Consider the following 288358-nt stretch of genomic DNA (forward strand, 5'->3'; position numbering starts at 1 on the left):
TAGTTGGTAGCCTGTCTAAGAATACAAACCAATTTTTTTAAATTAAGTAAATTCTGCTTTCTTAATTGTTATAAAGTTTTTAAGAAGGAAAGGACTATGATCTGTTACAATAGATTGGATTGAAAGGTTTCTGGTCAAATTCCACTTTCCATATTATAAAATTATGTCAGTTAAACAAGCCTGATTAAGCACACTGCAATTTAACTGCTGGACTTATTAGGTTTAAAAGTCACAAGCTTGTCTGACAAAGGTAAAATGTGGTATTATTTTCCTATTGTCTAATGATTATTAATGATCAGGCCAATGAAGCCATTCTTTGGTATAACCCTATAATGCCTTCACTAAAGCATAATTTTATAATTAATGAGGCCAAAAGAACATTCTATGGAAACCACGGCAAATTAATGCTGATCTATAGAAACTATAGAGAATAAAACCCAGGGCTGTTTATTAAAACTCCACCCTTATATAAGACTGAAAAATGACTCTTTTCCCTCAGAACTTTGAATTTGTTATTGTTTAGAAAAATAACAAAAAAGACTGAACAATAATCTCTGAATTTTTAGCAGACCTATATATCCTAAATTGAATTAGAGTATAGTAATAACTTAACAATTATAATATTACATACTCTTCCAAATAAAATATAAGCATATAGAGATCTTATAAAGGACAAGGCTACACATTCTGACAGTTGTAGTAATAGACCTCTAGGATTTTCATGATCATCTTACACTTCTTACACAGTGGGCCTATTCTGTGGACATGAAACCTGTGTAGTAGCATAAAGCTTTGTGTTTCACTGTATTATCAGATTAACTTGATAGCCTTTCAAGTAGAGGTCATGTGACTCTGAGATCATATATGGAACTAGTAAATTTCCATGGAGAGTATGCCCAGGTAGAGGGGAGAGCAATATGGCAGCAAACAATCCAGGGAGGTCAGAGATCACTATGAACTAACTGCTCAATCTCTCCACACGCACAGTTGTGAACCAAACATGAGGTTCACATGAACCTCTAGCTCTGCTCAAGGCTCATGGAATGGCACTGTCCCCAGTCAGAAAAACTGAAGAAGCACAATATCCATATCTCAGGTTATTGTCAATCAATAATCCGTTTTTTAACATTGAATAATAATTCTTCCCAAAGTAGGATCCTGGGCCCCTGATAACTTGTACAGTGCCCTATTTCTCTATAACTTCCTCAATTTCCTCTGAAATTGGAGTGTTACTATGAGATCAAGTAATCATCAAGGATGAAGATCTAAGTGAGTAGGGAGTAGGCATCAAAAATTAACTTGTGGGCTGGAGAAATGGCTTAGCAGTCAAGGTGTTTTCCTGCAAAGCCAAAGGATCCCGTTTCAACTCTCCAGGACCCATGTTAGCCAGATGCACAAGGGGGCACATGCATCTGGAGTTCGTTTGCAGTGGCTAGGGGCCCTGGCGTGCCCATTCTCTCTCTTCCCCTCTCTCTGCTCTCTCAAATAAATAAATAAACATAAAGTTAAAAAAATTAACTTATGGCCAGGCATGGTGGCACACGCCTTTATTCGCAGCACTCGGAAGGCAGAGGTTGGAGGATTGCCCAGATTTTGGGGCCACTCTGAGACTACATAGTGAATTCCAGGTCAGCCTGGGCCAGAGTGAAACCCTACCTCAAAAAAAAAAAAAAAAAAAAAAATTAACTTGTGGCTGGGCAGGAGAGATAGTTCAGCATTTAAAAGAACTTATGTATTTAAGTAGAAGCAGGGAATACATTACCTTAGTTTTTATACAAGATTAAATTAATCAAATAATAGAGTTATCATGGCTGATTTCACAGTATAATCATTATTTTTAATGCTTACATTTTTATATTTAACATTTATGTAGGGGCAAACTAAGTGAAATCCCTTCCATTTGCTTTTCTTTTGAATCTTTAGATTGGATAGATATAAAAGCAAGATATTTTTGGTGTCAACATTGAGAAAAAAACATTTAGACTTGAACATTATTTCTGCCTACTTTGTCTACAGTTTTTTAGGTAAATATAATTCCAACCACCACAGAGAAAGGGGGGGGTGGTAGAAGGATAACTTCTGCTGTCTAGCTCAGGAAGGTCGACTAAATATATTTCCCAATTTAAAATATTGCACAAACATATACTATAATTTTGTATGGTTTTCCTATAGATGTAAAGTATAGGTAAGACTAGCAAGTAGAGTAAAGTAATTAATTTGTGAAAAAATTATCGTGTTGATAAAACCTGTTTTTTTGGAAGTTAAAATAGAAGCAAAACAGCCCAAACTACCAAATACTAATACAGAAAAGAAATTTCACAAAATGTAGACTGGGTTTGAAAGAGGGTTCCACAGAGGAAAACAAAACAATCTTTTTAAGTTTTTTCAGCAAGTCAAATATGTTAATTTCATGTTTGTAAAGAAAATATACAAAATGCTTAAGTTTATTAACTTATGACCTTTTCAGTAAAAGATACTGTACCTACAGTTACAAAAGTTCTCTATTATGCAGCACTGATTTAAAACATAACATAGAAAGGAATTTGAAAATAGAAAGGAAATATAGGTACTATATATATAAATACAGGCATTATATGTAAATGCATGGTTGTGATTATGTGGTTTACCTTTTTAAAATCATCCCTTATGGGGTTGGATTTTTACTTAATAAATATGACATGTATATTAATATTGGTTGCCTTTAAACAAATTTATAATAAATCTGATTGATGGAACAAAGCCAAAATAAGAAAAAAAAAATCTGATTTTACTGAATAGTCACAAAAGTCTATTTTCTAATGGCATACCAATAAACCATCATCCTTTTTAGCCTTATATTCAATTTATAGCATAAAGCAATACACCATTTCCATAATCTTAAATCACTTTGGATTTTCAACTTTAAGAATATTCCACTATTGCCTGGCATAGTGGTTCATTCCTGTCATCCTATCACTTGGAAGGCTGAAACAAAATGGCATGAGTTTGAGGAGTCAGGGCTACATAGTGATTCCATACCAGCCTGTACAAGAGTGAATACAGTTGATACCTTGTCTCAAAAGACAAAAATACTTTTTTTAAATAAGAAAGAATATAGTATACTTGTTGTGTGATTTACACATACCAATATAAAAATATATTCCTAAGTTATATTAAGTGCCTTTAAATCATAGTCTCATATAAAAAATCAAGTTTTTATGTATATGCATGTATATTATCTTCGTTTTAATATTTTATTTTTATTTATTTATTTGAGAGAGAGATACAGAAATAGGCAGGTAGAGAGAAGGAGAGAGAGAGAGAATGGGTGTGCCAGGGTCTCCAGCCACTGCAAACAAACTCCAGGCATGCACCCCTTGTGCATCTGGTTTACAGGGGTCCTGGGGAATCAAACCTGAGTCCTTTGGCTTTGCAGGCAAGTGTCTTAACCACTAAGCCATCTCTCTAGCCCCTGTATATTATCTTCTAAGTAAATAAAAGGTAATAGGCCCATGAGACATATTTCCTTAGATAAGCACTTGGACAATTCCTTACGTGTTCAGGTGTATGTTTACCCACCTGTATGTATGTATGCCTACCCTGATAGCTATGTGCTAATGAAATCTATCCTTCTAGTAATTACAACCTTTTTTTTGTATGATTTTTTTTTTCGAGGTAGAGTCTCACTCTAGCTCAGGCTGACCTGGAATTCACTATGTAGTCTAAGGGTGGACTTGAACTCATGTCAATCCTCCTACGTCTGCCTCCTGAGTGCTGGGATTAAAGGCATGCGCCATCATACCCAGCTTGTATGATCTACTTTTGCACTATAGCACAATCACAGAATAATATTTATTATACTGACTTATTATCTGTATTTTCATGCTGGAGTGAATCTCAATTTAGGTTTTGTTCAGCATTATAGTAAACAGTTTGGAATAAAGCCTGGAATATAGTATTCACCCAAAAATATTTGTTGAACTAAAATGAAATCAATGAGACCAGAAACAATAATCAGTCTTCATGAAGATACAAATGTACATAACAATACTTCTTTTTTTAAAGGCAAGTTAACTATGTTTCTTGGATGAGGTGTTAAGAATATACAAAGAATATTCTCTAAGGAATCTTGAATTACTAGCCTGACAAATAAATTTCATATGTGCACTTGATACAACCTCAGTTCCCACAGGTCTTCTGCTCAAACATTACCTCCTCAGAGATGTCACTGACCACTTTATATAAAGAAGCACCTTTGTTGACAGTTGCACCTTGCTTTCATTTTCCTTCAGTGCTTTTCACTGTATAGTAGTGTGTATGTGTGTATGTATTTGTGTGTATAACATATATGTATATATAACACAATAAATATATAAACTACATATATATATGTATATATATATATATATATAGAGAGAGAGAGAGAGAGAGACAGAGACAGAGAGTTTTTATTATTTATATTTTCCCACAAATCAGAAAACTTACCTGTCTTCCTTATTGCTCTGTTTTCTTGATTAGATAAGTGCCTAGCTCATGGCAAATATTTTGTCAGCATGAATGCATGGAAAATTTGTATGCTCTCATGCTGTTCTGTAAAGGAAAGAATGACCTAATTGTTTGGATCCAGACCTGAAGATGGAAATCAATCACTTGTATTATTCTCCCACAAAACAATTCTTCATGCTTCATAGCATATCATGTAAGGTTTAAAGGATTGACTACATATGTGGTACATTTTATTGTACAAAATATCAATAAAAATAAAAAAAATCAATATTCACTTGGAAAATTAAATTAAATCATACTTAAATACAAAGTCCAAGTTTTGGGCTGGAGAGATGGCTCAGTGGTTAAGCGTTTGCCTGTGAAGCCTAAGGACACAGGTTCGAATCTCAATTCCCCAGGGCCCACATTAGCCAGATGTACAAGGGGGCACACGTGTCTGGAGTTCGTTTGCAGTGGCTGGAGGCCCTGGCACGCCCATTCTCTCTCTTTCTGCCTCTTTCTCTGTTACTCTCAAATAAATAAATAAAAATAAACAAAAAAAAAGAAAAGTAAAAAAAAAGTACACGTTTTATATTAATTCTGCTCTGTCTGAGAAAAACTGTATCACTCTTTTAAGAAGTAACTGATTTAAGGGGCTGAAGAGATTGCTCAGTGGTTAAGGTGCTTGCCTGCAAAGCCTAACAAATTGGGTTTGATTTCCCAGTACCCACACAAAACTGTATGCATGGAGTTCATTTGCAGAGGCATGATCCCCCCTCCTCTGTGCAAATAAGTATTTTTCTTTTTCTTTCTTTTTTTTTTTTTGAGGCAGGTTTCTAACTCAGGGTGACCTGCAATTCACTTTGTAGTCTCAGGGTGGCCTTGAACTCACAGGGTCTTCCTACCTCCACCTTCTAAGTGCTGGCATGCACCACCACACTGGGCTCAAATAAAAATATTTTTAAACAAAGAAGTAAATTGATTTAAAACACCTTGTACCAGGCATGGTGGCACATATCTATAATCCCAGTGGTGGTGGGGGGAGGTAGACTCTCTGGGACTTGCTGGACAGCTAGTCTAGTATATTTGGTGAGTTTCAGACCAATGAAAGACCCCACCTGAATGATATACACAGGAATCCTAAGGGAGATATTCATGGTTGCCCTCTGGTACATACATACATGAACATATACATATGCTTGCTTAAAGAAATAAAGAAAAGAGCCCTTGAAATTCTGTTTAGCTTAAGTAAGGACAATACTTAAAAATGGTAGTGCAGGGCTGGAGAGATGGCTTAGCAGTTAAGTGCTTGCCTGTGAAGCCTAAGGACCCTGGTTCAAGGCTCAATTCCCCAGGAACCATGTTAGCCAGATGCACAAGGGGTCGCATGCATCTGGAGTTCATTCACAGTGGCTGGAGACCCTGGTGTGCCCATTCTCTCCCCCCACCCACTATCTCTCTCCCTCTCTCTCTGCCTCTTTCTCTCTCTGTCGCTCTCAACTAAACACATAAAAATGAACAAATTTTTTAAAAAAATTGTACTACAGATTCTGTTCTCTTTATTCTCACTCCTTTGTTTAATATCCTAACCAGGTGACAATATCCAGATTGATTAACATTGCTGCCTATGAATGTTAATACCAGGATTGAATGACAGCTGCCTATCCTTATAATGAGTGGTAAATGAAAAGGAGAATAAGATTTTAATGGCATTGTATAAAGCATATTGCTTGCCTAGTTTTTCATGTTTGGGCCCCAGAATTGCTACCCAAACTGTCAGCTCTAGAAATACCTTTAAATACTTGCAAGGATGTTTTCGAGCTGCAGAGCTATATAAAATTCCCAAATTGATGAGTAATTGAAAATATATTCTAATATAAACTATTTAATATTGTTTTTAAGTACTTTTCTGGTTTGCTAAAAATGAGTACAATGAGTAAAAACAGGAAACGTTTTCATGTTTTCAGTATCCACAATACCAGGTAAAATCTCCCTTTCTCTGAGCGGCGATGGTATCTTGTATAGATACCAGGATTTTAGCCAATACAGTCCTTTAGCCAATATAGAATTGCAAACAAATGCAATCTAAGATTAAAGAATCAGCCTTGTTAACTTTAAAGCTTCAATCTGCACCTCAGTTGAAAGCTCTTCTCTCTCAGTTCCTTCCACCCATCCTCAGTGCAGGTAGAGCTCTTGTTATTTGGAAGCTGTGTGGGATTAGTCTGGCATTCAGACACCCAATTCTCTAAGTTTAGTGTCCTTGGTTTGTGGTAGGAGAGAGAAATGGGCAAATATTTACCCTTAGTTAGGTGAGCATGAAATCTTTATTATGAGACAATGATATTCTCTAAGTGTCCAAAAGCTCTGTGTCTGATGGGGTCCCTGATGGTGGCACCTGCATCAGGTTTACTGTGCATCATCTACCTTCTCTGACATTACCCCCTTCCCCACCTGCCTCCATTGGCCATTTTCATTGTTCTTGACACACTAAATGATGTGACTGGAGGCCACTTTCCTCCCGCCCTGGTCTGTTTTTGCAATTATATTTTCTCTACTGGACATAAGGAACAAGACAAATCCTTTTTCTTTTTCTTTCTTTCTTGTTTTGTTTTTTGTTTTTTGGTTTTACAAGGTAGGGTCTCACTCTAGCCCAGACTGACCTGGGATTCACTATTGGAGTCTCAGGGTGGCCTTGATCTCATGGCGATCCTCCTACCTCTGCCTCCTGAGTGCTGGGATTAAAGGCGTGTGCCATCATGCCCAGCTCCAAGATGTCTTTTTTCTACCAAACACCTAACTGACAAATGTGTTTCTCCTTCTTTTGGTAATCCCAGTCTTTACAAGTTATTTTCTTTTTTCTTAAATTTTTTTTAAAAATTTTTTTGCGAGAGAGAGAAAGAGAGAGAGAGAGAGAGAGAGGTAGAGAGAATCAGCACACCAGGGCTTCTCGTCACTGCAAACCAACTCCAGAAGCATGTGTCACCTTGTGCATCTGGCTTATGTGGGTACAGGGGAATTGAACCTGGGTCCTTAGGCTTTGCAGGCAAGTGCCTTAAACGCTAAGCCATCTCTCCAGCTCTATCCATGATTTCCAAGCATTTCCCCCACCCACCCCCGACACACACTGGAATCACATATTGGAAAGAAGCATTGCCCACAAGCACTGCTTCCCTTTTCTCTCTTAGGAGAACTTTTTGGCTCAGGGTGGGCAGACCTGAGTGATGGTTATGATGGAGGTGCTACGGCTGGTTGTTTGTTTAGTACTAAGGGTTACTTAATGTTATCTTAACTAAGAATATAAAGCATTTAAAACATCTTATTCTCAGCTTTGGGGCATGATCATTATTAATAGGGCATTGGAAAAATGTATGTACAAAAGAATAAGCAGTAACTAATTGCGGTTGTTTTGAATGTATATTCCCCATTGACTCTGTTATTAAAGCTTGTAACTTAGGTCTCCAGCCACCTGGCCAGAAGAGATGTCACTGTAGACAGATCCTGGGGTCCAGATCTTGGGGAGGATGTGAATTCGAATCCAAAGGTATGCAGAGGGTTGAGCTCTGCAGGGGGTCCTGCTTGCTGCTTTTTAGTGTTGCTGGTTGGTGGTAGTTTCTCTGCTTGGGTTTATGAATGGGAGGCAGCTTCTTCTGCTAAAGATGGAACTTCCCTGGATCTGTAAGCTTGAGATAAATCCCTTCCTCCCCTAAACTGTACCTGGTTTGGGTGTTCATCCCAGTAATGTGGAACTGTGTACAACAGAGATTTGGTACCTAAGAAGTATAGTATTGCTGAGATGAATCTGATTATGTGAATTTTGGTCTTTTGGAACTTGTGTATTAGAGGAATATGCATGGACCTGGTACTTTGGACTGCAGAAGCCATAGAGTTGGGAAGCAAAGTTTTTTGGGCTATTTGGGTGAGAATTTGAAAATGTTAAGTGCAGAGAGAATTTTGTTGACTTTTGGACTTTTAAAGAGGAAGGAAAGATGACAGATAACTTTGTTAGAACTGGGCCACTGGGATAAAGGCTGGCTGAATTCTTCTGCCCAAACCCAGAAGTTTGAGGTTGAATTTGAAAGTCAGCTGGGCATGGTGGTGCATACCTTTAATCCCAGTACTTGGGAGGCAGAGATAGGAGGATCACTGTGAGTTTGAGGCCACTCTGTGACTTCATAGTGAATTTCCAGGTCAGCCTGAGCTACAGTGAGACTCTACCTTGAAAAACCAAGAACAGAAAAGAAAGGAAAGTAATGGGCTAGCTTGCTTGGTGGGAGATAAAAAATAGAAGATTTAAAATTGGGAAACTTCAAACAGATTTAAAGTTACTGGCACAGACAGGTTTTAGGTTACTGAAGTTGCTATTGTCAAGCAGATTACCATCATTAAGAATGGACAACTACTTACACTGAAACAATGGAAAGATGTCTGAAGCTATTCCACCCAGGAAAGACTAAATGGTAGAAAAGCAAACACTTTTGAAAGGAAGAAACTTGCCCTTCAAGGTCACAATTTATTTCCTCCCTGGATTAATAATATGGCTGTCTCTGCACATCTGGTATGGATTTTGGAAGCATGAAAAATGTATGGAAGTGGGTCATGAAGTGCACATGGTTCCAGGAGCTGCTGCTAAAATACAGAATGGGAAACAGAATTGAAATAAGCCCTTATTGGAGGTCAGTGAGGCCATTGTAAGATGGACCATGGTTTGCAATGAAGACCTGAAGATGTTTTGGATATTAAAGGAGGACTGTGCAAAAGATGTTAGAGTGCTGTTGGTTCAGGATGAAAGTTTTCCCTGCCTACTCAGCCCAACTGGAGAGATGAAAATTGGAAATTCAAAGACTGTCATTACTGGTTATGGATATCAGACTTAAACTGCAGATGTTTGATGTTTACCTGACGGTTATTCATTTTACACTGGGTCTTTTCTTGTTATTTCTTAAAGCAATGGCAATGTTTACTCTGTGCCATTATATGTTAGAAGTATGTAATTTGTTTTGACTTTACATGACTCACAATTAACATACAGTCTTATAAGTTGATAAAAATTATGGGTCCTTTAAAGTTGGACTGAATACAATTTATAATGTGAGATGGTCATGAGTTTATTGTGGGCCAGAGGCAGAATGTGAAAGATTGAATGTATGTCCCCCATAGACTCAGGGGTTTTATTAAAGCTTGTAACTTGGGTCTCTAGATACCTGGCTATAGTAAGTATCACTGGGGATAGGTCCTGGGGTCCAGCCCAAAGGTATGCTGAGAGGTTTGAGCTCTGATGGTATCTTGCTTGCTGTGGTTCATGCTTGCTGCATTTTGATATTGCTGGCTGGTGGTGGTTTCTCTATCTCTGCTTGGATTTATGAATGAGAGCCAGCTTCTTCTGTCATTGATGGAACTTACCTGAATCTGTAAGCTTGAAATAAATCCCTTTCTACTCTAAACTGTGCCTGGTTTAGATGTTCATCCCAGCAATGTGGAACTGTGTACAACACTATTTTGGTGTTACTGATGGTTTACTGTCTTTCTTGGGGCATTATAAACCCTTAGTCCTAAAAGGATTAGAGAAATATCTTTTAACTGGTCCCTTTCAAAGACTGACACAATTAACATCCCATGTTGATTCCTTATACTCAAGTTAATGGTAGAGAGCCCTCAATCTTTATGTATAGGATCTCAAAATTAACCCTTTCAAGTACAGTGTGTCCATCAAATATAGGTAGAACATAGCATTTGGGAGACAGAGGTAAGAGGATTGACATGAGTTCTAGGCCAACCTGAGATTAATTCTAGGTCAGCTTAGTCTAGAGAAAAACCCTATCTTGAAAAACATAAACAAAACAAAACATCACTAGCTTTGCACTGTAGAACTTCTTTTACTTAGCTTAACATATAGCATTTCCTATATGTGGTGGTGGTTTGGAGGTAAATATGTCTCCCATAGGCTCAGGATTTTTTTTTTAAGCTCATAACTTGGGTCTCTAGGTGCCTGGCAGATGTGTCACTGGGGGCAGATCCTAGGATCCAGCCCAAAGGTATGTTGGGGGGTGAATCAGATTCCAGCCAAAAAGTATGGAGAGCAGGTCTGTGCTCTGACAGTGTGCTTGCTGCTTTCTAGTGTTTGCTGGCTGTTTAGTTGTTTCTCTGTGTCTGGATCTCAGACAGGGGCCCAGCTTCTTCCACCATTAATGGATCTGTAAGCTTGAATTAAATCCCATCCTCCCCCTAAACTTTGTCTGGTTGGATGCTCGTCCTAGTAGCATGGAGCTGTCTAGGACACTATGCTTTACTGATGTCTCCCTTGCCAATAGTGAGTAGTAGCCTAGGAAACAATGTATTGCAGAACTATGGAATCAAGTTTGAGTCCTTCCTTCCCTTCCTCTCTCCTCCCTCTTGCTTTTTGTTTCTACAGGGAACCACATATACTTACGTAAGTTCTCCAGTTTAAATAGAGTACAAATATCTGTATCCACTTGAAGTAGAGAAAGCCTTTTTATACTATAGTAAATGAGCATTTTTGCTTTTAAAAAAGGTTTCTGCATTGGCAGAAAGAAAGCAGATTTTAGGATAGGGCTACCAAATGGGTCTCCCTTCCCATTTAGTAGTCATACACTTTATGATTTCTTTTTGTATTTCATTCTCATATCAGGTAGAGCTGCCAATGTTGGAAGAGATCAATTAACTATCTCTCAGGGTTTTATCATTCAACTCTTTATGCTCACTTTTGTGGATTTGGATGTGGTTTCATTGTGTCTCTTGAGGGTTCATGTATCACAAGGTTGGCTCTCTTGTGGTGATGCGGTGGAACTTTTAAGAGGAGCCTCTTGGGAGGATGTCAGGACACTGGAATTGCTGCCACCAGAAAAGATTGCTTAAGTTCTTGAGAATCCCTACTTAGCTCCTGTAAGAGTAGGCTGCTACAAGAACAAAACTGGCTCCTCTCTATTCTGGCTTCTTGTCTTGCCATTGAGTTCTCCACATAAACTCCTGACATTGTGATGTTATCTGCCATGGAGCCCACAGGGACAAAGGTATTTGCCATGTTTTTGAACATCTAGAATTGAGCTGAAAAGGGGTTGGGGATTTAGCTCAGTGGATGAGCAATTGCCTAGCAAGCACAAGGCCCTGGGTTTGGTCCTCAGCACTGAAAAATAAAAATCACAAAAAGACCCCCACTCAAAAATGGGGGGGACTAGAACTGAGCTAAATACACATCTTTACAAATCACCCAGCTTCAGGTAATTTGTCATACTAATGGAAAATGGACTAGTACAATATGGATTATGCTCATGAAGAATTCTAATTATCAGATGATTTGTTAAAGGAAAAAGAGAAGGTTTGGAATATTTCTCCAAGACCACCTTTTCTATTGAAAGATATGGCAGCTGTAACAAAATTCTCAACATAGAAATTACAGAAACTAATGTTAATTGTGCTAGTAAGGTACAAGAAGTGCTCTATGAAATATAGTGATTATCTCTACTATAGGTACTGCTTTTAACGCATTATAATTATGACTATAGGTTTTACTTCATAGTGTGGGACATCATGTTAAAAATACAAAGTTGTGGAAAACTGCAAAGACTTGGTAGTCATCTTCTGTGACTTTAAGATGGTAGTAAAATAACATGATTGTTAGCTGATATTATAAAATGTAATCACTTAAGAATATGCTTTTTTCCTACCTTACCTGTTTGTTTGTTTTTTTCTGAGGTAGGGTCTCACTCTTGCTCAGGCTGACCTGGAATTCACTATGTAGTCTCAGGGTGGCCTTGAACTCTCAGCAATTCTCCTCTCTCTGCCTCCTGAGTGCTGGGATTAAAGGCGTACACCACCACGCCCAGCCCTACCTGTTTTTTTTTTTTATGCCATAGAAAATATCACTCATTCTGCTAGCATATTTATGCATGCATTATTTATTTAATATATACTTACATGGACTATTACTTCCTTGCCTTTTTACCTTTGAGATGCTTCTTAGTAACTATTATTTCTTTATTTAAAATTTGTGGGCTGAGGATGGTGGTGCATGCTTTAATCCCAGCACTCAAGAGGAGGAGGTAGGATTGCTGAGTTTGAGACCAGTCAGGGACTACAAAGTGACTTCTAGGTCAGCCTGGGCTACCTGGAAAAAAACAACAAAAAAATTCTTAAGGTTACATATGAGCCTTATATATAAAAACATAATATCATCACAACAACTACCACTTATTAAATTTTTGGATCCATTCCACACACTTCTATATGCCATGTGCCAACTCAAACAGTATAGTAATATTTTTATGCCCTATTTTCAGGTAGAAAACTTACGCTTGAGAGGTTAAGCAACTTGCCCAAGGATAATCAGCTTGCATGTTTTAGCTGGATGACATTCCAGATTATAGCATTCAAAAAACCTCAAGCTTTTAACCCTTGCTTCCCAAATCCTTGTTGGCCTATAACAAATTCTTCAATATTCATAATTTCTCATAAAAGTTGAGCTTTTATATTTACTTCAAAAATTATTTAAAATCAGAGCTGAGGTGATAACTAGGGTTAAAGACACCTGCTTGCATAGCCTGTGGTCTAGGTTCAACTCCCCAGTAGTCATGTAAAGCCAAACTCAAAAAGCATCTGGAGTTCATCTGCAATGGCAAGAGGCCCTGGTGTGCAATACTCTCTCTCTCTCTCAAAACTACATTAAGAGTACTTGGAAAAAATTTATTTAAAATCAGGGACTGGAGAGATGACTCAGCAGTTGTGTGCATCTTGTGTAGTGCAAGGATGAGGGGTTGAGACTGGCCAAGTTCTATCCCTATAGCACACACATAAACAGCTGGTTATGGTCACACACATCTATAAACCCCCAGTCCTGTGGGAAGCAGAGACCGGAGAAGTGCTGAGGTTCTTGAAAAATAGCAAGTCTCATAATTAGCAAGAGACTCTGCCTTAAGTTTAAACAGGTGGGTGAGTGATAGAGAATGTTTTCCTTTGGCCTCTGCATGTGTAGGCATAGGATGCCACATCATCAACACGCATGCATACATATCACACACACCATACATACTGTGCATGTGCCAAAAATATTTAAAATCAATATAATTTTATTTTGGGTAACAAGGAGGACAATTATGTTAATAATTTCACTTGACTTGACTGTCCATAGTTTTGTGTTTAACACATTATTGAAACACAGCTATACAACATAAGTTGATGAATACATGCTGGACAGACTAAATGATAAATCTTGTCACTGTTTATATCTGCAGCAAAGGTTTTAAAGAAAACTGGTGGGAAAGCTGATTGGAGATATCTATATATATTCCAATTCACAGTACAAAGCTCCTAAGTCCCTTGTTACTTCTGAGAGAGAGCAATCTTTTCTAATGAGCTGACTCTCAGCATGCTTTTGAATAACTTCATGATTGGGGCTGGTTGTCTCTGGTGATTTGAGAGGATGAAGGTTGAGGAATCATGTTCATGCTTTGAAGTCTGCATGCAAACTTACAAGACCTGGCTTCAGAGAGCATTCACATATCTGAAGACAGCACAGAATCTGTGTCTTTTCCCATGCTGTCTGCTTCCATCTGGCTGTTCATCAGTAGTATATTTTAATATCCTTTATAATAAACAGGTGAACATAAGTGTTTCCCCGTGTTATGTGGTCAGCTCTAGAAAATTAACTGAACCTGAGGTAGTAATGAAATCCTGTTAGTTAGAAGAGTAGGTGATAATCTGCCTTGTAACTAGTATCTAAAGTGAGGAGCAGTCTGTGGACTGAGTCCTTCCTCATGAAGATCTGATGCTATCTCTGCATAGTGTCAGAATCAAATCAGAAGACATCAAACTGGAATATACTCTCCTGCTTTTAGTGTTGGCTGCCAAACTGATTGCTTGGTATATAGAGAAATAAACCTGCACATCCACTGCAGGCAGCGGTGTGTGACACAATGGAAAAGGTTTGGTTTTCCTATTTCTCAAACACAATGCCTGCTACATAACATATTAAGGTGAACTGTTTATTCTATTATTCCTTGAACTGGTCTGTTTAAAATTATTTTTAATTTAGACAATGATTTAAAAAGATATGAGTAATTCACAGTAGTTCATTACTACTGTTCATTACATTACCCATACCATAAATGCTGAGTAGCTGTCCAAATTCTTTGTGTGTGTGTCACTGTAGTTAACAGATTTCTCAAAAAGCTGAAGATCCTCCAGCAGTGTGAAATGCTTTTACAGGTAAACAGTAATCTCAATCTGTGTGGAAGACACAGATCCACAAAAGTGATCTTATACATGTATACAGTATTTGTTTCCCCTATCCTAACTGAAAGCATTATTAGAATTGGTGGGCATTTACTGCCATAGACATTCTAAGAATGTGAAAAAATGTATTATGTCCAGGTTTAAACAAAGTGGTGTCTTAGTGCTTTGCTTTCCTGATTCTCTTCAAATTTTTATTATTATTTTTACTCAATTTGTCACATAATTGGGCAGGCAAGCTAAAGGCTTTTTGCCCTTTATATTCTGAGTGATTTCAGAGTTGAATCCAGTATTCATAACCTGTTGCTGACTTCTCTTTAACTTAGTGACTTAAAAGAATCCTAGTAGTTTATAGACACACCTGTCCCTCTTATTGCAGAATTGTGATCATAACTGTTTTGACTGTTTAAATGAAATTGGTATGAACTATGTCTTCATAGAAAATTTCCAATGCAAGTTTTGAGAACTAGTTTAACTAGCTCCCCTTTGAAACAAACTGCTCTTCAACGAAGTTACTTTCATTTCAAAAGCTCCCATCTCTGATTTATACAAATGCTAATTCTTCATACCAGACCTCCAACTTTATTTTTCCCCACAGTTACTGTAAAATGGATTCTTATAAGTATGCCAAAGTTTTTATTTAACCCTTTTAAAGCTGAACTCTACCTCTTATTGATTTCCCTACAATCTCCTGATGAATGTTTACAAATGAATGTCTACAAGCATTCAAAATTATGTTGATCCAGATATAGATGTATTTGCTCATTTAAACTTGTATCTTACAGAATGCTCTATACATCTCTTTTTTTTAAATTAATTAATTAATTTATTTGAGAGCGACAGACACACAGAGAAAGACAGAGGGAGAGAGAGAGAATGGGCGCGCCAGGGCTTCCAGCCTCTGCAAACGAACTCCAGACGCATGCACCCCTTGTGCATCTGGCTAATGTGGGACCTGGGGAACTGAGCCTCGAACCGGGGTCCTTAGGCTTCACAGGCAAGCGCTTAACCACTAAGCCATCTCTCCAGCCCTATACATCTATTTCTTAAGGAGTTTATTTCACACACTGTGAACTATAATTCATTAGCAGTATAAAGTTCAGTAAGGTACTATAATTTTGTATAAAATTACTCAGCTATTTCAGCCATGAAAAATCTGCAATGTGAGCACTTTCAAATAATAAAATGTAAAGCCAAGAAAGCAATGTGATAATTTTACACAGATACAGTTTCTGAGACTAGAAATTACAGAATGAACTCAACCTGAAGTAGATTTTTAGGTTGTATCTTCTAAGTCCTACATTTCTTGGGAGCACCTGTATTTCATAATCACCTGATTTCATTTTCATCTACACTGAATACATTTTTGCTTTATGTTTAAAAAGCACAAGTAATTCTTTCAATGATCTGCTACATATAATGCTGTTTTTTTTTTAAATATTTTTGTCATTTTTATTTCTTTATTTGAGAGTGACAGAGAGAGAGGCAAAGAGACAGATAGAGAGGGAATGGGCACACCAGGGCTTCCAGCCACTGCAAACAAACTCCAGACACATGCGCCACCTTGTGCATCTGGCTAATGTGGGCCCTGAGGAATTGAGCCTTGAACTGGGGTCCTTAGGCTTCACAGGCAAGCACTTAACCGCTAAGCCATCTCTCTAGCCCTAATGCTGTTTTAAATAAAAGATGCAACTTTTACATACGGTGGAATAATTTGGGTTTTGATTGAGAAAACATCTTACCTTCATTTAAGCATTTGACCACAATGAAGTATTCTAGAGAGCAGAATAAAACCTGTTTTTGCTGATGCTTTGGCATAGTATATAAAATAGATTTGGATAGGTAAAACCTCTAATTGAGATGATTTATAGATATATAATTTCAATTATTTTGGGAGGTAAGAGCAATGTCAGGTGATAAATGAGGGTATGATACAACATGTAAATGCCAATTATTGTAAAGTGACCTTTCCCTTGTAGTGCTAGCTAAACCTTGAAGATGGATTGAATAGCAGCAATTTATTTTTAAACATCCTTATCCCCTCCTTTGTATGGCATTTACAACATTCCCAAATCCCACCAGCTCTCCCAGATTTTAATCATTCACTCATGGACATGTCTGCCATCTTGAAATATGTCCCTCAAAGCACATTTCATATGTTGAAGTCCTGTATTTGAAAATACACCTTATAAATATTGATAAATTTGGTCATATGGTTGAATTCTAACCTCAAATTACTGGTGTCTTTATATGAAAAGTTTGAACACTGATAAGCTGAGGGAAGAACATGTGAAGATACCTGAAGACAATCATATATCAACCAAGACCAGTCTTCAGAAGAAAACAACTGTTGATGCCTTGGATATTCAGTCTCAAGTGTGAGGAATAAATTTCTGTTGTTTACAGCACAGTCTATGGATTCTGTAAGAGCAAAGTATGTTTTGTGTGCATGCTACTACCTTCACTGAAAATGTCCCTTCTTGTACATTTCTCCAATCTTCATGTCACTCAACATGAAACACAATTGTCCATTTATATTGTGTAGTGAATTCCCTGAATTGAAATGCTCCACTTTTGAAAAGGTCAGGGAGTCTGAGAGACCTAAATTAAAAGGTCACACAACTACCCACAAGGTGATGTTAATCAGAAACTGAAACATTTCTGTGGTGGGAGGGGGGAACAAAGTTCCAGAGACTCAGAAAGTCAATAAGTATGGTGAAAGGATTAAGACCCCACCCTTAGGCTATAAATATAAAGTGGAAACAATTGCTTGGAGAGGAGATTCTCAGATTGAGCTGCCTGCAAGTGGTGCAGTGAGCTCTGGGTAGCTTCCATGAGTCCTCACCTATGCTGGGGGTAGGCTCTTTGGTGATACAGCTGCCTTTGAGTCTAAGCTCATCCAGGATGGGATAAGTCTTCTCATGCTGTGACTGCCTTTGAGTCATGCATGGCTCCTATAAGCAACCCCTCACTCATCCTGCCTTGTAAATAACACCAATAACCTGACTGGTTCCCCCAAACTGGTTTTCATGCAGTTGTACTTTGGTCTGTTGTCTGTGCCCTATCTGGAGTGAAGACATGTTCATACCCCAGGGAAAAGGTTTCCTGTGACAACATAGTAACTCCATCTCTGACACATCAGCTTTCTCTCAACTTTTCTCTTCAGCAAAATTTTAGCATGTGCCACCACATAAGTAGATGTAAAGATATTAGGTAAAAGTGTTTAAAACAGTGCTTAGCTTGTACTGAACCCTAAATATGAATTCAGTTGTTGCTTGTGTTGTTTCTTAATTATAATTCTTTCTAATCCAAGTTTTTCTCATAGAAAGGAGTCTGCACTGTTAAAGACTATGCAGTAGAAAAATCTCTGAGGAAATGCAAGTAGAAAGCTTTACCTGGTGGTAGTTTGGAAGTTAGGGAAAACTAATGCAGAAAGATCATTTTATTTTTTGTAAGGAATAAATTCTTTCAAAAGTTAAAGTAGAGGATTATGAGAAAGTGGATTGAGGAATGAAGAGGTTTAGAATAGACATATTTAGAAAACAAATATATAAGAATGGATATTTTGTTGAGGATTCAGGAAGATACAAGGTTTGACAACTTGGTTTGTGTTTTTTTTTTTTTTTCTAGAAACAGTCATTATTTCTTTAAAAGATAAATGTAGCCTTTTATTTTATTAGAGAACAAGAGAGAGAGAGAGAGAGAGAGAGAGAGAGAGAGAGAGGGGGAGAGAGAGAGAATTGGCAACGCCAAGACCTCTAACCCCTGCAATCAAACTCCAGTGTGTGCCACCTTGCATGTAGCACCTTGTGCCTCTGGCTTACATGGGACCTGGAGAGTCAAACATGGGTCTTCATAGGCAAGCACCTTAACTGCTAAGCCATCTGTCTAGCCTAAATGTAGCCTTTTAATTGTTCTTACTTTAAAAAATCCCTATTAAGTAAAACTTTAAAATCAAGGAATAAAACAACTGTAATAGTAACTGCTGCAAGGTTAACTAACATCTTATAGTTTTCTTTTTGAGTCTTAACAAATTTTTACAAAATTAGAAGCAAATTTTAAAACTTTTCCTGTGTGTTACCATCCACCCTGAGTAGAATTTCTTCAACATTACTTTGAATGGCTTAGAACTATTCCTTGTATGGATGTTGCTTACTCTAGTCAACAAGTGAAGTAAACACTTGTAATCATACTGTGATACACATTATTTTTTTTAAACTTTTCTGGAAGAGGAATTGCTGTGCCAAATGCATGACCTCAAGGTTTTGTGTTTTTTTTTTTTTCTTTTTCTTGCTGCTGTTGTTTTATTTTTAGGTAGAGTCTCATTTAGCCCAGGCTGACCTGGAATTCACCATGTAGTCTCAGGGTGGCCTCAAACTCACCTGGGATTAAAAGCGAGGGCCACTAATACATATTGCCAAACTCCATTCTAGAAATGTGCAGCTGGTTCACATTCTCAGCAGAGTATGAACAGAGAATTTCGACTCCAAATATTCTTTGGTACTCGATTTTAGTGTTTAACCAGTTATCTTTTCTTTCCTGTAATCACCTTACAGGTAAATCTAGGATATTTCATCAGTTTAGCACTATTTTTCCTGGCTTGGATATCTACAAAAAAGAGAGACAAACAGGCGGGGTGGGGGGGGAAGGGGCAAGAAAGGGTGTCCCATTCTTGGTACGTGGCAGAAGAGGAGGCAAATGAGAAGGGTAAGAATAGGATGATGTTAAGAGAACAGGCCAGAGCCAGATTATGCCAGTTTGAAGGCCAGGTAAGGGTTTTGGATTATATTCTATGTGCATAGGGAAACTACTGGAAGGTTTTGAACAAGAGAGGAATAAACTCTAATTTAGATGTGAAAAGTTGAGAAATCCCAGATTCCTAATTTTATGCCTGAGCAAATAGGTGAATCGTGGTACTGTGTGCAGAAGCAAAAGTTAGATGAGTGAGGATTCAAATGTTATTTTTCAGACATATTAAATATGACATGCCTGTCCTTTTTAGCCCTTGCCACAGCAAACATGTTAGTTATATCCATGCTTTCCTTTTTCTGAAAGGCCTCTTTTATTTATTTTAATATTTACTATTATTAACAAGATGTTTCATATAAATACATCATGCGTTGGTACCCTTTTCCCTCATCCCTGACCCCATTCCGTTGGGGATTCTCCTCAATGGGGTTACAGGTATTCCCCATGGGGTTGTAGTTTATGTGTTGCGGGAGCAGTAGTCAGTTATTTTAGGGGGGAGGGGATGTCTCTGGGCATGATGCCTCAACCTGTGGCTCTTAAAATCTTTCTGCCCCCTCTTCCACAAAAATCCCTGATCCTATTTTTAACAAATTATGTATGAACCCATTCTTTCCTTAATATGGTATTTTCTCAGAATCTAAGTGAGAAATTTTTCTGAGAAGTGCTTTATAAAAATGAAACATATAAAATGGACAAACACGTAACCACAGCCATCGACTTTTTCAATTAAAAGTAAATTTATCAATCCACCTCCTCCCCCCAGCAAATAAGCAAATTTGATCATTATCATCAGTAATGAAGTTTTTGTTGCTGTTGTTTTTTGAGACAAAATCCAAGTAAATCAGGCTGGCAATAAACTCACGGTGATCCTCCTGCTTCAGCTTCCAGAATGGTGGGATTATAGTCATGTGCCACCATGCCTGATGGAAGGATGAAATTTTTGATACCATAGTACAATTTAGAAGATTTATCTAGTGCTTACTAAAAACCAATCAACATAAATAAACCCTTAACAAATGCTAATACATTCAATATCTAGGGCGGCCTGAGGTAGGTCTTAAACAAATTTTACAAATTAATGATAGACTTGGCATGAAGTATAGAAGTTGTGAATACATCCTAACAATAGTGTTCTTAGCCAGGCAAAGTATCAGTCTTTTTATTTTTTTCTTTTCTGAGACAGCAAGACACACACACAGAGAGAGAGAGAGAGAGAGAGAGAGAGAGAGAGAGAGAGAGAGGGGGGGGGAGGGGGGGAGGGAGGGAGGGAAGGAAGAGGAGGGGAGAGGGAGGAGGGGAGGGGAGAGAATTGGTGTACCAGGTCCTCAGCCATGGCAATGTCACTCCAGATGCTTGTGCCACCTAGTGGGCATGTGTGACCTTGTGCTCGCCTCACCTTTGTGTGTGTGGCTTAATGGGATCTGGAGAGTTGAACATGGGTCCTTAGGCTTTGCAGACAAGTGCCTGAATTGCTAAGCCATCTCTCCAGCCTCATATTTTTTTCTAACACTTCTACCCTACACATTTATTAACAAAATGTCTGTTATCACTCCAAGTCAAGACTAAAGGTAAACTCTCAAATCAAACCTTTCCCCATTAGAAGTGATTTTTTTCTCCCCATCAATTTTAAGAGAAAATTTGTGCTTTTTAAGTAAAGATTGGGATGGTAAGAAAGCAGTCTATCTTTTGGCATTAACAAATAGCTATATGTTAAGTCAAACTAACAGACTAGAATGACAACAACTTAACATTATTATATATATAGAACTGTATTTCACCTTTACCATTTCATCTTATGGCTGCAAACCACTAAGTTATACTTTCAAATTACTAATAGCTAGATTAAGGTGCTCAGTAATGCATTCACACGGAAAGGTATTCATATACAGATTATTACATATGCCTACAGGCATATTCAGTCTTTAACACACTACCATACGGCAGTAGAATATGACAGGAAGAGGAACTATTGAGGGGAGGAGCCATACAGAAACACGTAGTTCCTACTGAATTTCCTGAAGCAAAACAAAAAACACACACAACAGAGTAAAGTATAATGTTTAATGAAAGGAATAACCAGGCAAATACTTTCTGCTGACTACATCAGCACTATTAGATGTTTAAAAAAATTTATACATCTGCTGACACAACAAAATACCTTATATTCAAAAACATGTCATTATTAATACAGTATACTTATTTTTCTTACTGTTGGCTGTCTATGATACATTTAAGTTGCATTATCCTGTTTTGGTTAGAAAGGTTATTTCATAATAGAAACAACCAAGGAACACAAAAGTTTTATTTACTTCCAATTACTTGGCCTTGACAATGACATAATCTATCACTGGGAACAGAAAGGGGCAACAATCTTACATTAGGAAAACTTCACAATTTCAAAACACATGCAGAGGCTTTCTTTTACAACTAAAAGTGTCCTAAGTATAAAAAGTGAAGGTCATGGATGTATAAAGAAATAACGGAAGATGACTGTACTGCCAAAAAAAAAAAAAATCCAAAATTTCATTTCATTTCCATTGTCAACTACTGTTTTGGAAAGCGTTGGTTTTCGTCCCTGTCCCCTCAGGTTTAGGGGTTTGGGGATCCAGCAAGACTTAAGTATTCTCAACAGTACTGTCTGAGTATGCTCCCGTTACTTCTTCCCACCAGGTCTGGAAGAAATGAAGAGGAGGAGGAGGAAGGGGTCGACATCACCGTTTCTGCCGAGGGGAACTCACTTCTGGGGCGCGGGCGACGCGCGGTGGGTGTGTGCGGTGCAGGGCGGCGCGGCGCGGCGGAGCTGCGGGAGGAAAGGCCGGCGGCGGGCGGTCAGAGCGGCCGAGCCGCCCCGACGCGAGGACGACGTGCAGGGGCGGGCTGCGGCACACACACGCACACACCCCACACAACACAAACACAAACACGCTCCGCGCCCCCAGGTGGGCGGACCCACGCTCCCTCGCCATTCCCCGCCCCCGGGGACCCCAGGCCCGAGCCCCGGCGGCGCCGCACAGGTCCCGCTCTCCGTAACGGCCGCCCGGGAGCACCGCGCCTCCCCGTCAGCGCGCCAGAGGAGACGCGGCGGAGCCCCCGGAGAGGACGCCGGGGGACGCGGGGAGAGAAACGCTTCCCCTCGTCCTCACACGACCGCGCGGGAGCCGCTCTACCCACCTCAGCCCCGTCCTCTCCGCTTCCACCTTCCAACGCCGCCGCCGCCGTCGTCGCCGCCGTCTTCGGCGAAGCCGGAGCGACGGGGGTCACGGCGGGGGTCAGAGGGTAAAGGTCTTGCTCCCAGCAGCCTCCGCGGTGGATACGTCGCCATCTTGGATCCGCGGGACAAGAAAATTCATGCGGTGAGTTTTTGGCAAATTTTCGGAAGTCTGGCAGCGGAGCGCGCGGCGGGGGAGGCGGATTCAGGGCCCCCGCAAGGCGGGGGAATGCCTCGGGGCCAGTCCGGTCGCTCCCGGGGTCCGAGGGTAGCGTCCCGGCCCGCCGCTTCCCGTTGCTTTTGTCTCGGCTCCAATCGAGAGAGGGAGAGCGGAGCGGGCGGGGAGGGGGTGGCGGCGCTGGAGGAGGGAGGGAGGGAGGGAGCGAGCGAGCGAGCGAGGGAGGGAGGGAGGGGGTGTGTATGGGGGTGGTGGTGGACGGGACGTACGGCGTCGCCGTGCTCGGGCCGCCGCCGCCGCTGCAGCTCGGTAGCCTAGGCCCGGTCCCGTCCGTCTGCGGCGGGGGGCATTTCCCCGGGACTCGGTTCCCTCGGGCTCCCGCCAGCGCGGAGCAGCCGCTGCCGCCGCGCTGCTTCTTGGGGTGGAGGAGAAGGCGGCATCCGGCGAGCCCGGTCCCCGTTTGGGTCGGCTCTGCCACGTTCCCAGCTCCTGCTGCTCCCTGGCTGTTCACGTTCTCTCAGTACACTCACAGCATCCGCCGCTTGTGTGTTTCTCGTTCGTGTGTGCATGTGTTTGTCACCGTGTGTGTGTATGTGTGTATGTGTGTATGTGTACGATGGGGACACCCGACCGGCTAACGGGCCGCTGGAGACTCCAGGCCTTGAGGTACCGAAGGCCATTGCAAGGTGGAGGGAGGAGAGCAACTAGGATGCTGCTGCTGCTGCTGCTATTGCTGCTGCCACGGTACCCGGAGGGCGAAGCTTCGCTGGTGCTGTACAGTATGTCCGGATGGTCCTGTGCCGGTGTGGGGGGGGCGGTGTGCCCGAACAGTTTCTGGTCTGTGAAGTTGCAAGCCCCTAGGTTTTCACTTCCTCCGGGGCTTCTCCACCTTTTACTGTCTTTAAGTGTATCTTTAAAAAGTTTCACCGAAGAAATGAGTTAGGTTTAAAAGACATCCGTAGTTCTTCATTGAAGTCCTGTTGCCTGTGCAGGAGAACTCTTCCAACTCTTGGCTCTTGGAGAAAGCGAGTTGTCGTTTTCTTGTGTAAAAAGCATTCATAAGGTTTTAAAGTTTGCGTTTATTCTAGGCCTTAGGAATTCAGTATTAGCGCTACAAAAATCGTACATATGGGTACCACTCTCTTGGAAGGAACCTGAACATCAACTTACTTTGAATTGTAGGAGAAATATTCCCTTTTCTACATCCTGCAAACCAAGTGTAACATACTTCGTTTCGTTTTCATAAAATTATTGCCCAAAGAATCGTGCTCTTAATTATCCGGACAGTTTCTAATAAAGTGAAGTAATGTGACCCTTAGCTTTATATTTTGCAAAATAGTAGAAGGTACTCTACTGAATTAACCAAATGTGTTCATTGAATATTTTTAAAAATATTTTTATTTATTTATTTATGAGAGAGACAGCAGAGTGTAAGTATGGGCGTGCCAGGGCTTCTATCCCCTGCATACAAACTCCAGATGCATGTGCTACTTTGTTCATCTGGTTTTACGTGGGTACTGGAGTCTTGAACCTGGACCATTAGGCTTTAAAACAAATGCCTTTAACTGCTGAGCCACTTCTCTATCCAGCCTTGGATGATTTTTAATAACAGTACAAAGCTAAACACATTCCTGTCATTTTGATATTGGGAATTTTTAGAGCTCTGGAATCATTTGTGAGACAGTTGATTTGCCTTTTGAAACAGCAGAAGTGAGGTAATTATGGGGTATGGATAGGATAAAAGTTCAAAATATATTTACATACTAGGTTTATGTTGAGTTTTGGAATGCTGGGTATATTTGACAATAGTTCTTTCCAAAACATCAGTCAATTCATCTTTTGCAATTTTGGAAGTTAATTTTATTCCAGGTCTGAAGGGTTAAAATACACTAAATGTGTACATTCATGTGGTATCAAGATCCTGTTTCTTTGAAATGTTAGTCAAAAGGTCTAGATGATAAGTAAGGAGTATATGTTGTACTCCCCTGTAGTTTGTAATCTTAAATCTAAAGGAAAAGTACAAAAAGACAATTTTTTTCCCTCTTCACTTTTCTTAATTTTGCAAGATCCTTTGTTTACATTTAAGAAGGTATTTCTTTATAATTTTCTCTAAAGATTTTTGTGAATAGTTAATTCTAGACTGGAAGTAAAGTGATTTTTTTTACATTGCAGTTAATGCTTTATTAATACAAACAAGTTAATATAGGCTTCATTTACTGGTAGAATACTTTTGCTCTAATTATATACTGTAAAGATATTTGGGACCTATATGAGACTGAAATGTGCCTGTTGGCTTAGGCAATAAATACAGTCTTAAAAATTTTTTTGGTTTCTGTTATACTTTAAAGTAAATTTTTTAAAAATCTGTTTATTGGGGCTGGAGAGATGGCTTAGCAGTTAGGTGCTTGCCTGTAAAGCCTAAGGACCCTGGTTCAAGGCTCTATTCCCCAGGATCCACGTGAGATGCACAAGGAGGAGCATGCATCTGGAGTTTGTTTGCAGTGGCTGGAGGCCCTGGCATGCCCATGCTTTCTTCCTCCCTCCCTCCCTCCCTTCCTCCCTCTCTCTCTCTCTCTCTCTCAAATAAATAAGTAAAAATAAGAATAAATAAATTTTAAAAATCTGTTTATTGGAGAGAGGGGGGGAGAGAGAGAATGGATGTGCCAGGGAGGGAGGGAGGGGGAGAGGGAGAGGGAGAGGGAGAATATGCATGCACTAGGGCCTTCAGCTGCTGCAAATGAACTCCAGAATCATGTGCCACCTTGTGTATCTGGCTTACATGGGTCCTTTGGCTTTGCAGGCAAGTTCCTTAACCATTAAGCCATCTCTCCAGCCCTAAAGTTAATTTAGGTAATGGAAAAATGAGGGCAAGATGCACACGTGTGAGAAGTACCTGATCTGGAAGATGAAGTCACACTCAGAATAATGTCTTCCTAAAAGAAATAATTGCATTTGTTTTCACTTTATAACTTTGGATTGTTTAATTTACATTTTAATTGTTCAGAACTGCTTAATATTTAGTTTAAAACTTCAAAATCATCTTTGTTCAAAAGTAAGTCCTTCAGTTTTACTAGAAGATTTCATTAAACCTACTTGTAACTTGTTGACTGTTTTTTTACTTTTCATTAGATGCTGATATTAACAGTAACAAAAAAAGTATTACAGGTGGCTGGAGAGATGGCTTAGCGGTTAAGCACTTGCCTTTGAAGCCAATGGACCCCAGTTTGAGGCTCTTATTTTCCACTACCCACATAAGCCAGATAAGGTGGTGCAGGTTATCTGGAGTTCGTTTGCAGTGGCTGGAGGCCTTGGTGTGCCCATTCTGTCTGTCTGTGTCTTTTTTTCCTCTGTCTGTTGCTCTCAAATAAACAAAAATTTTAAAAAAAGTATTACAGAATTTTTCACACTCCATGGGAGAATATAATATTTTTAATGTCAAATTTGCTTCATGAGATTTTTTGATGTAGAAAAAAAACAAAGAAAATGTGTCTATATCTATCTATATATATCAAATAATGAATAGACATTAATAAACTAGTAAAAATAACTGTTTACTTTTTTTGTGCTTTCAAAGTGATGTAAAGTGATGTAATAGTGTGTTTTGATTAAAAATTTTCTACTGTGACCACATATTTACGGACTCTAGATGCCAAAGACATTAGAGAAAAACTTGTGTGAATATTTATACTTTTTTTACTTGGACCTCTAGTGGATTTTGTAACAAGAGCAACAGAAGAAACCAAGATACCAGGTAGTGAAGTGTGAGAGGCAGAATTAACCTGGATTGTACTGTAGTTTTTGAATGGAGTTATATACAGGAATGGTTCAAAGGCTCGAGCATGATGATAAAAGTCACTCTGCTTGCTGTTGCAAAATAATCGTTCTTCCTGATCAAGGATTATTTCTAGCTTTGATACAGGAATTAAATTTTATTGTGACACGTACTTGATATGAAAACAGGTATATACTGAAATTGATATCTGTTGTAGAAAGGTTGCTTTTGAGAAGAAAAAATATTTTAAGGTTTTAAAATGAGAATTTTTACCTTGGCTCAGTTTATTGAGCTCTTCAAACTTAAGCAATATTATATTGTTCATGTTTTTTAAATTTGTCTGGTATCCTTTAATTTCTACTTTAAAATTTCATTCTTAAAACAGGTTACATTGATATGGTTTTTATTAGGGACACCTTAGAATCCTTATTATCTTTCCAAAAACTTGTCCTCTTAAATAAAGCTGTGCATCTCTTGACATATCACTTAGGGGATGCTGGATTATGAAGATATAAAATTAGCCTAGAATGGCTGGCCAGTGAGCTCCAGAGATCCTCCTGTATCTACCTCCCCAGTGCTAGGATTACAAACAGGCAACATCATGCCTGGCTTTTTAGGTGAGTTCTGGGGATTGAACTTGTTTCCTCAAGTTTGAGACAGGCACTTTGTCCACAGAGCTATCTCCCCACTCTTCCTTAAAATGTGTGTGTGTGTGTGTGTGTGTGTATGTATCTGGGGGGTGCAGAACATGTCACTCTTATCAAGATGAGCTTTTATTCAAAACTCTTCTCTGATGTCATTTTCTTGACTCTCCATATATTTCTATATCATTATTAGCTGTTACAATGTGTTGTAATTTACTCTTCATCTCTCCTTCCCTTCATAACCCCTGCTGGACTAAGCACCAGAGAGAGAGAACTCTATCCTCTATCTTGTTTACATTTACATTTCTAGGGTCTTCTATAGTGTGCAGCACTTGGTAGGTTCTCAGTAAGTATTCTTTGAACAGAACTCTTGCTAGATTGACAATGCTGTTCATTGTTTACCAACCCACAAATCACAAGCAACACTTTTGAAAAAAGGGATAAAAGTGTGTTGTGTTCATTCCTCCCACCACTTCCTTGACTCTGGAAAAGATTTTTTTTTTCCTAGTTCTTATTTCACTTCTTTTAAGTATGGGAAAATAGGCAAATAGCTTCTTAAAGAACTGTGTAGAATTAGTGGTGAGCTAGAGGAAAAATACTACTAAGAGAGTAAGACCTTGTTTTGCTTTTTAAAACAATATTTCAATTTTTTTTTGTTTATTCTTATTTATTTGAGGGTGGCAGAGAGAGATAGTGAGAGAATGGGCACACCAGGGCTTCCAGCCACTGCAAACAAACTCCATACTTGTGCCCCCCCCCCCTTGTACATCTGGCTAACGTGGGTCCTGGGGAACTGAGCCTCGAACTTGGGTCCTTAGGCTTCACAGGCAAGCACTTAACCACTAAGCCATCTCTTTAGCCCTTGTTTTGCTTTTTGCTTTTTTTTTTTTTTTTGTTTTGTTTTGTTTTGTTTTGTTTTTCGAGGTAGGGTTTCACTCTGGTCCAGGCTGACCTGGAATTAACTCTGTACTCTAGGGGTGGCCTTGAACCCATGGTGATCCTCCTACCTCTGCCTTCCGAGTGCTGGGATTAAAGGCGTGCGCCACCACGCCCGGCTGCTTTTTTTTTTTTTTTAATTTTATTTTGTTTTTTGAGGTAGGGTCTCTTTAGCCCATGCTGAACTAAGACTCATCATATAGTTTCAGAGGGCCCTGGAACTGCCTCCCAAGTGTTGAGTGCTGGGATTAAAGGCATGTGCCACCAAGTCCAGCAGTCTAGGTGCATTTTGTATGACCATAACCATTAGTTGGAGATGTTTTGTTTTTACAGACACTTATAATACCTAAGCAATGAACTCTTACTAGATTTGGACTGTTTGAAGTAAGATTTTAGTTTGTTTTTCTCTTACCTTTTCCTTTTTAAAATCTAGGCCCAAAATTTCCTACAAAATTGGAGTTCTCCAATATTGGTTTTGTTTTTGATGTACTGGGAATCAAACCCAAGGCCTTGGCACATGCTGGGCAAGTGCTGCATACCTAGCCCAGGGAATTCTCTGGTTTCAAAACCCATAGTTCTTAGGAAGAGTCAGTGAAATTAAACAATTTTATATACCTTTGTTCATTATTTATTTATTTATTTATTTGAGAGCAACAGACATAGAGAGAAAGACAGATAGAGGGAGAGAGAGAGAATGGGCGCGCCAGGGCTTCCAGCCTCTGCAAACGAACTCCAGACGCGTGCGCCCCCTTGTGCATCTGGCTAACGTGGGACCTGGGGAACCGAGCCTCGAACCGGGGTCCTTAGGCTTCACAGGCGAGCGCTTAACCGCTAAGCCATCTCTCCAGCCCTAATTTTATATACCTTTATCAGAAGTCCCAAATTCCTTAAAAATTTGGAAAATGATTTATTTGTAAAGGTGTGACAAATTTCAGCTGATATTATTACTGTTTAATTTCCTAACACCATTTTTAAGGATTTGTAGAAATGTAGATACATAACAGTACTTTACTCGTCTAAACTCTGAAAAGTTCTTTTTTTGTTTTGCTTTAAGACACTAACCTGGTTAGTCAGGAACTTGCTGTCATGTTAACCAGGCTGGCCTCATACTTGCAATGATCCTCTTGCCTCTGTCACTAGAGGACTGGGATTACAGACTTGTGCCTTCATAACCTGCTGAAAAGTTGTAGGAATATTTGGCACTTACGAGCCTGAGTAAGAGTCCCTTAAGCCTTGAGCCAGCTTTTTGTCCATCTTAAAGCAGTAGAAAATGAGTTCCCGAATTGTGTTTAGTAGAGATGCTAATGTTTGACTTAATTTTAAAAATTATTCTTACCTTGTACTTCAGGTGTTTTCCAGAGGCTTGGGTGATTATGAATTGCTGAAAATAGAGTGCATGTATTGCTTTTAAAAAGAGGATTCGATCCAGTAGTAAGGATGGTAGTCTCTGCACTGCTTTTTTAATGTATCTGTGTGAAAATAGGTCTCCACTTAATAAAATTTTACTATGCCAAAGAATGCTAAGTAAACAAGGGAAATTGTGTATCTTAGCAGTTTGGTTAGCATTGAATAGACTTACCTTTTTTCCCCCTTCAAACATTGGTTACTGGTTTTCCATTTATATATTGAAATATAGAAGCAGCTCCATTGTGTATAAGCATCTGGACAACATGTAATGGCTGATTATGTAATACAGTGCATTTGGGAGCGAACATTTGGTTTTGTGGCATATCTGGCAGGAAAATGCTGTGTGTTTCTTTTCATATTGTAAATTATGATGCTCATCTTGCATATAATTTTACAGGATTTTCCTTGTAAATCTTTCATAGATCAGTGAGTTTACTGTGCCAGTCAAAAGATATAATTCCTTTGACTTTATGCTGCTTAAAATACAGCTTAAAAGTACTTTTATGTACATTATTTCAGTCTAATATGGTTGTCATTTTGATGTTAACTTTTAAAATAAGTTTAAATTCTACCATTAACATTTCTAAAACAACTAGGCTGTCTGGAGTAATATTTAAGTGAGAATTATTTTTCATCATTTTATCTTTTCATCATTACACTGGACTCGAAAGTTTTTATTTTTCCATATTTTAATACTACCCTAGAAAATTATGATTTATTAAGTTAAATAGGTATAAGTGGAAGTTTGGCTTTTATGTCATCACCTAGCAGATTCAGAATATTTATATTGATGGAGAAATATGAAAGAGTAGCAATAGGAAATATGTTTGAAGCTGGACCCTGATGATATTCAGCAGCTACTTATATTTTAATAAATCATCAAAATTAATTGAGAAATACCAAAGACTTTCAAGTAAAAATATTAAAGTGAGATAAGTAATACACACTGTTGATAGCTCATTGCACAGTTTTGAGAAGAGAGGGTCGCCTTTAAGCTTTGCCTGAGGTGGTAGTACATGAAGTGTACTTGGGGTATTGTTTTTGTGATTTTGTGTGAGTGAGTGTGCCTAGTGGAAGAAATTAAGCTGTAACCATTCTGATTTGTGCACAATTGGGAGAAATTCCAGGCAGATTTTTAAACATGTTAGGCCACACCTTAAGGTTTATAGCAGACCACTTAATCTGGCAGTAAGTTAGCAGCTTCCAAAGTGTTTTTAATGTTACATATAATGTATTCTTGTTCATGAGTGAAGTTACATGTCTTAAAATAGATGCATATGTATAAGCAGTAGTAATCAGTGTTTCAGGGATTCTGTGAAACACCTTGGGTGTTTTTTTAGAGAGAGAGACAGAATTGGTGCACCAGGGCACAACCACTGCAGGTGAAGTCCAGACATTCTTCCTAGTGCACATGTCTGACTGTGGCTTACATAGGATCTGGAGAGAGATGGAACATGGTGGGTCCTTAGGCTTCACAGGCAAGGGCCTTAACCACTAAACCATCTCTCCAGCCCCTCGGGTGTTTTTGAGCATAGTATGAAAGTCATTATACTTCATGATCTATAAAGTCACTTTTCACCTTAAAATTGTATGTTTTTTTTTTCTTTGTTTGTTTGTTTTTCAAGGTAGGGTCTCACTCTAGCCCAGGCTGACCTGGAATTCATTATGCAGTCTCAGGGTGGCCTTGAACTCATGGCGATCCTCCCAAGTGCTGGGATTAAACGCGTGCACCACCATGCCCAGCTTAAAATTGCATGTTTTGAAGGAGTTAAGAGTTTAGATTTTTCTTTTCTGCCAATGCAAATTAATAGAATTTGTTTACAGTAGTATTTGGATAGAAATTGTTGAAACAAATTTTATGTTGTTCGTTAGTATGTGTAGATGTTTGCAACTAAGTCCTTACTAACAAGTGTTTATTCTTTGTTTTATATTGTAGGTTCTGGGTATGTAATAGTCGTCAGTATGTTTTCACCTTCATCAAGCTAGTATTGTGATTAGTATTAAAATTGGAAGGATGAGACTGACGATAAACAAATGAACATGATTTCAGAAATGTTGAGTTCATAAAGTAAAGGGTGCAGTGTTTGTGTAGTGTTGGGAGAAAAAGGTTTTTAAGAATAGTGTTGAAAGGACCTATGTGGAGGTGTCTTTGAGGGTAAACTAGAAAAGGAGAAAGCCATGCAAAAATCTGGGTAGATGGTTTTCCAGGAGAAGGAATAGAGTACCCTGAAGTAGGGTCAAGTTCTACACGTTTGAAAAGTGCAATGCATTTTGTAAACATTGACAGTGGTTTTTCATAAATTGAGTGAATGCTAACCAAGAAAATCATGATTGAAATATGATCTGTTTCTTAACTGCTGCAAACATTGTGTAGTAGACTAGCACTGAATAATTTGTATCAGGAGCTATGGGCCAGGAAGGGGATTGTTTTTCACTAAGATGCCTTGAAAATGTTTTCTAGATATAACAGAATGGGGGTGCTGTCTGCATTAGTGGAAAATTATATAGGAGAACAAATAGAAAATTACTAAATTTGCATTTCCTTAGAATAATGAAAACCTTTGCAGATTTTTAGTTTTGTGGTTTTAGGTTAAAGGTGTTCCTTAGAAATTAGTTGGCAGTGTTTTTCATTTCTAATAGGCTGTCTTTGTGTAGTTCAGTAACTATGCATGATTCACTTGTGGTAGGATAGAGACAGTAACATCCTTGAAAGAGCCTGGTAAGGTGGTTTCAGGCAAATGATGCAAGGTCTAGGTTCTGAAAGGTGATTTTGGATTTCACTACCTTGAGAAGAATAAGGAATCAATGTTGTATTTCCTGGGAGAATATTCCAGGTTTGAGAAATTACAGCTCTTGGTGGAGTTCTGAGATCTCATAGGGTTTAGGTGTTGTAGTCACTGTGTGAAAGGCCATAATATCATCTTTAAACTTTTAACATTGGTTTTCTGAAACTATTGATGTTTTAAAAATATTTATTAATTTATTTGAGAGAGATAAAGAGGCAGAGAGAGAGAGCACGCGAGAGTGAGAAAATGAATGGACGCTCCAGGGCCTTTAACCGCTGCAAATGAACTCCAGAAGTATGCGCCACCTGTGCATCTGGCTTTCTGTGGCATCTGGGGAATTGAACCTGGGTCCTTAGACTTCACAGGCAAGCACCTTAACCGCTAAGCCATCTCTCCAGCCCTGATACTATTGACTCTTAATGGCTTTTTAAAAAAGCAGTAGAGTAATAGTCAGATCTGTGCATCAGGGACATTTCTAGATTCACAGCTGATAATTAAAATTGTAAGTTTTATGATATATTTTTAGTGTACGTGTGCATTTTGAACAGTTGTCTCCTTTCTACCAGTTTAATTAGCTGTATGATGTAACCTCCCTAAATTTCAGTTTTCTAATTTGAAAAATAAGTATAAATAACAATAATCACTTCATAGAGTTGTCACAAGGGCTAAAGGTTCTTGTGTGGTTTTAAATTTTTTTTTGAAAGTGCTTGTTACATTAAAGATAAGGTACTGAGGCAAGTTAAACTTAGCTAGCTGCATGTTTTAAAGTGCCCCTACTCTTCTATCAAGTTTGTAAGTGTAAATGAGGAATACAGTCTTAAGTTGAGGGTCAGGATATGTTTTTCCTTCTAATTTTCTTTAAGTGACATTAGGTGAAGTATGATGCGTAGTATTTGTGGAACCATACTTTAATTTTAGCATTCTTCTCAGCATTTTGCACAGGGCACACATACATGTATTTGAAACTCATAAGGCCCTGATAAGTATTTGATTTTACAGAAGTCTTAATATTTTCTTAACTTTTTCCTTACACCAGTGCTATGCCAATTTGCATTCATATAAAAGTTATTCTAAATTTTAAAGGTTTAAAAAAGCGCTTTTTAAGTTTTTCTGGGTAATGGGTATTTTTTATCATCTGATCTTTTGAACAAATTCTAGACATTTTTCTGTTTATGGTCTTCATTCTCGTTGATAAGCGTAATGTTAAGAGTAAGATCTGGGGATACTGGTGCACACACACTTTTAATCCCAGTAATCAGGAGGCAGAGGTAGGTGGATTGCTGTGAGTTTGAGGCCAGCCTGAGACTACATAGTGAATTCCAGGTCAGCTTGGGCTAGAGTGAGACCCTACCTCGAGCCCTTACCCCCACCCCCCAAAAAAAATAAGAGTGCTAGGTTGTAAGCATTACCCTGATCCCTTCCAAGCATCACTCTTTAAGTTTCAGGGAGAGGTTAAACAATAATGTCACACAAGTTGAGATGACATGCATATACAGAACTACTGTTCAAAGATTATCAAATAATTAGAATTACTTGACAATGTACAAGTTTAAGAGATTTTGTGATCAGTTTACTCTATCAACTGTCAATGTAAAATGCCATGAAGATACCAGGTGCTAAATTAGTTTCTTTTATACTGTTAAGTTTATGCAGAGGGCTTCAAGCTCATTTTGATATTTATTTATTTATTTATTTATTTATTTATTTATTTATTTATTTGAGAGAGAGACTGACATGCTAGGGCCTGCAGCCACTGCAAACAAATGCCAGATGCACCATCTTGTGCATCTGCCTTACATGGACACTGGGGAATCAAACTTGGGTCCTTAGGCTTCACAGGTAAGTGCCTTAACTGCTAAGCCATCTCTCCAGCACTCATTTTGATATTTAGTTGTATTTGCAAATAAGTAGAGCTTACTTTGTAGGTGTAGGCCAAAACAAATAATTAATTGTGTTAGATACTTTATGTTACTGATTTATCCTTTCATTTGACAAATATTATCCTATTATGTGTCAGGCACTGGTTCTAAGAGAGGCAAAGTGTACAACATATACTATGGTAGACCAATGTAAGAATACAAAAGAGAGACAGACAGATGGAGAGATAGAGACTGACGCCAACAGAGCAGAGAGTATGGAGTATATGTAGAGAACAAATTAAAATAGTTAGTAAGAATAAATTCCTTTCTGGAAAGGTGAATGAGTAAGCCTGTGGTGAAGTAACAGTCCTATGAATACCCAGGAAGGAATAAAAACGAAAAGCAAAGATATACCCTGACAGGAGTATTCTGGATGTATTACTGAAAATTTGCAAGAACTTTGATTGACTGACGTATACTGGAAAGGAGAAGAATGGCAGGATACAGAAAAATAAGGGACCAGGGCAAATGAGGCAAGATTTTTGTAAGCTACCATAACAAGTGTGGCTTTTATTCTGAGTAAAATGATGATCTTACATGTAATCATATCCACTTTATAGTTACTGTACAAAGTTAGTTGAATTCTTATCATTTTATAGTTGAGTAATATTTTTTTCTGGAACCATTGTAAATGCTCTTGAACATTAAGTGGGTTTATGCACCAAGAAACCTAAGTTGATAGTATGGTAAGTACAAAATAAGTACAAAATGAATTTAATACTATTGTGATGGTATGGCTGGCTGGGAGGTAGACTCCTTGCAGCTTCTGCCCAGCTTTGCCAGAGACTATTGTACCACAAATTACTAGTCTGAATAGATCAGGATTCAAAATTAATGCATATTTTTGTACTTAGTATATATCATTTTCACACCATTACAAAGCCAAAAATCCTATTAGTAGATATAGGTCAAGTAGGAAGCAGGATACAGTGCAGTTATGGGATTATAATGATGTGTATGTGTAAAATGTGAGGGTCTGTATATGATTTGAGTTCCTTGCAGAAATTGCAACTTAGTAAAGAAACCTAAGTGGCTAAATTAAATCTTATATTAAGGGTACAGGGCGCCAGGTGTGGTAGTGCACACCTTTAAACTTAGCACTCAGGAGGCAGAGGTAGGAGGATCGCCGAGAGTTCGAAGCCACCCTGAGACTACATAGTTAATTCCAGGTCAGCCTGGACCAGAGTGAGACCCTACCTCGAAAACCTCCTCCCCCTAAAAAATGTACAGGTGGGGCTGGAGAATTGGCACTTGCCTGCAAAGCCTAAGGACCAGAGTTCGATTCCCCAGTACTCATATAATGCCAGATACACTAAATGGCGCATGCATCTGGAGTTCATTTCCAGTGGCTGGAAGCCTTGGTGTGCCCATATTCACTCTCTGTGTCTGTGTCTTTCTTTCTTTCTCTTTCAGATAAATTTTTCAGTAAAATTAAAACAAAAAGTGCAGGTGATTAAGACCAGGCTAGCTAGTACTGCAAGTTTGAAAGCAAGAAACAAGAATTCTCCAACTTTGTTCTTTTTTTTTTAATTAAACTTTAAAAAAATTATTTCTGATTGTGTGTATATGCAGATGTGTGAGCATGAATGTGTTGTGTGCACGTGGAAGCCAGATGACAGCCACAGGTGTCATTATCCATTTGTTTTGAGACAGGGCCTATCATTGGCCCAGAGCTCACCATGTAGGCTAGATAGACTAGCTAGCTGTGAACACTGGAATGTTTCAGTCTCTACATTCCCAGCAGTAGGGTTCCAAGTACACACCACCCTGCCTGGCTGTGGGTATTGGGAATCAAACAGGTTCTCGTGCTTTCATGGAAAGCACTTTGCCAACCAAGTTACCTATGCAACACTTGATTTTGTTGACTTCCAAGATTGTTTTGGTTTGTGTGTCCCTTTAGTTTTCATTGTTATTTAGTACTAGCTTGTCCACTTTAGCCAAGAAGCTAGGTGAGATTTTGGTAGAGATTTTGTTGAATCTTCAGATAATTTTAGGGTGTGTTGACAGTTTAAGTCTTCTGGTCTTTGAACATGGGATAACTTTTGATTTATGTTCTTAGTTCTTTGATTTCTTTCTTTCAATAATATTTTGTAGTTTTCAGAGTGTAAATTTTATATGTTACAACTTACTAAGTACTTTAATCTCTTTGATTTAGAAGTGGAATTGCTTCCCTTCCTTAGCTTCATTTTTGGATTGTTCATTGTTATTTCATGGAAATGTAATTAATTATTGCACAGTGATTTATGTACTCTATAGCCTTCCTTAACTTCCTTACTTAATCATTGTAAAGTATGTTACTGTCATTACAATCTAAACTATTAAAATGCTAAAAATTTGGTTTTTTAGTGTCTTCTTCTTCCTTGGGGTTTTCTATGTATGTAAGACCACCATCTTCAACTAGAAACAGCTTCACTTCCTCTCCATTCTGAATGTTCTTTCCTCTTGTCACCTCATTATTCTCAAACAGGATGTTCAGTATATGGTTGAATAAAAGTGGCAAGAAGTGGACATCTTGTCTTGAGTCTTTATCCTAGGAAAGTACTCAGTATTTCACCCCTCATAATATTGAATATGCTAGTTTTCAAAGGTGCATTTTTTCATTTTGAGGCAGTTCTCTATTTCTAGTTGTATTTTTCTTATGTGTTTTGAGTTTTCTTGGTCAGTTTAGTCCACAGTCTGCTAACTGATTTTTTTTTTCCTGTGGCCAGCATTAAAGGATTGTTTTTCTATTCCCTGTTTCACCTATTTCTACTCTTTATTCCTCTTTTCTCTGCTTTTGGTTTACTTTGTCCATCTTTTCCTAGTTAAGGTGGATGTTTAGGTAATTGCTCCCTCCCTTCTCCTTTCCTCTATTCCACTTCTCTTGTGGTTCTAGAGAATGAACTCAGGGTCTTACCCATGGTAGACAGAATCTTTTTCTTTTTTAAATTTATTTATTTAACAGAAAGAGAGAGAGAATGGGTTCACCAGGGCCTCCAGCCACTGCAAACAAATTCCATACACATGCACCCCCTTCTGCATCTGGCTAACGTGGGTCCTGGGGCATCGAACCTGGGTCCTTTGGCTATGCAGGTGAACATCTTAACCACCAAAACCATCCTTCTAGCCCAACACATTTTTTATCACTAACATATGTCCCAAGCCCTTGAGGTTTTCTAACATGTGTTTTGTCTGTGTGTGCATGTGGATTCACTTGTATGTATATAGAGGCAAGAAGCCAATGCTTACACTCTTACACTGCTTTACACTGTCCATTTTCCTTTGAGACAAAGTCTTTCACTGAACCTGTAGCTCACCAATTAGGCTGGATAAGCTAGCCCTGAAGTTCTAGGGATCCTCCTGTCTTCCCTGTACTGAGAATACAGGCATGCACCACAATGTCTGGTATTTTATGTGGGTGTTGGGGACATATATGTTATGTGTAATTTCCTTTTTCTTTTCTTTTCTTTTTTTTTTTTTTTTTGGTTTTTCGAGGTAGGGATTCACTCTAGCCCAGGCTGACCTGGAATTCATTATGGAGTCTCAGGTTGGCCTCGAACTCACGGCAATCCTCCTGATTTCTGCCTACCGAATGCTGGGATTAAAGGCATGCGCCACCACAACCGGCTTTGTAATTTTGTTTTTAATGTCAGTTAAGATGAGAAGAGGTGTGCTGGATGTCATACGTTGAGCTTGGTACATAGCAGATACAAACATGCCACTGGGGCACATTCCCAACTTTTTGACATTTATACTGTCTTATATAATTATAAGGTTTAATGCTTGTTTATTTTTAAATTTTACTTTAAAATATATTTATTTGAGAGACTGAAAATGAGAATGAGGGCTGGAGAGATGGCTTAGTAGTCAAGGAACTTGTCAACAAAGCCAAAGGGCCCTGGTGAGGTGCGATGAGCTGTTTCTCTCCTCAGGTCTGGCTCCCATCTGAAAAACAGAAGCAGAATCTCCAATGGAGTGTGAAGTCAGCACTGGGTAAATGGGATAACCATTATTAGTTTAGAGAAAATTTAATAGGTGTAGGTTCTCTTGTAGTCCAAGATTGGTGGAAGCTTGATATTGGAGAGCAAACTCGTTATTTGGATATGATTCTAACTTGTTTCCCTGTTCCATATATGGGCTCCGTTCCACTGAGTAGATCTGCTATCACCCCACAACTTTCTGGTCACCATTCTTAGTGAGAAGAAATCTTACTGTCTCTTGTATGTGATATACCACTTTACTTTTGTTGTTTCAGAGTTTCTCTGTCACTTGTTTATATTTTCCTTAGTTATTTTTAGGCAGCCTTCTTATTTCTTATCCTATTGATAGTTAACTGAGCTTCTTGGACTATAATGTTTTCTTTAAATTTGTGAAGTTTTTGGCCATTATTTCCTCAAACATATTTCTGTTCTTTTCTCTGTGTTCCTCATAGTCCCCTTACACATGTCTTGGCTCTGTCAGTAGTGTGCTGCATTTCTGAGACTCTGTTCTAGTTCTTTGCTTACTCTGTCACTTTTCTCTGGACTGCATAATCTCTAGTCTTGTAGCTGTGTTAGATTTTCTGTTCTGTGAACTGTATAATTTGTCTTTATATTGGACCAGTTTTTGTTTTCCCAGTTCAAGTTTACTGTTTGTGTACCTTTTGTGAATATGCCATTCATTTTACTTCTCATCTCTGTGTGATTACTTTCAACATTTTAATTTATTTTTCTGGGCAAGTGCTCCACCAATGAGCATATATATATCTCTAGCCCCTTGATTGTAATCTTCTGGGATAGTTTCTCTCTCAATTGTCCAGGTTGTCCTTGAACTTACTCTGTTGCCCAGGTAGGCTTTAAACTTCAGATCTTCCTGCTTCAGCCTTCTGAAAAACTAGAACTAGAGGTTTTTGGGCCACCAGCCTTTTCTTAAGGTCTTTTTAAAAAAATTAATTTGATGAGACATTGTTATACCTTTCTTTATGTCTGTAAGCATGGTTTCTCTAAACTATTGAACTATAATTATTACTCTGAAGTCCTTGTTAAGTCTAACATCTTGGTTTGCTTTTCCCCCTCCTGTGTAGAACTCATTTTTTTTATATTACACAATTAGTTGGGGGACACATTTTATTTATTATGCTGCAGTGTATCTGGACACTGATTCTTCTTATGAGCCTGTTGCTTATTTAATGGCTCTGCTGTGCTGTTGTGACATTTTATATGCCTTGCATTGTGGAGTGCCTGATGACACTCACCAGAAGATACAGCCTCAGACACAGAGGCATATTATCCTGGCAGGACAAGATTCTCTCTTTCACTTATAGCTCTGTTAAATTCTTTGCTATGTGTTCATTGCCATTAATTGCTGGTGATTGTTCTGTTGTTTTTGATAGTTCTGGGGCATACATTTTCTGACTGTCTCCGTAGTCTTACCAAACTTTTATTTTTTGCTTTTGGAAGGACTTTGTTTTGCCAGTCCTTAATGTTTATTCTGAACTTGAGAGTTTGTCCTAGTTATCTTTTCATCAGGTATTTATTGGTAAAATTGCTGACCTGTAGTTAAGTTCTTGCTCTCTGGGAGTAACTGCTTCCTTTTCATTGCCTACTGCCATGTTCTGCAGGTATTTGTGAAAACTGTGGGCTAGATAGTACTCTTACTAAGTTTGATTGTTAGCTGTTAGTGACTTTTGGGGGACGGTTTACAATGTCACTTCTCACCAGTGATTCAGTAGTTCTAGTCCTTTGTTTTATAAACCGTTGCTTAAGGGAATGATCCATCTTCTTTTTGTGCCTTCTTAGGCTGCTCAAATCGCAGTGTAACATTAGGGCTTACTTTGATAAATGACTCATTTTCCCTATTAAAGAGCTTGTATTCTTGGTCTAGGGGAATAGTTAAATGGTAGAGCATTTATATGCCCAATGTTCTGGTTTAACACACACACACACACACACACACACACACACACACACACAGTTGTAATTATGGTATTCTGCAAATGTTAATCCAACTTGTTTATGGTGGTGGTCTGTCTGTCTTCTTGCCAACTTTTGCTTATTGAGTCTGTTGTTACTGAGAGAAGATTATTGCGATACCCACAATGTAATGGTGGGTTTGTCAGTTTCTCATTTCATGTATTTCAGTTTTTGATATATTTACTTCGAAGTTCTTTTGTTAAGTGCGTGCAATTTAAGAATGTGTATTTTCTTGATGAACTGCCCTTTTATCATTATTTAGTATTTTCTCTGATAATTTTTAATTCTGAAACATATTTACTTTATTTTTAATGCAGCCTCTCTAGCTTTCCTTTGTTTAGGTTTTAAAGTATATCTTTCCAGTCTATTTGAAGTATTTAGACACCATGTAGTCTTTTTTTTTTTTTAAGTCATTTTGACAGTATCTCCCTTTTAAGTGAACCTTTACATTTAAGATAATTACTGATACATTTGAGTTTCAGTAAACTGTTCAAGCTTTGTTATTTCATTTATAGTCCCTTTTTCTTTTTTTAAAATTAGTTTTCTATTCAGCAAATACAGGCAGTTTGGTGCCATTATTAGGCTCATCCATGACCTACCCCCTCCCCATTGGATCCTCCTTGTTGAGGTATATGGGTCATGCCTTGTGGAGTTAGCCCACAGTTATTGGTACGATAAATGTCTTTACATATCCTGACCCAACATGTGGCTCTGACATTCTTTCCACCCCCTCTTGTGCAAAATTTCCCTGAGCCATGTTGGGTTCATTTTTGGTCTGCTTCAGTGATGAGGTATTGGGGGCATCTGAGACTCTGGCTCTCTGATTTGGTAGGAGTTGATTTTTCTCTGTATTGGTCTCCTTCCCCCTTGTGCTGGCATCTGGTTCATCAGGAAATCAGCACCCTTGCTTGTTTCGCCAAATTTCCTTAGTTTCAGCCGGGGCCCTTTTGAGGTATGATGGGGTGGCTCTCTCCTTAGGATCTGCATCTATCTGAAAAAGAGAAGTAGATTCTCCAACAGAGAGTAAGTTAGCTCCAGGACAAATGAAATAATCCTTACTTTTTTTTAAATAGAGAGTTTAATAGGTGTAGGCCCTCTTGTAGCCCAGATTGATGGTAGCTTGATATTGGAGAGAGGGTTTATGTTTGGATATGATTCTGACTTGTTTCCCAGCTCCAGTTATGGGTCCCATACCACTGAGGGGATCAGTTAGCCAAATCAAGAGCAGTTGGTTCCCCACCATGGTTGTGTGCCACTATTGCACTTGTGTGGGCATCACAACAGGTTATTTGCTGCTAAGTAGGTTAGACCATGAGTTGCTTGGAGAAATATTGGTTATTTCCCCCAGCCGCCCATGTAGCACCTTCTGGTACTAGATATGCTGACTGTCTGGGGACTGTATAGTCCCTTTTTCTTGCCATCTCTTGAATTAACAAACTTTTTGTATTTCTAATTTATCTATTGGGCTCTGTGTACTTACTTATTGTATTAGTTTCCTAAGGCTGCTAGAATAAGTAGTTACAGATTGAGTAGTGTAAAATAACAATTTAATTTTCTCATGTGTCTGGAGTACAGAAACCTAAAATTATGGTGTCACTAGGCCATATTTCTTGGTAATTTACAGAGAAGAAATTTCCCTTGCCTCATGTGCAATTTCTCATGATTGCCAGCATTGCTTGAAATAAACATCATTCTTGTGTTGGCCTCCATCTTAACATGGTCTCCGTGTCTTACCTGCCTGGCTCTGTCTCTTCCTCCCATGCATATGAATATATTACAAATATCCCTATCTGTCTTTTCTCTCTCTCCTTTTTTTTTTTTTTTCAAGGTAGGGTCTCACTCTAGCTCAGGCTGACCTAGGATTTAGTATGTAGTCTCAGAGTGGCCTCAAACTCATGGCGATCCTCCTACCTCTGCCTCCCAAGTGCTGGGATTAAAGGCATGTGCCATCATGCCTGGCTCCTATCTATTTTTTATAAAAAGTGGTAGTATAGGGCTGGAGAGATGGCTTAATGGCTAAGGTGTTTGCCTGCAAACCCTAAGGATCCAAGTTTGATTCCTCAGTACTTAACATAAAAGCCAGATGCATAAGGTGGTGCAAGTGTCTACAGTAGGTAGAGGTCTGGCATGCTCTTTCTGTCCTCTCTATTTCTCTCTACTTGCAAATGAATAAATAAAAATTTAAAAAATACTTTATTGAAATGCTGATTATATTAGAATATTAATTTTAAGTATTAAATAACTCATGGTACTATACATACATAGTCTACTTATATATTGTAATTTGTATAGACTAGTGATGAATATAAATGATATAATATGTTTTTGCATTTTTTTAATTGTCAGTGTTATGTCACTGTTGTAAATATGTTAGACATTTCTGAAGACCTTAGAGACAGAAAACAAGCAAATGAGAAGATTATTCAGACAGTTGGGTGGTCAGTGAAGGCCTCTTTGATTACAGTTAAAGAGAAATGTCAATGTTAAGAATTTACTTGGTATTGAAAATTTGGGGTAAGATTATGGGAAAAGTGCTGCTAAGTTGAAGATTGACTTGTGTTTGAGAAACACAGGGAGTAGGCAACTGGTAATGAATTTTTTACCCAATACTCTTAAGTCTTCTTTCCTCTCACATTTCATTGTACCTGCTGGCTTTGAATCACTCCACCTCCACCGACACTGTTCCTGCATCTAGGCAGCTACCTGTGTCTGGAGAACGTTATTATCAAGTTGTTTCTTAATGCTACCTGAAAATTCTACTTACTTGATTTCTTCTACTCTCACTATCTTAATAAAGTATAGTTTTATACCCTTTTCTCCTCTGACATTTCCTTTCATGGTCATACTTTCAGCTGATGCCGTTGTTTCTTTCAAACAGAAGCAACTGTTCATCTACTATATCCTTCCAATGCAGTATCTGTCTACTTACCAGCATCTACTCCTACTTTCTTCTTCAATATATCCTTTCTTGCTCATCTAAGACCACTGTCTCTTAAACACTCCTTTCACATCTACTCAGAATCATCACTCCAGTAATCTACTCCCAAACATTGTTTTGCATCATCAGCTGTTCCTACTCTGCCAAATTTCTTGTGGCTTTTCTCTAATGAGCAGCATTGAAATAATTGCTTTTCTTTGAATATTTACCCCTGTTGACTTACAGGAATATCTACCTTATTTGTTTTAGTTTTTTCTTCCTTACTGTTGTTCTCTAGGTCATGAACAACTAAAACAGATAATGGAGGAAATTGAATGACATAACTGTTGTTAAACTTGATAAACGTGTCTGGTAGCAGGAAGGCCATCGAGAGGACCCCTTTCTTACTGTTTTAATTTTAAGTATAAAACAATCTTTTAATTTTCAAGACTTAGGTTCATAAACTTAAATTTTGTAAGTTAAGTTAAATAGCACTCCCTTAATTTGTATTTCATTTTATTTGGGACTTTCTAGCTTTAGTAGGGTTAACTGTGTCCTGAGATTCTGAGCTTTTCAGTCAGAACCAAGAATTATGGAATATTGAGATAGAACTATATAGTTATTCTAAAAAAGAAATATAATTTTTCTAGACTTGATCAAGTAGAGTGTGCAACTGAAATTCTTGAGTTTTATTTTGCTTGTGCTTCTATGTACCACTGGTCAGCAACTCAGGATTGTGGAAACATTTATCCATGTGTTCAAACTGAAAATTAGTTCTTAGCTGCAAGGAAACCTATATTTTGAGATGGGTTGTACCCAAGCTGGCTCTAGAACTAGCACTGACCTAGAGCTAGAATTTTGTAGTCCACATGGTCTTAGACTCCCTATCCTGTTGTCTCAGCACTCTTTAGTGCTGGCATTACAGGTGTGTATTGCCATTCCTGAAGAGGAGAATATTTTGTGATTGTAATAGCATCATTGCTGGATCTATGAACAGAAAATGTTACTTAACTTTTTAGAATTTGAGAAAGACTATGCTTTTAAAAGATTGAGGCCCAGTGTATTCATTTCACTTTATTTAGCTTCAGTGAAACTGGTCATATCTTGTACTTGGTTCTCATAACCTAGAATATAATGATGTCCTATACTAAAAGAACATTAAGAAAAATAACTGGCCAACTGGTTTGTCTTAACCTGACTAAATTGCTGATTTAACTTTAGAGTGTTTAATGACTACTAAATTATAGATATTTTAGATATACTTCCTAACCTTCAAAGTATTAGGCTACTGCTATAAAGAGCATTGAGCAGGAAAGTGGAAGAAAATAAAAAACAGGAGAACCAGCTGGTTATGTACATTTTTTAGTCAATTACAGTCACTTAATTTACAACTTTGAGAACCAAGCCTGGAAAAGAAAAAATTATGTTAGTTAACCTTGTTATTTGCCTTTGACAGAATGTTATATTAATAGGATCATAAGGAGTGTTTTTGGTCTGGATACTTTTGCATAGCAAAATGCATTAAGAAATTCATCTATGTTTGCTAAATTAGTATTTCCTTTTATTAGTGAGCAGTATTCAGTCATAAACATAATGTTTTTATTCATTTACCTATTGAAAGATATCTTTTTTAGTATGAGCATTAATCTACTGGATTTACTAGCTGTGAATGTAAGTTTTCAGTTCACTTTGATAAATGCTGAGAATAGATAGAGTTACTGAATTATATACTACACAAAGATTTAACTTTATGCTACCAAATTGTCTTTGGAAGCAGCTATACATATCTTCATTTTTGAAAGATGTCTTAGAATTCTTTGATAGAGATTCTTTTCTTTTGTACTACAGAAATGCTGCCAGATGTGATAGTAGCCTAGTACTTGGTAGAAGGGAAGACAAGAACATCTCTAGTTTGAAGCAAGTGTGGGCTAGATTCTGTCGTTAAAAAGAAAAGTTAATCTATATTTCAAATTTGCATTGTTTCTGATGACAAATCTTAATTTGCCCCTTTCACATTCCTCTCCTAACACGTTTTCATTAATTTTACTCTGAAATGTTAATTATTTTTTGTAATTGTTCTCCTTGGAAGTTGTTGAAGTTGGATCTGTAAGTTTATTAATGCTTTCTGGGACATTTAGTTTTTAATGTATAATTTTATTATTGACAACTTTTATACTTACAGACAATAAACCATGATAATTCCCTCCCTCTCCCACTTTTCCCTTCATAACTCCACTCTCCATCAAATCACCTCCCTCTTCTCTCTGTTAGTCTCTCTTATTTTGATATTATAGCCTTATTCTCCTATTATAGGGTCTTGTGAAGGTATGCTAGATACTGTGAGGTCTTGGATATCAAGGCTAATTTCTGTCTGGACAGTTGTGTTGTAAGGAGTGGTGCCCTTCCTTTGGCTCTTACATTCATTCTTCTACCTCTGCAGTGGACCTTGAGCCTCGGAGGGTGTGATAGAGATGTTCCAGAGCTGGGCACTCCTTTGTCCCTTCTTCTCAGTACTGTGTTGCCTTTTGTGTCATCCCAGTGGTCACCACCATCTTAAAAGAGAAGCTTCTCTAACCAAAAGTGGGAGTAACATTAATATATGAATATGAATATTAAGTGTAGTGCTTACAGGGCAGTTTGGTGAGTATACTATATGCATTTAACCAGACAAGAGCAGGCTTTATACCCTTAAGGCTCATGACCTCCCCTGACATAGGCTTTTAATTAGGTTTTCAGTACCAGGCATGTGTTCTGTCCCATAGAGCAGGCCACCAGTCCAATAAGAAAGCAGTTTTGCCTAGAGCAGGCATGCCACTATTTCACCCATTCCAAAAAAGTTGGCTTTCATATGTCTTATTCAGAATATCTTGAATTTTGATTGACCCCCCCCCCACCCTTCTAAAATCTCTTCACCTGGCCTTGCTTAGGCCATTCCACTCCCCATAGTCTGTTCATCCATCCATCCATCCATTCACCTATTTATTCATCTCCATCCTCTTAATTTTTTCCCTCTCCTTCCCTCCCTTATTGCCTTTTTCCAGCTTACTGTCCTCTGCTATCTATTTTTGGTTCCAGCTCACACACAAGACTACATATTTGTAGCTAGGATCCACATATTAGAGAAAACATGTGACATTTGGCTTTCTGGGCCTGACTTACCTCATCCTTTGCAGATCCATCCATTTCCCTGCAAATTTTATTTTTCTTTACTGCTGAATAGAACTCCATTGTATAAATGTACCACATCTTTATTATCTATTCATCTATGGAGCGGCGGGCATCTAGGCTAGTTCCATTTCCTAGCTATTTTGAATAGAGCAACAGTAAACATGGTTGTGCAAGTATCTCTAAGCTAGTGAGTGAGACGAGTCCTTGGGATATTTGCCTGGGGTGCTATAGTTGGATCATATGGCAAATCTATATTTAGCTGTCTCAAGAACCTTCACACTGGTTTCCACAATGGCTGTGTAGAAGGGTTCCCCTTTTCCCTTATCCTCACCAACATTTATTTTCATTTGTTTTCTTGATGATAGCCATTCTGACAGGAGTGAGATAGAATCTAAAAGTAGTTTTAATTTGCATTTCCCTAATGGCTCAGGATGTAGAACACTTTTTTAGATATCTTCTTTTGAGAACTCTATTTAGTTCCACAGCCCATTTTTAATTGGGTTGTTTGATTTCTTACTGTTTTATTTTTTGAGTTCTTTGTATACTCTGGATATTAATTTTCTGTCAGATGTATAGCTGGCAAAGATTTTCTCCTATTCTATAGGCTGTCTCTTTGCTTTATTCACAGTGTCCTTTGCTGTACAATGCTTTGTAATTTCATAGAAGACAACCCTGCCTTACAGAAACTTCCCCTGTAGTTTTGCTAATGTACAGTTGTCCTTTCTGACTTGAATATTTGTGCAACTTTTTGAAAAAAATAATGTAAAAACTTGTTTTGGGGAAAGAAGTACATAAACATATTTTTTTTTAGAAAAATTATTTATTTATTTATTTATTTTAGAGAGGGGGGGAGAGAGGGAGAGAATGATGCACCAGGGCCTCCAGCCACTACAAACTCCAGATGCGTGCACCCCCTTGTGCATCTGGCTAACATTCCTGGGGAACCAAACCTGGGTCCTTTGGCTTTGTAGGCAACCTTAACTGAAAAGCCATCCCTCCAGCCCGGTAAGTTTTTTTTTATAAGACTTGGATTATAACCTCAGTGATAATCACCCAGCAAAACCAGCATGAACAAGACAAGAAGCATCTTAAAATTACAGTGTTTTAGCCAGGCATGGTGATGCATGCTGATTGATAGCCAAACATCATGGATTTTTTATAAACCAAATTAAAATATTCTAATATTTTGATATCTGGAAAAGTCTGATATTAACAAAAAGTAGAGTTTACATATTTAAGGCGCATAAGACTACAGAGAGTAAACTATGAACAAAAGATCTGCTGACAGAAGTTAAAATCAACAATTAGTCTATATTACGTAATAACATTTTTGGCTGAAATATGAAGACATGAAAAATTTTATAATTTTTAAAATTCATCAGAATTGGGATACCTTTATATAATATTTGTATATTTTTTTTTAAATATTTTTTATTTATTTGAGAGCAACAGACACAGAGAGAAAGACAGATAGAGGGAGAGAGAGAATGGGCGCGCCAGGGCTTCCAGCCTCTGCAAACGAACTCCAGACGCGTGCGCCCCCTTGTGCATCTGGCTAACGTGGGACCTGGGGAACCGAGCCTCGAACCGGGGTCCTTAGGCTTCACAGGCAAGCGCTTAACCGCTAAGCCATCTCTCCAGCCCAATATTTGTATATTTTTTAATGAGGAGATTTAGTACTTATAAAAGCTAAATAAGATGTCCATCCAATATATAAGTCAATATCTGAAATTATTTTAGCTATATTATACCCAAAGAATAGAGGAACTGGACTAAACTGTCATGATCTAGTGTAAAAAGGAGACAAGTCTCATGGAAAAGAGAGGGAATGGGCATGCCAGGGCCACTTGCCACTGCAAACCATTTCCAAATGTATGCTCCACTATGTGCATCTGGCTTTGCAAATAAGCACCTTTAACTGCTGAACCGAAAAGAAATATTTTTAATCTCTTCCAAATCGATTTTATAGAACTACATTGGATTCTAACTATACACAAAATTTTACGACACAATCTTTAAATATTCGAACCTTAACCAAACTCTATAGTTTTGCCTGTGGTACTTTGGTAAACTTGTTCAGTAATGACATAAGTTAAAACTAAAGTATTAAGACTGATTGTTGGAGGAATTGAGGAATTACATCTTAAAATCACAATATAACTTTGTTCAGAATTTCCTTTTACTCTCACCATGAAGTAAATAGTTTTTAAATGTGTAACAGATAAATACTGTTTAATGTTTCAAATATGGTCTGCATAAACATATTTTCTGCTGCTTGTTCTCTTCACATGCTGTCTACCTCATACACATACTGACGAACTGTTTCACTGATGCCCATTCATTCCCAATATAAGTGTCATCAGCATACTGTATGACTGAGCATTTTACTTAATATAACATAGAGAAGAAAGTGGTGACAAATGTTAATGTTCCATGTTTGTTTGAAAGAAATTAAGAGCTTTTAATTCTTTTCTCTTATTTATATCAAAGGAGATAATGGTCTTTCTTGTAATATGGAATATTAGTTTCAATAATATTGGTGAGGGTTTGAAGCCTTAGTTCATGAAATATTTGAAATTATCCCAAGAGATGGAAACAAAAAGTAAGTTTTCCCTTCATACTAAATTCTGTATTTTTCCAAAGTGAAGATGGTTCTATTTCTTTTAAATTTACTGATGAAATGAAACATCATCATCATCATCATCATTATTATTATTATTATTAGGCATTGTTTGTCCTCCTCCATAATTAGATTGTGCTTTTAAAGACATATTAAAGCATTGAGGTACTGAAAATTGCCTTGAATGGTTTTATATTTTAAATGTATCTTTTGATAAAATTAGGATAATCTCAAGGTACTATATGGACTGTTGCAGTCAGGTTCACATTGCTGGTAGAAATCACCTGACCAAGAGCAGCTTGTGGGGAAAAAGAGTTTGATTTTGGCTGCCCCCACAATATACTCCCTCCTGAAGGCATTATTAATTCCTAAATCTCTATCAGCTGGGAATGTAGCATTCAGAACACCTAAGTTTATGGGGGATATCTGAATTAAACCACCACATTCTGCCCCTGGCTCCCATAAACTGATAACCATCCATGATACAATGCATTCAGTCCAACTTTAAAAGTCCCCATAGTTTTTATCAATTTCAGTGATCATATATCCCCATAGTCCAAGGTCTTTTAACTGAGCCATAGTACCAAAAAAAATCCCCCCAAAACCTCATGGTACAGAATAAACATTTACACTGCAAAAGATGGCATTGGGCATAGCAAAGAAATAGTCAACCAATACAAGATTTAAAACAACTAGGGCAAACATTAAACTCTGTAGCTTCGAGTCCAACAACTCTAGCCAGTGACAAATCTCCAAGTCCGAAATTCTAACCAGCAACAACTCTCTAGCATTCCATTTCCACCCCTCCAGCTAGTCTACTCACAGTCCTGGAAGACTTCACCGGGGTTTGCAGCTTTCCTTAGCAGCTGTCTCATGGTCCCGGCATCTCCACTGGATCTCCACTGCAACCCACGGTACATCCTCATGGCCCTGTGGGCTTTCCATGCAGGCATCCAGCAAACCTGCTTCACACTGCCCATGGCCATTTCCAAAACAGAAGACCATGTTGCAAACTCAGTGACCCTCTCCTTCCTGTATTTCTTATACTCCACAATACCAGGTAGGGTACAGTTTGTTAATTCAGAAGGGAATCAAGCAGACTTTGAAGAACAGGATACTCCTTGAGCTCTCAGGCCACTTCAAGGGTCTACATTCTTCCTGTTGCCCCAGTGCAGGTCAGCTGGCTCAGTCTCAAAGGTTATAATCTCAATTGCAGCTAAATGGGTAGAAGTTCACCCAAATATATATATTTATATAAATATATATACAGCAAGCCTCACAAGCCCAGCCCAAGCAAAGCTCTTTCTCACTCTCATTAGCCAAACCTCACAGTCCCTAGTTCTTAATGCATTCAGGTCTTTCAGCTCTTAACCAGAATAGTCCATCAAGCTGTACTTACAGCACTGCAAAGTGGCTCTTAGGCAAAGCTTTCAAATCCTTCCACATTCCTCTTGAAAACCAGCTCCAAAAGGCCAAAGCCACACAGGTATCTACCAGCAACCCTACTCCTGGTACCACTTTACTGTTGCAGTCAGGTTTGCATTGCTGGTAGAAATCACCTGACCAAGAGCAGCTTGTGGGAAAAGAGGTTTATTTTGGCTTACAGGCGCAAGGGGAAGCTCCATGATGGCAAGGGAAAACGATGACATGAGCAGAGGGGTGGACATCACCCCCTGGCCAACATAATGTGGACCGTAGCAACAGGAGAGTGCCCAACATGGCAAGGGAAAACTGGCTATATCACCCATAAGCCTACCCCCAACAATACACTGCCTCCAGGAGGCGTTAATTCCCATGTCTTGATCAGCTGGGGAATCTAGCATTCAGAATGCCTACGTTTATGGGGGACACCTGAATCAAACCACCACATGGACTTAATATATTTAAGGAGGAAAAATTTCTAAATTCTACAAATAATGGCTCAAATTTTAGATTATCCATTGAGTTGAATCGTCATTAATACATTAAGGTAAGATAGTTACCATTTTAAAACTTTACTAACATAATACACTAATACGAAAGTAGGATTAATTTCAAGGGGATACGTAATGAAATAATTTTATTCTCTTTTTGTGACAGTTAATGAAAATTTAAGTTGAAGTCAAATATGTATCAGTTAACTCTTGATGGACATCCAATTCACTTGGTAATTTTTCCTTTTAAATAACATAATTCCTGGCTAGCAATATAGCTCCCTGGTAGAGTGCTTACATAGGATGTGGAAGGCCATGGATTCAGTCAATCTCCAGCAAATGAAATAATAAATAAGCAAATGATTGATTGATTGATAAGAAAGAATACCTAATTCCTTGCTGAAGAATAATGATTACATTTATACATGTGAATTTACTAATGTTTAGACAGATCTTCTTTATTATTTTTGAGGATACATACTTTGATTAGGTACATATAATTTTGCTAATGAGCAGTGATAGTTTTGCCTTACAGTAGTAAAGCATTTTGAGTATTTTCAGTTAAACATACAGTGTAAAATGGTCAAATTGAATAAACATGTGGCTTCTACAACTTTGTGATTTTGTTTTTATTTTTTGTTTTTATTTTCTTAAAATTTTTTTGTTCATTTTTATTTATTTGAGAGTGACAGAGAGAGAGAGAGAAAGTGGCAGATAGAGAGAAAGAATGAGTGCCCCAGGGCCTCCAGCCGCTGCAAACAAACTCCAGACGCGTGCGCCCCCTTGTGCATCTGGCTAACGTGGGTCCTGGGGAATCGAGGTCCTTACGCTTCACAGGCAAGTGCTTAACCACTAAGCCATCTCTCCAGCCCTGATTTTTTTTTTTTTTAATGTATAAGAATAGGAGCCAGAAGATAGATTTCTGTCACATGTATTCTTTTAGCAACTTAAATGTTAATTTTTCATGATTTATTTCTTCTTTAACCCTCCCCTTTCTTAGCTGGTTGCTTTTTAATGTATGTGTATGTGTATGTGTGTGTTGTGTTGTATTGGTTTTGATACGGATTTACTCTATAAATTAAAAGTTAAAAGGTTTTTATTATTAACCTAAAGTACATATTATGATCAAAAATGATAAGTTTGAATATAAATATTACTTGATGGAAACATTCTTAGTTCAGTAGCTGTATATACTACTGCAGTAAATGTTTTACAAGATGGGAATTGTTTGTTGTGAAAATAGCTATCTTTACAAATTCATTTTAGATACTACCTTTGAATCTTTGAGCTTTTATTGCCAACATATATTTTTGGGGTACCATTTCTGCTGACTATTATTTCTGTTTTCGGGATTTTTTTCCTCAAAGATTAATAGTTCCTACTCAGTTTGTGCTTAATTATCTCTATCCAGAAATGAGCACCAGTAAATATTATATGGAGAGAGCCAATTGTCAAAAAGTAAAACTTTTGGAGTGTGCATGGAGTTGGAGGACTGAAAGCAAAGTCATCAGTTGGAGTGGAAATTAGTTCTTCATTAGAATAAACTAATAGAATATTCATCTAGGGTTGTATTTATTAGTTGTCTTAAATGTGACACATTCTTATTTTACAGTTTATAACTAAACCCCATGAATGACATAAATGAGCACCTGTATAAACAACAATTTCTGTCTAATATCCAACAACATAAGCATTTTAAGAGGCCATATAGCTAAGTGATTAAGCTGAATTATTTGGATATTTTGAAATTAACCATAGACTATTTGAGAAAGAAAAAATATGCTAGTTGGGGCTAAGCTTTTATTTTTTAATCTATTTTGTTGTTGTTCACTTTTTTTTTCTTGTGTGTGTTGTCTGGTGGGCAGTCATAACTAAAGAAAGTAGGTGTGAGGGGGAAGTTTTTCATAATTAATAAAGAGGGAAAAATGATTAGAATATAATACAGTTTCTTTTTGTTGTCTTGTTTTTTGTGTATCATGATGGATATTTTTGTTATTCATACATTTTAGATGTTAGTAATTTTGATGGCTTTTTTCCATCCTAGAGGGAGAATTGGTGAGCAGTCCTTCCTGAGACACGGCCCTTGAGTGACAGTTCTGTTTGATTGCCTCCAGTACTGTGAGGAAAGGACACGACTCTATGGTGAGGACTGATGGACATACATTATCTGAGAAAAGAAACTACCAGGTACAAACTTTGTTTTTCTTTCCTTTTTCTCTGTTGGTCATATGGCTACATGGGACTGTAAAAGTACTAATAGTTAATTGAGAAAAAAATAGTTAATTGAAACTAGCTGATTACAATGAATATACCTCAATTTGGAAAATTTGGATTATAATTTTAAAGATGTATAGTAGATTGTTCAGTTGGAATAGCTTAGGAACATTTTCCAAAGTTAAACATGTTCATAATATATACTTTTAGTATTATAACAAATTTTCTAGTATGTTTTTTGTAACTTAGATTAGCTGATATATAATTTTTTACTTGACTAGATTTGGAAGTAGTAGTTCATAAAGTAAACTGTTGCTCTTACACGTATTCCTAAAAGATTAGTTTGGGACTATATTTTATGCAATAGATTGTAACAGAAATTTAAACAGATTTAAATAGGACATAGAAGAAATAGAAATGAAATCTAGGGTGGTTGTCATTAGTTTAGTGTTCTTCCAGTATCATATTCTTGTTTTCTTATTTTTAAATTGATTAATAATATCAATATGTAATATAATATGTAAGAATATAAAAAGATGGTAGAAATTTACATTCCTATTTCTGTTTTTAAAAGAAACAGACTTAAAACAAGGAGACTTAAAGATAATGCTAGTAAACAGTAATTTTTTAAAAAAACTATTAACAAATAGCATTTGAATTTAACTTTATATGGTTAACTATTCACTTATGTATCAGTCATTGATTTTAGTGCAGCTAACCCTTTTGTTCCTCAAATAAGGACAGTGAATAGTGTAAAAAATAAGCATATTGTATATTACAATAAAGAGACTTCAGTTATAAGATCTGGGTTCTAGTATGGGCACTAACTTATATTTATTAAAAGATGCTTTTATATTTTAACCTTTCTGGGATTTTTAACTAACTTGGTATATACAGTTTCTTGCTAGATCTGTTTTATCTGAAGAAACTAGAGTAGCTGCAGATACCTTGAGTCAGTTGTCCTGTGACCTTTTTTTTAATTTGTCTTCATATACTTGACTAGGGTTTGCTAGTTATTTGCACTGGCTATGTAGCTCTTCCTGCCTCTCAGCCACCTCCAGCAACTGTGACTCATAAGCTTTTGATTGTTCAGAACTTTTGATTTTGTTCACCTTTGGGTAGGGTCTGCTAAATTACTTTTTAAGAATCTTGTGATTCTGTATTATGTGGCATTTCAGTGCTATTTGTAAAATGTGAGTTAGAATATTTGTTTGATAACATATTGCTAATTTGCTTCATGGAACCATTCATCTAAAACTTCAAAATCTATACTAAAAAAGGAATCGAATTCTGATTTACTTATGGAGAGATTTGCTTATTTCTGCTCATGCTACTCCCAAGAGTGCTCTCTTACTGCAGTAATAAAATATATTGCAGTAACTTGCAAGTAATGCAAGTTTTTTGCACTTAGCTAGAAAATGAATTCTTGTTAGGCTTTTGCCAGCCAAAACTGTTTTCCATTTTGTCTTGTGTTGTTACACAATAATGCTGAATGTATTTGGAAATAATTGTTTAAAAATGGTTTGTAAAATTATTCTATTTTTGAAGCCTCCGTTGAAAAGAGCATACATAGAGATATAGTTCCATGTCTACTATTATGACTATACTAAGAGCTTGTGGTATGATCAAATAAATATTAAATCACCAAAGTAAAATTTGTATTTGTGTTAGTAGCTCTTAGAATATGTATGTTTCAAGATGAAATTGATAACTATTTTTAAATTTTTTTTTCATGGCTAAGGTAAGGTAAAATTTCTTTGTAGCCAAGTTTATAACCATTTTCATTTATCTTTGAGAGCTTTTGCTTTTGGAGGTTATTAAGGTCCTAAATTATTTAAGTATTCTGATAATAGGCTAATAATGAGTTTAGCAAAAAAAAAAAATAAGGATAATATTTCTCACAGATCTTGTTTCCTTAAAGACTCAATTAAAAGTTTACAATTTGGGAGGGTAGGTTTTCAGTTTTATGCTAAAAATGGCCTTCAAATGAGCCTGAATTCCTGAATTCAAGTAGTGATATCTGTATGTTTTGATTCTGACAATATTCCCAGTGAGGTATTTTGATTTTGAATACAGTGGATTCCTATAGATAGATTGGTTCATTCTTTTTTGAAGAATTATCAAGCTTTATCCAAGAAACTAACATCAGGTTTATTTTGTGTTTGCTACAATTTTATCTTCCTCTAACAACACTAATTTCTACTAGTGATGATCATAACAAGTATGAATCATCTTAATTAACAATTTGACTCATCAGTGCCTTTCCTTTCTTAATCAAGCTCTGAAACATCACACCTGGTCTACATTCTGGTGTCCCACATTTGTTCTCGGTGCCTTTTGTCTAACTCCCTGAAGTGGATCTATTTATTAATTTGTCCATAAAAAGCTGATTTTGGTCTGCTTGTCATGCACCTTGTATACCTTTGAATCCTTTACTTAGGTTGGGTCCATTCATAGAATGCTCAAACTTCCTTCACAAGACTCAGTAATTCATTTCAGTTTTTCCAAAATCCATTCTGTGATGGGCTCAGTACTCCTTTATTTTGCCTACTTTTTAGTTTAGTATTTATCTTAACACAGTATAGTCATCTGTCTTTTTTTCCCCTGTAGATAAGTGCTATTTGATACAAGCTCAGTTGCCACACATGACTAAAACCATTTAAATTAAATAATAGTAAGGTTTAGTTTTGCAATCACATAAACCACATTTCACATACTCACTGTCTACAATGCTGTTAGTGACTGCTGTATTGAACAGAGCACATTTTCCTCTTGGCTGTTTGCTTCTTGAAAACTTTAACCAAGGCTTTTTATTTTGGTACTGACAGTGTCTAACTTGATGTCTAGTATTAATAATTATAAGACCTAAATAAGGAAATGGAAATATGAAGTAGTATTAATAATTAGTAATGTAATATGCTGTTACAATCTTGATCAGCAGTAGAAGTCACTTTGATTTTAAACCCAAACTTTTCTTTCTTTTTTTTAGTTTTTCGAGGTAGTGTCTCACTCTAGCCCAGGTTGACCTGGAGTTCATTATGTATTCTCAGGGTGGCCTCAAACTCACAGCGATCCTCCTGTCTGTGCCTCCTTAGTGCTGGGATTAAAGGCATTTGCCATCACACCTGGCTTAAATCTAAACTTTTAAAATAAACTTTGATATTTTATTTGGCTTTCTTGACTGCTCTTGGCCATTTTCCCCAGGCCAACTAAGAACATCAGGTGAAATGAATTCCCAGGTCCCTTATTGGATTACTCACTGCTGCATATTCAAACACACGTTTATCCTTACCTTCTGAAATCATCAAATGTAGTGACATTTGTTTTCTAAAAGACAGTAAGACTAAAGGTGTGGTTTATGATGTCTTATACCTTTAATGAGTTGGTATTTATAATAGTTCTCTTAAGGTAAAATAAAGTTTTGCTAAGTGAGTATTTAAGTAAATCATTTGCAGTATTGGTTTAAATGATATCAGACAGATTTTATTATGTTTCCCAAGAAGATATAACTATCTGGTGGCAAACCTGCACACTCATTTTGAGACTGTGATGTTATTTTTGCAAATTTAGAACCTTCAGGAAAATAAATACATCAGTTAATTGCCTTAATTATCCATTGGAAGGTATTTTTTTTTTTAGGTTGAAAATTAACGTGTTAGTACAAACATTTCAGTGAACTATGGAAAATACAGCAGCAAAAGTTATCTTTGAAGATAATAGGGCAGATAATGGTAGCTTAGGTTTTATTCTTAGGTCTTTCTGAATTTCCACATGAAAATAAAACAGCTAGATAGCAAAACCAAAACCATTAAAATGTGTGTAGCAAAATTTGTGACTTGTGATCCCCAGGAACCCCAAAATAAGAGTAGGTGAAAACTAATAATTGATCTAAATTTATCAATATTTGTGGTTAAAAAGTAGAAGTATTATTATGTCTGTTGGATCTGAGAATATAAGCACTCAAAGTATTCAGCAGGTATTTACTGGTGAATACCATTAGTCAGTTTGAAATTAGAAGAGATTTTGTCAGCTCATCAGATGAGTGTGAGAGCCTGATGGAAGGTCAGAGTGACATGTGGCATCCTGGTTCTGTGAACTGTTTTTTTTTTTTTTTTGAAACTAGGATTTCACTCCAGTCCAGGCTGACCTAGAACTCACAACTCACTCTGTAGTCCCATACTGGCCTCTCAGCAGTCCTTCTACCTCTGCCTCCTGAGGGCGGGCATTAAAGGTGTGCATCCGCATGTGAACTTTTGAAAGTAATCAGGGTGCTCCCTTCTAGGACCTGAATGGGGAGAGGGATCAAAACAGAGCAGGACATGGATAACAGAGATGTGAAAAAGAGAAAGTCCAGATAAAAGTGGGAGAACAGAGCCAGAAAATTCTCAGAAAGCCAGCCATCATAAAAAAGGCAGTTTCTGAAAGAAAGTAATATTCTAAATTTCAGGAATATTCAATTCACAAGCAATTTTCTACAAATATGATTGGACAATTTATACTAATTTTGTTTCATCTACAGTGTTAATATTTTTTCACAACTGATAACGTCAAAATTCATTTCTTTTTCCAATCTGTTGTGCTGGTGGTTTTGATATTCTCAATTGTCTTGTAAAGAGTTTTCAGTTTTATCTTTCGTACTTCAATTTAATCTTAATGTGAAATTGGTTGTTGTATATAGTACAAGTTCAGAATCTAGTATTATTTTCTCTACCTACATAATCATATGAACATTATGTGTTGATTTGTTCTATCTTAACCAGTCAATAGTTCTGGCTTTCTAGCTCTGTTGTAAATGAGGTTTTAGTCCCTCTTCTGTGTTTTTTTTAAAATTTTATTTATTCATTTAAGAGAAAGAGGAGAGAGAGAGAGAGAGAGAGAGAGAGAGACAGACAGACAGACAGACAGACAGACACACACACACACACACACACACACACACACACACACAGAGGAGAGAGAATGGGCACAGCAGTGCATCCAGCCACGGCAGCTGAACTCCAGATACATGCACCCCCTTGTGCACCTGGCTTACATGGGTCCTGGAGAATCAAACCTGGATCCTTTGGCTTTGCAAGCAAACGCCTTAACCACTAAGCCATCTCTCCAGCCATTGCTACGTGTTTTTACCTGCATTGGTACCATACTGTGCAAAGTACTATAGCTTTGTGTTTAATACTTATGTTTCTGCTAATCTTAGTCGTCATAAGTGTCTTGACTTTTCTTGGTCATTTGTGCTATTACATATTTAGAAACTTCTTTAAAGTCAGATTTCCATTCAGTCAAACATTACTGAGTTTCTAAGTGGAATTGCACTCACTTTATTTGAGGGGTAATTGGTAGGTTTATAATTATTATGCATGAATTCATATATTGAGGTATTCTGTATTTTTCTTAAATTTTATTAATTTTAAATGGTCTTATAAATCTTTACTTGGGTTTATTCCTAACATTTTTTTGTTGATAAGTGTTGATGTGGTATTTTTAAGGATTACATTTTATAGAGGTTAGTGTTAAAAGGTGAAAGATTTATATGATTAGAAGAGAAAGCACAGTATGGGGAATTAGTGTTAAATTTAAATAGTTAAATTGATTTTTGTATCCATCAGTGTTGCAAAGCTTTATTTCTAAAATTATCTGTAGCTTTTTGTTTTCATGCAAACAATCTTGTCATTTTGTAATGATAGTTTTATGGCATATTTCTTTTCAGAACTCTATAATACCTCTGATAAATTCCTGATGCTGATGTTTTTTAATTTTAATTTTCTTTTTTTTTGTGGTGGGGGAGTTGTGAGTAAAGCAAAGGAGATTTATTGAGAAAATAGTGGAAAAGCCCTAAACTGTCAGGGCAGGCATGCTTAGGATAGCCACTGGAATCTAAAGAGATAAAATGGAGAAGAGAAAGATTGTGCTTTTTGAGTTAAACGTAGAAAAGAAGGTAGGCTCACAGTGTAGATCTGTAAGCACTAGCTGAAAAAAAGTGATACTAGTAATCTTTCTCTTTTTACTTGTCATTCAGGGAAAGCTTTAAGTTGTCATCACTAATATGTTGTAAATTTTATGAATATATGTTATTAGTGTTAAGAAATTGTTCCTATTGTCCTAATACTAACACCCCCCCCAACTAAGAGAAAACAGCAATACAAAAGAAAGAGTGTATGTCTGTGTTTTGTGTTTAGTAAATATTTGTTGGTTGGATGGGTTGAGTATTTTTAGCTGTTTTTGAGTGGAACATTTTGGCTTTTCAGTAGTCTGATGTATCAGCAAGTACTACCAAACCCCTATGTATTTTCTGAGTCTCACCTGAAATTTTTTTTTTGGTTTTTCGAGGTAGGGTCTCACTCTGGCTCAGGCTGACCTGGAATTTACTATGTAGTCTCAGGGTGGCCTTGAACTCTCAGTGATCCTCCTACCTCTGCCTCCCGAGCGCTGGGATTAAAGGCGTGCGCCACCACGCCCGGCTCTCACCTGAAATTTAACATCCTAAGAAAAACATTTTCTACCAAGGTCTTTGTTTTTTGTTTTTTTTTCATTTTTCATTGTTTGAGGGGGTAATAATAGCATTATTTGTACTTTTATTATTATTACTCATAATTGAATAAGTTGGGGGCTTATATTTTATTCCTTTTTTCTACTTTCAATTTTTCCTTTTCCTTTTTTCTTCTTTCCTCTTCTTTCCATTTTTCTTCCTTCTTGACTTTATGATTTCAATTTCCTTTAGGTTCAGAAAAACATTTTTTTCCTAATGTATTTCTGAGAGCAATGAATTCTTTTGGGTTTTCTGTGGCTGAAAAACCTATATTACCTTTATTTTTAAAGATACTTTTGCTGGGTAAGAGATTGGAAACTAACAGTTTTTCTTTTAGAACTTTCAAAATAATGTTCTAGCTGGGCATGGTATGGCTGGCACATGCCTGTAATCTCAATATATGGGTGACTTAGGCAAATAGAATGTAGAATTTGAGGCCCACCTGTGTTAAATTGTGAGATCCAGTCAATCACTTCACCAGATCATTTGAAGAAATGGTGCCCTACTGTCCTCTTACTTATTTCTAGTAAAAAATTTGTATTTTAGTTTTAGTTTTCTCTGCATTGTTCTTTCTCTCCCTGGCTGCTATTGTGATATATATGTGTGTGTGTGTGTACATATATATATATATATATATATATGTGTGTGTGTGTGTGTGTGTGTGTGTGTGTGTGTGTGTGTGTATGTATGTTTGTTTGTTTTCTGTACTCTTGTCTTATGCAAACTCTGATTATACATATGTTAAGATGTCCTGATGTCTCCCAGCTTCCTCATACTCTGCTCATTTATTTTTCTTTTGCATGTTTCCTTTAAGATCTTTTTTTTAGTATGCCAGGTTATTTTTCTTTTAAAAAATTTTATTATAATTTTATAAATTTTTTAAATTTAATATTTATTTATGTGAGGGGGAGAGAGAATGGGCACACCAGGGCCTCAAGCCACTGCAAATGAATTCCAGAGGCATGCACCACCTTGTACATCTGACTTGCATGGGTCCTGGGGAATTGAACCTGGGTTCTTTGGCTTTGCAGGCAAGTGCCTTAACTGCTAAGCCATCTCTCCAGCCTACCAGGTTATTTTTCTACCTCCTCCTTTTGTATGCACAGGTATCTATCTTGTCAGTGTTCACTGTTTCTTTGTCCACATATTCCTCTTATAATTCTTGAGGTTTCCTAGGATTTGAGTTAACTTACATAGGAAGCATTTGATCCTTTTGAGACTTTCCCCCCATCTCTCTTTTCTTTTCCTTCTCGTTTCCTCACCACCTTTTTCTCTCTGTCTCTTTACTTTTGCTCTCCTTTTTAAAAAGTTCCATTAAACAGAAATATAATATTATACTGAAATTAGTAGCCTTGTTAGAGCTAGTTTTCCATAGTTATTAAGCCAGTGTTTTTCTTAGCACTTTACTAGGTACCCTGAATTACAGTGTTTATATATTTTTTTTTCTTCCTCTTACTCTGGTTCCTGGGAACCAAAATGATTTGTATGCCGATATGTTAGCTTGCAGGATTATTTCCTTACTAGTGATTCTTCTCCCAGCCTTTTCTAGTTTGTTCCCATGCATGTAGTTGCTGATCAGTTTACTGAAGACTTAAGAGAACAACTTTTTTACATCTCCAGAATATTTTTCTCAGCATTTCCCTTCTAACTTTGTAGCCCAATTAACTCTACCCTGAGTTCATTTCTGAGAATTCTGGGCTCCTCCACCCTGAGCTCCATCTTCCTCTATTGCAGCCTGGACACAACTTCAGTCTGTTAGTAAGAATATGGTTGTTGGGTTCCCATTGATTTCTGTACCTGAAAACCATTATTTAATATATTTTCCCACTTTTTCTTTTGTTTTTTTGAGATAGGGTTTTGCTCTATAGCCCAGCCTGGCCTTGAACTTGTGAACTTCTTGTCTTAGTATTTTGTTCACTTTTAGAGGGAGTGTCTCTGTTACTATTGCATCTTGGTTGGAAATGTTAGGAATTCATTCTTTAAAATTAAGTCAAATGAAAAGATGGATGCAAACCATTCCTAATAGAAGAAAATTTTGCATTAATAGTCACTCATGGCATAGATGCACTTGGCGTAGCATACAAAAACACCAGGCTTCATCTAAACACTTAGAAGAACATCTGGAAAGAAACATAAAAATGTTTACAGATCAGTAATTAAATTCCAAGTTGTCATAGCTTTTGATTCTGTTTAACTTAAAGAAACAATTACACTATTTTCTTTAAATTCCCTCCCTTAAGATTTCCTAATGTCTAATAGGCCCATAAACTCAGAAGTCATCCATTCTCAGCTAAGTTTAATAACTTTATAATATATTAACTATTTAATGTGGCTCAGGTACTACTAAAAATAGAAAAATATGTTCTCAGGAAGAAAAAGATTTGAGGACCAGAAATGCTAAGATGTGTTGCTTGTGTTGCAGAGGAAATTTTTAAATTTTCTACCAGAATAATGCAGTATGAGAAAGCTTTTTTTAAAAGTGAGATAAGTAGAGTCAAGATCCTTGAGTACCTACGTCACTTTGTGCTGGTTACTGTTCATATTTCAGAGTGAGATCTTTTTTTAAAAAGGTGTGTGTGTGTGTGTGTGTAGTGCCAGAGTCTCTTGACACTGCAAATGAATACCCATCTGGTTTTATGTGGGTGGTTGAGTAATTGAACATGGAGCTTGAACCAGCAGGCTTTGCAAGCTGTTATAACCACTAATCCATTTCCCTAGGCCCTAGAATGAGATCTTTTTAAATATTTATTTCTTTATTTGAGAGAGTGGAAAAAAAATTGGTGCACCAGGGTCTCCAACCACTGCAAATGAACTCCAAACGCATGCACCATCTTGTGCGTCTGCTTTACGTGAGTCCTAGGGAATTGGACTGAGGTCCTTTGGCTTTGCAGGCAAACGCCTTATCTGCTAAGCCATCTCTCCAGTCCCCTAGAGTAAGATCTTTTAAAGATGATGAATGAATTTTTCAAAAAGTATTTCAGGGCTGGCTGGGCAGATTGCACAGGGGTCAATGGTGCTTGCAGCTTAAGCATGAGGGCTTATCAGGGCTTGAGTCTGCCTGAGTTTAACTCCCTAGAACCTGTGTAAAAAGCTGGACATGGACATGCACATTTGTAATCCCAGTCCACGGTGGTCAGAGACCAGAGAATCTTGGATTTGCTGACTGAATATTACTCCCAGTCAAGGTTAAGGGAGAAACTTGCCTCAAAGAAGCTAGTTAATGAACAGTAAGTAAGGAAGTATACCGCCACCGTCCCCAGGCCTCTGTATGTATGCGTGCGCATGATGCTGGTGCATCTGCGTCTGCACACACATGCATACATAATACCACACACCATACGCCGCCCCAAACACATCTCATTTAACAAATGTATGCAGCTGTCCCCTGGCCTCTGTATGTATGCGTGCACATGATGTAAGTGCGTCTACACACACATGCACACATAACACCCCACATCATATACCACACCAAACACATTTCATTTAACAAATGTAGAAGGAATTAGAAAAACAGAAAATCCCCATTAGAATACTGTAGCAATAGGCATTGCTGCAGTATGCTTGGATGAATGTGATAATTAGAAGGTGAAAGGTTAAGAATAAACAAACACTTATATGCTTTCATTGTACTTCTTCAAACCATCCTAATTTTTATCATCATTTATATCTAAGCACTTGGAAATTGTAATTTAATGGTAAAAGTTGAAAAATTACATTTAGGCTGGGTGTGGTAGTGCACACCTTTAATCCCAGCACTCGTGAAACAGAGGTAGGAGATCACCGTGAGTTCGAGTTCACCCTGAGATTATGAAACCCTACCTAGAAAAAACAAACAAAAAAAATTATTAGCTAGTGATTAAGTATACTTTTTTCTGTTTCTCCCAAATCATATTTAACTCATTTGTTTATTTTATTCATTTATTTCATTATTCCTCAAAATCTAAGTTTTCTTTCAGTATGATGCAACAACTACATTTATTTAAAACATTTGTTAATTTACAATGTCCTGGCTCATCCAATATACAAACATTATTTTGATAAGCAATCATAATAATAATTTACAGTAGAGAAAAGTTGTAGATGTACCAGCTTAAGATCAAGGCTAATATCACCTAGAGGAAATACTGTCATATGCGCTCACATTGGAAATACATGCAGTATACTTGAGAAGGGCATGCCATATTTATATTGATATAGCATTAAAATGCATGACTTCATGCTGATTATGAAAACATTCTATAGTGTATTTGATATGACATTAGTATAATGAAACCCTTGGTAAAGTCTCAGATTACAGAAAATAAATGTAAATAAAGTTGAATGTAAGTGATAGTTGTCCTGGAGGAATGGAGTGTGTCGTGTGTGGGGAACAGCAAGGGGCCAGTGTGGCAGGAGCATGGGAAGAGAAGGTAGAGAACAGTAGCTGAGGAGAGGGAACAGGATAAGGTTACTGGGCCTAAGCCTTAGTACTGGTGCAGGAAGCATGAAGTGCTTCTGCTTCCTTTATGTGTGCTGTTTCCTTGTCTGCACAGCAGATGTTTAAGCTGTAGACAAGCCAGAAGGACTACATCCAGCAAATAGGTTTGGCATAGTAGATGTTCAATAACAACTCTGCAAATGTTTTCAAAGTCCCATTTCCTGTTCTTGAAGGAATACTTTTCATTTGGTTTATACATATGGTTTATGCATAATTTAGGGTTCTAATAGCCCTGTATAATATCATGTCACCTTCACTAATATCCATGCTGTTGAATATTATTTTGAAATAAGTTGAACTGATCTTTTTATTAATTTTAGTTTTTGTAATATGTTTTCCTCTAAGTCTGTCCACTTTATATTATTTAACAGGGATTCACACTTTTATGAATGTGAATTGCATAGGGGCTGGGAGTATATAACTCAGTGGTAAAGCTTTTGCCTAACATGTGCAAGGCCCTGAGTTCAATTTAGCTTCACCCCATCTCCTCAAAGCAAGCAAATCACATATTTTGTTTGAAAGCCTGTAAACTTACTTTAAAAGTCCCTCTCTCTCTCCCCTTTTGATTTGTTTTTAAAGCTGTGTACCACCATGCCCAGCTGTTTTTTTTTTTTAAGATTTTATTTTCATTTATTTATTTATTAGTAACAGAGGGAGAGTGTGTGTGAGAGAATGGGCACGTCAAGGCTCCAGCCACCACAAACGAACCCCATATGCATGTGCCACCATGTGGCTTATGTGGGACTGGAGAATCGAACCTGGGTCCTTAGACTTCACAGGCATGCGCCTTAATCACTAAGCCATCTCTCCAGCCCCTCCGATTTGATTTTTTAAACTATTTTATTTTAATTTATTTGACAGAGAAGGGTGGGGGGAATAGGTGTGTCGGGGCCTCTAGCCTCTGTGAACGAAGTCCAGACACATACGCCCCCTTGTGCATCTGGCTAACATGGGTCCTGGGTAATTGAACCTGGGTCCTTTGGCTTTGCAGGCAAACACCTTAACCACTAAGCCATCCCTCCAGACCCTCCCCCTTTGATTTAAAAAAAAATTTGTTTATCACTTTTATTTATTTATTTATTTGAGGGTGACAGAGAGAGAGAGGGAGAGAGAGAGGAAGGGAGGGAGAGAGAGAGAGGGAGAGAGAGAGAGGGAGAGAATGAGCATGCTAGGGCCTCCAACCATTGCAAACGAACTCCAGATGCATGCACCCCCTTGTGCATCTGGCCAACGTGGGTCCTGGGGAATGGAGCCTTGAATCGATTTACTTAGGCTTCACGGGCAAGCGCTTAACCGCTAAGTTATCTCTCCAGCCCTGATTTTTTGAGGCCTGGCATTTCTCTAACACTGGCAAATCTGAAACATACTCAGTAGCCAAAGCTGGCCTCTTAACTCATAGTGATCTTCCTACTTAGCCTACCAAGTATTGTGTTTACAAACCTGTATCCTCATACCTGCCTCTAAATCTTTTCAGTTTCATATTTGATTTCCTTAATGAATTCTTCTAATGGAAGGGTCCTTATTTGTTTTTATCACCAGTGAACCCTTAAGTAATTTCCTCCCAAGGAATACTCTGATACCAAAGGTGACATTGTTTGTGAAAGTTCACTAGTTCAGTTATAGGAAATGGAGTAGTCTAACTTTTTCTGTTAGTTGATGATGTTAATATGGAGCCTTAGAGCTAATGTTACTCGAGAGTAGGAGATTGCAAGAAGTGGATAGACAGAATATTTGAACATACTGTCTTAACATGTTTTCATGAAGGCCAGGTAAGCCCTGTCTTTGCATATTCTGGAAAAGTGTGCAAATTTTCTAAGAACCTTGCTCTTCTTTGTTGTTTTAATTAGTACTTTGAATCTATCTGAAAAATGATTCTGGGGTTGGGTAATAAGGAAGAAGTGAACAGGGAGTCATAATGTTGAAACTGGACATTCAGATCTTTATAGCATGATTTCCTTATTTTTCAAAGAGCAGAAGAATCCCATCGTTTATCATGTTCTGGTTGGACTCCTTTCTTATCGTTTGCTGGAGTTTGAACTTCAGAGCTATGGTCTCAACCCTGCTGTAATATCTCAGGGGAGCTCCTAGTGTGGGGCTGGTGCCATGGCTCACCCTCCAACCTTTCCTTCTTCACTTCAGCCTCCAGCTCTGAGCTTTCCAATCCCCAGAGTAGCAAATGTTGAAAGAAGTTGCACAGGTAAGTATATGGTGGGAAAAGCTGGGTAAACTGTGGTACTGTCATCAGTATTTTGAGGGTGGCTGGGGCCATTCTATCAGTGAGTTATTTTGTTACTTAGAAATGTTTCTTGTATTAAAGCTGTCACGTAAATTATTAAATAAAAGTTAGTGTTCTAAGAAGTCGTTTTATTTTTGTTAGGGATTTCATGAAATAGGAAAATCTTTTTGTTGAATAGCCATTAATAATATAAAGGATGGTTGCTAGATTAAAAAAAAACAACATAGCAGTATCAGAAAACCCATGTTAAGAAAATAACTTCAGAAAAAGCATAAGGGGAGACATAAATCCATGTATTTAACAGTCTCAAAAGCTCACAAATTTTAGTTTCAGCTAACATGAAATGCACATTCTTCCTTCCTAAAGTTTTAGGCAGATAGTTAAAATTTTATTCTTCAGGAAAGAAATTCCAACCATCTTCCTTTGAAGTCTTGACAAGAAGGTGGAATGTTCTACCAATACTAACTTTAAACTTAACAAGTATCATGCAGTGAAGACACATGTGGTACATGGTTCAGAAGTTTTAGCCAGCTAGTCAACGTCAAATGATTACTTAGAGCCTTGTAGAAATATATACATAAACCTCAGAAAATTATATTAGAGACCCATTTTGTCAACTTATGTTCAAAATTTTCTTCTCATATTCTTGATAGTTTTGATACATGTATGTAATGTATTTTGATTATAATCCCCACCTATTACCTTCTCTTTTCCCTCTCCTTTATCCTCCTGCAATCCCTTCTTTCCAACTAGTCCCTCTTCTACTTTGAGATCTTGATGCTTGTTTGTTGCCCTTCTCTTTCATCCATGATGGAATGTTGATGTACAGCAGGTCTTGTGCAGGTAGACAGTTCCTGTAAGGTCATGAATACAATGGCCACATTCTGTCTGGGAGACAGCTTTCCAAAGCATTTCTCCTCATCTTCTGGCTCTTGTTTTCCACTTCACTGCAGTGTTCCTTGAGCCTTGGGGGAGATGAAACAGATGTCTAACTTAGCACAGAGTGTTCAACCATCATTTATTCTCATTGAATGGGAGAGAATTCATGCCTGGTACTAAACTTCTAGTGAAAAATCTATGTCTGGGGAGGTCTAATGTCAAAGGAAGCAAGCTACTACTATTGTTTGCATAAGTGGACATGTTGTGCCCATCAAATTGCACCCTAAATATTTACAATTGTGCCTGTAGATTAGTGCTGCTCTCACTTTTGATCAGAGGTCATTTTTCTGCAGTTGGCAGTGGCTTCTGGGAGACTCAAAACCCATCAAAAGTGCTGAGAATAAAATTGTTGTACCACTTAGGCACTTGTCTGTCTGGTTGATTGCATAGCTTGCATGGGTCCATTGCTGGGTAAAACCGTTGAACTTGTATCTCCTCTACAACGTGGATAGTACTTTCCATCACTGTGATAGCTAAGCCGTTAAGAGGTTTCGTTGTGCTACAACTGAAGCTTGTGGTCTCTTCAGCAATAGGGTCTTAACCATCTAGTTCTGGTGTACAACCAAGAGCATTGAAAATAGCTTGTATTGTTTTGGGAGCTATGGGACCTCCCTCAACCCAACAACTCACCTGAAAGTATCCCATCCTCCAGTGCTGGGATTTTCCCATTGCATAATATGGCTTTTGGGAGCAGTACCACCCACCCAGGGAACTTGTCAAGTTTTTTGTGTAAATTATATTAGCTAGCAAACAGATAGACTTCCATATGGCTTTTTTGTACATGTTTAGTTTAGTTTTGGTTAACCCACTCCCTAGTCCTTTCTTCTCTCAGTACCTCTAACCCCAATCCTCACTTTTATACCCCTAGTATACTATTCTTTTGTCTTTAGCCCTTCCCCTAATTAATCTTCATGACCCCTTTCTAGGGGTAGAGAGATATTTTCTGTATTGCTGGAACAGTTGATACCAAACAACAACAAAAAAAGTCTGGACTGAGTTTGAAAGAAAGATAAGACAGAGAGGGAGACAGTCTTCTGAATCCAGAAATTAAAATCTGCAGTCTGAAATGGCTTAACTCATTAAAACTATGTTGGGGGCTGGAGAGATGGCTTAGTGGTTAAGTGTTTGTGGAGCCTAAGGACCCTGATTCAAGGCTCGATTCCCCAGGACCCACATTAACCAGATGCACAAGGGGACACATGTGTCTAGAGTTCGTTTGTAGTGGCTGGAGGCCCTGGCACACTCATATTCTTCCTCCCTCCCCCCTCCTCTCTCTCTTTCTGTGTGTGTCCGTCACTCTACAAATTCTCTGAAAAGTGTTAACAAAATATGTATACTTGTCCCCTGTAGCTTGGTTCTCATTCAGAGAAGGTATGTTAAACTAAGAAAATTGAATTTCTAGTTTTCAAAATTTAAAACTGTCTAGTACCAATGAGCCATATACATATTTAATTTTAAACCACCAAACATATAAGCTTTAAAAGAAAAATACACCATTATAAAATTAAAACTAATAATTTTATTAAAAAGCTAGGTGGTAGGGGAAAATTACATGTATCTACCATAACTAGTACCATAAGAAGTTGAAGTCACATAACAGAGCTTCAATCAGAGTAGTACCTTTTCCATAAATACAGGTTGTAAATTATAAAACACAAGTGGGATGGCATGTTAACAGTAGTAAACTCTCTTAAGTTTAGGTTATAAAACAGACCTTCTAAGCATAAAGGAAATGTTCTGATGAAAGTATTTAAAACCAGTTCTTAAAAGGACAGGAATGGGAGCCAGGCGTGGTGGCGCACGCCTTTAATCCCAGCACTCGGGAGGCAGAGGTAGGAGGATTACGGTGAGTTCGAGGCCATCCTGAGATTCCATAGTGAATTCCAGGTCAGCCTGGGCTAGAGTGAGACCTTACCTCGAAAAACCAAAAAAAAAAGGGACAGGAATAGGGACTGGAGAGATAGCTTAGCAGTTAAGGTATTTGCCTGCAAAGCCAAAGGACCCAGGTTCAGTTCCTAGGACCTAGGTAAGCCATATGCTTAAGCTGGCACAAGCATCTGGAGGTTGTTTACAGTTGCTGGAGGCCCTGGCATGCTCACATTCTCTCTGTCTGCTTGTTTTTTTCTCTCTCTCTGTCAAATAAATCAATAAATAAATTTAATTTTTTTAAAAAAAGACAGTAATGATGAGTCTGATAAAAAGAGAGGGAAAACACATATGTAGATCATACCTGTAATTTTTTTAAAAAATATTTTATATATTCATTTGAGAGAGGGAGAAGGAGGAAGAATGGGTGTGCCAGGGCCTCTAGCCACTGCAAATAAACTCCAGATGTGTGCACCATCTTGTGCATCTGTTTTACATGGGTCCTGGGAAGGGAATCGAACCTGTGTCCTTTGGCTTTGCAAGTGTCTTAACTGCTAAGCCTTATCTCTAGCCATGTAAATTTCTAGGTAGGGACCTGGGAAGATGGCTCAGCAGTTACATGTGCTTGTTTGCAAAGCCTGCCTGTCTGGGTTCAGCTTCTCAGCCATCCATAAAAAGCCAGATGCAAAAAGTGCCACAAGGGTCTGGTATTTGTTTGCAGTGGCAAAGGGCCCTGGCACATAAACATACATATGCAAATAAATTAAAAAGTTAAAAAATGTATTTTAGGAATTAAATAAAATCAGAACTAGTTATAATAATTAAGAATCAGGATAGGTGGTTCAAAATCCTACTAACATTCCTAAAACAAAAATTTCTTGGGTATAAGTTTTGACCTGTCTTGATTTCACTCTGAAGGACAATTATAAAAATAATAGAGCCAGGCGTGGTGGTGCATACCTTTAATCCCAGCACCTGGGAGGCAAAGGTAGGAGGGGTGCATGGTTAGAGGCCAGCCTGAGACTTCATAGTGAATTCCAGGTAATCCTGGGCTAGAGCAGGACCCTGCCTTGAAAAACCAAAATAATAATAATAAATTATCTTCAGATGTTATGAGTTTCAGATGTTAATTAACTTCAGACACACTTCAAAGATAATTGACTGATTTTTATTCCTTTCTACCTTTGTAGACAAGAGAAAACTTGTTCATCTATGTTTAGGAGGCAGTGAAACATGTTGATAACTCTTCTGTCCCTTTCTCCCGTTTCCCTCCCTTCCTCTTTCCCTCCCCTCCCCTCCCCTCCTCTATCCTCTCCCTTACTCCCCCTCTTCCCTCCCACCCCCTTTGAGACTAGGCCTTTTTGTTGTCCAAGTTTGTTTTGAGCTCTTAGATGTAAGCTATCCTCCTGCCTCAGCCTTTCTACTTTTGTAATGATAGGTATAAGCCACTGCATTGGTGCCTATGTTTTTAATGTTAAGAGATAATTGATTTTCTGATGGGATACCTATATCAGCATGTTAGCAGGGAAACCCCTTTCAACATGAAAGAGAAACACAAGAAAAAGTTGGCACAGCGCAATTTCTTCCTTTTTTATTCCAGTTTCTAGATGTATCTTACATACTTTAACAACTCAGTGTCTGTCTCCATTAATATCTTCATGCATAATTTAGAGTTTCATTTTAAATTAGCTTCATCCCTTGAAACACTAAATTGTGCTCACCCTAGAAAATACTATAAAATGTTCATTTGGCCATGAAAACAATATATATATATATTAATTTTCAATGTGTATATCAATTTGAAGTCATCCTTAACATAATTACTCTCCTTCCCCCATATGACTTCTTCTCCCTTTATTTTTTGCCCTTCCTGTCATCCTTTCTTGTGTCCTACATTGGGAATCAAAGCCCAGGACCTTGATAAGCATTTACCCTAACACTGAGCCTCAGGTCCCCTACCACATTAGCTTAACAATTTTCTTATTTCATTTTGCTTTGTTTTGTTAAACTTGCAAACCTGCCTCCATCTTCTGAGTTCTAGGATTACAGGTATTCATCACTGAGATCCATAATTGCTTTTAAATTAATGCACTAGTTGTAAGTATAATTTTACTCTAAAATTAATGTAACTTCTAATAGATATGACTGTCTTTTGTCTCATGTATAGTTAGTCCATTTTCTCTTGTTATAAAGTCATCTTTAGGCTCAGTATTATTTGATTGTGGCATGTCATACTTAACTGTTGTTCACCACACAAAATCAGGACTTCTTTTATTTGTTATCAGTGACCTTCAATGTGTTTTCCATTACACTTTACAAAGAAAACAGCTCAAAGTAAAAGTTGTGTATTTCTCAGTAGCTAAAATGTGACATGTCAACAACTTAGGGTTAAAACTATTTGTGTATTGTCAGGTAATATAACCTTGGGCAAGTTACCTACCTTTTCTGGTCTTCAGTTTCCCGAGCTACAAAACTGGGCTAATAATTGTTGTTTAAGCATAGAACATTATCATGAGGATTACTTGAATAATTTTAAAGCTTTTATAATATTATCTGGTAGGTGGACAATAAAATAATTATGGTTATGCTAAAATGTTACTATAAACTTAGTATAACAGAAGTTGTAACAGTAATAAAATTTCAAAGAAGATGGCTTCGCCAGCATTTAAGGCACCTACTTGCAAAGCCTAATGGCCTGGTTTTGATTCCCCAGTACCCACATAAAGCCTGATGCACAAAGCGGTGCATGCATTTGGAGTTCATTTGTAGAGGTAAGAGGCCCTGGCACACCTATTCACACACTCTCTCTCTCTCTCCCTCCCTCCCCCTTTCTTCCTCTTCTTGCAAATAAATTAAAAAATATTTTTTAAAAGTTTTCAAAGAAGAGGGTCCTAGAAAGATGGTTCAGTGGTTAAAGGTTCTTGCTTCCTAGGCAAGATACAAAAAGTGTTGCAAGTGGCAAAATGCTCTGCCCCTCCCCCACACATATAAATAAATAAGAAAGTTTTCAAAAAAGAATGGACGGTAGGACTTTTTAAGTAGCAGGAACGGCAAGTGCAAAGGCCCTGGGGTAGAAATAAACTTACATTTGGGTGAATGGAAATACAGCATTAGTTTAGTTGAATAAGGGATCTTGTGAATTGAGAGGTTAGAGAGATTGTATAGGTGTGGTTTGAATATGAAATGTTCTTATAGCAATTAAAAATGCTCATAATTTTTAAAAAACAAAGCAAAACAACAACAACAAAAATGTCCTTCATAAGCTCATGTGTTCGAGTGCTTGGTCCTCAGCTTGTTCAACCTTTAAGCAGTAGAGCCTTGCTGGAGGAAGTGGGTCACTGAAGGTGGGCCTTGAGGTTTTTCTAGCCGACCACCACTTCCTGGTTACCTTCTTCCTGACTCTGGTGAGGTATGACTAGCTCTGCTTCTGCTGTTCTGCCTTCCCCACCATGAAACTTCCCCTCAAAACTATTAGCTAAATTAAATCCCTTTCCTTCCTTAAGTTGCTTCTGCCTGGGTGTTTGCTCACAGCAAAAAGGAAGTAACAGATACAGTGGGGCCTTGTAAGGCTTTTTTTCTTTGGGGAGACTATTTTGTGTTTTGGGCTTTTTGAGCAGAGTCTCATTCTACCCTGGACTGACCTGAGACTCAGTGACCCTGGTATTAGAAGTGTTAGTCACCATGCTTGTTCGTTGATGGCAGATCCATGAACACAAGATTGTACGTAAATGATTTTGGATGCTAATTGGAAAGTAGATTTAAAAGCAAAGAATGGATTAATAAATACCTAGCTAGAAGTTGTTGGAATGGCTTCTAGTAGTAAATGCTAATAGAGATGGAAAAAATATTGATGATACGGATAATTACAATAAATCCTTAGAGTTTGAGAAAACAGAGGTTACAATACAGTGATAGAAGAGGAAAATTTAACTTACATTATCACAAAGAAAAGCTTTGAACTGTGTTTCCCTGCCTATATGCTGCCCTGTTAACCTAGCACTGGAGGGCCTATCTTCTTTTCTCTCCTAGTATTTTCCTTCTAGAACTTGTGTTGACAGAGTTGAAGAGTGTTTTGCTTGTTGGATATTTAAATCTTTATTTTAGTTGAGATGGAGTCTCATGTAGTCCAAGCTGCTCTCAAAATGTAGTAAAAGATGATCTTCAGGGCTGGAGAGATGGATCGGCATTTAAGGCACTTGCCTGCAAAGCATAAGGAACTAGGTTAGATTCACCAGTACCCATGTAAACAAGATGCACAGGTGGCACATGCATTTGGAGTTATTTGCAGTGGCTAGAGGTCCTGGTGTGCGCATTTCCTATCTGCCTCGCTCCCCCCTCCCCCGCCCCCCGTCACACATACTCACACACATAAATATTTATTTTTTATTTTTTTTTATTTTGTTAATTTATTTATTTGAGAGCGACAGACACAGAGAGAAAGACAGGTAGAGGGGGGGAGAGAGAATGGGCGCTCCAGGGCTTCCAGCCTCTGCAAACGAACTCCAGACGCGTGCGCCCCCTTGTGCATCTGGCTAACGTGGGACCTGGGGAACCGAGCCTCGAACCGGGGTCCTTAGGCTTCACAGGCAAGCGCTTAACCTCTAGGCCATCTCTCCAGCCCATAAATATTTTTTTTTAAATCTCTTTTAAAAAGATGATCTTGGGGCTGGAGAGATGGCTTAGTGGTTAAGCCTGCCTGTGAAGTCTGAGGACCCTGGTTCAAGGCCCAATTCCCCAGGATCCATGTTAGCCAGATGCACAAGGGGGTGCAGGCGTCTGGAGTTCATTTGCATTGGCTGGAGGCCCTGGCATGCTCATTCTTTCTCTCTCTCTCTGCCTCTTTATCTCTGTCTCTGTTGCTCTCAAATAAATAAAAATAAACAAAAAAAATTTTAAGAAAGATGATCTGGAACTCCTGATTCTTCTGCCTCCATCTACTAACTGCTAAGATTATAGATATGTACCACACTATGCCTGGCCATATTGAAAATTTTGTTGTTTCCTGGACTTTCTCTCACTTTTTTGTTTTTTGAGGTAGGCTCTCACTCTAGCCCAGGCTGGCCACAAACTCAAAGCAATCCTCCTACTTCAGCCTTCTGAGTGCTAGGATTAAAGGCATGTTCACTACTCTGGCTCTTTCTCTTACGTTTGAGCCCTTAAATATGTTTTGTCTTGGGCCAGTTTGCTACCTATACCACTTAACACACTACTGCTATTTCCTCTTCTTCTTCCTCATCCTTCTCTTCTTTCTTCTTCTCTTCCTCCTCCTCTTTGTCATCTTTTATTTATTTTAATATTTATTTTTAGAGAGGAAGATGTATACATATACATACATATATATATGCACACACATATATATGTGTGTATGTGTATGTATGTATGTATATGTATACATATATATGTGTGTGTGTATGTGTATTCACACACACACACACACACATAAATATACACACACACACACATATGGAGAGAGAGAGAAAGACTGCTCAAGGGCATCTAGCCACTGCAAACGAACTCCAGATGAATACGCCACCTTACGTGGGTCCTGGGGAATCAAACCTGGGTCCTTAGGCTTTGAAGGCAAGCACCTTAACCACTAAGCCATCTCTCCAGCCTATCTTTTATTATTTTTTAAATATTTTATTGTTATTTATTTATTTGACAGAGAAAGAGGGAGGGAGAGACAGAATGAATGAGAATGGGTGCACCAGGGCTTCCAGCCACTGCTAACAAACTCCAGATGCATGCGCCCCCTTGTGCATCTGGCTAACGTGGGTCGTGGGGAATCGAACCTGGACCCTTTGGCTTTGTAGGCAAACACCTTAACCGCTAAGCCATCCCTCCAGCCCTCATCTTTTATTTTTTGATTGAAGGTTTGTTAGAAGTTCTCTTATTTGGATTTGCAAAGGACATGAATTGATTTTCATATTGTCACTTAATTATAGGTTTGCTCTTTATTCAAAATTGGGGCTGTTAGTCAAGTTCTGTCTTCATTAGCACATTTTTTTTCATAGTTCATATAGTTCAACACTCAGCAGTGTTCATTGAAGTATGGAAGACCAGCTAGGGCCCCTTAAAAAAACTGTTACAGAACAAAAACTGACATAAAGATAAGAAAGAGTAGGTCAGACACACATTTTGAAAAAGTCATTGTGCAAATAGGACTCAGCAAATCTAAGTACGGCTTCATTTATGAAATGTAATTTCCTTGTAGAAGTGTACAGGTACTTTGTAATCTACAGCTAGACCTTGACTACTTGGGAAAAGACTTTAAATCATCTTGTTTGTTTTCAGAAAAGGACCAAGCATTTTGCCATGCAATGTTGTTCCAGGAATCTGCTTCTTTGGATAGGCTCGCATTTTACCAGCACTCTAGGTTTCAGAGAAGGCTCCTCTCCAAGAGGACTTGCTGAAAGATATTTGTGTTAGATTAAGTAATTTTCTTCTTTGGTTATATAGTCTGTTAGGTTTAATTTTTTTCTGTTTTCTTCCTCTTTAACACTCAGATGCTTCCCATAAACTGAAATGTTTTGATCACCCGATCCCAGTTTGTGGCAGTTTAGGAGGTAGAGCTTTGCTTTAGATGTGTTGCTGGGGGAGAGTGTTGGGATGTTACCGCTAGCTCCCCCTTGCCAGAGTTTAGCTCTCTAGATGCTATTTTCCACCTGCTGTGGCAGAAATGACGTCCAGCCTCTCTGCTCTACCGACTTTCCCTGCCATCGTGAAGCTTCTTCTCAGGTTTATAGCCAAAATAATCTGCTCCAATCAGCTGCTTTTTTGCTCAGGTGTTGTGTCCTAGCAACGAAAAATAACTACAACAATTACATATGTGTTTTCTAGTTATATTTATAAAGTGCTCTAGTTCCACTTTTATGACCACTTAAAAAGCTCTTCATCTCATCTGTTTATTCATCACTGGCAACTGAGCCACTTTTTTCTAATTTTGGGCGGTGTGGTTCATTCCTGCTCAGGATGACCTGGAATTCACTATGGAGTCTCAGGGTGGCCTTGAACTCTCAGTGATCCTCCTACCTCTGCCTCCTGAGTGATGGGATTAAAGGTATACGCCACCACACCCTGCTCTTCTAATTTTAGAGGTTTTGCATATTCTTTTCTGTAATTATTTTCTTACTGAACTTTACTTTGAATTAATATATTTAATACCTTAGAATTCACAATGAAAATTAAACCTCAAAAAATAGAGTAGTGGGAAATTTTAACCATTAAGTGCTTCTGTTTTGTCCCCAGCATAATCCTTTCTGTTACCTTAGCTCATTTTTTGGGGGGGGTGGAGAATAAAGAAAATTTAGTATAAACTAACTTTTCTATTTCCTTTTTAGAATATGCTACTGCTTGTGGAATCAAAAAAAATAGAGAAATGAAATAAATAAAATGATTAAAATGTTTTTGATTTGTGTTCAAGAAAGGTGCAGGCACTTTCTCAGAGTTGGAGAGAGGACTTAGTGGTTAGGGCATTTGCCTACAAAGTATATAATTTGATTCCCCAGTACCTACATAAAGCTAGATATACAAAGTAGTACATCTTCAGTTCATTTGTAGCAGACACACACACACACACACACACACACACACACACACACACACACCATTAGTCTCTTATCTGAATTCAAATAAGAAAATAAAAATCTTTTTAAAAATGAAACACTTGGGGGCTGGAGAGATGGCTTAGCGGTTAAGCGCTTGCCTGTGAAGCCTAAGGACCCCGGTCCGAGGCTCAGTTCCCCAGGTCCCACGTTAGCCAGATGCACAAGGGGGCACATACATCTGGAATTTGTTTACAGTGGCTGGAGGCTCTGGCTGCCCATTCTCTCTCTCTCTCTCTCTCCCCCTCTCTCCCTCCCTCCCTCTCTCTCTCTCTGCCTCTGTCTGTTGCTCTCAAATAAATAAATAAAAATTAACAATAAAAAAAAGTTAAATAAAAAGAAACACTGATTCTGGTATATAACATCTTTCTTGGTGAAATCTTAGTTTCTGCTTTGTGTATTTATAATCTCGTGTGAAAATCAAAAGGAGAAAGAGAGTTCACATGGTACTAGTCAAACTGTATGGTTAGTTATACAGGTTCAATAAAGTTACCAGGTACCAGGCATGGTGGTGCATGCCTTTAATTCCAGCCCTTGGGAGGCAGAGGTATGAGGATCACTGTGAGTTCAAGACTACCCTGAGACTACATTGTGAATCCCAGGTCAGCCTGAGCTAGAGTGAAACCCTACCTCAAAAAAAACAAAAAAACCAAAAACCAAAAAATAAAGTTACCAGATTTTACCAAAGATTTTAGCAGATTTTATGTTTTATGCGAAGAGGCAGTATGATTTAATTTGAACTAGTTTTTAATTTTTTTATTTTACAAAATTGACTTTAATATACATGATATAGCCAATATTTTCAATATAATATTGACCTATCCCTTTTCACACTGTGAAAGAACATAATTTCTAGGTTGCCTAACTTAATTCCCTTCCAGGAGGAAAATGTGAACACCCTCCTTTTTAATGGCATACCATCCACCCATCCATAGCTGCTGTTCTTCAATGTATCCTTGATTCAGCCACTTCTCACCAAGTCTACTGCTGTTTCTGTAGTTCAAGCTAGCATTTTCCCATCCAAGTAATAACCAGGCCCAAGGCTACTTAACTTATGTGATCTGGCACATGTGAGGTGGGGTGGCTATAGACCAAGCTAGCATTTTCTATTGCTGTATTCCTAACTTGTTTTTTTGCTTACTTTCTTTCCCTCCATAGTCTACTAGAATCATTGACATATTTTTATATGCCAAATTATGTTACTCTTTAGCTTCCCCTCTTGTGATTTCCCATCTCATGGAATAAAACCCAGACCTGAGAATTGTGATGTAGCCCTTACCACTAAGCTCTGACTTATCTTCCCACATTCACCATCTAATTCATGACTTAAAAAAAAAAATTATCAATTTATTTAATGACAGAGAGAAAGAGGGAGGGAAAGAGAGAATGGGCACACCAGGGCCTGTAGCCACTGCAAACAAATTCCAGATGAATGTGCCACCATGTGCATCTGGCTAACGTGGGTCCTGAGGAATCAAACCCGGGTTCGTAGGCTTTGCAGGCAAACACCTTACCGCTAAATCATCCCTGCAGCCCTAATTCATAATTTTTGAATCACACTACTGAGGCTAGGCTATGGCTGTTTCTCTGTTTGCTTTCCAGTTTTATTAATCCTACCTATTCTGAAATATTCTCTTACCACATCCTATCATTATATGTAGAATAAAAGATTTCCTTTTAAAATTAAATAATGGCTACTATGAAAAATTAATGATGTCCTCTTCCTCACTTTTCTTTCTAATTTTGCCATGCTTCAGAATTCTGTGTTATCCTAGCACCCATCTATATTCTGGGGCACACTTGTTGGGAGCTCTGTTCTATTGTTTTCTGTCTTTTGGTAAAGCCACATCTGAAGTGACTTTAGCAGAACTATAGTGACATGCAATTTCTGTGTGAAAGCACACAAAGTAAAAGTAACTTCTGTATATTCTCTTCTGGCCCCTTTCTCCTTACTTCTTCCCTTCCTCTGTGCTCTCCCCAACTACCAGTCATGCACACAGCTGAGAAATCTGGTATTGATAGGAGATGAACATTTTTGTATTTTTTTTTGCCTGAAGCATAGCATTTGCATAATATTAAGCATGGTGTTTTATCCTGTGTAATCTGTTTTGGAATTTTGGGAGTCGAAAGTTGATTTTGATGATAAATCTTACTCAAATAATATCAAAAGATGAGATTACTTTTTATTTGAGTTAATTTATACATAAAAAACTTGAGGTACCCTGGTATTCACTTAAAATTTTTTCAATTATGTATGTTTCTCCATGCTCATTCTTTCTTAGAATTAGAGCTCAGAAGTAAAAGTCCTGTAAAAATAAGTTAATGTGTTGTTTACACATAAGCCAAATGAATTTTTGTTCACTGTTTCTGAAATGAAGCCCACTAATGAATGCCTTTTTCCCCCATGTTAGGGAGTACTTATAACTTTGGTAGACTGGTATATGGATTCCTTCTCTGAAATTACATTCAGAATTACTGAATAGTTTTCATAAGAATCACCAGGGAATCTATTGTCCAAAGAAAATTAAATACTTATTGTCTAAGAAGTTAATAGACCCTTTGAAAATGCATTACACACCTAAAAAGATTAATGTCCCAAAACATTTAACATGATTAATGGTTATAGTATCACCATTCACTTTTTCTGAGACCTCACTAGGAAGGATAAATAATGGAATTTTCTACAAATTTAACAGGGAACTTAAGATCTAAAGTAGTCATTGAAATAATGAAAGCATATGTACTTTCAGCAAAGTTTTACATGAAATTTGGCCTATATAGTTTGTAATATTCAAGTTCAGTAGTGACTATAATACTTCACTTTGAAATGTGATTTAAAGGAAATTATTTAATTTAAACTAAAGAGAATACCCTTGATCATGAGTAGATAAGTGATCAAATTTGATATAAATATACTTATGAAAAATATAGTCATCTTGCATAAATCTGTTCTGTCATTGACATTTTGACATACTTTGAGTCTGAGTACTATAAAGGAAAAGACACAGTGCCCCTAAATTACATAGTCTTAGGGCTTCATGGCATACTCTTGATCCCAGTGCTCAGAAGGATTGAGTTAGGAAAACTGGAAATTTGAGGCCAGCCTGGGTTAGCTACATAAAAGAACTAGTCCATAAAGCAAAAGAAAATTTCACCTCAGTCAGCTGTTTTGGAAACATTATATAGATAAAAAATAAAAGCAAGTAAAATTGAGCACAAATTTCACTTATTTTGGTAAGGCTTGCTTATTTGTTTATATACTTATTTATTTTGTATAAGGGTCTAACTTTAGCCCAAGCTAACTTTGGTAGCTCAGGCTGACCTGGAACTCAGGGCAATCCCCTTACTTCAGCCTCTGAAATGCTGGGATTAACAGTATGAGCCACAGAATAATAGGGCTGGAGAGATGTCTTAGTGGTTAAGGCAATTACCTACAAAGCCAAAGGACCTTGGTTCGATTCCCCAGGACCCACATAAGCCAGATGCACAAGGTGGTGCATATGTCTGGGGTTCTTTTGCAGTGGCTGGAGGCCCTAGTATACCATTCATGTGCACGCGCATGTGTTCACTGTCTCTCTTTCTCTGTCTCTCCCCCTCCCCCTCTCTCCTCCCCCCCCCCATGTTTTTCTCTCTCGTATAAATAAAATACAAAACAACTAATAAGCAGTAAACAAAACAAGTCATACGTTTATCTCAGTGCAGTAAAAGAACAGTTATCTGGTTTTATGATGCTTGTGAGTTGATGAAATTCCAGTATGCCTTTGCATGCTGATTTAAAAGGAAAACTGTATTTTTGGGCTCAGCAGTTAAAAACACTTGTCTGCAAGCCTTCTGGCTCAGGTCTGAGTGTCAGGCAGTTGGGTAAAGCCAGATGCAAAGTGGCCAACATGTCTGTGGCAATGGAAGGCGGAGCCAGGTGAACGCAGAGGCTTACAGGCCAAGAAATAAGTAATTTAAAAGTGCTGTGTCAGTAAGTATGTTATTAGTAAAGGTAATAATGCTCTTGAAAGCAGATAATTTTAAAACTAAGCATAGTAAAAATGCTGTATAAGTAAACTTACGTTGTAAGTAAAGATAACATGCTCTTCAACAATGGTAATTTTAAAGGTAGTCATAGTGGTGTATGTGAAGATTTTGATTAATTTTAATCTAAACTTCAATAAAAATTTATGTATGGAAATTTATATTTTTTGCTATCATTTTTAAAGAGTAAATTATTTTAGCTCCTTAAAATTAGGCAGAATTGTTTACTTCTCACTTTTAGGTGTAAAAATCAATATGTGATACCTTTGTTATAGTTAGATTTATAGCTTTATCATGAATTCCATCTGCCCTTAGTTTATCTGGTTCAGGATCTTAGAACTCTTTTTATTTACCACATAAGACTAAAGTAAATCTGGACATTTTCCAAACTACTATTCTTGATAAAAGTAATATTTTTGTTTAGGTGACAAACAGCATGTTTGGTGCTTCAAGAAAGAAGTTTGTAGAGGGGGTCGACAGTGACTACCATGATGAAAACATGTACTACAGCCAGTCTTCTATGTTCCCACATCGGTCAGAAAAAGATGTAAGTTAACCAGTTACATTGTGCTTACTTAGCAGTGACTGCTTCTAGATTCCTGAAGAGCAGCTTAGGAACTCCAAGGTACTGTCTATGTTGAATGACATATATGGTAGGCATGGTTGTATGCCCTGGGGATTAAAAGATAAAGACTTTATATTCTAAAGGGAAACATTAAAATACTAATGTACTGTGATTCTGAGGTTGGGATATGATAATATAGTTGTAGGAAATACTTAAAAGACATGGAATAAATACTAACTCATAGATCATCTGCTGTTTTATATAACATGGGAAGAATTTTTGATATTAAAGCAAATATACATACATAGTACAGGTTTATACAAATATAATGGCAAGTTTCATTAAAATTTTATCCTTACTGTGTAATCTTGTGGCTATAATATCTTTCCTCTCTAGTTAGGGGTACTATGGCCAAGTCTTTTTTTTTTTTTTTTTTTTGAGATAGGGTCTTACTCTAGCCCAGGCTGACCTGGAACTCACAGAGATCATCTTACCTCTGCCTCCCCAGGGCTTGGATTATGCCCAGTTTATGGCCATAAATCTTTGAAGACTATAACAGACAGTATATTATGGGTTATGAATTATGTGATTTGGAAGGTTAGTAATTAAGTACTCCTATCTGACATGAAGTTTTAGAATATATACAAGTTACACTTAAGAAATTTATTAAAATATTTTTAAGTTCATTTGTTCAAAGCCTGTTAAAGTTGCTGTAAAGTATATTTTCTATCATTTAATGAAGCCAAGTACATTCTTAGATCTTGTATCTGCTCGGCTTGTTTTTTTTTTCTTTCAAATTTGCTATTCCTTAATTTCCTCTAGCTATTAACTTAAGGTTCTTACTGGTTTAAAGCAATTATGTTGCTTTTAGTGTTTTTTGTTTTATTTATTTATTTTGAGAGAGTATCTCTATACATTTGTTTATATCTTAAAGGCTGACTTTGTAGGTTTAAAAAGTTGGGATATAGTGCAGTAGTAAAATACTTGGCTAACATGAGCAAGAGATCGATTCCTGGATTTGCTATTTAGTGCTGCAAAATATACAGAATACATTTTACCCTATTGTAGAAACTGTTTCTGTGTTACTGTGCTTGAATAATGTTACTGTGCTTGTATAATGGAAGTTGCTTGATAGAAAAATGGTAATGAAATAAGGGCTGATAAAAAGCATTGAGGAATATATGAAGCTTTCAAATTGAAACCCGAAATAGAACTTGTATTAAAAAATAACAAAGAAATGTCTGCCTTCAGCAATACTATCCATCCACATGTATTACTCTTTACCTCCTATCTTTACTTTCCAGCCTAGTTGATGTCACAGACGCAAAAAAAATGTTTTGCTTTAGGAAACTTTTTGTTCTAAATTCAGATAATATAATACATAGATGGAAAACATTGACTGTAAAGCAATACTGATGTCTTTGAGTCTTGACTTTGTCTCTTAGCAAGAACTTTTCCAAATCTCAGTGTCCACATCTGTAAGGTAGTGTTAACAACAGTTACTACCGCAAAGATTACTGTTTTTTTTTAATTCCCAATAGGATAGGAAGTCTGTATTAATATTTATAAAATTGGAAGAACAAATAACCTGCTTAATTGTATCAAGAATAATTCACCACTAGACATTTAATTTCATACTTCAAGTGTTTTCATTTATATACTGATTTTTTTTTTAAATCTCTGAAGCATATTGACATTTTCTACAGAATGTCTTTACTTTTATTCTCATCAGCATTCTCCATGCCTGTTAGAATACCAACTAAGAGGGCTGGGGAGATGGCTCAGTTGTTAAAAGTGCATTCTTTCAAAACCTGCTGGTCTGGGTTGGCCTAGGTTTAATACAGTACCCACATAAAACCAGATGCACAAAATGATACATGTGTCTGGAGTTTGCAATAGCAAGAGGCCCTATGTTATTTCTTTCTCTCTCTTGCTCCTTTCCAATAAAAAGATTGTGGCTTCTTTTTTTTAAAAAAAAAAAAAGACCAGCTAATAAACCTTTACTAGTAGATAAAAATTTGTTTATATATATAAAAGCACCCCTAATTTTGAACATACAGACATACACAGAGGATAATGTATCTTTCTCATATAGGTATTGACCATTTGTATTTCTTCTGTGTTTTGCCTATGTTTGTGCCATTTCCTATAAGTTTTTTCTCAAAATTTTCAGTTCAATTTATTTTGTGGTCTTTATTATTCAGATATCTGTCATTTTTATTGGTTATGATACCTCAATTTTTTAAATCTTTTATCTTTAGTTTGTGTTTTTGTGAACAAACACTTAAAAAAAAAGTTTTTCTTAATTATTTGAGGCGGAGAGAGAGGGAGAGGGAGGGAGGAAGAGAATGGGCACGCCAGGCCCTCTAGCCACTGCAAATGAATTCCAGATGCATGTGCCACTATGTGCATCTAGTTTATGTGAGTCCTGGAGAATCAATCACACCTGCATCCTTAGGCTTCACATGCATGTGCCTTAACTGCTAAGTCATCTCTCCAGCCCCAAGCAAGCACCTTTAATGACCATCTTTGCAGCTTTCAATGTGTTTTTTAGCTAATACACAAAACAGAAAAATTGATATTGTATTACTGTTAATGCTTCAGTACATCTGCCTCTGCGTTGTATGTTTAAATCAGCTTAAATTTATCTCTGCAAAGGTGTCATTACTTTATAGAATTTAAAAAATATATTTATTTCCATGTGTACTTTCATGTATGCACATGGACTTCTTGAAGCCACTGCAGACACACTTCAGGTGTATGTGGCACTTTGTACCTGGCTTTAGGTGGGTACTGGGGAACTGAACTTGAGCTGGTGGGCTTTGTAAGCATCTCTTTAACTGCTGAACACCCCTCTACCACCACTGGCTGGCTGTGGTGGGAGTTTTTGGCTTTTCAAGGTAGGGTCTTGCTCTAGGCCATGCTGACCTGAAATTCACTGTGCTGTCTCAGGCTGACTTCAGACTCATAGTGATCCTTTGACCTTGGCCGCCTCAGTGCTGGCATTAAAGACATGCCACCACCACAAGTGGTAGTTTGTTTTGTTGTTTGTTTTTGTGGTGTTGAGGGTTGAACCCAGCACTTTGCATATGCTAGACAAGCACTCATAAGCAACATCCCCTGCCCAAGGGATTTTTTTTTAGTGGTTTTCAGTTCTGAGTTCATACTTTTATCTTTTCTACTACTTTTTCTAGCACTATTTGAATTTAATTCTCATTTATGATTTATGTCCATTAGAAATGTTTTTATTTTAGGTGAGAATTGAAATAGCAGGTACTTTTTTTTCTCTTTTTATATTACTCAGTTGTCTTAACATTTTTATTTTAAATTTTATTTACTTATTTGTAAGTGGAAGTGGGGAGGGAATGGGCACACCAGGGCCTTCTGCCATTGCAAATAAGCTTGAAATGCACACATTACTTTGTGCATCTGGCTTTTTGTGGCTCCTGGGGATTTGAACCCAAGATACCATGCTATGCAAGGAAGTATCTAACCGCTGAGCCATTTCTCCAGCCCCCCCCTCCCAATTTACATTTTAGATCATGGATCAGAAAACTTTTCCTTAAAAAATCTGATAGTAACTTGGATTTGTGGACTAAGAGGCAAAATAAGGAATATCATATTACCACCTGTAATGTAAAGAACAGTCCTTGCTTACATAAAAACAACGAGTATGCTAGATTTGGCCCATAGGTAGTAATTTGCCCACTCCTGAATTAGACCACTTACTTTTGGCTGGTTGAAGTATGCCCCCTTAGCACATAAGTATCTGATATTTCTTTAGTCTGTTCTCAAAATCTTGTGTGTATTATACTGAGATGATGTCAGGATTGCATTAGTTTTGTAGACCATTGGAGGATCTTACTGAAGTGTTCTATGTTGCTTTTTTGTTTATTTTATTTATGAGAGAGAGAGAATGGGTGTGCCAGGTCCTCCAGCCACTGCAAACAAACTCCAGACACATGGGCCACCATGTGCATCTGAGTTCTGAGGAGTCAAACCTGGGTGCTTGGGCTTTGCAGGCAAACACCTTAACCACTAAGCCATTTCTACCACCCCACAATGTTGATTTTGATAAACGTGCTTTTCACAATTGCATAGCTATGCTCATACTGATTTTCTTTCATAAGGATTTTTCTCTTTGCTAGGAATGTAGCCCAGTGGCAGAAGAATGCTGCTCTTTTTAATCTTGTCTCTAGCTTTTAATAAGGAGGGTTTCATTTTCTTGATTGATCTTTCCTACTATACACTTTGTGCATGTATACATTTTATAACAACTGCCTGACAAAATTCCTTTCAATGCCTTTTGGTGATTGGAATTATGAGTTCTGAGAACCCTATATATGTTTATAATTCTGCTATATGATTTATTAGTTGTGTGTCCTAGTACAAGTTGTAGTGTCTGTGTTTAAGAGTTCTAATCTGTAACATAGGAACAATAATAGTATGTAACTCAGAGGTATATTTAAGGATTGAACAAATAATTAATTGTAACTGGACATATAATAAATGTTTGAGAAATGTTGCTGTTAATGTTTTTTAGTATTCTATTTGACTCAATGTTCTAGGTAATTTTTGCATATCATCCAAATAGGATTATTTTTTGTCTATTATAAAATTTAAAGTAAAGTTATGCATAAGTATAAAAGTAATTAAGCTACTGTCTAAAAATCAATATTCTTGGGCTGGAGAGATGGCTTATTAAGCCTGAGGAAAAAGGGCTTCTGTCGTGAGTGGCACATGTAGGGCAGTTCAGTTGCTCTGCGTGTGGAATCGACATCAGGAGATTTCGGAAGCATAATATTTTGGTACGCGGGCAGCTGAAAATAAAAGAGAAACTGATTGAGATGGGAAGGGGATATGATGGAGAATGGAATTTCAAAGGGGAAAGTGGGGGGAGAATGCCATGGGATATTTTTTATAATCATGAAAAATGTTAATAAAAATTGAGAGAGAAAAAAGCCTGAGGACCCAAGATCAATTACCCAGTACCCGCATAAATGAGATGCACACGGTGGAATATGTATCTGGAGTTCCTTTGTAGTGGCTGGAGGCTCTAGAGTGCCCATTCCTTCTTTCTACCTGCCTCTTTCTCTCTCATACATTAAATACTTTAAAAAAAAATCAGTACTCTCATGCCACTTAGTATGGTTAAAATTATTTTAAAAATCCAAATTTTATGATTTATCATTCATATAACATAAAATATGACTTCCTTATCTACATAATTAAAATAATTTAGAAAAAATTTTTGCTATTTATTTTGAAAGATCTTTTATTTTAAGAGAGACAGGTAATTTCCTTTAGAATGTTCTATTTGATATTTTGGAATGCAAAAGTTTTTATACATATTATAAATACATGTATTACTTAATTACTTTTTCAAGATTAAGTCAGCTTGTTAGTCTAATTATTTTTAAGTAATTCCCAACTCTTTAAGAATAATAATGTTTAGAGTTTTTAAAGTTATATATTTGTGTTTTAACTGCTAATAATTTTTCTAGTTTCATGAGTTTGACTATGTATTTATTTTCACTGTTTTTAAGCATAATCATTTGAGAAGTACAAACTTGTGGGGACTCCCCCCCCCCCCAGGTAGGGTTTCACTGTAGCCCAGGCTGACCTGGAATTCACTATGAGGTCTCAGGATGACATTGAACTCACAGGGTTCCTCCTTCCCCTGCTTCCTGAGTGTTGGGACTAAAGGTATGAGCCACCACATCTGGCAAGAAAATGTATAACCCAGGCTGGCCTCAAACTCTTGATCCTCCTCCCTCCACCTCTTCAGCAATATCCTACCGGTGTGTGCTACCACAACTGGCAGGACTTACTTCTTATGTGCTGAGAAGATGAAATGTGACACCTAGTCTTTACTTTTAAGGAGCTCTGAAAACTAGAAGAGCATGTTCTGAATTTTCTGAGAAATTATTTTGAACTCAGACCTAGTTTTCTTACAGGACTAGACTACATACCTATACCAACTAATAAAGATACCTTGATTTTTAACTACATAGAGTAGCAGTTAGGGTGATTCAGTCTCTAGCTGTTTGAATTATTTTGTCTTGATGCTTGCTTGCTTTTTTATTTTTTAAAGGTCCTTGTGGTTTTCTCTTTTGTTATATCACGTTCTCTGTTTAAATAGATCACCCAAGAGGATGTCCTTTGCTCATTCTTTTATTTTGTTAATGACCTTAGCCTCATACATCTGTTCTTTTCCAGAATTTCAGAAGTCCATCCCAGCACTGAAGAACCTGGTTATGGTTTACTACACTAGAATTTAAACCTGACAGATGCTGGGAATTTTGTCTGTCTAGCTAGTACTGTATTTTTAGTCTCTAATAATTAGGAAATAGACTCTCAGTGTTCATTAAAGAGTGACAAGAAGTGGATCCAATTGAAAAACAATTATCTGTAGATACTTGCGGGTAGAATTCTCTTAAATTCTCACAGCTCAAGCGTTTAGAAGAAAATATGAGTAATACACTAGGGGTTTTGGTGTTTTTTGTTTTTTATTTATTTATTTTTATTTATTTATTTATTTATTTATTTATTTATTTATTTATTTATTTATTTATTTATTTATTTATTTGAGAGTGACAGACACAGGGAGAAAGACAGATAGAGGGAAAGAGAGAGAATGGGCACGCCAGGGCTTCCAGCCTCTGCAAACGAACTCCAGACGCGTGCGCCCACTTGTGCATCTGGCTAACGTGGGACCTGGGGAACCGAGCCTCGAACCGGGATCCTTAGGCTTCACAGGCAAGCGCTTAACCACTAAGCCATCTCTCCAGCCCTGTTTTTTGTTTTTTTAAGTAAGATTTCACTATGTGTCCTAGGCTGTCATGAAAGTCACTATATAACCTGTACAGGCCTTAAATTTATGATTTTACCTCCGTCAGCCTCTTGTGTGCTGGGATTCTGGCCATGTTTCACTGTGCCCAACCTGATGTCGCTGTTTGGTGCAGCTGTGATAGCTAAGTTGGTGCCTACTCAAAAAGTCAATGAAATCAAATGAAAGTTATTTGAAAGAGACTTTTAAAGGTTCTTAAGCAGGTTAGCAATCACATAATCTTCAAAAACAGCTACTTTAAAAATTAAAAATGCTGTTGTAAAATGAGGGGATACAATGACATATCTGTGAAATACATCTAATTTAAGTATCTATAAAATAATTACAAAGTGTTTAATCAACAAATTATATAAAGGTGGGGTTTTTTCCTTTGTTTAAATTTTTTATTTGAGAGAGAGAATTGGCCAGGGCTTCAGCCACTGCAGTTGAACTCCAGATGCTTCCACCACCTAGTGGGCATGTGCAACCTTGCGCTTGCCTCACCTTTGTGTATCTGGCTTATGTGGGATCAGGAGAGTCGAACATGGGTCTTTAGGCTTCACAGGAAAGCAGTTTAACCACTAAACTGTCCCTCCAGCCCAAAGGTGGCGTTTTTTTTTTTTTTTAATGTAAGAACAGCCAGCATTTTATTTATTTATGGCTTTTTGAGGTAGGTTTTTGTTCTAGCCCAGGCTGAGTTCACTATATTGTCTCTGGGGGACCTAGAATTCACATGGATCTTTGCCTTCTGAATGCTGGGATTAAAGCTGTGTGCCACCAGGCCAGGCTTATATAGCTAGTATTTTAAATGGTTCTTAGGTACAGACTTGGTACTAACACTAAGAGTTCTTGTGATGAGAGAAAGCATTGGTTATTAGCAGCTTCTGTAGTTTTATTGAGCACTTGTAGCTGACATGTCTTACTTACTTTGCTTCAAATTTATGAGGTGGTAGTGTCATCTTACTGGAAAGAAAGTGAGCCTGGATTGTTCCATAGGTAAGCGACAGAACCAGAATTTGTACCCAGATTATGTACTGACTACAAAGCTGGGTCCTTTACATATATACTGTATTATATTCTCTTCTGTGATGTGTTTTTCAGAGAAAGTCATTTTTTTTCTCACATGATTTCCAAAATTTTTATTGTATTTAATATGCTTTGTGTTTGAGGGATGGCTTAGCAGTTAAGATGCTCGCCTGCAAAGCCTAAGGACCCAATTTGACTCGCCAGAACCCACGTAAACCAGATGCACATGGTGGTGCATGCATTTGGAGTTTAGTTTGTAGTGCTAGAGGCTCTGGTGTGTGGTCTCGTGCTTGCTCTCTCTCCCTCTTTCTCTCTCTCACATAGACACACACACAAATAAAAATATTTAAAGTTTCATATATATATATATATATGTGTGTGTGTGTATGTATGTATGTACACACGCACACATTTGTTTTTTGTTTGTTTGGTTTTTCGAGGTAGGGTCTCACTGTAGCCCAAGCTGACCTAGAATTCAGTATGTAGTTGTCTCAGGGTGGCCTTGAACTCATAGCAATCCTCTTACCTCTGCCTCCCAAGTGCTGGGATTAAAGGTGTGTGCCACCACGCCCTGCTTTAAACTGATATATTTTGAAACAAAATGTGCTATTATAATTGAAATAATTCTGTTACTTTTTAAAATTATACTTAATTACTATATTAATTTTAACAGAAACAAGTGTTACAAGTAATCATTATATGGCAGTAGCTTGATTGGTTATCTTCTGATAAAAATGACACTTTTAAATATTCCTTCAAATGGATTATAAGATTTAAATGACCTCCAGAAAAGTAAATTCATTTTTATGATTAACTTTTAGCATTTAAAACCCACTCAGATTTCTCTTGCCTGTTAATAACAGTTGATGCTTTGCCAGGCTATTATAATGCACTATTTACTAACCTTCATGTAGCAACAGATAAGGTGAGATTTAATAGTGCATAGTGTTTGAACACATTACCCTAGCTCCTGCTCTCAACTAACTTCCTTTGGGAGCCATAGCTTTTGTGTTGGACCTCTCTTCTTACTTCCTCTACCCATACTCAGAGGGCTACTACTTAGGACATATATACTTCACTTGTATATTTATATCTATCTTTTGTGAGAAAGGCCTCTAAAATGTCTGCTCTTCGGAGGTTACAGAAAACACAAATGTTTGAGAAGCTATTTTTTTAAGATGTATCATTCTAACTTGTGCAGTTATATCATGCAACATATTTGAAACCTGGAAGCAACTATGTTCTTGCATTTATAGCTAAGAATGATAGCAGTCACGGTTCTTACACATTTTATGTAGAACTTTCATTATCAGTTAAAGCTTTAATATAATACATCTCCTTTTATTTATTTTCTTGCTATTTGGGATTGAATATTTAATATGCATAAAGTATTTCCAGATAGTATAACAGTAATAACTATAGTACTAAATAGAAGAATATTGTCAGCCATCTTTTAACCTGTTGGATTATGCTTAATTAGGAATATATAGTTCAAATATTTATGTAATTGGTCTGATTAAACCTTCTTCATAGAAGGATATTTATCTTATTTGATGCTCTGTCAGAGAATACTGTTAATGCTATTTTTAAAATTATGTAATTCAGCCCCTACCTTAGGCTAGTTTGGTATATACTCCATTGGTTTACAATAATTGGTGTGTGTAGTTTATGAACTTTAAACTTGTCAAAGTATAAATGTTTTTTCTCTTCATTGTGTTACCCATGGTCAATATCAGCATAATTCTTCTTTGGAGACCAGAGAACATCCTCATCCTCTGAAACATTCTCTTTTGTGATTCTCCACTCACCACTCTTTTTTTTGTTTGTTTTGTTTTTTAAGGTAGGGTCTTGCTCTAGCCCTAGCTGACCTGGAATTCACTCAGTAGTCTGGGGTGGCCTCGAACTCATGGCAGTCCTCCTACCGAGTGCTGGGATTAAAGTCGTGTGCCACCACGCCCGGCCCCATTCTTTTTTTCTTATGCTCCAACTACTTTAGCATAACATAAAATATTGTCACTAACAGAACCAGAATGTCTTCTTTGTAGTCCTGCTTCTGTCTTAGTTTGCTATCTTACCATTTCCATCCATTTCTGCTTTAATTATTACTTTCCCAGTGCACATTTTGGTGATGTAATTTCCTTGCTTAATATTGTTTTTTCTCTCTGCTGCCATAGGTAGCAGCTTTCTTTGTATGACATTTTAAGGAAGATCCTTTGCCATCTAGTCCCAACCTTCTTTTATTTCCCATTGTATTAGTAGGGCTATGTTTTGTCTTTTGTTCTGTCAGTACTGTTTCTTACTTTGTTTTCTGACCATGAATTAACCTTATACTAAGCTCAGATTGTTGGCCTAGAAGGGTCCCTCTTCAAGTGTTACTACCAAGTTTCAATGATCCCTCTCCTTTGGCACAGTGGTCTTTTTCCAGTGATGCTTTGGACTATCAATATAGCATCTGCCAGACCATGCCTTAGAATATAATTGTTTGCTTCTCTTTCTCCACTAGATTGATAAGCCTCTTAATAACATGGCCCATGTCTTATTTAGTTAAAACTATCTTTTTTCAATATACTTTTGGTTTATTTTATTTATTTGAGAGTGACAGACAAAAGAGGCAGATAGAGAGAGAATGGGCGTGCCAGGGTCTCTAGCCACTGCAAATGAACTCCAGACACGTGCACCCCCTTGTGCATCTGGCTAACGTGGGTCCTGGGGAATCAAGCCTCGAACTGGGGTCCTTAGGCTTCATAGGCAAGCACTTCACCGCTAAGCCATCTCTCCATCCCTAGTTAAAAATATCTTGAAGGATGTATAATGTAAGTCAGAATACACAAATGAGAACTTATGCATCTTCATTTACTCAGCTGGAGTATCTCTTTTATACATGACACTGTTATGTTTCTGTGTCCTTAAAAAAAGAAATAAAAAATGAACATGGCATATTTCATTAATACACATTTAAGGAATTATGTTCTATTAGGAAAAATAACACTGATACAGGAAACTCAAAGGCATTTCACAACAAATGCCATGAAATCTGTATCACTTTCTGAGGAGCTATAGAAATTATATCCCATGTCTGTATTTTTTTGTATTTTTCACTTGTCTTTTGCTGTGGGATCTTTTACACATATGGCTGTGTGTATATAAAAGAATCAATAAATATTACAAAACACAAAACTTCTGTTTAGGTCATAAACTGTATTTAGAATTTATAAGAATCAATGTCACTTAAAATTTATAGAATTGATTCTTTGTTTTTGATTGGATACAAGGTCACATGTAGCTAGCGCTGGACTTGTGTAAAGCTGAACCTTGATCTTCTGATCCTCTTACCTCCACCTTCCAGGTGGTAGGATTATAGGCACCTGGTTTTAAACAGTGCTAGAGTTTGAGCCTGGAGCTTCATCCATGTTAGGCAGACACTCTGCCATAATTGAGCTACATCCTGCCCATGAAGTTTTTATTTGGTGGTCCTGGAGATTGAATTCAAAGCCTCACTCACGCTAGGCAAGTGCTGTACCACTGAGCTACATCACCTGCCCAAAAGTAACTTTGAGATTTTAGCTTTGTGTTTTTGTTAGTTGACCCAAAATTTTTAAAAAAATTTTTGTTGTTGCTTATTTTTATTTATTTGAGAGCAACAGAGAGAGAAAGAGGCAGAGAGAGAGAGAGAATGGGCGCACCAGGGCCTCCAGCCACTGCAAACGAACTCCAGATGTGTGTGCCCCCTTGTGTATCTGGCTAACGTGGGTCCTGGGGAATTGAGCCTCAAACCAGGATCCTTATGTTTCACAAGCAAGTGCTTAACCGCTGAACTATCTCTCCAGCCCCCCCTTTTTTTTGATAAATGAAATAATGCTACAATCATTTAATTCAGTATGACTTTAAAAATATCTCATGACTAGCTGGGTGTGGTGGCACATCTTTAATCCCAGCACTGGGGAGGCAGGGGTAGGAAGATTGCTGTGAGTTCAAGGCTGGTGTAAAACTACATAATGAATTCTAGGTCAGCCTGGGCTAGAGTGAAACCCTACCTCAAAAAAACAAAACAAAACAAAAAAAAACCCAAATAATAATAATAAATAAATCTCATAATATTAAAACTCATGAACGTTTGCAGTTTTGTTCACCCAGTTGTGATATTTTAAGAAATGTGGAAATTAATACATAATATTTGTTTAGGTTATATGAAGAATGAGAATTGTGGGTTAGAGTGTTAGAGTGTCAGAGTGTCATTTTTATAGTGTGGTGCTTACATTTGTAAAATATGTAATGTCCTGTTTTAATATGATCACTTTGTTTCTAGATGCTGGCATCACCATCTACGTCAGGTCAGCTGTCTCAGTTTGGGGCAAGTTTATACGGGCAACAAAGTAAGAATTTTGTATTTATTCTGGAACACTTCATATTTAGAGGGAGAAAACTATCAAGTAAAGAATAAATGATGCTGCCTTATTGGGTTTGTTATAATAGAAAAGATACTTTAAAAGTTGTGTATGGTTTATGTTTTAAACCTTGGCCTTACTAATTCTAAATCTGTTATTTCTTGGATACAGCATTTACTGAAATTTATTTTGACCTCCTTGTCTATATGTTCTTAAGCAATATTTCTGAAAAATTTGCTAAACAATAAGTTGTTATTCTTAGTATATTCAATTAGAGAAGTTAAAAAGCTTTTTTGGGGGGGTTTAATAGATGTTGACTTGTTTGGGTTTGAGTCTGTTTGTTACTATAAACCCAGTTTTTAGCAGCAGTTTGAGAAATCACTTTTTATTGTTTTTTGCTTAGCAAATATTTCTTCTTTTACTTTAACTGGTTATAGCATCTAAATTTTTGACTCAAAGTTGACTTGTTTTCATCATAAAATATTTTGTTTTTTATGAAGTACTATGCGCGCTTAGCACAGTGCCAGGTACATAGTAAGCGCTCAATAAATGTTAGCTATGTCACACCACACAAAATTTTATAAAACTAAATTATAAAATATATTTGCATTTTTTCAAATTAATTTTCCAGAAGTTTAGATATTAATAAGATTTTATCATCTCTATTAGTGCAAAAGATCAGCTCAGTTCTCACCTTTGTCACTAGTATCTCTGCTAATGGAAAGGGAAATTTAAAGTCTCACAAATTACCATCCAGGATTATAGGATAATTAACTGGAGAAGACAGCTAATGGTTATAACCAGAATCAAATAAAAATCTTTTTGACTTAGAACTCTCCCCATATAAGGAGAGGCAAAGTCTTTCTAGGTATCAGAACAGCTTATCATAGCACTTTACCCTGCACATTGATATTGAAGTTTAGTGGGGTGAAACTTGCTTCTTTCCTCTTTTGCTGTGAAACACAATTTGCTAGTACAGAATGAAATATTGGTTTGTTATATATATTTCATCAGCTTTCTAATCAAATAAGAACATACTTTAAATTCTTTTATAGCCTAAAAATAATGTTCCTTATTTTTTCATGTTTTTTGTCTACCTGTTGAGACAGTATTTCCAACTAATAATGCATTCTTTGTTTTAGTATGACTTTTACCTTCGTAGTAAGCCTTCTTATGGAAATGTGTAGCTATTTTAAAAGTATCTTTTATTTCAAAAACGCAAATTCATAGGTCTTCTTTTTAAAGCCCATAACTTATCATTATACAAAGTAAATATAGAATGGATAAAATTACATTTGCAAAAGATTATTTTACAAGAATATCAGTGGTTACAGTCTACTATCTGGACTTTTAAAAGTCTGACCTAAGGTTTTTGACCTTCAAATATGAAATTGCTTTGGGGTAAGATAAAAAGTGAATTTAGTTTGAAATACTGTAATGGTCTTAACATGTTAGTCATTTACTGATTTCTGACTTTTCTTCAAATCATTGTTTATTGTTAAAGACATATAAAGATTTACAAATGAGCAAATGTTTTGTCTTTAGAAAAATTAAAGGTACTTAGTTTTACAAGAAGATGTATATGACATTGTCTATTGGATCTTTATATATTAAATGGCTATATTCTTGTAACATTGAAGTGCCTTTTTGAACGAAGAAGCTTTTTCTTTAAAATCCCATTTTAAATATTCGTCTGCTGAAAAATAAGCCCTGGGATCAACTGGAACTGAGCTCTTTTGAGTCAAGGTACAGTTAATTTTGAGCATATAGGTTTGGAACCTAAAGCTGGTGAAAAAATACAGCCTAGTTACTAATTCTTTTAGGAGAGTATCTAGGACCAAATATATCATTTAACTGGTAGGAAGGTAGGCAGGCAGGCAGTTAGGCAGGTGAGCCCAGTCTACTATGTGAGACATGGTCAAGGTTTTAAATGTGTAACTTAAAATGTTAAGATCTCAGGGACTGACTTAATGCAGGATTCTATGGAGACTAGGTGAGGATAGATTAGGGATATTATTCTTAAAGCAGTTTACTTTTCCAGGTGTGGTGATGCACACCTTTAATCCCAGCACTTGGGAGGCAGTGGTAGGAGGATCACTGTGAGTTCATGCTAAGACTACATAGTGAATTCCAGGTGAGCCTGGGCCACAGTGAAACCCTACCTGGAAAAACAAAAACAAAAAACAAAAAGTTTACTTCAACTACAAATTGAGGGTTCTTTTTTTTTTTTTTTTTTTCCTCTCGTCTATGTTAAGTACCACTATTAGCTTTATTTATTGTGGTAAAATTCATTAAGGTCTGTGCCTTTCCAGTGTGAGCTCTACATTGTTATTTATTCCTTTTTTTTTTTTTTTTTTTTTTTTTTTTTTTTTTTTTTTTTTGTGGTAGGTTCTCAATCTTGCTCGGGCTGACCTGAAATTCACTATGTAGTCTCAGGGTGGCCTTGAACTCATGATGATCCTCCTGCCTCTGTCTTCTGAGTGCTGGGATTTAAAGTGTGCACCACCATGCCCGGCTTATTTATTCTTTTGGTGTATTCTTTATTTTGACCCTAGTGGTGGTGGGATTTAGACAGGATGTTACTGTAAAGCCAATCTGGCCTCAAATTCATGATCATCTGCTTTTGTCTTCTAAGTGTTAGTATTACTGTGTGCCACTGCATCTGGCTTTTCTTGATTTTCTTTATTGACCCCAGGGCTTGTGCATGCTGGTTAGCACCCCCCCCCCAGTACTTTATTTATTCATGATCATTATTTTTCAAAGTTAGAGGTAGAGGGGGTAGAAAAGGAAGTATGTTCTCTCCACAATCTAAGGCTTGCTTAAATTAAGCAAGCATTGGGGGCTGAGGAGTCCTCTTGAAATGGATAAAGAACTACTTTAACTATCTGTTGCCAGATTTGGGTGGAAGTGATTATATACTTACTTAGCACATAAGGTGCCCAGAAAATACTGGCCTAGAGAATCTTAGGTTCAAGGATAGTATAATTCTGTCTAACTCTTTAAGTAACTTCACTTAAGGGTTCTTGAGAAGGCTGCTAACCCAATATTGTTTATAAAAACTAGTAAACATACTCTTGTCTTTAAATGACATGATGTTTTGTACTTGTTTTTAAATATATACATAAGCTTTTTGTATTGGTGTGCATTTTGGACTTAATGTTACTGAGCTCCCTAAAACTATACTAGATTGAAATGGACAGGGAATGAGGAATTATTTTCTTTCTAGATATTTAGCACATTGAGTTTAACTGGTTGTATATAGTTGAAGCCACCTACATTTACCAATATATATTTTACTCACAACCCTATAAGATTGGAGGCAAAAAAGGAAACTAGCCTTTATTAAATTCTTCCTATGGGCATATTATCTCTTGGCAAATGAGTTAGCTAGATGTATGAATAGACAGATCCACTATAGACATTTTTGTCTGAATTCTGAAAGGACCAACACCTCTAGTTGAGATAAGAAAGAAATCTTTCTTTCTGGGATATGGACTCCTGGTTTGTGGATAGTGGCACAGTCTAATGCTTGCAACAGACAATCCTGAAGGCTGCTTGCTTTGTAGAAAATCAGAGTGTAGTGGTTCAAAAGTGATGCTATTGGAATTCTTAAATACATGAATGAATGACAACTTTTGGTTGCTTTAGAAATTGAGTTTGACAGATACTTGTTGAGTGCTTACCCTTTATATTGTGACATTCCAGGTACCTTAGATGTGTGTGACCATTCTCCTATATGCCATCTCTGTTCAGTAGACATACTGTTGTGGTGCTAATTAATTTATTGCATGTCTTAGTTGCCACTGTGTCATTAGCACTCTCTTTAAAAGCCCAGCACATATTTGTTGAATGCATAATGTGCAAGATATTTTTCCTGCATAAAATCCAATACCATAAGTACACAGATGATATTATGAAGCAGAGTAGGAAATTGAAAGCTTTGTGGTTGTTAAAATAAGTACAGTTGGCTGGAGAGATGGCTTAGCACTTAAGGTGCTTGCCTGTGAAGCCCATGCTCGACTATGCAGATCCCATGTTAGCCAGACACACACACAGAGGTGAGGAAGCACATGGCTGCACATGTCCACTAGGTGGCACAAGTGTTTGATTTCAGTGGCTGAGGCCCTGATGTGCCAATTCTCTCTCTCTCCCTTTCTCTTGCTCTATATGTCTCTTGTTTTGCTCTCTCTGAAACAAAGACTGAAACAAAAGTGTTTTGAGTGTATCTTGAGATTTTTGCTTGCTTTTAAATTCAACACCAAAGCTATATTATAAAATTTCCATAAAACACTGTTTTTCGTTTCATTAGATTATCTCCTATTTCATCATTATTAGGACCAACTATTGGCTTTTTTGCCATGGGCGGGCTTTCTAAAAACAATCAAACTAAAATAAACCAGTCAATAGTTTGAATATTTGCTTTGTGTTGTGTACTATTTTAAGTCCTTTATATAAATTAATATCCACAATCCCATGTGATAAAGATGGTTAGTAATAGAGGCAGAATTAAATTGCATTGCAAGGGTAACTCTAAATGTAGGCTTAGAACAGATTCTTTGAGTCATTAGCACATAAGCAGAAATTTCTAAAGTTGTGCCCACAGGTGCTGTTATACTGAACTGTCTACTAAAGACATTGAGATAAGATTTATTTTGAGTGTAGAGTTGTTCTGCAATCTAAGAAAGAGTACCAAATAACAAAATTCTGCTTTCATGGTATTTACATTTAATGGAAGGAGACAGAATAAACATTTAAGCAAGTAAGTGAATAATTAACTGTGGACATGGGTTCTACAAAATTATTTAATGGGTGAATGAATGGGATTGGTATTCTAACATGGAACAGGCAAAGGGACTGTTAACCCTTAGGAAGTAAAATTTCAATGGAAACCTGACTATTGAAGAGGAGAGTCCTTGGGATAATCTTAAGGAGTGCCTTTGAGGTACAGTCTGGCTATGTATTTTAGCCTGGCCTTGGACTCATGGGTTCATGCAATCCTGTTTCCTTACTCTGCTGGATAGCAGGGATTATATAAAGGCAGCACCCATGTACATTGCACCTGCTTATTTGTTCTCATTTTCATACATCTTGTCACTCTCTAAGACTGAGCTATTATATACCATCTCTATCCTTCTGGCTTCCCACTATCACTATCAAGTACCTAGTTAATTTTTTTATATTTAATTAATTTATTTCAGAGAGAGAGGGGGGAGGCAATTAGAGAGAATGAGTGTGCCAGGGCATCCAGTCACAGCAAATGAACTCCAGATGCATTTGCCACCTTGTGCATCTGGCTTACATGGGTACTAGGAAATTGAACCTGAGTCATTAGGCTTTTCAGGCAAGTGTCTTAACCACTAAGCCATCTCTCCCCCACTAATTAATTTTTGTTTTATCATTTCACTTACATACTATCTCTTCCAAGAAAGTTTTTCTGACCCCAGCCATCTTCCTCTCCTGAGTCTGAGTTAGTGGTCTCTATTGTACACACTCAAACATACTATGAAAAAAACACCTCAATTATAATGCTTTTCACATTTATTTGATTTTTTAAAATATTTTACTCATATATGAGAGATAGAGAGAGAGAGAGCAAGTGCGTGCTCACGTGTGCTTGAGCCATAGCAAAGTTCAGACATATGCACCACTTTGTGTGTCTGAGGAATTGAATCCAGGCTAGCAGGCTTTTCAACTTTTTTTTTTCTTTTCCTTTCTTTGTTTCTTTTCTTTCCTTTTTTTTTTTTTTGAGAGAGAGAGAGAGAGAGAGAATTGGTGCACCAGGGCCTCAGCCACTGAAATCGAACGCCAGACACTTGTGCCACCTAGTGGGCATGTGCTACCTTGTGCTTGCCTCACGTTTCTGCATCTGGTTTACTTGGGTCTGAAGAATCGAACATGGGTCCTTATGCTTCTAAGGCAAGCACCTTAACCACTAAGCCATCTCTGCAGCCCCACATTTGTTTTTGAACAGTCTTTTGGATTTCACTAGTATAAGACAAGAGAAATTGTTCTTAATGGGAATGGTAAAGGTTCAAAGACACATTTGAACAAAGAAGTAGGGAAAATATTCATGCATGTTATCTAAGCAGTAAAATGATTATAAGGTTAGAAAATTACTGTTTTAAATCCTCATTTAATAATGTAGAAAAGGGGCTCTCAACCCTTGCTAAACCCTCAAGAAACACTGAGGAAGCTAAAATCCCATGGACCATGAATTCCATAGATTCAAAAGTCAATTTTCACACTTTAAAAAAAAATTTTTTTTAATTTATTTATTTGAGAGCGACAGACACAGAGAGAAAGACAGATAGAGGGAGAGAGAGAGAATGGGCGCGCCAGGGCTTCCAGCCTCTGCAAACGAACTCCAGATGCATGCGCCCCCTTGTGCATCTGGCTAACTTGGGACCTGGGGAACCGAGCCTCGAACCGGGGTCCTTAGGCTTCACAGGCAAGCGCTTAACCGCTAAGCCATCTCTCCACCCCTAAAAAAATTTTTTTATTATTCTTATTTATTTATTTGAGAGTGACAGACAAAGAGAGAAAGAGGCACATAGAGAGAGAATGGGTACACCAGGGCCTCTAGCCACTGCAAAGGAACTCCAGATGCATGTGCCTGCCCCCTTGTGCATCTGGCTAATGTGGGTCCTGGGGAATCGAGCCTCGAACCGGGGTTCTTAGGCTTCACAGGCAAGCACTTAACTGCTAAGCCATCTCTCCAGCCCCAATTTTCACACTTCTTAAAGATGAGATTTGACCATTAAAGTTCACTGGGGAATACAAATATTAGCAATTATTATAAAAATGGAATGCGTTGTTGATGGTAGAGAGCTGAACTAAGACTTGATCTGGGTTATCACTGTAATATTCATTGCTTGTGATCTTGAGCAGGTGATTTAGTGCCTAGTTTGAGCACTTATTCTATGATGTGGTTGGTTGCTGAGGTCTGTTGTGTTCCTAAATTCTTTGAATTTAATGAATGAAATGGCATATTGAAATAATGTCACAGAGGAGCTTAAGTGAGGACAGGTTAGAGGACCCCAATTGGCTGTTTTCATTGTGGGAGTGATGCCAGTTTATTCAAGAAACTGGGTGCTTTGAGCTTAGGGTTTTTTTTTTTTTTCCTCAGAAAACGTTTTCCTGGCAGTCATATAATATCCAATATTTAAAGTATTTTTGAAATTAGGAATTTTTATTATCTAACATAGAAAATTGTGTATGGAGAGTTAAGCTTGATGTGAGTGAGTCTTGTAGATCTTCCTGATTTTCTCAAAAGAGCCAAAGGAGATTTTGGGGAAAGTACAGGCTTATAGTAATGGAATATGAGAAAGGTGAAAAGGGGAAAAAAAAAACACTAAAGGGAAAAATGGCAAAGAGGAGGCATTTATTTTTAAAGCTTTTTTTTTTTTTTTGAATTAGGGCTATTTTCCCCCCACTCCTTACTCAAAACATTCTGGGGTGTTAATTTACGAGTGAGTAGTCAAGGATTTGATTGCTATGTCTTTAACATAGCTGTCTTACTCTCTTTAGGTAGCAACAATGAATAGAATGGTACAATTTAACATACTAATTCAGAGATGTGTTGTTAATCAGATTGTGTAGTAGAAGTAATTCCTGGAATACTTGTTTAGATCAAACTCTTTTTGGGATTTCTGGTAAAGGATCCATAAAGAATTTAATTCAGGCCCAGTATAGTGGTACATGCCTTCAATCCCAGCACTTGGGAGGTAGAGGTAGGAGGATCACCATGAGTTCAAGGCCACCCTGAGACTACAGAGTAAATTCCAGGTCAGCCTAAGCTAGAGTGAGACCCTACCTCAAAACAAAAAAATTAAAAATTAAAAAATTAGAACTTAGTTTATTCTTGACTGGTTAAATATATAAGAGGTAGCAATCTATTCATTCTTTCTAAAAGAAATACTTGAACCAAAATTATTACCTTTTAAATTATTTCTGTTTATTTTTTGTTTGTTAAAACATGAATAGAGGGGAATAAAGGCTTTCTATATAAGATTGGAGAGAGAGAAGGAAGGGTAGAAGGAGAAAGAGATCAAATTTTCTCCTCCCTTAAACATGTTTACTTTTAATAGTTTGACTCAAATAACTTTTAAGTACGTTTGACTTCTTAAATCTTTCTATGCTATTAGTCAGTGCTACTAATTCTGTTTTCAAGAACTTCAATTTTTTCTTATTATTTTTTGTTCATTTTTATTTACTTATTTGAGAGCAACAGATGAGAGAAAGAGGCAGATAGAGAGAGAGAGAGGATGAGAGAGAGAGAGAGAGAATGGGTGCACCAGGGCCTCCAGCCACTGTGAACGAGCTTCAGACGTGTGCGCCCCTTGTGCATCTGGCTAACGTGGGTCCTGGGGAATGGAGCCTTGAACCAGGGTCCTTAGGCTTCACAGGTAAGCGCTTAACCGCTAAGCCATCTCTCCAGCCCTCAATTTTTAAGTTAAATTTAAAATAACCCCATGTTGCAGTCAGGTTCACATTGCTGGCAGAAATCACCTGACCAAGAACAGCTTGTGAGAAAAAAGGGTTTATTTTGGCTTACAGACTTGAAGGGGATCTCTGTTATGGCACACGAAAACGATGGCATGAGCAAAGGGTGGACATCAACCTCCTGGCCAATAGCAAATGGACCACAGCCACAGGAGAGTGTGCTAAACACTGGCAAGAGGAACCTTGCTATAACACCCATAAGCCCGCCTTCATCAATACACTGCCTCCAGGAGGTGTTAACTCCCAAATTTCTATCATCCTGGAACCTGCCATTGAAAACATCTGAGTTTATGGCAGACACCTGAATAAAACCACCATACACCACCATCAAGTATTGAAGAGTTGATGATAGTTGCTAATGTGTACTTTTCTCTTTTGAATTTTGCTAGCTGTTTTTGTATGAAGATGAATTTGAAGACTAAAATTTCAGTCTTGCTTAGAACAGTTTTTTTCTACTCTTAAACTATAAATTAATTTAAATATGTTAGTCCTAATTGAATAAATAGCCTTAGGGTTGTTTTTTTCCTCAGAAAATGTTTTCCTGGCAGTCATATAATATCCAATATTTAAAGTATTTTTGAAATTAGGAATTTTTATTATCTAACATAGAAAATTGTGTATGGAGAGTTAAGCTTGATGTGAGTGAGTCTTGTAGATCTTCCTGATTTTCTCAAAAGAGCCAAAGGAGATTTTGGGGAAAGTACAGGCTTATAGTGATGGAATATAAGAAAGGTGAAAAGGGGACAAAAAAAACACTAAAGGGAAAAATGGCAAGCATTAATAGGAGTAAAAAATGGAAAGGAGCCGGGCATGGTGGCACATGCCTTTAATCCCAGCCAGCACTCAGGCGGCAGAGGTAGGAGGATCACTGTGAGTTCGAGGCCACCCTGAGACTCCATAGTGAATTCCAGGTCAGCCTGGGCTAGAGTGAGACCCTACCTCGAAAAAAAAAAAAAAGAAAAAAAATGGGAAGGAAAAGCTGTAGAGAAGATAAAATTGAGTTAATGAATGAACAAGAAAGAAAGATGCCTATTTAAAAGGGAAAAAGAAAGCTCGAGAAGAAATGAGTGACAAGAGTAGGCACTTACGCATTGCTAAAGGAAAACTGCTGGCTTGCATAGTGCTTCCAGTTAGAGAACACTGGCAGGGCCAGGCATGATGGCACATGCCTTTAGTCCCAGCACTCAGGAGGCAGAGGTAGGAGAATGGCTGTGAGGTCGCCACGAGTTTAAGATTTTTTGTTTTGTTTTGTTTTGGTTTTTCAAGGTAGGGTTTCACTCTAGCCCAGGCTGACCTGGAATTCACTATATAGTCTCTGGGTGATTCCTACCTCTGCTTCCAGAGTGCTGGCTTTATAGGCATGCACCACCACACCCAGCTAGTTGATATTCTCATATCTGTAAGTGTATAATTGTTGGTGATGAGTGACCAGGAAATACTCTGTTGTTGGAAATCTGTAGCTAGAACTGACAAGCTCCATGAAGTTAGGAGCCTTTTCTGTTTTCTTCTCTGCTCTCACCTCAGCAGTTTGCATAGTTCTTGTCACATCATAGGCACTCAGTAAATGTGTGTGGAAGAAGAGATATGAAAAGTATAATGTTGATGACTCATGGGAGAACTAAGGGAACCTACAGGAAAATGTATTTGGAGGAGGGAAAAGTGCGATTTCTTCTAAAGAAATATGAAATAGGCTGATTTTTAATTTCTTCCTTATTTTGTCCAGATTTAGAGAATGTTATTGCAATCAGTAGCATTCTTACTGGCATAAAACCTAGATACCTAGATACAAATGTAGTTATTAAATTAAAAAATGTAGTTATTAGTGTAAAGTGTAAGCCAGTTTCCTTCAAGTATCATTAAAATTTTTTGAGGATTCTTAATTTCAGATAGCTACCAGTGAGTGAAGTCTTTGTAATCACTTAGGTTGAGATACATGGTTAAAACAAAAGATGAATTTGCCAAAGATAATTTGAAAGAAATTACTCAAAATATATGTAATGTTTTATTTTTCAGTCATAATTTCAGAAGCTTTAAGTCTTTGAAATTGTTAGCCCCAACATTGACATAAAAAGAAAAAAAATCATTAAAAATCTCTAGCTATAAATCAGTAACTTGCTAATTGGCTCTTTATCTTGTATATACTTTCCAGTTCAAAATGTTTGTGTCAACCAATCCACCATTCTTCATTACACTAAAGACAAAAAGCCCTTAAAAAATATGGCTCAGAATGATGGATGAAATGATGCTTTCATAGACAGACAGAATGACAATATAAATGAATCTATGCATCTGTGAGAGATAAAGGAGGAATCAATAAATATGTGCATAGCAATCCATGATGATGGTCCTGAATCTTAAAAAAATAATTTATATTTCATACTGTATGACTAAAGACCCATTTTATGCCATACATTCAAGAAGTAAGTTTGAATCTGGGTGTAGTGGTGCACGCCTTTAATCCCAGCACTTGGGAGGCAGAAGTAGGTGGATTGCCATGAGTTCGAGGCCACTCTGAGACTACAAAGTGAATTTCAGGTCAGCCTGGACTATTGTGAGACCCTACCTTGGGAAATCAAACAAACAAACAAACAAACAAACAAAAAAGTAAGTTTGTCCAAGTTGCCTAATATTTTTGTAATTTAAATTTGAATGACAAAGCCTTAGTAGTATTAAAAATACCAATGAAATATGTCATTCCTGTATCTAGCCCAGGTGTGCTAGGTAAATGCAGGGTCATTATACTTTGAAATATTTAAAAAAATATTTTATATATTTATTTATTTGAGAGAAAGAGGGAGATAGAATTGGCATGCCAGGGCCTCCTGCCACTGCAAATGAACTCCTGACATATGTACCACCTTGTGCAGGGCACCACCTTGTGCAGGCAGGCGCCTTAACCTCTGAGCCATCTCTTCAACCCCTGAAATATGTTTAAGGTCTTAAAGTTTTGAATTTAATTGAAGTTAGTTTTAAACAATTTCTATCGTGTGTTGGGTATATAAAAACTGTGATACTAACAAGTATATATTAATAATAGAGACTCTAAAATGCATTTACAAAGGGTCATATAAAAACTAAAGCTACTGTAACACAATGGGGTTGACTACCTTTTCTGTGTACATAATTGTGAATTAAAACAGACACACAAGATTATAAAATTTCTTAAAGGCCCATTTGCATGTACCAATTTTACAAATATGCCCTTAATAAGTTTGCCAACAATATAAATTCATAGTGTTATAACATCTTACTTTTAATACTCATTAGCATAGTTTATTATAAACTAGAAATATAAAAAGTACAATGGGATATTCATAATCTAAATTCAAACTGAACTTTTTTGTTAAAATGAGAGTCCATTTGGGGTGAATTGATGATATCCATTTAAAATATGCATATTAGGTCATTTTTAAAATGTCTTAAATTGCCAACTCAGAAGATGGATACCAATTTCATTCCTGATGGCAATGAATTTCCTTCTTCTGAATCTTTTTATTAGGTGCACTAGGCCTTCCAATGAGGGGAATGAGCAACAATACCCCTCAGTTAAATCGCAGCTTATCACAAGGCACTCAGTTACCGAGCCACGTCACGCCAACAACAGGGGTACCAACAATGTCACTTCACACGCCTCCATCTCCAAGCAGGTATTTATTGATGGACCAGAATAATTTCAGAATGTATCTTCGTAGCATAAGCAAACTCTTAATTTTTAATAAGGTAATTATTTGATTTTCTGGTTCAGTGCCTTTCAGTAAGAAAAACTACTCATTTTATTTCATTGCAAATTGATAAGTACAGTGCACGATGTTTTTATACTGAAACTAGCATACTAGTTGTCATCTGCATGGATCAAGGTTTAATCATCTTTTGGGAGCTTTTTAAGTTACATTGTTATTCTTGAAACAAAACTAACTTAAAAAAATGACTCCCTCAGATAATTCTGATTCTTGCTCCCTTGCCACACGTCTTGCTTAAAGTAAAATAAAACAGATGATATAGAGTATACATACTAATATCAGAAGGAGAGAATGGCATGAACTTTGATTTATTCTAAATGTATATGTAAAATACACTTATGATATATTTATATCATAGTCACCCCAATAGTTCTCTCACCTTAAATACTACCTTGTTTAGTTCTGCTTTTATTTGCCATTTTTTATTTGTTTACCTAGACTTTAATTTTCAAAGAGCTAGAATGACTGGACAAGAATCGAAGAAAATTAGGAGTACAACTTAAAAGTATATTTAAGGTGCAGTGGTTAGAACACTTTATTATTTATAGAGAATTATGATGAGTGATTATAGAGAGCTTATTTAGTATGATGGACTTCTTTTTCAGGGGTATTTTGCCTATGAATCCTAGGAATATGATGAACCACTCCCAGGTTGGTCAGGGCATTGGAATTCCTAGCAGGACAAATAGCATGAGCAGTTCAGGGTTAGGTAGCCCCAACAGAAGCTCGCCAAGCATAATATGTATGCCAAAGCAGCAGCCTTCTCGACAGCCTTTTACTGTGAACAGGTAAGAAGTTTATTGATACTGTGTCTAATTGTCTTTTAAATATCCTCCCATTTGCCTTTTCATATTCAACTCTTTGTCCTTGAGTCTTGGCTTCTGTCTCATCAGTATGTTTTGTCATATATTTGAACAAAGATTCTTTTATATAGCACAACTTCAGCCCTCTAGAAACAAAACTCCTGTTCTTTTGAAATAGGTTTTATTTTAGAAAGGACATTGAATCTTTTAGTTGATGTGTATTAAAAAGGAATTGTTCTTGGATTTCTACCAGACAATTTCTGTGTTGATACATCCTTCCTTTATTAAGTGACATTGGTCCACCTGTGTGATAAAGAGTTCCAGGTTCATGAATAGGACTGGAGGGAGTTGTGTTTGACTGTATTACTGTCTTGCTTTAGTTATACTTTGGTTAAATGCCTTCTAATCTAATACACAGTTCTATGCTTTGGATACTTACTGGACAAAGACTTTATGATTATGTTGAGAGAATTTAAAGGCAGTATTCTTTTAAATTTTGTGTCTGGAGACTCAAAACAAAATAAAGTTTTTGGGTTTTTTTATTTTTTTACTTCTTTTTGTATGTAGTATAAAAATAGGAAGGATCCATTTTGTTAGTATTTTCAAGCTGTGGGAACATGAGAATTATGTCTACAATGTAAAGTCTTTCAAAAGCAACATTTAAGTTTTATTTACATCATTCATTCATTCATTAGTAGACTGCAGAGGATAAAGGACTTTAAATGTTTCTGTCATACTCATCTCATTTAGTTTCTTCTATCCAGTACTTATAAAATCTGCTAAAGTGGGGTGATTAGCACTTTCCCTATTTTATCTTCATCCCATAAACTTGAATTCTTTTATGTAGGTGCATGAGTATTTTTCAATATTTTATTCCTCTTTTAAATTTTTAAATAAGATCTTTATTTGCAATGAGGTATCAGAGTTCTCATCTGCCTGATAGTTCCTTGATTGTATATTGCTTGTATATTCTTAATTTGAATTTAAAGTTTTACCTTTTCATAGTTTTCACATTTTAATTACTTTTTTAAAAAAATACTTTGTATATAAATTATCAATGTAACATGAACCTCTGAAGTCCTGTTTACTTCTACTACTTTTAAGTTTTAATTTAATATGTTTACTTCTTGAGTACTTCCCATTTGAGGGTATCTATAATTATCAAGTCTAACATAATAGTAAACAATATTTCTGTTGACTTACCTACTTTTCTGTAGAGTGTTTCACCAGCTGCATATTTATCAAAAAATGGCTATAATCCTACACATTGAGGCAGAAAAGTTAAAACTGCAATCTTCAAACAGGTTAATCCTGCTCTGCATTGATTATTAACCACATTTTACCAGAAGATTAAAGATGTATCGTTTTATCGTAGACTCTACATTAACAAACCTATTGATATTCTTATTTTTGCCTTGTCATGTTCAGATTTGTACAGAAAGAAAAAAAGAAACATTTGTAATTTACAAAATAGAAATTATGCCTTAATTTAGAATGGATGTTAAGAAGTATTTTTATCCTGCTAAATAGATGAAAACTAAACTAAGTTTAGATAAAAATAATGTGTTTGAAGTCAACTTAGTATTTATTGAGTACCTGGAACACCATAAGACAGAGGATGCAAGGTTGATAGAACATGTATAGAGTATATATTGTAGTTGGGAAAGATAGACCCTGCATGAGAGAAGACCTGTATTGGAAAGTAATCTTCACCATCGAGAGCAGAAAAACAAGTAGTCAGGAGAAAGACTCCTGAACTTTTCTGCATAATTTTCAAGTGGTGCATCTGATACCTAGCCAGGTAACTCTCTAAGGACACAAAGGGTACCCACAATCTATTCTCAGGGTTCACATAGAAGTTCTTTGGATTTTGTCTTTTAATTAACCTTTTAACATGGTTTGTTTGTTACTTGTTCTTAGGACTTTAGAGAATTTTTAAATAAAAATTCAAGTCAGAAAAATAAAATGGTTTTGCAACATGTTGTTTTGTATGAGGAAACCAAAAGTATACACTTTTGTTTTTCTTCATCTCAAAGTTAGTGTTCTTACTGTATATCTAAAATTATTTTCTATGTACCCAGTATGTCTGGATTTGGAATGAACAGGAATCAGGCATTTGGAATGAATAACTCCTTATCAAGTAACATTTTTAATGGAACAGGTAAGCTTATTCTGGAGCTAGTCCCGTATTAAATAGATAGATTTCTGAAACACAAGAACTTCAACATATAATATAATTTTATATTATAATTTATATAATATAATTTTATAAATTTTAATACCTAAAGAGAGTCTGTTGCAACCAGCTTCACATTACTGGCAGAAAACATTTGACCATAAGCAGCTTGTGGAAAGAAAGGGTTTGTTTTGGCGTACAGACTCAGGGAAAATTCCATTATGACAGAGAAACAATGGCATGAACAGACGGTGGACATCTCCTGGCTAACATCAGTTTGACAAATAACAGGGGAAGCTGTCTCTAACACCCAAAAGTCCACCCCCAACAATACACTGCCTTCAGGAGACTTCAATTCCCATATTGCCATCAGTTTAGGGGCATTATGTTGCTAGCATTCAGATCACATAAGTTTATGAGGGACACCTGAATCAAAACACATACTGTCCCTGGCCCCCATAAACTGATAGCCATCCATGATGTAAAGATGTATTCAATCTAAAGTCCCTGTTGGCCTGGTGTAGTGGTACACACCTTAAATTTTAGCATCTGGGAGGCCGAGGTAGGAGGATCACTGTGAGTTTGAGGCCAGCCTGAGACTGCAAAAGTGAATTCCAGGTCAGCCTGGGCTAGAGCTAGATCCTACTTCACAAACAACAACAAAGTCCCCATAGTTTTTATCAACCCCAATGATGTTCGAACATCCCCATAATCCAAGCTGTTTTAATTGAGCCATACTCCCCCCCCCCAAAAAAAAGGCCATAATAGCACAGAACAAACTTCCATACTGCAAAAGATAGCATTGGGTATAGCAAAGATTCATCCAATACACGATTTAAAACAAGCAGGGTAACATCAAATACTGTAGCTTCAAATCCGACAGCTCTAGCCAGTGGCAAATCTCCAGGTTGGATAATTCTAATGGTGATGAGTCTGTAGTTACAATTCCACCTCTGTAGCTGGGTTGCTCACAGTTCTGGAAAATTTCATCTGGTGCCAGCAACCCTCCTTGGCAACCATCCCATAGTCCTGCCTTCTGCATTGGGTCTGTACTGCAACTTACAGTTCAGCCTCATGGCTTCATCGGGCCTCCACACAGGTAATCTAACAAGCCTGTTTTACATTGCCTATGGCCATTTCCAAAAATCAAGACTACATTGCAAATTCAATGACCCTCTCTTTCCTTCAGTTGTTATATTCCATAGTACCAAGGGTACTACCAACTTGTTAGTCCAGAGAGGCATTAAGCAGATTTTGAAGAATTGGATACTCCTTCATCATTCAGACCCTTCAAAAGACTGCATTCTTCCTGTTGTCCCAGTTCAGATCAGCTGGCCCAATCTCAGTGGTTGTAATCTCTTAAAACAATTGCAGGTGAACTGGTTGCAATTTCAGCCCAAAGATTTCTTTCTTTTTTTTTTTGTCCCTGTGCCATGTCCCTCTGCTCACATCCTCTGCTTAATTCTACACAATGCAGCCCTACACAAGTTCTCAGGGTACGGGCATAGCAGAAAGACTGTCACAAAACTGTTCCTAGCCCAGTCCACCAGCTAAAACTCTTTCTCACTCTCATAAGCCAAACCTCACAGTCTGTTATTCTTACTGCAGTCAGGTCCTTCAACTCTGACCAGAGTGATCCATCAAGCTGTACTTACAGCACTACAAGGAGTGTCTTAGACCAATAATTCAAATCCTTCTAAGGGCACAGTTATAGCAATTACAGTTTTTTCCTTAAATGATTTTAATAATACTAATTTTGATATTTAACTCTTAGAAGTTTTTGATCCTGTTTCATTTACAAGAATTACATTTTAGCTACCTGGAAACCAGTTCTGATTTTGACAAAAAGTTGCTGCAGTCAGTTGGTTTCTTTAATCAAGCACTTCAACAGAAGAGAATAGGGAACAGTGTTGCTGTTTCTTCACCTGCAACCCTTTCTTGAAATAAAGAATGTTGTTGGTATCATAGGAACAAAATTGAGCAGGATTATAAGAAAGAAATATATAAAGGAACTGGTAGGTAATATAACAATTTATGACATAGAGAGTATATTGAACACATATGAGACAAGATTTAAATGAAAATGTCATTTTTGACTCTGGGCTCTTAATTTCTGCATGTTAAGTAAGGTATTCTCAACAGTATAGGTTGTTCAAGATTAAAACCTTAGATATAAGTCAAAATTTGAGCAATTGAATGTTCATTGCCTATTGAAAATGTTTTTTAAAAACTTACAAAGTATGTTACTTTATTGTTTAAACACTGCATTTGTTCATACTTTAATATATTTAGCACACTTTAAATTTTTATCTAAACCTGAAATAAGTAACAGTGTTATATGCTGGTGTCCTCTTAGTTTTTGAATTAGATGCTTGTATAACACTGTTATAACATTTTTAAGAAAATCTCTACATTTTATACTAAGGAAATTATTTTTGAATTTTTCCCTAAAAGAATGTGTCTGGAACGTTAAAAACTGTTAGTTAAAATATATCCTCAGTTAATCTGTGAGAAATTTAAGCTGCATAATGGAAAACTTAATATGTATGTTAAAAGCCAACATTTAGTCAAAGGTTATAATTTATATGTAAATAGCTCAAAATAGCATGAGAGATTATTTTATAAATTGAAACAGTATATAAATTTCCAGTTTCTATTACTTCACTTACATTGCATTTTAATGGAAAATTCATGTTTTTTTCAAACAATAGGTACTGAGTTTTTATACCTTTATTTGTAAATTAATAGCATAATCTTAAAATAATTAAGAATTATGAAATTGGGGAAAAAGTAACATTAGTTGAAAAAATGGCAAAGAACTGAAAATGAATATACAATGAGATGAAACAGATTAAGAAATAGCATAAACTAAATTGTAGGTAGAACAAGGTCTTTAAAGTTAGAGTAAAAGTTAAGAACACTAAAAGTTGAGGAAAAAGATAAAAATAGTAAAAGTAGAAAAGTTGATGTAAATTTATTTTTTAAAGGAAGCAGACTGATTTTAAATTAACAAAATAAATTTTATTTATTCAGTATATATTTATTGAGCGCCTACTGTGTAATAGGTAATATAAACTTCTGGGTTTTAATCATTCCTGTATCTCTCACCTACTCCTGTGACATGGAAGCCCAACTTTGGTTGTGCCTAACATACATCTACATAGACAACATAGTGTTTGCATATCAAACGAACAGTGTACTAAGCAGAAGGTCCTCATGACTTCTCTGTCCCCTGCCTCAGCATCTTCCTGTCCATTTACCGGAGGTAAATTGTGTAGGTTATGCTCCAAGCAGTCTGGATATAACATATAATATAACCTCTCTCTGGTTATAAAGAAAAGAGCAGCTATTTCCTAATAGTCTCCTTCTTGTTATCTGACACACAATTATTTTAAATTTTCACCTTTCATTGGGAAAGTAATGTACAATCCTACTGTGTCCTCTATCTTAAATCCTTAAAATTGTGGTCTTTAATTCATTGGCTGTTGCATATTGTTTTCGACAGTTATTATGAAGTCCTTTGACATAAAATCAATCTATCAAGTATCTTTTGAGCACCTGCCAACACATACTAAGTGCTCTGCATTCTTTAAGAAGAAAGTTACTGTTTCAAATTATATTTTAATTTTTGTAATATCATTTTAAATGTTTATGGAATCAGTAACTAATATTCTTTTTTATTATTTAGATGGCAGTGAAAATGTGACAGGATTGGACCTTTCTGATTTTCCAGCATTAGCAGACCGAAACAGAAGGGAAGGAAGTGGTAACCCAACACCATTAATAAATCCCTTGGCTGGAAGAGCTCCTTATGGTAATTAAGCTTTTTAGTGATGACCAATTGAAACAGCTGTTTAATTTTACATACATATGCATTAATGTGTGAGTACTAATATATCTGTTCAAGTCAGGTTAATGTAATTTTTTTCAGAATTAATATTTAGAAAATGATTTTTCCTGAGGCACCCTGAGACTACATAGTGAATTCCAGGTCATCCTGGGCTAGAGTGAGACCCTACCCATTACCTCAAAAAAATATATAAATAAAATAAAAAAATAAAGGAAAGAAAAAAAGAAAATCCTGATTTTCTTTCCATATTCCCATGATAACAAGAGTGATACATTTTGTAATTTTGCCCTTTATTTAGTTGATCTCATATTTTATAAAAGAATATGTCACTGGTGATTAATAATGACTGCATTGGAGATGCTTCCCTAAACCAAGGTTTCTCTACATTGACATTATTGATATTGGAACTGGATACTTCTTTGTAGGGAAAGAGTTATTAAAGGTGCTGTCCTGTTTACCTGCAATGCTTTAACCAGTTGCCTCACCTCAACCCACCATTGTGACCCATTGTTTGCAGGCATTGGCAAATGTCCCCAGACAGAATAAATTGCTTTGTTTTGACAACTACTGTTTATAGATTATGTTTTCTTTCTATAAATTCTTGACCATCATTAATATCCTTCATAACTATTTCTAACTGTATCAAATAAATGGCTTTAATACATAGATGCTAAGTAAAACTAATGGGTGAGAACCATATATAATTACAATATAACAATTTAGGCATGACATTTGTTTGAACAAGTAGCCATACTTGAAAAAAAAAAACCACATACATATTGTTTCTTGTGGAGAGGATCTTAATCAATAGCAAGACATCACCAGCTCTTTAAAAGGGTCAGTTCATCAGTTATGTTAAAATAAAACTAGTATTTCCCAATTGTCATACGTGAGTTTGTATTTCTTTACCTTTCTGAATATAAGTACAAATTATAAGTGAAGGGACCATTTTGCTGCTCATATTCCAAAGTTTCCAAAATGATTAAAAAATTTAAAAATGTGCTGTGCCATGAAAGTTGAGTACTTTGCTACTTGACTCTCAGTTCATTGGTTTTAACCTTTCTTCATAAGTCCTTTTGTTCATTCCTTTAATCTGTCCTCTTGACTTTCCTTGGACCATCTCTAAATTCTCCATTTCCTTTTGTGGAGTTCCGAACTGGATATTGTTCTCTAAATAAGGGCCTGGCTAATGCCAGGTATAGTGGAGGATTATTTCCCATTCTTACGTGTTTTACATCTATAGCATGGAGTCCTTGAAAATGAGTAAAAATAGGGAACTGGGTGTTTTTAAACTTTTATTTATTTATTTGAGAGAGCCAGAGAGAGAGAGAAAGAGAATATGGGCACACCAGGGCCTCCAGCCACTACAAAGTCCAGACATATGCTCCCTGGCTTATGTGGGTCCTGGGGGAATCGAACCAAGTCTTTTGGCTTTGCAGGCAAACACCTTAACTGCAAAGCTATCTCTCCAGCCCTGGGGAGCTATTTTATAGTTGATTGTAATTTGTTCACTCTATAAGTCACTTTCAAATAGAATCCTGACATGTTCTTTTAAACTTAATTTTGTTCCTTCTCATTAGTGTTTATTATATCTAGTCAGTTATTTAAAGTAAGACTTTAACCCCAAATTTGTTATAATCATTACCAATATCAAATCATATTTTAAGCATGCATGTTTGACTTTAGATTAAAATTACAGATTGTCATTTAATCCTCTTTCATAAAAACTTTTATATATTGAAATATTCATCAATAAATCAAGATTGGGTTCTTTTAAAAAAAGATCTATTTATTTGAGAGAAAGAGAGAGAATGGGTGTGCCAGGGCCTCCAGCCACTGCAAGTGAACTCCAGGTGCATATGCTGTCTTGTACATCTGGCTGATGTGGGTATTGAGGAATTGAACCTGAGTCCTTAAACTTCACAGGCAAGTGACTTAACTGCTTAGCCATCTCACTAGCCCTAAGATTTAATTCTTTATTATCCAATTCTTCTTTTTTAAAATTATTATTTTGCATCTTTAAAAACTTTTGGTATACTACAATGATGAGAAAGTTAGATTTTTATATGACTGTAAGAAAATATAGATTTGAAATTACAGTTTTCTGGATTATTTTTATTATGTAGTTGGAATGGTAACAAAACCAGCAAATGAGCAATCCCAGGACTTTTCAATACACAATGAAGATTTTCCAGCATTACCTGGTTCCAGTTATAAAGATCCAACGTCAACTAATGACGACAGTAAATCTGTAAGTAATTGAGAATCCTATATGTGAGTCATGTAGTTCTCTTCCTTTCAGATTTTTCTGACATTAATACTTTCTAAATACTATTATAAATATGTTCATTTTGAATAATGTGTAATAAAGTAACTTCTGAAGATTGTAGAAAAGCTTCATAACTTAGAAGATAGCCTATTTTTTTCCTATTTCATATAGGTTTGCAAATTTCTGTTGAACTTCTCAGAGTTAATTTAGACTTATTGTAGTCCCTGTCAGCTGGATCCCACGAAGTTTGATAATATAGTCTTCTAAGGAGCTGTGTTTTTCTTGAGTAAGTTTTCTCCTTGAAGAATATTTCTGAACATTTTTAATAACTGTGCTGATCCAACCAACCAACTCAGCCTCTTTATGACTTAACAGATGTGTTCATTTCTTCTACAATTCACTGAAAATAGTTTTGGTTTTTTTTTTTTTTTTTGGTTATGTATGTAGGGACCATGTATATTATTGAAAAAAATTGGTAAAGAAGATTGGTGGGTACATAAATTTTAAAAGTTCATACATTCCTAGCTTATCTTGGAAGTTGTTTTGATGAACTTACAGGTAATATGCTAAGTATAGTTTTTCTTTTAAGTGGAAGTATTGCAGATGTAACTTAAAAGTGTAACCCAAAGCATAAAACTGAACAAGGAAGAAAGATGATATTTTTCATGGTTTTTCTGTGCTTTAATATCTGAGATAAATAAGAATAATATTTTTTCTAGATGTCTTATCTTTCAATTCTGAAATGTAGACACCATAGAATTAGTATGTATTCCATAAGACAATTATTGAAACAGAATTTTCATGTACAACTTGAAAAACAGGTAATTACTACCAATTTAAACATAATTATACCAATTTGAATATAATGAAGAATGAATTGCAAGGTATTGATAAATTTGAATTTATATATTTTAACATGTTTTAATTTCACATTCAATTTTTTTATACTAGAATTTGAATACATCTGGCAAGACAACTTCAAGTTCAGATGGACCCAAATTCCCTGGAGACAAAAGTTCAACAACACAAAATAATAATCAGCAAAAAAAGGGGATCCAGGTGTTACCTGATGGTGGGACTCTATAAATATGTCCAAGATTTTATAAGTACATTTTCTCTACTTTTCCTCAAAAATAATGACTATGTTTTTCTTAACCAGGTCGAGTTACTAACATTCCTCAAGGTATGGTGACGGACCAATTTGGAATGATTGGCCTGTTAACATTCATCAGAGCAGCGGAGACAGATCCAGGAATGGTACATCTTGCTTTAGGAAGTGACTTAACAACATTAGGCCTCAATCTGAACTCTCCAGAGTAAGTTTTTTATTTCTTTTTATGGAGACAGGCTCTCACTATATAGCCCAGGCTGGTATTATAGACATATGCTATCACATCCTGCCTGACACATCTAGCTTTTAAATCTCATGTCATCAATTTATGTCATGTGCTGCCCATCTCTATTACCTACATATTTCTCTGTGGCTCATATATGAGTCACTGAGTAGTGTTGTCCTAGAATCTTGTCTTTCTGTTTCACACGTTTATTTGTCCCTTTGACCATATTATTATTAGAACTAAAGTCCTCCATAATTTTAAGGTAATGCTACCCTACTTTCTGACCACCAGTATTTTCTGTTTCTCTTCCCTTTAGTATTCTGACTTCTGTACTCATCTTATTCTATCTGGGGAACCTTTTACCCATTAACAACTTACCTTTTCACTATTTTTCAGCATAGTTTTCATACTTCCCCTGGGATGAACTCACTTTACTCTCACCTATTAAATTTTATAGCCTGCCGTAATTGTTCTTTTATATATACTCTTGACTTCTTCAACCCTCTCCCTTTTCCATACTTGCATCTTAAAATCTGTAACTTTTGTTTCACGTGGCTGATTATTCCTGATCTGTACTCCTGAACTCATCTACAGAAAAGCACAATACAACTTCATTGAGATAAGTGAAAGTGCTTAGAAGTGAACATACATAGTCCTTCCTACAAACCTGTGATTGCCTTTTTTGTTATTGCCATAGTTACCTTATGCTTTCTACTTAAAATGTCTCTTGAAAATGCAAGAGCTTCTTAACTCTTAACACCTCTACCCCTTCCTCATGCTAGGATGAATCTGGTGCTTTGTGCATGCTAGGCAAGAACACTGCCATTAAGCTGTATCCCGCTTGGTTTTTGAGGCAAGGTCCATTGTTCATTTTTCTTCCTTCTGTCTAAATGCTGAGGTTATAGGCATGTGCCACTATTGTTTAAGAATTTATTCACTGTGTTGGGCTGGAGAAATGGCTTAGCGGTTAAGTGCTTGCCTGTGAAGCCTAAGGACCCCGGTTCGAGGCTCGGTTCCCCAGATCCCACGTTAGTCAGATGCACAAGGGGGCGCACGCATCTGGAGTTCGTTTGCAGAGGCTGGAAGCCCTGGCGTGCCCATTCTCTCTCTCTCCCTCTATCTGTCTTTCTCTCTGTGTCTGTCGCTGTCAAATAAATAAGTAAATAATTAAAAAAAAAAGAATGTATTCACTGTGTTAAGTCCTTTCCAGTAGCGTTCAGATAATACTGGTTTTTTTTTTCCCCCTCATCTTATAAAAATATATTCTTGATACAGCCTCCCCTGTGTCCTATTTTTTCCCTTTGTCCTCTGTCATTTTGTTAAATCCATTTCTGTTAGGATTTTGCCTCTATCGCTCCACTAAAACAGTGCTTAGAAAGATCATCAAAGTGACAAAAGTGGTCACTGTTAAGAACCTCTTTCTCTTTGGTACCCATTCTTCACTTGAGTTTGAAGACACCCTTCTTCACCTGATTTCACTGGCTGGCTGTTTTTTCCCACGTTTGCTTTGTTGATGCCTCTTTCTCCTCGAGACGTTTGTGTTTAGTCTTATTTGTATTTCATTCCCTTGATGATCTTGTCCAGTCTCAGACTTTAAACACCAAATAGACTGAGAATGCCAAATAATGTATTTCTATCCCAGAGTTTTCTCTTGAGTTTAAGATTTTTAAGATCTCGTTGCAGTTCATTATCACTTGAATGTTCTTGCCCAAGCCTGTACTTACCTGCAGCCCCCTCAGTCTCACTCAATACTTCTAGAAGCTCAACATCTTTCTTAACTCATTATACTTCATGTCCAGTATATATACAAATAATACAGAATTAAGTCAAAATCTCACTAATGTAAATAGCTACCACTCTTTTTTGTTGTCTGAATAGTGTGATTCATGACCAGCCAGGTAGGTTTTCTCTTTGCCCCCTGCCATGTAGCTTCTTCATTTAGTACTCGAGATAATCTTCTTTAAATATGTTTGTCCTATGCTCAATATCTGATAAAGATTTGTTGGTTCATTGTGATTAAAGGCCTCAAATTTTGCAGCCCTCATAGGTTTTAAATAGCCATTATATCCTACTTAGCCTACCTCAACTGCTTGTTTTCTTTGTCCACTGTGTTAGTTTCACTGATGGCCTTGCTGTACCTCAGATGTGGCTAGTCTAGTCTTCTATCAGATACCTCTTATATATCCTTGAAATCTTTGTTCCAGTTTGACCTTGTCAGTGAATCTCAATAGAGAATGTTACTTAATTATTCAACCAATTTCCCTTCCCAAGACACATATTGTTATCAGCATTATTTCTCTACTTTGCTAATTGCCTGTCCCTCACCAGTCCACCTTCCTTAGACAAAAAGTTTTATGTTGTCAGTGATTATTTATTTTACTTAATATATTTAAAATGCTCAGAAAAGTTCAAACTTATAAAAGGCACAGTAAATATTTGGTGAATATGAAATTTTGCTCCTAATAATTACTGGCTAGGAGAGCATATGGGAGCTTTACATTCCTCAGTACATTGCAGGGCAATGTTTTGAATTTAAACATTCTGAGATGAAGTCAGTTAAAAGAAAACTAATAAATTGGATAATCTGTATGTTCTAATACAGTCACTTATACTGTATTCATGGAATACTGAGGGGGACAGCCCTGTACTATTTTTTTGTTGCTGTACTATTTTTTTTGTTGTTGTTGTTGCTATAAAGTCTTAGTAAACCCAAGAAAAGAACTAGAAGTACAGATACTTTACATTTGAATTCTGTTTTTCCTTGTTTTCCTAAAGTTGAGTTACAAATATGCTTTTCTACTTTATTTTCAATGTGGTTTATTTTTACTCTCTTATTCAGAAATCTCTACCCCAAATTTGCATCACCCTGGGCATCTTCACCTTGTCGACCTCAAGACATAGGTAGGAGAATCTATTTGTGTTCAGAACTTAAAAATAAGATATTTCTAAGAATCAGTTAATAAGGCTTTTTTCATTTTATTATCTAGACTTCCATGTTCCATCTGAATACTTAACGAACATTCACATTAGGGATAAGGTGAGTGTAGCTTATTGTTCTGCTCAGCATGAATTCTGTCATTGTTCCAGGATCACTTTTAGTTCAGACAGCATAATATGTTAGCATGGCCTCAGGGACCATGTATATCAATTCAGTTATGCATAATCATTTTATTTCTACATTTGTTTATATTAGTGTTTTGATGCCTTGAGTTATATCTTTAAAATCAAAAATAGTTGATGGGAATAAGCTAATTTGGTACATTTGATCAATTTCTTTCTGACATTCTCATTTTATGCCCTTAACCAAAAGAAAGATTTTTGCTTTTTTAAAAATATTACATAAATAAATTTTTGTTGTTGTTTGTTTTGGTTTTTTGAGCTGCAATCTCACTCTTGCTCAGGCTGATGTGGATTTCACTATATATAGTCTTAGGGTGGCTCGGCTTAAATAAGTTTTTGTTTTCAAGGTAGGGTCTCACTCTAGCCCAAAGTGACCCGGAGTTCATTATGTAGTCTCAGACTGGACTGGAAATCATAGCTATCCTCTTACCTCTGCCTCATGAGTGCTGGGATTAAAGCCATGCATCACCAAATCTAGCTTAAATTTTTTTTTTTTTTTTGTTTTGTTTTGTTTTTTTGAGGTAGGGTCTCATTCTAGCCCAGGCTGACCTGGAATTCACTAAGGAGTCTCAGGGTGGCCTCGAACTCACAGTGATCCTCCTACTTCTGCCTCCCAAGTGCTGGGATTAAAGGCGTGAGCCACCACGCCCGGCTCAGCTTAAATGTTTTTAATGGAGCAAGACATATATCTATTTAGAAATATTTTATTTTTACTTAGTTGCAAGTAGAAAAAGAGTGAATGAGTGCACTGGGGCTTCCAGCTGCTGCAAACAAACTAGATGCATGCACCATTTTATGCATTTGACTTTATGTGGGTACTGAAAAATTTAACCTGGGTTATTAGACTTTGTAGTCAAGTACCTTAACTGCTGAATCATCTCTTCCTATCCTCACATATACATCTTTTAAAGCTGGCTTATTTTGTGTTATTTTTCTTTTTTACTGTTTTAATCACTATAATTCTGGTTATAGAGTTATCATGAGCAGATCATTGCTTTAATCTCTCACTTCTTGAATCTTACAAAGGAAATAGTAAATAATTTTTGCTTTAGGGAGGAAAAACTTTAGATTTGTTAGGGAAATTTGAATACTGGAATGTAAATTTTAGGTTTGGGGGAACGGTAGTAGTATAAAAAACTTAACCTATAAATGTTAATATATACATATATAACTATTTGTAGATCACTGTTCTGCACTATAGAACTTTTATTACCTAACTATCCCATTGAACCTTTTCTTAGACCAGTTTGACAAACCCTGGAGAATTTGTTGCATTGACAAGAAATTGCCGCTTATATGGGAATAACATAAATGGGAAGAAAAATTGCATTCAGATTAGCAAGTAAACACATTTAGTTTCATTTTTTTACACACACACACACACACACACACACACAGAGAGAGAGAGAGAGAGAGAGAGAGAATATTTGGTATTTTTGTTTTCAAGTGCTTTCAGGGTATATTAAAATATGAGAATTTGACTTGGACTCACCTGCGATTTCTGTTTTTGTTGGCTATTATTTTCTGTCTTGTGGAGAGAAATACAAAGAAGTTCTTTCTCAAAGGTCCTTTGAAACCAAATAAATAGCTATTGACTACCACCTGAGATGTGCTAGAAACATAACTGGGTTGTCATTCACTGTGAATATGGATTTAGTTAACACTTCTTACAAACTTGTATGCCTGGCACCTCACAGGTACTTTCATGTACCCTTATTCAATTAAGGTCTCACTGTAGCCCAGGCTGTCCTGGAATTCACTTGATAACCCCAGGCTGACCTCGATAATCACAGGGATACTCCTACTTCTCAGCCTTCCAAGTGCTGGGATTTAAGCTGTGTGTCACCATGCCTGGCCACTTTAGTTTTTTTGGTAAACCTTCTAAGTCTTTTTTGCCTACATCATAGAAAATAGCTCATAGATTGTAAGTAACTTGGATCTGTTAGCAACTAATAAAGATAGTATTTGAACACAAGTTCTAGATCTCTGAGCATAGTTTTCTGGTTTTATTGCCATGTAGGATATACTTTTAAGTACTCAGAATGAGATGATCTGAATATAGTCATACTGCTTAGAAGTTTTTTACTTAATATTTCCTCCCCAAAGTACCAGTAATTGTTAAATAACCTTAATCATTTAAATGAAGAATTTCTCTTTTTAGAGTTCTGTCTACCTGTTTGTATAATCATGTAGAAACAATTATCTGCTATAAAATGAAGTTTCTGTTTTTTCTGTTTTTCATTTTAATGGTAGCACTTGTGTATTACGAAATTTAAATTTGTTTCTTATTTCAGAAATATTAACTTTTCTTTTCTAGCTGGCTGCAATAAAACTTGGGCGATATGGAGAAGACCTTCTCTTCTATCTCTATTACATGAATGGAGGAGATGTATTACAACTTTTAGCTGCAGTAGAGCTGTATGTTGAAAATACTAACATTTTTATCATAGCTGATTTTGTCTGTTCTTAAAACTTTTTTAATGAAGATGGCTATAGTTTTTGTAGGTGTAAATGCTTCTTCATTGAGAAATTTTAAGTAGTTGAGTGAAGGTGTGGCTCAGTGGTAGTTTGTTTACCTGACATGTATCAGAACCTAGATTAATTTTTTAGCATTTAAGAATAAAAATAAGGAAGGACAGTTTTGGGGAAATGGTGGAATGGATAAAGGGTTTCTTCTTGACCTGGAGTATGTGATTTTGAGCCCCATGTCCCACATATAAAAAGGAAGATGTGGTGGGCTCCTGTAACCCCAGTATGCTCATGCCTATAGTGAAATGGGAGGCAAAGACAGGGAAATTTCCCAGAAGCTTGCTGCATGCTTAACAAATACAGCTGGGCAAAAATCTAGAGCAAGAACCCTGCCTTACTTACACGGGGTGGAAAGGCAGAGGATGGACCTGAAAGTTGTCCTTGTGAAGCCAGCTTTGCATGTACACACACACACACCCAAACAAATACTATTTTAAAAATACAAAACATAAAAGAAATGCAAAGATAGAAATTTAGGTTATTTTTATATTTTGTAAAATTAATTTAGATTGAAAGCACATTATACCTTGGTTTGCAATGTTTATGTAAAAAGAATTAGGATTTCAGAACTTATTTATGATGGAAAACGGGAGTGTTGACTTGTATTTAGTAAATGGAAATTTTTAAATGTAAGAAGTATAAAATAGTACTCGTGTTTCCTTTTATTCCTTGTGGAATCATAAGCATTTAATTAGACACTGAATTTAATTGCTTAGTAAAATACTGATTAGCCAAGAAATTGCATATTTGTTGTGTATTTGTGTTATAATGAATTGTGCCATTTTTTATTTCTCAGTTGAAATAATTTACTTTTTGCTTTTTTCCCCTTGTTTCCTTCTCATTTTTTTAATAAAATGAGGAATAATAACCTGTTCCTTTCAACTTACTTGTATTCCATCACACATTGCCATTTATAATTGGCTTTTGTCTCATCTCGTGTTCACATCTAAAAACTACCTTGTGTTTATGGGAAAGCATTTATTTACAAAAAACATATTATTATGGGACATTTTATCTCTTTTGAATGTCACTTCACCAGTTTATAAGTGTTATACAGCCTCAGCATTAGTTCTAATGATGTCCTTTGGTTATTTAGGAATAGTAGGTTTTTTGAAAATCATTAAACTTTTCAAAATAGATATTCTATTTTTAACATAGTTACATAAAACTAGGTGAATTATAACAGCAAATTCAAACTGAGTTTTTTCTTAATCTCTCACCAAGTAACACAAATAATTGGATTATTGTTTTAGTAAACATTTTAATTTTGAATGGCTGTGCAAAAGAAAGCAAGCTTCTAAACCATATTACATCTTTTTTTAGTGTACCCAAGTTTTATCATATCACTCATACAACATTTTAAGTATTTTGTCCACTTAAAAATTGTCTTCAGCCGGGTGTGGTGGTGCATGCCTTTAATCCCAGCACTCGGGAGGCAGAGGTAGGAGGATTGCCATGAGTTTGAGGCCACCCTGAGACTCCATAGTGAATTCCAGGTGAGCCTGGGCTAGAGTGAGACCCTACCTCGAAAACCAAAAAAAAAAAAAAAAAAAAAAAAAAAATGCCTTCAGTTTAATAAAGGTAAAATAAAAGGTATACTTTTTAGGAAAATTAAGAAATTATTTTTCTAGTTTTGGATAAGGTGATATTTAATAGCAATAAAAGCAATTAATAATCCTCCATGTATGTTATATATAGTTTTTGCTGCAAAATGTTTTGCAACACATTAAAAAATGTTTGTTACTAGGCCATAAGGAAAAATTAACTGTCTTTTTCTTTTAAAAATTGAAGTTTTAACCGTGATTGGAGATATCATAAAGAAGAACGAGTATGGATTACCAGGGCACCAGGCATGGAACCAACAATGAAAACCAATACATATGAGAGGGGAACATATTACTTCTTTGACTGTCTTAACTGGAGGAAAGTAGCTAAGGTATATATTCTTCCATGTACAAATGTACTTTTAAAAAATGTCCTCTTTAGTTATATATACCAGTGTATCTGTTCCAGTAGTATGTTAGATCTCTGCCAAGTCTCTTGTCTCCACCACATTGGCTTTACTTTCAGGAGCATGTCCAAAAACAGTTTACTGGACTAATAGGGAAATAGTTAAACTTGGTAAAAGATAGCATTTGAAAAATTTTATGACTACCAAATTATAAATTAAAAATAATCTCATTCATGTACTTTTATATTGATATTTTGAATTAAATAGCAAATTTTTTTCCTAAAACAGTACATTCAAAGCTTTTTTACAGGAGTGGGTGTTTATTTGCAGGTCATTTAATGGGAAAAATTGCAAGCATTAGTCATTGACTATTCCTATGACAACTAAATGCTGAGGGGAGAAGCTGTAGGGGAAAATCTAATTGTTTTGTTTTATTTTGGTTTTACAACTTTGCCTTACAAATTCACCTTGCCTACTGTCCATGTGTAAAATTTCAATGTCAATGGATATTTTACATACGGGCTTATGTTTACTTAATCTTGCTAGTAATGACTGTAGCTCGGGTTATGTAACTTTAGAACTCAGGTCTTTCTGAGTGCATTTTGCATCAGTGATTCTCAGAATTGTAAAATCTGGGGTTAAATTTCAACAGAATAAAAATATTTTTGACAAATTATCAGTTTTTTTATTCAGCCTTACTAAACTGATAAAAGTTTTACATTCTGAAGAAGACATTGTGAAATGCAATTAGCTACAAATCATAGAAAAACTGACATTCCAAGCAGACTTCGTATATAAGCCTAAACAGAAAAGATGATCCCAACAACTAAAACCCAAAATAAAAACACACAAGAAGTTAAATTAGTTTTCTTTTTGTTTTTAAGTTTCTTAGTGGTAAATGTGATATCTGACCAAATTATTATACTATATTTGAGTTACTTAAACAATACTAATTAATATGAATTTCTTAATTCCAAAGAATGTCCCTGACTTAGCATTTGTGGTAAATAGAAACAGCTTCATTAGTTAAATTTATGAGACATTCTATATTTTGTCTACTCCTTATACAGTGTAGCACAGTAGAAAATTGTAGCTTTTGGATTTAGATTGGAATTTAACTCCTGTTTTGTCCTTGTACAAGTTTTCTTTCCAGCCCTTGTTGGCAAAAAAAATGTAGATAATATTTCCTTTATTAAGAAGATTGAATGATATTACACACACACATTGAGTAAATTTAACATATGTTGGCTATATGATAATATATTAGTAGTTTCTAAGTTTTTTAAATCATCATTAGAGTTTACTGTTCTTCTTCTAAACTTGGAAAAAGCTGGAATTGATAGTTTGAGGCTCTCCAACTTTCACTTGTATCAGAGTCACCTGGGGTACTGAGCCATACTCTTCAGTTTCTGATACAGTTAAGTTTGTGAACAGGACCTGAGAATTTGTACTTCTAACAAGTCTCCCAAGTCATTCTAGAGATGATGCTGGGCCTGGTGCAGGGTGGTGCCATAGGAGAGAGCAAAGTCTTTGTAGAAAGAATATTGTTTTAGTAAGAAGCCAAAATTTCTTATTCAACATGAAGCTTTTTGCTTATTATGCCAAAAAAGAATGGACTTTAGCAATAGATTGCTATACAATTATAGTTAAATTTTAGTAAGATTATGTGTTAATCAATTTACTTGATAGTCAGTTTTTGAGATTTAAGTGCTATCTATAATGTATTTAGAACCATTAATATTGGACCTATTTACTTTTCCACATAAATAAGTCATAGTTCAAGTAAATGTTAAAGAAAGTGTTATTTATGTAAAATGTGATGATGGATATGGTACACATGTTAAATGAGTTTTCTCCTAATTTTTCTATCTCCTATATAGTTTTGTTTGTACTATTAGATGGCAAAAGCTGTCACTATATTGGGGATCAGCCATGTCCCTCTGCCACTTCTCTCATCCCAGGTACAGAAAATAGCTGACATTTCTCCCACAATGCTGCACCATCTTTCTCACCTCTGTGTCCAGGCCCAAGGCAGTCTGATTTCTGGCCCTATGTCCCATCTAGTACCTTTGAGCATGTAGTAGCCACAGGGCACATACACTTTGTAGTAAGGTGATAAGGCCTTGTCTCTAGTCAGAGACCCCTCACCCTAAGTGTACAAAAGTAAAAGTTTTTCTTTGTTGGATCTCCTGTCTCAGCTTCTCCAGCTATGAGTGGCCAGTGTTATTTAATGATATTTTACCTGAAACCCATCTCAGTGCCTCTATCAACTCTGGAAAGAATCTTCATTTTTAAAACATTTAGTTTTTTTAAAAAGCTGTGAGCTGGGCATGGTGGCACATGCCTTTAATCCCAGCACTCGGGAGGCAGAGGTAGGAGGACCACCATAAGTTTGAGGCCATCCTGAGACTCCATAGTGAATTCCAGGTCAGTCTGGGCTAGAGAGAGACCCTACCTCAAAAACCAAAAAAAAAAAAAAAAAAAAAGCTGTGAAATTAAAAAAAAAATTAAATGGCATCTTTACACTGTTTGTTAAAAATCTCTAAATAATTTGCTGGATACTTGGCAATCATTTGTTAAATAAATATATACTATATCTCAAGTTAACTTCAGAGCTCCGACCTTTAAAGTAGAGTATACCATACTAATAGCTTTTAATTCATCCTAAGAAAACTATAATGTGACTTAATATTAGCTAACTGTGCAATTATGTTGTCATTGTAACGTGCTGAACATATCTAGACTAATCAGTCTGTGCTCAGTATATTAAATGAGCCTTTTGCTTTCAAATCAGAAGCATTTATCCTCTGCGGTATTTGAGTTTGAGTGCTAGGGTTCAACCCATCATTTATTTTGAGAATTTCCTATAAATTAATAATTAACATATGCCAATATTTGACATTTTATATACTTAATCTTCCTGTTAAGATGACCTTAAATTATTAACAGCCATCTGGTTGATTCTGTGTAATTTTACTAGAATCATTCATAACCCACTAATTTTAAAGTTATGACAATTTTGAGACGGTCTCATATAATGTAGTCTTAGGAGTATATATATCCTTACATAAGAATTTTGAAAGCAGTCCCCCCGGCGCCTTATTTTGGCTTACTGTGGTAGAGTCTCTCTAGCCCAGGCTGACCTAGAATTCATTATATAGTCTCAGGCTGGCCTTGAATTTATGGCAATCCTACTTTTGCTTCCCAAGTACTGGGATTAAAGGCAGTGTACCACCACTCCCAGCCTCCTGTTAATTTTTAAGTAATGAAACTTTCCCTATTATCAATAGCTTTCTCAAACTAAGACTTCAGAATTCTTTTAGTCAAAGTGCATCTTCTAGATATAACTATTTCTACTAGTCATAGGATTTTTTTAATGCCACAGCTTAGTATAAATATGATTGTTTTCACTAATTGTACTGATACATGTTAGTACATCTTTATACTTTAATTAGTTATTCATGCTTCTCTTCAAAAATCATTTCTAATAACTATTTAGGACAATTTAAGTTAGGGATTTTAGCTGTTAAGAAAAAAACAGATAGTTTCTATAACTTGATCAGTAACAGTATTGCTTTTATAAATTGTAATTTTACTTGACTATCCGAGTTCAATATATAACTTCAGTTCTGCTTAAGTAACGTTTTGAGAGTACATGTCCTAATTTTCTTAATAGATAAACACTTGTGAAAAAAATGTTTTATAAGTATTTAGAACTCATAATATAATCTAAAATTTTCCCATTAAAAACAAATGTGAGAGGCTGGGAGATAGCTTAGTTGGTAAAAGGCTTGCCCATGCACACACGAGGACCTGTACTTGATGCCCAGGTGAGATGGTATCTGCTTGTTATGGCAGTGCTGTAAAGACTGACAGGCAGCTCCCCAGGGCTCAGTGGTCAGCCAGCCTTGCCTACTTTGTGAGCTCCAGGTCAGTCAGACACCTTGTCTTAAAAGTGGGTGCCACCTGAGGAATGACACCCAGAGTTGTCTGTCTTCTGACCTCCCCAGTCACATACAAAAATATGTGCATAGACTCTAATAATTTTAAGATATTTTTAAATGTTTTGTTTCTAGCACAAGTAAAGCTTATTTCTGTTCACCAGATATGGATTAGGAGCCTAGAACTACTCAAGCATTAAGTATGGACAGCACACTACTTGCTTCTAGAAGATGTTCAAGGATATGCTTGTGTTCAGTGTGTGCATACCACATCAGCACATACAAGAAATGCTATCAGTAACCCACCTAAGTCTTAAGAAACAGAGAGGCAAGAGGTGATAAAAGCTTTATGTATTTTAAGAAAAATACAGATATATGTGAAAGATGGAAGATAAGAAATAGATTAAATGTCTATGTAGAAAAGATTTGACCTTTATAAGTTTCAGTATTTGAAGCTTTTTAAATTATTTGAGTATTTGTGCTCCTAAATATAAACATCTTTTTTATAATATGTAAGAGAAAATATGTACATTGATAAAGTTAGTCTAGTTTAAGCTCTAATAATGCAATATAATGTAGTAAAATACTAGTTTAGTAAGTTTGAGTTGTTGTCTCAAAGTTACAGATGGGCTTTTTAAGAATATGTTTTTACTAATTTGAGTTTGCAACTTCAGCCAAATAATACTTACCAATCCCTAGTCAGTAGAGGGGAAGGGGCAGTGGCAGCTCTACCATTCTGTAGTGGAGATACAGTGCTTGTGATTCACCTGAGATAATTCTTACAAGGAGGCAAGTAACCTCTGTGCTTTAATCAGTTGTGTGCAAAGGACCTTTTAAAAAGGTAATATAAACTGTTTTCTAGGCCTTTAATTCTTTCAAAGTTTGTTTTGAATTGGAGTATATTGAAGTAAATCTGTTTTGGCTCTTGGGCTAAACATACCTAATAAACACAGTGTGTTACACTAGAATGGCTTGGTTCCTAATCCTTGGTGTACAACTATAGTATTACTTGGGTGAGTTATTTATGAGCCTCCTTTTCTCTGGTGCAGAATAAATATATATATATATATATATATATATATATATATATATATATATATATATCCTTTACAAGCTGAGTATAAAGATTTGAATAAAATTAGCTTTATCTGTTGATTCATATTTGGCTATCAAATTATGCATGATGTGTAATTGTTAATGTGATGTATTTATAATTTTAAATACTTGGCTCAGTGTCTGAAAGCTTGATCATTATGGTCTAGGTTTTCGTTTTAATAATGGAAATTTTCATTTAATTTAATAATGGAAACATCCATTATGGAATCTGTTTGATACCAGACACATAAGGTAAGATATGTTAATCCATGGTTGCTAATATTACTTGTTGGTTCAACCTTTAATAGATAATACATAATGAGGCTTATAATTTTGTGAATGCAATTGCACAATAATTTGTGATAATTATATTAAGGTTATAGAAGTAGGAATTTTAGATAATTTGCTTTTGGGGTTGCACAAAGAATTTTGTTGGATTTTTTTTTTAGTGTACATTTATATTTTTCATCTCTGTTTTGGGGGAGTATCATGAAAACTTTTCATTGTTAAGTTTTAAAACTCATGGAGCCATGAAATGGTATAAACCAGTAATCCCAGTACTCAGGAGGATGAGGCTGGGTATCTGAATTTTAGGCCAGAGTGGGCCACATAAAGACTTCAAGGCTAGCCTAAACTACATACCAAAGACACTGTCAAATATAAAACAAGGAGCCGGGCATGGTGGCGCACACTTTTAATCCCAGCACTCAGGAGGCAGAGGTAGGTGGATCACTGTGAGTTCAAGGCCACCCTGAGGCCTCAGAGTGAATTCCAGGTCAGCTTGAGGTAGAGTGAGACCCTACCTTGAAAAATAAATTTAATAATAATAATAATAATAATAGTTCTTTTTAAAAAACTAACATTTGAAAGTTTGGTTAAAGTAATCTAGTCAGTCTTCAGATAAGCCTATAGCAGAATTACTGAGGCTTGCAGTGGTATTTAACTTTTCAAGATATGTTTTAAATTTGTGACATAGGAACCCTGGAAGATGTATAAGTTTTCATTTTGTTGTAATTCAGGGTCCTAAGTAGTTTCTTTACATAACTTGCTGAAAATGCATACTTTTATACTTATCATATAGAATTTAAAACACATTGTTGGTCAAGCTATATTTAACATAGAGGAAAAGAATTGGAATATCTGTGTCTGATTTTCATTCTCACTGGGAATATTGTAACTTTTTATAGAGAGTAAATGTATTTGTCAAAGAAATGGTAATTAAGAAGGGATAGCCGGGTGTGGTGGCGCACGCCTTTAATCCCAGCATTTGGGAGGCAGAGGTAGGAGGATTGCCATGAGTTCGAGGCCACCCTGAGACTACATAGTGAATTCAGGTCAGCCTGAGCTAGAGCGAGACCCTACCTTGAAAAACAAAAAAGCAAAAAAAAAGGATGAAATTATTTAAATTTAAATCCCTAATTTTCTTTTTTTTTTGTTACTGTTTTTTGTAGGAGTTCCATCTGGAATATGACAAATTAGAAGAACGGCCTCACCTGCCATCCACCTTCAACTACAACCCTGCTCAGCAAGCCTTCTAAAAAGACTTCCCTTTTCTTGGGGTATGGCTGTCTCAGCACAATACTCAACATAACTGCAGAACTGATGTGGCTCAGGCACCCTGGTTTTAATCCTTGAGGATCTGGCAATTGGCTTACGCAAAGGGTCACCATTTGAGGTCCTGCCTTACTAATTATGTGCTGCCCAACAACTAAATTTATAATTTGTTTTCTCTAGTTTGAGCAGGGTCTGATTTTTTTTTTCCCATTTATTTCTTTTTTTGCCAGCAGACAGACTTGGGTCTGTAAAAACAAGCAATTATACTGACAGAAGTTTACCATTTAGTTTCTTAAATGTAAAAACAAAAACCCACAAAAGACTCAACAAAATTAGACCACAAAATTTGCATTGTTCATTGTAGCACTATTGGTAATAAAATAACAAATGTTTGTGCATTTTTATGTGAAGATCCTTCTCGTATTTCATTTGGAAAGATGAGCAAGGTCTGCTTCCTTCATTTTACTTCCCCTTCTGTTTTTGAAAGGCAGTTTCGCCAAGCTTAATGCAAGAATATCTGACTGTTTAGAAGAAAGATATTGCCACAATCTCTGGATGGTTTCCAGGGTTGTGTTATTACTGAGCTTCATCTTTCCAGAATGAGCAAAACACTGTCCAGTCTTTGTTACGATTTTGTAATAAATGTGTACATTTTTTTTAAATTTTTGGACATCACATGAATAAAGGTATGTATGTACGAATGTGTATATATTATATATATGACATCTATTTTGGAAAATGTTTGCCCTGCTGTACCTCATTTTTAGGAGGTGTGCATGGATGCAATATATGAAAATGGGACATTCTGGAACTGCTGGTCAGGGGACTTTGTCGCCCTGTGCACTAAAGGGCCAGATTTTCAGCAGCCAAGGACATCCATACCCAAGTGAATGTGATGGGACTTAAAGAAGTGAACTGAGACAATTCACTCTGGCTGTTTGAACAGCAGCGTTTCATAGGAAGAGAAAAAAGATCAATCTTGTATTTTCTGACCACATAAAGGCTTCTTCTCTTTGTAATAAAGTAGAAAAGCTCTCCTCACTGCATTGTGGACTTTGATTTGAAATTGTGGAATTTCTTCTTCAACATGAAAAGTACATGGGAAATGGTTTAACAAATATACTGGTATAATTAAATTTAAAATGTCTTTTCAGCTGTCAACAACTTAATGGATTTATAGTGAGCCTTTTCACTTGTAGGTTAAAAATGCAGACATTTGCAATATTAGAGAAAAAATTAGTAATTAAAGCAGCATTAGAAACAAATATCCTGCTCACTGGGCAGTCTGTCCAAAGAACTTTTCTTTGAGTCCTCAAAGATGTTTAAGGTTTATTTTGTCTATGAAGTAGTGTACAAATTAAGACAAGCATCAAGTAAATGGGGGTAGATACCACCCTCAGATCCTGGCTTATATTTCACACTCTGAAGTACTGGATCCTTTGCCCATCTGAATACAAAATCTATCTTATGATGTTTGAACACTGAAATTACCAAAGTAGAACTAGAAATTGAGAAAGAAAGCAGTCAGGTTTACTTTTTAATTGTTTTGTTTTTAACTAATTCTGTAAGAATGAATGCTGGTGTTTGCAAAATCATATTTGAAAAGTACTAAATTTATGAAATTACTTTGTATAACAGGAATATACAGTAACTTAGTCTTTTCTTTTTCTAAGTATTTTAAGATACTTAAGACTGATTTTAGGGCTGGAAAGATGACTTAGTGGTTAAGGCACTTGTCTCTGAAGCCTAAGAAACCATAATAGACTCCCAAGATTCCATTGAAGCCAGATACACAAGGTGATGCATGCACAAGGTTGTGCATGTAAACAAGGTTTCACACAGTCTGGCATTTGATTGCAGTGGCTGGAGGCTCTGTTATACCAATCCTCTTTCTCATTAAAAAAAAAAAAAAAAGTGTCAGAATTTTTAAATATTACAGAAGTAACCCGAAGCATCACCTCAGTAGGAAAGATAACACTTTTGACTCGTTATTGCACAATAACCTTTACCTTTAACAGGCATCAGAATCAGATCTTCAAAATTAGTTTCAAAAGAATGAAGATTGCAAGCTAGAGAGTTGGCTTTGCTGTTAAGGTGCTTACCTGTGAAGCCTTAAGAACTCTCCAGGTCCCACGTAAGCCAGACACACAAGGTGACACAAATGCACAAGGTTGCACATGCATACAAGGTGGCACATGCTTCTGGAGTTATATTGCAGTGGCTGAAAGCCCTGGGGTGCCAAGGCCTCACTATGGCTCTCTCACATTAAAAAAAAAAAAGTCCAATCTTACCTCAAAAGATGGAATGCATTTTTTCATAGTAATGTACATTATAAAAGGTAACTTTTTTCCTACATTATCATAACGAACAAGTGGGAAGAGAACCACAATGGAAGAGGATCTTTTTGTTGTTGTTGTTCATTTTTATTTATTTATTTGAGAGCAACAGACAGAAAGAGGCAGATAGAGAGATTGAGATTGGATGCACCAGGGCCTCCAGCCACTGCAAACGAACTCCAGATGCATGCACCCCCTTGTGCATCTGGCTAACGTGGGTCCTGGGGAATCAAGCCTGAAACCGAGGTCCTTTGGCTTCGCTGGCAAGTGCTTAACCACTAAGCCATCTCTCCAGCCCAGGATCTTTATTTTTAAGAAAATGGAATGTTATCTGAGGCATTGATAGGATTGGTACCATGTAAATTGTTTTAAAAACAAGATAGAGCCAAGTGTGGTGGCACATGCCTTTAATCCCACCACTCTGAAGGCAGAGGTAGGAGGATCACTGTCAATTCAAGGCCACCCAGAGACTGCAGAATGAATTCTAGGTCATCCTGGGCTACAGGGAGACCCTTCCTCAAAAAAACAGTTTCTTATGTTGATGCTAATTTTAAATTAACTGCTCGTAGACAAATTTTAAGTACACCTTCCACTTTTTTGAGTTTTTAACCTTACTCATAAAGAATTAGGAAATTTTACCACTTTAGCCAATTTTTTTTTAACCTTTCTATTGACAACCTCCATTTATATATACACACAATGTATCTTGGTCGTAATTCTTCCTACCACTTTTTTATGTCCCTGTCACAACTGACTGAACACCCCCCCCCCCTTTTCCAACTAGTCCCTTTATTTTGATGTCATCTTTGTTGTCTTTTTCCCCTCATTATGCAGGTCTTGTATAGATAACATCAGACACTGTGAGGCCACTTAATGCCTGGAAAATAATATTCCAAAGTGCGTCTTCCTTCTTATATTCTTTCTGCTACCACTTCCAACATTGTTCCTGAACCTTGAAGAATGTAATAGATTTGTCACTTTGTGCTGAACACTCAGCTATCTCTTTTCAGCACCTTGATGAGTTTTGAGTCTCTCCAGTAGTCATTGCCCTCTGAAAAGAGAAGCCTCTAACCAAAAGTGAGAGTAGCATTAATACATGGGCCTAAACAGAAATATTTAGAGGGCAGTTTGGTAGCCCAGCAACAATAGTAGTTCCCTCCTAAGATTCCTGTCCCCTCCCTCCCAGCAATAGATTTGATTTTCATTACTAAGAGTATGAGTTCCCTCCCACGGAGAGGGCCTCAAATCCAGAGAGCACTTGGTTTCCCCCACAGCAGGCCACTGTTGCTCTACATGGCACATTTTACCCGGCTGTTCAACCATACAACTTTCAGGATGCACTGGTGGTGAAGCCTTCTGGTCAAACAGGCTGCATAACAGTTTCCAGCCCTATGACATGTTAGCTGATTTTCAATAACTTGGTGTCAAATGCCTCTTGGTTTCAAATACAAGTTTAAAATTTCTATTTGAAACCTTCCCCCCCCCCCCAAGGTAGGGTCTCACTCTATCCCAGGTTGACCTGAATTCACTTTGTAGTGTCGGTCCTCCTACCTCTGCCTTCCAAGTGCTGGGAATAAAGGCAGGCATGTGCCATCATGCCAATAAAACATACATATTCTTCATTATAACCTGTTAAGTAGAAGTTGTTCTAAACTATACATACCACGTTTTCTTTCTTGGATTTAATTCTTTTAATTTCTTCCTATATATAGCTAAATAGTTAACTTCCATGTGCATAGTATGTTGTACAAATTTTGAAATTCAACTATAATTGGCTTTGTAGAACAAAAGCTATTTGCTTTCAGCAGAGATTTCCTTCATCTATTTGAGTGCAAAGATCTATGCTTCTTTAGCTGTGTGTGTGTGTGTACACGATAAAAATCCATTTTCAGGGGTTTTCAATGACAGTTTTCCTTAGGTAAAACAAAATTTAAGAACTGGAAGTTTCAAGTTTTTACAGCATATACAAAGCCAAGCATTTACCTACTTGTTGCTTTTTCCCCACTGCAACAAGGATGAAACAAGTGCTTAATCACGATGTGATGATAAATTGGCATATCTGATATTTCAGTTGGAAAATAAAATATACAAATTAAATTGTTGAACTTTGAAATAATTTATTATTTTGCTCTAATTTCATTTTCACAAGTCTTTGTAAATATTTTCAATTCCCCTTTTGAAATTGTTAGAGTTTTCTTCTCTGCCCTAGACTCTTAAGTCACTTCACAAACCAGAGATCATCATCCATTCCTTCTTGTCCTTTGCCTAGCAAATGTAGGGCCTCCACTTTTGGCTGGAAAGTACTTACTCATTTTATTTTGCCTAGATGTTCATCAAGTTGGCAAGAAGCTTCTCAAAACATAAGTGAATAGAAAACAAATACCTTTCAGTGTTCTTTGAAATACGGTGTTTCTAGTCAGGTGTACAAACTAAATTCTGTTAAGATAATCTCTGGATACACAGTGCTTGTGTAGCACATGTGAGTCTCAGTTGAATTGATGATGCCACAATAAATTAGATAAGCCAGACATTACGATATGTTTACTTGGTATGCACTAGATGCAAATGGCATACCATAATGCCCCCTTGCCACTGGCACTTACCAGCAAGTTAGTTCATTTCATTAATCAATACACTTGGGGGGATGATACATGAATATAGTGAAAGTCAAAAATGAATCTAAATACAATCAAGATTTTTATCAAACAGACATTGAATCAGGATAACTAGTTTTGCAGTTTGGGCATGTAAGAGTAGTTTGTATGTAGGTCAATATGACTTGTAATTCTATTGCCAAAATACTAATGGTTGGTTACTTTTGAAAACTATATACTGTTCAGAATACAGTTGAGAATCCCTGTCTTTAAACTAGTCATCACACGTCTGAAATACATTCAGTTCTGTTTGAAAGATCTTTTCTGGATGCCAGCATGGCTAAGGAAGGCACAAGTTCCCCTTCTTGTCTGGGAGCTGCCAATCCATGTATTTCTTTTTATATACCTTATTGTATTCCTGTCTGGAAAACATGAGGTAGGCTCAGTGTCTCATATTACAGTATAAACTGTCACCTACTACAAAAGGAAATAGAAATAATTAGTAGTAGAAAATAAGCTTTGGGCGACTGGAGAGATGGCTCAGCAGTCTATATGCCTGCAAAGCCTAACGACCTGGGTTCAGTTCACCAGTATCCACATAAAACCAGATGCAAAAAACAGAGTGACACTTCATGCATTTTGAGTTTGTTTGCAGTGGTTAGAGGCCCTGGTGCGTGAGTGCACTTGTTCTCTTCCCCTCTGCTTGAAAATAAGATATTTAGAAAAAAGCTTTGGAAGTATTTCCCTTCAAGTATCAATTCTCACAGGTGTCACTGAAAGGTAAGTTTGTGGGGGCAGAAGCACCCAACAAGGACAATAGCACAAAGAACTGAAGTGCTCAACAGGAACAGGTAACTGGTTTTGTTTTGTAGACGTGCTTGGTATTGAACATGGTGTCTCATGAATGCGCGATAAGCACTCACCGTACCACTGAGCTATGTCCCTAGCCCGATTATTTAGATTTTGAAATTAGTTGCATTAGATTCAGCACATAAGACAGTGGAAAGACTACTTGGACAGGGTTCATTTCATAAAGCAAAGCTTGAACTATACATTTGTTTGAGATTAACTGAAAAGGTATTAACAAGAAGTTGGGATAACTGATGTACTTCTGAAAAATCTGCTAATTCTGTTACACCATTTTATGTGCACCTGAGGAGGAAACGGTAACTTGGTTACATCATGGCAAGCAATTACAGAAAGAAAAAACCACTCCAATTAAAAAAAAAGTGTTATGGACAGAAATTGTATTTTAAAACTGATACAGTGTGGAACATAGATAATACCAGAAGACAAGAGGAGACATGGCAGCATCTTCATGTACAGGAAGAAACTACTGAAGAAGATGAGTCTGAGAAGTTCACTGAGATGGGTTATTCTGAATTTGGGCACCATTCCTTAGTACTAAGTGCTTCATCAAGCATTAAGGATTTTGTCAAGAAGAAATGTTCAAACAGAAACTGCATAGCTATCAGAATTGCCATTGACCAAGCCACCTTTAAATTAATTTTTTTTTTTTTTAGTAAAATGTCAGCTTCATTTCAGCACTTTTATATGTTGATATCCCTTTAATCTGAAGTTGGAGACTGATGTCCTCTTGGCAGAAAATAAACAAGTAGATATGGTTTACTTGAAAATACTGCTGACTTTGGAAAGAAATTTAAATCAAGATTGCAAACTGCAAGTTTACCTGCTTTTTCTCCCTCTTTGACAGGAACATTAATAAACCACAAGAAATACTAAATATGGTTGATTGTCAGATTGTATGCATTTAGAAGACAAGTGCCAGTTTTTGTTAAGCTTTAAGTAAATGTTTAGCCCAGCATTAATATGTTGCATTAGTGTCCAGTCTCCTGTTTTCATTTAGAGTAGTGATCACATAAGGTTGAGCAAGATTTTTATTAAATATTTTTAAAAGGACTTTGATCAGTTTGACGTATAAATCACTCAGCTTGAAAAGTCAAATTTTTGTTCTAGATAGGTAGTTCTCATACCTGAGGAGCACCTTGGAAGTGTGTTGAAATGTACATTTTATATCCCAATTTCAGAAGTTCTGATTTTTGAATGAATGTCTAGGGAGAAGTCAGGGACATGAATTTTAAGAAATACCATGTGTCTGAAGTTATTCCTATTGATCACACTTAAACTTTGCCCACTGCACAAGGACTAGCTAGAATAAAAGTTAAGTTTCTGGTGAATCCCAGTGTTGGCCTTCGGATGATTCCTACATGTCAGGGCCATCCATTTGCTTTTTCCTGCAATGCCCAGCATTGTCATTCAGAGAACATCCTTTTCAAATAGCAGTGATGAAGAGAACAAGAGGAAAGCTCAATTCCCAAGTGTAGAACAGCAAAGATGCTTTTCTTCAGGTGTTCTCTGAATTTTTTTTTGTTTTTGCTAGTTCTTAGCTTTCTACTTGTATACATTAAAAACTGTTGATAGCAATCCCATGCATTACCAGTATGTTCATCAATTGAAAGTTTTTAAAAATCCAGCTACCACTGGGCATGGGTGCACAAGCCTTTTATTCCAGCACTTGGAAGGCAGAGGTTGGAGAATCACTCTGAATTTGAGACCAACCTGGGACACAATAAGTTCCAGGTCTGCATAGGCTAAAGTGAGTCCCTACCTCACAATAAATAAATTAAAACCCAGCAATCCAGGGTTTGTCAAGGTTTTAATGCTATATCTCATGAGAACTCAATATTCATAGAGCTTCATAAAAAACTAAACATTTCTGTGTGCATATCACAGTTTCCTGTCAGGCATTTAAATGATACAATGGAAATCTCAAACTTCATAGTGTTCATAACTGTCATAATTATTGTTGGGAACCCAAATTATTGTTTAAATACATGTAAGTACCAGTTGATCTATCCTAAATCACTAATAAAACAATTCTACACTATACACAAGTTTTAAATTCTTTATTAAGTTTTACCTTGGTTTCATTTTGAAGGCTTAGTAGGCACCTGCTATACCACAAACGTGTTCAGACATCTTATTAGAAAGGATGTAAACTACCTTTATGCCCAAGGTGTGAGCTCCTGTGTTAATAGTTGAGTGTATGAACTGAAGAAAACAATTCTTTAGTATGAATTCAAGCTGTTCAAATTTTCATAAACATTCCATGAAATGTTTTGATAGTTTGGCTTAAATGACATCTTGACCACATAATTTTTTAAGTTTATAATAAATGGCTTTACAGACAAATTATGCTTGAAGGTAATTTTGATAACGCATGAGTCCAAATATTTTGGAAGAAAAGCCTCAGATTTCAAGGGTGATATGAGGTCCACAAGTGGCTGAATTGACTTAATTCTGTTAGACTCAGACTCTCTGTTCTCACAATAGAACAGCTTTATTTTTTATTTGAGAGAGGGAAAGAGGCAGAAACAATGGAAACTCCGGGGTTTCCAGCCCCTGCAAACAAACTCCAGACGCATGTGCTACCTTATGCATTTGGCTTATGTGGGTACTGGAGAATCGAACCAAGGTTCTTTGGCTTTGCAGGCAAGTACCTTAACCACTAAGCCATCACCCCAGCCCCCAAATTTTTCTTTTTTTTTTTTTTTAAGGCAAGGTCCTACTCAAGCCCAGGCTGACCTGGAACTCACTTTGTAGCTACAGGCTGGCCTCAAACTCATGATCATCGTACTGACTCAACCTCCCGAGTACAGGGATTAAAGGCATGTGCCACCATTCCTGGCCAGAATTATACATCTCAATAAGAAAATATTTCATGAAGGGATGACATAAATAGTTTCATCCTCTTGTGTATAAAAATAAAGATTTGGGGCAGCCAGAGTGTTTCAAAGCTACCTTTAAATCTGTTACATGGTGAACATTTATTTTTGGATGCAGTTTTAATTACCATATGTAGCAGTGCATGCATTTGGTCTGCCTTAGAGTTGTTAAATATTTCCCCCTTAAGAGAAAGACATTCTTTCTTGAATGTTTTCTGTCTTTAAATGATAATCCTCATATACTTTCCATTACAATAAACATCTCTATTAAATGCCAACTATGTTATTGTGCTTAAAAGTCATTTCCAGATTTCTTTGTCTAAAGTTTTGTGATTTTTCTCAGTTCATTCTAAATTATTTGTGTCAAATTTCAATTTAGTCGACTTGCAAAACCATTTAGGATGGGAATTCTCTCTAATGAAGAACTGATCATTGTTCTGGCTTCTCGATGTTTACAGTAACATGGAAATGCTTGTCAGTTTGGTAGCATGGAGGTGGAAGGAAGGTGTGGACTAATGTTCTATAGAATGTTAAAGTGGGTTATCTTTTCCAATTTTATTTTTATTTTATCTTTTCCAATTTTAAATTATTCATTTTTCTTAACATTTTAGGGTTGGGGCATAGGCCTTAATCCCCTAAACCCTGTCAAAGATACTGAAGGAACAGGAAGACAGCACTCGAGAAGGCAAGACAAAATGGTTGTCTCCCCACGTCGGGGGTCTTCTGTAAGTCATTATTCTTAAACACCTGTCTTTATCCTAAGGAAGAGAGGACAAAAGAAGGATCACAAGATGGTTGTTACAGCAGGTGCAGATATCGCGGTATAGCATGAAAGTATCACTTCTTTAAAACTTAAATTTTTTAACAAAGCTAGGTACAATCTACTAGTTGCTATGCATCTGTACAGCTATTCAGAGTTTAAAAAACAAACAGGGAAACAGGATTATTCCATTAACTCTAACATCCTCTACTGTTCTCTTCATAGGATTCATAGTGGGGATTCTATACAGCCCTAACTATCCTTGGTTATAATTAGCACACTTAATATCCATTTGTAATATTCATAAAGCATTGAAAATATGACCTTATCTCTGAGTTGTGTTCCTTATTAGATTAGGACATGTGTGAGTAACCTAGTTTATTTAGTTGTTCAGTAGATGTTTGCTTGTGCTTCCAGAAATATACTGTTACTCACTGTGGGGAAGTCACTCTGTATTTGAGAATTATTGTAGAAGAACTTTTAATTTGGCAGGACTATTACACAGCAGTACTGAAGTTTTTAAAGAACATAAGTACAAAATCAAGTTTGAATTTGACCCTAGAATGTTAAAACTGCTTTAGCCCCACCCACCCTTTGAAAGAGGAGACAAGCTTAATGTCAATTATTTACAAATCAAATTAGTTACTGCCAAAGTTAGGACCAAAATCTGTTGGTTTGTAACTTTCCAATTCCAAAGTTGATACTCCTTTGACTACATATATGTATATGTATCTCCTAGAGAAGTTCAGTGAGCCTGAAAAACTCGAGTTGGTGAGAATTTGGGCACTTTGGCACTCCAGCTAGCACTGCTAACTGACTACATTATTTACTCATGTCAACTGATCACAGTTTCCAGTTTCAACATTCTGCATGTAAATGTGTGTTTTGCTTCATGCAAGCATAAGGCTAAACATGAATTTGAACTTTTTAATGCAGTTTATTACCTTGTAGCTTTCATTAAACTTAGAACAAGTTACATTAAAATTAAGTCTTATGAAAGTGCTTCAGCATGGTATTGTAGCCATTTTCGGGGACCTTAACAACCTCAGCTGTCCTTTAGGTTTGTCACATGGCATCACTATTGCCAGTTTCACCTACATTTCTGTGACAGAAACACATTCAGAAAACCAGACTAATTGACTGGCTTATATTTCAACTATTTTTTTCTTTTAATGTTTGAAAATTACTGAAAAAGTACTGTTTGTTTCAAACAAAATGTGAAGTCTTTGGCTGGAGTGACGGCTCAGTATGTTCAAGCCTCTATACCTGAGTTCAATCCCTAGACCCCACATAACAAGCAGGCTTCCATAATCCCAGCACCCTGAAAGTGAGATGGAAGGCAGAGATAGGAGAATTTCCTGGAACCTCCTGGCAAACCCAGCAAAGAACAAGTGTAAGATCCAGAGAGAGAAATTCTCCCTCAAATGAGGGAAAGGTGAGCACCAATGCACAGTTGTCTTCTGTCCTCCACACATGTGCCATGATACCCACATGCCTTACCTGCACTCACAACACACACACACAAATACTGTTTTTCAAAGTAAAGTCAGCTTCATTAATTTTGAACTAGGTAATATTTAAGCTCTCTTTCTGTTCAAGTATGGTCTGAGTATCTAGAAACAGTGTTCCTGGTAATAATTATAGGCTCAGTAAAAGAGGTAGTTTATGGCCAGGAAAAATCCACCACACAAGAAATTTATTTTGAATTTAAATCTGTAAACATTATATATTCACAGGGTAGCACAACAAAGTCATAGCAATCTGGAAGTCATTTAGAAGAACTGTAAACATCGTAAAGTTAGGGTTTTGACTAAGGAGACAGCCCAGTTGGTAAAGTACTTGCCTCATAACATGAAGACTCAAGTTTGATCCCCCACATCCATGTAACAATGCCGGGCATAGTGCTGCATGCCTGAAATTGCAGCACCAGGGAAGTAGACACAGGTGAGTCCATGGGGCTCACTGGCCAGCCAGTCCAACCTACTGGGTAAACTCCAGGCCAATGTCTCAAAAACAAGTGGATGACATCTTAGCCTGTCCTCTGACCTACACATACACATGCACCTGCACACACGAACAAATAAGTTTCAAAGCTGCATTCTCTTTATCTGCCTTCTCTCTCTCTTTCTCATAAATTAAATTAAAAAACTAATTTGCTGGGCATGGTGGTGCATGCCTTTAATCCTAGCACTCGGGAGGCAGAGGTAGGAGGATCACAAGTTTGAGGGCACCCTGAGGCTACATAGTGAATTCCAGGACAGCCTGAGCTAGAGTGAGACCCTACCTCGAAAAATCAAAATAATAATAATAATAATTTAAAGGTGGGGCTGGAGAGATGGCTTAGTTGTTAAGGTGCTTCCCTGCAAAGCCTAAGGACCCAGGTTCAATTCTCCAGTATCCATGTAAATGAGATGAACAAGGTAAAGCACATGTCTGGAGTTTGTTTGCGGTGGCTGGAGGCCTTGGTGTCTCTCTCTCTCTCTCTCTCTCTCTCTCTCTGCCTCCTCTCTCTCTCTAGTAAATAAATTTTCAAAGCAGAAGATTAAATAGAAACTTACTTCTACAACTATCTGTTGAATAAAATTTCTATATGATTTTGTTGGATCACTAGTTTCTTCCTAGCCTACATTATTAGTTGCAAACATCAACCTAACTAGAAAAAAAAATCATGAAAGATAAAAAGATAGAATATTATTTTTGTCATGTGTGTGTATTTTAGCTATGGGAGTGTTTACTAACAGTTTATTATTAAAAACCTCATAATGTACCAATTTTGGATATAGCATATAAACATTTTCCCAACACTATTCCTAGGATTCAAAAGCCCTCCATATGCTAAACTCATTTGAGAATCCTTAAATGTATGTACATATGAGATTGGATATTGCAGCTTTAAACGTAAATCATAGGATTTCTTATGAGTATTGATCACATGAACAGTAGTTATAATTAATGTCCTTGCATAGTTTTTAGTTTTCATGGAAATGAAAGTTCAGTGTGACTTGCATGATTCTCCTGTGGAAATCCTGCAGATGACATCAAGTGAGTGAGTCTGGTTCTGAATGTAACGTGTTTTATTTTTACTTCAGCTGGGGGATGCTGTTCATAGAAAGGACTGGCTGCTGCTTCTCCTGCCCTCCGCTGGGAACTGAAAGTGCCAAATGCCCTCAGAGTTGAGCATTTCTGAGTTCCCCAAGGCTTACTCTTCCAACTTACAGCCAGCGATGGCCTGTTTTCTGAAATAGAGCAAGTACACTCAGGCTTCCTTGGGACTGGACAAGGCACGTCTACCTCAAGTAAAGAACACTAGTAAACATTTAGAGTGTCCTTAAGGATAAAAATAGAAACTGATTTGTAAAGTCTTTAATGTTTTGGTTTTAATATGAGAGCCATGATGATAGAAGACAAGATAAACTAAAAACAGGAAATAGAAGAAAACTGCTTAAATAACGTGAAACTAGATAACAGCAGTTTCTTCCACCAATTTGAGAATGATGTAAGGAAAGAAACTGACTAAATGGACAACTACAAAAAAAGAGAGATTTAAATGCTCTTGGGAATTTGCATTATGACAACTTCCTAATATTGTTCCCATATGTAGAGCTGCCATATTTCACTTGTGAGGGAGACGTTTCATTAACAGCATATTTAAGGGCTCTAGGATAAATGGAACTGAACCCTGTTCATTAAATTATCCGTGGGGCTCTATCCCCATGTTTTGTGAGTATGACTAAATTATGCCTCGAGGTTCAGTAGCTCAGGGTAAATGGGTCTTGCTACTTGCTCACCATTGTCTCACATGAGGCTGTATTCTTGAAAAGGATTGTTTGTAATTTGCAGTAGCAAAAGATTCACTGAAGATTTGTGATCTCAGGTTCATCTACTTCACCTATTACACTCACTGCATTCAGACTATGCATTCCTAGCAACCATTTTTATGTCATCGGAGACAGAAAAAGTAATCCAGTAGTTTAAAAAGCATGGCGTCTTCCTTAGCTGGAGATTAACAATCCTGCCGCTTCATTCATTCAGAAAAGCACATTAGGGTCTCTTTTCATCACTTGGAAATACTTTGACATTCAGCACATCAAAATGAAGTACATCAACATGAAGCTACAGTCGAGATGTATTTAGTATCATAAATAGTTGACTTGTAGGAAAACAAAGTCAATAAATATGTGGTATTCATCAGGAACATAATTTCAAGTTTCTTCATTTGGGACTAGCAAACCTAGAAAAAGGTATATTTTAAAAAGAACATACTGGTTTTATTCAAAACGTAGCTTGAAAGAGTTCTCAGGCTTGATATGATAAAACTGTGGTTTGGTAACACCCTCCCCCCAAAAAATAGGTATGCATAAAATAGCGGTGGTGGCAGGGGTTGGGGGAGAGATAACAACACGAAGAATAAGGAGCAGAAAGTAGCCCCAGAAAGGATACCTGTTCCAGAGAAAATCTGCACGCCGCTGTCGCCTGGTCCAGCGCTCCTGGAACAGGCTCATCTACAAACCCCAAGGCCGGCCAGGGATGGCAAGACTTGACTCCTCAAGAGGGAAACACGAGTCTGATCTGGAGAGGCAGACGGTCTGCTGGTCCAGATGAGGACAGTGGTTTATCTATCCAAGCTGCTACATTCTTTCGCCAGGTTCTTTCCCAACCCTAGTCTGCTCCAGCCCTGAGCACAAGCCACCTTGGGGTGGGCCCGGCGGCTGCCTGAGCCCTATTTTTGGCACAAGGTCCACCGAGGAAGCTCAGGCGCCAAGTTTCCTGAAAGTTACCAGTCTCAGATCCTGCCCGCAAACTCCGCCTATTGGGCTCCAGCCTTGAAGCGCCGGGCTCTGACCTGCGTGGGAAGAGCGGGATGCGGGGCGTCCCGGGGCGCGTCCGCCGCCGCCGCGGCTCCCCACGGACCTTCGCTCCACGCCAGCCCGCGCCACGCCAAGCTCCCACGGTGCCGCCCGAACCCGCGTCCCCTCCCCCGCCCCGGGGCCGCTGCCCGCGGCCACTGGCTGGCGGTGCCCGCGGCCACTGGCTGGCGGTGCCCGCGGCTGACCAATGCCCGCGTGCGGTTCAAGATTCCCGCCGCGGCGCTCGCGCGGAGCCCCCCTCCCCCCCGCTCCGGGCTCCTTTCCGTTTTTCAACTTTCAGCGCCGCTGCGCCGTTTTGAAGCGAAGCTTTCATCCCGGGCGTGTCTCCATCTCTGCCGGGGCGGCTAGCGGGGAGGGCGAGGGGCGCCGTCCCTCCCCCGCGGGCGCTCGCCCACCCGAGCCACCCCCGGGCGGGGCGGGGCGGGGCGGGGCGAGGCGAGGACCGGGCCGGCGGGGTGGATCCGCCTCCCCGCATGGGGGAGCCCCGGGGCTGCCCGCCCAGCCGCTGGACCGTACGGGCGGCCGCCGACCCGCGGCCCCGGGAGGGCTATGGAGTCGGGGCGCTGGGCGGCGCGGGGAGGCGGGCTCCGGGAGGCGGCGCGGGGGCGGAGGCCGGCGGGGGGCGCCCGAGGCGGGAGCAGTCCGCGCGCGCCCGGCGCCCCGGGGTGCTGGCGGCTCTGACTGTAGCGTCTGCTCCCTGGGGACCCGCGGGGCAGCGGCCGGGGAGCCCGAGGGGGGCGAAGCGCGGCCGCCGCCAGGGGCGTCGCCGGCGTCGTCGCCTTTGTTCTTCTTGCGCGCGCTCCCCCTCGCCGCCCACTCCCCTGCTGTCGCGCGGCGGCGGCGGGGCCGGGGGCGGGAGCGGGCGGGGGGAGCGCGCCGGCCGCCGCAAGTTGGGGGCGATGGCGAAGCTCCGGGTGGCTTACGAGTACACGGAAGCCGAGGACAAGAGCATCCGGCTCGGCTTGTTCCTCATCATCTCCGGCGTCGTGTCGCTCTTCATCTTCGGCTTCTGCTGGCTCAGTCCCGCGCTGCAGGATCTGCAAGCCACGGCGGCTAACTGCACGGTGCTGTCGGTGCAGCAGATCGGAGAGCTGTTCGAGTGCACCTTCACCTGTGGCACCGACTGCAGGGGCACCTCGCAGTACCCCTGCGTCCAGGTCTACGTGAACAACTCCGAGTCCAACTCCAGGGCGCTGCTGCACAGCGACGAGCACCAGCTGCTAACCAACCCCAAGGTAAGCGCCCGCCCGCCCGGGGGTGGAGGGGCTGCTCCGCTCCGGGAACGCTCCTCGCCGCTGCAGAGCTCCGGAGCGCCAGGGCCCGTGCCGAGGTTAGACCCGCGGGCTGGGCTCCCAGGGAGCTGCCGTTGCTAGGAGGAGACCGGCGTCGCGGGTGCATCCAAGAAGGCCAGGGCTGTGTCCCTTCCAAGTGGGACCAGAGCCCTTCTTTATCCACCCATCTTATCTGGTCTCCCATTCCGACTTGCAGACAGCTCTGGTAGGTCCGGCGCCTACAGGACCGGGTTTAGAGAAATGCCAGGTGCACAGAAAGTTAACTTCCCCCGCCCCCTTGGCTAGCGGGGACCCACGAAGTCGGTCGCGGGCTGAGCTTCAGCCCACGCGAGAATTCTGATGGAAGTCCCCCTTTGGGAGGTCAAAGAGCTCTCTTAGTTCGGGAAAAGTTGTTTTGTGCCTTTCAGCTCTTAACAGATACATATTTTACTTTATAAAAATTTTTTTTCTTTTATTTTGGCGTCTAAAAAGGAGCTTGAGGTATCAACAGCCTGGAATCAAGATTGAAATTCTGTGTGGGTTCTGTAGAGGAATCCTAGCTCAGTGTGTCTAGGGACAATTGGAAGCAGTCTGAGAACAGCAAAACTTACTGAAAATAGAAAACCCTCAATGAAATGTACGGAGCTGTCCTTTACTGACAACTTCGTGTGATGTCACAGTAATAAAGGGGGGGGGGAGAAGAGGGAAAAAAATAGGTAACACCAGGTTAGAGCTGGAGAGCCAGGAGGGAGTCTCAGTTGACTGTTGTTCTGGGAGAGAAGAGAGCTTTTAACAAGCAGTATCCTCCATCTGTGAACTTACTGAACTTTGTGATGCATCTGCAACTCAGGAGGCATTCTCTTTGAGTCCTTTGGTCTTTTCTACTCTCCTTGGTGCTTAACTCAATGTACTGGGATGTGTATTTTTAGAGTTACTCATAGTTTTCCTCCTTGTGAGACCCATGCTTGATGACCAAGTGAAACGAATCCTGTGCACACAGGAAAACTTTCATTAAGTGTGACAAGATACAGTCATAGTAATCCATAGTAATCCATAGTAAAGCAATGTGAGTTAATATTTTCAAAGTATTCAAAACAAGTGCAGCATTCCTCTGAAGTAAAATTCATGATCTGGTGTCCTAAATAGTAAATTATGACTGACTTTTCCAATGCAAATGCTCCTGCTGAGCAATGAAGATTAATTTGCCTTAAAAAATAAAGGTAATATTGAGTCAATAAATATAGGAGTAAGGTTTTACAATACAGAATAGAATGCTCAAACTCTTGAACAAGTGGTAATATATCAAAGACAGATTTGGTAAATTAATCTTAAGGTTTTAGAAACTCCCCCCCCCCGCCCCAGAATTAAGCCAAAAATACAAAAAGAAAGGTGCCAAGTGGTAGCAGAGATTTAGAAAATACCTGAGCTGGGCGTGGTGGCACATGCCTGTAATCCCAGCACTCAGGAGGCAGAGGTAGGAGGACTGCTGTGAGTTCGAGGCCATCCTTAGAATTCAGAGTGAAGTCCAGGTCAGCCTGGGCTAGAGTGAGACCCTACCTCGAAAAACCAAAAAAAAAAAAAAAAAAAACAAAACAAACAAAAAAACGAAAGAAAGAAAGAAAATACCTGATAGCTTGTCGTTTCTGTGCTGCAGTAGTTATTGAAACATTGCTAATTAGTTTGATGGTGGCTCAGTTACTAACTACTTAAATATATAGTTGTGTGGATGGTTAGATGGTTAATATTTAATCAGGACATTGACAAATTAGAATTCACTTCAAAAAGACGACAGGCGTCACAGTTTCCAGGCAGTTTTGTGGGATCTGGCCGCAAAAGTAAACTGGAATCATTAGGACATTGATTTTTAAATCACTTGGAAGCAATCACATTGCTTTTATGTAATACTAACATCTCTTCTCTCTTCTTCACTTGCAAATAACTTGTTCTTTTTTTTTCCTCCATGTCAATTAAGAACTTGGCAGTGGTTGTCTTGAAGTAATATGTGAAGGTGAAGCGCTCAGGAAATGATGGAGCCAGAGAAGGACTTACGTTACAGAAAGCCATGCAAGGCATCAATATCAATTTAGGTGTGTTCATAAGCCAGGCTGTACACATGTCTTGGTTCAAATTTTGATGTGTATAGAACATAGCTTTGTTCTTTAACATCACCTTTCTGTTTTCTTTTATCAATTACATGCTTACTTTGTAAGCAATTGGTAATGGAAAAATTCATTGTAGCCAAAATACTGTGGTAGAGTCAGTGAATATGCAGAATCTCTACAGTGCCCTTGCAGTCCATCCCTGTGGTTCAGTCCTGTTGAATCTTGGCTACACAGGGTTCTTCTTTGCCTTACTTACTTACCTTATTATTGAAGACCTAGTTTTCCCATTCCTCCCCTTAGTGTCCCACTCACCTTCCCTTCTCTTCTCCAAGTCTAACCAACACACACACACACACACACACACACACACACACAGCACTTAGGAAATCACTCCTTATAAAAAGAAAGTGATTTTCCTTGGGCTTGATGAAATAATTACAGAAAAAGGCAAAGAAAGAAACAAATATGACAAATACATAACTTGTTAAACTATACATTACTGAGATAGATACTAATCTTTGACTAACAATTTCTTTTAAAAACAATAACAAACCTTCAAGTCCTATTCGGTTTGTTGATGTTTAGCATCAAATACTTACTGTCTGGAGAAGTCACTATAAAGTGATGTTATGAGGAAGCTGATCTGCTGTGTGGATTGGCCATAGCAGAATCTAAATGTTTGGCTGTTCTCCCTCTTGCTACTTCATCACTTCGCTGGCTCTTGTGACTCATAAGTAGTTGTGCTAAGAGCTTTGGTCCTCATCTGTGGCTGCACTGTGAAATCACCTGAGAATTGGAAAAAGAAATTCGTATGCTTGAGTCCAATTCTCAGACATGCAGCTTGGGTCTTGGGTGGGACCTGAGCATTGATTTTCTTTGAAAGTTCTGCAGCTGATTAGAATGTGTATACAAGAGAGAAGAGGACCGTCTTACACGTATACTGTGGGAGAAGAGCAACAAGAGAGGAAAAGAAACTGTGTTTGCAGGTTAAAATATGTTGATTGCAGGCTGGAGAGATGGCTTAGAGGTTAAAGTGCTTGCCTTGGAAGCCTAAGGACCCATGTTAGGCTCCCCCAAACCTATTTAAGCCAGATGCACATGGTGGTGCATGCACCTGGAGTTCATTTGCAGTAGCTAAAGGCCCTGGTGTGCCCATTCTCTCTCCCTCCATCTCTCTCTCATAAATAGATAAAAATGAAACATTATAAAAAAATGTTGGGCTGGAGAGATGGCTTAGCGGTTAAGCGCTTGCCTGTGAAGCGTAAGGACCACGGTTCGAGGCTCGGTTCCCCAGGTCCCATGTTAGCCAGATGCACAAGGGGGCGCACGCGTCTGGAGTTCGTTTGCAGAGGCTGGAAGCCCTGGCGCGCCCATTCTCTCTCTCTCCCTCTATCTGTCTTTCTCTCTGTGTCTGTCGCTCTCAAATAAATTAAAAAAAAAAAAGATGTTGATGCCACTGGATATAGGAAGATGGTATGAAAAAAGATAGTTCAGGAAATTCTGGAGGAAAAGTCAGAAGTTGTTTGAAATTAATATTGATTAGTTTAACTTAACTTACATAATTTCAGGACACTTGCTTTTGCATCATTACAAACATTGATTGGCAAAGAAAAGATGAGTCCAAAACGGCCCTCCTTTTTTTTTTTTTTTTTTTGTGGTTTTTTGAGATATAGTTTCACTCTAGTCTAGGCTGACCTGGAATTCACTATGTAGTCTCAGCTTGGCCTCTAACTCATGGCGATTCTCCTGCCTTTCCTGGGATTAAAGGTGTGTGCTACACACCCTGCTTTTAGAACAGCCCTCTTGTGTGTGGTATAAGAGTGGGTGATTAGAGACTATTCTTGTTTTGAATATTCTTTTTTTTCCCTGTGGTGATAAAAACCTGAAAACAAAGGATAAGCCTGTTTCTAAGAAACCAGTACTTTGAAAATGAAAAATGCTTCTGACAGGCACGCATTAGGCGGGACTGGAAGAGGCTATAGACTTTAAGTATATTCCCGAAAGGTGGACGTAGCACCTGCAGGGCATCATGGCTTACAGCCATGTTCATGGCACCCACAGACCACACACCCATCCAGGCGTGCTGCATAGGCAGTGCGGCTGATGGGGGTCATTTTGAACTGCCTGGAAAAGTGAGTCCATTTTGAGGTACTGTGTGTTCTAGGATGAGGTCCAGTCCAGCAGCGTAATGAAAAGCTAGGCTGAGTTTTTTGGACTTCTCTAATCTTTATTTCTCCACAAGGAATGGCTTTTGTTAGCTGCTGTCCTTGCCAGATGGGGAAAATTCAGAGGAGTAGGTTCGGACAGGTGTGGGTAAAACTCAAGGATTCAGCTTCACCCGTTCCTAGCAGACTCTTGCTGATGCAGATGGATCTGAGTGTCTACCCTTAAGAAGCGTATGACCTAGCACGGGGGGCTCAAAGCACAAGTAACTGTCAAGAAGGCAGTGGGTCCCATTATACAGGGAGGTGCAAATCCATGATAGGATCACTCCAGGGGAAAGTTAGGGAGCAAGCTTCCTGGAGAAAGAAATATGTGTCATAAGTCTTTGAAAAGAAAATGTTTGTCTTATTGGTGAGGACATGGGGAAAATGAGAACATTAAGGAAGGGAAAATGCCACGAAAAAACTGGGAGCTGTGTGTGTGGAGTATGTTGGGGGATGAGCAGGTAGACCTCGGGAGCACAGGATTCATAGATTGAAATCGTGAGGGAAAGGCGGGAAGGTAAATTAGGACTAAAGTGTGGACATCCTGGACAGCCAGGATGGGTCTGCTGGACATTGGAAAGCCGTGGGTAGGAAGAACACCCCAAATATGTTCACGTCCCAAGTCTGGAAACTTCTGTACACCTATGTTAGATTGCAAAAGGGGACTGAACCTGCAGGTGGAGCTAAGGCTGCAAATGAGTTGACATTACTGTTGGGAGATCATTCTGAAATGTGCTTGTTTGCCCTGTGTAACGTAGAGTCTTTAAAGGGGAAGACAGGCAGAGTGGTGGTCAGAGTAATGCAATTTGGGAAAGCCTCAAGCAGCCATTGCTGGGAGCTTCAAATACAGAAGAGAGCCATGAGCCAAGGAATGCATACAGAGTCTTTTCCAAGGAAGGAGGAAAGAGCAAGAAAGCAGATTTTCCTCTACACCTCCAGGAAAGTATATAGCTAGTTCAGTTGAAATGTAGATTTTAGTCCTGAGATACCTGTTCCAAACTTCTGACTCCCAGGCCTGTTTTTTTTGTTGTTGTTGTTGTTTTGTGACAGGATCTTATATAGCCCAGGCTAACCATGAACTCTCTATGTAACTGAAACTGGCCTTGAACTGGTTCTCCTGTTTCCACCTTCTGATTACAAGTGTACACCATTGTACCTAGCTTCAGAATTGTAAGATGATGATTTTTTTTTTTTTTTTTTTTTTTGGTGCTTGGATTAAAGGTGTGTGCCACTACACCCAGCTCAAGTGATGAAATTTTGTTGCTTTTAGTCACTAAGTTTCTGTTATAACAGCAAAACCAGTACAGAAGCCAAGGAAGGATTTTACATAAGTGACTAATAATGATTAAATGTTCAAAGAACAGATATGGTTTAGCGGTTAAGGCACTTACTTGCAAAGCCTAAGGACTCAGGCTTGACTCTCCAGCACCCATGTAAGCCAGACACATGAGGTAATGCATATACACAAGGTGGCATATGCATCAGGAGTTCCATTGCAGTGGTTAGAGGCCCTGGTGCACCAATTCTTTCTCTCTAGTGCACTCTCTCTGTCTCTCATGCACTTTCTCTCTACTCTCTCTCATAAAAATTTCAAAGACCAGAATACACCAGATAAAGTGGCTTGCACCTGTAATTTCAGCATTTGGATTGCGTAGGCCGGCGGGGTGACAAGTTTGAGGCCAGTGTAGGTTACATAGTGAATCATTGTTTCAGATAAAAAGAAAAGAACATATTAATTGCCTATGTTATATCCTTTTAGAAACATCTAGTCTACAGGATGTTAGAATCTATGATTGTTTTTCATGACCTAATCTCTAGTCTCCATTTATGATGTCATTTATGAAGAGCTCAGTTATATTTGTAAAGTTTTCCCAAATTATGTATTAAAAAACTAATCAGAAACTAAAAATCAAAAAGGATTTATGATGTTACAGTACATTTTAGTTTTAATTTGACAGAAATGAAATTATTGTATCACATACTTGGCCTTGGAATTGTAAAACTTTTGTGAGTTCTTGACACATTTTGTTTATTTAAAATGGTTTTTGGCACTCATTTATGAATAAAGATGTCAAGTTTTATTTCCCTTGGGTTTAACTTTTTTCAGCCTTTAGCAGAATTGCATAATCAGTTGAGTTCCTAGATCAACAGTACATTTATATTACAATTAACATAATTACTCACAGTAAGATGCTGAACAGAATGGTGTTTAGTATTGCATATGTTTCTAACTGTTTCTCGTGATGGGCTGCAAACATTTTTCAGGACACATAAATCAGTGTGTAAAATTTCATAGTTCTGATTTACAGTTATATCTTGTTCTTAAAAGCAGCTAATAACTGCAAATCATTATACTTGTTATTGTGTAATCTTTTTGTGAATAGACTATGCTACTATATTCGTATTATGTATTTGCTTTCTTGAGTAGGAGAATCCAGCAGATCGGGTCATGAGATGTTCTTGCTACACTGAAGCACGTGCAAAGAAATATCCAGACATGTGTCATTCATTTAGCCGGGGTAGTGACCAGCCAGACTGTGAACGTTTGCCAATGTCCCTCTGACTGTTGTAACCATGCTGCAGTTGCATTTATCCATGTTGTATTTTATCAAAGAAAATTAAATTTAAGGAAGCAGATGTTGAATCTGTTTTTCTTTGTAAGAAGTACATTCATGTAATTATTTTTCTCACAGTAACTTCATTTTAAGATAGGTCTAAAGAACAAGAAACGGGGCTATGGATGTAGCTCAGTTCATAATTTGTTTATCATATTCAGAGCCCTGGGTTCAGTCCCCACCAGTGCATAAATCAAGCATGGTGGTGAGCCCCTATAATCCCAGCCCTCAAGGAGGCAGAGGCAGGAGGATCAAGAGTTCAAGGTCATCTTCAGTTACATAACAAGGATACATGATACTCTGTATCAAAAAATAAAAAGAATTTAAAACCAGACAATAATACTATTTAGTAAGAAAAAAACTATCAATTACAAAAATATTTCTTCAAAAATACCTTTATATGTCAAGGATAAAGCTGGAATCAAACTTCTTTATTATTTCCCCCACACCTGTTTCTATGGCAGGGAATTTTGTTTCTATTAAAGGTAAAAATACTTTTTAAAAATATTTGCTTCAATTTTGATAATATCCTTTCATCAGTCTCCTGATATCTATTCTGTTACTTCTTTCACACTGGTGCTTTTCAAGGTGGTTATCAGATCATCAGCATTGACATCCTCTGTAAACTTGATAGAAATGTAGTTTCTCTGGTCACAGCCTATATCCACTGACTTATAACTCCACTTGAGTTCTGTGATGAACTTTAAGAATTAGTACAGTCAGGGCTGCAGGGATAGCTTAGTGGTTAAGGTGTTTAACTGCAAAGCCAAAGGACCCAGGTTAGCCAGGTGCACAAGGAGGCACATGCATCTGGAGTTTTTTTGCAGTGGCTGGATGCTGTGGCTCACCCATTCTCTCATACTCTCTCCCTCTTTCTCTGTCAAATCAATCAATAAATAAATATAAAATATTTTTTAAAAGAATTAGTACAAAGATGTATGGGCTGCATTTGTAGCTCAGTGGCAAGTGTGCTTACTTAGTGACATAAGTCCCAGGATTTGGTCCACAATACCACCAAAAGAGTAAAACTACCAAAAAACTTAGTGGAGAAAATATGAAAGTAATATACATCAAATAGTCTAAAAGGGAAAATAAAATGGACTATAAGCAGGTAGGACAAGTTTTAAAAAATAATTATTATACCTATATATATATAAATTATGTTAAATGTAAATTGATTAGCTCTTCCTATTAAAAGATTGTTAGATTAGAAAATTCAAGCCCAAATATATTGTTTTGAAGAGTACCATATTAAAAACAAACCATAAGGACACAGACAGGCTGCAAATAAAACTGCGGAAAAATAAATACCATTCAATTAACAGCAATCAAAATTATTGTTAATAAGGGCTAAATGTGGGAACAACTCAAAAATCCATGAACTGATGAATGGATGAGTGTGCTATATGTATACTATTGAAAATTATTTGGCTATAGAAAAGACTGAGATGATTTTACATGCTGCAATGTGGATGAACCTTGTTAGATTTAAGAAGGCAGCCACCAGCCATTCTTCACCAGAAGCTGTCACAGTCTGCTTCAACAATGCCTAGAGAGAACCCAGCAGTTCACCACCTCCCTGCAGGCTCCTCCGACTACCTCACTGCAGCATCTCTCCTGCTGCTGCCGTGACAGTCGTGTCTCCAAACTGGGAGGCTGCCATCAACTGTCGTGTCTCCAAACTGGGAGGCTGCCATCAACTGCCAGATGAGCTTGTAGCTTTGTCCTCCTGTATCCATCTGTCCATGTGTGGCTGGATCACAATGATGTGGCTTTGAGGAACTTTGCCCAACATTTTCTTCACCACTCTGAGGAGCAAGCAGAACATGCTGCAAAACTAATGAAGGCATGGACCAAGCAAGGTGGCTGGATCTTCCTGAAGGATATTGAGAAGTTACACCGTGACGACTGACAGAAGTGAGATGAATGCAGTGAAGTGAGTGCTGGCCTTGGAAAAAGTATGAATCAGTCACTACAAATGGCCACTAACAAAAATGGCCACCACTCATGTGTGACTTAGTTGAAATTCATTACCTGAATGAGCAAATGAAATCCAGCAAAGAATTTGGTGACCATGCAACCAGCTTACACAAAATGAGACCCTCTAGAAATCTGGCATGGTAGGAATATCTCTTGTTGAGGTTACCTTAACTTTTTCTTTCTTCTTTTTTAAAAATGTGTGTGTGTCTGTGTGGAGGTGTGTGTGCCTGTGTGTGGAGGTGTGTGTGTATGGAGGACAGAGGACAACCTTGGGTACAGTTCTTAAGGAACACAAGTCACCTTTTTTTTTTTTGTTAAATGAGACAGGGTCTCTCACTGGCCTGAGGTTTACCTCTCAGACTAGAATGGCTGAATGGCTGGCTAGCAAGCCCCAAGGATCCTCCCATCACTACCTATCCAGTTCTGGGATTACATACACCATGCCTAGCATTTTTATGTGGGTTATGAGGATCAAACTCAGCTCCTTTGCTTGCAAGGCAGGTACTTTACTAACTGAGCTATCTGTATCTCTGCAGGCCCTACCTTTACCTTTCCTGTTAGTGGGACCAAAACATAGGCTTCGCTTCTTTTTAAATTTTTTTCATTTTATTTTACTTGCAAGCAGAGACAAAGAGAAGAGAGGGAGAGAAGAAGAGAGGAAGGGAAGGAGGGAGTGAGGGAAAGAGAGAGAAACACACACAGAGAAAATGACCTGGAATTCATTACCTAGTCTCAGGATGGCCTTGAACTCAAAGCGATCCTCCTACCTCTGCCTCCCAAGTGCTGGGATTAAATGCATGCGCCACCACGCCAGGCTGCTTTTTTTAATCTACGTATACACTGTGAAATGATTACTACAATCAAGCAAATTATTACATCTACCACCTCATATATTTATTTTTATCTCTTTGAATATTAGTGAAGTTATGCATCATTTTCACACATCTAACTCTGCTATTTTTCAGTGAATTGTCTGTAATTGCTCTTGCCTCTTTTTTTCCTACTGAAAAGAAGGTCTTTATTGCTAAAAGTTCTTTATATCTTCAGTTTCAATCTTAGGATATTTTCCCTTGTTCCCTTGTGCCTTTTTGCTATCCTATCCAATTATCCTACATCTTTCAATACAAAAAGCCACTAATCTACTTTCAGCCTCTATAGATCTCCACATTCTGTCATTTCATGTAAAGAGAATCATATACTAAGTACTCTTTTGTGGAGATTATATATATATATAAGATTAAAGAACATAGTAGGGCTGGAGAGATGGCTCAGCAGTTAAGGCGCCTGCTAACAAACCTTAATGACCTGCATTTGATTCCCTGGTACCCATGGAAAGCCAGACACACAAAGTGGTGAATGTGTCTAGAGTAGCTAGAGGTCCTGGTATGCCTATTCTGTATCTGATTTTTTCTTTTTTTAAATTATTTGCGAGAGAGAGAGAAAGAGGCAGAGAGAAATAGAGAGAATGGGCATACCAGGGCTTCCAGCTACTGCAAATGAACTCCAGATGCATGTGCTTCCTTGTGCATCTGGCTTACATAGGTCCTGGCGAATCAAAGGGCCGTCCTTTGGCTTTTCCTCTTTCTGTCTCTCTTTCTGACTATCACTCTAAAATAAACAAAATTTAAAAAAAAAAGAAGAAGAAGAAAACAGCAGCAGGAGAGTGAGCTGATCTCTGGCAAAGGAGAACTAGATATAATAGCCTAAGCCCACCCCCCAACAGCAAGCCTCCTCCTGCAAGGCTCCACCTTCCAAATTGCCATCAGCTGGGGACCCAGCACTCAAAGCACATGAGTTTATGGGGAGACATCTTATTTCAAACCACCACACACCTTAAATATGTAATTTTTATTTGTCACATATATCTCAATGAAGCTGAAGGAGAACATTGTGCAGGAGGTAGAGATGTATCTCAGTAGTAAAATGCATGCTTTACATGAGCATAGACCTGAGTTCAACCCCAACATGAGAGGCACAGAGGGAGGGGCAGATGTACAAATACATACACACATATACATGTATACATACAAAGCATGTTAGGATACATACATTTCTGCCTATAAAGTTAGCATAGAATGTCACTGGTGGGATGGTGGTAGTAGCCTATTACCAGAGACCAATCATAAAATCCTGAAAAATACATGTGTTAGTTTCCTGGGGCTTTCGTAATAAGTACCATAACTTGGGTAGCTTAAAGGCCACAGAAATTTAATTCTTCCATAGTTTAGGAGGTAGAAGTTCACAATCAAGGCGTCAGTAGCCCTGAGTGACTGCTAAAGAGTCTGGAAAAACATCTTTACTTCCTCCTGGACAATGGTATCCTTCAATCCTCCCCATTCCTTGGTGTGCAGCTGCACCGTCCACATTTTATTTCTCCTTCACATGACCCTCTTTTGTCTATTCCTCTTGTTTCTTCCTCTTCTTGCTCTTATAATGACAAAGTCATTGGGTATAAGGCCTACCTGAAGCCAGTATATCCTAAAGAAGAATATTATGTAGAGTTTGAAAGACATAGCTGTAAATTATTATGCAAAACTGTAAGGTACCTGAAATAACTGTCTAATAATAGAGTGTTATTATTATACTATTTGTATATATATTATTATGTATATTACTACTAAATAATAGATATAAGTTTACATGATGAAATATTATTATGTTCCATTTATTGGTAATTTTTTGGCTATAAAAAGATGTTTACCATATGTTATTCGCAAAAAGTAGGTTATAAAACAGTATGACTTCATATTTAGGAAAATAAATATATACTTGTATTTTTGTGTATTTATACACGCACCACTAATTTTCTTCTACCTCTTATGTAATTCCTTCCATTTTATGTGGTTTTCATTTTACCATTTTCTTTTAGCTGTCAGTAAATAACAAGGGTGCGCTTTTAGTTGAAAAATACAAAAGGATATGAGATTTGACTTCGAGTGTTCACATAAATTTAAATGTTTATATGGAAAGGGACAGCTTACAAAGAAGAGGTGAATGACAAGATACAAAACACCAACCACTATTGTGTGTTCTTACCACATATAGTTTCTAAAATAGTCTACAGTAAAATGGCTTATGTTTGCAATGAGAGAAAAACCCAGAAACATTTAAACAAATGAAAAACTCAGCAACAGAGTAGGAAATGCACTGGGAGGATCACTGTAGCCAAGGTAACACCTCCTATTTACAAGAGCACAGTCCAGGGCTAGGGAGATGGCCTGCAACCTGGGTTCAATTCCTTAGTACCCACACAAAGCCAAACGCACAACATGGTGCATGCATCTGGAGTTTGTTTCTAGTGGCAAGAAGCCCTGAGGGTGCACATAATTCACTTATTCATTCCCTGCCTTCCCATCTCCCCTCTCTCCCAAATAAATAACATGAAATTTTATTCAGAAGAGGAGCAGTCTGTTGTGTTCCTATGCCCACTCCACCCATTTCAACTCAAGCCCCCTTAGTAACCAAGGGATAGAAAGATCTCCTTCCTCCACTGTCTCCATTTCGAGGATTATCAAAATTTTCACTAGCATATCCAGGTGAATTTGGCACATAACAGACATTTAAGAAGCTGTCTGGTATAAATTACACTTGAACTTGAGATCATATATGCATCTAGGTGAAAATTATCAGGTACTTAAAAATATTTAACATCCTAAATGAAATAATAACAGAAATCTTGGTGATAGATGCCCTAGAGCTTTAAATTTTTTTTTTTTGGAGAGGGGATATGACCTTTATTGAACTTATCTACCAGAGTGGAAATAATGTCTGTACAAAACCAAATGTTTGTTACTATAACTTCTGCATCACAGTTAAAATCCAAACAGTTTTTTTAAAAGAGTCAACTCAATCAAAACCCACTACTTCAGAATCAATAGCTTCTTTGAAGCTATAGTAACACTTAAATATGGTTAAGACTCAAATGCAGAAATTTGGTTGGATGAAAAGGTAACTTAAGTTTCCAACTTGCTCAAATAGAATTACAAAAAGGCAAACTTGTGTTTTTCACAGAGATACAGTCCACTGGGATCACTAACACTGGACGGCTGTATTTAGATATTTAATAGTATTTCGAGTCCTGCAATCATGAGGGATCCAGGCATCCTTAAGACAGTCTTCTGTTGTCCTTTCTTCCCAGTGAGGGGTTTGTGGACGTGTGGAAGGACACCACCACCAGCAACTGTAGCCTTGATCATCTCCACGAATAGCAAGTTGCAAGTGACGTGGGGTGATACCTTTACCTTCAAGTCTTTAGAGGCATTTCCTGCCAATTCAATACCTCTGTGGTGAGGTACTCCGGGATGGCAGTGTGGTACACAGCAGCAGTCGCGCCAACACGTCCATGGCTGGTTGTCCTAGATTTCAGGTGTCGATGGATATGGCCCACACGGAACTGCAAGCCGGCTCGCTGCGAGCAGAAACTGCCTTTGTCTTGGCCTGTCCGGAGTCCTTCCCAGCCTTTCCACCATCCATTCCCAAGCGTGCTGAATCTCACACAGCAGGGCAGGGAAGAGGCTCAGTTAGTCACATGGTGAGATTCCCAACACCTACTCCTTCTTTGCACCAAGATCCAAACTGCCTTAAACATTGTTTTTACATGTCTCTGTCTTCTAACTTATTCCCCCCTCTCCACAATCACATATCTCATCCTGTAAGGCTGTGTTGGTCTGCTTCAGCAACTTTAATATGTGTATAGATAATGAGTCTGTCGGTGAAGTGGGTCTAATCTAATTAATGTTCATATGCTGAGATCATAAAAATGGCATGTGTTACATAACATTTGTAGTACACAACATATTAAATCAAGACAGATAAAATAAGGGGGGACTTGTTACTATTAACAAACAAGTAACCTTTTGGTCATCAGGTTCTTTGCAAAGTAAGGGATACAGATGTAAATATGTATTTTTCAAGTATTACTGATAGACAAATCTTGGTCTTTGCATTTGTAGCTACTGAGATGTCAAAGCAGGGAGAACTTTACACATGAGGAGCAGCTGTATGTGGTTAATCACATCTCTAATCCCAGCACTCAGGAAGCTGAGGGCAGGGCAGATCCTGAGTTCCAGGGACAGTTTCTCAAAAAAAAAAAAAAAAAAAAAGGAAGGAAGGAAGAAGGAGGGAGGGGAAAACAAACAAACAAAACACCTACACATCACATCCAAAATTGGAAAGAAAAAGAACTTCATAGAAAAGAGTTGAGGGACTTTATTACAAACTTCGTTAAGGCAAAAATATACTTTTGGGGCTCTCCATTTTTCTTTCTCCATTCTTAGCTGGTAGAAAGCATATACTTGTACAAATCATTACAGGTAATACTACTCAAAAGTATCTGAAGAGCGGCTGGTGTGGGATCTCTAGATAAAACATGATCACTGTCTGAATGCAGTTTTGCTTCTCATTCCCGTACATGTGCATGGATGCTTGCAAATGAATTTGTTGTTTCTTTGTGATGAAGCTTGAATGTTTTTCATTAGAGGACCAACTAATACATCTGATACAGCTATTGAGTCTGAAGGTGTACGTATAAGAGAACCAAGGGCTGCAGAGATGGCTCAGTGGTTAAGGCACTTGCCTGCAAAACATAAGGACTCAAGTTTGATTCCCTAGTACCCATGTAAAGCCAGATGCACAAGGTGGCACATGCGTCTGGAGTTTGTTTGCAATGGCTAAAGGTCCTGGCACACCCATTCTCTCTCTCACTCTCTTTCTTTCTCTCTGACACTCTCTCTTTCTCAAACAAATAAAATAAAGTGTTAATAAAAAGAGCACCAAGATGTATTGTCAGCTGAAAGAACAGAGAGCAGGCACAGAAGAGGGCGCTCACATTCATGTTAAATAGACTGCAGAAAACGTCTAGGAGAGCTCTTCCTGTCAGTGGCCTCAGGTGCCCTGTGGACCCTGTTTACTTCTGTCTGTCTTGACCCAGAAAACCCCACAGGATCATGCAAGCTCACATCTTTATGTTCACTGTAAAAACACCACTGAGGGGCTGGAGAGATGGCTAGTGATTAAGTGCAAAGCCTAAGGACCCAGATTCAATCCCCCAGTACCCATATAAGCCAGTTGCACAAGGTGGCACATATATCTAGAGTTAATTTGTAGTGGCTGGAGGCCCAAGCACATCCATATTCTCCCTCTTTTTCTCTCTCTCTTTCAAATATGTAAATAAAATAAGAAATTCTTTTTGTTGTTTGTTTTTCGAGGTAGGACCTCACTCTAGCTCAGGCTGACCTGGAATTCACTATGTCGTCTCAAGGTGGCCTTGAACTGATGGCGATCCTCCTATCACTGCCTCCCAAGTACTGGGATTAAAGGTGTGTGCCACCACGCCTGGCTCCAAAATAAATTTTTTTTTTTAAAAGAACACCATTCAAACTGCCCAGGACATCAACGGTATGCATATCTGAAAAGCCCCCAAGTATCTGAGCAATGTCATGTTAAAGAAGTGGTGTGTGCCGTTTTGGGGGTATAATAGTGGAATTGACAGATGTGCCCAGACCAACCAAACAGTGAACCTGGTCATGACCAGTGACCCAAAAAGAGCACCATGTGTGTGTGTTTTTTAACTTTTTTTTTTTTTTTTTAATTTTGGGGAGTTTGTTCTTTGCTTACATGTGCTCAGAAATGCAGAGTGATTCTGAAAATAAGGATGGAGCTGTAGATTCTCTGGCTGTTGAACATCTACAGGAAAACAAAGCATCCAGAGTGCCCTGCCTTATCACAGAGCTCATGCTGGATGAACACATGCCCTGGACACTGTCTCTCCACCCCCGACTCCAGCCACTTGGACACACGACTCTCACTGAAAGCACACAAATTGTTCTTAGGGCATAAAAAGAGGCTTGCATAGATGAAAAAGATATCCCAAAAGAAACTGAAGACACAAAACTTATGACATGAAAATAAATTCAACATAAAATAAATACAAAGAAAAATAAAGAAAAAAGGAAAAATTCTAAAAGAACCACAAGTAGTGGGGAGTGGTGGCACATGCCTTTAATCCTAGTACTTGGGAGGTAGCGGTAGGAGGATTGCCATGAGTTCAAGACCATCCTGAGACAACAAAGTGAACTCCAGGTCAGTCTGGGCTAGTGTGAGATCCTACCTTGAAAACCTAAAAATATTTAAAAAAATAAAATAAAATAAAAAATAACAAAAGAACCACAAGTAACTGCTAAGCTTGATTGCCTAGGAATGAGGCTGGGGCAGGGGTGACATTTCCTCTTGTAACCATCCCCATTGTTCACCTTTTTACCTTATGTATGTATCAGGAGTTCTCATATTAATTTGTAAGAGTAGCAGGTGACTTCAGAGAAATTATTGTCCTTTGCTTCATTTACCTCATTTGTCCTATGAGGCTTAGAAAGCTACCTCTCGTTTTGGATGATGAGGGTGAGGTGAATTAATATGTGGAAAGCACCTAGCATGTACCTCACACTTAAGCCTGTGATGAATGTTCAATGTTGGTCTTAGGAGCCTAGTTTTGTCTGTGTGTGTGTGCTCGCATGTGTGAATGTAGGCATGTGTGTGTCATAGTGCACATGCAGAGGTCAGAGGACAACTCTAGAACCAGTCCTCACCTCGCCACCTCATTTGAGCAGGAGTGTCTCCTTGTCTGTCTGCCTGCCTGCCTATCTATCTATCTATCTATCTATCTATCTATCTATCTATCTGTCTACCTACTTACCTACTTACCTACCTACCTATCTATCTCATTCAGCTGCTGCTGTTGGCTGCGCTTGCTTCCGCTTTGGAGCAATTCTTCTGTCTCTGCCTCCTATGTCACAGTCAGCTGGGATGACCGAAGCCATGGCTTTCTGCTGCCTATGTGGGATCTGTTGAGGATTGAACTTCAGTACTCAGGCTTGAGTGGCAAATGCTTTTTTTTGTTGTTGTTTTAAATATTTTTATTTATTTGCAAGGAGAGCGAGAGAGAATGCTAGAACTTCAAGCTGCTTCAAATGAACTCTGGACGCATGCGCCACTTTGTGCATCTGGCTTTATGTGGGTACAGGGGAATAGAACTTGGGTCATTAGGCTTTGCAGGCAAATGCCTTAGCTTCTGAGCCAGCTCTCCAGCCCACAAGTGCTTTCTCTAAGCACTGAGTCATCTCCCTAGCCCATGAATATAGCTTAGAGTCAATTAGTGAATAGTTTTATTTGGGGCCTCTATTTCTAGGGCATCTTTGCCCCATGCTGTTTGCTACCTTGTGGTGGCTGGATTTTCCTGCTCTAGGCTTTTGTCTAGTGTTTACCTCCGTGTCTCTAAATGCTACATTCCCTGAGGTAGACGTTTTCATACTATTGAGACAGCTTTGATGTAAGGATTTACCTTTGGTAGACTATCTCATTCCACCTCACTTTTCTTCCCTTCATTCTTTTTAAAATGAAGATTTATTATTTTCCGGGTGGGGGAAACAGAAAGAAAATGAGTAAGTGCCAAGGCCTCTTGCCACTGCAAACAAACTGCAGATTCAGGCACCACTTTGTGTATTTGCCTTTATGTTGATACTGGGGAATCAAACCCTGCCCATCCAGCTTGCATGTAAACACTTTTTTTAGTCTCTGAGCCATATCTCCAGCCCATCCCTTCATTCTTTAAATATGATTCTGTCATAGTTTCTGGTTAAATCAGCATTGAATGGTTAACAGTGTAAAGTTGATCTCCTGTTACTATTAGTTACTTTCTAAATTTTCACACTCAACTTTGTTCCTTTTTCTTCTTAATATGATTATTTAAAATATTTTATTTATTTATTGGAGAGAGAGAGAGAGAGAGAGAGAGAGAGAATGGAAGTGCCAGGTCCTCCAGCAGCAAACTCCAGATGCATGTGTCACCTTGTGCATCTGGCTTACAAGGGCACTGAGTAATTGAACCTGGGTCCTCAGGCTTCACAGACAAGTGTTTTAACCACTAAACTATCTTTGCAGTCCCAACTTTTCTTTTAAAAAAATATTTATTTATTTATTTATTTGAGAGAGAAAGTAAATATGGGACTGCCAGGGCCTCTAATCACTGCAAACAAATTCCAAGTACATGCACCACTTTGTGCATATGGCTTTACGTGGGTATTGGGGGATTGAACTTGGATCATCAGGCTTTGCAAACAAGTGCCTTTAACCATGAACAATCTCCCCAGCCCCTCTTTCTAACTTTTCTATTGACAATTTCCATACCTGTATATAGTGTATTTTGATCATAATCTCTTTTCTTTACCATCTCTTGCCCTCTTCCCCCATCCCATTCTACTGAATCCCTTCTTCCCAAGTAGTCCCTCGTGTACTTCATTATCTTGTTTCTTTTGTTTTTCCCCACCTCTGCCATCTGTAATGGAGGTAGGTTGGTTCAATATCATGCAGCATGTCTTGTCCGGGTAATGGCAGTTGCTGTGAGGTCAGTAGAGCAACAGCCACACCCTGTCCAGAAGACAATGTTCCACAGTACTCCTCTCCCTTCATGTGGCTCTTTTTTGAATTTGAAGCCAGATCTGCATACGGGAGAGACCATGCAGTATTTGTGCTTCTGTGTATTAATTGCCTCAGTATATTTTTCCAAATCCATTCATTTTCCTGTAAATCTCATAATCTCATGTTTCTTTATAGATAAATACAACTCCATTGTGTATGGTACTATGTCTTCATAACAAGGAATCTTTATTTCCACTTTTTTCCTCTCTTTCTTAATTTTCTGAGATACTCTTTCTGGACCCTTCATCCTAGTACCCAAATTGGCCTTAGGTGCTAAGTGCTGGGATTAAAGGCATGCACCACCATGCCCAGCTTGGTGTCCTCTTTCTTGACTTTATTCATTCCTTTTTTTCAGTTTATTCCTTTCTGTTGTTGTTGGAGTGTATACTTATGAAAGAGCCTTCTGAGAAAGGGCGAAAGGGCACATGGGAAGTCAAAATTTTAGATCATATCTGTTAATGTTCTGTTTTCAAAGAATCAACCTGAAACTAGGTTAATCAGAACATGATTTGTTAGCCAGTGCATATAAACCACTGTAGGCATATCTTCTGCCATCATGACTTTCAGCAGAAATATAATGAGGTGTTCTGCCCAAAGTTGTGCTCATTGAGTCCAGATCTTTTCATCCATTGAAGCTGGACATAAGCTTCATGTAGACCTTATGGAATATGTATCCAGTATGAGGAAAACATGTTTAGATCAACAACTGCATATTAAGATGAGTTGGGGAAGATAGTTGTACAAAGAGAAGGTGCACTGGGAATACGATCCACTTGCATTTGAAACTTACCTGAATGCAAGGCCAGCTTTAATTCTGTGAATCCCAACTTTAAGTCTTAGTAAGTCAAATGTATACAAGTATACAGTGGATAACATATCTATATGGTCCATTTTTAGGCATTCAAATCATACTGGAACCTAGTAACCAGTAGTTTATCAAAGGGACAATAGTCATTTTCCAAGGAAAGCATGGGTTTGTTTTCTGCTATCAGGGATTAGTGTGGGCTCCGTCTCTTAGGCACTGTGGAGGCTCTGGGCCGTACAAGTGAATTTAGGCTGCCTTCTTCTCTAGAGTCTGGAGCGGGGTTACTTGGCAAGTGGGTCACAGTAGCAGTCCAAAATGTCGACAGATATTTGATCCAGGTTGGAGTCCTGCAAGCTTAGTGCATTCTTCTTGGTTTCAAAGAATGAAAGATATAGTGATTAGCTTCCCATTCTGGAGCAATATCTAGGCGCTGGACCAGTAGACCAAATGCTTCACTGATGTGACAGGTTCCTCAATTTCTACCCTCTTGACACTTCAGTACTTTAAGAAATCTAGGACACTTTGTGCTGTAGGCCTAAGCAGCGACATGTCAGCCTCGCACAGACAATGCAATGTTCTGTGGGGTCGTGAGGAGTCAAGGTCCCTGCGCACTGAAGCATAACGGCGCTGAGGTGGCTCAGGTAAGACTGTGAAGTCTGCTCCATCACAGGCTGTCCCAGTGCACTGTCCACAGGATGGAGAACCGAGGGTTGGCCAGATAAACAGACATACAGTAATATTATTTGCTATCATAGACTGTCTCTCAAACAGTAGATGAAAAGCACTGAAGAATTTTATTTGCCTTCTTCGAGAACCAAGCAGACAGGCTCCTGAGGGATGAGCCTGGAATATCTACTACCACAACTTCCCGAGGGGGGCAGAATTAGTTTACTCATTTACTATTTCGTGGAGGAGGGTTGTCTGTCAGAGTCATCCATTATAATACCCTTTACTGCATGGGTGAGAAGGTCAGCGTATCAGTACAGGTACTAGTTGTGACCATTCCTTCTAGCACATACACTTTCCAACACAGGGAAGTTCATAGGCTCCACGGACCTATCATGACACCAAGTCAGACTATACTTCATTTTCCTCTGACTCCATAAGCTTCCCTTGGGATATGGTCATACTTAGAGCAGTTGGGATTGAAGTTAGCACGGAGCCAGTGTCCTGTGATACTCTTAAGTGCCTGCTCTTTCCCCACTCACAGTTACCCTGGTAAATGTCTGCATGTTTCATTGGGAAGATCAGATATTCAGTCATTGCTACTTGGGGTTCTGCTATAGGCTAAACACAGCCTTCCATTCAGCAAGGAGTTTCATCCTAGAATTACACGCAGAGGCCTGTCTTATATCACAGTGATTCATAAGGTCCCCTTTAACCAAAACTCCAGGCGTGTGAATCAAAGAAAACCTTAGAAGGCTGTCTACCTTTCTTATTCCCGGGATACCCATCCTATAATCCGTTATCTGTCAAACATCCCTTTGGATCAAATTGGTTTGTTATGTTGTCAAGTTCTATGAGTCAGGAAACCAGGCCAAGCACAAGTTTATTTCTGATCCATGATATCTGAGGTCTCAGTGGGAAGATTCAAAGGTTAGAGGCTGGAGCTCTCTGCAGTCTCACTTCCTCATCTGTCAGGCAGGTAGGGGCAGCTGGATGCTAGCTCTGGACTGCTGTTCCTCTCCACACAGGCCTCTCCATGTGATCCCTTTGAATAGGTTAATTGGGGTTTCCAGGCAAAATAGTGTTTCATTACCAAGGATAAGTGTTCCTAAGAGATGAAAATAGAAGCTTTATCACTTTTTCTGATGTAGCTTTAAAAGTCACACTGCATCATTTCTGCTGCAATCACAGTCTCGTTGATGTTGTAGGAAATAGGAGATAGACCCCCCCACCCTTCCCAACACACACACACACACACACACGCACGCACACACACATACACACACACGCATGTGCGCACACACCTTTTAGTCAGGGAATGCCAACTTGACATTGTAAGAACATATGAGATGGAATTCAATGGAAAAAATATTTTCTGCCACAAATATAGCACCTAGTGTTCTTCTCTACCATCACTATGTCTAGAAACTTGCCAAAGAGGGGACTTGTTGGTTTCCTCATGCAGTTAAGAAAGTTTTATTTCATTGCACTGTTCAATATGGTCATAAGAGTATTGGCCATCTCCTTGAGCATTTTATTTATTTTATTTTAGTGCTAGGGATTGAACCCAGAACCTTATGCATGTGGTGCACACACTCTTCCACTGAGTTACTCCCAGACCTTCCTTAGGAATTTAAACTTATGACTGTGAGCTACCAAACAATTGTTACATGTCCCATGAGGCTTATTATTAATAATAACAATTGAATGCCATCCAGATTAAAAATTCTTGTTTTTGTCTGACTACTGTTTAGATTCAGCCTCTATTTTTGGCAAAGACAGAGTTTTTTATTTTCTAATTCTAAAGCCAAATGAAGTATTTTCTCTTGAAGATGGACTGTTGTTCCAAAATTTCTGAATTTTAATAATATCATCAGTCTCAGCAGCCTGCTTGAATCCAAAAGTTAAGTGGATATTATTCCAGATTTAAAAAAAAAAAAAAAAACATAGCTATAGTCAGAGCATACTTGGTGGGTGAGTGGAAATTCCTTCTGGAAAGGAGAGAGCAGCTCTTTATGGCAGCATTTAAGGGGAGAGAGGAGCAGCTCTTCAGTAAATAGCAGGTCAAACTATTTGGGCATTTTGCAATGCCATCTCCTATGCTCCTCCTTAACAATATTAGGTGATTTAGCCTTTCTGTGATATGCTTATACGGTCTTTGAACACTACATTTCTTCTTGGAATGTCACCTCCCCAACCCAGTTTCTGACAAGCAAATTCCTGTCTAGCCTTAATGACACAACCTGCTGTGAAGCTCTCTCATTCCTGCCATGACATAAATATTCCCATCGTCTTTTGTAACTACAAACCCATTGGGACTCTGCTGAGAATATTACTACACTGTGTGGTCCTGCGGAAGAAGGGAGTGAGCAAGAGCTCATCTTTGTATACTCCCCAGTACTCAGCAATAAGAAATATTTGTTGTGTAAATCATCAATTCTGAAATTCTGTCATTCGGGGCAGAACCGTTAAAGGTGCAGATTCTTAGCTTTCATGAATCAGCCTGATAGGAGGGGCGAGTCTGTTTGACAAGCAAACTAAGTGTTCTATAGAACTTAGGTTCTATCACCCAAGAGTTCAATTTAACTTCTGTTCTTAGTTTGCCTTGCTTTGCACACTTTTTAAACCATTTATATGACCTTTAAATCCTTCCATAGGACAATTTTTATGTAGCTTTCAGGTATAGATACACATCCTGGAACCACTTGTCCTACAATTTAATTTTTAAGCTGATGTATAATTTCATTTGTGTTTCTTCAATTAACCTACATTCATCAGGACTGGGTATGCACTTGTGTGCCTGAGCGCAGTGTTTGAAGTATTGTGGAGTGTACAGTTTTGCTTTTTATTCCCCAGAGAGTTTCTGATTATGTATTGATGCCATCAAGAATATAACTAAGGGTTGGAGAGATGGCTTAGCGGTTAAGCGCTTGCCTGTGAAGCCTAAGGACCCCGGTTCGAGGCTCGGTTCCCCAGGTCCCACGTTAGCCAGATGCACAAGGGGGCACACGCGTCTGGAGTTCGTTTGCAGAGGCTGGAAGCCCTGGCGCGCCCATTCTCTCTCTCCCTCTATCTGTCTTTCTCTCTGTGTCTGTCGCTCTCAAATAAATAAATAAAAAATTAAAAAAAAAAAAGAATATAACTAAGCTACAAATCATAGTGGAAATAGGATTTCAAAAAATGAAGAATTATGATTTACAACATAACTAAATCTGTATTCCAGTATATAATATGTTAATAATTCTTTTTCTAATTTATTTATTTATTTATTAGTTTATTTATTTGCAATCAGAGAGGAATAAAGAGAAAAGATAGAGCAAATGGATGTTTCAGGGCCTCTAGCCACTGTAAACATACTTCAGATACAGGCACCACTTAGTGCATCTGATTTTAAGTGGGTACTGGGGAATTAAACCTGGGTTGTTAGGCTTTGTAAGCAAGTGTCTTAACTGCTGAGACAGCTCTCCAGCCCCTCTATCCAAATTTATTGGGAAAGGGTTTAGTTAGTAAAACCATTCTAGTGTTGTCTTTCAAACCTGTCCTCCCTACCCAAGTGACATTATAAAAAGAGAACTTCATGGGGAAATTTTCCTTCTTTTTCTGAGATAATGCCTCACATCAAATTCAGTTCCAGGCTTGGGGCATGGTTCAGTGCATAAAGCACGTGCCATGTAAGCATGGGGACCAGAGTTCAGATCCCCAGCACCCACCTAAGACGTCAGGTGGGCGTGACAGCCTCCCCGTAGTCCCAGTGCTTGTTGGAGGAGACAGAAGCTCCAAGGCAAGCTGGCCAGTTACACTAGCCAGCTGTTGAGTCCTGGGTTCCAGAGAGGCCCTACCTCAGTCAATAAGGTGGAGAGTAATGGAGGAGGACACCCAGCATCCACCTCTAACCTTCACACACACATGCCCATGTGCACAAGCACCTTCACACATGTGTGCTTACATACATGCAAACATGTACACACATGGTACACACATACACACAATACTATATACACAAGTGCAAAAACATTACTTCTCAATATTCAGTTAGATAGATCATGTGCTTTATGTCATACACACACACACACACACACACACACATTTGTTTGTTTTTGTTTTTTGAGATAGGGTCTCACTCTAGCCCAAGCAATTAACTATGTAGTCTCAGGGTGGCCTTGAACCTATGACAGTCTTCCTACCTTTGCCTCGCAAGTGCTGGGATTAAAGGTATGCACCACCATGCTCAGCTCTTATGTCGTATTTTTTTGATGGCTCAAGTAAGGAAGAAAGTGAATTCTGCCTACTCTGCCCACATGATTGTAAAGCATTCCTCAAGACACCATGACAAAGAGCTTACCCAATAAAAGATTCTATTAAAATATAAATCTACCGTGGCAGGTTAAAAAAGAATGCTGTTATAAATCTTGATAAACCCAAAAATAGGACAGTGGAAAAATAAGAAATAAGTACGTAATCAAAAATTCCATGTCAAGTATGATAATGTCTTTTATTACGACACTCGCTGGAAGCCTTTGCGTTAAACTTATAATAGCTCACTCAAGTCCGTCAACTTTTCTTATTTTTAAAAAATATTTAATTAAATTAATTAATTTATTTGACAGAGAAAGAGGGGGGCAGAGAGAAAGAAAATGCATGTGCTAGGGCCTCCAGCCACTGCAAACAACTCCAGACACATGCACCCTATTGTGCATCTGGCTGTTGGTCCTGGGGAATCAATCCTGGGTCCTTTGGCTTCACAGGCAAACGCCTTAACCATTAAGCCCAACTTTTCTTGATGGATATAAGTCAGAAACCGTTTTCTTAAAAAAGCCAAGCATGGTAGTATGTGTCTGTAATCCAGGCACTTGGGAAGTAAAAGCAGGCGAGTTAGGAGTTCAAGGTCATTCTCAGCCACACAGCAAGTTTGAGACCATCATGGGCTATATAAAGCAAAAAATAAAATAAAATAAAGATGAGCATTAAACAAATACATTTTATTGTATTTGTTTCTAAGTGTTTTTTTTAAGTATAATTTTTTTTTAAGGCTGTGGAGATTTTGCAGTGGTTAAGGGCACTTTCTTGCAAAGCCTGTTTGCTCAAGTTCAGTTCCCCAGCCACTCATGTAAAGCCTGATGCAAAAATGGCACAAGTTGGGCTGGAGAGATGGCTTAGCAGTTAAGGTTCTTACCTGAAAAGCCTAATGACCCAGGGTTGGTTGCCCAGTACCCATGTAAGCCAGATGCACAAGGTGGTACCTGTGTCTGGAATTTGTTTGCAGTGGCTGGATGCCCTGGTGTGCCCATTCTCTCTTTCTAGCTATACCTCTCTCACTCTCTCTGAAATAAATAAATAAATAAATAATTTTTTAAATGGCCCAAATATCTGGCATTCTGTTTTCAGTGACAAGAAACCCTGGCATCCCTATACACATGCAAATAAATAAATAACTTTAAAAAATTTAGTTATTTTTGAAGTTAGCATAAAAGTAATGGGGTTCATTATGACATTTTTTTACAAATATGTATACCTTGTTATTCATTTCCTCATTCCCATTGCCCTCCCCATCACTCTTTCACTCTACTTCCTCTTTTCCTTCTTACCCCCTCTTATGCTTTCATGTCACATGTATTCTAGTGCCCTGTTTGGTTTGTTTATTTATTTATTTATTTATTTATTTGAGGGAGGGAGAGAGAGAGAGAAGGGGGGAATGAATATGGGTATGCCAGGGCCTCTAGCCACTGCAGACGAACTCCAGACACATGTGCCACCTTGTGCAGCTGGCTTACGTGGGTACTGGGGAATCAAACCTGGGTCCTTAGGCTTCTCATCAGGCAAGTACCTTAACCTCTAAGCCACCTCTCCATCTCACTCTATCTGTTTTCATCTCCCCTGTCTAAGATCTCTTTCTTCTTTCTCATGGTCCTATTTCTACTTTTATTACCTATATACACATACATATACATGCACACACACATATAAGCTTAAATCTGGAATCTTCATATGGGAAAAAAAAAGAGTGTGGTATTTGTCTTTCTTAGACTTATTTTACTTAACAATCTCCAGTTTTAGCCATTTTCTGGAAAATGTCAAATTATTTTTCTTTGAAGCTGAATGAAATTCCATTGTTTATATGTTCCATAATTTCCTTAACCATTCATGTGCTGATCAACCTCTAGGCTGGTTCTAAGGTGAGGTGCAGCAGTAAACGCGTGGTTGTACAAGCATTTCTGTGTATGTTCACTTAGAGTGCTGGGATTAAAGGCATGCACCACCATACCTGGCATTACGTTTAGGGTTTTGAGGAACCTCCACACTGACTTCTGTAGAGGCTGCACCATTTCACATTCCTACCAGCTATGTAGAAGGATTTCTCCTTCCCCACATCCTCTCCAGAATTTGTTGCCGTTCCTTTTCTTGACGATAGCTATTCTAATGGGGTGAGATGGAATCTCAGAGTGGTTTTAAGTTGCATTTCCCTGAAGGCTAGGAGTGTTGAACACTTTTTCAAATATTTATTGGCCATTTACATTTCTTCTTTCAAGAACCATTTGGTTTATGAGCCCAATTATTGATTGGATAAGTTGGATGTTTAATGTTTTACAATTGTTTACATTCTAGATATGAATCCCCTGTCTGATATATAGTTGGAAAAGCTGTTTTCTGGTTCTGTAGGCTCGCTATTCACTTTGGTACTTATTTCTTTTATTGTTCAGAGCTTTTTATTATTTAAAAAAAATTTAAAACTTTTATTTATTATTAGAGAAAAAGAGAGAGAGATAGAATGAATAGGCACAGCAGGGCCTCTAGCCATTGCAAACGAACTCCAAATGCATGTGCCACCTTGTCCATCTGGCTTATGTGGGATCTGGAGAATCAAATCTGGGTCATTAGGCTTCACAGGCAAGCACTTAACTGCTAATCCATCTCTCCAGCCCATTCAGAACATTTAAAAATATACTATTTGTTTATTTGCACACATAGACAGAGAGAAGAGATACAGAGAGAGAGAGAGAGGAGGGGGAGAGGATGGATGAACCAGGGCCTCCAGCCACTTCCAACAAATTCTAGATGCATGTGCCACTTGGTACATCTGGTGTTATATACATACTGAGGAATCAAACGCAGGTCCTTAGGCTTTGTAGATAAGTTCCTTAACCACTAAGCCATCTCCCCAGCTCCCATTCAGAGCTTTTGAATTTCAAGAAATCCCATGTGTAATTTCCTGAGCTTATTTCCTGTATTGGAGGTCTCTTCATAATGTCATTGCTTATGACTATATCTTGAGGTGTTTCACCCATGCTTTCCTCAAGCAGGTTCAGGGTTACTCAGGGTTTCAGGTCTTATATTCAAGTCTTTGAACCATTTTGAATTGATTATTGTGTAGGGTGAGAGACATAGATCTAGTTTCATTCTACAATTGGAAATCCAATTTTCTTAGCACCATTTGTTGATAATGCTATCTTTTTTCCAGTGTATGTTTTTGACAGCTTTGTTGAAAATTAGGTGGCTACATCTCTTTGGGCTTATTTTTGGGTGATTTATTCTATTTTTTATATTTTTATTTATTTATTTATTTGAGAGAGAGAGAGAAAGAGCGAGAGAGAGAGAATGAGCACACTAGGGCTTTCAGCCTCTGCAAATGAACTCCAGATGCTTGCGCCACCTTGTGCATCTGGCTTACGTGGGTACTGGAGAATCAAATCAGGGTCCTTTGGCTTTGCAGGTAAGCACCTTAACCACTGAGCCATCTCTCCAGCCCATTTGATTCTATTTTGTTGGTCAAGATGTCTGCTTTTGTGCCAATATGTTGTGTTTGTTCCTATGCCCTATAGTATAGATTAATATCTCCAGCGTTGCTCCTTCTGCTTCTGATTAGTTTGGCTATTTGGGGTCTTTTGTGCTTCTATATGAATTTTAGGATTTTTCTATTTCTGTGAAGTAATGTCATTGGAATTTTGGTGAGGATTAAATGAAATTTGTATCAAATTCACTAATACAGCCAATTTTATTTTTACAATATTGACTCTGCCAATCCATGAGTTTGGGAGGTCTTTCCATATTCTAGTGTCTTTAATTTCTTTCTTCATTGACTTAAAATTGTCTTATAGAGATCTTCCACCTCCCTGAGTAGGCTTAGGCATCAGTATTTTATTTTATATTTTGAAGGTATTGTGAAGGTGTTTTCCTAATTTCTTTTTCTTGATGTATAAGAAAACTACTATTTCTTTATGTTGGATTTGTATCCAGCTATGTTTCGAAAATGTTTAGCAGATCTAAGAATTTTCTGGTGAATTCCTTGGGTTTTTAAAGTATAGAATAATGTTATCTGCAAATAAGGATTCTTTACCTTCTTTTTTTCCTACTTGTATTCCTTTTATTTCTCCTTCTTGTCCTATTGCTGTAGTCAAGTCTTCAAGCCTGTATTGAGTAATATTTAATCTAATATTGGCTGTCAGTTTGTTATAGATAGCCTCTGTTATGATGAGATATGTTCCTTCTCAGTTTCAATTTAGGGTTTTTATTAGGAATGGATATTGAACTTAGTCAAAAGCCTTTTCTGCATCTATTGAGGCAGTCATATAATTTCTGTCTTTGAGTCTATGCTTTGCATCACATTTACTGATGTGTGTGTGTTAAATAATCATTCCATACCTGTGACAAACCAACTTTATCATGATAGATGATCTTGTTAACATATTCTTTTTTTAGAGAGAGAGACATACAGAGGTGAGCATGCCAGAGCCTCTATCCACTGCAAACAAATTCCAGATGCATGCATCCCTTTTGTGCATCTGGCTTTATGTGGGTACTGGGGAATTGATCTCAGGTCATTAGACTTTGCAAGCAAGTGCTTTAACTGCAGCGCAATCTCTCCAGCCCTTCTTAACATGTTCTTGAATACAGTTTGCAAGATTTTTTTTTATTTCGATTTTGTTACTTATTTAGAGAGAGAGAAAGGGTGCAAGGCAGCTAGAGAGAGAAAGAGAATGGATGTGCCAGGGCCTCTAGCCACTGCAAACAAACTCCAGAAACATTTGCCACCTTGTACATCTAGCTTACATGGGTACTGGGGAATTGAACCCTGCTCCTTAGGCTTTACAGGTAAGTGCCTTAGCCACCAAGCCATCTCTCCAGCCCCAGTTTGCAAGAACTTTATTGACTTTTTTCATCTATTTTCATCTGGCAAATTGGCTACAGTTTTCTTTTTTATTGTTTCTTTATCTGGTTTTGGTTATTATCTTCAATGCAATGTCTGTTATGGATCTCCCTGATTTTTTAAATGTAAGCACTTACAGCTGTTAACTTTCCTTTTGGAACTGCCTGAGCAGTACCTCGAAGATTCTGGTTAAGTTGTGCATTCATTTTCATTTGATTCTAGAACTTTTTTATTAACTCACTTTTTTCATCAATGACCCAGTTGTATTTAAGAGCATATTGTTCAGTTCCAACTATTTGTGTAGGGTTTTTTTGTTGTTGTTGTTGTTGTTTGCTAGTGATTTCCAGTTTTATTACTCTATGATCTGATGAGGTACAAGAAATAATTTTGATTCTTTTGTATTTGTTAAGACTTCTGTGTAATGGAGAAGGTGATCTGTTTTAGAGAGTCCCATAGATGCTGAGGAGAATGTGTATTCAATTTCTATTGGATGGAATGTTCTGTTGATATGTTAGCTTTTTAGTTCTATGATGCAATTTAGCACTTTTTGGGGGGCGTGTTTCAAGGTAGGATCTCACTCTGGTCCAGGCTGACCTGGAATTAACTGTGTAATCTCAAGGTGGCCTTGAACTCACGGCAGTCCTCTTACCTCTGCCTCCTGAGTGCTGGGATTAAAGGCGTGCACCACCATGCCCGGTAACACTTTTTTTTTTTTTTTTTGGTTAAGTTTTGATTTGGATAACCTATATAAAGATGAGAATGAGTGTACTGCAGTCACCTAGTATTATTTTATCAGAATTTGTCCGATCTTTTATTTCAATCACTGTTTAGTCCATGAAATTGGGGCCCCCAATATATATGTATGTATGTGTGTATGAATATATAATTGTTACATCTTGATGAATAAATTTTTTCTTGATATGTAATAGTCTTCTCTATGTCTTCTTACTAAGTTGATATGGAGTTTATTTTCTCAGATATCAGAATTACATGGGATTTCATTTGTTTCATGGAGTGTTTTTTATTTTTTGATCCTCAGTCTGTGGGTATCTTTGCCCATAAAAATATTTCTTGACAATAATAATCAAATTCAACCTGCTTTTTAAAAAAATACAGTCAGCCAATCTATACCTCTTTGTTGATAATTTGAGGCCATTTATATTTGATGGTGCACGTCTTTAATCCCAGCACTCAGGAGGCAGAGAGAGGTAGGAGGAGCACTGTGAGTTTGAGGCCAGCCTGGGACTACAGTGTGAGTTCCTGATCAGCCTGAGTAGAGTGAGATGCTATTTCAAAAACAACAACAACAACAACAAAATGAAACAAAACAAAAAGGAAGAAAGAAAGAGAGAGAGAAAGAAAATGAAAGTATTAGCAGTGTATCACTTCTTGGCCTTTTGGCAAAGATCAAGTGTAGTATATTTAAAACATGTAGATGTGTAGTAATTCCTGTGATTTTTATTGGAATGTTTTCTAGTTGGTTGCATTATTGTTCTTCTCTCTCTTCCCACTAGTAATAGCTATTTTCTGGCTGGCTGTTAGATGTGAAAGATTCCTTTGGAGCTACCCTTTGTTCATATATTAGAACGAAGTACATCTTTTCCTGTGCTATCATGAGGAAGACTTTCTTCCTCGGTTGGGCGTAGTATTCTTTTGCGCGCCACCTCTAACACTGGCTGGGTTGTCTTACATGCCTTATTTTGTGCTTGTCTCCATCACTGTTAAAAGACAGCTTTTCTGAAAATGGGGAAGTGCCTAAAGGGGAAAGCTGATACTGGCAAGGATGGGAATAGCCCTGTAGAAAATGGAGATCTTAAAACAGACCATGCACCCAAAGCTGCAAGTGCTAGAAATGACAAGTGATTTTTTAAAAATGTTTATTTATCTGCATGTGTATATATATAGGTGTGCCACTTTGGGTCTGGCTTTTATGGGTGCAAGCCATGCCCTCAACTGCTGAGCTATCTCCCCAGCTCCTTGTGAATTTTTGATTATTGTACTTTTGGTGGTAGTACATTTGAAATACCAGCTTTCATCAAGTTTTATAGAAACATAGAATTTTATTTTACTTTTTTTGAAAGCTGTGTTAATGCACCAACCTCTTCATTGTTTATGGGTGGAAAGAACATGTGTCACTAATATGTCTCTCAAGCTGGACTGATGGGAGGGGAAACACTTTTCCTTGCTTGTTTTGTTGTTGTTGTTACATGTGTGTGTGAAGTATATGTAGTGTGGTGGATGCACATTGAGGGAGATCTGTGCACCCCATGCACATGCATGAGAGCCTCTGATGTCTTCCTCTATTGTTCATCTGCAAATTTCCTTAAGACAGAGTCTCTCATGGAACCCAGAGATGCCATTTACTTTCTTTTTTTAATTACTTGATAACTTTACTCTGTAAATGTATTCATATTGGTCATATTCTCATTGAGTTATACTCTCATGTTGCCTGTCTTCTGTCCCCATTCCACCGTCGGCCTCATCAGTGGAGTCATGGGTAATCACTGTGGGGTCAAGAATACAACAGTCTCTGTGTGGAGGACAATGCCTCACAGTACATCTTCTTACCTTGTGTCTCTTAAATTCCTAACACTTTTTCTTGTACAATGCTTCCTGAGCCTTGGAGGGCATGATATAAGGCCCCTTGAATATTGAGTTCTCAGCAGCCTCTGATTTTCTGCTTTGAAGAGTTTTAAGTTTCCTCAGTATCTACTGTTGTTTCCCTGGATGAGGCCCTCAGGTTAGCAGCGAGAACAGCCCAGGGATGCCATTTTCAATCAGTTTGACTGAACAGTAAGCCCAAGCAATGTATCTGGTTGCTATTCCCCACAAGATTGTTATAATGGGAGTTTGTGTGACTAGATTTCCTACCTCTTTTTTCTGAGCACTGTTTTCTTGTTTGTTTGTTTATTTATTTTTGAGGTAGGGTCTCACTCTAGCCCAGGCTGACCTGGAATTCACTATGTAGTCTCAGGGTGGTCTCAAACTCACTGTGATCCTTCTGTCTTTTTCCTCCAGAGTTCTGGGATTAAAGACATGTGCCACCATGCCCAGCTCTGAGCACCATTTTGAAACTTCATTTCTAAGGGATATCAAAGTTCTGAGACTACAGTTATCCACTGCATAGAATTGAGAAGGGACCTAGGTAGAATCTGAGATAGCCTTCAAGAACAATTCAAGATAAATAACTTGAAGAATCAAGATCAAGTCAATAAAAAAGTTTTTTTCTGAGAACATAAGTTGAACCTTTTAGAATTTTTCCTTTCAAGATAATATTAACTTTACCAAGGTGTTAGTGTAGTATATGCTTGAACTTTGACTTGTGTTGCTCTTTGGAAAGAATGCAGCCCACAGTAAAAAGAATGCTTGGATTTTAATGTTGTTGTTGTTGTTGTTGTTGTTGTTATTATTATTATTATTATTATTATTATTATTTTGGTTTTTCAAGATAGGGTCTCACTCTAGCCCACGCTGACCTGAAATTCACTATGGAGTCTCAGGGTGGCCTCAAATTCACGGCAATCCTCTTACCTATATCTCCCGAGTGCTGGGATTAAAGGCATGCACCACCACACCGGCTTAATGTTAATTTTTTGATTTTATATATAACAGGTTATACACTTTTATCCCCTCACCCCAGCTCTCATTACCCTGAGGCCCTCCTCAGTGGGGTTATGATAGTCCCTATGGGGTCTTGAAGGCCTCAGTCAGTCCCTACAGAGTAGCAGGGGCAACCATGTCTCAAGGTATTCCTGCCCACTCCGTGGCTCTTATAGTCTTTCTACCCCCTCTGCCACAATGTTCCCTGAGCCATGGCAGGCTTGTTGACAGTCTGATTTAGTGCTGAAGTCTTTGTGGCCTCTGGATTTCTGCTTTCATAAGTTTTATTTTATTTTATTTTTGAAGCAAGCAACAGACTGCCCTTTTTTATGAGAGAGAGAGAGACAGGGAGAGAATTGGCTTGCCCGGCCCCCAGCTACTACAGTCAAACTCCAGACACATGGACACCTTGTGTGCGTGTGTGACCTTGCACACTTGAGTCACCTTGTGTATTTGGCTTGTGTGGAATCTGGAGCATTGAACATGGGTCCTTGGCTTCACAGGCAAGCACCTTAACCACTAAGCTATCTCCCCAGCCACGCTTTCATAAGCTTTGATTAATCTTTGTGTCTATCGCCATCACCCTGGGGCTGATTGTCAGGCCAGCAGTAAGACAGTATTCATGATGTCACTCTTCCTCTGCAATTTCTCCTGGGCCTTTAATGCCATATTTTATTTTTCATATATATATATATATATATATATATATATATATATATATATATATATATATATATACATATGTATACATATGTGTATATGTGTGTGTGTATGCTTTGTTCTTAAAAACCATCTAATGGAACTCAACATTTCATAAATACAAGAAGTATTTATTTCATTCCATATGAAACTACAACATACCTAATACAAAACATAGTGAATGTTTTTCTCTGGCTTTTACAGGAGCATAGATGTGATTCTCCTGTTCAATTATTGGAGTTGCCACTTGGTAGAGATGTTTGTTTTAAATGTATTTCTCCTCTAAAACTGAATGTTAAAGAATTCAAACTAATTTATACAAGAAGTATTTATTTCATTCCATATGAAACTACAACATACCTAATACAAAACATAGTGAATGTTTTTCTCTGGCTTTTACAGGAGCATAGATGTGATTCTCCTGTTCAATTATTGGAGTTGCCACTTGGTAGAGATGTTTGTTTTAAATGTATTTCTCCTCTAAAACTGAATGTTAAAGAATTCAAACTAAGTCAACTTACAAAAATGTTAAGTGTGCTTTGGCTACAGTTGGTTATTTCCTGAAATGTTTTGTCTACCTCTTTGTCAACTGTATACCATCTATTGTTAAAAGGGCTCTGATGAATATTCATACTTCACAGCTTCTACTCCCCAAAGTGGAATTTCTCCTTTTTAGAAAGAGCACAATTGACTGACATCTATTCTCATTTTATAAATTAATTGACCATGTATAGAAAGGAAATATGTTGACAAATGGAAAGGAAATAGTCAACACCTTGCAGAAAACAAGCAACAGAAAATCACAGTCCTCTTGCCAAGATTTTCCTAACGTAAGAAGGTATGAGCTCCAGCATAAGGACCGACCACGGCTGTCTACTTTGTTGGCTGGAGTGGCGGCTTAGCCAGGGCTCTCAACCATCTCCCCACTGGGTAGGATCTCTCCTGGGAAAAATACTGTGGCAGTGTTTGTACCCCGGCCTTCTGCTGGTTTCTGTCTTGGTGTGCCTCCAAGAATAGAAACCGAATCATAGAGCTAAAAATTACTTCGGAGTTTCTACAGATTAGAAAAAAAAAAAAAAAAGATGAAACCCTGGAAAAGGAGATTATTTACCCAAGGCCAAATATCAAAGAAATCACAGGGGGCCTGGGCATTTAGCTCAGTGATGAGTGCTTTCCTTGCAAACACAGGCCCTGGGTTCAATACTCAGCACCAAAAACAACAACAACCCTCCCCCCAAAAGAACCACAAACAAATCACAGGACTGAAACCCCATATATTGGGTCCTATGGCTGCTTAAACCCCATTGTAGCTTTTAAAGTACTCAGAACAAAGAATTTTCCAGCAAATCTTAGTTTTCCTTAGTAATGGGATGCAATATGTACACAGATAAGGATTCAGTGATTCAATCATTAATCATATTTGTATCACATGAATTTATTATATACCAAAAAATGGAATTTACTAATATAAAAAAGTTTGTATTTATACATATTAAAACGTTTAACTTATGAAAGTAGTTTCATCATCTTAAATAAAAAATGTAGCTGGGGGCTGGAGAGCTGGTTTAGTGGTTAAGGTGCTTGCCTGCAAAGCCTAAGAACTTCTGTTCAAATCCTCCAGATCTCAGTGCCAGACCCAACAGTGACGCAAGCATGCAATACCACGCATCCCACGAGGGAGCGCATGTGTCTGGAATTCTTTCACAGTGGTTGAAAGGCCCTGGTGGAGGCCCATTCTCTGTCTTTCTCTGCCTCTCTCTCTCCCTCTCAACCTCAATTATTCAACAAATAAATTTAAATTTAAAAAATAGATCTGGGTGTGATGGCTCACTCCTTTAATCCCAGCACTTAGGAGGCTGAGATAGGATTGCCATGGGTTTGAGGGCAGCCTGGGCAACAGAATGAATTGCAGGTTAGCCTGGCAATGGAGTGAGACCCTGTCTCAAAAAAAAAGTATGAATGTTATGAACTGATTCAACCAAAATTTTTGAAACTTTGCTATAAGCATGTATAGTCTTCAGGGTGAAAATCTCGAAAAGAAAAATAACAGCCCTGTTCTCAACTCGCTAGCCAGCTGGGTAGGCAGACATAAAACAGAAAAGTGTGATACTGTGTGAATCTGGCTGTGATTTTGCAGCTGCAGAAGGGAAGAAGGGCATTTGATAGTGGAGCAAGAGAGAGAAGGCTGTCCAATTAGGTGTGGCAGGCCTGACCTTGAAAGGTGATTAAAGACAAGCAGTGCTGGTAGGAGGTGAGCAGCCTGTGTAAGGTACATTTTAAAGCATGTGGCAGACTGAGGAGCAAGTCCTTCTATGTGGCTGGGTCCCAGGATGATGTTAGGATGGGGCAGACGAGGGTTTGATCCTGAAGAGCATTCTGTGTCCATCATGAAATATGAATTTTGCAGGAAAGTAAAGAGGAGAATATGTTGCAAAATTATTTGCTGTAAATAAAACAGTACAGCTAGGCATGGTGGCATATGCCTGCAATCCCAGCACTCAGAAGGCCAAGGCAGGAGGACTGCTGTGAATTTGAAGCTAGCCTGTGCTACAGACTGAGTTTCAGATCAATCAGGACTATGTAGCAAGACCTTGTCTCAATATAATAATAATAATAATAATAATAATAATGATGATGATGATGATGATGAAGAGGAGGAAGTGGTAGTAGTAGCTGTTGTTTCAGGCCAATCAAGACATTGTCTCAATGTATGATAATAATAATAATTATTATTATTAATACTAATAAAATAAAACCAGGGGACTCAGATATGTTATATAGCTCATATCTTTTTCCTTGGTTCAAAACATCTGAGAAGAGAATGTGATGAGATCACAGAATCTAGCTGTAGAGATGACAGGAATCACAATTTCCTCATCTGTCAATGGAGATCATTACAGAGTTGTAAGAATACACAAATTCAATCCCATTAGGCATTTGTCTGCTATATTATAAACAACAACTATAAGCTGGCATTTTCATCAGCATTGAAAAAGACCGAGTTGCAGAAAATGGCTTAGAATGCTAAGGGTTCATGCTAGCATCTGGAGTGATGAACAGTTTCCCAGTGTTGCTGAGTCTATATTGCTTAATCGAGTCCTTTTAAGACAACTACTTCGTCAGCTATGGGGCTGGGAAAAACCATCACTTAGCAAAATACATCAATTATATACTTGAGAGGAAATTTTCTGCTGATTTCATTGTGTGAGAGAATGTGGGCTAGTTAAAAATAGAAGAGGAAAGTATCAAGATCCACAGACAGGAATTAGGACTAATATTTGTTTGTTTGTTTGTTGACTGACAGGTCTCCACAGAGAGGGAGTGAGCGAGAGAGAAACTTTTATGTTTTTAATTTGTTATGACATTGTAACACATTGTTTATAAAATCTCCTTTTCTTCTAATGACTGAACATATTTTTGTTACTGGAATTTTTTATGTCATTGTGCCAAACTGGAAATTTGAAATAGAGTTAAGCAATTTCAATTTGGTTGTATTTAAAGATTAGAACTAAATTAGATTTACTATCTGCATAATCCCATCTCTGTTTTAAAAAATGTACTAGGAACTGAGCCAGTGAGGATCCAGAAAGATGTAGAGACTGGTGGTCCCTAGGAACATTCCCAGCCAAGGTGCTTTGACCATATTAAGATGCACATATCTTTAATCCCACACTTGGGAGTCAGAGGTAGGGTGATCACAGTGTGTTTAAGGCCACTCTGAGACTACATAGTGAATTCCAGGTTTAGCCTGGGCTAGAGCGAGACCCTACTTGGGAAAATAAAATGAAACAAAACAAAAAGATGGTTCTGTGATGGCTTGCTGCATTGTGGCCATCAGCACCATCTCTTGTCTGAAGATGACAATGCCAGGTCAGGAGTGATTGGCAAACCCTGATGCTCAGTGGTAGCATGTTCACAGCCATGGGGATGCCCATCCCATGCTAACCTAGGCAATGGTTTCCCTTCACATTTATATCTTCCCATCAATCCCAGCTAGTGTACTGTAATAAAATAAAGTTGTTTAGGGGGAAAAATACTGCCTTTGAATATTCCATAGAATGATAGGTTTACTCTCTGTGTTTTGTTTTGTTAGTGCTCCTATATCCCTCCCTGTAAGAGAGAAAATCAGAAGAATCTGGAAAGTGTCATGAATTGGCAACAGTATTGGAAAGATGAAATTGGTTCCCAACCATTTACTTGCTATTTTAATCAACATCAAAGGTAAGTTGATATTTATATGTACATGCTAATTTATTGGTAATCCGCATAATTTGTTGCACTGCTAAATTAGCTTGTGCCCACTTGACAAAATATACAACTTGGAGATAACCTCAGCTCATTGTAGCACATGGTCGCCATTGTTTCTAGCTGGTGGAAACCCCTTCTGGCTGTATAGGATGGGAGATACATAAAGACCCACAGGAGAGAGGGAAGGAGGGATGGAGGGAGAAGGGAAGGGTACAGAGTTTCTGTCATAGAGCTTGCAGTACAAATGGCAATGTCTTTACATAGAAACGTTGTGCACTAGCAGTGTGATGTCACAGATTAACACACATAAGCTAAACTGTGCAGATCTGTCAGCATTTTGGATGGCAACAGATCTTTACTTTTCCTTCCCATTCTGATGCAGTATCAAAGTGTGTTCACACCATTAAAACTTTACTTGACTTAGAAGCTGTCACACTATTCCTTATGGACCATATCAAGATGACTCTTTATAGCACAACACTCACTGCCCCACCTAGAATATTCATGCTAACTCACTCATCAAACATTTATTGAATATTCCAGACCTCTTACTGTAGAACTCCACTTGGATGTTCCACCATTACTTCAGCACTCTTCATCCTCCCATAATTTATCTCTTAGTGAATGGTGCTGTTATTCATTCATTTGTTCACTCAACTCCGAAACCTTCGAGTGAGTCCTAATTCATTTTCCTCCTATACCCTTTAACCTTTACTCAGCAGCATTCACATTTGTACTGACTCTCTCATTGCTACTATTTTAGTTCAGAGCTGAAGTATTTCCCAGCCCTGTTAGTACAGGGATCTAACATGTCCTCCACCTCCACCCTGCTGTACACCAAAACCTTCCCCATGCTGCTTCCCAGGAGAGGGTCTGAGTAGGCTCTGCTTGATAAATTTTGGAATACCATCTGGCATGTCTTGTTGTGACCTGTGGTGACACAGGAAAACACTATAAATCTAGTGGCTATAACAATGGTAAGCAAGTATTGCTTATGGTTTGTGGGTTGGCTGGATTCACATTAAATAGCTGGTCCAAGATGGCTTCTGTGCTGCCTGTTGATAAGGCACCTCAATTCTCCTCTTCCTGGCCCATTTTTCAGTAAATTAGGTTGTCTTCTTTTCAGCATGGCAGTTCCGAGCAGCGTTCTAGAGAGGCAAGCCTCAAGTGTAGGATTTCGAATAACATCATTGTTGACACATTCTATTAGTCAAAGCAAGTCACAAAGCCGATGGGGTCCATGACACATTAATCCAGAGTCATTCTCCTTTTAGGAGGCTCTGCAAAGGATTTATGGCCATTTTTAACCTACCACAGCATACACAGCTCCTCAAAATGTCAGCGCAACTCCCACTTTTCCAGCCTTTTCTGCTTGCTAAATGCTTGGGAATAGCCTTCTGACATATGTGCAGTTCCCAGAAGATCTCATATTTTTGTTCTCTTGCCTTTGGACTTCCTCCTCAGATCATCTTCACTGGGTTGCTTTCCTGGCTCCTCATGCTTGGTTTAGTTGCATATGAGTTGAGTTAGCTAGCATCTGCAGGTAAACAAGGCATTCTGACTCAAAGTGGCATAAACAATTGGGAAATTTACTCTTTCATGCATCAAGAAATGTACAAATGGGCTGACATCAGGATAGTCTGATGCAAGGACAGTAGTGTCCACCTGAACCCAGCTCCTTTCTGGCTCTCAGCTTGGCCTCAAGGTGGTTCCCTTCATGGTTACAGCACAGTTTCCACAGTTCCAGATGTCACAGCCCGACATAGGAGAACCCAAACATATTGAGCAAATCTTTCTGGTTGATCTTTCTTGAGGTTAGGAAGCCTTTTTCTTATTTCCTATCATGAGCCTCCTCCATGTACTATTGTTTAAGGGGGGTTGCCTTTTCTACTTCTAAAAAAATTATGAGAAAAACAATCAGAACATGCTCCTGGGCTGCAGGTAGTAACTCTCAAGTCACATGAAGGAGGGGTGTTTTCTGAGTAGATTCAAGAAAGGAGAAGAGGACAGATGTAGAACAACCAAAAGTACCAGCATCTGGATATGTCCTTTGTGTCCCATAATCATCTGTGTACAGCTCAGTTCCAAAAGTTTGCCATGTCTGGTTCACACAGCTATACCAGAGAAGTGGTTAAAAAGAAAAAAAAATGTATATCATTGACAAGTTAAACTAGAATCTATGTTGATCATCCCAGGAATCATCATTTTGAAAAATAATCAACTTTAGGGGGCTGGGGAGGTGGCTTAGTGGCTAAGGCGCTTGCCTGTGAAGCCTAAGGGCCCAGGTTTGATTTTCCAATACCCACACAAGTCAGATTCAAAAGGTGGTGATGTGTCTGGAGTTCATTTGCAGTGGCTGGAGGCCCTGGCACATGCCCATCTCTATGTGCCTTCTTCCTTCCTTCCTTTCTTTTAAATATTTTTTGTTTTTATTTATTTATTTGAGAGAGAAAGAGAGAATGGGTATGCCAGAGTGTTCAGCCATAAATGAGCTTGACGCATGCACCATCTTGTGCATCTGGTTTACATGGGTCCTGGAGAGTTGGATCTGGGTCCTTTGGCTTTGCAGTCAGGCGCCTTAACCACTAAGACATGTCTCCAGCCCTCTTTCTTTCCTCCCTCCCTCCTTTCTTCCTTCCTTCCTTCTCTCTCAAATAAATCAATAAAATATTTTATTTAAAAAATCACCTTTAGGAACTCTGATATATCTATGAGCTAGAACCATTGCTGTATTCATATGCCTGTCACCCTGTCCTGGAAGTCACCTGTCACTCTTTGTATGTTAATCCTCCAAATCAGAGTGTGTACTTGTTGAAGAGCATGGGATAAAGTTCTTTGTTTTCCTAACACCTAGCACAATGCCTGGTTCTCAGCAAGCATTTGGTGAATGAACAAATAAATGAATGCAAAGTGTTAGATTAATGAGGAGAGTTGTGTTTTCTTTTTTGATGCCAACCAATTAGTGCTCATTGATGAAAACATGCTTATGCAAATATAAGTATGATTTCATCAGCTACAAGTTAAAGAAGAAAACTTTTCAAATGGAGAGGCTGTACTAAAGAACAAGGATTAATGATGACCTGGGTTCAGTTTCCCATTACCCACATAAAGCCAGATGCACAAAGTGGTGCATGCATCTGGAATTCATTTGCAGTGGCAAGAGACCTTGTCATGCCCATACCCACTCTCTTTCTCTCTGTCTCTGTCTTTGTCTCTCTCAAATAAATAAAATATTATTTAAAAGAAACCAAAGATTGACATTATAAAGCACCACTGATACATAGGTGATGTAACAAGGAGTGATGAGCTTGCACTCTGGAAAGGTGGCTTGGACCATTGACAACATGCTTATGAGATGTCTTTGTAATATAGACAATAAATATTCAGTATTCAGTGAGTTTCTTTGTGTTTTTAACCAAATGCTGACCTAAGTAGAGCTTCGCATTTAGGAAAATAAGAGTTTTACACTGTTGAGTAACTATGTGAGTGTGGAATGTGTGTTGGTTAGATGAGTTAAGAGACCAGCGGGAAGGAGAATGCTACAATGAGAAAACTATTTTGGGGATGGCCATTTGTGCACCGGGTGTTATGAATGACATTTTACTGAGATCACCAGTTGTCACCAGTTGTACTAGTTGTAAGTACTAATCCCATTTATCATGTGAGGAGGAAAGTGAGTTTGTTGTTGGTGCTGCTGCTGTTGTCATTTGTCTGTGTTCTGAGCCAGGATCATGTATATTGCAGGTGAGCTCAAATGTATTGTGTAACTGAAGATGACTGAACTTCGGATCATCTTGCCTCCACCTCCTGTGGACTGAGATTACTGACATCACTGCCAGGCTGAGTTTATGCAGTGCTAGATATTGAACCCAGAACCTTGTGCATGCACTCTACCCCTCTGAGTTACGTCTCCAGCCCAGACACTTACCCAGTACACATAGTCATTAAGAAGAAAATGATGACAATGATAAAGAAGAAATGGGCTGCAGTGGGCAGTGGTAGTGGAAGTAGTGAATAGTAGTAACTGTACCAGAAAGACATTTAGGATTTGTTTTTACTTATTTATTAGACACTGAGAGAGGGAAAGAAAGAAAGAGTGAAAATAGGTATGGTGAAAATAAGTATGCCAGGGCCTCTAGCCACTACAAACAAACTCCAGCCATATGTGCATCCTGGAGAATTAAACCTGGATCCTTAGGCTTCGCAGGCAAGTTCTTTAACCTCTAAGCCATCTCTCCAGCCCCAGGAAGACATCTTAGAATGAGTACTAGCAGAACATGATGAGCGCGGGAGTGAAAGAAAGGTGTCAGGTTTGATTGCAGGTGAGAGGCCAGTCCAGCTCTGAGTTACAAGCACTCACACTATATTCAGAGGTTATTTTGAGAGTTAGAAATGCAAACTTTTAGTCCAGGAGCAGTGTTACATAAATCTGGGAATCACGTGTTCATAATCTGGATTGAAGCAAAGAGAAAAAATGCATACTGGGAGCACAGAAGAGAAAGGTTGACAGGCTCATATTTACACGATAGGTGAAGGAGATGAGAAAATGGTCATAGGATGAGAGGAAAAGAGAATGCTTTCTTTTTTTTTTGTTTATTTTATTTATTTATTTGAGAGCAACAGACAGAGAGAGAGAAAGAGGCAGAGAGAGAGAGAGAGAGAATGGATGCTCCAGGGCTTCCAGCCAGTGCAAATGAACTCCAGACGCGTGCGCCCTCTTGTGCATCTGGCTAACGTGGGTCATGGGGAATTGAGCCTCGAACCGGGGTCCTTAGGCTTCACAGGCAAGCGCTTAACAGCTAAGCCATCTCTCCAGCCCGAGAATGCTTTCTTGAAAGGTGATTCCAGAGAAGGAAGTAATCAGGAAGCACACTGAGAAGTCATGGGTTTTGCCAGTCAGCAGTCCAGGGTGATCACTGAGGAAACAGCAGGTCCAGTCTAATGCCCTCATCATTAGAAGTTATTTGGGAAGAGTTGAGCATGTGAGGGCATTAGTGAGTGCATTAATCTAAAACAACAAAAAAACCCCTCTGTACACACACACACACACACACACACACACACACACACACACACGTGCGCGCGCGCGCAGGATGGAATGTAGATCTGTGGTAGGGTGTTCACTTAGTACATTATCAGCACTGCAAAAACAATGGCTGCAGGGCTGGAGGGATGGCTTAGCGGTTAAGACATTTGCAAAGCCAAAGGACCCAGGTTTGATTCCCCAGGACCCATGTTAGCCAGATACACAAGGGGACACACGCATCTGGGGTTTGTTTGCAGTGGCTGGAGGCCCTGGCATGCCCATTCTCTCTCTCTCTCTCTCTCTCTCTCTCTCTCTCTCTCTCTCTTTCTCTCTCTCTCTCCCCCTTTCTCTGTCAAATAAATAAATAAATAAAATATTTTTAAAATATTAAAAAAAAACAATGGCTAGAGAGATGGTTCAGAAGTTGGAGCAATTTCTGTGCAAGCAGTAGGACCTGAAGATGCCTGAGTGACTGCTCAAGTTGATCTTCAGAACCTACGTGAAAACCTATACGTGTCCACACACACATCTATCCTGTGGGCAGCAGCGCCCAGAAAATTGCTGGGGCTCATGAAAAAAAAAAAAACAAAAAACTGGCAAGCTCTGGGATTAATGAGAGACTCCAGCTCAAGTAGAAATGGGTGGAGGAGCTATAGAGCAAGACTCCTGGATGTGTCCCTCTCACCACCACAGACGAGTGCTCGAAGGCCTCCTGGGCATATACACATGCGTATACTGTACACACACTTGCAAAACATAATAAACTAAGTTCATTAAGAGGGTAGATCTCATGTTAAACTCTTTAGGGAGGAAGAAATTGAGAAGGAGGCATGAGTGGATGCAGAGAAATGATCCTGCTACAGACCAAAACTGCTTAGGAACAGAGAAAAATCAAATGTATGCAGTGAATAAGGTAAAGCAGGAATATACCCTGAGGAAAATGACATAGGAGGAAATAGAGTTGAAAAAGTAGAGAGCCCTTTTTCTCTGAGTTGGGAGCCAGTGTAGGAAAGTTCCCACCATCAGCTCAGTTTTGTACAAGCCCACATGGAGTTGGGTGCTTCCTGTTTCATTGTAAACACCAGTTTCAGAATGAGGATGAACTTGAGTTTGTAGCCTGCTGTCCCAATTAGTGATCATTTTAATAAACTTGCCCATTGGTACTAAGTATTCAAAGGCTGCCCCTCTCTCAGTCAGGGCTGCCTTTTGTTCCGTTAGGGCTTGTGTCCTGAATTTCATCACCATCCAGTCAAGGACTGTTCCTCTTAAACACTGAGGACTACCTAATTAGAGCCAGCTCTATTCCAGACTCAGGGAACCCCTTCCCATACTCCCACAATACTTACGGTACCAAGCCTTTTCACCCCAAGCAGTACTTCAGTTGTCTTTTCCATACCAGGTGGTCCTACAGGTCAACCCAGTTCAGCCACTGTCTACCTGCTGTTAGCATCAGATCCCACAAGACCGTCCTCATTTCAGACACCATTCTCATGTCCCACCTGTACGTTTGACCTCATAACCTTCCTCCCTAGGCGCAAGAATGTGCTATAAGGAAGGGCTCACAGAGCTCAGGACATGGGTCTTTGGTGACCAAGTTAACCTCAGGTCTGCCCTTGGAGGGCAGGCAGCAGCGCTGGAGGGTCTAGCCCTCCAGTCACAGGTGGCTCTCTCTGTTAACCAGCTCCTGCCTCCCAGAGCTGCCTCATTAGCATAAACACCAGTGTTTTAAGAGGGCTTGCAGAGAATAGCCAAAGATGCTCTTCTCAACCCTCTAATCAGGAAATTGGAAGTACATGAGAAACTCTGCCAGGAATCCTGGACCCAGACCAAATATGTATTTCAGATTCTGACCCCGATACCTCTTCCGCGGTAAAATTAAGCATATCACACCTCCATCAGAATGGATATACCTTCTCTCTCCTTCACCTCCCTGTCGTACCCTCACACTATCAGGCTTCCATAGAAGTAGAGGTGGTCTGTGACAGCCTGGCGGCGCATGAGACATGATTCTTAAGTGCCTCTAGGGAAGCAGAGTTTAGAGTTTGGCTCTTTCATCCTGACATATGTGAGAGGAAATGGGGGTGCGCTGGGGAGTGTGAAGAATGGCAGCTCCCTGGTGCCATCCACTCCCAGCACACGTCTTACTACTGCTAAACAGGAAGTTAAAATAGACTTACTGTATCCACTCCCAGATGCTCTCGAGAAGATGAACTTTATGTTTAAAGTAACCTTTAGATTCCACGCAAATGCAGGAAATTAAGGAGAATGGTTACGGGGAGCATTCCATTTTCAAGAAAAGAGTGCTATTTTTAAAACATAAAATGAAGATTATTGGAATCTTGGCTTTTCCCTTATTACGGCAAGCTGTATGTAGGAGGAGGATCTTCAGGGCCACACAGCCACCAGCAAGCAGCCTTGACTGCCATGCAAGGTCCATCCCCATCTGGTCATTAGGGCAACGTCATTCTCTGTGCTACATGCATTCATGGGGACCGTTCAGCACTTTGTCTTCCGCAACATCCTGCAGCATATACAGGTTGTGCGTTTGCAGGGTTTTTTTCTTAGGATAGCAACCCCTGCTTGTTTCCTAGGCCCATTTGCTTGAAACACCGTCTTCCAACAGGTTTTTTTTCTTTTTTTCTTTTTTTGGCAAACCCCAATTAGGCTGTCTTACCAAGCATATCCTAATATCTCTATTCTATTGTCAGAAAACTTTTATATGCAGATGCACATAACCTTAACCAGCCACCCCTTGAAGAGGTGACAAATGTCCCTAGAAAATGGTTATTCATTCCTTGTTGGATCTTAGGGCAAGAAGTCTTATTCGTCTTTAGAATTTTTTTTTAAACTTTTTCCCTCTGATGGGAGCTTTATATTTTTGTCTACAAGCTTTTTTTTAACCTTACCTGTTAATTTTATTGAATGACCTTTCAAAACAGAAAGCTCTAATTAGACATTCCTTTTAAGTATTTTAAAAAATTATTTATTGATTTTTTAAAAAATAAAATGGTTGTATTCATATATCTCCTGCCCCATTCTACTGAGGGTCCTCTTCAGTGCAGTTATTGATATTCATTGTGGGGTTCTGATGGCCTCAGTCAGACTGGGGGTGGTGTGGGGGGGCTTGACAGTGCCTCAGGCTATTCCTTTTTACCCTGAGGCTTTTATAATCTTCCTGCGCCTTCTTCTGCAATGTTCCTGGAGCCTTGGCAGGCTTGTTAGAAGTCTGATTTAGTGTTGAGTTCTCTGTAGCCTCTGGATCTCTGTTCTGATGAGGTCTGAGGGACCACAGTGTCTTTTGCCATCTCCCTGGAGCTGGCTTTCAGACTAGCCTTGACAGCAGTATTGTGTCACTGCTTCCTCTGCAATGGCTCCTGGGCCCCTGGGCAGACATGATAGAGGTGACACGACTCATGGTAGGCAGTCAGCTGTCTATCTTGATGTACTGATATATCCTGAATCTCCACAGTGTAATCCTCCATCTGTAAGATGAAACAGATTCTCCAACCAAAAGTGAGCAGCTTGGATAAACAAAGTTATAAGAGAGACTTATTGATGTGTATGCCCACTCTTCTTAGCCAAAGAGCAGTGGAGGTTCTCTGTGGGGTCAACTGGTTTTCTGTCCTTGAGAATCTATAAGATTAATTTTTAATGCTTTGTTTTCTACAGCTAGTTGGACAATATAGCTCATAGGCCATCAGTACGCACACACACCCACCAAATGAATGAATCAGGCTACAGTACCTGTGTCATCTCTTGAGTCAGCCTCTGATGCTGGTTTGGTTTGCTCTGGTCTTCTTAGCCTTGTTTTTTTCTCTCAACTATCACCCACACTACACTCATTTAATTTAAACTTCTATTTGATCTTATCATCGTCTTTGATTAATTTTTTTCTGTCTTCTCATTATCTTCAAGATAAAGGCCAGGCTCTTCCAATCATAGCTTCAGCTTTTTCTTTATTAATGATTTATGTGTCAGTCATGGGTTTAAAAAAAAAAAAAACAGTAGGAAAAAGAAAAGGAAAAACCAGAGATGGAAGCTTGGGAGATGGCTCAGTCATTAAAAGCCCTTGCTGCTCAATCTGAATGACAACGGTTCTAATTCCCAGAACCTACGCCATGATGCAAGCAGTGCCCAGGTCTGTATTCCCAGCACACCTTCAGCAGTGGGAGGTGGAGTCAGGAGAATCCTGAAACTCGTGGGTCAGCTCGCCTGGCATTCATAGTAGCAAAACAAGGTTTGACACCCCAAGGCTATCCTCTTACATCCACATTCACACTGTGACATGCTTATGTTCATAAACACACACACACACACTCGCGCGCCCACACGCGTGCACACAGGGAGAGGGAGAGGAAGTCCATACTTTCTTAGAGCGTATAGTCTGTTGTGACGTGAGTGTAATTATAAAGTAAGGTAATGCTATGAAGAAAAAAGTAAGATTCTATGGTGCAGTGGGGAATTTCATTATTATACATATTAGAGAGAGAGAGAGAGAGAGACGGGGGGGGGGGGTCCTGGCACTTAAAAGGAAGGAAGAAGGGCTTCGATTCCCTTCTGCGCACGGAGACAGTGCTGCGCATGGTTGCGGTGACAGCTTTTACCCCCGGCTCCAGTCGCCTCAGCTGACCGTTTCCCTGTTCCTGATGCTTTTGCTCCTGTTCCTGTCTCCTCACCTAGGGACACTTTCATCTTGTTCTCTTCTAGGAACTGTCATAGCACAGTGGCTCTAAAATGCACCCCGCTGGCAGCCAATTTCTCGTGGTGTGATCCTCGGAATGTTACCTAACCCGCGCCTCAGTAGCCATGGTAGCAAGAGAACACAGACAGCAAGGGGACATGCGGGTCGCCGCGCGGGAGCACACGCCCGTCCCCACCAGTGCCTTCTGTAGAAGTGTTTGCTGGCATTGCTTTTCTTGCCACTTCAAAGGTTCTCAACTCTCACTGTGAACCCACACATATTTGCTCCGCCCGGTGCTCCCCCCTCACCGGGGCTGCTTCTCTCACACAGTCGCACATAGAGGTCGTTGAATATGTGCTCTCGCAGATGATGGATTCTTTAAATGCACCGCCCGTGTGACATCAGGCATCTGGGTTCACACTTCTCCTCTGCTCCTGATGCATTGTACGACTTGAGTAAAATGTTCAACCTCTCTGTCTTGATTTCCTCACCTGCACAGTGAGGGTCACGTTGCCTGTCTTGAAAAGTTTTTTGTTTCACTTTTGGTAAGGGTCACATCTGTAGTGCATAGTAAATAATCATATGGGGCCTTTTCTTTTTTCCTTTTTTTTTTTTTTTTTTTTTTTTTTGCCTTGCTCATTTCTAATGACTAGGAAATGGCTAATGAGTGAGTAGCCTGGGTCTTCTCTGGTTGGAGGTTCAGGTATTGGATGAATAACTAAATGGCTTTTATTAACGAGTCAAGCAATAGAGCACACAGAAACTCACATGATTCTGTTGTTTAAGGAAGTAAATATGCTATACTTATGACACTGCACTCATTCCACATGGTTTTTATCATGTATACATTTTTTTAAATCAAATTTACTCTTACTATTTTAAAGAAAGATGACCATAGTGGTCTAAGTTGAAGTGAGTGCTCTGAAGAAGAACACATGACAAAGTCACTAAAATAGAAAATTAAAAGCAACCTATTAGAAAAGCACTGCTCGCTTACTCGGGGCCTGGTGTCCTTATCTGTAAAGTTTAATAGGCTAAATGATCTCTATGATTCTTTTACACCCTCACATCATATAGTAGAATAGGCTTTAATTCCAATGGCTTGCGTGATTATAGGAACTTAAGATGCTAGATAAAATGCTAATGGTGGGCTGGAGAGATGGCTTAGCGGTTAAGCGCTTGCCTGTGAAGCCTAAGGACTCGGGTTCGAGGCTCGGTTCCCCAGGTCCCAAGTTAGCCAGATGCACAAGGGGGCGCACGCGTCTGGAGTTCATTTGCAGAGGCTGGAAGCCCTGGCGCGCCCATTCTCTCTCTCTCCCTCTATCTGTCTTTCTCTCTGTGTCTGTCACTCTCAAATAAATAAATAAATAAATTAAAAAAAAAATGCTAATGGTGCAAGAGAGAGGAACTCGGGAAGGACTAAGTGGGTAACGTCTAGCACTCCGTAATGGAGGCACAGACAGTGCTCCTACCTCAACAATAATTGAGTTTCATAACGATGGCAGTGAGTCATCAGAAAGTTTAAATTTGGTTCAACATACTCTCCTTAAAAGGCAAAAAAAAAAAAATGTGTAATGCATTTTAGAAGAATTTTTTCACCAATGATATTTCAAATATTTGTATTAGTTGTTATTCAGCTTAAAAAGTGAAAGCAGTTATTTTGAAATCTTACCTGTGAATACCTGTTTCCACTCCATAAAACAAGCAGTAGCATATAACAGGACACACAGGGCTTATTGCCAGAAAATAGTGGAGTTTCTTTTTTTTTTTTTTTCCATCTTTCTCTATTTCCTAGATTTAACCTCTTCACTCATTTACTCTCACTTGTTTAATGTGCATTTATTAATTGCCTATTGTGTATAGGCATCTGGGAACAATGATAATAAAACTTTGCTTCTGTCCTCAAGGAATTCATTGCTTAGTATGGAAGCTAAATGTGTAAATAAGTAGCTAAGTGCATGTAGTAAGTGTCATAATGTTGGAGGTAAACACACACACACACACACACACACACACACACACACACACACACAGAGTGCAGTGCCTGAATATTCTTAGGCAGGCATAAGGATTGCAGAGAGAAAGGCCTTTAAGAGAGAAAAAGTTCAAGTTGAATTTTAAAGAAATAACAGGACTTTTCCAGATGAAGCAGTGAAAGGGACTTTGAAGAAAACAGTAACATCTCCAAGCATTAAGGTTTAAAATATTCTGGGCAACTAGGAAAACATCCAAGGGGTTTCATGTGTTTGAAGGAAGGGAGTAATGAGCCTAAATAGGTCGAATGTGATAATACTGTGTTTCTGGACCGTATGAAGGGGCTTGAACTTGATTCTAAGTGCAGTGGAAAATGGACAGTCACATTTTGGCTCTAGAAAGAGCCGTCTAATGGTAGCAAGGATGATGCATCAAGCCAACGTTGAAAGAATGATAAACAATTTGAAAATGATTATGCCCATCGAGATATGGGTTGAAAAGTGCTTAGAGTCAGAAATAGTGCAAGAAGGAAAGGAGAGGCAGGACTCAAGACCTGAGGGAAGGCTGGAGAGATGGCTCAATGGTTAAAGGTATTTGCTTACAAAGCCTAATGGCCTGGTTTCGGTTCTTCAATAACCACAAAAAGCCAGATGCACAAAGTGGTGCATGTGTCTGGAGTTTAAGTGGCAGAAGGTCCTAGGGCACTCATATGCTGTCTCTGCCTGTTTGTCTGTCTGTCTGTCTGTCTGTCTGCCCTCTCTCTATCTCTCCATACATATATATATATATATGTATATATATATATATATATATATATATATATATATATATATCAAATAAATAATGGTTTTTTTAAAAAGACAAGAAGGAAGTACAATCCACAGATTTAGAAATGTACATAATACCCAATAGGGTTTCCCATTAAAGGAGTGGAAATGGATGACTTCTGACTTTCTGACCTGGGTGATTTTTGTGAGACAGCATCAAAAGGAAAGTAATACTTTGGAGCACTGTTCTCTGGGCATGAACTGACCAGTTCACAGTGGTTGTAACCCTCATGAGACCTGCACTATTCTGCATCCATCTACATTTTGGCATAGAGTATAGAGGAGGTCAAAAAGAGAGAGACAGCCAAACAGAAGAAGGATTATATGGAAGAAGAGTGTGCTCACTGGGATCGGGATTGGAGGAGGGGACAAAAAAGGCAGGGAATATGATCAATTTAAAGTATGCTCATGTATTAAAATTCTCAGTAATACATAATAAGCCCCTTGCTTTCCTGATATAAGCACCACAACCAGCACCTTCCATGTTTCTTGGCAGAAAAGATGTAGCATAATTCCAAGAATGCAAAAGCCACCATGAAACTGTAAGATGATAAACAGGTGGACAAATGTCTACCCATCAATAACGGTACAGTAAATGGAGCCAGCTTACTGCCCTGACGTGACTATGTCTGGATCCTTGTTATATGAGGCAATACTTACACTTAACTTTGCATGTCACAATATATTACTGACTAATGCATAGAAAAATGGTTGGTCAGCTGTAATTCTTTTTCACCATGTCTTTGTATTCTAAAAATAGAGTTGGCTCTAAAAACACATTTCTTTTAATATACTTATGGGTTGAATTTAATTATACCATTGGTTCCTAAGAGTTCTTTTTTTTTTCTTTTTCTCTTTCAATTCTCTATAGAACAAATTACTAATTAAAAAAAAAAACCTACACTCTCACTTGCACATTTCTTAAGATACAAATCCTAAAAATGTACAATGAAAAAAGTACCTGTACTTTTAATTTTAATTTATTTATTTGAGAGAGAGGGAGAGAATATGGGCATACCAGGGCCTCTTGCCACTGCAAATGAACTCCAGATACATGCTCCACTTGCATTTGGCTTTGTGGGTACTGGGGAATTGAATAAGCAAGAACCTTCAACCATTGAGCCATCTCTCCAGCTCAGGACCTGAATTTTTTAAGTGATTTAAAACATATCTTAGTTTTATTTATTTGTTTGAGAGATAGAGAAAGAGGCAAATAGAGAGTGAGAGAGTGGGCGCACTAGGACTTCTAGTCACTGCAAACAAACTCCAGACACATGCGCCACCATGTGCATCTGGTTTATGTGGGTCCTGGGAAATTGAACCTGGGTCCTTAGACTCTAAAGTCAAGTGCCTTAACAATTAAGCCATCTCTCCAGCCCTGATTTTTTTTTTTTTTTTCGAGGTAGGGTCTCACTCTGGCCCAGGCTCACCTGGAATTAACTATATAGTGTCAGGGTGGCCTCGAACTCACAGCAATCTTCCTACCTCTGCCTCCTGAGTGCTGGGATTAGAGAGAGTTATGTGCCACCATGCCCAGCTCCTGAGTTTTTAATAAATTGCATTAGGGCAGCTTTGTTGACCTTCAAATTAGTTATTAAATATTATGTTTTATATTTGATAAAAATTTAATTGCTAATTTTTGTTTTCTATTTTCTGTGCGAAATATTACTTAAGCTATCACTGGAGAAGTGACTGGTGCCATAGTTTGGTATTTGTAAACTTCACTGACAACCCTCCATACACACATACCCTCCCATGCGTAGTCCATACATACCCCTCTCACTATCTTCCTTTTAACACCCCTTAGGGACCCTTACTGAATCCTCTTCTTTCCTAGTTCCTCTTCTGTTTTGATGTCATCATTTTTATTTTTGCCCTCATTATGCAGCCACTGTGAGGTCATAAATGCAGTAGCCAGACCACTTTGTGTCTGGAACACAGCATCTCCAAAGCACCCCTCCCCTTCCGCTGGCTCTAGCATTCTTTCTGCCACTGTGGTCCCTGAGCCTTGAAGGGTGTGATAGAGATGTCTCTCAGTGCTGAACACTTTACTATCACTTCTCAACACTTTGATGATTTTTGAGTCACCCCAGTGGTCACTGCCATCTGAAAGGAGAAGCTTCTCTAACCAAAACTGAGAGCAGCATTAATGGATGGCATAAATATTTGGAGGGTAATTTTGTGGGCATAATATATCCATTTAGTCGAACAATAGTAGTAGCTTCTAACATAGTTATTTTTTAAGAAGAATATTGGCTTTTTCTTTAGACGTGGAGTTCAATGGCATATTCCGAGTCTTAAAAAACAAAATAGTGAATCTGGAATCTTATACATTTGTGTCTGGTTCCATATTGGGAGATGACGTCAGAATTGAAGGCTCTGTTTGGTCTCCAAATCAGTACTTTTTAAAAAGCAATGTTTTCTGTGGCTCCTGTGCCATACTATAGAATATACATGGAATACCTTCCAACAGGCTTTTGTCTGACATCCAAGCACCATGCATTACTTAAAATGTGAAATTGAGGGTCGGTTTTCTGATGGTTAACCAAAGTGGCTTTGTGTTTTCAAATCCATCTTCTAGCAACTTTAATTGTCATGGTGATAAGATTAAGAATGTGATGTTATCAAATCACTTTTCATTTAAGATGTTTTATGCCAGCCTTCAAACAAAGCCCTGAGGGAGTTTGGGAGGAAAAATACAAGAACTATGGGACAAGTAGGTCACAGAGTGCAGCACCGTCCGCTGGTAGAATACAGGGCAGGGCTGTGTCAGGAGACTGCAGTTCTATGCATAGCTCTCTTCGTGACTCAGTGAGGGACCTTGGGCTACTTACTGAAGAGCTCTTACCTCAGTTTCGTCTTAGATAAAATGGGGCCAGAGGAGTTCGTGTCATGTATGGCGTACACTGTGGAGTTTGTGCAGTCACAGACTCTCACATCTGGGAGACTCTTTATCACTCATTGACTCCAACTCTGTATTAGTTCTTTTTCTTTCTTTTTTTTTTTTTTGGTTTTTCGAGGTAGGGTGTCACTCTGGCTCAGGCTGACCTGGAATTCACTATGAAGTCACAGAGTGGCCTCAAACTCACAGTGATCCTCCTACCTCTGCCTCCCGAGCGCTGGGATTAAAGGCGTGCGCCACCACGCCCGGCTAGTTCTTTTTCTTATTGCTGTGACCAAATACCTGACAAAAGGCAATTAAAGGGAGGAGGTGTTTATCTCGGCTTAGTCTGAGGGGAAACAGTCCATCGTGGACGGGCAGGCATGGTAGCAGAGGGTGACATTTCTGGCATCGTCGCCTCTATAGTCAAGGAGCAGAGCACAGGAAGAGGAGCCTCGAGGCTCATCCCTAGTGACCTACTTCCTCCAGCTCAGCTCCACCTCCTTAAGATCCCACAACCCTTCAAAATAGTGCCACCAGCTGGGGACCAAGTGTTCAAATACGTGAACCTACGGAGCACATTATGCATTCAAACCAAAACAATCCCTGCACAAGTGCCCCCATGTCATTTTCTGCAAGGCGTTTCCTACTGTACCCGAACAACTCTGATGGCCATGGTATCACCTCCAGAAGCCCATCCCATCTCCAGACCTCTGTAGTCGTCAAGGATTTATCTAGGGAAATGTCCAGACCAAGCAAAGGCATAGAGGCAGAAAGCAGATGAGAGGTCATTGGGGACTAGGGGAAGAAAAAGATGGGGTGTCACTGCTCAGTGCAGCAGCTTCTGTTTGGTGTGATGAAGTTGCCCTGGGGAGAAGATAGTGGTGATGGTAGCACACATGTGAGTCTAACTAATGCCTCTAAATTATATGTATTTGGTACGGCAAATGCTATATTAAATGTACTTTGTCACAGGATTCTTTAAAAATATTTATGGGCTGGATACATGGCTTAGTGGTTAAAGGGCTTGCCTGTGAAGCCTAAGGACCCATGTTCTACCCTCCAGGTCCCACATAAGCCAGACACACAAGGTGACGCAAGCACAGAAGGTCACACATGCACACAAGGTGGCACACATGTCTGGAGTTGGATTGCCATGGCTCGAGGTCCTGGTGTACCAATTCTCTCTGTGTCATTCTCTCTCTTTCTCATAAAAAAGACCAGTTTGTTGAGCTTGCTTCAAAATTTTTTTCTTTATTTTTACTTATTTATTTGAAAGACAGAAAGAGAGAAATAGGCATGGAGGGAGGGAGGGAGAGAGAGAGAGAGAGAGAAAGAGAAAAAGAGAGAGGGAGAGAGAGAAAGGGAGAGATGGAGATTGAATGGGCACACCCAGGGCCTCCAGCCACTGTAAACAAACTCCAAATGCATGCGCCACCTTGTGCATCTGGCTTATGTGGGTCCTGGGGAATAGAATCTGGGTCTTTTGGCTTTGCAAGCAAGCACCTTAACTGCTAAACTATCTCTCCAGCCCAATTTTTTTTTTTTATATGTGCCTAAGTATAGTCCAGAAGATGGCCTCAGTTGCTGTCCACCTTTTTTTTTTTAAATTTTTTTCATTTATTTTTATTTACTTATTTGAGAGCAACAGACAGCAAGAGAAAGAGGCAGAGAGGGAGAGAGAGAAAGTGAGAGAGAGAGAGAGAGAGAGAATGGGCGTGCCAGGGCCTCCAGCCACTGCAAACGAACTCCAGCCGCGTGCGCCCCCTTGTGCATCTGGCTAACGTGGGTCCTGGGGAATCCAGCCTCGAAGCGGCTTGCTTAGGCTTCACAGGCAAGCACTTAACTGCTAAGCCATCTCTCCAGCCCCCAACTTTTTTTTTTAAGACAGGGTCTCATTGAACTTGAGCTCATCAACTGGGCTAGACTGACTGGCAAGGAGCCCCAGAGATCAATCTGTCTCTGTGCCTCCCCAGTGCTGGGGTTACAAGCATGTGCCACTACACTGGCATCTATACATCAGTATTGGGGATGGAATTGAAGTCTTCATGCCTGTTAAACAAGCGCTTTACTGACTGAGCCAATTCCCCAGCCCCTTTACCACAGTTGTCACGAGTTCATCATGGTTAGCATGGTCTTCTCTGTGTACAGGCACACTGTACTATTTGTTTGACATCAGAGGCAACAAAGGCTTTAAGGTCATAGGCCACAGAGCACTAGGATCTGAACCTGGCTCTTGGACCTTCAGACTGTGAATAGAATATGGCTGAGTCCACACTGCCACCAGGACCGATACTGGAAAAGATGTCTTCTTAATGCGTTTTCTTTCATTGTTGTTCGGTCTTTTGTTTGTTTTGAGATAAGTCATTGCAAATTTATGTATGTAGACTTTGCAACTTGACTGACTTCAGACTTGTGGCAGTCTTCCTGCCTCTTCCTCCTGAGTCTCGGGAATTCCAGGTGAGCACTGCCCTGCTCAGCTGTGACCTTTCTCACGGCCCTCTGAGCTGGCCTCTGCGGGGGCGGGGGGGGGGGGGGACTTTGCACCTCCACTGTTCAATCCAGACACTAAAGTTGAGGCCAAAGGTCTGAAGGGCCATCAGCTTTTCTGGCAGCTGTGACACACTGCTGACTCATACACAGCTGACATCAGAGCTTTCTCAGCCCAAACCTGCTTTATATATGTATATGTGCTTCTGTATTTTTCTTTTCTTTTTGTTTTCGGTGTTGGGGATCAAACCCAGGGTCTTGGGCATGCTAGGTAAAAGCTGTACTCTTGAACCCCAGCTCTAGTGCCACATGATGCTCTTAAACGAGTTTCCCTCATTCCTGTACTTGGGAGAATCGTGTTCTTGGCTGTCAGGCTCTGCCGGCGGGGCGGGTAGTGCCGAGGAAGGACAGGGCCTGCTGGTTCCTCCCTAGGGGTTGAGGAGGAAGATGAGCATCGGAAGACTCAGCAACCCCTCCTGGCCTCCGGAGAAAAACCACACTGAGTCGGGAGTCTTTTCGAAGCAGGAACTCACAGGAACTTGCTTTATTGCTATGAGCAGTTGCCTATATCATGTTGGGGATGAAGGTGGGGATCTTAGGAGGGGTTAGGGAGGAAGGGGAGGGAGATAAGGGCCAATAGTAAGCTGTGACTATTGAAATGGTAATTTTAACTCCTGCATGGAAGTAACAGGTCAGAAGCCATTAGGCATCTTGCTGAGTCCTAGCTGGCCAGAGACAGGTCGCCAAACTTTAGCTAGGCTCAGGAAGTTCCACTAGACCTCACGCCCAGGCCTTTCAGGGCCCAACACTTGGCTTCAATGCAAACAAACAAACAAAACAATTAAGTTATCCTTCTATAAATAGGTAGTGCTGCTTTTTTATTGATTGCCCTAGTTTTAATCTTGATTCTGATACACATCCTATGAGTTATTTTTCTGTTCTAATGTCATCTTCATTAAGTCAAAATGGCTTTAATTTCCTTATCTTTTATTGTTATCATTGCCCTTATTACATACACTGGGAAACTGAAGCCCTAGGAGGTTAAGGTTAAGCAGTTTATCTACACCTGTCAAGTAACAGAGCCAGGCTTCAACCTTTTTAAATTTTGTTTTAATTTATTTTACTTTATTTGAGAGAGGAGAGAATGAGCATGCTAGAGCCTTCAGCCACTGTAAATGTACTCCAGCCGCATGCGCCACCTTGTACATCTGGCTTATGTGGGTCCTGGGGAATTGAACCTGGGTCCTTTGGCTTTGCAGGCAAGGACCTTAACCACTAGGCAATCTCCCCACCCCTTTTTTAAAATTGGTACACAATAAATGCACATATCTAAGGAGTGCAGTGTGATAATTCAGTACACATACATAGTGGACAATGAACCAACTAGGGTAATTTGCATCTTCAACTCCTTGTACACTTATCCTTTCTTTGTAGCCTATGAACTTCTTTCTTCAATTCTTCAGGAGACACAATAGGTTGTTGTAAGCTAGTCATCTTGCTGTGCTATAGAATTCTGCCACTCACTTCTTCTGTGTTTGGTACCTGTTACCAACCTCCATCTGCCTCGCTCCCAGCCCTCTACCCAGCCTCTGGGATCCATTATTTTACTCTCATCTTTCAGATCAACTTCAAAACTTTTAATACTGCTTCCAGATTTCATACCCTTTACTTGTCTGCTGAATTGCCAGTAACAGCAGCCAGCTTTCTACTCTACAGTGGGTATGGTAACTCTGTCATCATAAGTATCTCTATTAAGTCCAATCCATGAAATATCACTATGTTTATTTATTTATTAATGATTACTGACACAGTATGGCTACATCATGTGTTGGTACGATCCTTTCCTTCATTCCTGCCCCTATTCTGCTGGGGGCCATCCTCAGGGGGACTGTAGATTTTCCCTGTGGGCTTGTGGGTTGTGTATCATGGGAGCAGCAGCTAGTGATAGGGGAGAGGCAGTGCTTCTGGGAACGATGTCCAAAGTTGGTGCTCTAGCAATCGTTCTGTCCCCCTCTTCTGCAACATTCCTGGAGCCGTGTTGGGTGTGTTTTAAGGCTACTTCAGTATGGGCTCTTAAGAGCCTCTGGATCTTTACTTGGTAGACATTGAGTATCCTCAGGGTCTGTCTCCTTAACCCTGGCACTGACTGTCAGGCTCACCATGGAAGCTGCATACTTGCTTATCTTTCCAATTCCTCCGTGGTTTTAGCCGGGGCATGACTGAAGTGCGAGGGGTAGTTTATCTCCTCGGGTCTCGCTACTGTCTGAAAAAGCAAAGCAGGTTCTCCAGCGTAGAGTGAAGTCAGCATCGGTTAAATGGGATAAGAATTATTAATTTGAAGCCGGGCGTGGTGGCGCACGCCTTTAATCCCAGCACTCGGGAGGCAGAGGTAGGAGGATTGCCATGAGTTCGAGGCCACCCTGAGACTACAGAGTTAATTCCAGGTCAGCCTGGACCAAAGTGAGACCCTACCTCGAAAAACCAAAAAAAAAAAAAAAAAAAAGAATTATTAATTTAGGGAGAATTTGATGGATATAGCCCCTCTTTTAGCCCAAGATTAGTGGGAGCTTGACATTGGACAGTGTAATCTTTACTATAAGTTTTTTCATGGGTACCAAATGCCAGACCAAAACACTGGTACCTTTGCGTGTGCGACATTTTCTCCCTGTACAGTCTTTGCCCACTTGTACTTAGACTCTACTCTCCCATTCTTCCTGTACATGTGTTTGTGGAATGCTCCCCTCTCACCATACCAGGCAAGGTTAAACACCCCTTTTCTTTCATTGCCTTTGTAATGTGTATCATTACCCATTGCATCTTGCAGTGGATTTCAGTCACAGGGAAACAGCAAGTGTTCAGAGTGCCTCAAGCAAGCACGAGCCAGTGTCGCGCTAGGAGGTGGGAGTATAGACGGAAGAGAGTGTTCTTGCCCTCATACTTAGCGCTTGCTAGGGCAAGCCAGGATGCCAGGGTGGCCCTGGTGCCTGCCAGTCGTAGGTGTTAAGCAAATGTTAAGTGGCTGGGTGGAAGGAAACCGAGTACCAAAAAAGTGATGTTAAATATCCAACTATGCCTCTATCAGCTGTCTTTGTGCCTTAGATTAAGACAGGAATAATTTCTCCTGTGATGGCTGTTTGCTCAGTGAAATCACTCATAAGATCCCCAATATGTCAATCAGCTTATGCTAAATTTTGCTATAGTAGCCAACTGCAAGTCTTGGAAGTTTATAATAAGAAAAGTTTATTTGCTGCACTTGGTCTGGCCTGGGCACAGCTTTGCTCTATGTGATCATCTCCACAGTACCTGGGGCGAAGCAGTGGCCCCACCTGGGATATTATTGACAATCTCATGGCAAAAGAAAACACATTTCCTTGGGAACACATACTATTTGCTGCATATTATTTCCAGTGGGTTACAGACTCTTTTTTTTTTTTTTCTTACCATATTCAGTCCACTGGTCTGATTATAGTTACTTACACATATTTTCTTGAATGGTGAATACCACATGCTATCAGGATCAACCTAAGCTCCTGGAATATATAAGGGAATTTAAGATTGACTCATAGGGCCTTTTTAATGTCTTACATTTTAAAATTCTGTCAGCCTCAAGTCATTGCTTTAATTGTTATGTATGTTTCTAAATAGCACTTTCATTCTACAAATATATTTATAATTGACTTATATTTTGAAAGTTTCAAAATTAATGCAGCTTCTTTTACTATGCATAAGTATTTCAATGTCTATTAACTACATTTTAACCATAATGGCTTAACAGACTACAACAAAACTGAATACAAAGCTATTATTCATGTACGCTTTACTATATAATTTATGGGTTAGGATGAATGAGTCATTGCTAGCTTGCATAGAAATGCTAACCTATTTCTACTTTCCTTCATGCAGTAGCAAAGTATATGTACTCTGTTAATTATTTAATTTAAAAATAACTGGTGTTCCATACATTGTAATGAAGAAGGATTTCTAGCAACTGGGAAACTTCTAGAAAGAGAATTATAATAGGAGGTAGCCCTTCCTTCACTTTCATAATAAAAACATTCAATTCATTTTTCTCCAACCCAGGACTCATTTTAAAAAAAATCTTTTCTCTAGAGCTGCTAAAATAAGGCTGCAGTACTAATGAAATAGGTATATAAAAGACAAGAAGAGCTGGTAAGATGACTTAGTGCTTAAGGCATTTGCCTGCAAAGCCAAAGGACCCAGGTTTGATTCCCCAGGACCCATGTTAGCCAGATGCCCAAGAGGACTCACGTGTCTGGAGTTCATTTGCAGTTGCTGGAGACCCTGGTGCACCCATTCTCTCTCTCTCTCTCTCTGCCTCTTTCTGTGTCAAATCAATTAATTAATTAAAATAAAATATATTTTTAAAAAAGAAAGAAATTGTGGCAACTGAGTGTTTTCATTGAAGATCTAATTACAGGCAGTTGGACTCAGCCTAATCAGATATTAGTGGTGACTTTCTGAGAATAAATTATGGAAGCATTGAAGAGGAATGAGGTATAAGATATTGTCCAGAGATTTGGAAGGTTATCTGTTTACCTGCTTGGATTTCATTTCTATGCTCCCAGATGCATGCTGGGAACTTTTCAGAGCATGCTAGGCCAGAACAGGACTGTAGCAGTGGAAGGCTCCTGAGAAAGATCAAAGCACTTGAGCAGGATAAGCTGAGGGAACAGGAACTACTAGTGGTCATATTACCCAGATGGTAAGCTAGACCCAGATCTTCAAACCAAGCCAAGAGAGGAAAGCAGTTATTACAAAATGAATAGTAAATATGATCACTTGCTCTTGGAAATTATCTGAAATTGGTTGGCACAGTTGGTAAAAATACAAGCAAAAACACATGACTGTTTATGCAAATACATCCATGGCATTTGCAGTTTCACACAAATAAATGTGGCCTTTGAAAAAAATCCCCTGGAAGGCTAAGATATCCTGCCTTCCCCCCTCCAGACTCATGTAATTGAAACCCTGAGGCATGGATTTTTCTTTGAAGCTTTCATCACACTAACATTTGCCGAACTTGAATTTTAAACTTAGTAGGATGTGCTGCTCTTCAAGGTCCTGAAATCGCTGGAAGACAACCTAAGCTCTGTAGAGTTGGACAGACGCTCTGAGACTATGGGGCTTTGTGTGGGGCCTTTGAGCCATGCATGAGGTGGTAAGCCAGCATTGCTCCACTCCTGGCTCAGTTTTTACTGTTCAAGAAGCACTTGTCATCTTGATTTTATACTAGAAATCATGGGAAAGAAAATGTTTCTTGACCTCTTTTGAAATGCCGCATATCAACCGTACACAATATGCCCAGTACTGTTCATATTGGAAGGAGAAACAGTGACATTTGAGGGGATCCCTTATCCAGCTCATTTCCTTGAGAACCAAAATTCTGAAGCTCTTGCCAGCCTTCCAACCACCCAATGGAATCCCTACTTATGGTCTTATTTTGGGTGCATCAGTATGTTTGTCATTTTCTCCTTGGAAACGGTTTCTCACACCCACATTGCAAGTGTGTGATCTGTGAATATATCACCTGCTCGGTTCCCATGTCCTCTTTGTCTCGAGCGAAGGCTGAGAACATGATTCAGCTTAGGGAAATGACACAAAATGTGGCTGTTAAAATGATCTTTCAGAGCATCTTTTTTGCTGGGATAACCTCAGTTTCCTTTACCAGAAACAAGCAGATTTGGACTCTGACAAACAACATCTTAAGAGAGGAAGGGATTGTCTTGGCTCACAGTTTGAGGGGATAGTGTCCATCCTTGCACGATGGGTAGCAGAGCATGGCTCTAGCCATAGCAGCAGGAGTATGAGGTGACTGCTCACATTTTGTCCACAGTCAGGAAACAGAGATGAATTCTTGTACTCAGTTTACTTTTGCCCTTTCCTCTTTTTATTCAGTCCAGGATCCCAGACCCTGGGAAGTTGCTCCCCACATTCAGGTCTTAACCTCTGTTAAACCTTTCTAGAAATGCTCTCGCTGATGCACCCAGGGGCATGTCTCCTAGGTGATTCCATATATACAGTTAAGTTGACCATGAAAATCACACCTGCTTTTCAGCCCTTGAAGTCGTCTTATTTGAGATACGTCTCTACCCTGTTTTTAACCACTTGGAAGGTAAGACACATACAGACTTGCTCAGTGATATAGCCTCTCACGTTGTTAGATGCCTTTTCTTTGTTCCAATTTTTGTGTTACAAAGTACATAAGGAGCTGTTTTATCTTCTTGTGTGTGTGTGTGTGTGTGTGTGTGTGTGTGTGTGTGTACATGCAAGTGCATGTGCGTGCGTGTATGGTATATTCACAGGTGTACATGCCCAGGTGTGTGTACTTTGAGCATACATGTACAGACCTCGGGTCTCTTCCCCTGTCTCTTATTTCCTTGTGACATTCTCTCACCAAACCTGGAGCTCTCTATTTTTGTGCTTAGACTGGCTGGCTACCAAGCCCCAACACTCCTGCTGTTTGCATCCCGTTTAGCATTGAGATTCATGGCCATGCCTGGCTCTTTCGTGGATGCTGGGAACTGAACCCAGGTCTTCATGCTTGGACAGCAAGTGCTCTTAACCAGTGACCCATCTCCCCAGCCTCTTTTGTCTTAACCAGTACAAGGAATATGGGTGTACAAGTCATACATGTGTTTAACTTGCATTGGTGTTTTTACTTGTTTCTAGAGCTTGGCTTGTCTTTGAAGTTCCTTTTGTAGCCCTGAATTTTCAGAGGTGCAAGATTGCATCAAGAAATTTTTGATGTATAAGAAACCATTCCTCTAAATAAGGAACAGAGGAATATTTTTTAAGCAATAGTGTCATAAATCTCCAGGAATCAGTATCAGTGAAATGGAAAATGAGCACCGTGACACTTCGGGAACACAATGGTTTACCCTTAAACATCTCCGTTTCTAGCTAAAATCTCATTTAATAATATAGTACTGAAAAAAAATCATTGTATAGGAAATGTGGCTGTTAAAAATATAACAAGGTTGGATAGAGAAACTTTAAATAAGTGTTAACATTAGAAATCAGAGTAATAAAATAGCCTGATGTGTCTAGGAGATGGCTCAGTGAGTGAGAGAGCTTGTTGTGCAAACATGAGCATCTGAGTTTGATCTCCAGCACCCACAGAAAGCATGGCTGCTGATGCTTGTAACCCCAGCACTGAGCAGGGTGGAGCCAAGAGAACCTCTGGGATTCAAAGGTTAGCTAGTTTAGTTGAAAAATGGCCTGAGCTCCATGTTCAGTGAAAGAAACTATCTCAAGGAGATAAGGCCAAATGATGACAGATGAGGATACCCAGCACTCTCCTCTGACCTCCAGATGTGTACACACATATGAACATACACATGCATGAACTGTGCACATATATACCACATACTATATACACACCAGAAAAAAGGAAAAGAAACCAACATGATGGACTAATCAATGTTTCTGTACCCTCTGAATCTCCTTGTGTGGAAATTCTGCCTCAATTTTGAAACTCACAATTCTTGAAGAGTATTTAGAGGCAAAAAAAAAAAAACCAAATCAACATATGAATTCCAACATATGAATTCAACATAGTAGTTAAGACAATATGAAGTTTGGAACTGCTAGTGATTGAATCTTGCAGATCTGAGGAAAGTAGAATTTAAGTAATCTGGACACATTTGATAAAGAATACTGTCACAAAGCAAATAACAAAGACCTAAAACAGAGAAAGGAGATCCCGCACAAAATAAAGAGGCACTGCCTCATAGAGGATTGCACTAAATTGTAACATTTCGCCCATTCTCTCAGTCTGTATCTATTCTGTCTGTCTCCCTGCTTAAAAGTAAATAAATAAAAATATTTTTTAAGAAGGGAAAATACTGAGAAAGGAATGAAAAAAAATTTCTTTTACTTGGATTCTGATAATACAAAAATATTTATTCATCAGGGATTTTGTTGTTTTGCTTTGTTTTGAAGGTGTTTTGGTTCATGGTTTAATTTAGGATGACTAACTGCAGAGAAGGATGGAAAACTTGTGTTAGTGAGGAATGAGTATATTGCAGGAAAACAACTTGCAGTAATGTGGTTACCTGCATATTGGTCTCCAAAGATGTCTATGCATCCTAATAGCCATGGATTTGTATTATCTCTCTTGTTACCTGATATCACCTTATAAGATTGAAAAGGAAGGATAGGAGAAATCTAGCTTCTTTTAGGCAGTTTCAGTTAGAAATTGAGGCCCAGAAAGAACCAGGAGATACCACCTCCACGCGACACCTTGCCCTGGCACAAGAGTGGAACTCTTGGTAGAAATGGAACTCATGTCTGATCGAGACTGATCTACAGTGCCTCGGCTACCACCAGCCTAGCCCTCTACCTGAATAAAATGGGCTGAGTTGGGCTGGCCCTGGGGCCTGCTGTGTAAATCTATGAACCTATCAGGTCTTCCCCTTGCATACCTGAATCTGACAAAAGAATACATTTTCTGTACTATAAAGTCTGTGGCCTTCTTCCTGTCCATGCTGTCTAGATTCCCTGTTTTCACTGCTTGGATACACCTGCGTGGCTTCCCCACTCGCTGAGCCTGGCTGGCTGGTGGTGGTGACGGGAACCGAATACTGCTTCTTGGTCTGAATGGTTTTTCTGCTTGCCTCTGCTTTATTGTTTGGGGTAACTTCTCAGTTTAATTACATCCGTGAGAACTGGTATATTTGAACCGGTGTTCTGAGATGGCAGCCTGTGGTGTCTTCAGCAATAGGGTCTTACCTTTTAGCTCTATCTGGTAAGCAAGTGCTTAGCAAAGGCCTTCATTGCTTTTGGGAATCATACAGATTGCCCTGGCCAACTGCTCATGGCGGGGGTCAACCCTGGGATCCACAAGCCAGAGATCGTGGCTTAAGGATTAAGCTTTCTCCACCTTCTCCTGGGCATTTCTGTCTGGTCTATTCACCTCTCTTAACCGGGGTTCTATCTCATATACTGGTCCCCAAGAGGAAGTTTCCTATAGTGTTGACTGCTTTAGTCTTCAGTTTTGTGCAGTTTATTTCTCTGTCCTCCCTTTTCTTGACCCCCCACCCCCACCCCAATATTCTTTCCCTTTACTTGTTTGTGTGGTATCTCCTCCTCTCCTCCTCCCTGGTCTTGTTCTACTTACACGTAGCACATGTCCCTAATACTCACTCTCTTTTAGACTCCTCCCTCTGGTCCAGCTTAGGAACCACATATGAGAGAAAACATGTACATTTGTCTTTCTTAGTCTGTGTGACCTCACTTAGGATGATATTTTCCAAGACCTTCCATTTTCCAGTGAATTTCATTATCTCATTTTCCTTGCTTCTGCAAAGTAAGCACATTGGGCAAATGTACCACATCTTCAGTATCCATTCATCAGTCTGGGTGTCTGGGTTTGCTCTAATTCCTAGCCGTTGTGACTAGAGCGGCAATAAATGTGGTTGAGCAAGTATTTCTGAAGTCTAGAGTGGAGTGTACAAGGTAGATACTGAGGAATGGTATACAAATTTGCTCTACCACCAGCAGCTAATAAGGGTTCCACTTTCTCCACAGTCTCACAGACTAACCTTTGTCGTCATTTGATTTTTTGATGGTTGCCACCTTGTCTGGAGTAAAATGGAATCTCACTTGCCTTTCTCTGTGACTAAAGATGTTGAACATTTCTTTATATGAGTATTGGCCATATATATTTCAACTTTTGATAGTTCTCTGTCCCATTTTTTTTGAGTGGAATGCTTGATTTTTTTTTTTATTGCTTAGTTTTTTTAGCTCTTTGTAGATTCTAGATATGAGGCCTCTTTGGGAGATATAGCTGGTGAGGATTTTTCCCCATTCTGGGTTGTCTATTGGCTCTATTTATGGTAGGCTTGTCTGCACAAAAGCCTTTTAGTTTCATGAGATCCTACTGCTTGAGAGTTTAATTTCCGGAGATGCTGGGGGCTCTTATTCAGGAACTCTTTTCCCACTCCTATGTCTTGGAGACTTCTCCCTGTTTCCCCCCCAAACATTTTAGAGTTTTGGGTCTTATATTGAGGCCCTTGATCTATTTGGAGTCTAGTTTGTTTTTTTTTTTGTTTGTTTGTTTGTTTGTTTGTTTTTGTTGTTTTTCAAGGTAGGGTCTTGCTCTAGCCCAGGCTGTCCTGGTATTCACTATGTACTGTCAGGATGGCCTTGAACTCTCAGCAATCCTCCTACCTCTGTCTCCCGAGTGCTGGGATTAAAGGCATGCCTGGCTTTTAGTTTCGTTTTTATATGCATGGTTATACAGTTTCTCCAGTACTATTTGTCAAAAATGCTGTCTTTTCTTCAGTGGGCATAGTTTCTTTGCTGAAGTTCATGTAGCTGTAGTTGCTTGAACTAAGGCCAGGATCTTCTATTCTGTTTCATTGATCTATATGTCTGTTTTTCTACCAGTACCATGCTGTTTATTACTATGGATTTGTAATGTAATTTGAATCAGGTATGGCGATACTTCCTGAAGTGGTTTTTTTTTTTCCTGAGGATAGTTTTGGATATCTGAGGTCTTCTATAATTCCATATGAATTTTGAGACTATTTTTTTTAACCTCTGTGAAGAAAGTTGCTGGAATTTTAATAGCATTGCATTGAATCTGTAAATTGTTTTGGTAGAATGGCCTTTTTTATGATGTTGATTCTTCTAATCCATGAGCATGGGAGGTCTTTTCATCTTCTTGCTTTTTTTCTTTTTGTTGTTGTTGTTGTTGTTTGTTTTTTGTTTTGTTTTTTAATGTGAGAGAAAGCAAGAGAGAGAGAGAATTGGCATGCCAGGGCCTCACCACTGTAATCAAGCTCCAGGCATGTGCACCACCTTGTACGCATGTGCACTTGCTCACCTTGTGCATCTGGCTTATGTGGGACCTGGAGAATTGAACTTGGGTCCTTAGGCTTTGCAGGCAAACACCTTAACCATCAAGCCATCTCTCCAGCACTCTTCAGTGTTTTTATGCTTTCATTGCATAAGTCTTTCACTTCTTTGGTTAGTGATTTCCTAAGATACTTAATTTTTTCTGGCTCTTGAAAATGGGACAGCCTCATTGATCTCTTTCTCCATATGATTGTCTTTAGCATATATGGACATTATGGATTTTTTTAAAAAAAATATTTTATTTTTAGTTATTTGAAAGAAAAAGAGGAAGAGAGAGAGAGAGAGAGAGAGAGGGAGAGAGAATGGGTGCGCCAGGGCCTCTAGCCACTGTGTGTGCTCCCTTGTGCATCTGACTAACGTGGGTCCTGGGGAATCAAACTTTGGCTTTGCGGGCAAATGTCTTAACTGCTAAGCCATCTCTCTAGCCCACGCTATGGATTTTTGTGTGTTGATTTTGTATCTTGCACTTTTCTGAAAGAGTTTCTCACCTGTAGGAGTTATTTGGTACATTTCTTCCATGACCCATCCATTGTTTAATAGTGAGTTGTTCAGTCACCAGAATCTGGCGTGTTTTCTGTTCTTTCTCTTGTTGATTTCAAAATTTTGTTGATGATCTCTATGCCATTGGCCTGTATTTCTTCTCCTTCTGGTATGCCCATATGAATATTTGATCTTTTAGTATATAGCACAATTCCTTCATATTCTGTTCACACAATTTTTTTTAAATTTTGTTTATATATATATATATTTCATATTTTTAATTTTTTGTTTATTTGAGAGCGACAGACACAGAGAGAAAGACAGATAGAGGGAGAGAGAGAGAATGGGCGCGCCAGGGCTTCCAGCCTCTGCAAACGAACTCCAGACGCGTGTGCCCCCTTGTGCATCTGGCTAATGTGGGACCTGGGGAACCGAGCCTCGAACTGGGGTCCTTAGGCTTCACAGGCAAGCGCTTAACCGCTAAGCCATCTCTCCAGCCCATGTTCACACAATTTTTTGAACTGACACAGTTTTGGACTCATAATCCAGTTCCTCTGTCTTGTTTTCAAGTTCTGAAAATCTGTCCTCCACATGATCTACTCTGTTAGTGAGGCTTTCTAAGGAGGCTTTTAAGAGGACTATTTGATTTTTGCTCTCTGTTGTATTTTTCTGCATCATTTCTATCCATCTATTAAGTTCCATTTTTGTTTTCAGGTCCCGGTTTGACTTTTTGTTGTGCTTTGGAATTAATGCCTGCATTTGATCATTTCCTCATTAAGCTTGGATCTCCTAGTTGTTAAGATCATCTATTTGTTGACTGAACTTCAAATCATTTATCTGCCTACTTAGAGCTCTGTGCTTTTCTTCTACTATATGAGACAAGAAGTGAGAGCTATGTGCTCTTGGTGATGTCTCTTGCAATCATTCATGCGATTGTTGGGTCTTTGATGACTTTCTTCTAGTTCCACCATCCGTTTCTTCATGGTCTCATTAATTTTGTTTATTATGTTTAGTGTGTCTTCATTGTGGCATTCTGTGTCTGGAGTATGCACCATGTTTTCACTGCAGGCTTTCATTATGAGACAAAGCATTCTTGGTAGGGATTTGTTGACTTGATGTCTTGCATGTTTTGTGTTGCTGGTTGCTGTTCTCTAGTTTGACCACTTGTTGGGTTGAGAGTGAGGTACTTGTTTCTCTTATGACCCCTGCATTGTATCAGCAGGTCAGCTTTGTTTAAGGGGTGACTTTGGGGAGCATGTCTTCCCACTTTCTTGAGCTGGGTGGCCTGGGGTCTTAGCAGGGTCATCCTTGCATGTCTCACCTCCATGAGGGTCAGGGTGTGGCCCTGGCATGCCTGGCTTGCTTGCTATCCAGACAGCACTCATTTCTCCCTGTGGTATTTACTGAAGCCTGAGGGCTTTGGAGGGTGATTGACACCAGAGTCACATGAAGCACAGGGCTGGTGCCCCAGGCCTGACAGGTAGGTTGCTCTGAATGGAGGCAGTGTGGATGCCCCACAGCTGGCTTACTGTGCAGTCAGCCCCAAGCCTGTGTGGGTGTTAGGACTGCAGCCACAGGGTTGGCAGTTTGGGTATTCCAGTCTAGTTTGTTGTCTCCAAACTTGGAGTAGTCATTGGGTCCTCCCTGAGTGTGCTCCCAAACATTGCCCACAATCAACACTTCCTCACCCACCCAAGGCACACCAGAAAGGGATTTTGAAATGAGGAGACTACATGGCACTGAGTGGGCCCTAAATGCAATCACAGAGTCCTTTGATCAGAGATTAGTAGGAGATTCATTGACAAATCCGAGGATGAAGAGATGCTAGGAAGGGCCCCTGAGCCAAGGAATTCAGACAGCCTCAAGCTGGAGAAGGCAAGAAAGCATTCTCTCAGAGTCTCTGGGAGGATGCAGTCTTACCAGAACCTTCATGTTACCCCAGTGAGACCTCTAGAAATGTAAGAGAGTAAGTCTGTTGGTTTAAGCTGCTTGAATTTGTTATTTAGTGAACAAGGTAAAGAAAGGTAGTCAGTCATGTGCAAACGGTACCATTGCTGACTTACACTGACCATGCATAGACTCTTCTTTAACTCTGACCTTCAGAAAATGCCAACAGGGCTGAAGAGATGGCTTAGCGGTTAAGCACTTGCCTGTAAAGCCTAAGGACCCGGGTTAGAGGCTCGGTTCCCCAGGTCCCACGTTAGCCAGATGCACAAGGGGGCGCACGCGTCTGGAGTTCGTTTGCAGAGGCTGGAAGCCCTGGCGCGCCCATTCTCTCTCTCTTCCACTGTCTTTCTCTCTGTGCCTGTCGCTCTCAAATAAATAAATAAATAAATCATTTTTTAAAAATTTTTAAAAAAAGAAAATGCCAACAATTGTAAAAGATGGTCTTTCTGTGCTGTTCTGTGGGTCGACAAATTTAGTTTTCTGTATCAGCAAACTTAGATATGAACTAGGTTTGGGATCACCTATCCAGTGAAGGGTTTTGTAAAGAAATGCTGTCGACATAAATACCCTCATTCAGTATTAATAAGGATTTTGTTTTATTTTATTTTTTAATATATTTTGGTTTTATATTTTACAAAGGAGGTAAGTCCATGGCAATTTATTTTAGGTGCTCTTCTAGAAGATCCATGGTTTCTGTTACAGTGAAAGCTCTGCTCCATCTAGAATCTGCTCCATCTAGAATGTGTATGTATAGGGGAGGGAAAGAAGTAGTCAACATTTTCCTTCAACTGACTAGCATTGTCCCAACACAGTTTATTCAATAATTCATTTTCCTCACACTGATTTTAATTGTACTGGATTTTCACTTTAAAATTTAAAGTACAGATTAATAACACAAGATAAGAATTATCAGGTGAGTCTATGTCTAAATAGAAGAATGTAGGCACCTTTCCTCCAGTTTAATTTTTGCTTAGAACTTAAGTTTAAACATTTTGGCCAGTCGTGAAATAAATAAGTCACTTGGTATCTCAGAAAAACTGCAGATAGAATTACTGTGGAGAGCAGGTTTCCCCACCTTCAGAAAAGCTCACTGGCATTTCCGGAATGAAGCTGTGATCCAGTTTACAGGCAGGCTACCTCAATAAAACCGGTGACCTGGAATTCCTGTTGTAAGGCGTCTGATCTGAGGGAATATATAACAAGTTTTAAAAATCTCTTTTCCTTGATTATCAATGGGAGAACAATACAGGATTTCTCATTAAGAAAGCTTTTTTTTTAATGCCCAGCTGGTTTTAGGATAAAATGGATTAACTGACTCAGTCCTTGTTTTGTTTCTTTTAGTCAGAAGTTTATGTGTTGCAGACAGCTTCAGGTTCACTGAGATGAACTTCCAGACCAGGCACAGTTATGGAGGAAGGGATTTATTGAAGCTTACAGATCCAGGGGAAGTTCCATAAATGGCAGAAGAAGCTGGGCTGCCTTCACAGGACCAAGCAGAGAGAGAGAAGTACAAGCCTAAAGGTCAAAAGCCACAGCACACTTCAGGAACTCCTGCTAGGCACACTTTGCATATCTTTAGATTGAAATCTGAAACCCACCACCACAATTTAAGATCCACCCAGTGACATTGCCTCCAGCTAGGTAGCCAGCAGATGCAAACTACAAACAAACAACCGAATATATTGGGGGCCATCTATTCTATGCAAACCACTACAATAAACATCCTTCCAGTTACAAATCTCAACAATGACATCTCTTTCTTTTTTCTGACCACTCAGGAGCCATCTCACATAGGAGTTATACATAACAGGTGTCTGATGCCACAGTTTTAAGAATCAGATAGAGAAATTAGATGGTTGTCTAAAAATAATTACCACACAGTGTGAATAGAACCTCAAGAGAAGCACATCACTTTTTCCCAGGCCTTTATTCAAAAGACTTGTTGAGACCATTACTAATCTGGGCTGCATCTGTAGAGGGAGACAGTCATCTTGGTAAGAAAACACTGGCCAAGCCCAGCCTCTGACATAATCTCAGTGCTGTTCAACTATGGCTTGTTCATGTCTCACTTCTATTTGTGTTCCTAAGGAAGAGTCTAACGTTATTGATGGGTGCTTTTGTTCTGTTTTTATTTTTTGCTTATCTCTACCTGAGATACATATATTAGAATTGAAAATAATCATTTGCTTGTTAAACTACTCTGTTTATTTCCTCTGCTCCATGTGCATGTGCTTTGCAGACTAGAATGCTTTGGGTGCAGGGGCTGAGGAGGAGCAAAGGCGTTTGTAGCAAAAGGAATTTTAGTCTGTGATCAAAGGAATTGCTCCTTACGGTATTCAGTTAAAAGAGATATTTGGAGAAGACAGTACTGCCAACATTTTAGCATCATCTTGATGCATAGTGATAATTATTCTCATTATCACTCCTTATTTATATTCTGTTCAGAAGCTACCTGGCTAACTGCCTCACTTCCAGGATCTCAATGACTCCTCAGGGATAAGGTTGATGTTATTATTCCCATTGCTGTAGTTTGAATGTAAAATATCCCCCATAGGATCATGTGTTTGGGCATGTGGTCCCTCGCTCTTAGCACTATTGTGGAATGCCTTGGGGGAGGACCACAGGGGCAGGCTTTGAGGTTTTACAGACCAGCCCTACTTCCTGTCTGCTATTTGCTATCTTCCAAGCTGTGGACACAACATGACCAACCAGCTGCCTCATGCACCCGCTACCTACTGTGCCTTTCCTGCCATACGGGACTGGATCACCTATTAAATTTGACCCAATGCCAATCCTTCCTTCCTAACTTCCTAAATTAGTTATTTGGTCACAGCAGTGAGAAAAGTTACATTAATACACCCATTTTTCAGTGAGAAAACAAAGACAAATTAAGAATTTTTCTCAAGATCATGTAGCTAGCAAATTGAAAAGCTCATATCACATCCATGTTTGTCCAACTCAAGTTCAAGTTCTAGTATACTGTCCTATGTTTCTTTAGGCCTTTCCTTTAGAATAGACTTAACTATAATGTCCCCTCTTTATAACAAATTCAACCCTTTATTGCTACAAAATAGCACACCTGCCACTTTGCTGCATCACCGGCCAAAGCAAAATGCAAAATTTTTTCTCCACAAATAGCAAGTTTGAACTTGATTCAATTTCTTCCACAAATAATAGGAAATCTGAGGTATGACTCTTACACAGTTACACATCGCCATTCTTAGTCTACCTGGAAAAGACAGTTAAGGAAACTGTAAGGATGTGATTAACATAGATGTATAATCAGCATTTTCATCCACAGGTAGGAAAATGTCTTGTTGCTCTGAAGTAAAGCCATGGTCTTGATATAATTACCTCTTAAGCTTTTGAAAGCCCTTATCATACAATATCATTGCTAGACCTACATGGACAAAAATGAGCCAATAATGGTGGAGAGAAGGACAAAAACCCTTTACTCTACCATGTTTAACTACTTGGAACTGTGAAACTGGAAAAAAGTTAATAGAAGAAACAGTATATAAATACCAGGGTTTTATTAAATATTTTTTTATGGGCACAAGACCTTCACAAAAAACAAGGAAGAAGTACTCAGACTCAGGGCTTGTCTACTTAGAGGGTGTAAAGGAAGGGAAAGAAAAGGATCCTGTAGGAAGGATAAATGAGTTTTTGGGAGAACTAGTTTCTCTTATTAGCATGGGTGATCTCCCTGTCTTCTTCAAGACTATAAAAGCCACAAGAGGAAATTTATGGTAGCCTCATGTTCCAGAAGTCACTACTGTTGGCCACATAAGGGAAATTCCTAGAAGTTTAGTCTCATCTGTTGAATCTCGAATTTCTTTAGCTTAAAATAACCTTCCTGCTACTTCTGGGGTTCCAAATGGGCCCCCATTGCAAATCAACAAGACATGAGGAAGAATAGGATCTCTCTGTCTGGTCCTTGTCTTCCCATTATTTTCAAACTGTCTATACATGTGCCTTTCCTGTGGTCACATAGGAAGACAAGTGTACATTTCCATCCTCTTGGTAAGGTCATGTGATTGCTTCCATGGCAATTAGACATATTAGCTAATTACTCACAACAAGGACAGCTCAGTTATACCAAAACCAAATTCAACTTTTTATATTCTTTGGTGGAGTTTAAATCTATGGCCTTGTGCATACTAAGTACACACACTACCACTGAGCTATACTTCCAGCCTTCCAACATTTCTACCAGTCAATCTTGAAAAACTTTCTACTAGAAAAACACTTTTGAAATCAGATCAAAGCGTGCAATTTTCATGGGTAATGTTTTAATCCAGTCTCCTAGAAAGCCCGTAGCATGTGGTCTTATTAAAAAGAAGAGGAGGAGGAGGAAGAGGAGTGCCCTGCTATAGCTTGAGTCTTGGAAGTGCCTCAATGACTCATGCATTAAAGGCATAGTTCCCAGTGTGGCACTATAATGTCACTTTTGAGAGGTGAGGGCTGGCAGGTCTCTTAGCATGCCTTTTAAGAGTACTGTGGGATTCTCATATCTTCTTCCTTTCTTTTGTGCCCTGGCTGTCAGGAGCCAGTTTGCTCTGACTTGTGCTGTTAGCACGATGTCATGCCTCATCATAGGTTCAGTCAGTCATAGACTGGAACCTCCAAAATTAGGAGCTTCTACTATAAGTGAATTTTCTCAAATATTTTGCTACAGCAACAGAAAGCTGACTAACATATATACCCCCAAATTTTTATAGATCAGCTATTAAGACCAGTATTTAAAAATTTTTTTATTTATTTGTAAGCAGAGAGAGAGAGATAGAGAGAAGAGAGACAGAGAAAGGATGGGCACGCCAGAGCCTCCAGTCACTGTAAACGAACTCCAGATACATGTGCCTCTTGGGGGTCCTAGGGAATCGAACCTGGGTCCTTTGGCTTTGCAGGCAAGTGCCTTAACCGCTAAGCCATCTCTCCAGCCCAAAGACCAGTAATTTTTGTCTATTTATAAAAAGAGTTGCCTCTTTCACTATTAACATTTAATGTAAATATTTGTTAGGATATTTGAGGCTTGTATAGAAAACAGTATGCAGCTGCTTAAAACCCAGGTCCAAGCATATAAAGTTAATCTGTCAAAGAATGTACCTCATGTTTTTGGTTTTCATTATAAAATTTTACTTTGTCACCTCCATGTCAGGAACATAGGGTGACAGCTTTCCAGGCTGTACAGTGGTTTCAGTCTGGAACAAATTGCTCTTCATTTGTTGTCAAAAGCAAGGCTGGTGTATTTAATATTTTAAAAGCCTGGTTTAAGTCAATTGTTAACAGATGTGAGCAATGGTAGGCACTGGCTGGAACGCTATGATATCTGACCCAGCCTTGGACACAATACTGTGAAAACTTCTTAAGCAATTTCATCATTAACTCATTTGTAAAATTGCTATTTGGGGCCTTTGAAATGTGCTGAACATGTTACTTAATGTCCAAGTACACACAAAATATTTTTTCTACTAGGTTAGCACTAGCAAAACAACAAAGTCTCATGTTTCTTTTTCTTATTATAGCAATTGGGTGACTCGTATTTACTTGGGTTCCAGGAGGCTCAGAGATCATTTTCACTTATACTTAACAGGGTAGCTGTTGTGGAACACTGTCGTCTGAGCACAGCAGTTGCCCTCTTGAACTTTCAGTAGCTGCGATTACTTGAGGAAGGCGGGCACAAGATTGGCCCTATTAACTTTGTCCTGGAATTGGCGAAGGGCTCACTAGGCCTCACCTGTTCCTGAGGATTTATGGACAGTTAACAGTTGGTACAGAAGGGGAAGGGGTCTGCAGGCTATACCCCTCTCCAAGGATTGATTGATTTATTTATTTTTTGAATGAATGTTCCTTTTTATGGGGGGGGGGTTGAGGTAGGGTCTCACTCTAGCCCAGGCTGACCTGGAATGCACTATGGGTCTCAGGATGGCCTCGAACTCATGGCAATCCCCTACCTCTGCCTCCCGAGTGCTGGGATTAAAGGCGTGAACCACCACACCTGGCGAATGTTCTTTTAAAATATTTATTTATTTTTATTTATTCATTTGTGTATCTGGCTAACATGGGTCCTGGGGAATTGAACCTGGGTCCTTTGGCTTTGCAAGCAAATGCCTTAGCTGCTAAGCCAGCCCTCTCCAAGGATTTATAATAGTTAACTGTTACTAGAGTAGAGGTACTCACAAGTCCCTACCCTTCCTCATGGACTTACCAACAGTTGTCAGTTGCTAGGGGAGGGGCACATGAGAGCACCTCCTCCTCCACAGTTAACATTGCTGGGAGAGAGGAGCATGGTCTCCTCAGGGTATAACAGCCTATATGTCATTCATGGTCCTGTAAGTAACCCCAGTTAAACTCATTGCTTCACCAAACTAGACCTGAGTGACATCATTTTTTGGTTTCTGTCATTGGTGCCTTATCTGGGGTGAGTAGATGTGTGTTCGCATTTCCTCAGAAAAAGTACACACAGCAGTTGCTTTTCTTAGTCTGAGGTTTTTACTTTTGTCCCCATTATAATTCTATTACCCTTGCTCTTTGCTGCCAAATTATTTCATTTATCCAAATCTTTTGTTTGTAGTATCTATTACAGACTCTTTTTGAAAGGAGGTCATGTTATAAACAATAAAATTTGAAACAGAATGAGATAGTAACTCTTCTGCAAGGCTTGGGGGATGAAATCACATTTTTGGTGTCCTTGAGCCGTGCTGCTATGCCACAGGCTGACATGTGCAACAAAAGTCATGCCTCCAGAGTTATTTTGGCCAAAATAATGATGAAGCCATTTTTAGATTTTTTAGTAAAATTCTGTTAAACTGTATAAGTGAAAACCCTTTTCCCACAAGCTTCTCTTGGTCTGGTGATTTCTGTCAGCAATGCAAACCTGACTACAACAATAAAGTTGGTACCAGAAGGTGGGATTGTTACTGCTAGACACCTGACTATTTGGCTTTTGGCCTTTTGGAGCTGATTTTCAAGAGGAATGGGGAAGGATTTGAAACTTTGGCCTAAGAGATGCCTTGCAGTGTTGTAAATACAGCTTGATGGACTATTCTGGTCAGAGTGGAAACATCTGAAAGTAGTAAGAACTATGGACTGTGAGGTTTGGCTTATGAGGGTGAGAAAGAGCTTTGCCTGGACTGAGCTAGAAGTGTTTTGTGTGAGAGGCTTACTGTTATGCCATGTCCTGAGAACTTGTGCAGGGTTGCTTTTATAGAAATGGACTGGTATGATCAGAGGGATATGGCACTGAAAAAATGAGATTTTGGGGCCTAAACTTTTGACCGTTCAGCTGCAATTGTATGGGAGATTACAGCCATTGAGATTGGGCTAGCTGACTTGCATTGGGACAACAGTAAGAATGCAGTGTTTTAGAAGGGCTTGAATGCTGAAGGAGTGTCATGTTCTTCATAGTCTGCTTTATTGCCCCCTGGATTAACAAATTGGTATTCCACCTTATATTATGGAGTATGAGAAATGCAGAAAAGAGAAAGTCATTGAATTTGCAGCATGGTATTGTGTTTTGGAAACAGCCATGGGCAGTGTGAAGCAGGTTTGCTGGATGCCTGCATGGAGACCCAATGGAGCCATAAGGATGGACCATGGGTTGCAGTGGAGGCCCAGTGGAGATGCCAGGACCAGGAGATGGCTGCTAAGAAGAGCTACCAACCCCAGATGAAGTTTTTCAGGACTGTGATTAGCCTAGCTGGGGGGCAAAATTGGAACTCCAGAGACTTGTTGCTGGTTAGAATTACATGGACATGGCGATTTGTCATTGACTAGAGTTGTTGGACTTGGAGCTACAGAGTTTGATGTTTACTCTAGTTATTTTGTTTGTTTGTTTGTTTGAAAGTGACAGACAGAGAGAGAAAGAGGCAGATAGAGAGAGAGAGAATGGGTGTACCAGGGCCTCCAGCCACTGCAAACGAACTCCAGATGTGTGCACCCCCTTGTGCACCTGGCTAACATGGGTTCTGGGGAATCAAGCCTCAAATTGGGGTCCTTAGGCTTCACAGGCAAGCGCTTAACCACTAAGCAATCTCTCCAGCCCTGCTCTAGTTACTTTAAATCTTATGTTGGTTGAATATTTCTTTGTTATGCCCCATGCCATCTTTTGTAGTGTGAACATTTATTTTGTGCCATTATGGGTTTTGAGGGGATTTTTTGGTAGTATGGCTCAGTTCAAAGACCTTGGACTATGGAGATGTTTGAACATCATTGGGAGTGATAAAAACTATGGGGACTTTTAAAGTTGGAAGAATGCATTGTTTTATATCATGTATGGCTATCTGTTTAAGGGGACCAGGGGTGGAATGTGGTGGTTTGATTCAGGTGTCCCCATAAATTTAGGTGTTCTGAATGCTAGGTTCTCAGCTGATGGGGATTTGGGAATAATGCCTCTTGAAGGTAGTGTGTTGTTGGGGGCAGGCTTATGGATATTATAGCCAGTGTACCCTTGCCAATGTTTGACATACTCTCCTGCTGTCGTTGTCCACCTGATGGTGGCCAGGAAGTGATGTCCATCCTCTGCTCATGCCATCATTTTCTCCTGCCATCATGGAACTTCCCTTTGAGCCTATAAGCCAAAATAAACTCTTATTTTTCCCCCACAAGCTGCTCTTAGTAGGGTGGTTTCTGCTAGCAGTGTGAACCTGACTACAACAAGCAGCCTACACGAGAAGAATTTTTTTCTTTTTTTAAATAACATTTTTTTAAAGATTTTATTTTATTTATCTGAGAGAGAGAGAGAGGAGGAGGAGGGAGAGAATAGGCATGCTAGATCCTCCAGCTACTGTAAATGAACTCAAGATGCATGCACTACCTTATAGATCTGTCTTATGTGGTAACTGGGGAATCAAACCTGGGTCTTTAAGCTTCACAGGCAAATGCCTTAACTGAGGCCTTCTTAAGCCCTCATGCTTTCACAGCAAGCACTCTTAACCATGGAGCCCCTTCCTTAGCTCCTCCCTGCATCAAATTTCTATATGAACAGATTAATTTTAAGACATTTTCCATGTAATTTAAACAAAATCACCGTAGTTTCTCTCTACTAGCTAACAGAGCAATCACTATGGGATGGAAGGACTCCTACATGGTGAGGCAAAGTCAAAGGGAATATATTTTCTATATTTAAGGTGATTTATACCAATTTGTCTTGTTACCTTGAAAAACCATATATATATATATATATATATATATATATATATATTTTTTTTTTTTTTTTTTTTTTTTTTTTTTACGTAGGGTTCACTATAGACCAGGCTGACCTGGAATTCACTATGTAGTCTCAAGGTAGCCTTGAACTCATGGTGATACTCCTATGTCTGCCTCCCAATTGCTGATATTAAAGGCATATGCCACCATGCCTAGCCATAAATTAAAAAAAAAAAAATTCCTCAAGTTTAGCAAACAAAAATTTAATGAAATTTAATGGGGATTGAAATTCTTGTCATAGAAAAATCTTGGGAGCCCAACATTTCACACATGTTTGTAGTATTAGCCACTTAGGAGATAGAGGTGAAATGATTGATTACTTGAGCTCAGGAGTTCAAGGACAGCCTATGGCTTTAGAAGCCAGCCTGGGCTACATTAGCAAGACTCTCTCTCTCTCTCTCTCTCTCTCACACACACACACACACACACACACATACAAATAAGTAATCCTAGGGTGTCAGCCTTTTTTAGATCTTTCTATGTATAAATCCAAACAACCCTAGTAGCTGATACTGTTTCTACATAAATAAAAATCTTTAAAAGACAAAAGAAAGAAAATAACTAACCAACAGACCAGCATGCTGTTATTTGCACTGTCTATTCACAGCTGCACTCAAGTTAGTGTCAGCCACTCGGAAAGTTTTCTAAGGTTACACCAACATTTTCTCTACTTTTATGATATTTGTACCTTCCTCACTCAGGGCTTAAAAGTGCTTTCCAGCTGGGTGTGGTGACACAGGCCTTCAACTTTAATCCCAGCACTTGGGATGGGTGTAGGGGGGTGCAGAGGTAGGAGGATCACCATGAGTTTGAGGCCACCCTGAGACTACAGAACAAATTCCAGGTCAGCCTGGGCTAGAGTGAGACCCTACCTTGAAAAACCAAAAATAAACAAACAAATGAACAAAAAGAAGTGCTTTCCATTGGAGTGCCTGCATGCTGCAGAAGAAGCCTCCTGCTCTCTTGCTCACTGTTTTGAAGTCCTTGGGTACAGAGTACTCATGGTTTTTGCTTTTGGTCTACTTTCATAAAAACATTCCTCTTCAGTCCTCACCAGATAATTATGGAAAACTGAATTCCAAACGAAATACTTTGGGGCCAAGCAATACAGAGAAAATTGGAGAAAACAGAGACAGAGGAGTACCTTCAGTTAGGGTACTAGCTACAAACCCACTTAGAATGGGCCAAGTTAGGACAGAGGAACAATTTAGGGGTCATCTCAGGAAATCACATAACTTGAGTGACTTGATCCAGAGAAAGAAGTTTTTCCTATTAGAGGAGACTGTGGAACATCTTAATGCTCTGTGAAATGGAAAGAGACAAGAATTATTTTTTTTAAAGAAATGTGAATATAATTTAATTTTCTACCTCAGGAAAGGATTTTGAAACAGTTACAGCATGGCTCACTCAAAATGAGTAATATTGTTTTGCCCTCTGAAACATTAAAAATTAAGTGTTGCTCAGGAGCCAGGAGGTAGAACTCTAAAAAGTTTCCAAGCAAAACAAGTGTCTGGACATAAGAGTGTTCAGTTGCTGCTTTCTTTCTCCCCATTTCCCACACATCCTTTTCAGTACATGTTCTATAAACTGTTTCCAACAACATGAATAAGGAGTCCAACATCTGAGCTTTTTTCTCAAATAATTGTACAGTATTGTGGTAAAGGATTCGATATCCTAAATAATGGAGAAAAATACAAAAGAGGACCCATGCTGGAATATTTTACTGGAAAATTAGTTGTTAAATCACATTACTTAGGGAAAGTACATTGTGTATTCACTAAAATAGTATCTCCAAAACCAAATTCCTCAACTTCCTACCTTTCTATTTTTATTTCCTTTTTGTTTTTTTAAAAATATATTCATTTATTTATTTGAGAGAGAGAGAGGCAGACACAGAGTTAGTATGGGCTCACCATAGCCTCTTGCCACTACGAATGAACTCCAGATACATGTGCCACACTGTGTATCTGCCTTTATGTGGGCTCTGGGGAATTGCACCTTGAGCCATTGGGCTTTTCAAACAAGTTCCTTTAACTACTGAGCTGTCTCTCCAACCTTCTTCCTTTTTCACACTTAAGATTTTTAATTTTTTGTTTATGTGTTTATGCATCTATGTATATATGGGTGCACATAGATGGGGGTTAGAGGACAACTTGTAATTTACTATAATTTATCTTCATGAAACAGGCTCTCTTGCCACTGCAAACTCCCAGTAAGTAAGTAAGCCTCAGCCAGCAACCTTGGGATTCTTCTGGCTCCGCCTTCCATTGTGGCATACATGTTGGAATCAGATACATGCTTTGGCATTGGGCTCTATGTATGTGCTGGAGAAGTGCCTTTAACTGCTGAGCCGTCCCCCTCAACCCCAGTACCTCTCAATTTTAAGCGTACAGTTTAGAAGTAGTAAGTGTATTCACATTGCCTCACATCTAACCCCTTTTGATGAAACATCTAGAAGCACTCTTTGTGCCAATAATCCTTCCCAGAAACAAAACAGGGTCACCCTAAGAGACAACCTCTACCTTCCCCTGCACACTTAGGTAGAGGAGTCTGCCAGCTGTGGGGACCCGTAGCTGGGAAGAGCATCATGGTAGTGCTGGCAATGCAGACTTCAAGGACACCGAGATGTGGCTCTGACTCTCTTGTGCCTGGATTGCAGTTGGATGTTGGCCCCTATAAAGTCTCATTAAAGTTTACATACATCCCAGGCAGGATCTTCTCCAGTAGTGGATGGTTATTTATCAGCATCTACATGTAGAATAATAAGCCATGACCACATCACTGTCCTGCTGGGCCCTACTGTAGCAAAAAAGTTCCACACATCTAAATTCATGGTGGGCCAAAATTTGAAGATAATGTGTTGCAATAGGAATTCTGAAACTGGAACAATTCCTCCAATGTGGCATGATTTTAGCCTAATTGTTACAATGATTTGTTATCCATTTAATATAAATTTTTGTTGAAATAATATGAGATAAGATGTCAATAAAATCTCACTTTATGTGTGAAAGTTGAAATTATGTACCAAAGAACGGAAAGTGTAAAGATTAGGTAGTTTCAAGTCTAGGCTGTACAACTGCTTCTATTGATGCCCCCTGATACCTTCACTGCAGGTAAATGAGAAATTCTTAATATCCTTTGTCAGTCTTCTGGACAAATAGGTTTGGAATTAGAAGAACTAGGACTAGTGCGCATGCCCTAGGGAGACAGTTCTCCGTGAAAGTGGCTGCCCTGGTGCTCTGAAGTCTTTGATGTTCTTGAGGGCAGTGGAGCTACTTAGTCTACAACATTTTCTTCTTTTTCTGGAGGACATATAGCTAATATAATCGAACAAACCTACCTGTGACTGAAGTGAACCTAGTTTGTAATGTAAGTGGAGCTCCCAGGATATCTCTTTAGTTGTCAAAGATGGGAGGCTGTGGCTTGTGGAGCATTTCTCATCTGCATGTCCCATCATGAGACCAATGCAGGAATTGAAACATGGAACCCCACACTGAGAAGGGAGAAGTGTGCTGCTGAGGCATTGAAGATCAGCCTAGAAGGAGATGGGCATGGTCTGGGGAGATGGCTCTGTGGTTAAAGGCATTTGCTTGCAAAGCCTGACAGCTTGGGTTTGACTCCTCAGTAACCACATAAAAACAAGACTCACAAAGTGGCACATGTGTTTCTAGAATTTGTTTGTGGTAGCAAAGAGGATGTGGCATGCTCATTCTCTCTCCCTTCCTCTCTCATACTAAATAAATTATATGTGTGTAAACACACACACGCACACACACACGCACGCACATATACATGTCAATGGTTCATAATGATGGTCAGTCCCACCCAGAAGCATAAGAAATGCATTCAGTGCTCCCATTTCCTGCTTATTAATAAAATTCTCTACTTAGTAAAGCTCAATTGATTTGAGGGCTACACCTGTCACTCTTATTTGAACATAGCTTTAATTTATTATTTTCTGATTTAAAATCATTTGAGATCAACCTAAGTGCTAAGATTTAGTTTAGGTTTGTTGGAGACTGCCTACCCATCAATAATTTTTCGACTGGTTCAAACCCCTTGGCTAGTAGGGATAAGTAAGATTAGAGCATAGTAAGAAAGAGGAAGTGTTGGATTGGAGAGATGGCTCAGCAGTTAAGGTGCTTGCTTGCAAAGCTGGACTGCCAAGGTTCAGATCCCTAGTACCCTTATAAAGCCAGATGCACAATGTGGCATGTTTCTGGAGTTCATTAGCAGGGGCAGGATGCCCTGGTGTGCCCATTCCCTCCCTCTCTTTTCTTTCTGCTTGCAAATAAATAAAAACATTTTTTAAAAAAGAAAGAGGAAATGTTAAGCAAATTAGAGTGAAGGAAAATGAAGCCATAAGTGATTGCTACACTTTTGACATTTTGTAACATGTAAATGTTATGATAATTGATGTGCAAATTTGCATCAATTATTTGATTGGAGGGCTCACAGCTTTTGGAAATGGGTTTGAAGCCCAAAGTATAGTATTTATAATCAGAGTGAAGTATTCACTTTCAAGGATAATTATTCACTCTGGGCTGGAAAGCGAGTTTATTTGTAGGTTGTACAGTTTTCAATGTCACACCGAGAGGTTGACCGCCCTTTCTTCTTCGCTCTCCTCCACTCTCTTGCAGACCAGAGGACGTGCTCCTGCATCGCACGCATAATGAGATTGTCCTCCTGCACTGCTTCCTCTGGCCACTGGTGACATTTGTGGTGGGTGTCCTCATTGTGGTCCTGACCATCTGTGCCAAGAGCTTGGCAATCAAAGCAGAAGCCATGAAGAAGCGCAAGTTCTCCTAATGGAGAGTAGGCTTACGGGAAGCCAAGCACAGAGGCTGCTCGACGGCCCTCGCCCACCTGCGGCCTGCGTTCCGTGGTGCAGGAGATGGAAGGGGACAGGTCTCCAAGAGGCTCTTGCCTCAGTGGCGGCAGAAGCAGGCACAGCCAGAAGACTTGGAACCTCATCATTCGTATTCCACGTGCCATAGCAATGGCTGAAGGGTCAGGCTTTTAGCCACATGGAGTCACCGTTCAGGAAACCCTCCAAGAAATTGCTTTTCTTTGGAAAGTAACAGTGTATTATCTGTATAGTGTAGTATATAAAACATTATGATTTATGCTACGTAAAATATTAAAATACAGTGGTCTGTGTTCTTTTCTATTTCCTTTTTTATGCTTCGAATACTAAGATATTGAAAAAGGATCTTCTGGTTTTCACTTGACTTGCTAGACTAAACTTACTTGACTGTAAGGATTCCTGCAGAGTTTTTGACCTTATTGTATAGTCTTCAGTTTCCACAATTAAACAGTATCTTAACTCTTGCCTGAAGAAAAGAATTCTACAGTTGTAACTGGGTCTCCAGCCACTTCAGTGTCTTTTTCCCTCAAAGGTTGAGAGCATATATCTCCCACTGCCTTTTCCCAGCCATTATTTTTTGACCAGATGTCTTCTTTAGAGAGGGGCACAATTTTAAGAATGTCCTAGCTCTGAGAACACAGGGCTCTTCCTCATTGTTTGTGTTACTTATGCAGCGCTGGGGACCCAACCCAGGGCCTTGCATATGCCGGACAAGCTCTGTACCACCGCACCATATGCCCAGCCTCTATGTTGCTTTTGGTGGATTTCATCTCAGTGCAAGAGAATATATGTGATATGAAGGACACTCTTTAGTTTATAGTTTTCATGCTGTTTCCATTCCTTCTTTTAGGTCAGGAAACAAATTCAGTGCGCATATTTTGTTTTTACTTCCTTGTATGAAAGCAGGATGGCTGCTGCCATCATTGAGCTTGATAACACAGACCTGGAGATACAGCCTGGTTCTCCCTACCACCACTGCTGCCAAACTTTCTGTGCCTTTAAAAGTGCATCAAAGAGACCATCATCTTTGCCTCTGCTCATAGATGCAGATTCCACATGCCAAGCCCAGGTCTCAGGGAGTCTCAGGCCTGCCTTGTGTTCCACCCAGAGCCAAGCCTTTGTACTGATGTTCAGTGAGAAGTACCTTTGGTGGGGGCGGGGATCACCTATGACAGAATACTTCATTTTGCTTTCTTTTTAGACTCTGCAGATGTGCAATTTAAGGACAAGTTCCTCTTAGTTACCCCCATGGGGCTTTAAGAAAGATCTATGTAAGTGGAATGATGACTTCCTGATTTTAAATGCACGCACTTATGCTCTTTTATGTTTTTTAATTGTGATCTTTTCTTTTTAGAAAATATTTTGAGAGAGATGAGAAAGAGAGAATGGGCACACGAGGGCCTCCTGCAATTGCAAATGAACTCCAGATGCATGTGCCACTTTGAGCATCTGGCTTTATATGGGTCTTGGGGAATCAAATGTAGGCTGTCAGACTTTGTAAGCAAGTGCCCAATTTCTGAGTCATCTCTTCAGTCCGCTGATGTTGCTTTCATGTTAGGATAGAAGTCATCAAGAGCCCCAAGCCCTCTGGAAGAATGTTGGTGGAATCTAATCATTTTTCTTAATTCAAGTGTTACAGGTCTCACTGTGAAAAAGGCCTTGAACACACTATTTATGACATCCTTTTAGGTGGCTACAGTGCCTTGACTTTAATCCCAGTTTTCAGTTGCAGTATCTCTGTTGTCTTAGCAACACAGTGACTATTCTAAAGCACAGAGCAACAGGAATCAGGGAATCAGAGAAAATCATCATCACTGGGAGGGAAAGGAAGTCTGCTTCATTTATCTTCATCTAATTATCTGTGATTAATCTATTACAAAAAAATCAATAAAACTTAACGGCCCATGGACATATGTCTGTGCTAGAATGAAAGGAAGTCAGTATGTATTTACCTGAGTTTTCATTTATCAATTTAATACACATAACTTATATTAGCTAAATGCTTTAGACCCAAAGCAAAAAGAGAAGCACACCAAATCTGTGAGGTCGCAGGTGGTTGTAGGGCCTGGGTTGCTTACATGTAGTAAAATTTGAGCTTTCTTATTTATACTTGTTAAAACCCAACGGATCAGGGAGAGGACTTTTTTTTTTTTTTTTCTAAATGGAGTAAGCTGCTATAACACAAACCCAAAATAGGAAGGTTTATATAAGATGTGAGTTTATTTCTTCTATAACAATCTAGAGCTTGATAAATTGAGAGCAGATGGGCCTCCTCGGTTTCAGAAGGTCAACAAGGGATCCAGGATTCAACTTGTTTATTTCATTGCCATGGTCAGTGTCTCAGACCAGTACTTGTACTTGATAGCTTGAAAAAGAAAAGATATTGGGAGCAAGCTATGTCCTTTAAGGAAGTTTCACCCATCCCACCTACACATGGTACATTCTACCAATGCTTCCTACATAGCCCTCCCGAGCTCTGAGGCAGGTTTGGATATGGTACCTGCAGCTAGCGCATGCCCCGCTAAAACTTCAGAGGGAGAAAGAATACTAGACAGTAAGAGCCAACAAAGGTGGAGAGCAGTTAGTGAGTGGCCTGCACCATGATGACCCTGCTGAGCAGGCATGGCCTGGCACAAGAAAGCGACCCCCGCCCCCCCCACCCCAGACTTCAGGAGTTCATCTTGGCGGCATCTAGTTTGAACTCTAGGAAATTATTGCTAATCAACCCCTATGGCCACATCTGACAACCTGAAGGGCATTCCAGCTTTTCAGCTTCCTGCCCACTAATAAAGCTTTGCAGACTAGGTTGCCTTAGGGATTGAATAGGTGCAGGCTGTTCAAGATCAGACTTACAGTTCACTTGACTACAACAAAGATACCAGCTCCCCTTTTGCCATGTGATTGCTGACCGCTGTCATGCTTCATCGTTACCCTCGGCCCCAGGCTCCACATCTCTGCTGTAGCTCTTTGGCCCGAGCAGGAAGTTGAGATCACACACACACACACACACACACACACACACACACACACACACACACACCCTGGCCTGCTCGTGACAACCATCACCCTAAGAACAGTAAGAGCTAAGCTAGTCAAACCGTTTCTAGTCTCCCTGGAAAGTCTCGATAATGTTAATAATAAAACTTTTCATGCCGTCTTGATGTGTGTGTGTGTCATTTTCATTATCGACAGCTGAGCTAAATTCATGAGATCTCATGAATCATGAGTAGTGGCAGTGATTAAAGTGATCCCAGCATTGATGACATAATTTCATCAAAAATGTAATTTCTGATCCACTTGCTTTGCTATTTCATGTAAAAACCACTCAGCCCCTGTGGTTGTATTTCTTTGGTCGAGTCACCATATTTGGCCTTTCTCTTTACTTTAATTTGATAGCAGCCACCTTGAACTATGAGTTTAAGTGAGAATGCAACCCCTTTCTCTAGGCTTTTCTTCTGAATTGGCTCACATGGTCTGGACAATAACAAATGGGGGTTTTGAAGAAAGGCTGAATAACATTCATATCTGCTGTTTAGAATTCGGAAGCAACTGAACTTCAGTTTTTGCATAGCTTCTGCAAAAGGCATGCAAATTACTTGCTTTTTTTTTTTTTTTCTCCCATCTTTCATAATGCCTGCTGAGGTTTGGATATGGTTTTCCTACCAGAGGTTCATGCACTGAGGCTTGGTCCCCAGTCTGTGGCTTTGAGGCGGTGCTGAAGCCTTTACTAGATGAAGCCATGGGGCTACAGCCCTCGGAAGGGACTCACGCGAGGCTTGTGGGATTGGTTCAGTTCCCACGAGTTGGTTTGCATATGGGAAACGCGCATCTGGCTTTTGCTCACATCCCTGCCGCTGTGCTAGCATCAGCCATGAAGCCCTGATGAGATGCAGGCGTCATGCTCCAGGGATTTCAAAACAAAACAAAGAACCTGTATGCTAAATAAGTCTCTTTATACATGAACCAACTTTGAGTATTTTGTTACAGCAACACAAGATAGCACTTCCGTAAACAACAGCCTAGTCACACCATCACTGTTTTTTTTTTTCTAACCACTTTCCCTATAGTTAGTCTATCTTCTTCCAAGCTGCTTTTGGTAGCAATTTTATACAACAGTTTGTCAGAAGATAACAATGGTCTCCAGTTTTCTGTCCTGAAGTTTCTGATTCCTCACTGCCTGCTGCCTGGCAACAGTTACAAACACATGCATTTTAGATTTTTGTTATAATACCACTTTTACATTCCTTTGCACATAGAGCTATCCAACAAAGCATGGGTAGCCTGAACATCTAGTTCTGGAGGCTCAAAGTCCAAGACCAAGATGCCAGCAGGATGGCCTTCTCCTGAGGCCTCTCTCCTTGACACTGTGTTCTCACATGGCACACTCATGTGTCTTTCCCTTTTCTTTTTCTTTTCTTTTATTTAGTTGTGAGCAACAGACAGAGAAAGAGGCAGAGAAAAAGAGAGAGAGAATGAGCGCACCAGGGCTTCCAGCCACTGCAAACTCCAGACACATGCGCCCCCTTGTGCATCTGGCTAACGTGGGTCCTGGGGAATCGAACCTAGAACCAGGGTCCTTAGGCTTCACAGGCAAATGCTTAACCATTAAGCCATCTCTTCAGCCCTGTCTTTCCCTTTTCTTATGACCATCAGGGCCGTAGACTCTGGCTCCACCATTCTGGCCTTATTTAACCTTAGTTACCTCCTTAAGATCTTACCTCCAAATATAGATGTGTTGGGGGTTAAGGCTTTATCAATTGAATTTTGGAGGGACAAAGTTTTAGTCCATAATAGTCTAGTATCAAGTTTAAAAACTGAAGGAGTAGGCTAAGCCATTTTAACAACGACTTCAAAATGTTTTCATTCACATGAATTCATTTCATCTGGCCCTCTAGACGGAATCCACAAAAGTGCCCGAGAAGCCCTCTTCCTTCGGCATTGCCTTTAACCCACAGAGCTCTCTTCAGCCTGCTCAACTCGGGAGGAGCCAAGCAGGGAGGGTGGCGAGCATGGACACTTTGGGGAAGTGAAGCCCAATCTTGTCCACTCAGCAAGAAACTAGCCTTTTGCAGAATTCATGTCTCCTAGAGCTTGGGACATGGGTTCCATTATTCAACTAAAGAAAGGACAAAGGAATAAGAGGGAAAATGACCCAGCTTCTTACATTTTTCTTGAATGGTACATGAAGAAACTCTGCTGTCCATGGGAATTGTGCCTGAGATGAATGATTGATTCTTGAAATTTAGACAGTTATTCCTATTGTTTCATTTTCTAAGTTTAGTTAATTAAATAAGCCTAATTGAATAAATCTAGTGATTAGAATAAAATTAATCAGGTGTTTCTTCAAAACCATTTGAAGGAAAGAAAAATGGAACATTTTCCCCCCTGGTAACATATTTCAGAAAGGTAAGAGGTGAGGACTATATGAGGCAGAATGCTGTATAGAAGCTGGCATTGGGAATAGCCAGCAGAGTTTGGAATATATAAAGAATATTTGATTAAATTGGTAAAAATTTTAAAAATTAAGAAGGCCATCTCTGAATACATTACCATTCTAAGAAAATACTATTTTGTTGCCTCTGATTTTGTTTTTTTTTTGAGGCAAAGTCTCATGTATCCAGGCTGTCCTCAAACTTGCTATTTAGCTTGCTATTTGAACTCTTGATGCTCCTGCCTCTACCTCCCGAGTTCTGGATTACAGATATGTACCGACCACCACCCCCAGCTTTAGGAAGTGGACACTTAAAACACTGTAGGAAATAAGAAAATATTTAAAAGGATACATATAGGATTTCAGACAAAAAATCATAAAAGAACATCTTGCAATAATGACTTTGGTTTCCTAGCAGAAGTTATCTAAGGACAAGAGAAATGGAAAAGGGGATATGAAGCTTCAAACAGTGGGGCTTGAATACTGGCTCTCCGCCCTCTTGCTGGCTATGTGATCTTGGGCATGTTAGCTAATTTCTACAGTTAATTATAAAAGGAAGCTGATACTAGATATCCTGACATCATACTATTGGAAGGATTACATAAGATAAAACAATGCATATGCTTAGCGCAGTGTCTGGGCCTTAAACACTAATGACCGTGATGCTAATGCTAGTGATGGTGGCGACATAATGTTACTGCAACCAAAAGAAAAATAATCTCAAAATCAAATTTTCCCTAAACTCTGTGCTTTTGTGCTCAGCTACTTCTTACACAGTTCTTAACAGTGTAAAAAAAGACCAGTTCTGAGACTTGTCCTCTTGTGAAGTTCTATCATTAGCTAGTTTTTATTTCTAGAACCTTAACTTAAAAAATCGCCTCTGATATCTATTTTTAAAAGTTCCAATACTTCTGGATTCTCTATTTTATTCTGTTTTAATACACTGATGATTTGAAAATCCCTACTTCATCACACTTAGCAATTTCCAACATTAACAAAAGCTCTGTTTTTTCTTTGATGCAAAACAGTTAGTGGATTCCTTCTTAGAGGTGAGATCCAAAAATCACAATCTGCTTGGTTCAGTCATTGGACAATATTGAATTTGTCGAATATTGATTGGGATTCATTTTTTAAAATATGTATCTCGATCATATTCACCCCCCATTTACCCTCTCCTATCCTTTTTCTACTCCCTCTAGCCCCTTCTCCCCAACTAATCTAATTCCCTTCCTCCTTTATTTATTCATTTTGTTGTCCCCATGAGTGTAGTTGATGTTGCTGGCATGCGCGTGGCAGGTATTACATACTGGAGCATGAGCAGCTCACCAGTGGCTACACCCCGAACACTACTCCCCTCCTCCAGCAACCACTCACCGCCAATCACTCCTTGGGGAGACATGGGGTCTCATGACAGGGGCACTTTTTGCATGATTGATGAATCCTCTAAAAGAAAAAAAATATTTCTAAGTCCAAATAGTTTGGAATCTCTGACCCAGAGTGATGTTTACAAAGAGTTGTTCCTCTGATTTCAAAATCACAGCTAATACACTTGATGAATGTCACACAGCTGGCAGGTAGAAAAAAAATCCAATTAGGGCTTCGATTTCTAAGTCACATTTGGAAGTGGAGAAATTCAAACAAGACCACCCTGAGTCCATGGAGAAATTAGAAGTGTTTGAAGTTTTGAAGAAATGCCTTTGTGTGTGTGTGTGTCTGTGTGTGTGTGTGTGTGTGTGTGTGTGTGAAAGTCCGTGATAATTAAAGGTCAGAAGAGTAATGCCCTCCAAGTTCTAGCACTCATAGCAGTAGAGAATAATGACAGCTAATAAGATAAAATTGAGAAAAGAAAGAAGCATGTTGACGTCATGTAATGTGCCTGGCTAAGTGCCAGTTCTTGTTCACAGCAAAAGGTATTCAGTCTTTCAAAGTCATTGCCAGGGATGCCATCCATAAAGCTCCACACTGTGAACCACAAAACTGTGAACCACAAAACTGTTTCCACTTTGCCTAATTCTACTAGTGTCTAAAGTTCAGGAAAGTGCAGGGCTCACCTCTGAACATTTGTTCCATCTAGCAGATCAAAGTTGTTTAAGCTTAGGATGGCTGGGTGGAAGCAGCTCTTGTGGGACTCCACATGTGCTCAAAGAGCAAGTTAGACAACGATTTCTGAGCCGAGGGAGGGGCTGGCCTTGCTTAGGATCTCACAGCCTGACCCACCCAGGTGACTGCCTTCAGCAATAACACGTGTATCACTTTTTTCTTACATCTGTTTGTGCGTGTAATATGTGTGGTGTGCTGTGCTGCCTTTCTGTTTTGCCCTCTGTCTCTGCGTATGTTTATGTACGTACGTGTGTGTGCAGATACACATGCTCTGGGCTCACATGTATAGATCACATCCATGTGTTTTCTTGAAATGGAGTCTCTCAGTAACCCCAGAGCAGCTATTTTTGGACCAGCAATTGACTAATGGTTACAGGTATACAAGGCCACGCCCAGGTATTTACACGGGCAATAGGGAATTGAACTCAGGAAGTCTAACCACTCTTGCTCACTGAGCCAAACCCCAGCTCACAAATACTCTTGTGTAAGACCTACCCTGAAATCATTCTTGATTGGTCATGACAGTTGATGGGAGGGGACCTGGGCCAGATGGATCATGGGAAAGCGAGGAGCCAGTCCCTGGTTGGGATACTGTTTGTGTTCTTGAGGAGATCTTTCTATAGCCATCTGTTTGATGTCAGTGTGGGCTACAGAGTATGTCTAAAGAAATATTTACTGTGAGATTCATATCACTATGAAGGTAGAACATTATTCTATTAATGCTTGATTGATTTTTTTTTCCCCTTCTATGGCCTTTCTGTGAATGGTCTCATCCATTCCCCTCATTTTAATTATGATCTCAGTTATGATTCCCAGTCCACAATCTACTTTCACCCACCCTGGGTCTTTCTTTCTAGCCTTGACTTATTCCAACTTCTCTATTTTTGTGTGTGTATGCATGTTCACATGTGCTTGCACACGTGTGTGTGTGTGTGTGTTTAGGACAGAGTCTCTCTGAACCCTGAGATCACTGATTTTGCGACACTGGCTAGCCAACTTGCCTAAAGGGCCGACTGTCTGCCTCCCCAGCAATGGAATGATAGGCAAGTGGCACTGCACGTTGGCATCTAAGTGGGTGTTGAGAATGCAGACGCAGGTCCTTATGCTTGCATCACAAGCACCTTATCCACTGACCTATCATTCCAGCCACACAAGCCTTTTTTAAAATGGATGACAATAGTTCTGCTACACACTTAATCTCTGTCTCAAGCTTGTTAGTAGACAGACACTGCAATGACAGAATAAAATGATAAAAAGCATTATTAGACAACTTGGGGAATAATCCCCTGCCTCAGATAACTTGCCCTTCTGCTAAGTTACTAGAACGTAACAAATCATGAAACTGTTTTTTTCTGATATCTCGGCATTTGCACCACATGCCCTATTGTAAGTCCAGGTAAACGCCCAGGGTTCCACGGTGGGGACATTTCTTCTCATGAGTTTTGTATATCAGTTTCTTCTCATTTGTCAGCCTGAGCTGAACTACTGACGCTTCCTCGTAAAACCGTCATCTAAGCATCCATATATGTAGATTTATTATTTGTTTCTTTGTTCTGCATTCTGCCTTTCTAGAATTTATTGCTACTTACACTTAGTTACTTATTTATTTGTTTTATCTTTACCTATCCCACTACATTATAGACTCATGAAGACAGAACTTTAGTAGTGGGTTTTATTTTCACCAGTATCAGATTTATGAATGGGTGAGTAACCAAGGGGATTCTGCCCATCCCATTTTATCTTGTACACTGGTTGCTTCTATATTCTTCTCTACCTTTGGAAAGTTTATCCAACCTCCAAGGCTTTGCCTCTCCCTCCCTCATGCTCCCAAAAGTCAACCATTTGCTCCTCTTTAATACCATAAACGTTTGTACATATCTCCATTGTTTAAGAATGTACCAGGTGCTGTCTGGCTGTCAATCCACCAATTCTTCTTTACCACCTCATCTTGTGAGATAAGAAACATAATTAACAATCTTTTCACCCATAGTTACAATAATAACAACAAATAACTTCCAGCTAACTTTCACTAAGTACTTTCCTTGTGCAACCGAGTTCTTTACCAAACATCATTCTACCTTCTCCAGAACTTAGTGAAGCACTTGGTGCCATACCCAGAACAAAGTGAACCCCAGAAACATGTAAACTAATGAATAACACATATACATCATCCTTGGCCTTTAAGGGAAAAGTTATAGTAATGATAAACAAATATTTTGTCGCATTTTGTACTGTATTAAATGAAAAGTCAGTGGCTTCTGCATGAAACTTCTTCCGAATTTACCAATTTTAAGGCATCAAACATTTATTATCGCACATAGTTTTTGGAACCAGGAAATCAGGAAGTAGTTTAGCTATCATCCTAAATCACCCTAAATTGTCCAACCTGTGGATTGCATTGCAGTGGAATAAGCCCGGGAAGTAGGAACACAGCAGAATTGCAGGGGGGAACTTCTGATGGGCACAAAACCCTTCCTTTGATGGGAAACTCAACAAGAAGAGCAAAATTCAATTGTTCTCATTTTTGATTAGCATGATGAGGTTTCTAAAAGAAGTCACCTGAAACTTAATTTTCTATAACATAAGACAGTGAGTGTCAAAGGGTAAATATTGGAGTATTCATGAACTTGGTTTCACCTCCCTATCTCTGAACAGCCTTAATCCAGAAGGAATCAAACATACAAAAAAAAAAAAAAAAAAGATTGCTAATTGAAAATCGAAGCTGGAAATAGTTTTATTGCCACATCTTCAATGCCTCAGTGTAACTTCTGAAAGAGCCCTCAGCATAAACTAAGACCCTTTCAGATAGAAATGTTGGAAGCATCCAGAGTAGGGAGATGTGGTAAGGAAGTCTTTAAATATTGTACCCAGAAGAGATATTGGGGGGAAAAAAGCCCAAAGCTGCTGAGAGCTCAACACTAACGTGGACTTAAAACACATCCACCAAGGCTCAGGGAGTTTTATGGCAGAGGGGCAGGAAGAATGTAGGAGCCCCAGGGTGGGAGGAACTGTCTAGATGCATTGGCCCCTTCTCATGACCCACTAAGGAGCGCCCTCAGTGGAGTGGGGAAGGGCAGGAGGGAAATGATGGTACCAACACATGATGTGTCTATACAAAGGTTTTACTTAAAAAAAAAAAAAAGACAGTTGTGCTAGTTAAAAACTGAGTGAAAAAAAAAAAATCTACACAAAGTGGATAAATAACTGCGGCTCTTTACAGAATATTCAAGATTCCAGCACCATATTTTACTTTTACATTCACAGAGCAAGATTTCTTTACATATTGAAGAACAGTCTTGTAAATGTTTTTGGAATTGAGTGCTATAATGGCACTATTTTGTCACCTCTCCCTTGGGGTCACCAAAGTACTTGAGTGGGAGGTGGCATTAATACTCTGGAGGAACTCTTTCTGTCTTAGCTCAGAACTTTCTCCTGTGGCTTTTAACCAGGAAATAATCCTTTATTCTTCCTAATGGCTGCCTACTGACTAGATTGGGAGGTGTCAAGTGTGGAAACACGCCTCCCATTCAGTATTCCTCTAAACACATTTTCTTTGAAAGATCCCTAAGGATTTCTGTATTCAAACTCAGGCTGACTGATTTGGAAACTAATTTATTGCTATTCTTTTCTCAACATTAGATCCAAATTGAAGCTATTCTTGAAATATGGACTAAATGTTGTATAGACTTAATAGAGGAGAAACTATCCTCTACCCTCCTCATTGCAGTCCCTAGGGCCATATAAATCCTAAATTAAACTAACAAAAGAAAAATTAACAGAAGAAACAGTGCATATAGTGGTGGAGACTTTTACAGGAAAAAAAAGGGAAAATGATAATAATTATGAAAGAAGAAATTATAAAGGAAAAATAAGATGCTGAGTTCTAGGGCTTAGAAACTAGTTTAACAAAGACATTGCTAATACATGAGAATGAAAAATACAAAGGAGTATTAAGAACTTAAGGTGTGAGCCTTAAGAGATGATTAGAGAGATGAGTTAGCAGTTAAGGCGCTTGTCTGCAAAGCCAAAGGACACAGGTTCAATTCCCCAGTACCCACGTAAATCCAGATTCACAAGGTGGTGCATGCACTTGGAGTTTGTTCTCAGTAACTAGAGGCCCTGGCACAACCATTCTCTCCCTTACTCTCTCTCTCTCTCTCTCTCTCAAATAAGTAAATAAATAAAAATACATTTTTTAATGAGAGAGAATTGGCATGCAACTGCTAAGCCATCTCTCCAGCCCAAAAATATTTTTAAAAAGCAGCTGAGGGTGCTACATTATGAGCTTTTCTGGTCTGAGCAAGGGGAGGAAGAAACCTTCATTAAAAAGAAATTTGTCTTCACTTTTAGCCAAATGGGCAGAAAAGTAAAAATCTATACTGTTGGCTTTTTATTCAGTTGCCTTCAATTCAAAATGATTCGTTTGCCAAGCTGACATCCATCAGGGTGGCATATGCTTGCTGATCGTTTTTGGTAAAGTTTTATGGTATAATCCATCAAGGCTCATCTTGACACGTACAAATTACTCAAGCTCACTGAATCTCTGAGCCCCCCAAAAATCCTGCCTTAAGTTGGTTCTCTCAGGGTACTTGGTCACAGCAATGCAAAAGTCACTAGCACGTGTTGCTGGAAGCTGTATTCAGTTAATCTTGCTGACTTTCTCCCTGGGGAAGCTGACTGTAGGCCTTGACAGTCATGCTTCAGTATTTTAATGAAGTCCCTTTTACTACTTCAACTTGTTTTCACAAGTACCTGACAAGGAGTTTATGGATTTTAAGTTCCCTGGAATTCCTCTGGATTTTATTGTAGATGTCCTCTTATTATATTATAGAAACATATTGAGCACTCTCAGAGTCATCTAATAATTTATTATTGTTTCCTTTTTTATCATTTTAGAGAGAGAGAGGGAGAGAGAGAGAGAGAGAGAGAGGAAGAATTGGTATGCCAGGGCCTCAGACACTGTAATCAGACTCCAGATGCTTGCACCACCTATTGGGTGTGTACAGCCTTGTGTCTGCCTCACCTTTGTGTGTCTGGCTTAAGTGGGATCTGGAGAGTCAAACATGGGTCCTTAAACTTCACAGGCAAGCGCCTTAACTACACCATCTCCCCAGCCTTCATTTAACAATTTTAAGTAAAATAACTTAAAATTAGAAAACTATAGTTTTATCAAGACAAATTATTTTGCTTAAGCTAACTTTATACCTAAGGAATAAATTCCTCACTTGGGACAGAAGAAAACACATTTAAAGCCTTTTCAGGTCAGTCATTCACTCATTTATGAGGATTTCAACTATTGTAATTCTGTCATATGGACTTAAGCAAGAAATAAAATCATCATGTCTGTATAGGATTTAAATCACTTTCCAATTCTGTAATGTCCTCTAATCCACATGATATATCCTCACCCCACAGTGGATGTTTGGAACTTCAGTTATACAAAGCTCTATATGTGCCATTCACACAATACTTTACATTAGATATTTACCCATTCACACATATGGTGAACTTTAGTTTATAAACTTATAATTTATAACTATAACTTTATAATTTATAATTTATAAGAGGTTAACAATTATGACTAGTGATGACCCAATGTGGCATTATGCATCTGCAGTCCCAGGTGGATGAGACAAGAGGATTACGAACCAGAGAAAATAACATAGCTACATTGTAGTTTTCAATAAAAATGCATAATAGAAATTTGTTAAAGGGGTCTTGGAGGTAGCTCAGTAAGGAAAATGCTCACCATAAAAACCTAAATTGAATCCCCAGAACCCACATTATGGAATGCCAGATATAGTGGCACGCATTTGCAATCCCAGCGCTAGGAAAGTGAAGACAGGTAAATTCCTGGGCTTCACTCTCCAGCCTGCCTGGTGAGTTCCTGGCACGTGAGAGACCTTGCCTCAAAAAGATAGATAGCACTCCTGAGGAACAGCACCTGAAGTTGTCCCCTGACCCCCATCATGCACCTATGCTACAGACACGCACACCCTCCAAAAGAAGGCAGGAAGGCAGAGGAAAAACAAAAACTATAAGGAATAGTAGAACAAGCATAAGAATATACTGTCTTGAAGGTTATTTAAAGCTTAAGAATTATTTATTTCCTGGAATTTTTCATTTGATATTTCAGACCATGCTTGACCAATGGTAATAGAAATCATAGAAGTAAAAATGTGCATAAAGGGGAACTACTGTAATGAAACTTCCCTTAGTAATCAATATCTACAATTTATTTTTTTTTACATGTTTATGCCAAGGACAATTTAAGAATTTTAAACCTTTCTACCATTCATATACAAACAGTATGGACAATTCATTGATGTTCAGACTCTCCTATATGAAACTGTATATATAAGAGACTTCTTATAGCAAACTCTTTTCTCAGTGGAAAAAGTCTACCTTCTTCTCTCAGGATAATAGTAACTTACCTATATGGTCTCCCTTTGACTTTAGAGACCTTCATTATATACATAAATACATAGCTTACTGAAAATATACTATATTTCATACCAAGGAGGCTTAATTCTCATGAAATCTCATTATTTTTCCTTCTCTTACAATACATTAAAATTTTTTTTTCCTGTCCTTCTTTTACCAAAATGAATGGCCAGGCATGGCTGTCCTACCACTATTTAAGAACCAGTCTATACCCTCAACAAATGTATTATACAATTAATATTGAGCTTTGTTTGTTGACTTGTGATACCCTAAGATAAAAGAGATCATCAGGTTGACCATGTCCTCGCAGATTTCAGCTCCTCTATAGATTAATGACCATATACTATAACCAAAGGCCACTCAGAAGATAGAATTCACTGTACTCACTGTGATTTCCAACTGAGGATAGTACAGTTGATGCCAATGATGACATAAGGTCATGGTTTGGAAATAACAAATGAGCTTGGTGCCTGGGAGGTAAGAAAGCAAAGAAAGATGGCCAAAAGATTAAGTATTCTGATATTTATTAAGGAGGTAGAAGTCAAACAAAAAGGAGAAGGTGAAAGTGAAAGAATGAATTAGGTAGTCATTACTGGGATACAGCTAGACCTGAGCACAACCACCTTGAGTCATAACCAACATGAGTGCCCCAGAGCAACATGGTCTCTCTTCTCTGCATAGTTGCCCAGCATAGTATAAATATACAAAGCTATGAGTGAGGAATGTGGAGCTTTATAGCTATATGTTAGCACCACCAGTACCTGAGGACATTACATAAACTAAGAACATTCTGGCTAGGGTAGAGTCACTATCGCCTGATGACTGTACAAAACCTTCCCTATGGCACAAGTCACAAGATCCACTGCTGCCCTTAACTGTCTTCAGTCAGCAAGTTGCCCATACATTAGTCCTTATCCTTGCTCTGCTTGCCTGTTCTGCCAGTCTCCAAGCGCCTTGCTGTCATATCCTATGACTGGGGTTTTCCAAAACTGTCATCAGAACAGATCAACTCTCCCTAAGTATCCTGTTTCCACACTATTGCTGTGTTTATCAGAAGCAGCTGTGACCACACACAAAGAACTCTTAAGAACACTGGGCCTGTTGAAGTCCTCCATAGAAGGAGGAGGGCAGGAAGTAAAGTCAGACCCTTGCCTCATAGCTCAGGTGCCTAATTTTCCAGGTGTATGCAATGATGCATGAGGTGTCATTGCCTCAAGGAGAGGTAGAATATACAGAGGGTGGAAGACCCAGGGAAGGGAGCTCCATCTAAACAGTGGTGGCGAGGTCTTCATCCACGCTGGGATGAGACCTAAGTCTGGGATAAGGATTCCACACTCCTGTAAGTAACCCCTTGCCTGTGCTCCTTGAGAAACCCAATAAACTCATTGGTTCACCAGGCTAAATTCAAGGGGAATGAGCCTTTAGTTTGTCCAGGGTTGCTCTACATGAGAAGCAAACAAACACTCCTAGACTGCTCCCCAGAAATTGCACAGAGGTACTATTTGAGATACCATGATCATAGTTGTTCTGGAGTCCCATGATTGCCTTGTTGAGTATTGGAATTAATTTTCAAAATGGAAAAATCTCCTATAAATTGAATCTCCTATAATCTCCAAAATTTGTGGTAATTTTAAAGCTTAAATAAAACAAATTGGCAGAAAAAATCCTGTTTTCATAGTTTTCTAGGAAATAGGGAATCAGCACTTTGGAGAGTTTCAAAGCAGCTATTTCAAAACACTAGAGGTTAATTCCAAAATCAGAAAAAATAGTTTATTTATTTTAATAATTAATCAAGATATACTTCATGGGTTGGGTCTGGTGGTGTGTACCTATAATCCCAGTATTTTAAAAATTTTAATGAATTAATTAATTTTTTAAATTAATTAGTTTTGTACTCAGTGAATACAGTCAAGTTGGTACCATTGTTAGGCTTGTCCATGTCTTCCCCCCTCCTCCTGGCCCCTCCTTGTTGAGGTATATGGGTTATGCATTGTGGAGTTAGCCCACAGTTATGGGTAGGAGGAAATGTCTCTGCCTATCATGATCCAACGTGTAGCTCTGACATTCTTTCTGCACCCTCTTCTGAAAAATTTCCCTGAGCCATGTCAGGTTCATTTTTGGTTTGCTTCAGTGCTGAGGTGTTGGGAACCTCTGTGTCTCTGGATATCTGATTTGGTAGGAGTTGATTGTTCTCTATGTCGATCTCCTTCACCCTTGTGCTGGTAACTGGTTCACCAAGAAAACAGCACCCTTGCTTGTTTTGCTAATTATTCTTAGTTTCAGCTGGGGCCCTTTTGAGGTATGATGCGGTGGTTCTTTCCTTAGGTTCTGCGTCTATCTGAAAAAGAGAATCAGATTCTCTAATGGAGAGCACCAGATAAATGGGATAACCCTTATTTTTTATAGAGAATTTAATACGTATAGACCCTCTTGTAGCCCATGATTGATTGTAGCTTGATAATAGAGAGTGGGCTCATGTTTGGATATGGTTTTGACTTGTTTCTCAGCTCCAGCTATGGGTCCCATTTCCACTGAGCAGATCAGTTAGCCAAATCAAGAGCAGTTGGTTTCCCACCATGGCTGTGTGCCACTATTGCACTTGTGTGAGCATCACGTCAGGTTATTTGCTGCTAAGAAGGTTATACCATGAGTTGCTTGGACAGATGTTGGTCATTTTCCCCCAGTTGCCCATGTAGCACCTTCTGGTACTAGACGTGCTGACTGTCTGAGGACTGACTCTCTTCTAGCTTCCAGCCATGTCACTCCATGTTATGTGTCAATTGCATATGGTGTCTTTAGCAGTAGGGTCTTACCACTAACCTTTGGTGGGTCATCAAGTACTCTGACAGAAATCTGTCTTCCTTTTAGGAAACCTTGTATTTTGATGGTGAAGGGGAGAGATTCCTGAGTTTGAGGTTAGCCTTGGCTACATACTAACCAATAACACAGAAAGACCCTCTCTCAAAAACAAAAGAAAAAATTTAAAAATTACCTTTTGACCATTACCTCATAGCTCCACTAATTCTAAACTATTATCTCCTGAACTTGACTCAGTTCCAATAAGTTCTCTGTCCTAAAACACCTGTCTCACACCACATGGCTTTTGCTCCCAGTTCCCAGAAACACTCTTCCCTAACTTCCTTTTTGGAGTTATATCAAGACTTTTTCTGCATTTTATCCTTTACTGCAGCAAGTTTAATAAACTCAGCTTTGTTTGTCCAAGAGTCTTTCCTTTGATCTTCAACAAAGTGAATCTTGTTGAAGCTGGGTGTGGTGGTACACATCTATACTCATAGCATTTAGAGGTTGAGGCAGGAGAATTAAGAGCTGGAGGCTGTGGGTTCCTGGGTTCTTGGGCCTGTCTTGGTCCCCCAAGGTGTCCCAGGCAACCGTGGAGGTGGAGGTGAGCATGGAAGTAAAGAGAAAGGTGAACAGGCCTCTTGGTTTATTGTCAGGGAAATGGGTTTATAAGCATCTGAGGGTGGGGGGGAGAAGAGAAGGTCCTGAGGGGATTGGATGCACAAGGTTCATTGATGATGCCTAATTAGCATATGGGGGCATTCATTCCAGCATGTAGGCAATGGGGGGGGGTGGTCAGGTGATCTAGGGTCTCAGGGGGATGGGCTGTGAAGGTGCTGGGTGATAAGGAGTTTCCTAGGCAACTGGCCAAAGGTCACAGAGCTATGGGCAAAGCCCAAGTTCAGGTGTGCAGGGCTTGGAGGGGGAATGGCTTCCTGTAGCCCGGGGGTCCTTAGCCTAGCCTGGCAGCTCAGGCCCCTCTCCTGAAGGCTCCAGCCTGTGCCTGGCAGTATCTGACAGGAGGCCAGCCCAGCTCAGACTACAGAATGAAGCTCTGTCTCAAAAAGAAAAAAAAAAAAAATCTGTTGAAGTCATGAAGCAAAATTGGATTTTGTTAAAGCTTATATATGATTACTTACCAGATTGTCTAAGTCTCTTTCTTGGAAGTATGTAGGATACTTTGAGAATAGAATTAACTCCTCTGGGCCATTTAGCTAAGATAATTGGGGAGATAACGTATGAAAAGATGACATATGCAAAATGCTTAGTGCTAACATAGTCTTGGCACAGTATAGGTATCCAGTGAATGTTAACTGTGTTAAAAAATCCTTCAGCCTTCCTCACTTGAACCTCTAAGCAACCTGTGAACTCAAAGTTAATTGTTTGAATTTCAAGTTCAGCTTCATAGGCCATCACTGGCTTCTCACATACATGATTAGCGGGAGCCCACTGCTCATCCTCCTCTCTGAGTTCTTGGATTCCTGTTCCCTGCCATTCCCACCAGCAAACTGCGGGAGGAATTCAGCTCCTTGCTTTACCCTGTTAGCCACCTCAGAGACTTTTTCTCAGAGATGATTAACTCTGTATAGAGGCTCTCTGGTCAATGACATCACACTTTGTTTTTTCTTCATGTTGGGGATTGAACTCCAGGACCTGCCACCTGATAGACACCTACTCTCCACCAAATCACACACCATCTACGATGTGTGATTTTAACAAGGAAAAAATGGGAAGTGTCTAATTATTAAACAGTTATCCCCCTTTTACCATTTTACCTAAGAAACAAACCCACAACTTCTCGAAACATTTTGGATGGGATTTCTGCTAAACAGGAAAAACTTGATTAAGTTATGAGATTAATGAAATTGAGAGTCTAAGCGAGACCTCAGCATATCTTTAATTAACAGATTCCAGTACCATGAGCAAAAAAAGAAGATAATTTAGGAAGAGAAATGTCCTAAGAGATTTCTCATACTGTCCCAGACATTAGAGATCAAGAGACACCAAAAACCACTGCAGAATCCTCATTCCTAAAATTCTACTTTCTGAGACAGCATATTTAAATATTCTAACTCTGTGTTATTATAAAATTCAAATTGACTTTGAAATTTAGAGGAAACAGATGAAATATAGATGTGTGAATCGAATCTTTTAAGCTACACCAAAAAAAAAATGTTTAAAAGAAGAAGAAACAGACATGTTTACTTTGCCCTTTATGATTATTGGATGAAATGAAGAGACAGATAACTTAATTTCTTATTGGGGTGAGTGGGGTGCAGTGTTTGTGTGTGTTTAGGAGTGAGGGGGAAAGCTTTCTACTGGGAACTGTTGTGCTGGGAATTGTTTGACAACCAGCCAGGGATGAGAAAGATGCCCTCATTTATAGCATTTGCTGATTCCTCGAGTATAAATACTCCCACTGTTGCTGGTTGAAAGCTATCAGTGTGCTGCCCCTGAATGTGGAACTGGGGAGATACATATGGTGGCACCACTCCATAGTATTTCAACCAGACAGAAACCATCAACAAAAATAACTTCAAGCCTCAAGAAGAGAGTTGTAAACTGTGATAAAGTTATCAAGAAGAAACAACTTTTAAGCTTTTATTCTTTATTCTATGTCTTTAATGTACCTTAAGCTCTAGGTTTATGTGTTTTAATTATTTTATTTATTGATTGATTGATTTTCTTTTTTTGGTTTTCAAAGTAGGTCTCATTCTAGCCCAGGCTGATCTGGAATTTACTCTGTACTCGCAGGGTGGCCTCGAACTCATGGAAATCACCTTCCCTCTGCCTCCTGAGTGCGGGGATTAAAGGCGTGTGCAACATGCCCAACTGCTTTAATTTTTTTAAATTAATTATTTATTTATTTGAGAGCGACAGACACAGAGAGAAAGACAGATAGAGGGAGAGAGAGAGAATGGGCGTGCCAGGGCTTCCAGCCTCTGCAAACGAACTCCAGACACGTGCGCCCCCTTGTGCATCTGGCTAACGTGGGACCTGGGGAACCGAGCCTCGAGCTGGGGTCCTTAGGCTTTACAGGCAAGCGCTCAACAACTAAGCCATCTCTCCAGCCCCCCAACTGCTTTAATTTTTAATAATGCTTATGCTTTAACAACTGGTTCAGAAAATTTAACATTTTAGTCCTGTGAACTGATGTGTTCCTTGATCTCTGATTGTCTTTCTGGCCAATATTATTTGTTGAGTGGCTTATTTTATATCTCATAACTCAGTCTACCTACTTGTTCTGACAAAGATCCTACCTGTTATATAGAGCTATGGCCCCATTAAGTCTGTCTCAAGCAATGACTTCTCTCTCTGGGTGGGACAAGGACGACCAGGTGACTCTTCAACTAGACATTACTTAGTAGGAGGTTTATTGCCTCTAGGGCCTGGGAGTTAGAGTGAAGAGAAGGAAGCCTGAGCTAATGGTAGCTATAGGCTGTAGCAAGCATTGGGACTTCTTGGAAATGATCTGTGTAGGGACAGAGCAATGGCACCCCCTTCATAGTGATGTAGACCTGGCTGCTCAAATGAATGTTCCAACTCAAATGACTCATTTTGTAGGAACATTAAGTTCACAGCCAATTTGTCAATATACAAAAACTACCACTTCATTTTTAACTCAAAAAAGTGTTGCTTAAATTTTATGAGTTATAATTATCACTTTGGCAAAAGACTGATTGAAATGCCCAAAAATGATACTGGAGCCAGATTGGCACTGTGTTCAAGCTTAGCTTGTGTGCCATATTTTTCTGGATGGATAGGATACTGGAAACTGTCATCAAGGACTCGTTGAAGGATTTTTTTTTTTTTTATTCTACATGACACTGAAGGAAGATGGAAAGGCTGTTGTGGCAGTGGGGTTTTGAATTTGCTTTTTTTAAATATAAATTATCACAATATCTGGAAAGAGGGACTTTATATTATACAGACCTGAGGTCCAGTTTTGCTTTCATATTTATTAATTGGATAAGACAAATACTGTTAGACTCAGGTCCTTTATCCACAAAATGGTATTTATTACTTATGTAACAAATTACTACAAATATAGTGACCAACACCAACATAAACTTATTTTCTTCTAGCTTCAAAGACTAAACTCTAAAGCAGATCTTCCTGGGCTCAATCAGGATGTCAGCAGGACCATGTTCTTCCAGAAGGCTTTGGGAAAGATCCTATTTCAGCTTCTCTAGGGTACTTGCATTTCTTGGCGCATCACCACATTCCTCTTTGTTCAAGATTATAAAAGTGGGGACAAATCCTCCTCACATATTTTCTCTCTATTTCATGGCCTCACATCCTTCTGGCCTGTCATGATATTGTGTACATGTAGATGACCCCAGGTAATTGGTCTCATCCGGCTGAATAGCAGTCCTAACTGTATTTGAAAACTTCATTCTCCTTCACTTCTAAGCTTGCATATCCACATGCCCTAAGGGTTAGGAAGTGGACATCTTTGAAGACTCATTACTCTGTCAACTATATGGATACTTTAATGAGGATAAAATATACCCCATCATGGGATCACACTGAGGAAGACTGCTTTCAGTGTTCTTGGCAAAGCATAAGAGCTCAATAGATAGGAGTACCTATCACTATCAATATTTTCCTAAATAACTTTAATTTGTATTTTTATATTTTATTTTTTAAATTATTTTTTTATGAGAGAGCAAGAGTGAGAAAGAGAGAGAATTGGCCAGGGAGCTTCAGCCACTGCAATCGAACTCCAGATGCCTGTGCTATCTTGTGTATATGTGCAACCTTGCACACTTGTGTCACCTTGTGTGTCTGGCTTACATAGGATATAGAGAGATGAACCTGGGTCCTTAGGCTTTGCAGGCAAGTATCTTAACCATTAAGCCATCTCTCTAGCCCTAAGCAACTTTTTGACACATGTCTTCCTCTTTTTTTAAATATTTAAAAAATATTATTATCTATTTATTTATTTGAGAGCATGAAAGAGGAAGAGAGAGAGAGATAATGGGTGCTTCAGGGCTTCCAGCCACTGAAAACAAACTCCAGATGCGTGCGCCACCTTGTGCACATGTGCAACCTTGTGCTTGCATCACCCTAAGCATCTGGATTACATGGTATCTGGGGAGTCAAACATGGGTCCTTAGGCTTTGCAGGCAAGCACCTTAACCACTAAGCAATATCTCTAGCCCCATTTAAATATTTTTAAAACTATTTTATTTATTTATGAGAGAGAGAGAGAGAGAGAGAGAGAGAGAGAGAGAGAGAATGGGTATGCCAGGACTTCTAGCCACTGCAAACTAACTTCAGATGCATGCACCTCTTTGTAAATCTGGCTTTACATGGGTACTGGGGAATTGAACCCAGGCCCTTAGGCTTTGCAGATAAGCACCTTAACCACTGAGAAATCTCTCCACCCCCCCCCCCCCTTTTTTTACTATTGATGAGATAGAGAGGAGAGACTATGAGCACACCAAGGTCTCTTGCTGCTTCAGATGAACTCCAGATGCACATGCTACTTTGTGCAACTGGCTTTACGTACATACTGAGGAACTGAACCCAGACCAGTCAATCAAGCACCACTGAGCCATCTCCCACCCTCTTAATATCTTTAAAAGAAATCTGTACTAATTTTCTAGAGCTAGCTCAACAAGGTACCACACAGTGGGTACCTTAAGCAACAGAAATATACTGTCTCACAGTTCTGGATATGAGAATTCTGAGATCAAGTAACTATAAAGTTTGGCTTCTTCTGAGAGCTATGAGAAGAATCTGTTCTAAGCCTGTCTAGTTTGTAGTGCTTTGTTGGCAATATTTAGCATGCTTGACTTGTAGACACTTTGCTTTCATGTTCCCAATACCATGCTCTGTGAGCTCATGACTATACCCAAATTTCTCCTTTTTTTTTCCCAAGGTAGGGTCTCACCCTAGCCCAGGTTGACCTGGAATTAACTTTGTAGTCTTAGGGTGGTCTCAAATTCATGGCCCATCCACCTACTTCTGCCTCCTTAGTGATGGATTAAAGGCATGCACCACCATGCCTGGCTCCAAATTTGTCCTTTTGATAAAGTGAATAAAGGCATATTTGATTAGGGCCTCACCCTACTCCAATATGACCTTAGCTCAGCTAATTATACCCACAATAGTTTTGTTTGCAAATAAGTTCCCATTTTGAGGTGATAGACGAAAGGATCTTAATGTATCAATTTTTGGGAAACACAACCCTACCCATAAATCAAACCCACAAAATAGGAAAATAGGGCTAGAATCCATGGACTGAAGATGTGTGGGAAAAGCTTATTTGCCTGAATAAAAGAAAGTGCCTTTGATAAGAGATTTCTGAATGCAGAAAGGGTGATAGTTTCCAAATCTCTGTTCAATGAGGAGGGAGATATTATGGAGCAAATTCAAGCTCACAAAACTTCTTGGGGAAAATCAGCTATTACACTTTGAATATGAAATGTCCCACACAGGCTCATGTGTTGAAGGGTTGATTGGTTCCCATATAGTGGCACTGTTTTAGGAGGCGGTGAAAACTATAGGAAATGGAGCCTGGTTTGAAGAAGTAGATTATTGGGGATGTATCTCTAAAGGATATCTTGGTTGCGTCCTTTTGCTCTCTCTATCTCCCATTCCCAGAAGCTATGAAATTATGTGATGAACAGGTTTGTTCTGCCATTTTCTTCCTCCATGATGTTTCTGCCTTGTCATGGGCCTAATAGCACTGATATCATCCATTCATGGACTGAAACTCTTGAAATATGAGCTAAAATAAATCTTAAATCTTTACTCTTTTAAGATATTTCTTCTAGATCTGGGCAGGATGTCACACACCTTTAATCCCAGCACTTTGGAGGCAGAGGCACAAAGAACACTGTTAGTTTGAGGCCACCTTGAGAATACAGAGTGAATTCCAGGTCAACCTGGGCTAGTGTGAGACCCTGCCTTGAAAAACAAAGTAAAATAAAATAAAATAAAAAGATCTTCTCTCAGGTATTTGTCATAACAATGAAAAAACAGACTAGATTAATAAGCTTTAAAATGTCTTCTTAACATTATTTTAAAAAAACTAAAAATAGAACTATACTATCACCTACCAATCCCACTACTTAGTATGTATCTGTGGTGGTTTGATTTAGGTATACCTCACAAACAAATATGTTTTGAATGCTTGGTCCCTAGCTGATGGTAATTTGGGAGGTGGAGCCTTACTGGAGGAGGTGTGCTGTTTGGGGCAGGTTATGGATGTTATGGCCAGCTCCCCCTTGCTAGAATTTGGATCACTCTCCTGATGCTGTTTTCCACCTGCTGTGATGGTGGAAACAGAGGTGATGTCCAGACTCTGCCCTTGCCATGCTTTCCCCTGCCATCCTGAAACTTTACCTTGAGACTGTAAGCCAAAAATCTATCTATCTATCTATCTATCTATCTATCTATCTATCTATCTATCTATCTATCTATATGTATCTTTTCTTCTATCAACTGCTTTTGGTAGGAAGAAGATAACTACAACAGAAAATTGGTGAAGTGGGGTCATTAATGCCAAAACATTGTTGTGTTGCTTTGGTTGTTTGGAACTAATTTGTGGGAGGAATGTGGAAAAATTTGAAACCTTGCAGTACTGTAAGCAGCTTTGATAGAATATCCTGATCAGCGTTCAGAGACCTAAATGCAGAAAGAACTGTAAGGTTTAGCTTATAAGGGGAAGAAACAATTTTGTCTGTACTGGGCTAGAAGCAGTTCATGTGAGAGGCTTAATGCATTCTTCCTGTGTATTGAATGCTTGTGCAGGGTTGCATTGCATAGAAATGGATTGGTGTGTGGGCTGGAGAGATAGCTTTGGGGTTAAGGCACTTGCCTGCAAAGCGAAGGATCCATGTTTGACCCTTCAGATCCCACAGGTTAAGCCAGGCAAATGCAAGGTCGCACATTCCCACTGGGTGGCACAAACATCTGGAGTTTGATTTCAGTGGCTGAGTCTTTGGTGTACCAATTCTCTCTCTCCCCCTCTCTTTCTTGACTTGCTCTCTCTAAAATAAAAAATAAAATAAAAGAATAAAAAAGAAATGGATTTGTGTGAATAGATGGATGTGACACTGAAAGAAACAAAATTTGGGTCCAAAATGCTGCCCATTCAGCTGCAATTGTTTAAGAGATTACAGTCATTGAGACTGGGCCAGCTGTTGTGCATTGGGACAGCAGAAAGAAAGCTGGCTCTTTTGAAAGTAGGGGAAATGAATGCCAAAGGAACAACCTATTCTTGAAAGTCTGTTTTATTCCTTCAAGGAGTAACAAGATGATAGCCTGCATGCTACTATGGGTATATAACAAAAGTAGGAAAGAGAGGGTCATTGGAGCTGCAGCACAGTTTGATTTTTGGAAATGGCCACTGGGTAACATGGGTTGTTGAAATGCCAGTATGAAGACCCAGTAGAACAATGAGGATGAACATGGGTTATAGTGGAGACCTGAGCCAGGACTGTGAGGCGGCTGCCAAGAAGAGTTATGACTCCAGGCTATAAGTAGCCCAGCTGAAGAGTGGAATTGAATTCCAGAAACTTCATCACTGGTTATAGATGTTAGACATGGAGCTACAAGATGTGATGTTTTCCCTGTTTGTTTTAGATCCTGCATTGGTTCAGTCTTTCTTTGCTTTGCCCAATGATATCTTTTTGCATTGTGAATGTTTACTCTGGGCCATTATGGTTTTATAGCTCAAAGTTAAGAGATCTTACATGTTGGGGATATTTGAACAATGTTTGGACTGAAAAAAACATATGGGGACTTTTAAAGCTAGACTGAAAGCATCACATTTTCCATCATAAGTAGTCATCAATTTATGGGGTATAGCAGAGTGTGGTAGTTTGAATTAGGTGACCCCATAAACTTATATGTTTTGAAGGCTTGGTTCCCGGATCATGGCTGTTAAAATGCAAAGAATGGTGCTGGGTACTAGATTGAAATGCGTCTGTTAGTGTTATAAGTAAAATATATCTAGAATCAGTCTAGAGTTCATATGCTTGGTGCCCTAAGGAAACTGTTCTGAAGCAGCTCACAGTCTAGCATGGAAAATAGAAAAATATTGTATTTTCTTTTTTTTCTTCAAAAAATATGCAATTTATTAATTCTTAGCTTTCATTAAACTTAGAACAAGTTACATTAAAATTAAGTCTTATGAAAATGCTTCAACATTAAGGTATTGTAGCCATTTTCAGGGACCTTAATGACTTCAACTGTCCTTAAGGCTCGTAACATGGCATCACTATTGCCAGCTCTCTACATTTCTGCAGAAACACATTCAGATAAGCAGACCAATTAGTTAGCTGGCTTCAATATTGTATTTTCCATGGCATGAAAAACAACTATATATATTCAGATGTAAGGCTTGGAAGATCTGAGTTTGTGGAAATAAATTGATGAAGAGATCAGCAGCAGACTATTGCAATAATATAAAATAAACTTTAAAGTAAAATGACATGTAAAGGGAGTTATGAAAGTTTATGTAGACAGGGTATAGATTGGTGGTACAGGTAGAGCACTTGCCTAACATGCACAAGGCCCTGTGTTCAGTCCCTATCACTGAGGATAATTGACAAAATATTGAAAAAAATTTTATTTTTTAATCATATCTTTATAACACATGCTAGGTGGCATAGAAGTGCTTTGTACAATCACATTTTGGTCAATAATTGTATATACAATGGTGGTTGCATAAAAAAATATATATATTGCTGCCAGACATGGTGGAGAATGTCTTTGATGCTAGCACTTAGGGGTCAGAGGTAGGAGAATGGCTGTGAATTTAAGGACAGCCTCAAGACTACATAGTGAATTCTGGTCAGCCTGGGATAGAGAGAGATCCTGCCTCCAAGAAAAGTCATACTGGCTTGTGATTCATGTACCTTGGTTTGTGCGAGTACACACTGTGATGATAGCAATGATGAAATCATCTCTGGACGCATTTCTGGGACTTTTTCCTGTCCTTGAGTAATGCCTGAATAAAGACTGCCCCAATTATGAGCCTAAATGTAAAGCTACACGAAACATGTCTTCATTGCTCATTTCTGTTGCATCTTTGTTATTTTGTATTTAATTTTATTTGCAGACAAACCAAAGGGCTATGTTTTCAATTCTTTGTGAGAGTGAAGTCTGGGTACATGACCTTCCTGCCCCTTGGTACCTATTGTGATGGTTCTTGATATCAGAGGTGAGGTAAGAACTATTTAAGGGGAAAAAATGAAATATACAGGAGCAAAAACATATAAAACTGAGCATCAATCTAGAAACCACGACTGAGCCAAGGGGAGGAGCAGTTCCAGCTAAGACTAGGGAGAATGTGTGGCAGGATAGAAAGACAGGGAACACTACGAGGACATGGAAGGAAAAGGAGACTCACATTTGAAGTCTAGCTGAAGCTCCTTAGTAGCTGAGAAGCAAGAATTTCAGCACAATTAATGACATGTGAAGGCTGCTGATAGAGAGGTAACATTCTTTTCATTTATTTTATGTTAAAATAGTAATGAACCAGACCAAGGCCTGAATACATGACCTTGGTAGGTTCTTATTCCTTTTTTGAGACATTTTCTGGAAATCCCGAAGAAGTCTATGTAGAAATTTTGTTTGTAGTAAAGATAGCCTCCCTTCCTGCATCCTAGTGATCTTACCAATTGTAGTCATGCCAGGTGCCTTTCAGGAAGCACCCTGCAATCTTATTTGGGTTCCTTATCCCTTTGAAGATAAAGAGGCCTCTCAGCCTGTGAAAGTTCTGGTGGAAGGAATAGTCTTTGAATTCAAGGGCATTAGCATGAGGGCTAAGAGACAAATGGACCTTTCAGTAAGAGTCAGGTAAATAGACAAATGGACCTTTCAGCAAGAATCAGGCAAGGTGGAAGGAAAGGATTTACAGCATGTGTGTGAATCTATGAAACTGAATTGAAAGTCAGAAGCCCAAAATGGAATTTAATATAAGCTGTCATCTACCTTTTCTGCATCCCACAAAGCACTAGGGAGTGGTTAAAAACACAGGTTCTAGAATGACATGGCCCTGTTCCAAGTAAACTTCTGCCGTTTGCTGACCATACAAGTTAGAATAAAGTCACATTACTTTCTGTACACTTTTAGCTTTTAACCTGTGCAGTGGGTATAATCTCCTTTTTATTTGACTAGGAGAGTACTAAATGACATGATATAGGAAGAGTGGAATCTGATACATAATTATAGCTACTAACTTTTATTAAGTGTTGTAACATATGAGGGCTCAAAAATACTAACAATGGGCTTGAGAGATGGCTTAGTGGTTAAAGTGCTTGTCTCAGAAGCTTAAGAAGTCATGTTGAAATCTCCAGGTCCCATGTAGCCAGACACACAGTGATGCAACTCTGCAATGTCACACATGTGCACAAGGGAGTACACACTTCTGGAGTTCATTCATAGTGGCTGAAAGCCCTGACACACCCATTCTTTCTCTCTCAAAATAATAATGATAATAAATATTGACATTGCTATTCTTTGTAGTATGGGCATATTATAGTTTTTTCTAATATTAGATATGACTTATGAGAATCTCAAGATAGTTTTAATTTGCATTTCCCTGATGGCTAAGGATGTAGAACATTTTTTTAGATGTTTATATGCCATCTGTATTTCTTCCAGTGAGAACTCTTTATTTATTTCCACAGCCCATTTTTTTGATTGGGTTGTTTGATTTCTTATTGTTCTATTTTTTGAGTTCTTTGTATATTCTGGATATTAATTTTCTGTCAGATGTGTAACTGGCAAAGATTTTCTCCCATTCTGTAGGTTGTCTCTTTGCTATATTCACAGTGTCCTTTGCTGTACAAAAGCTTTGTAATTTCATGAGATCCCAGTAGTGGATTAGTGGTTTTATTTTCTGAGCAATTGCAGTTATATTCAGAAAGTCATTACCTATGCTAATATGTTGAAGGGTTTCCCCTGCCTTTTCTTCTAGCAATTTCAGAGTCTCAGGCCTGATATTAAGGTCCCTGTTCTACTTGGATTTAATTCTTGTGTATGGGAAAAGACAAGAATCTATTTTCATCTTTCTACATAGATATCTAGTTTCCCCAGCACCACTTGTTGAAGAGGCTGTCCTTTCTCCAATGAATATTTTTGGCATTTTTGTCAAAAATCAGATGGCTGTAGCTGCCTGGGTTAATATCTGGGTCCTCTATTCTGTTCCATTGATCTACATGCCTGTCTTTGGGCCAATACCATGCTGTTTTTGTTACTATGGTTTTGTAATATAGCTCCAAATTGGGTACAATGATACCACCAACCTTATTTTTGTTGCTCAAAATAGTTTTGGCAATTTGAGGTTTTTTGTGCTTCCAAATGAAATTTTGGATTTTTTTTTTCTATTCTTGTGAAGAATGCCATTGGAATTTTAAAGGGGATTGCATTAAATGTGTAGGTTGCTTTTGGTAAGATTGACATTTTCACAATATTGATTCTTCTAATCCAAAAACATGGGATATCCTTCCATTTCCTTGTGTCTTCTGCAATTTCTTGCTTGAGTGTTTTAAAGTTCTCATTGTAGAGCTCCTTCACTTCCTTAGTTGAGTTTATTCTAAGGTACTTTATTTATTTATTTTTTTGAGGCGATTGTGAATGGGAGACATTCCCTGATTTCATTCTCTGCACGTTTGTTGTTAGTACATAGGAAAGCTACTGATTTCTGTGTATTTATTTTGTATCCTGCTACATTGTTAAAGGTGTTTATCCATTTTAACAGATTGCTGGTAGAGTTTTTAGGGTCTTTTATGTATAGAATCATATCACCTGCAAATCGTGATAATTTGATTTCTTTCTTTCTAATTTGTATCCCTTTTATGATGTCTCTTGCCTTATTGCTATAGCTAAGACTTCCAGTACTATATTAAATAAAAGTGGGGACAGTGGACACCCTTATTTTGTTCCTGAATTTAGTGGAAAAGCTTTGAGTTTTCCACCATTTAGTATTATGTTGGCTGTAGGTTTGTCATAAATAGCTTTTATTATGTTGAGATATGTTCCTTCTAGTCCCAGTTTTTGTACTACTTTTACCATGAAAGGATGTTGGATTTTGTCAAATGCCTTTTCAGCATCTATTGAGATGATCATGTGATTTTTGTCCTTCAGACCATTTAAATGATGTATTACATTCATTGATTTGCATATGTTAACCATCCCTGCATCCCTGGGATAAAGCCAAATTTTTTTTGTTGTTGTTTATTTATTTTATTTATTTATTTTTATTTGAGAGCCATAGACAGAGAAAGAGGGAGAGAGAGAGAGAATATGCATGCCAGGGCCTCCAGCCACTGCAAATGAACTCCAGATGTGTGTGCTCCCTTGTACATATGACTAACATGGGTCCTGGGGAATTGAGCCTTGAACTGGGGTCCATAGGCTTCACAGGCAAGCACAGCACTTAACTGCTTAACCATCTCTCCAACCCAATCTTTTTTTTTTTTAAATATTTTTTGTTCATTTTTTATTTATTTATTTGAGAGCAACAGACACAGAGAGAAAGATAGATAGAGGGAGAGAGAGAGAATGGGCGTGCCAGGGCTTCCAGCCACTGCAAATGAACTCCAGATGCGTGCGCCCCCTTGTGCATCTTTCTAACGTGGGACCTGGGGAACCGAGCCTCGAACCGGGATTCATAGGCTTCATAGGCGAGCGCTTAACCGCTAAGCCATCTCTCCAGCCCCAACCCAATCTTTTTGATATATTCTTGTATTCTGTTTGCCAGTATTTTGTTCAGAATTTTTGCATCTATGTTCATGAGGGAGGTTGGTCTGTAATTTTCTTTTTTTTTTTTTTGTTCTGTCTTTGCCTGATTTTTAAATGAGGGTGATGTTGGCTTCATAGAAGTTGTTGGGTAGAATTCCTTCCTTTTCTATTTTATAGAAAAGTTTGAGAAGCATTGGTCTTAACTCTTCCATGAAGATCTGGTAAAATTCACCAGTGAATCCATCTCGACCTGGGCTTTTTTTAGTTGTGAGACTTTTTATAACTGCCTGGATCTCTGTTCTTGTTATAGGTCTATTTAAATGGTTTATCTCCTCGTGATTTAATTTTGGTAGGTCATATGAATTAAGGAAATCCTTCATTTCTCTCAGATTTTCAAACTTAGAGGCATATATATTCTTAAAGTATGTCCTTATTATTGTCTGAATTTCTTTGGTACATGTTGTAATGGTGCTTTTTTTCATCTGTAATTTTACTAATTTTTGTCTCCTCTCTTTCTTCTGGTCAGATTTGCTAAGGGTTTCATCAATCTTGTTTATCCTTTCAAAGAACCAACTCTTTGTTTTGTTGATTCTTTGGATTTTTTTTGGTTTACATTTTATTAACTTCTGCCCTAATCTTTATGATTTCTTCTTGTCTACTGCTTTTTGGTTTGTCTTGTTCTTCTTTTTCCAAGGCCTTAAGGTGGAGCATTCAATTGTTTATTTGTGAACTCTCTAATTTCTTAATATAGGCACTTACAGCTATAAATTTCTCTCTTAGGACTGCCTTCATTGTGTCACAAAGGTTTTAGTATGTTGTATTATCATAATCATTTGATTCTATGAATTTATTGATTTCATTTTTGATTTCTTCAATGGCCCACTGATCAGTCAATAGTGTACTGTTTAGTCTCCATGAATTTCTGTATGCTCTGTAGCTTTTCTTGTTGCTGATTTGCAGTTTAATCCCATTGTGGTCAGATAGAGTACAAGGGATTATTTTAATTTTCCTATATTTGTGAAGATTTTCTTTATGTTCTAATATATGGTCTACTTTAGAGAATGTTTCATGTGCTGCAGAGGAAAATGTATATTCTGTAGCATTTGGATGGAATGTTCTGTAGATATCTGTTAGGTCCATTTGTTCTATGACATCATTTAAATCAGATGTCTCTGTTCAATTTTTGCTGGGATGACCTGTCAATTGATGAGAGTGGAGTATTGAAGTCTCCCACTACAAGTGCATTTGATGTTATCTGTGACCTTAACTCTAATAGTGTTTGTTTGATGAAACTGGGTGCCCCATGTTAGGTGCATATACGTTTAGTATTGTAATATTGCTGAAGTGCTCCTTTAATAAATATAAAATGATCTTCTTTATCTTTCCTCACTAATGTTGCTTTGAAGTCTATCCTGTCAGATATTAGGATAGAAACCCCTGTTTGTTTCCTAGGCCCACTTGCTTGAAATACCGTTTTCCATCCTTTCAATCTAAGGCAGTGTCTATCTTTTATTGAGAGATGAGTTTCCTGGAGGCAACAGATGGCAGGATCCTGCCTTTTAATCCAGTCTGCAAACCTGTGTCTTTTGGATGGTGCATTGGGGCCATTGATATTAAAAGTTGTTATTGAAAGGTATGCATTTATTCTTGCCATTTTTCTTATTTTGTAGTGTTTCCTGTTTTCCCTTTACTCATTTGTTTTAACTGTTGAGTGTGGTTTATTTTTTCCTATTTCCTCCTGAGTGTGTTTTGCTTTCTCTTCAGCATTAAAAATTCCTTTAAGTATTTTCTGTAGAGCTGGTTTAGTTGTCATAAATTCCTTTAACCTGTTTTTGTTGTGGAATGTCCTTATTTCTCCATTAATTTGCATAGAGAGCTTTGCAGGATAAAGGAATCTTGATTGACAGTTGTTATATTTCAGAACTAGGAATATGTCATTCCAAGCCCTTCTGGTTTTTAAAGTTTGTGTTGAATAATCTGTAGTTATTCTGATGGGCTTGTCTTTGTAGGTGACCTGCTTCTTCTCTCTAAATGCTTTCAATATATTTTCTTTAGTTTGTGTGTTGTGCAGTTTAATTATAAAATGGTGAGGAGAGGTTCTTTCCATATTTTGTCTGTTTGGTGTTATAAAAGCTTCTTTTTTCTGCATTGGCATTTCTTTCCCAATTTGAGGAAAATTTTCTTCTATGATTTTGTTGAAAACACCTACTAAGCCTCTGGATTGAAATTCTTCTCCTTCTGTTATACCCTGAATTCTTATGTTTGCTCTTTTCATCTTTTCAAGTGTCCCAGATATTTTGAAATTCCCATTCATATCTCTTTGTTGAACTGTGTTAGATCTGCCACCTGGTCTTCTAGTTTAGATATTCTATTCTCTCCTTCATTCATTTTACTGGTGAGACTTTCTACAGAGTTTTTTTTATTTCATTGACTATTCTTCAGAGCCAGGATTTTGGCCTGGTTTTTCTTTTTCTTTTTTTTTTTTTAATTTTTTTTTTTTATTCATTTATTTGATAGTGACAGACACAGAGAGAAAGGCAGATATATATAGAGAGAATGGGCATGCCAGGGCCTCCAGCCACTGCAAATGAATTCCAGATTCGTGTGCCCCTTTGTGCATCTGGCTAATGTGGGTCCTGGGGAATTGAGCCTCGAACCAGGGTCCTTAGGTGTCACAGACAAGCGCTTAACAGCTAAGCCAGCTCTCCAGCCCTGGTTTTTCTTTAGTATTTCTATTTTCTTATTCATGTCTTGCAATGATCTCTTTATTTCATTATGCTGGTTTTTCCTGTGTTCTCTTTCAGAAGTTTGTTTTCTTCTTTAATTCCTTTGTTTTCTGCTTTGATTCCCTTCATTTCTTCTCTGCTTTCTTTGAACATAGGTACCATCATTTTCTTGAGATCTTTGTCAGGCATTTCATCTAAAACAGTCTCATTGTGATATTTCTGATGGATTTATAGTTTTTGGTGGGACTATATTATCTTGATTCTTTGAGTTTTTGTATTATATTGTAATGACTTTTGCATCCTGAATTGATTTAATGCTTGGGGTATCTACTTATCTGCAGTGTTCTCAGACATGGCAATCCATCTCTATATGCCCTCAGGATATGAGTTCAAGTTGCCAGGTGTAGCTCTTGTCCCTCAGTCAAGCCACAGAAGTAATCCTAGGTGTTGAGTTTGCTTGCTAAGCAAGTATTCCAGTGGCCTGGGTGGAATAATATACTGGCAAATTCTAAACTTCAACCGAGTAACATACATAATCAATAAAAACCAGCACAAAGTATGCAATTGTGGGGATTAAAATAAACAGATAGTCATATAAAGCCCAAATCCCTAAGGGTATGTGTTGTTCTACACCCTTAATCTTGTCAGTTGGGAAGTAAAGATTTCTGTTCTGAATTGGGTTCCAGGTCAGCCTTGATCTGGATCAGACCCTGCCTCCAATAATGACAGAAGAAAAAGACAAAGGTCCTATAAGTATGAAATCACCAAAGGCAATAAAATTCAACCCCTAAGTACAGGTTATTTGAAAATGGTAAAGCCAACCAAGAATATATACCCCATAGCCTGCCCTGACAAGGAAAGAGAGATTAGCTCTTGCAGGACTGTGTACCTGTTTTTTTTTTTGGTCAGTCAGCCTTGTTACCTTTTGGGGCGGCTTCCAATCTCACCAATGCTGAGTGCCTGCCTCAATCCCTCTGTGATGTGCTGTGCAGCTGTGCTTCTGATCTGCTCTGCTGACTGAGCTGCCACTGGGGGCTGAATGCTGGAGGTTCGTAGTTTTGATGGTGGGGATGGGAGCGTTCAGACTTCTGGAGTTGCTTGCACTTTCAGTAGCTGTTTAGTTGAGCTGTCTTTCCTTTAGATTTCTTAACTTTGCAAGATGGCTGATGGAGTTGAAAAAGCTGTTGCTTGGTTTCTGCTGCTACTGCTGCCGCTTGGCATGCCTGTCAGGACTGCCTGGGGCAGGCGCGTGGATCACAGCCTCGATCATCTCAGTGGGACTCTGGCCATTTTCCTTCTTTCTAGTGGGTCTTGATCTCTCCAGCTTCTCCAGTGTGTCTAAGAATAACCTATACTCTTTCACTTTTCAGAAGAGTGTATTTTGCTTGGGTTTTGCTTAAATCCCTCCCTAGGCTGATTTGGCGTGGCTCCTAACCTGCCATCTTACTCGGAAGTCCAGCTCTTTTTTTCTTTAATCTTACTTGTTTGATTAGCTTTCTTTTTTAAAAAAAAAATATTTTATTTATTTATTTGAGAGAGAGAAAGGCAGATAGAGACAATGGGCATGCCAGGGCTTCTAGCCACTGCAAATGAACTCCAGAGGCATGTGGCCCCTTGTCCATCTGGCTGATGTGGGTCCTGGGGAATTGAATAGGGGTCTTTAGGCTTTTCAGGCAAGCACCTCAACCCCTAAGCCATTTCCCCAACCTGATTGGCTTTCTTATTTGTTTATTTTTACCTGGCAGCAGCCTCATCCCAGCCCTTATCAGTCCTGTGAACAATCAGAACTCTAGGTAGGATTTTAGCTTTTTTTATTTTTTGCTGTTTTGCTGTGTCACTTTTTAAAAAATGAATAATTATTTATTATTTGAGAGCAACAGACAGAGAGAAAGAGGCAGAGAGAGAGAGAGAGAATGGGTGTGCCTGGGCCTCCATCCACTGCAAATGAACTCCAGATGTGTGTGCCTCCTTGTGTATCTGGCTAACGTGGGTCCTGGGGAATTGAGCCTCGAACCAGGGTCCTTAGTCTTCACAGGCAAGCGATTAACCACTAAGCCATCTCTCCAGCCTATTGCTGTGACACTTTCAAACTTGGACTTTTACTTTTAAACTTGGACTTTGAGTTCCTACTTTGTTCATCCTGTATCAGCCCTTTCAATTTGTAATCGTTAATCTTCATTGTCAACTTGACTAGATTGGAAATAAGAACGGAAACATCCTACATGTATGTATTTGAGCATGACTCCAGAAAGGTTTAATACGGAGGGAAGACTGCTTCTGAATGTAAATGGCACCATCCCCTTGACTGGGGGCCCAGACTGAACAGAAAGGGAAAAAGGAGGAAGCCAGCCAAGCACCCGTCTTCATCTTTGCATCCTGACTATGGCTGCAATGTGACCAGCTGCCTCACACTCTCACTGCTACAGCTAGGAACGTTGTTACCATCATGTTTTCTCTCACCATAATAGACTATGTTCTCAAACTGTGAGCCACAAAGGACCCTTCCTTCATTAAGTTACTTTTGTGAGACATTTTTCATCAATGAGAAAATTAATATACAGCTAACACACAACTTATGATTATAGACATTAAAAGTTTTGGTCCAGGAAAAACTTCTACTCATAAAGTATATGTAGTACTGGACAGATGGCTTTAGGGGTTTAGGTGCTTGCCTGTGAAGCCTAAGAACCAATGTTCAAATCTCCAGGTCCCACATAGCCAGATGCACAGTGATGCAAGGACACAATGTCACACATGTGCACAAAGGGGCGCATACATCTGGAGTTCATTCAAAGCAGGCTGAGGGTCCTGGCACTCCCATTCTCTCTCTCAAAAAGATGATAAAGTATATGTAGAATGTTTATGAGCTGTGAACTATTTTCTGCTAGGTAAGAGTTTATAACATATGTGTAAAATCACTAAGTAATATTCTGTCTCCCCCTCCTTCTCCCCGCCCCCCACATACATACTCACAGGACTGAATTTAGGGATGGTACATGCTAGGCAGTTCTACTACTGAGCTATACTCCCAGTTGATATTAAAATTGTTGTTATTTTTGTTTGATTTTTGAGACTGTAGCCCAGCCTACCTGAGACTCATTATGTATTCCAGGCTGATCTCAAGATTGCAGTAATCCTCCTGCCTTAGCATCCCAAGTGCTGTGATTTTATATTATTTTTTAATTTAAAAAATTATTTATTTATAATAGAGAGAAAGAGAGTCAGACAAAGACAGAGAGGAGAGTATGGGTCCTCCAGGGCCTTCTTCTATCACAAACAAACTTCACTCATATGTACCGCTTTGTGCATTTCGCTTAACATGGGTACTGGGAAATAGAACTTGTGGTAGTTTAAATAGATGGCCCCCAATATATTTAGTCTTTTATTAATTTGTAGTTTGCATCTGCATCCACCTGGCTGGAGGCAGTGTCACTGGGCAGATCTTAAGGTGTGGTAGTAGGTTTGAGATTTCAATCTAAAGATATGCAATGTATTCCTAGATGGAGTTCCTGAAGTGTGCTGTGCTGTGTGGCTTTTGACTTTTAGGCTTGTGCTTCTCTCTCTGTGTTTGGTCCTCTGAAAACAGGACAGCTTCTTCTGCCATTATGGAACTTCCCCTGGATTTGTAAGCTTCAATAGATCCCTTCCTCTGTAACTGTGCCTGGTCTGGAAGTTCATCTCAGCAAACCTGAAGCTGTCTGCTACATAAGTCTAGAAAACATGTTTTGCAAGCAAGTATCTTAACTGCTGAGCTATCTTTCTAGTTCCATATTGTTCTTTTTTGGAAGAGCAAATTACATCAGAGACTTTGGAGAAAAGAACAATTCCTACCTCATACAGCAAATTATTCTGTTGACGTAATCATTTTAACTTTTTAAAATGATTATTTCGATTTTTAAAAAATATTTATTTATTTATTTGAGAGGGAGAGAAAAGCAGATGAGAGAGAGAGAGGGAGGCAGAGAGGGAGAGAATGGGTATACCAGGGCCTCTAATCAGTGTAAACCAACTCCAGATGCATGCACTACCTTGTGTATCTGGCTTTATGTGAGTACTGGAGAACTGAACTTGAGTCCTTTGGGTTTTTGGGTAGGTGCTTTAGCCACTAAGCCATCCCTCCAACCCCAGATTTAACCTTTTAAAATGTGGATCGTTATATTGTTATGCCCTTTAAAAAAAATAAAAGTTTCTAGAGTAAGCTGTCATAGAATAAATGAACTAGTAGAACTATGAAGGGCACTGATCTTCCAGCTGAAATGTGAAAACAAGCTCATAATTCTGGAAGCTGGCTCAGTACCTCCTTACAAATGTCACAGTCTCCAGTAATGTGTGAGGAGCCTCTGAGGCCCCCACTGGCCCAACCACCATAGTGCCTCCGAGAACACACTGGCACTGTTGGTAGTGGATGGTATTTTGAGTTCCTAATGAACTAAGAAGTGAAAACTAGAATTTATAGATGGGCAACTACAGAGTCCATCACATGTTCCCAGTGACCTTGATAAGCAAGTCCAGCACTTACAGGGACAGAGACTAAGACAATCGTGTTCCTCATGATAATGGCCTGCAAGATTGTCTCATTTAAAAGAAGTCAGTTTTGACCTTTGCCTGAGCAGAGGATGATAGAAGTTGATGAATGACTAATAGGAGAAGAGAAGACAGGACACTCTCTTTCCTTCAACAAGCAGCAGTTTTATTCCTATATCGGTGGTGATGTGTATAGGATACCACATAAATGTTTTGCATACAGTCACAAGTATGAAAGCATCTTAACCATGTTCACAATTTAAATAGGAGGACGAATGAGGTTCTTTGTTCAGAGTGTTGGTTATAGACATAATACTGTGGGTATATGTTACAGGATGGAAAAAAAGGATTTATTTCTTGCATTTTAACCAGATCTATAGAGAACAAATGAATGATTTAAAACACATAAAAGTGCTCTATTGTAGAACATAGTAAGCTCAGCTAGTGGATTTATTTACATTATATATTTATGTTTCACACAGATGAAGAAACAGCCAGGTGCACATCTATGAACACTAGAATTGGTGGACATAATCTAGCATCCAAAGGATCAGGCCAGGAACAATTTTCTCTCAAAAAGTGAATGTAAGGTATGTTTGAGCTGTGAACTGTTTTCTCCAAGGTGGGAGTAGAGATAACAGACTTGCTCTTTGTTCTTGAAAAATTTATATGCACAGTGAGTCTTCCGAGCAAGAGCAGAGACTAAACCCTCTTCAGGTGGAAAAGCTGGTACCCTCTCTTGCCAGTGTGGCTCAGACAGGAGACCATAAATGTTGGTGCATTTTGGTGAATTTGACTTGCAGCTGGGTGCTGCTCAGCTCTGCTAGACTCCTAAAGCCATAACTGCATGTATTCCTTCCTTGAGGCAATGATTATGTACACACATAAGCTAGAAAATACAACATCTCAAACAGAATTCACAGCTTGCTGCTAGGGACAGTATTTCTTGAAAGAAATTACTTAAGGCAGAAGACAGCCATAACTAAACCTTCTTGTGACTATTCTAGAAGGCACACATTGCATTTGCTTGAAATTATTCACAGTTTTGAGCAACTTATTTTGGTGCCTTATATAAGATCGGGTGCATTGGCATATAGGTTATAAACATAATCTTTGGTATATCTTTTAATATATCCATTATTTCCATTACATAAACTTCTATTTTGGGAGCATTCACCAACAATTTCCTCATCTCTATAGACAATCTTAAAAAAATAAAATGCATGAATTTTTTTCCAAGGGATCCTCCCTAAAAGTCAAGAGTATTCTTATAGCCAGAAATATTTTCATTGCTAGAAATATTTTTAGAGCAGAACAGATTTTTGCTGTTATCATAGCTCTATTGAATGTTACCCTGCATCTTAACTAAAATGGCCAAACACTTTCAAAGTCATCATACACTAGAAGAATCTAAGGTGGTGTGTCTGGAATGCCAAACCCAAGAAAACTGTCACACACCAGGTTAATCAAAAAGTTAAATGAATTGATTCCATTGTTGAGTCAGCTAAGGCACCTGGTCAACAGTCAAAACGAACCTCTAAGAAAGCCAGCATAGGTTCAGTATCCCTTATCTGAGATGCTTTACAATCTGAATGATTTCAGATCTATTTTTAACTTTTAGAATGTTTGCACATGTATAGTAACAATATTGAGGATGAATTCCCATTGTAACCATGAAATTCACTTATGACTCACATATGCTGCATGCACATAGCTGATGGTAATTTTTGCCCATGTTTGACTGTGACATCACATAAGGTCAGGAGAACAGTTTCCTTGGATTGTAAAGCATTTCAGATTTTTAAATTAGGGATGTTCAAAGTATATGTCATAATAAAAATAGATAATAAAATTTCCAAAGAATAGTCTCACCACAAGGATGAAATGTTGTTTTATCTTCCTCATGATGTCTAGGTCAGTTGACTTTTCTCAGATATTTTCCCTTCCTTACATCATCATCTTGCCATTTGCAGTTTCCTTTAATGTGGATATGTGATTCTGGATCTCAGGTTAGCAATGTCCAGAAATGAGGTAGGATCGGAAGCCTGCTCAATGTCACGTGGAGAAGGACCACTCATAACCTTCTTGACACTCTGTCTTGACTAATAAGTTACATTCATTTTTTCCCCCAATAAAACTAACTTCAGACAACCCCTGAGCTGCTACTGTAAACAACCAGCTTATTGTATTGCCAGGTCAGGCTTGGTCTGGCTAACCTTGGTGAACTAAAGTTCTCGAAAACCTCAAGACTGGGGCTCAGATACTACCACTTGTAGCTTTAAGGTGTCAGGACTCCAACCGCAAGTGATTCCCAAAAAGCTAAGTGTATAACAATTTAGTATGTGGCAGATCATTTGCAATGGGTATGGAGAGTGTTTAATATAAGATACTGGAGCCTTAGATACCAAGGCAATAAAATCAGTGTGAAGTGTAACATGTGAGCCCTATTTTTGTATCACTGGACATCTGCTGAAGAGTTTCATATTATTTTCTCATGTCATTTTGGGCTTTCTTCCAAGAGGTAATAACAACATTAATTAAAGGTCCTCTCAAATATAACTGACCCCGTGGTACTGTGCTGTTGCCATGTTTAAGTGTAAGCATGAAGTCATGATTGCTCTGTTATAAAGCAGCACCTATGAAATTTTGTCCATGGATTAAGGAGAAGAGATGAACAGAAGACAAAACTGGCACAGTGAGTGTATTCTATAGTGAGATGGGGCAAGTAGTGACACGGTGGCCCTTAAAGGTGCTGCTGGATAGGAAACTGCTCAGGACAAATTCACGCAAGCCCAGACAGGGAGACAAGACTTTGAAAAGAAAACCTGATTTAAGAGCTGAAAGACTGGAACGTTGCCAAGGAACAACAGAATGATAGCATAAAATTGATTTAATATGAAGAGATTAAAGGAGTTAATTATAAGGAACTTAGATAAATAATTATTATGATGCAAGACAGACTCTCCCAGGACTTGAGAGCTCCAAAGCACTTTGAAGGCTCCACGATGAAAGAGGAACGTACGCACAGGTGCTGACAGGATGCCGCCTCAGCAGGAAACGGTGTTTACCAGGGCCCAGCCACGTGATGTGATGAAAGGGAAATACATCCAATGGAGCTGAATGTCAAGGAAACCTTGTCTTTTCCCTCCTAACCCTGTATATTTTGTGATACTAGAGACTGAACTCAAGACCTAGCATGTACCAGGCAAGTGTTGTGCCACTGAGCTACATGCCAGCCTAGCTCGCTACTAAATTAAATAAATAGATCAACTGGACTTGCAGCCAAATACTTGTTGCTAAGGGGGTCTAAATAAAATGAAGAGTACGATCAATATTGCTTGAATTAAATGAAGAGATTGTAAGGTTTTCCCTTGCCAAGTTTGTTTCTATAATTCTGATTTCACTTTGGACGCTGTGAAGGTGCACAAGCACTACGTGTAGCTTACAGCTGGACAGGGTGTTGGGAGTATAATTCCTTATTTGTGCAATCAACTGTTTTCTCTTATGCGCCCACAGTATTTTGCTACTGAAACAGCCTCAGTACTGTTGGCCAATGGAAGGTGACCGCTGTGCTAGGCTGCCTCTGTTACCTGTTCCCCTTTCCTAGGTCCTCTTTTAAGTTCATCTGAAAACAGTAACAGTCTTAAGTTCATTATTACCATGTATTCTCTTCATGGGAGTAGAAAGTTAGAGATTATGAACAGTACCTAGGAGGCTCCAAGCACTTACTAAAACTTTTCTGAATAAATGAAAAGCTGAAAATGTATTTATCTTTTCAAATATCAAAGTGCTTTGCACTAGGCAACATCAATTTAAAATTTCAGCTTTTTTTTCCACCGCTTTTTTTCCCCTGGGGAGTCAGTAGGACTGAAGCCTTGGGATAGACCACACATGCGCCTATTACTGAACTGTACCCCCAGCCTGACTTACTTTATCCCATATGAAAAGTTATTCCCAAGAAACCCCACAGCACATCAGGATCTGACCTCTGTTTCCTCCCTAGTCGTGCATCTCCTTGCTTGCATATTTGGTGCTCCTTGACCACGGCCTGTATTCCTGGCAGGAGAAAGGGGAGAGATCCCAACAGTAGCATTTCACAAAGTCATACCTGAAGTATCTTATTACTGCACCCATTTTTATAAACTTCAAATAACCCTGGAAAAAATTACAGATTGGGTGAAGATTTATGCAATTATATTTATAAACAAAAATTATAATTTTAGGTATGGTTGCCCATTTTCAATTACTATGTCAACTATGCTCATCTTATTACTTGTGAGAACTTATGATACACAGCAAGAATACATCCTTTGAAGAGGCATACTTTCTGCCGATGCAGCTCTGAAATCAACAAATGTGTAATTCAAAGCAAACAACTCCATCTCCTTTCCTTGGGTATAGGTGCTTTTCACATTTCCCCAGGAAAGCTCTAGGAACTAGACCTTGATGTGGACAACATTCTTTTTCTGACTCACTTAAGTTTGTTATGGTCAAAATAAGGCACAGGTATCAAAGCTAACATTAGTAGGGTATTTAGTACCTTTTATACAAACTTCAACTTTAGGTGACTACTTGACATTTTTACTTCATTGACTCAAAAAGTCTTGGGGAAAATTTTATAGTAAGGGATACTTAGTTTTGTTTTTTACTATAGTTTGTTTGTTAAATTGTAATAAATGTGCTTGTGGACATTTCTGTCAAATGTTGGTATTTGATCCTTTGGTGAGGAACATAATTGACCACCATATCTTCTTTTAAAGTACTGCAGGACTATAATATGCTGTGTGTGTTATTTTCCAGTCATGGGTATAGCTGGCATTCTCGACACAAAGTATTTCACTCTCTACATTTGTCATTTTCTCTCACAACCTTCAACCCTGTATTTCAGGTTACATGGCCCCTGAGCAGACCACAGTCATTACCTCTGGCCATACAAAGGGAAGAAAACATTTAGTTAAGGCACCATTCTTAGCTTAGCTTTGATGCTATCTAAATACTTTCTTGAAACATGCAAATGCTTGGTGCTGGGAATTCAACCTGTGCTAAGCGTACGCGGTGGCACGGAGGTATATCCCTAGCCCTAATGCTCTTCTTGATGGTTACATTTGTCACAATAGAACGTGGATCCTCTTTGGATCTCAAGGTCATGGGACAGCAGTAAAAGAAAGTTAGCCATATTATATGCTTTCTCTAGTTCCATCCTTTATCCTGTCCAGTAAATATCAACACAGACAAGAAACATGATCCTAGGTTGTCTTGCAACTTCCTCCATAGACATTTCACCAGCAGTTCTGTCATACAGGTTGAATTAGTTTATGTAGAACAAGCCATGAACACTTTAGTGTGGAAAAATAGTATTATATAAAGCTTAATATTAAACATTATGAAAAAATACATATTTACAGGAGAAACTATAAAATATAACTGTACAATAATATCTGACACTTTTAAATTACATAAATTCTTTAACATTCTCCAGATTAATAAATTATACATAGTATTAACAGAAATAGCTGACACCTCTGCAGAGCATGAAGCAAAGTTTTTTTTTGGTATATATCTTTTTAAATCACACAGTGAAAAGTTCTAATGCAGGAGATCTTCAGGTACATTCTTAATGTCTTGAATAGACTGCATCTAAAAGCAAGGACAATGCGGTTAGAGACTGCAGCCCGTGGGGTGTCTCGCAGCTGCTCTATTTATGAAATTACAAATGGGAAAGACTAGGAAATCGCTAAAGCTTCAAGTGGTTTAGGATGAGAAGCATCTGTGTAGGGCCAGCTCATTCCATCTAGAACACAGATGATCAGGCTCGGTAAGGACGAGTGACGTCCATTCATCGCTGCTGGGTTTGTAGAGGAAGCGATGGGCCCAGGGGAGGGTGACCCGTGGGGGGCTACATGGCCTGTAACACTAGGCAGTTCCAGAGCTGGGATCTCAGTCCTAGTTTTTACAGTGGTGTTTCATTTTCATTTTTATTTTTTATAATCTACAGTGAGCTTCTTTCAGGCATGTGCAAAATTACTGTAAAAAAGATGCTCAGACCAGCTAATCTAAGACAATGGAACCATGAAGATGGTCCCACCCCCAGCTCCCTCCATCTTGGAGGTTCCTAAAGAAACTGACATGGCAAAAACTCATAAATTAGGGGTTACTTGTTTAAAACACAAAAGGATTATCTGTTTTGCAAAGCAGTCCTCTGGAGAGCTCTCTAGTTGTGCTCTACAGGTCACTGTTTGGCACGCTGGCCAGGCAGTGATACAGAGAATACAAAGAGGTAAATTAATGTTGGGAGACATTACAACTGAGCAGCACTTAGAAATGAACTGGTCTGAAGTAATGCTTGTCAAAAAAGCCCCCAAAAACCAAAAACCAATTTATAGGCAGATCTCAGCCCTCATGAGGCATCTTACAGGTAATGATAGACCACTGACATAATGTCCCTTCATATTTGCAGTCAGCCCTTATAATACTGTAGGTCTAATGAAGGATGGTCCATCGCATGAAGACTCTTCTTTTGTCAACTAACTATTGCTTGATGAAAGCAGGGCCTTAAAAAGTTCACATTTTTTCCTCTTTAATTTTGTATTTGAAAAGCATTACATTCTTATTCTAGCAAATTCATAAAGGAGGAAAGAAACACATATTTTGCTATTGTTCAGAGAAATTTATTTTATTATCATATTTTTTTCTACAGATCTTTTTTTTTTCTTAGGCATTTCTGTTTTACCTTCTGCTTTCCTTGCTGAACTTACATTGTGGTTTAGATATGGTTGGTCTTCTAATGGTATATTTGATCGATGTTTGGGCCCCAGTGTAATGGCATTGAAAAGTAGAGGGGGGGCTGGAGAGATGGCTTAGCGGTTAAGCGCTTGCCTGTGAAGCCTAAGGACCCCGGTTCGAGGCTCAGTTCCCCAGGTCCCACGTTAGCCAGATGCACAAGGGGGCGCACGCATCTGGAGCTTGTTTGCAGAGGCTGGAAGCCCTGGCACGCCCATTTTCTCTCTCCCTCTATCTGTCTTTCTCTCTGTGTCTATCGCTCTCAAATAAATAAATAAAAAATTAAAAAAAAAAGTAGAGGGGCCTACAGTAAGTGGGGCATGTGGGAGGTGGCCAGGTTATAATGGCCCCTATGAAAAGATTGTTTCTGGCTTCTTAGATTAGGTTAGCTTTCATAGGAGTAGATTAGTTCCCACAAGAACAGGCTGCTATTAAAAAAAAAAAAGCAAGCTATGGCTCTTCCCTAGTTTCTTACTTCTTCTCTTACCATGTGAACTCTCATGTACTCTCAGTATGTGATGTCATTCAAATGGCATGATTTAGCTATTGTTTCCCCCAACAGAGGCCAAATGCATTGGGCCTGCCAAACCTTGGTTTTTGTCTCCTTTCCTGTGTTCCTTCTTTCTTTCATACTAGGGATATAACACAAGGCCTCATATATGCTAATTATGAGCTCTACCAATGAGGTACTTCCCTAGCCCAAGCCTCTTGTTTTTATGAAATATTCAGTCTCAGTTTTTTTTTTTTTATAATAACACAAAATGGGCCTAGATATTGTCAAAAAGACATTCTAGGGCCAGGTGTGATGACATGTGCCTGTATTTCTGCTGATCAGAAGCATGAAAATAGATTGACTGCACTACACTGTGTTGAGTGAATGAACTTTAGTGTAGCTACTGCTTGCTGTGATTTGAATATAACTTCTGTTGCAAAGGTTCAGTGTGACTAAAGGCCTGGTTGCAGGTTGGCAGTGTTAGGAGATGTCAGGGCAAAGCCTTTGGGAGATGCCATGGAATAAAGTTCTCATGGGACTATGTGGTAGTTGTCCTAATTAAGACATAAAGCTTTAGGTAGCCCGACTCAGATATTCCTTCTCTTGGCTCAAGGCCACTTGATCTAACATGCATTCACCATGAGGCCCCAATAAGAACCAAGCTGATGCAAATATCATGCCCTTCAACTTCCAAAAGTGTGAGCTAAAAAACTTTTTCTCTTTATGAAGTTAGTTACCTCAGTTATTTCATATGGTAATGCAAAGCTTACTAGTACAGTTCTCTATTAAATCAGTGTGTTACACTCCAACTTTTAATGGTGAAAAACTTTCGGCATTAAACCTTTTCTGTACTTTTGGTAGGAGAAATACTGGGTCACAAGATAGGAACATATTCGTGACTCTGATAACTTGATCATTGAATTTTTCTTTAAAACACTTTTTTTACAATGTGAATACCAAGTTGTGATTTCAGGGCACTCCTCACCACTGGTGAGGCTGATCTTAGAAAAGAAGTGTTGAGTAGAATCCTTCATAGATGCCACCAGGATGGGGCTAGAGGTGGAATGCAGTGATAAAGTACTTGCCTAGCAGGTGTGACTCCTGGGTTCCATCCCGCATTGAGTCTCTGCCTACCTGTGCCCTGACTCTGCCCTTTTCCCTGTTGCCACTTTTTTTTTTGTTGTTCATTTTTATTTATTTATTTATTTATTTAAGAGCGACAGACACAGGGAGAAAGACAGATAGAGGGAGAGAGAGAGAATGGGCGCGCCAGGGCTTCCAGCCACTGCAAACGAACTCCAGACGCGTGCGCCCCCTTGTGCATCTGGCTAACGTGGGACCTGGGGAACCGAGCCTCGAACCGGGGTCCTTAGGCTTCACAGGCAAGCGCTTAACCACTAAGCCATCTCTCCAGCCCCCTGTTGCCACTTTTCAAAGGATCTTCTGAGTGGAAGAGAAATGGGTGGTACATGTTGTAAGCGTATTAAACCAGTCATGGTTTCCAGAGCGACCACATTTGGAAAACTGAATTGAACAGTGAAGTGAGCACCCACCTCTGTGATATTCTGGATTCACATTTTCGTAGATTGGAAACAGGGGGTTTTCTTGTTCGTTCCGAAGCTTCCTGGCTCTGAGGACATCTCTCACACACTGGTGCAGGTATATGTACTGACACTAAGGAAAAGCAGAAAATACATCAGACCAGGCACCAAAAGGAGTAGCGCTTGTCACAAAACAGGGTCAGTTGATGAGGTTCCCTAGCTAATTCCTTTTTTTCTTTTTTTGAGATAGCTTTTCACACTGTAGCCTAGCCCAGGCATGCCTTAAACTTGTGGCAATCCTGCCTCAGCCCCCTAAGCAATGGGATTACAGAGACAAACCACTTTGCCCAGCAAGTTAGTAAATTTCTTAATCATTATTTCACTAAAGGTCTCTTCCTCTTCTTACCATGGAAAAGACAAGAATAGCAAGAGCAGAGCTGTTTGGGTGGACATCCACAGTATGTGATGTGAGTGCTTTGTATCTGGCACATAGTAGATCCTTCATATATGAAACACAGGAATAAATGCCAAACATTGCTATGTACTTTGTATAATTATCTCATTTCATGAGTCTAATATCCTTGTGAAATTAATAAAACAATGTAAACTGAGACCAGAGAATTTCATTAACTTCTCCAAGGCCATACACCTAAAAAAAAATGGGACCCCAAAATTTGATTCATATTTTACCTATACCATTTTTTTCCTATGAGAAAATCACATTACTACATACTCTTTTCTTTTATTAGCTTTACTTTGCTAATAATGGTGGAAAAGGAGGGCGTATGCAATTGACCCACTGATGATCAGTATAAACTCAGTCTAGTTCATCTCTGTTCTTTCAGCATCAAAGTATGGCCCATGGAAGGATCTCAAAGAAACTGGCTGGTTGCAGAGAACATAAGTTTACTTAGTAAATGCATGCCCACAGGCCAGCCATTTGAGAACTGCTTGTGTAATACACCACACAAACTACACACACACACACACACACACACACACACACAAACACACATATACATAGAGGTAAAAAAAAAAAAACAACCAAACAAGAAAATCAGTCATAAGAGAGGCTTGCATTTACATTAACAATTTTTCTTCACTATTTTTCTCTCATTGGTTATGAGTATCTTATGTCACCTTCACCTTGAAAATCTGAGATGTATACCTTTTCAAATCTTAGGATACAACAGCCTCTTTTTGGCGTCTTCAAATGGATAAGCCAAGAACTTGCTGTTTCCTCTCACACAAAGGGGAACTCCTATTTTTAATTTTATTGGTATACTAAATTATTTTGGGAGCTAAGAGGTAAGCTGTGATTGAGCTCTGTTATGTCTATGTCCTGGCTTATTAATAAAGTCTTCAATGATGATCTTTGAACTTTGAAGATACTTGATATCTATTAATTTTCATTGTTTCCTTGAAAAATGATTACTTGTAAAACCATAAAATTGTTAATGGGCTTTTCACTTAATTCTTAATAAACAATAGAATAAAATCTAACAGTTGAATCTCAGGTCATAAGAGATTGTTGTTCAGCTGATCTGTGAATCCTTGGCTCATTGTTGAAGCATTGAGTTCTAATTAATTCTGCTGATAGTTGTGGAATCATATAGGATTTGGGGTATTATTCTTTCAGCCTTTCATAGCCCCTGAGAGCATAGTTTAGCAAAAGGGGAGGCACATGAATGAATGCCCGTATCAACAGAAAGGAGAATTACATATAAAGTTTCATACAGTTCTTATGTTCACTTCTGTTTTTTGAGAGAAAGAATGGACATGCCAGGACCTCTAGCCATTTCAAACAAACTCCAGGTGCATGTGCCACCATGTGCATGTAGGTTACATGAGTTATGGAGAATCAAACTTGGGTCCTTATCCTTTGCAAGCAAGCATCTTAACCACTAAGCCATCTCTTCAGCCCCTTGTGTTCACTTTTGGAGGAAAAAATTATCAAGGTAGAGGAAGAAGATGACCTTGTAAGAATTTGAATAAAGTAGGGCATTCTGAGTGACAGAAATAACATGAAAGTACATTCACATTCTGGAAACAGTGGGAAATCTAGTATGACCTTCAGGATATTCTCCTGACAACGCCATAGAGACTTGGTCCTGCAGCAGCCCAGTGTTGTCTTTTCCTCAACGGCAGATGGAATGGAAATATTGTGACTGCTGCCTATTCTCCATTAACAAGGCATTGCTGTATCTAAGTGTCTCTCAGAGTCAGGCTGAAGATATTCCCTGAGGCAGGCTAACAGGAGGAATACTCTTGCAAGTCCCCTACTGTCTCTATGTTTAGAAATCCTTGCTGTTTGATATATTCACCCAAAATTGTGATGACCTGTATTCTATTCCAAATTCTCAAGATATAAGAAAGCTGAGGTCACATGTCACTAGAGACTCAGAAAAATAATACAAAGGGTCAGACTAGCCTTCCTTTACTAGAACAGTTACTCACAGGCTATGTGTTGCTCTTCTGTGCCTACTTACTATACCAAATGAGTCAGACCAGCTCTGGGGTCAGTGAGCCTGAGACTAAAAATTTTGCAACTGAGGTAGATGCTTAAAGCAAGAAAAATAGTATCAGTGCCAGGCGTGGTGGCACACGCCTTTAACCCCAGCACTTGGGAGGCAAAGGTAGGAGGATCACGAGTTCGAGGCCACCCTGAGGTTACATAGTGAATTCCAGGTCAGCCTAGAGTAAGACCCTACCTCAAAAAACCAAAAAAAAAAAAAAAAAAAAAAAAACAGAAAGAAAGAAAAGAAAAGTAGTATCAGATAATGTTTGGGATTTTGGTGGATCAAGAAAAGAAATTTTGATCTGATTATTATGTTTACATCATTATGATTGCATTAAAAAAATTAAAGGTTTGTTCTAGTCCTACGAGAGAAAGCTTCCTTTATTTGAGCAGGCCCTCAGACAGTAGAGACAGGTAGACATGAAGCACAAGTAAGTTGGGTCAGGTTGTAAAGAGACTGTACAGATGATGGGAATTGAATTTCATTTTACAAGTAGTGGGAGCGTTCCGGAATTCTATTTATTTAATTCATGCAATTTATTTAAGACAGGATCTCACTGTGTAACACAGGCTGATCTCAAACTCAAGATCTTCCTGTTTCATCCTCCTGGGTACTGGAATTTTAAGCATCTACTACTGTGCCTAGCTTTCTTCTCAGGATTTACTCAGAGTTGACTTTGAAGGTAGCAGTGAGGAATTTGGGTGGAACCTGTAGACAGAGAGCCACCAGGAGGCCGCCACAGACCCATGGAAAATAAAGTGCTGAGCAAGGGCAGGGGCAGTCAGGGAGTGGGAGGGAGATGAGAACAAGCAGAACGATGTCAGGTGGAGGTGACAGGTATTCCCGAGTGCCTGGGTATGGGACCCGGCGGAGCACAGCAGCCCCCGAGCCTGGGCCAAGGCATGGAAGACGGCACTCAAGGTCTCAAGGTGTAACTTCAGGAGGCATTTGGTTTTGTTTTTCTTTTCTTCTTCTTCTTTTTTTTTTTTTTTTTGGTTTTTCGAGGTAGGGTCTCACTCTGGCTCAGGCTGACCTGGAATTCACTATGTAGTCTCAGGGTAGCCTTGAACTCACGGCGATCCTCCTACCTCTGCCTCCCGAGTGCTGGGATTAAAGGCGTGCGCCACCACGCCCGGCTTTGGTTTTGTTTTTCTTTAAAGAAAGATAGTAGGTTTGGTGTTGAGCATTTTGAGTTTGAGGTGAATATAATGCCTGTTGGCGGAACTATCTGGCAGGCAGGTACTCAGGTAATTGCTAGGGAAGGAGCACTGGGCTTGGGAAATGGGTGTTTGGGGGACTAACTTTTTTTTTTTTTTTTTTTGAGGTAGGGTCTCACTCTAGCTCAGGCTGACCTGGAATTAAGTATGTAGTCTCAGGGTGGCCTTGAACTCAAGGTGATCCTCCTACTTTTGCCTCCGAGTGCTGGGATTAAAGGCGTGCACCACCGCGCCTGGCTATAGGGGGACTATCTTAAAAAGCGAAGACTGAGAGGAATCACAACTGTCCTCAAGGTCAGAGTTTTGGGGAAGCTTAAATGCTGAAAAGGCAGGTCGAGAAACAAAGTTACTGAATCTTCACAGAAGTGAGAGAAGGAGAAGAGAACAGGAAAGAGGGAAAAGAGGGACTGATTTCCCAGGAGAAGGGCAGCTTTGGCACACTGCAGCTACCTTGGAAAATCAGTCAGTTATATTTACAACAGGGTTCCTGCTTTGGGCCAAAATGTAGCTCCAGCATTTTAGTCAGGGGCATGGAAGTGCAACATACCACAGCCCATGATGTCTCTGAAAGTCAGTGGGGAATCTGAAACACATACACCCCTCAAGACTACCTTCCCCATGCTGACTTTTCAGTAGCATAATTGTAGAATATCTGCTCATTCATTTCACATATTTAAAAAGTGATATAGATAAGGAAAATAGCCGGGTGTGGTGGAGCACACCTTTAATCCCAGCACTTGGGAGGCAGAGGTAGGAGAATTTCTGAGAGTCTGAAGCCACCTTGAGTTTACACAGTGAATTCCAGGTAGGCCTGGGACCCTCCTTTGAAAAAAACAAAAGTGATAAAAAGGAAAACAAAGCTTTTACCCTCTAGAAACTCATACATTTTGTGGAGAAACCTGAAGGATGGCAGTGTGATATGAGTGATAGAATCCTGACACTCATGAGCTAGAAGGCTACTGAGGAGCCTGATAATGCTGATAAATGGATGGTTCAGGCCAGTGTCCGTGAACTCACGGTTAGCTGACCGACAGAGAGGCACAGACATGGTGATCTGCCTCCTAATGGGATGAAACAGGAAGTGCTCAGCAGCACCTGGCAGGCACTGTGGTGATACAGCTAGCTTCATCAAGCCTCTGGATCTAATGACCCACAAACTCACGAGACACAGGCACAAACGTCATCAGCTGCATGCAGAATGTGGGAAAATATATGGAACATATGGACTGGTTTCTGCGGCTAATGAAAAGCCTGGAAAACAAGTGGGAGGGAGGATTATTACAGGCAACAGAGGTCTCAAGATGCTTCAAATAAATGAGATGTGTGGACTTTGGGCTTTAATGAAAACCAGCTTCTACAAAAAGCAATTTTTTTTTTAGAGCTAAGTATAGCAATGGAGATGCCTCAGTGATTAGAAAAAAACTTGCTTCACAGTCTACCAACTGGAGTTTGGAGTCCCAGAACCAATGTAATAAAGGACACAAGCAGCATACAGTCTGCAATCCTAATGTGCCTATGACAGTGGTAGGTGGAGCTGGGAAAATCCTGAAGCTCATGGGGCCAGCCAGTCTGGTGCTTGCAGTGGTAAGCAACAAGAGATACCTTGTCTTAAAGGAGATAGACACAGAGAACAGTCAACCCCTACCAAAACAGATATCCAGAGACACAGAGGTGCCCACGATCTCAACACGGAAGCAGGGCTCAGGGAAATTTGTGGAAGAGCAGGCGGAGAGAATGTCAGAGCCACATGTTGGGTCATGACACACAGAGACATTTCCTCCTATTCAAAACTAAAGGTTAACCCCACAATGCACGACCCAAACACCCCAACAAGGAGGGTCCCTGTGGAGGGGGGAGGACAGGGAGGAGGCTAACAATGGTACCAACTTGACTGTATTCACTGACTACAAGAGAGAGAGAGAGAGAGAGAGAGAGAGAGAGAGAGAGAGAGAGAGAAAGATACCTGTCTTAAACATGGTGGAAGGTGAGGATGGACATCCTAAGGTTGTTCCATCACTTCCCCATGTGTGTGCCCGTGTGTGTGCCCATGTGTGTGTGTGTGTGTGTATGTGTTTGTGTGTGCATGTGCATACAGTAAGTAGGGATATTTAAATACTGTATGGCTGTATTACTGTATGGCTATACTTAGGAATTACAGATATAGTTGTTAGGTGTGTTAAGTGCCTTAGTGTGTTAAGTGGTCATGAGTTTAGAGTTCCCTCTTTCTCTATACACTTGCACACACAAGCGTGCACATGCGCATGCTTGTGCATGTGCACGCGTGCACACACACACACACACACACACACACACACACACACAAACAACTTGCTTGAGGATAAAATAACATGACAGATTAGCATTGAATAGTCCAATGGTGTCATGGGTGGAGAAATATCTGTGAAATATAGATAAGGAAAAGACACAGAACACTCATGACTACAGAAGCTGGGTTTTGGATACATAGAGATTCATTATCCTATTTCCCTAGTTTGTGGCTGTGTGTGTGTGTGTGTGTGTGTGTGTGTGCGTGTGTGTGCGTGGTATTGGTGATCAAACTCAGGGCTTTGTACATGTTAGGTAAATATTTCACCACTGCATTTGTATGCTCTTAAATACTTTTATACTGAAACATTCAAAATATGGTAGGAAAACTGTTAGTATGAAAGCCCTAGCCAGTCATGGTGGCCCGTGTTTTTTTTTTATTATTATTTTTTATTTATTTTTGTTTATTTATTTGAGAGCAACAGACACAGATAGAAAGACAGATAGAGAGAGAGAGAGAGAATGGGCGCGCCAGGGCTTCCAGCCTCTGCAAACGAACTCCAGACGCGTGCGCCCCCTTGTGCATCTGGCTAACGTGGGACCTGGGGAACCGAGCCTCGAACCGGGGTCCTTAGGCTTCACAGGCAAGCGCTTAACCGCTAAGCCATCTCTCCAGCCCCCGTGTTTATAGTCCTCATACTCAGGGGTGGGAGAGGGAGGATGGGACTGAGGCAGGAGGATTGTAAGTTTGAGGCCAGCCTGAGCTATATGGTGAGATCTTTGTATCAAAAAAAAAATAATAAAGCAACATGCAATGGAAGTTACAAAAGCAAAAGGAAAGAAAGGAGAAAAGAAAGAAAAGAAAAACAAAAGTTCTAGCAGCCTAGGATGACGGTGGTGGCGGAGATCAGGGGACTGGATGCTGCCTACAGGAGGTAATGACATCAGTCTTTTGCCAGATGTGCTTCAGAAGATGAGTTCTTCAGGATATTAATATGTGCTGCACAAGAAAAGAGTTCAGCTTTTAGAATACTGGGCTCAGCAGAGCTCAAAGGGAACCTTGCTATGGGATGCCTGTTGTGTGTGGCACTGCTGCTGTGCAGTTTCCATGACTACTGTGACTTTATGAGGTTATGGTAGCACTAGATCAAAATTTTCAGCTATTGAATACTTTTTGATTTTGATTTCTTTTCAGAGTAACTTGGGCAAAACCTTGGGAAATCCAAGGAGATAAAAGCCAGAACCTTGGCAGGTGTTTATACAGGCGAGAGACAAGCTTGGTACACAAGGAAATAGAACTGATCCTGAGGCTGTGCGACAGTGGCTTGGCACTCAGGGGTCTCGGGTTTTCTAAAACACTGTCCAAGTCAGCTTGACCACTTCATGGCTATATGTTTTATGCTAAGCTCTTTAGCCCCTGTGGGCCTCAGTTTCATAGCCTGAAAATGAAATGTAATACCATGAGACAACATGTTTGAAATAGTCTGCAAATGTCTAAGGGCTATACAAGTGGAAATTTATAGCTTCCTGATAGATATTTAGCCCTTGGTGTATATAGAGATGAGGGTGTAAGTGGAGAACAGGGATAGAAGAAAGAAGGGACTAGAATGTTCTTCTTCCTTATGGAAGTTCTTGTACTTATCTACCCTTCTATCTTAAAATGAACTCCAAGATGGGAAGGCCTTGCCATCCCCCATCTATAATGTTTTAATCAAAAAACTGTGTCTTAGCTGGCATGGTGGTACACACCTTTAATCCCAGCACTCGAGAGCCAGAAGTAGGAGGATCACTGTGAGTTCAAGACCACCCTGAGACTACATCATGAATTCCAGGTCAGCCTGAGCTAAAGTGAGACCCTACCTCAAAAAAACTAAAAAAACAAAAAACAAAACAAAAAAAAAAACTCCATCTTAGAGATGTCTTAGTACTTAAGGCACTTGCCTGTGAAGCCTAAGGACCCATGTTCGACATTCCAGGTCCCATGTAAACCAGATGCATAAGGTGACACAAGTGTGCAAAGTTACACAAGGTGGCACACACGTCTGGAGTTCAATTATAGTGGTTGGAGGCCCTGGTGTACCAATTCTCTCTATCTCATAAAAAGGAGCCAGTCTGTTAGGCTTGCCTCATAAACAAAACAAAACAAAACAACCTCCATCTTTATTCCTCTGCCCTTAAATCTGCTCTTTTTCAAGCCAAGCAACCAGTGTGGTAAGGAACATGCATTATCTCCAAGGCCACTGAGATTTGCTTCAAAATAACAAGTCCTAGAAAATGTCCATATTCAGTTCTCTTCCCTTTGCAAGGCACCATAGTTATTTCCCCTTGTAAGATTAAAGCTGTATACATATTTATGGGTGGGTGCGCTGGGGAAAGGGTAACTGTCCTTCACCCTGCACCACTTACCTCGGTCTGGACCATGTGAACCCTGTGAAGTCTCAAATCGTGCACTGCTCCATAAATGTCCACTGAGTCTTTGGAGTCAAGCTGCTGAAGGATTCGGTCCAAGGCAATAAAGGTTCCAGTTCTACCCACACCAGCACTGGAAGAGATGGCAGGGAATGAGGCTTATTATTCATTTTGCCTTTCAAGGCCATTCAGAGCCTCACACAATTTCAAAGTATGGGAGAATATAGGAATATTTCTTTCTCTTGGAGTGGCCTCTCTTACAGAAATATAACCAAGAGCCCCCATGATCCATCTCTTTCTTCTTCCTCCCTCTCTCCCCCCATCAAGGATAAGTACTGCTCTGCTTGTGGTAGGCGTCATCCCTGTGCATGTCTTCATAGTTTTCTGATATAAATCCATAGCAGATGCACTTATTTTATGTGCTTGAAAATCTACTGAAATGCTAACACATTTTATGTATGTTTTTGCCAACTTTTGTACTTAGTATTTGAGATTTATTCATATAATTACATGTAAAGTTAGTTTCATTTCTCTTTTCTTTTCACATGACTATTTGCTTTTTTTTTTTTTTTTTTTTTCCAAAACAGGGTTTCATTATATAGCCCAGGCTAAGCTCAAACTCATGGTCTTCCACCTTTCGCCTTCCTAGGGCTAAGCTTACAAGCATGTGTAGCCATATTTGGCTGAGATCTCACTGCTTTGAACTGTTCTATAGGATTCATAAACGGCTGCTAATATGTTCCCTACTGTCAATTTTGAGATCACCCCAACTTTTCTCTATTAAACGTGTTCAGTGAACATTATTTTGCACATGTGGGGCAATTTTTCCATGGGTCCCCAGAAGCTGAATTGCTAGGTTATCTGTAGGGTATGAGCACTTTTGCTAGAGACTACAAAATTACTCCTCAATGAGGTTGTATAATCTGGGCTCTTTTTGATGCTGTGCAAATTGCTGATAACAAGATGAAATGGTTCTCAGACAAAATTAAAGCCGAAAAGACATAGAATGAGCAGAATTCATGCCTGCCTATGTGTGATAAGTTATTTCACAAGGACTTTCTACGGCCCCTCGAGACATGCCTCTTCATTTCTCATTCATTCCATGCTTCACATGCCTTGCACACATGCATACATTTCTGTAATGAAGTTTGTCTTTCACATTAAAACTGCAGCAATTCAGATGAGATGATCTCCACCAAGCATGTGCCTGGCCAAGGCTAGCAGTGGCACCTCCACCGGTGAGCTGATGCTAGCACTTGCCTCACATATTAAGAAAAGTAAGGTCTGAATCCAAGTAGCTTATGTAAATTTCTTCCCTTGCCCATGGTCCATTGTTTGCTATGACATGCATATTCCAATTGCAACATTCCACTATTACCAAATAATAAAATCTACTCTTTGTAGAGCTCTCTCTAGTTGTGATTGCACAACATGCACAATTTTATAAGGTAAAGAAGAACAGCTATTTCTCCAGTGTTCCTGAGCAAAAATGCCTGCTATCCTTCTGAAAGCAGGAAGTTCTTGAGTGTTCCACATCACCATTAACAGAGCTGGGGTTCCAAAGAAATATAAGAGCAGGGCTCCTAGAGAGTTAGGGTGATTGGGAGAAAATTAGTGCACTTGACATTTCTCTTACTGTAACAATTCTGTGCTCTATCTCTCTTTTTTAATATCAGCACCATTCAAATAGGGCCATCAAAGTGTTGCTGCAAACATTAATTAGCTAAATATCAGGCTCCCCAGAGAGAGGAAGATGGCTTGTTAGGACAGATGATTTGAGGCAAAGAAAAGTCAAGAGAGGAGAACAAGTTAAGAGCAAACACTGGCTGCTACAGACAAGTGGAGGGACTTTGCTAGGTCACTTTTGCCATGTGAAGAGATGGCCTTCTTCCTTCTACAGGAAATTGCGACAAGGTGACATCTTTGGAAACAGAGACTGCGTTCTCAGAAGACACTAAACCTGTCAGTGGCTTGATATTGAAGTTGCAGAATCATGAGAAATAGATGCCTATTGTTTATAAATACTCAGTCTGTGACATTTTCTTATTAGCAGCATTAATGGACAAAGAACTGCCACTAGACCTGGAAGGAAGTCCAGGGCATTAATCTTGAAGGCTGGGGAGAGCTTATTCAGTTGGGAGAGAGAAAAAGCCATGCCAAGTACTAAGAAAGACAAGAAACTAGAATGAGCTTGTACATGTGACCCAGAAAGACAAATATAATTCATGCTCTCTTGTATGTGGAGCCTCTGAAAACTATATTTATGTGTGGGTGTAAGTCATGAAGTGGAAAAGGGGATCAGGATAAGGACCCCAAGACCTTAAAGGGGAGGGGAATGGAATACATGTGACAAGAAAGCAGGTGAGGTTGGAGAGATGGCTCAGTGGGTAAAGCATTTGCTGCACAAGTGTGAAGCGTGGAGTTCAGATTTCCAGTACTGTAAAATGCACTTGGGAGGCTGAGGTAGGAGGATCACCATGAGTTCGAGGCCACCCTGAGACTACATAGTGAATTCCAGGTCAGCCTGGGCTAGAGCAAGACTCTACCTTGAAAAAGAAAAGAAAAAAAAAAAGTTCAGATGGCTATGGCAGCCCTCCTATAAATTCTAGTGCTCAGGAGCTGGAGATGGGCTTCCCAGGACTAGCTGGCCACCTAGACCAGCCAAACTGGGGGGCCCTGGGTTCAACTGACCCAATAGAGACCATGAGGAAGATACTGGAAGTGTAACTATGGCCTCCACATGTACTTGCATACACATGCATGTGCACCTGTGTGCGTACACGTGTGCCCATATACACACAACCACACACACAGCACTCATACACACATGCAAAAAGAAAAGAAAAGAGAACAGAAGGAGGTGCATCTTGGAGGAGGAAGGGAACCAGTCAGAGATGGCCCAGGAATATGGAGGACGAGAACAAAGAAGGGCAAAATATAATAACACATATGTATGAAAATCTTATAATAAGGCCTATTACTTTACATGCTAACTTAAAAACTTAAATCAACAACAGTGCTGGTGGGACCCATAGCTGGAGCTGGGAAACAAGTCAGAACCATATCCAAACATAAGCCCACTCTCTAGTATCAAGCTACCAACAATCATGGGCTATAAGAGGGTCTACACCTATTAAATTCTCTATAAAAAAGTAAGGGTTATCTTATTTGTCCTGGTGCTAACCTACTCTCCATTGGAGAATCTGCTTCTTTTTTTCAGATAGATGCAGATCCTAAGGAGAGAGCCACCCCATCATACCTCAGTAGGGCCCCGGCTGAAACTAAGAAAAATTGGTGAAACAAGCAAGAGTGCTGTTTTCCTGATGAACCAGATACCAGCACAAGGGGGAAGGAGATCAACACAGAGAAAAATCAACTCCTACCAAATCAGAGAGCCAGAGCCCTAGAGGCCTCCAACACCTTATCACTGAAGCAGACCAAAAATGAACCCAACATGGCTCAGGGAAATTTTGCGGAAGAGGGGGCAGAAAGAATGTCAAAGCCACATGTTGGGTCATGATATGCAGAGACATTTATCTTACCCATAACTGTGGGCTAACTCCACAATGCACGACCCATATATCTCAACAAGGAGGGGCCAAGGGGAGGGGGTAGGTCACAGATGAGCCTAATAATGGTACCAAACTGACTGTATTTACTGAATACGAAACTATTTAATTAAATTAAAAAATTTTAAAAAAAGAATAAGAATTAGTAATTCCTGTACTGCCAAAAGGCACAGTTCAGATCTCTGAAATTCCCTATATGCTTATGTGGCAATCTCTTAATAAAGAACAGCATAAAACTCAAAAACAAAACAAAACAGGGCTGGAGAGATGGCTTAGCAGTTAAGGCCCTTGCCTGTGAAGCCTAAGGACACATGTTCGGCTCTCTAGGTCCCATATAAGCCAGATGCACAAGGTGACACAAGTGTACAAGGTTGTACATGTGCACAAGGTACTGTAATGTCTGGAGTTCCACTGCAGTGTCTAAAGGCCCTGTGCACCAATTCTCTCTCTCACTCACTCATAAAAAAATAAAACCAAAAACAGTTAATTTTCTGGCTAGAATTGGAGAAGAATTATTGAGAAGCTGTACTGCAGGTGAGATGGGGCCCCATATGGAGGACATATAGAAGTCATTTAAGGACTTTATGTTTTATGCATCAGGGAAAAGAATAAGAGGGAGAGAGAAGGATAGAGAGTGAGGAGGAGGAAGAGGTGGGAGGTGAAGAAAGTGGAAAAGGAGAAGTTGGTGACGAGGAGCGAGGTTGAGAGCAGAATAAAATCCTCTGGGGGCTAGGCAGGCTGTGTGGCCCAGAGAAATCATACCCCAGCCACACTCCGTTTTTCAGACTGGAAACAATCCCCTTCCCCACCATATGTTGTTTCCTAGGTCGCTGCATACCTGCAGTGTGCCACAGTGGGCCCAGCCCCTGGGCTTCTGTTGATGTAGTCCCTGACAGTTCTTACAAACTGGATCAGGGACTGAGTAGTCTCTGGGACTCCATGGTCCGGCCACACTGTGTAGTGAAAGTGACGGATGAGTCTATGTACATCAAGCTGTTCCTCCTGAAAAAGCAGAGGGCAGGAGAATTAAAGGAAAACCTAAGATAAACTCAA

At 38.9% G+C, this 288358-nt stretch overlaps 3 protein-coding genes, 1 long non-coding RNA gene, 3 other non-coding genes and 1 pseudogene across 14 annotated transcripts in view; 3 read left to right on the top strand and 5 right to left on the bottom strand.

The window, feature by feature from the left end:
- Window positions 1–21502: 21502 nt before the first annotated feature.
- On the bottom strand, window positions 21503–22981 carry LOC123461575. Its single transcript, XR_006637722.1, has 2 exons — window positions 22627–22981; window positions 21503–22255 (listed from the first exon to the last, which is right to left on the bottom strand). It is a non-coding gene; the product is annotated as an uncharacterized LOC123461575 (long non-coding RNA).
- Window positions 22675–131451, top strand: Cnot2 (CCR4-NOT transcription complex subunit 2). 4 transcript variants are annotated; one of them, XM_004650092.3, is made up of 16 exons: window positions 22675–22808; window positions 52898–53040; window positions 81163–81285; window positions 93465–93531; window positions 105545–105692; window positions 106391–106573; window positions 108670–108749; window positions 112453–112578; window positions 114741–114865; window positions 115835–115955; window positions 116043–116199; window positions 119060–119121; window positions 119208–119257; window positions 121658–121758; window positions 123661–123805; window positions 130308–131451. In XM_004650092.3, exons 2-16 carry the CDS (start codon window positions 52993–52995, stop codon window positions 130392–130394), a joined length of 1623 nt encoding a protein of 540 aa, XP_004650149.1. In that variant the 5' UTR covers window positions 22675–22808; window positions 52898–52992; the 3' UTR covers window positions 130395–131451. The 4 variants fall into 4 exon arrangements, with proteins under 4 accessions (XP_004650149.1, XP_045008455.1, XP_045008456.1 ...); XM_045152520.1 differs by lacking the exon at window positions 22675–22808 and adding an exon at window positions 51064–51086; XM_045152521.1 differs by lacking the exon at window positions 22675–22808 and adding an exon at window positions 66210–66267.
- On the top strand, window positions 86017–86126 carry LOC123461965. The gene has a single exon (XR_006638008.1). It is a non-coding gene; the product is annotated as a U11 spliceosomal RNA (small nuclear RNA).
- Window positions 131452–140859: 9408 nt separating the features above from the next.
- Window positions 140860–140993, bottom strand: LOC123461958. Its single transcript, XR_006638002.1, has one exon. It is a non-coding gene; the product is annotated as a small nucleolar RNA SNORA33 (small nucleolar RNA).
- Window positions 140994–145586: 4593 nt separating this feature from the next.
- Window positions 145587–231940, top strand: Kcnmb4 (potassium calcium-activated channel subfamily M regulatory beta subunit 4). Its single transcript, XM_004650097.3, has 3 exons — window positions 145587–145949; window positions 183366–183493; window positions 228555–231940. The coding sequence occupies exons 1-3, from the start codon at window positions 145614–145616 to the stop codon at window positions 228721–228723; spliced, it is 633 nt and encodes a 210-aa protein (XP_004650154.1). The 5' UTR covers window positions 145587–145613; the 3' UTR covers window positions 228724–231940.
- Window positions 158942–159362, bottom strand: LOC105943867 (annotated as a pseudogene).
- A 22785-nt stretch (window positions 231941–254725) lies between the features above and the next one.
- On the bottom strand, window positions 254726–254858 carry LOC123461949. Its single transcript, XR_006637993.1, has one exon. It is a non-coding gene; the product is annotated as a small nucleolar RNA SNORA33 (small nucleolar RNA).
- An 11798-nt stretch (window positions 254859–266656) lies between these two features.
- Ptprb (protein tyrosine phosphatase receptor type B) overlaps window positions 266657–288358 on the bottom strand; it is a 142256-nt gene continuing 120554 nt past the window's right edge. For 4 of the 5 annotated variants that reach the window (XM_045153608.1, XM_045153609.1, XM_012948904.2 and 1 more), the window contains 4 exons: window positions 288144–288307; window positions 283734–283869; window positions 275339–275459; window positions 266657–272149 (listed from right to left, as the gene is read on the bottom strand). In XM_045153608.1, the coding sequence (XP_045009543.1) occupies window positions 272127–272149; window positions 275339–275459; window positions 283734–283869; window positions 288144–288307 (444 nt within the window). In that variant the 3' untranslated portion in view covers window positions 266657–272126. Of the gene's footprint in view, window positions 272150–275338; window positions 275460–283733; window positions 283870–288143; window positions 288308–288358 lie in introns of those variants that run through there. The other variant, XM_045153610.1, reaches the window with a different exon arrangement.

Source organism: Jaculus jaculus, chromosome 6, assembly GCF_020740685.1.
Source record: "Jaculus jaculus isolate mJacJac1 chromosome 6, mJacJac1.mat.Y.cur, whole genome shotgun sequence".
In the NCBI taxonomy this organism is placed as follows: Eukaryota; Metazoa; Chordata; class Mammalia; order Rodentia; family Dipodidae; genus Jaculus; species Jaculus jaculus.

Excerpts from the sequence above, each read along its gene's own strand:
- Kcnmb4 (XM_004650097.3), top strand. The coding sequence starts at position 145,614 with ATGGCGAAGCTCCGGGTGGCTTACGAGTACACGGAAGCCGAGGACAAG. Across the intron at positions 145,950-183,365 it reads AGCTGCTAACCAACCCCAAG|TGCTCCTATATCCCTCCCTG; the intron begins GTAAGCGCCCGC and ends TTGTTTTGTTAG. Across the intron at positions 183,494-228,554 it reads TATTTTAATCAACATCAAAG|ACCAGAGGACGTGCTCCTGC; the intron begins GTAAGTTGATAT and ends ACTCTCTTGCAG.
- Cnot2 (XM_004650092.3), top strand. The coding sequence starts at position 52,993 with ATGGTGAGGACTGATGGACATACATTATCTGAGAAAAGAAACTACCAG. Across the intron at positions 112,579-114,740 it reads GGCTGGAAGAGCTCCTTATG|TTGGAATGGTAACAAAACCA; the intron begins GTAATTAAGCTT and ends TTTATTATGTAG. Across the intron at positions 121,759-123,660 it reads CTTTTAGCTGCAGTAGAGCT|TTTTAACCGTGATTGGAGAT; the intron begins GTATGTTGAAAA and ends TAAAAATTGAAG.